Raw genomic sequence first — 288,358 nt, 5'->3', positions numbered from 1 at the left:
CGTTTCTTCTATTTTCTCTAGTCTGTTTTCACGATTTTGGATCATCTTTACTATCATTACTCTGAATTCTTTTTCATGTAGACTATTTCCTCTTCATTTGTTTGGTCTTGTGGTTTTTTACCTTGCTCCTTCATCTGCTCTGTGTTTCTCTGTGTTCTCATTTTGCTTAACTTAGTGTGTTTGGGGTCTCCTTTTTGCAGCCTGCAGGTTCGTAATTCCCATTGTTTTTTGTGTCTGCCCCCGTGGCTAAGGTTGTGTGTTTCAGTGGGTTGTGTAGGCTTTCTGGTGGAGGGGACTATTTCCCGTGTTCCGGTGGATGAGGCTGGATCTTGTCTTGCTGGTGGGCAGGACCATGTCCGTTGGTGTGTTTTGGGGTGTCTGTGACCTTGTTATGATTTTAGACAGCCTCTCTGGTAATGGGTGGGGTTGTGTTCCTTTCTTGGTAGTTGCTTGGCATAGGGTGTCCAGCACTGTAGCTTGCTGGTCGTTAAGTGGAGCTGGCTCTTAGCGTTGAGATGGAGATCTCTGGGAGAGCTTTTGCCATTTTATATTATGTGGAGCTGGGAAGTCTCTGTTGGACCAATGTCCTGTACTCGGCCCTCCCACCTCATAAGCACAGGCCTGACACCCGACCGCAGCACCAAGAGTGTGTCAGCCACATGGCTCAGAAGAAAAGGAAGAAAGAAAGAAGGAAAGAAGGAAAAAACGGAAGGAAGGAAGGAAGAAAAGAAAGTTATTAAGTTAAAAAATTATTAAAAATAAAAAACATTAGAAAGTAATAAAAGAAAAAAGAAAGAAGAGAGCAACCAAACCAAAAAACAAATCCACCAATGATAACGAGTGCTAAAAACTATACTAAGAAAACAGACAGACATAACCATAGGACAAATGGTAAAAGCAAAGCTATGCAGACAAAATCACACAATGTCCCCTGCCTCAATTTTGGGATGATTCGTTGTCTATTCAGGTATTCCACAGATGCAGGGTACATCAAGTTGATTGTCTAGATTTAATCTGCTGTTCTTGAGGCTGCTGGGAGAGATTTCAAATCCTTTCTCTTCTTTGTTTGCACAGCTCCTGGGGTTCAGCTTTGGATCTGGCCCCGCCTCTGCATGTAGGTCGCCTGAGGGTGTCTCTTCCCACTCAGACAGGATGAGGTTAAAGTAGCAGCTGATTAGGGGGCTATGGCTCACTCAGGCTTGGGGCAGCGAGGGGTACGGAATGCGGGGTGTGCCTGCGGCGACAGAGGCCGGCATGATGTTGCACCAGCCTGAGGCGCGCCGTGCGTTCTCCCGGGGAATTTGTCCCTGTATCACGGGACCCTGGCAGTGGTGGGCCGCACAGGCTCCCGGGAGGGGAGGTGTGGATAGTGACCTGTGCTTGCACACAGGCTTCTTGGTGGCGGCAGCAGCAGCCGTAGCATTTCATGCCCGTCTCTGGGGTCCACACTGATAGCCGTGGCTCACGCCCATCTGTGGAGCTCGTTTAGGCAGTCCTCTGAATCCCCTCTCCTTGTGCACCCCTAAACAATGGTCTCTTGCCTCTTAGGCAGGTCCAGACTTTTTCCCGGACTCCCTCCCGGCTAGCTGTGGCGCACTAGCCCCCTTCAGGCTATGTTCATGCAGCCAACCCCTGTCCTCTCCTTGAGATCTGACCTCCAAAGCCAGAGCCTCAGCTTCCAGCCCCCACCCGCCCTGGCGGGTGAGCAGACAAGCCTCTTGGGCTGGTGAGTGCTGGTCGGCACCGATCCTCTGTGGGGGAACCTCTCCACTTTGCCCTCTGCACCCGTTGCCGCCCTCTCCTTCATGGCTCCAGAGCTTCCCCCATGCCACCTGCTATCTCTGCCAGTGAAGGGGCTTCCTAGTGGGCTTCCTAGTGTGTGGATACTTTTCCTCCTTCATGGCTCCCTCCCAGAAATGCAGGTCCCACACATATTCTTTTGTCTCTGTTTTTCCTTTTGCCCTACCCAGGTACGTGGGGAGTTTCTTGCCTTTTGAGAAGTCTGAGGTCTTCTGCCTGAGTTCAGTAGGTGTTCTGTAGGAGTTGTTCCATGTGTAGATGTATTTCTGGTGTATTTGTGGGGAGGAAGGTGATATCCAGGTCTTACTCCTCCGCCATCTTGAAGGTCTCTTAGTAATGTAAATTTAAAAACGGCTGAAGTATACAAGTAAGCTGTGCTAGATCTTTCATGGAAATGGGCAGTCAGGAGGCTATCGTTTATGAAGAATTTACAAAAATTTGAGGAAATTTTTTGAAGTGAAAAAAGCAAGATACAAAATCATATGAGCACAACTATATAAACCAATGAAGTAAACTAAAAATATGCATATTAAAAATCTTTAAGAGACTACATCGAAAAATGGTAATAATAGTTGTCTTAGGTACATTTTTCACTGTTTTGTTTTCCTCATTCGTTCATGTACCACTGTAGTTCGAGTATGTACGGAGCACAGTCCCAGGTTCTTAATAGACACTTCAGTCAGTATTTAAGTCAATGAACTTCTATAATAAGCATGAGTTACTTTTACTTTGAAAGAAATATGAATACAACCCACATCTAAGTTAAGGAGAGTGTGGGAAGTGTTCTAAAAAGGAACCTGGTTCTATTTTATGTGATCCTTTTCTGTTAATAACATCACTACTTGCCTAAGCTAGAAATTTCTGTTAACCTTGGACTCTGACCTATCAAATCCAACTGATCACCAAATCTTGGATATTTTTCTTCGAAATGACTCTTGATTTCATCTCTATCTGTTCTCATAGTCACTGCCTTAGTTTAGTCCTTTCCTGTGTCACTCAAGTATCCCAACAAGTCTCTTCACTTTTCTACTCCTCTCTGTTTTACTTTCCACACTGCTGCCAGAATTATCAGACATATAAATAATCAGCAGAATTTCGTATATGTGCTATAATAAATAAGTTTTATGGAAGTAAGCAGGGGAGAGATTGACACTGCCAAAATATCACCCTAAAATACAAAATTGATCTGCTTAAAGCGTAGTAATTCCTTGTGACCTACATTGCTGCTTTTTGAGCTTTAGGTGTATTAGAATCACCAGGGGGAACTTGTTAAAATATGAATTACCCAAAGCTTAGAAATTCTGATTAGGTGGAGCTCTGGGCCTGGGAACATGCATTTTAACAAGGATTTCTGCTCTCGAGCCTCCTGCATGTGATCCCAGGACAAGATTTTAAGGAACACTGACCTCAAAATAAAGTGCAGTCTCATTCATTTACTGTAATTCTCACAATTTGGCACCATCCCACTTTTCGTACACATTTTCTACACTGTCCCTCGTGAAAATCTTGCAATCTAGCCATTTTGAACTGCCTCAGAGTCACCTAGGCCTTTCTGGACTCCTGTGCTTGTTCTCATGCTGTTCCTCCTACTCAGAGCTCCTTTTGCTATGGTTCCTTCTACCCAATAACTTGTTGACCTGGCACACTCTCTTCAGCTTCTGTGTAAAGTATTCCTGGGCTCAACACTCCTAGGCAGAGTAGACCTCTCCCTCCTTTGTACTTCCATAGCCTCTACTCATTGCAACACACACATATTAAGTTATGCTTATTTATTTACATATCTGTCTTCTCAATAGACTATGAGCCTCTTGAGGTCAGAGATGTCATTTTATTTATTTATTTATTTATTTATTTATTGGCTGCATTGGGTCTTCATTGCTGCGCGTGGGCTTTCTCTAGTTGTGGCGAGCAGGGGCTACTCTTCATCGTGGTGCGCAGGCTTCTCATTGCAGTGGCTTTTCTTGCTGCGGAGCACGGGCTCTAGGCACGCAGGCTTCAGTAGTTGCGGTACGTGGGCTCAGTAGTTGTGGCGCACAGGCTCTAGGGCACATGGGCTTCAGTAGTTGTGGTGCGTGGGCTCAGTAGCTGTGGCTTGTGGGCTGTAGAGCTCAGGCTCAGTAGTTGTTGCACACGGGCTAAGTTGCTCCACAGCATGTGGGATCTTCCCGGACCAGGGATCGAACCCGTGTCCCGTGCATTGGCAGGTGGGTTCTTAACCACTGCGCCACCAGGGATGTCCCAAAGGGATGTCATTTTATTTATCTTGTATCTCTAGCATAAGCCTGGCACATATTTGCTTAATAAATGTTTGTCATGTGAATAACAGTCCAGTAAAGAAGGCAGGGGAGGAATGATTAGTCCCACTTTTCAGTGAGAAAAATGAGGTCTTAAAAAGTTAAATATTTGCTTCCAGTTACCCAGCTTGTTAGTACTATAGACTTGAGATTTGCCCCCAAGATATTTGGCTGCTTTTCTGGTTTTAGTATTTACAGGAAAGTTAGACAGACTGTCACTGTAAAATTACACACACACACACACACACACACACACACACACAACCTTTTAAGCATTTTTTCCTGCTTATGTATTAGTTGATCTTTTATCATGTTTGAGGGAGAAGGTGTTTTAATAAACTTTTTCATCATATGTCACAATTTATAAATAATATCTATTCCTCTAGGGCAAGAACTGATTACTGGATATTAAGCTATTGTCTCTCAGTGTTAACGTCCAATCTCCTATCCTCTGCTTTGTGATGCTTTGTATCCCTTTCAGAAACCATATTATAGTACCTAATGGGGTGTCCACAAATATTGTTTAATTAAATGAGCTGACATTTATGTAGTTAGCATTTTATTCTGCAGTAATTAAGACAAAAAACTATATAAATAAATACACACACACATATATAGTACATAGATAAGTATTCAAGTGGGTTTGCGTTGTATTTTTTAAAGTTCAATTTCCAAAGTTTAGTTGTGTTTAGCCTTGCTATAGATTTCAGTCTTGATGTGTTGATGGAAATCAACGACCAGCTGCAAAGTTCAGATCCAGTATGGCATAGAATACATCTAGCTATGGCTTAAACCAAATGTTAGCAATGAAATATTTAGTAGCAACTGTTCTTTTAAAAGAAACATTTTAGATAATTAGAGTCATCTTGTAATATCCTTACACCCAGCTGTCATCTTTTTACTTTTTCTGCCAATATTTCTGGAACTGAAATCAAGAAAATGGAAATTAGGGTACCACACTTTGAAATACACTAAACACTTGAAAAACAGTTATATCTTATAAAGATTTCCGAGTTCCTCAGTCAGTGTCTCAAAACATTTTATAGAAAGGAAGAATGTATAATAACCTCCAAAATTAAACTGAAATACAATACATAAGTAAATAATAGCATTTGAGAAATTGAAGAATTGCCTTTCTGAATAGTCACTGGACATGAAGATTACTAAAGTAAATTTGAGCATTTTAATTTCATTTAAAAAATTTCCTGCTACTGTTAATTTTGTTACCTGTTTGATCAGCATCTCACTATCCTTCCATTCTCTCTTTCTTTAGTTTTTGTCATTACTTTCTGCTTTTAATATACTCAAATGTCCATTTTCTATCACATCAACTTTTAATATTCCTGATATCCCAGCATTAGACAGTGGTATTAGTACCCTATTTTCCTTTTAAGTTTTGTCCCACTCTTCCACAGCACGTTATATATACAGTTACTTATATTGTCAAGTAATGATAACTTTTATATTCTATTCTATCAGTATGACCATACTTAAATCCTCTTCTGTTTTGACTATAGGAGGATTTTAATAGCTTATGCTAGTAGTATTTACATTAATATGATTATTTAAAAATGTTTCACTCCATGACCATGTAGAGTGCTAGGATTAGATTTCTTTATATGTTCAACATCATGAACCACACAGAGAATATTCTTAGCATTTAGATCACATGGTTACTCTTTTTATACACTCCACAAGTTGCTGAAAATTGTGCTGTTTTGCTTCGTATTTTGAGCATGATTTTATTATACATTTTTGTTGTTTTTTCCTCTGAAGTTTCAAATTGCCTGTCTTTTTTCCCTGTTGTGAAAATAAGCATGTACATTATTCAGCATGCCATTAATACTTCGTGACTCCTCAGTTCCTTTATTTGCTGCTTAGAAGCTGTTGTATTCTTTTTCCTGAATACTTTTTACTTTGGCCACACAGATTTCATTCTGGTTTGGGCTTATTACTTTCTATGATTGATGTAAAACTTTTCCTAGGATTGCTTTTTCTTATAATAAATAAGATTTATTTATTTATGTGATTTGGCCTCTGAGTCAGTTCTGCCATCTCTAGCGTATATCTTCCTCTTTCTTGACCTCCATTTTTGGTTGGCTTGAGTAGTAACTCACATGCCTTAGAATTGGTTCATGGGAGGTAAAACCCATGGAAATACTTTATATTTTCTTTACCTATGATAATTTGCTGGGTATAAAATTCCTGATCAAAACACTTTCTAACAGATTCTAATTACTGCCTAATTTTTCACTCCTATTGTTGTTGATGAGAAGAGTTGTCAGTCAGATAATCGTTCCTTTCCATATTACCTATTTTTCCCCCTCTGAAAGCCTTTAGGCCCTTATCTTTATCTTTTATTGTCTAGTATAGTTTTTTTTTTTACACCTATTCTGCTCAGTGGTCCCTTTTAATCTGAATATGTAAGTCTCTCCAGCCCAGAAATATTTTTCTTTTATTTCTTTAATTTCCTTTCTTCCATTTTTCTCTTATTCTAAAATAAGAAGTATTTGGTTATTGGACATCTCATGTCTTCCCCCTCCCCCTGCCCCTTGTTTTCAATGTATGTCTTTTCACTGTATGTTCTAGCAGTTTTTTTTAAATTTTGAAATTCCAGTGTTTTATCATTTAGTTTGCATTTTATTATGAATAAAGATGAGTAATTTTCATAAGTTTATTAACTATTTGTGTTTGTTTTTCTATGAACTCTCAGTTCATATCTTTTGTCCATTTTATATTGAATTGTTTTATTTATACAGTAGGGATTTCTCCCTTTGTCAGTTATATGAATAGCAGATAGTTTTTACTACTTTTTCTTTTGTCTTTGCCTCTGGTGTTTTTTTCCTACATACAGGAATTTTTGTTTCTTATATAGTTGCATTTATCAGTCTTTTCTTTTTATGGCATCTCTGTTTTACTGAGAAAAAACTTACACATATTAAAAACGATCATCTCATATTTTCTTGTACTTTTATGGTTTTATTTTTACATTATGTTTGTTATTCTAAGTAGAATTTATTTAATGTAAGTTGTAAATTGGGAACCCACTCTTACTTTTTTTCAAGTTTCCAGATACTTGTACCAAATTCTTTTCCCTATTAATTTGAAGTGACACCTTTATCGTATAATACATTCTTTGTCTATTTTAAAATTTTCTCTTGTTTTTTAATTTTATTTATTTTTGGCTGGGTTGGGTCTTCATTGCTGCACACGGCCTTTCTCTAGTTGTGGCAAGCAGGGGCTAATCTTTGTTGCGGTGCACAGGCTTCTCCTTACAGTGGTTTCTCTTGTTGCAGAGCATGGGCTCTAGGTATGCAGGCTTCAGTAGTTGTGGCATGCTGGCTCAGTAGATGTGGCACACAGGCTTAGTTGCTTCATGGCATGTGGGATCTTCCTGGACCAGGGATTGAACATGGGTCCCCTGCATTGGCAGGTGTATTCTTATCCAGTGCACCACCAGGGAAGTCCCTTCTGTTCTATTCTATTAATCTGACTCTTCATAAGCTGTATCTTACCATTTTAATTATTGTAGTTTTATTATATGTTTTAATGTATGGTAGGGCTAGACCCTTCTCTCCCCCTGATTTTTCCCATCCCCCAATTTTTCCTGGGTTTCCTGCTATTTTAATTTTTTTTTACACTATAGTCAGCATGATTAATTCTATACATATGAATCATATTGATACTTTATTGGTATCATGTTCAGTGTACAGATTATTTAAGTGACAATTGACATCTTTATGAATTTGAGTCTTCTTTACTAAGTATGTAGTATTTTTTTCCATTTCTTCAAGTCTTTTATGTTTCTCAGGAACATTTTAAAGTTTTCTTTATATATCTTAAAGTAAGGCAGTAAAAATTCAACTTTTTTTTTCCCTCCAAGTGGCTGGTCACTTCTACCAGGACCATTTATTAAGTAATTTATCCTAGTACCCTAATTAGAGATTCTGGGTTCTTTCCTATACAAAATTGCAGCAATGACTTGGGTTCATTTCTGAACTCAGTTCTGTTCCTTGGGTCTACATAGGCCCATACTATATATACTATTTTTGTTACTGAAGCTTTGATGTCTATTAAGGCTAGTCTCTTCTCATTATTCTTCTTTCAAATATTCAGTATATTAAAAGCTATTGTAAAATTTGTTAAAATGTTCTGGAGCCACACACACACAAAGAAAATTACAGACCATTCTCATTTCAAGTATTTACTCTAAATAAAGTATTAGCTAACAGATTCAAAGTTTGTTAAAACATACACATACATGTACACATGCACTCACACCCCACAATCAAATGGCATTTATTCTAGAAATACAGGCATCATTTTAATGTTAGGAAATCTGTAACACTTATAAACACACATATTCTTTCCTTTTCTCTCCCTCCCTCCCTCTCTTTCTCTCTCTCTCTCTCTCTGTCACACACACACACACACACACACACACACACTTTAGTAAAATAGTAATAGAAAGCTGTTCCTTGATGTATTAAATAATAGCTATCCCAAGCCAGAATCTTTGCTCAAGCTCAATAATGAAAGATTCACATTCCATTCATGTTATGAATAACATAAGGAACAATCAGCTATTTTCTCACCTTTTTTTGTGTTGGTGTACAATACTGGTACAGTTAAATGAGAGAAAGAAAACAAGTATAATGAAAGGAGAAAACAAATTATTTTTTGCAAATTTTACTTTCTGTCCTCACTGCCCACTCATATCCTGCTCCTCAAAGTGTAGCCAATGTTAATAACATGGTTAATTTTAGGGGGTGACCTGGGAGGGGATATAGAAATATATATTTATGTAAAATACTTTTTAATCCAGGTTTTTAGTTTTATTAGTATACAATTATAATCAACATTTTTTTTCAAATATCTCCTGAGTCTGTTGTTGTATTCCCCTCTTATTTATTTATTTATTTTTATTTATTTTATTTGTGGCTGTGTTGGGTCTTCATTGTTGCGTGCTGGCTTTCTCTAGTTGCAGTGAGTGAGGGCTACTCTTCATTGTGGTGTGTGGGCTTCTCATTGCAGTGGCTTCTCTTGTTGCAGAGCATGGGCTCTAGGTGCTCAGGCTTCAGTAGTTGTGGCTCGCAGGCTCTAGAGCACAGGCTCAGTAGTTGTGGCGCATGGACTTAGTTGCTCTGCGCATGTGGGATCTTCCTGGACCAGGGCTTGAACCCGTGTCCCCTACCTTGGCAGGCGGATTCTTAACCACTGCCCCACCAGGGAAGCCCTGTATTCCCCTTTTAAGTTTTTAATTTTCATCATCAAAATAAATGTATCTTCCAGTAATGACAGTGTGAAGAGATTGGGTGATTCCCCTTCATAGAAAATAAGTATAAGAATGCTGGAGTAACTGTATTAATATCAGCCAGTATATTTTAAAACAAAGAGTAATACTAGAGATAAATTATAAAATGAACACAGCAGCAAAATATGAAATTCTAAATATATGTGCACTTGACAACAGAGACACAAAATCCATGAAGTAAAAAACTGCCAGAATCAAAAATAGAAATAGGCAGTTAAACATTTAGAGTTGCAGGCTTCAGTGCTCTTCTCTCAACAATTGGTAGATTAAGTAGGCAGAAAAACAGGATATATAGAAGACTTGAATAAGGCAATCAACCAATTTTACCTAACTGACATCTACAGAATACCACAGCCAACAACACATTCAAAGTGCATTTGAAACATTCATCAGGATGAGCCATATAATGGCCTACAAACATAAAATTTGTTGGTAAATATGAAAGGATTGAAATTACAGTGTGTTGAAATTATGCAGTATGAATTAAATTAAAGGAATTAAACTAAAAGTCAATAAAGAAATAAGGAAAATTCCCAAATATGGGGAAATTGAATCATGTGTTTCTAAGTAAGCTATGGGTGAAAGAAGAATTCATAGAAGAAGTTAGAAAATATTTTTAACTGAATGAAGAAAATATTTTAAACTGAATGAAAATAAAAATACAGCATATCAAAATATTTGGTATGTAGCTAAAGCAGTGCTAAGAAATTAACTTATAGCTTTAAATGCTTATATACTAGAAAAGAAGAAAGGTGTAAAATCAGTTATCTAAGCTCTTGCCTTAAAAAGCTAGAAAAGAGGGCTTCCCTGGTGGCGCAGTAGTTGGGGGTCCACCTGCTGATGCGGGGGACACGGGTTTGTGCCCCGGTCCGGGAGGATCCTGCGTGCCGTGGAGCGGCTGCGCCCATGGGCCATGGCTGCTGGGCCTGTGCGTCTGGAGCCTGTTGCTCCGTGGCGGAAGGGGCCACAGCAGTGAGAGGCCCGAGTACGCCAAAAAAAAAAAAAAAAAGCTAGAAAAGAAATAGTAAGTTAAGCCCAAAGTAAATAGACGAAAGGAAATAATAAAGATCAGAGCAGAACTCAGGTAAGTGGAAAACAGAGAAAACCAATGAGATGAAAATCTCATTCTTAGAAAGTTCAGTATAATTGATAAACCTTTAACTAGAATAATTAATAAAAAAGATGTAAATTAACAATATTAGGAATAAAAGTTGTTATTACAGATACATAGATACTTAACAAGATAATAAAAGAATATTATGAACAACTTTACACCAACCAGTTTGACAACTTAGGTGAAATGGACAAATTCCCTGAAAAATATAAATGACCAAAAACTGACTCAAGAAGAAATAGAAAATTTAAATAGACCTATATAGAATAAGGAAATTCAGTTAGTAATTAAAACCTTCCAACAACAAAAAAATTCAGGCCAGTGGCGTAATTGGTAATTCTGTCAAACACTGAAGAAAGAAAAAATATAATTCCTCCCCAAATTTTCAGAAAATACAGGCGTAAGGAGAACATCACAACTCATTTTATGAGGCCAGTATTACCTGGATACCAAAGCCAAAGAAAGACATCACAAGAAAAGAAAACTAGCAGTGAATATTCCTCATGAACATAGACACAGAAATCCTTAACAAAATATTAGCATATTAAATCTAGCAATATATGAAAAGGATAATACATCATGGCCATGTGCGATTTATCCCAACAATGAAAGACTGGTTTAACTTCCAAAAATCAATTCAGTGTAATACATAATGCTAATAAGATAAAGCTGAAAAATTGTATGATCATCTCAGTGGATGCAGAAAAAGTATTTGATAAAATTCAACATAAACACATAATAAAGTCAGCAAACTGGGATGAAGGCAACTTTTTCAACTTGATAAAGAATATCTATGAAAACACAACTAAAATCATACCTCATGATGAATGATTTTGTTTTTCCAATTAAGATCAAGAACAAGACAAGGATGTTGCTCTCACCAGTTTTATTCAACATTATGCTAGAGGTCCTAGCTGATGCAATAAGAAAAAGAAACGAAAGGACAATACAGAATAGAAAGGAAGAAGTAAAACTGTTTTATTCACAGCTGGCACGTGTGTAGAAAGTTCTAAGGGATCTGCATTAAAAAAATTATAGAACTAATGCATCAATTTAGCAAGGCTGTAGGATACAAGATAATTAACAAGGATTAATTATATTCCTATATACTAGTAATGAACAATCCAAAAGTGAAATTAAAAAATAAAACCACATTAGCATTATGTAATTACTTAGAAATAAATTTAACAAGATATGCAAAGCCTGTGCACTACAAATTTTTGCTGACAGAAATTAAAGAAGATCTAAATTAATTGAGAGTTACATCATGTTCTTGAATTGGAAGACTGAATATTGTTAGGATGGAAGTTCTTATGAAATTGATCTATAGAGTCAATGCAGTTTGAATCAAAATCTTGTCAGTCTTTCATAGAAATTGAAAACTGGTTCCAAAATTTATATGGAAGTGCAAGGACATAAAGCAGCCAAAAAAAATTTTTTTTAAGTATGAAATCTGAGGACTTAACAGTACCTGACTTTTTGGACTTGCTGTAAAGCTACAGTAGTCAATATAGTACAGTATCGGCATAAGGATTGACATATAGATGGATGGGGAGAAAATGAGAGTCTAGAAATAGAACCATGCTTAATGTAGTTGATTTTTTACAAAGACACCAAGGTAATTCAAGGAGGAAGGAATAATCTTTTCAAAAAACGGTGCTAGGATGACTAGATATCCATATGGAGGAATTTTTTGAATTCTTAACACTATCTTCACACTAAACCCCAAAACTTATTTGAAATGAATCCTAGACCTAAACATAAATGATAAAAAAATAATCATGCTAAGCGAAAGAAGCTAGACACAAAAGATTCCATACTGTATGCTTCCATTTATATAAATCTCTAGAATAAGCAAAGCTATTGTGACAGAAGCCAGGTTAGTAGTTACCGAGGACCTGGGGTAGGAGTGGAGATGGACTGTAAAGTAAGAAAACTTTTCGTGATGAGTAATTGAAGTGTTTTTAACTTGATTGTGGTGGTAGTTTTCGCAACTGTGTACATTTGCCAAGACTCCTCGAATTGAATTTTAAGTTATACCTCAAATAAAGCTGAAATAAAAATAGTACAATCATGTATTTTTAAAATACTATGAAAAGTTAATAAAAACAGCAGTTTACTACCCCTCGTTTCTCCTGTCCTGTCCCCCTAACCTGTCTTGTCCCATGTCATTCTTCAGAAAAACCATTTTCAACTATTTTATCTACTTTTTCTATTTACCACCTTATAATAATGGGGTATGTATACTCCTGTCTCTTGGTCCACCAATGTTTAACATACATTGATTTCCTCTTATAACATGATTTTAACTCTCAATGCCTTCCTTCACCTTATCTTGTCATCCTGATGTATTTAACTATTACTGGTTAACCATACTTAGTGCTTTCATTATTATGACCATAAAAGTATTGTTCAACAGTGAAGCAAACAGCGCATATGGTTATGTCTTTTCTTGTACAACGTTTGTTGTTGTTGCTGTTTCAGTTAAATAATTACGTCAGTTTAAAATTTTGCTTAGTTAAGGTTGCATCTGAGTCTGTCTTCCCAGAGGCTTCAAACCATCTTTGTAATAATAACTTTCACCTGTAGGATAATTAGTTTGGTTATTTTCCTAAGATACCTTCCTAGAGCCTTCAATTTTTCTGATTTAATCTTCACTGCCCTCTAGGTCTGTTTCACAGCTGTTGTCTTATGACTTCTCTTTGCTCTTATCCTGAAAATTCCCTACCCCTGCTTCCTGTGTTGGAGGCTTGATTTCCCATGTCCCATACCTTCATGGTACCCTCTCATTTACAGGACCATACCCTCTAGTGGCTTCCTGAAAAGCGATAACTGAGAGGTAAATTGTTTGAGATTTTACATACCTGAATATGTCATAGTCTACTCCTGTAGTTATGTGGATACTTTTGGTGAGTGTAGAATTCTAGATTGAAAATCATTTTTACTCAGAATGTTTAAAGTATTGCTGCTGTAATATATTCTGGCTTCCCGTTTTGCTATTGCATGATCTAGTGCCATTCTGGCTCCTGATCTTTTATTTGGCTTGTGTGGGGGGTTGGGGGGGGTGGGTGTCTTTAGAAGTTATTATTATCTTCCCTTCAGGCCTGGTGTTCTGAAATTTTATGGCACTGTATCTTGGTGTGGGTCTCTTCCTTTATTGTGCTATGCACTCAGTAGGTCCTTGCTTTCTGCAGACTTACATCTCTCAGTTCTTGGACATTTTCTTGCCTTTCTTTTTTGATATTTTCTCTCTTCTGTTTTCATTGTTGTTTCTGGAATTCCTACAAGTCAGATATTAGACTTCCTGAATTGCTCTTTCTAGTTTTTTACCTTTCCCCCCATTACTCATCTCTTTCTTTTTATTCTGCCCTCTGGAAAATTGCCTTGACTTTAAACTTTTATTGAATTTTTTTTTCAGCTCTTATTCTCTGATTCTTTTTTTCTTACTGTTTCTTCTTCTGGTTAATGATGCAATATCTTATCTGAGAATATTTTAATTAGTGTCTTTGACATTTTCTTCTGTCCCATCATTCTCTTTGTTTCTCAGCACTCCTGTTTTGTTTTGGTCTCTGTCTTTAATATTGGAGGCTTCCTCAAAAGCATAAAGATCCTTGGCTGTCATTCATATTTAAAAAGTATTAAAAGCTGATAAAAAGCTCTGAGTTTGAGGGCAGAGCTCTTGTCTGTTAGTGGACTGTGCTGTAGGAAATCCTTAAATGTCATGATCTTACTCTATGTTAGTCAGTTTTGGCTTCTTTTCTGGAGAAAAATCTACCATCTCTTATGTGGGGCTACTTATATGTTCTAGAGATTTACTGAAGAAAGGGGCTTTGAATCTCATTAGACTTTCAAATAATCCTCTGGTTTTAGTCACAACTTTACCCTTAGCTATTTCTGTGTCTATTTAAGTCCAAAGACTTTGGGGTTTAGTTTTTTCAGAAACTATGCCTTCTGATTTCCGAAGGATTGGGAAGCCATTGACTACACTAAGAGGAGTTGGAGACCTGAAGTTCTAATAGTTCCAGGTATTTCCTTGTCCTGAACCTTTCTTTCTTTCTTTTTTTAATAGATCTTTATTGGAGTATAATTGCTTCACAGTACTGTGTTAGTTTCCATTGTACAACAAAGTGAATCAGCCATATTCATACATATATGCACATATCCCCTCCCTCTTGAGCCTCCCTCCCACCCTCCTTATCCCATCCTTCTAGGTCATCACAAAGCACCAAGCTGATCTCTCTGTGCTATGCTGCTGCTTCGCACTAGCTAACTGTTTTACATTCAGTAGTGTATATATGTCAATGCTACTCTCACTTCACTCCAGCTTCCCCCTCCCACCCCGTGTCCTCAAGTCCATTATCTATGTCTACGTCTTTATTCCTGCCCTGCCACTAGGTTCATCAGTACCTTTTTCTTTTTTTAATCCCATATATATGTGTTAGCGTACATTACTTGTTTTCCTCTTTCTGACTTACTTCACTCTGTGTGACAGTCTCTAGGTCCATCCACCTCACTACAAATAACTCAGTTTTGTTTCTTTTCATGGCTGAGTAATATTCCATTGTATATATGTGCCACATCTTCTTTATCCATTCCTCTGTCGATGGACACTTAGGTTGCTTCCATGTCCTGGCTATTGTAAATAGAGCTGCAGTGAACATTGTGGTACATGACTCCTTTTGAATTATGGTTTTCTCGGGATATATGCCCAGGAGTGGGATTGCTGGGTCGTATGGTAGTTCTGTTTTTAGTTTTTTAAGGAACCTCCACACTGTTCTCCTTAGTGGCTGTATCAACTTACATTCCCATCAGCAGTGCAAGAGGGTTCCCTTTTCCCCACATGCTTTCCAGCATTTATTGTTTGTAGATATTTTGATAATGGCCATTCTGACCAGTGTGAGGTGATAACTTATTGTAGTTTTGATTTGCAGTTCTCTAATAATTAGTGATGTTGAGCATCTTTTCATGTGCCTCTTGGCCATCTGTATGGCTTCCTCAGTGAAATGTCTATTTAGGTCTTCTGCCCATTTCTTAATTGAATTGTTTGTTTTTTTTATATTGAGCTCCATGAGCTGTTTGTATATTTTGGAGATTAATCCTTTGTCCATTGTTTCATTTGCAAATATTTTCTCCCATTCTGAGGGTTGTCTTTTCGTCTTGTTTATGGTTTCCTTTGCTGTGCCAAAGCTTTGAAGTTTAATTAGGTCCCATTTGTTTCTTTTTGTTTTATTTCCAGTACTCTAGGAGGTGGGTCAAAAAAGATCTTGCTGTGGTTTATGTCAAAGAGTGTTTTTCCTCTAAGAGTTTTACAGTATCTGGTCTTACATTTAGGTCTTTAATCCATTTTGAGTTTATTTTTGTGTATGGTGTTAGAGAGTCTTCTAATTTCATTCTTTTACATGTAGCTGTCCAGTTTTCCCAGCACGACTTATTGAAGAGGCTGTCTTTTCTCCATTGTATGTCCTTGCCTCTTTTGTCATAAATTACATCACCATATGTCTGTGGGTTTATCTCTGGGTTTTCTATCCTGTACCATTGATCTGTATTTCTGTTTTTGTGCCAGTACCATACTGTCTTGATTACTGTAGCTTTGTAGTATAGTTTGAAGTTGGGGAGCCTGATTCCTCCAGCTCTGTTTTTCTTTCTCAAGATTGCTTTGGCTATTCGGGGTCTTTTGTGTTTCCATATGAATTGTAAAATATTTTGTTCTAATTCTGTGAAGAATGTCATTGGTAGCTTGATAGGGATTGTACTGAATCTGTAGATTGCTTTGGGTAGTATAGTCATTTTCACAGTATTGATTCTTCCAATCCAGTAACATGGTATATTTCTCCACCTGTTTATATCATCTTTGCTTACTTTCATCAGTGTTTTATAGTTTTCTGAGTACAAGTCTTTCGCTTCCTTAGGTAGGTTTATTCCTAGTTATTTTATTCTTTTTTTTGTGATGGTAAATGGGATTGTTTCCTTAATTTCCATTTCTGATCTTTTGTTGTTAGTGTATAGGAACGCCAGAGATTCGTGGCATTAATTTTGAATCTTGCAACCTTACCAAATTCATTGATTAGGTCTAGTAGTTTTCTGGTGGCATCTTTAGGAATTTCTATGTATAGTATCATGTCATCTGCAAACAGGACAGTTTTACTTCTTCTTTTCCAATTTGTATTCCTTTTATTTATTTATTTTCTCTGATTGCCATGGCTAATACTTCCCAGAAATATGTTGAATAAGAGTGGCGAGAGTGGACATCCTTGTCTTGTTCCTGATTTTAGTGGAAATGCTTTCAGTTTTTCACCATTGAGTATGATGTTTGCTGTGGGTTTGTCATATATGGCCTTTATTATGTTGAGGTAGGTTCTCTCTATGCACAATTTCTGGAGAGTTTTTATCATAAATTGGTGTTGAATTTTGTCAAAAGCTTTTTCTGTGTCTATTGAGATAATCATATATGGTTTCTAGTCCTTAATTTGTTGGTGTGGTATATCACATTGATTTGCTTATCATGAAGAATCCTTGCACCCCTGGGAGAAATCCCACTTGATCATGCTATATGATCCTTTTAATATGCTGTTGGATTCTGTTTGCTAGTATTTTGTTTAGGAATTTTGCATCTATGTTCATCAGTGATATTGGTCTATAATTTTCTTTTTTGTGATATTTTTTTCTGGTTTTGGTATCAGGGTGATGCTGGTTCATAGAATGAATTTGGGAGTGTTCCTTCCTCTGCAATTTTTTGGAAGAGTTTGAGAAGGATGGGTGTTAGCTCTTCTCAGAATGGTTGGTAGAATTTGCCTGTGAAGCCATCTGGTCCTGGACTTCTGTTTGTTGGGAAGATTTTAAATTACAGTTTCAATTTCATTACTTGTGATAGGTCTGTTTATATTTTCTACTTCTTTCTGGTTCAGTCTGAAAATTGTAACTTTCCAAGATTTGTCCTTTTCTTTGTGGTTGTCCATTTTATTGGCATATAGTTGTTTGTGGTAGTTTCTTATAATCCTTTGTATTTCTGCAGTGTCAATTGTGATTCCTCCTTTTTTATTTCTAATTTTATTGATTTGCGTCCTCTCCCTTTTTTTCTTGATGAGTCTGGATAAGGGTTTACCAGTTTTGTTTATCTTCTCAAAAAACCAGCTTTTAGTTTTATTGACCTTTGCTATTGTTTCTTCATTACTATTGCATTTATTTCTGCTCTGATCTTTATGATATTTTTCCTTCTACTGACTTTGGGTTTTCTTCTTCTTTCTCTAGTTGCTTTAGGTGTAGGGTTAGATTGTTTATTTGAGGTTTTTCTTGTTTCTTGAGGTGAGATTGATTGCTGTAAACTTCCCTCTTAGAACTGCTTTTGCTGCATCACATATGTTTTGGGTCGTTGTGTTTTCATTGTCATTTTTTTCTATGTATTTTTTAATTTCTTTGATTTCTTCAGTGATCTCTTGATTATTTAGTAGCACACTGTTTAGCCTCCATGTATTTGTGTTTTTTACAGGTTTTTTTCCTGTAATTGATTTCCAGTCTCATAACGTTGTGGTCAGAAAAGATGCTTGATACAATTCCAATTTTCTTAAATTTTCCAAGGCTTGATTTGTGACCCAACATGTGATCTATCCTGGAGAATGTGCCGTGTGCACTTGAGAAGAAAGTGTATCCTGCCACTTTCAGGTGGAATGTTCTATAAATATCAATTAAATCTATCTGGTCTATTGTGTCATTTAAAGCTTGTGTTTCCTTATTTATTTTCTGTTTGGATGATCTGTCCATTGGTGTAAGTGGGGTGTTAAAGTCCCCTACTATGATTGTGTTACTGTCGATCTCCCCTTTCATGTTTGTTAGCATTTGCCTTATGTATTGAGGTGCTCCTATGTTGGGTGCATAAACATTTGTAATTGTTATATCTTCTTCTTGTATTGATGCCTTGATCATTATGTAGTGTCCTTCCTTATCTTTTGTAACAATCTTTATTTGAAAGTCTATTTTATCTGATATGACTATTGCTACTCTAGCTCTCTTTTGATTTCCATTTGCATGGAATATCTTTTTCCATCCCTTCATTTCAGTCTGTATGTGTCCCTGGGTCTAAAATGGGTCTCTTGTAGACAGCATATGTATGGGTCTTGTTTTTGTATCCATTCCCACAGTCTGTGTCTTTTGGTTGTGGCATTTAATCCATTTACATTCAAAGTTATTATCGACATGTATGTTCCTATTACCATTTTCTTAATTGTTTTTGTGGGTCTTTTTCTTCTCTTGTGTTTCTCACCTAGAGAAGTTTCTGTAGCATTTGTTGTAAAGCTGATTTGGTGGTGCTGAATTCTCTTCACTTTTGTTTGTCTGAAAAGCTTTTGATTTCTCCTTCGAATCTGAATGAGCTCCTTGCTAGGTAGAGTAATCTTGGTTGTAGGTTTTTCTCTTTCATCACTTTAAGTATATCCTGCCACTCCCTTCTGGCCTGCAGAGTTTCTGCTGAAAAATCAGTTGATAACCTTATGGGGATTCCTTTGTATGTTATTTTTTGCTTTTCCCTTGCTGCTTTTAATATTTTTTCTTGGAATTTAATTTTTGTTAGTTTGGTTAATATGTGTTTTTGTGTGTTTCTCCTAGGGTTTATCCTGTATGGGACTCTCTATGCTTCCTGGACTTGGATGACTCTTTTCCTTTCCTGTGTTAGAAAAGTTTTCCACTGTAATCTCTTCACATATTTTCTCAGACCCCTTCTTTTTCTCTTCTGCTTCCGGGACCCCTATAATTCGAATGTTGGTGCGTTTAGTGTTGTCCCATAGGTCTCTGAGATTGTCTTCAATTCTTTTCATTCTTTTTTCTTTATTCTGCTCTTTTACAGTTATTTCCACCATTTTGTCTTCCAGCTCACTTATTCGTTCTTCTGCCTCATTAATTATGTTACTGATTCCTTCTAGTGTAGTTTTCATTTCAGTTATTGTACTGTTCATCTCTGTCTCTTTGTTCTTTAGTTCTTCTAGATCTTTGTTAAACATTTTTTGTTTTTTCTCAATCCGTGCCTCCATTCTATTTCCGAGATTTTGGATCATCTTTACTCTCATTACTCTGAATTCTTTTTCAGGTAGATTGCCTATTTCTTCTTCATTTATTTGGTCTTGTAGGTTTTTACCCTGCTCCTTCATCTGTGACATATTTTTTTGCCATCTCATTTTTTTTTTTCCCTTTTTTTAACGAGTGCGATTGTGTTCCGGTCTTACTGGTTGTTTGGCCTGAGGCTTCCAACACTGCAGTGTGTAGGCTGTTGGGTAGAGCTGGGTCTTGGTACTGAGATGAGGACCTCCGGGAGACCTCACTCCAATGGCTATTCCCTGGGGTCTGAGGTTCTCTGTTAGTCCAGAGATTCAGACTCAGAGCTCCCACTGCAGGAGCTTCGGCCTGACCACTGGCTTGTGAACCAAAATCCCACAAGCTGCGTGGGGTGGTTTGCTTGAGGGTTCTTCCTATCTCCTCGGGCGTCGGGGTCCCCCACCAGCATCCAGCAGGTGCCCTAGTTGTCAGGAGATGTGAGCTCTGCGTCTTTCCACACTGCCATCTTGACTCCTCCCCTCCCTGGTCCTGAACCTTTCTGAGGTTCTGTGAGAATTGGCTTGCTTATTATCTATAGACAGTTAAATTTAATATTCCTTACTTGACTTACCATTTTTTATTCCCCTGTCTGAGCTATTTGTAAATTACAAAAAAAAAAAAAAAAATTAGCCCTTTGTCATATATGTCGCAAATATATCTTCCCAGTTTGCCAATGGTCTTACAATTTGGTTTATGGTACTTTTGCCAAAAAATCTTTGACTTTTTAGTCATATTTCTCTATCTTTTTCTGTATGACTTTTCAGTATTGTAGCATTAATATATAAATAAACCATAGTTTTCCTTTATATGAACAATAACCAATTATATAATGGAAAAGAAGAACCCATTCACAAAATTAACAAAAAGATCACTTATCTGCAAACAGTTATCTGTTATCTGTAACAGTTACCTGTTAATAAGCCGTAACAGAACTTACATAAAGAAATCTTTTAAAATTCTACTGAGAAGGCAAAAATTTCTTGGACAGGATACAAAAAGCACTAATCATAAAAGAAAATTAGATAAATAGGACTATCAAAGTTAACATTTTTTGCTCATCAAAAGACAACAGGAGGATGAGTAGACATGCCACAGAATTGAAAAAAATATTCTTAGTACTTACAAGTGACAAAAAAACTTATTTCCAGAATATATAAAGAACCTGAAATCAACATTTAAAAAAATCAACTACATGGGGCCTCCCTGGTGGCACAGTGGTTGAGAGTCCACCTGCCGATGCAGGGGACACAGGTTCGTGCCCGGTCTGGGAAGATCCCACATGCCGCGGAGCGGCTAGGCCCGTGAGCCATGGCCACTGAGCCTATGCGTCCAGAGCCTGTGCTCCGCAACAGGAGAGGCCACAACAGTGAGAGGCCCGCATACCGCAAAAAAAAAAAAAAAAAAATCAACTACTAAATAAAAATGGGTAAAAGACACAAATAGACATTTCACAGAAGATATACAAATGGCTAACAACACATGAAAAGATTTTCAACATCATTAGTCATTAGTAAATGCAAATTAAAACAATAGTGTTTTAATTTGTAGAGCTATCACTACCTACCCAGTAGAATAGCTAAAATTAAAAACTGATACCACTAAATAGTTATGAGGATGTGGGGCAGCTGGAACTCTCTTTTATTGCTGGTGGGAATACAAAATGATCAACCACTTTGGAGAACTGGTAGACAGTTTCTTATAAAGTTAAACATAACATTTACCTTATGTGTCAGGAGTTTACTAAAACCAGGTTTGATGGTTTGCTAGGAGGACTCACAGGACTCAGCATGTAGTCATACTCATTGCTGTGATTTATTACAGCAAAGGATACAAAGCTCAATCAGCAAACGGAAAAGGTTCGTTGGGAGAAACCCAGGGGAGACCAGGTGCAAGCTTCCAAGGGTCCTCTCCCAGTATAGTCACGCAAGGTACATTTAATTTCCCCAGCAAGGAGTTGTGACAACATGTGAAATGTAGCCAATCAGGAAAGCTTGTTAGAGATTCAGTGCTGCACAAGTATAGCTTTAGAGGCTGATCCCTCTGCCCAGCACATACCCAAATTTCAGAAGGAAAGCAGGCATTAGACGTAAACCATATTGTTTCCAATGAACAGTTCAGGTACAGTGAGCCACTCTTATCAGTTAGGGGGTGGAAATCCTCCCAGTATCCAACATCCAAATTCCCAGACACTAACCAAGGGCTAACTTTGCGAGCAGAACTTTTTAAGGATAAGCAGTCAGTCTATACTCTGTAGAACCCAGCATTTCACTCCTAAGTATTCACCAAGAGAAATAAAAGTATATGTCCACTAAAATAAAAACTGATGTAAGAACGTCCATAGCCAAAACTGGGAATAGCTCCAACAACTGGAGAATAGATAAACAAGTTGTAGTATATTTTGGAATGCTACTTGGTGATTTAAAGGAACTGATTAGTGATACATTAACAACATGGATAAATCTCAAAAATAATGAAGGAAAAGAAGCCAAATACAAAAGAGTATATACTGTGTGATTTGATTTACATGAAGTCAAGAACCAGAAATACTAATCTATAATTACAGAAATCAAAATGTGATTGGGGCATAGAGAGAAGTTAACTGGAAAAGAGCATGAGGGGACATTCTGGGGTAATAGAAATGTTCTGTATCTTGTGTGGTGGTTACACAGGTGTAAAAAGCTATTAAAAATCATCAAACAACATTTACGATATAAGCAGTTCATCCTATGTTAATTATAATTCAATTTAAAAATAACTACTGAGGAACATTGAAAAATAGATGTGGAAATACATACTTGAATAGGAAGATTATTTTGTAAACATGTCAGTTCTATCTCAGCATAAATCAGGTGTTCTTAATCAAAATATGACCAGGTTTTGCTTTGAGCTGTTTTTGAACTTAACAGAATGATTTTAAAGTTCATCTGGAATTGAAAGTCAAGTTTAATGAGACTGTGAGGGACTAGAGGGAAGGCATTTGGGTTGAATTTAAAGAATGATTGAAATGGCAATGAATAGGAATGGAGATTGAAGAAAGATCATGGACCCTATTTACAAATGCAAAGAAGACTGAAGAGAAAAGATTGATCCAATAGGATTAGAGTTTGGAGTGTGGGTCAGGAGGGGGAGAGTAAAGGCAGACCATTGTTGTAATGGTTCATGAGGCTTTGAGTTTGAGCTATGTTTTGTAGATACTAGAGATTCATCATATTATTTTAATTGAGTAATGGTATAATTAGATGTGTGTTTTAGGTAGCCACTTCTAGTGACACTGTGGATAATGAATTGGGAAGGGGAAAAATTAAATAGTGTATGTTTTCAGGGCTTTTTGCCTTAGTTTATACTGCCCACTTAACCTGCTGTGCCCTCTGTACCTGTCAGAAATCCTTTTCATTTCATCTTATAGAAAGCAATTGCTTAATGAATGCTCGTTGAATTATAAACAAGTCATTGTTCCATGTGAGAACTCTTTAAGGCCTAATAGTGATAGAGAAGATGGCCAAAAAAAAAAAAGATGAATTTGAGGGCAGTTCAGTGGATGGAAGTGACGTCATGCAAGAGGAGTTGAGAATTCCAAAGGTTCTAACCTTGGAGATTGAGAGAGTGGTGATGTCATGAAAAATCCCCACATTTGAGTAATAAGCAGAGTAAGAGGTACCAACAAAAGAAACAATTAAAGGAGTCCAGAAAAATACCACAGAAAGATTATTTTGACTTTTTATTGAGGAAACTTTGGGGAAAAACTTTAAATCATTTATAATATTAATAGTTCCTTACCTTTGTAATTTAAATTTTTTAATTTTGAAGGTATTTTAACATGAGATATAACATATGAACCTGAGAACTTTTTGACATTTACCATTGTAGAAATATCCACTTTTAGAATGTTCTCTATGTATGCTGTATTGTAGTGACTTTGTAATAGATGCTCAAATAGCGAGAGAAAAGTAGAGAATGTGTGAGTGAACACGTGTGTATGTGTCTGTATTTTGTCCTGGGAAAATGACATCCTGACAGGACAGAAGAACAAAAGAACAGTATTGAAAATAGCTAGAGTAAAGGTTGTTTTTCTGTCACCACACAGCAGATATGGAGAGTAGTAAAAGCAGACAGATGGACAGCTGTGCTAGTTTTGGAGTGTTCTAATAGAGAAAAGAAACATTCTGTTCCTTTTATTCAGAAAATGAATTTCTAGGCTAAATTACTAGTTTCAGTAATAAGTTTCATATTCTGACCAAAGAAACATTTTTTTTTACCCTGGGGATAATGACTCATGCTCTTCTCAGAGTTTTGCTTTTGTGGAAACTAAAGTGCAGTCATAAATACAGCACTGTTATTTGGATCTTAGTGTTAATGATATTATTGTGAGTAGACTAGTGATGAGTAAGAACACTAGTATTGTAAGGCCACTTGTAACAAAGGAACCAAGCACAGGCTTTAATTAGCTGATTCCTAGAGATGTAAAAGTCGATTAAAGATAAAAACTAATAAGCTAGTTATCATGATTTTGTTGATTATGCTATAAAAATAGAACATACTTTTATCTTTTTAAAAAAAAAAACTTCATTGTTTTAAAGACTTTGTGACAGAAGGTAAATTTCTGACTTCCAGTAGTGACAGTGGAGATACTTTATTTTCTTCTGTGCATTCTTTTCTTATATCACTGAAAATTGGTATGAGAGTATCAAATTATAATCATATAGACCATAAAGCAACTATCAAATAATAGAGATTATTAGTATTGACTAGATAAGTTAAAAGTTTATGTTCCAGTTTTAGTTTAACCTTAATCTTGCAATTTAAGAAATAGAGGTTTAAACGTGCTCTTTATGTGCCGTAATAAAAGCTCTCATGCTGAATTTTCACCACATCAGGATTCTCCAATGTGTCCATTCCTGTAATAACCATTATTGAGCACATACACAAAAGTCTCTGTTAATGTCCCCCACAGTGTCTCTCTTCAACCTAGGAACTGTCCCGTATCTCTTCACTTTAATCTTTGCAATCATTCTCTTTCTTGAGATACTACTCCCTAGTGAAGGTTTAGAATTTTAGCTCTTTAAGTTCCGTTTTTCAAACTGTCTTATGGCTCCCTCTGTGCATTTATTTTAATTTCAGCAAAATTAACTAATGAATCATAATGTGTGAAGCAGCTGTTGGGATAATAATTTAATGACTTACATTCAGTAACCAGTTTTAAAGTTTTTGTCAGTTGATACATATTAAAGAAGCACTTTAACTTATTGAATTATAAGGTAATTTATTGTTTAACTTTATGCCTTAGGTGATCAACTGATGACATATTAAGCAGCAGTGGATAAAATGGAAATATTCTACTTACTGATCACTTATTTTGCTGTTTATACACAGTTACACCCATTTCAGTTTGTCATTCTCATTGCTCTCATGTTAAGGTATAGTAACCATGATTTCCCAGATACTTGGTACATTGTACTATATCAAGTATACATGAATAGTAAGTGTTTGAAAAGGCAAAGTGCAACCCATCTACTAATATTTCTCTTCCATCATTAAATGGATTCTAAAGTATCTTACCCATATTGTGTTGGCTAAAAAATTGAGTTTTTAAAAAAATATCTATGCTTACATGACTATACATTGTTGTTGTTATCGTTCGTAGGACTGCTTCTCTTCACATCTTGACTAGGTGATGTTTGTCCTGCGGTTAAGCTACCCTCTCTCTGATTGCGCTTCTGGGAGATCTGCATTCCTTTGCTTGCCAGACAGCTATCCTGTATTACTACAAATTTTGCTTTAGTGAAGTAGCCCTTTTTACCAGATATCAAATACTGAAGTATGATAAATCACTATTAAATTTGGTCAATAATTGCTTGCAGGGGAGTTTTTCACTATTACTAGTATAATACTAAAGTATTCTGTTATTGCCAGAAAATGGAGCAGATGGCAAGGAGTTACATCAGAATATAATATTACTGTTTGGTCTTTATCATTGAAAAAGCAAAATTTTAAAATCAAGTTTCTACTGTATTTCATGTCTTTCATCCGGTGTTGTAGCATCCCTCTTGAACTGCATTGTTACCTGTAGATAGACTTGGGTGGCGCTCATTGAACAAATAATACAATATCTTACATTTATTAGAGTATAGTTTGAAGAAAATGGAATATATTTTCAAGTAGCTCTCTATAGGTTTATTTGATTAAGTTCAGTAAAACTAGGAACTGCTTGTTTTGGCCAATAAATTTGGCATGTGAAATAAGCAGATTAAAAATAGACATTATATGATCATCTTAAGTGAAATTTAATGAAGTAAAATGTGAGTGCCCTATGCATTCTATGCTTTGTATCTATTCGTAGAATGCCAGTAATATATCAATAGATATGACATAAAAGAAAGAATACTTGAAGAGATTACTATAATGGCCTCTAAGAAAGGTAACCAGTTCAAGGAAAAGTGTGAGATTGTGATATTGGGACTAAAGGTTAATAGCAAGGGCAGATAAATAACTAGACAAAAATGTCAGGGACCTATGTATTGATATGATAACCAAGGTTATGCAGTACATCTTCGGCCAGATTTCCCCAGCCTAATCTAAATTAAAAACTAAAATATATTTTCATGACACTGTATTATACTGATGCTTAATTTTGTAATACAGCCACTGGGGACTATGCCTTAGGATGAATGAAGCTAAAGGTAAGGCCCTTCTAGTATTTTTAGTAAAAGTTCATTGGATAGTACCTGTTTCCACAGAAAATATACTAAAATTAGAATGACAGCAGAAGACTAGCATGGTCCCTGTGTAAGGCTGATACACACATTCAAGAAGTACTCCATATTTTTAAGTTAATGTTTTTATTTGACTCACCAGCAGGCTGTTTTCCTGCCATAAAGGAAATTGGTGGAGTCCAGTTGTACTTTCTTCTTAGCCTGTGAGTATTCCCAGAATCACCACCATGATCATTGCAGCACATTCCAGACCTTGTCATTCAATTTTGAAAATATTGTCCTTGCAGCAGCCAGTTACAGCAATGATATATAAATATATGCTTTGTTCATTATTTGTGTGTGGTAGTATGTAATAATAGTTACAGACACCATAGCTTAAGTTTAATAACACTGCATAAAACTCAGGAAGTAGAGAAATCCATTGGAAACTGTAGACCATAATGAAGCTTTATGATTGGCCCCTCATTCTCTCTCCTAGATAAGTTTGGCCTTGTGACAGATAGTACAATCTATAAAATTTGGAATGTTAAGTTGGTAAAAAATGAAAATAATACTACCAAAGTAAAGAGACTTTCTATGAAATATATCTGGATGCAATTAGGTGAATATATTATGTCTGCTAGTACCCCTAGTCAGAGTTGCTAGCTCCAACTTTATTGGATCAAACTAGAGTGAAAATTTACTGTTTTGGTATTTAGGGTGTTTTTTTCCTTTCTCTATGGATACTAACTACTTGTTCTGTACAAGGAGGATAGAGCAACTCATTTTACTGAGAAATCTGTAGCTGACACAAGTTTCACTTTGTTTATAATGATAGCTTAAGACTTGTTATGCAGGACTCATCTTTTCATCATTGTCAGGAAAGACCATAAGGTTAATCAGTGGGGTGCAGACAAGTTTCAATACATCTAGACACTAGAGAGGTACCACCAGAAGTACTAGTAATTGACTAGAAGTCCCAATAGTGACCAAATTATGTCTTCATCCTCTGACATAAGGAAATAAGGTAGCTGTTCATTCTTGATAAAGAGAAGAAAAGACAAAGAACAGTGTGAAGCAAATGTTCCAAAAGTTCATCTGCCCTCACCCATAGTAGCAGGAGAACTTGAAAGATGACTGTTGAGATATTCAAAGCCATGGAAAGGCTTATGAGGGCATTATGCTAAACCAGAAAGAAACAAAAATAAAAGAGGAAAAGCCATTTGTAAACTTCAGGAAGAGAAGTTCTCATTCCTGATGACTTACGGAAACATCTTGCCTTCAGCTTATTACAGGTCTTTAAAAGAATCAAGTCAAGTGAGCTAGAAGACACATTGCTAGTGTTACCTTTTTCTAGATGTTTTAATTTAATTAAGATGTTTACTGAAGATATTCTTAAACTCTTTAATGAATTTATCTAGATGGGCCCTGGATGATGTACTCTTTTGTCTCTTCAAAGGAGTACATCCAAGTCCCGGATAGGTGTTAGCTTCATTAGCGTAAAAAAGAGTGAAGTTATGTTTTGTGAAGCCCCAGACTTTTGAAAGAAAAAGAGGGAGAATTAATTTTGATACTGACTTTAAGTTGGAAAGTAGATCCCTTTTATACTTTTTTAAATGAACCCATCAATCAAGAAAGGAACAGTGTGTAGTTAGCATCATCTATATAACTCCAAGTAATAAATAGTAATAAATAGACTTTCTTTCTGAAATATATGGGACATGAGTCTCATTTGTAAAGGGGAATTAGAAAGGACTGTGAGGCCTATTTTTTGGTTATCATCAGTAATAAGTTTGGTTATAAACTTTGACTTCTAAGAGATTAAGATTTCAGGACCTTTTCTCTTCATCTTCCATGGGAGCTAAAATTTTTGCTTAGCAGGAAATTGGAATAACATTTCAAGAACTGCTCCATATTTTGCATTTCTTTGTAGTAGGCCATGCTTCCTTACTGGGCTGTTCTCTTCATTGATCTCACATTGGTTAAATTTTCATGGAGGCAATCAGGTGCATAATTAGGCTTCTGTTTTCACTGTTGTGTTGAAGTATACTCTTGACTCTTAAATGTAAATACAGCTGCTAAACGTAAATATAGAGTTGTTTCTCTCTGTATATAAAAGATACTACTTTGTAACCATTTTTCAAGGAAAGTATCTTTTTTCTCATTAAAAAATTACCCTTTACATTATACCAAATTTCCTTTAAGTATCGCTTCTGTGAACTAAATAGTATCTTACTAAATGTACATGAGCTATGTTGTTGGTTTTTAGCCCCAAAAGATCATCGAACATCACTGCTTATTTCCAGTCAATCCAGATATGATTAAAAGGCATTTATTTTAACATGAAGAGAAAGTCGGTAGTATGGTCTATTTCATTCCCCTTTACTTCTTGCTTTCCCTCACTGGTCATTATTTTTTTTCAGTCCAAAGAGCCAAAATTACTTGTTACCATGACTTTGAATTTTTATTTCTATTATTCATTGCAATTTTCCTCCTTTTTCTTTAAATGAGAAAAACCAGTAGAATCTCATGTGTAAACTTAAAGAAGTAGATTTTACAAATTATGTATAGCATAATTCTAAAATAAGAATTTTTGTGTTTCCAGCTGCTTTTGTCTTGTGTCTCTTTTGTTTTATCATTATTGAAATATGTTAGATGACCATTTGATGCTTATGCTCTGCTGAAAATGTACGGACTGAGTTAAACAGGCCTCATCCTTTAGGAATTTCATGTTTCAGTAAGAATACAGAGACAAATACAAAGATGGGGACAGAGACATCTGTACAGATATCAAATATATCAATAAAATATTCATCAAAAAATTTTTTTAAATCATTAAAAAAAATATCTTTCATCTCCTTACAATAGGCCTGAAACAATAAAGTTGTGTCCCTTTCTGGACACATGGATCTAGATAGCATTGATCCAGTAGATAAGAGAGAGGGAACTTTTATTGAATTTTTATGCTCCAAGCACTATACTAAGGATTTTTTTACATGTATTATCTCATTTAATTCTTATAACATCACTATGAGGTAGTAACTTTTTTTTTCACTTTGTGCAAATAAAGAAACTGACTGAAATTTCCTCTCCTGGGGAAGTCTTAATAATTGCAGAGTTCTTCATAGGGTCAGCAGAGCTGAGGGTGATGGAGCGAGCAGTTATCTGAACCAAACCAAAACCCTCAGGTTAGACCATTTCTGCTCTGCCATTAAAATAAGACTGTTTTCATATATGCTACTAAATACTGAATAATACCATAATTGAAAAAACGTAGAGGTTTCTAAAACGTTTTCAGGTTCCTTGGTTATTCATTTGTTACAGGTGTTAAGATGTTAAAGCTTAAGTCACCTGGTTAGAGTCTCTTTATGGAATGGTTAGCTTTGTTCGTTTCTTTGGGCAGAAGGAGGCACCCTTAACCGTGTCCACCTGTGTTACCAATGCTTGCTATTAGTCACAAGGTGGCCTGATTAATAAAGAGGAATCAAAGAATTGGAATTTACTACTCTTTTCTACAAATAGAAAAACAAGGCAAACTATTAATGTATTTTTTATTTGAAGTATTATTCATTAAGTGAATGGGAATTCTAGAGTTACCTGATTTACAGTTTACTTCTGACTGCCTGCTGCCTGTTTTACATGAAGCTGTGATAATCTGTCTTGACTCCCTCACAAAGATGAGAAAAATATTTTCTGGAAAACTATGTCAGTGTGGAATCATTTGTCCTATTAAATTGTGTGCTACTATGAAATATCTCTTATTGTGTTTTCCACATTGTTAACCATATTTACTTCATAATCCTGTCCTTCCAATTTTCACCTCTATTAATATTTAGGCCCCTTTGAGCTTAAATTTTAAGAACTTTTAATTTATCCTATCACACAGTAAAATTTGAATTTTTATAAGCTCAAATTGGGGAAATTAGTGACTATATTTTGAGATTTGGTATGTTTTCTTTATGTATCTATATAAAATATGAAAATTAAAATTATAACTTAATCTAAGATCAAATATTTATTAATCTGTATTTCACCTTATTAATGACTTATGTTTGTTTACCACATTTTTTTTAGTTAAGCGTTTTTTTATTAATTTATTTACTTGGCTGCAGCGGGTCTTAGTTGCGGCACGTGGGCTCTTCGTTGCGGCGCTCAGGCTTCTCTTCTAGTTGTGGCGCGCAGGCTCTAGAGTGCACGGGCTCAGTAGTTGCAGCACGGGCTCAGTAGTTGCAGCACGGACTTAGTTGCCCCGTGGCATGTGAGATCTTAGTTCCCCGACCAGGGATTGAACCCGTGTCCCCTGCATTGGAAGGTGGATTCTTAACTGTTGGACCACTAAGGAAGTCCCTGTTTACCACATTTGATTCTGCTACACATTTGTTCACATTTATTGATAATCAAAAATCTGTCAGTAGAGAGACTTCCCTGGTGGTGCAGTGGTTAAGAATCTACCTGCCAATGCAGGGGACACGGGTTTGAGCCCTGGTCCGGGAAGATCCCACATGCCGCGGATCAGCTAAGCCCGTGTGCCACAACTACTGAGTCTGAACTCTAAAGCCCGCGAGCCACAACTGCTGAGCCCTCGTGCCACAACTACTGAGCCCAAGAGCCACAATTACTGAGGCTGCGTCCCACAAGTACTGAAGCCCGCATGCCTAAAGCCCATGCTCTGCAACAAGAGAAGCCACCGCAATGAGAAGCCCATGCACCGCAACAAAGAGTACCCCCGCTCTCTGCAACTAGAGAAAGCCCGCGTGCAGCAACGAAAACCCAATGCAGCCAAAAATAAATAAATTTATTTTTTTAAAAAACCCATCAGTATAAACATTGCTGACCTAGACCTTAATTGTCATTATTTTAAAAATCCATTAGCAAGACCCTTCCTAAGCCCATCTATGGACCTCATGTTAGGGAACGCTTATGTTATATAATGCATTAATTAAATCTCTGAAATGTATTTTCATAACACCTTTTTTATAGCACTACAAATTTAATGGTGAAAATGAATTGCATCACCTTCTAAAGGAATTTAAATTTTCTATATCCTGGTCATGAGAACTTGATTTTCCAACCCGAAGTTGTTAAGGTCTGTCTGAATCACTAAAAGAATGAGTTAGTTTTCTCATGATCTGCTTGTAAAGGTTAGTGAAGGACAGCACTTTGAAAGAAATGGATAATACGCATCCTTCCAGAGCTCCTGTATATTACAGCTGTCTGTTTGGACTCACTCCAACAACAGCTCAGTGACTCTTAGAGGAAGAGAATTTTAGAGGCCCTAACGGGGGCTCAGAATAATTGTACTGAAAGACACTTGCTTCCCATGCATAACCACTGCAGTGAAATTTGTTTAAAATGGTTTCTTATCCCTTAAATCCAATTGATCTCTCAGTGCTTTTGATTTTCCTTTACAAGGTATCTTCGTCTATCTCTTTTCTTGCTTGTTACTGTTGCTACCACTCTTTTGTTCAGGGCCTTGTTACATTTTCCCTGGGATAATTTCAACATATTAGTTTTCCTACTTACTCATTTATGCTGTAGGATTATAGTGACCCAAATAAAGACCCTATCCTGGAGAAGTTCACAGTCTATCAGGAAGTCAAACATGGATGTAGATAATATAATAATAATGTATTAAGGTACAGCTATAGAAATACATAAGAGGCTGGGTAACATTAAGAAAGGAAGTAATTAACTCTGGAAATAAATATTAAAGAGATTAATCAAACCATGGAATTACTGAGATTTAAATCATGTTATTTCGGTAGTAAGTGTAGAGGCAAGTTTTTGTTCTCTTGTTCTAAATAAACTAAATGTTCATTTGTAATTTTTTAAAAAAACAGAAAAGTTTATTTTCTAGTTAATGAGCAAATAGATGCAGCTGAGATGCAACAGTGGCAACTGAGTTAGCCACAAAACTACTTTAATGTTTTCCTGTTGACCTATCTGAGAATGAGGGTAGAAAATATCTTGTCAACATATGTCTAAATAGATACACATTTGTAAATGTGTCAGTGAAATCAGATAACATTTGCTAAATGTATCAGTTAAATAAAAAAATGGTGTTTGTAAAACCTTTGGTCATTCAACATTTATGCAGCTTCTATATTTTGGGACATATATATCTAGAAAATACAAGGTGCTTATTTTAGCAAATTGTGGCTGTTTGGGGTGATTAAGCTGCAATCGAGTCCGTATAGATATCCCCTAAATTTGCAAGTGTACACTTAAAAATAGCTTTCTTATTTTTAATGACTTTCTATTGCAGATGTAATATTGATATTTTAGAAACAAATAACTGTTTTAAACATAATATACTTCTGAAATTAAAATCTGAATTAAAAATATATAAGATATGCTTTATGTATATTTTAAAGTAATCAAGTTAGAAAAGGTCTCTGCTGTCTTAGCCAGTGTTTATAGAGACTCATAATCCACAGTCAACTAATAGTTTTCTGTACTCTGCCTTGGTGATATTGACTCTAGAGTATTGTACTAGATTTTGGTTGCTGCATTTTGAGATGAATATTATTAGCAAAAGAACACATCCAGTGATAGCAAAGAAGATGACAACAAACTGTCTCACCTGAATTATGGTTAAAGGAATTGGGATTAAAAGACCTAGGGAAAATTCTAATCTCTGTCAATATGTGAAGAGATAGAGAAGGCAGAACTGTTGGAATAAAGAAGTTTAGGAATAACAACCTTTAGGAATAACTTTAGAAGTGCTTCACAAAAACTTCTACATCAGTTAGTGAGCTCCTAACACTGAAAATATTTAAGTGACTTATGAGATACTTTAGCATTTCAAGATTTTAACTTCACTGGCTTAAAATTAATGTCTTTGTTTTTGTTTTCAAAGTACTTAGATTGAAAGTATAGGGTTGTGGTTGTAAAGATAGGGTTGGGATGACTTATTAGCCATCGTGCATTTAGAAAATTCTCCAGTTGCTATCAAGTAATTCTGATACCTTTTCAGAGGTAGCAAACTTTTTCTGTAAAAAGCCAGATAGTAAATATTTTAGGTTTTGCAGGCCACATGGTCTCTGTAGCACCTGCTCAACTCTACTGTTGTAGTGCAAAAGCATCGTTGACAATACGTAAACACGGTTTATTCGCTGTGTTCCAATTAAACTTTATTTACAAAAGCAGGTGGTGAGTTGGATTTGGCCTGTGGGCCATAGTTTGACAACCCTTGCCTTAAATGATGAAATCTGGAAATAACATTTTAATATAAATGGAGAAAGGCTTTCAATTTAGGAGTTAAAAACAAATTGTCAAAATGTCATTGTCTTTTTGGGCTGAAAGTGCACACTAAGTGTTCAAAATACTGAATTGCCCATTGAAGTAAGAAGCCTAAAAGTCAAGTGACAGTGGAGAGTCTGACTATTTTGTACTGTTCATTTCTGCTGCATATTTTGTCCTTAAAGGTGTGTTTACTCCTGCTGAGCAATATCATCCATCCCGCATGGACTGCTAATGCAGACAGACCCAACCCCTACCAAGACATAAATGCAGGTTCAGGCCTTCTAAGAACAAAAAAGACTTTCAGTGCCTCCTGCCCAAGCACAGTAATTTTTAACAGTAATTTTAATACCAGAACAAGGAAGTAAACAGAAGTCCCTGATCAGCAAGTTATCTGTTACATGTTTTGTTCTAACCTCATAAAGCAGAGGTTCTCATATCATCATTTGGTCTGTTGGCCTTTAGCTAATAGACTGTTAGAAAACGATGGTCAAATGTGGATGCTGAGTAGAAATGAATAACAGAAGAACAGGAGGCTACTCTCATAAGGCAGTCTGGCCACAGCTGAGAAGTGACCATTGACTGCTAGAAAACCAGGGGATGAGAGCGTTTTTAAATCAGTCTCCACCCTGGGGTCATTGGTTTTAGAGTCAGAAATACCCTCAGACTCCTCAGTAATACTGAAAAGCTTTGCTATCTTGTATTTTCGTATAGCACAGTAGTTCATTTTATAATGAGGACTGTAATTCATCAAGAAAAGGGTAAGTTGTGAAATATATTTATACATACTCTTTTAGGAAGACAGAACTGCCCCAGTTGAAATAACTCATTATTAGATATATTTAAAAATTAGGATAGGGCTTCCCTGGTGGCGCAGTGGTTGAGAATCTGCCTGCCAATGCAGGGGACACGGGTTCGAGCCCTGGTCTGGGAGGATCCCACGTGCCGCGGAGCAACTAGGCCCGTGAGCCACACGGGCCACAACTGCTAAGCCTGCGCGTCTGGAGCTTGTGCTCCGCAACAAGAGAGGCCGCGACAGTGAGAGGCCTGCGCACCGCGATGAAGGGTGGCCGCAACTACAGAAAGTCCACGCACAGAAACGAAGACCCAACACAGCCAAAAATAAATAAATAAATAAATAAAATAAAATAAATTAGGATAAGCAAAACCAATTTATTTCCTAACAGTTCTGAATAATTGTGATTTGTCAGTATGTGACTGTTTAGTCCTGGCATTCTGAACTCCAAAGCCCAATAGAGTAGTTCCTTGACTCTTAAAGTGTTTTCTTTTTAGCAAATACATTTTTGTCACCTCAGACCTCCAAATTGCATAGATTCATATTTTAAATATTAATCTTAGAGTGATTTATCCCCCTCTACTGCTTTTCAAATAAGTTTTTCTTTGTAAATAGGTTATGCCCATAAGTTTGGATAATTCCACCTTCTTTATCAACATTTAATTTTTTCTGTAGTGTAAAGGCCATTTATTTAAAACATTACATACTCTGATTTCTTAACTTAAGGGATTTTCCTCCAAATTTGGGAAATTGAGAAAATTAAGTTTTTACACCTTGGTTTAATGTTTATTTGGTTATATCCTATATTTAAAAACAATTTTTTTAAGAAATCTGAATTTAAAAATCATGAAAAAAATGTCATGTCATTCTTGTGTTCAAAATACTTCAGAGACTCCGTTTTACTTAGAGTGTACTATATAAAATTCAAACTCCTTAAAATGGAGTCTGCTCACCTTTCTGGCCCCTGCCTACCTCTCACCCCTCCTTCTTTATCACATATCCTACCTATTCTCATGCACTTCATACTCAAGTAATAAAAACAGCTTGTATTGCTGGTAAAAGGTGCATTCTTTCATGGTCTGTGACTTTGCACACATACTCTTGTGGCAATCTAAAACACCCTCCTCGTCTAGCTCTCCCATGTCCAAGCCACCTCTTCTCTGCAAAATCCCTACTAATCTGTAATACTCAGACTTTACCTCTGTGATGCCTTCCCTAGCCTCCTCAGGCAGTTGGAGATTTCCTGTGACTTTTCCAAAGTTCATATTCTGTCTTATAACAATTTTCCATTGTTAAAGTTGTTCCTGTGTCTTGTCTTTCCCCAGTAAACTAAACAACCAAAGAGAAAGCATCTATTTACCATTGTTTTCATACTATTTAACCTAGAACCTGGCACAAGCAAGTATTTCTCCAAAAAGGAGGATTCCTCACACCTAAGCCATAAATAGCTGTACCAATTAAATGGGGATACTAGGGGTTTGGGGAACTAGAAGCAGCTGCAAAAGTACCAGCATCTGAGCCACATTCTAAACTCATCTGTGAGCCTTGCAATACCAGTGCTACCTTCAAGTTTCAGCACTTGACACTGGTGCTGCTTTATGAAGCTGAAGCTCCTTATTTACTTGCTTCCCTCTGTAAAAGAACCCAAGCCCCTTTTTCCCATCCCTAACTGATGCTAGTCCTGAATAATTCATAATAGCTTGAAAAGATAATATGGGTATACTTAACAGGTTTATTAATAATATTTAACATTTTTGAGTGCTTACAGTGTGCCAGTCTCTTTGCTTACATGTTTTTCATATATTACCTCATCTAATACCACAGTCTGATGAAGTATATGCCATTATCCCAACATAACAAATTGGGGCAGTGGGCGGCAGGGGTGGGGAGTGATATAAGGTGCCGTGAGATGAATTAAACTGCTCAAGGCCATACAACTATTAACTAAGGCAGACAGAATGTGAATCCAGTGTAACTTCAGAGCCCATTCTCTTATTTACCACCAGTGAATATTCCTGCCATAACTGAAGCCCAAATAGCAGCATGGTTATAATGTACACTTTGAAATCATCTAGACCTGGATTCAAAATCCGTATCTAACATTTACTGGTGGCGAATAACTTTACTTCTCTGACCTTCGGTTTTCTCGTATGTAAAATGGTTATTACCTACACCAAAAGGGTTATTGCCTGCATAAGTGCAAGATGCATACTAAATACTAAGTGTTAGCTCCATTTGCCTCTTCTACACTTCTGTTCTTGTGAGCTCTGAGGTAATGGTTTGAACAGAATAAGGCCTGGCAGAAGAAGACAAATAAAGTTAGCTTCCTCTCTCTTCTGTATAGTACTACCAGAGTGTCGACCAGTGCCTGCCTTCCAGGATCGCCAAGTGTTTTATAGCTGTGATTGCATTTATTCTCTTAATGAGAAGGGCATGTCTTGAGTATTTACTAGTTGTTAATTGCCCATAAATATACTATAGTAGAATAAGGATTAGAATCAGTGATCTCCTGTTGTACTAGACTTCTCTTTTGCTAATTCTTAGGAAACATATGGGACTCTGGGGGTTGTTATTTATTATATATAAAATAGTTGCCCGCATGATTCCGTAACATAGATCAGTTAGTGCCATTCAACAAAGAAAACTATAAACACAGCTGCTGTTTTAGTGTGGTTTGTGGTTTGGTTTTGTTTTTGTTTGAACTTTTTTGTGCAGGCAGATCATCATTTAAAAGTAGTCATTTGGCATTTTCCCTTGCATTCTTCAAATTTTTTTGTATGTTTTTAAAAAGCTTAGCTTAAGTCAGTTTATAATTATGCACTCAGATTGATCCATCTGGTCTTTTTGCTAGCCAATGAATTTTCTTTTAAAAGTATAGAAAATAGGATAATTATATTTTAAATCCTATAACTTCAGTGAGTCCCTTTTATAAATTTGAAGAAAATATTTTCAGGTATTAAAAAATAATTTTTTATTCCTTATTGTCTTTCAATTGATTTCTGTATTTCCAGAGGTAGGGAGAGGGCTTGAAATTTCTCCTATTTCCACTCCTCACCTCCTTCATATGTTATAACTCTGAAGCATACCATAAACACTTGTTTGCAACTGAGAATGGGTACAGCAGAAATGTCTGATCAAAATAGGTTCTATTGTTCTCTCTAGGTTGCACTGGCTGTGAGGAGAAAGATGGATTGTAGGGGGCAAATGTAGATGTAGTAAGACCATTTAGGCCTTTGCAGTGGTCCAGACAAGAAATAGTAGTGGCCCGACCCAAGGTACTAAGAGATTCAGGATATAGAATTAACAGAATTGGTTGATGGATTAGCTGTTGGCGAACATGACATAAAGGAGTCAGAGATAGGTTTCTGGATTAGATATATCGTGCTCCTCACCTCTTTCTCACTGTGTTTGTTCAGCTCTAGCTTATCCCTAAAGAATTTAGTTTATATGTTACCTCCTATGGAAAACTTTCCCACTCCAACTTCCATTAAGTTAGGTGACCACTCTGTGTGCTTTTATAGCACCTGGCACTTCATGAGAACATTTTTTTTCTGTTTTGTACCTGTGAATTTATTACCCCACACCCATATACACATAACCTTCACACTCTTGATTTTGTCTTGTGAGGGCAAGGGCCATGCCTGTATTACTTATCATCATATTCCCAGCACCTAACATGGTCCTGGGGACAACATCAATACATTTTTGGTGAATAAACAAAGTGTCATTTATAGCTATTGTCTACAGTGCCTGATAGAGTAATTGAATACGTAAGTTATCTGGGCTCTTTTTTGATTCATTCCTCTTGCTTAACTTTTATTTCTTCTTTATTTTCTTGATATCTCACACCTTATTTTTTCTTATATCTTTACAGTTTAGCTTACTGAATAAAAGAAAATATAAACAGCAAGAAATAAAATTTTGTTTTGTGGGTTTTGACAGTATCTTCCAAAGGAACCCCTAAGGTTGTTGACATCTAAAATAAATGAGGGCTTCAGATTGTAATAATACTTAATATTTTTCCAAATAATATAAGTGCTTAACACAGTTTGTTGGAACGTTAATACTGACAAAAAGAGTCATTGGATATGTAGATCAGTTCATTTCAATCAGAAGTATTAGGACTGGGTTATTTGATAAAAGGGATGGATCATTGCAAATTCATCATCATATCTCAAGGAAAATGCATTGATGACACTTTACATTATAGTGAATATATAACTAAATTATACTTAAAAGCTTATTATACTTAAGCTTTATACTTAAGTAAATTTAATTATACTTAAAATACTTAGGGCTTCCCTGGTGGCGCAGTGGTTGGGAGTCCACCTGCCGATGCAGGGGACACCAGTTCGTGCCCCGGTCCGGGAGGATCCCACATGCCGCAGAGCGGCTGGGCCCGTGAGCCATAGCCACTGAACCTGCGCGTCCAGAACCTGTGCTCTGCAACGGGAGAGGGCACAACAGTGAGAGGGCCGCGTACCGAAAAAAACCAAAACAAAACAAAAAACTTAGATATGGTCTAAGATATCACTTAGACAATAATCAATACAAAAAAGGAAATTACAATGATTTTTCTTTCTTTTCTTAAGAAAGAAAAAAAGACTAAGCTATGTAAATTCTAGTTACCACAGGGTGGAAGTAGGGGTGTAAAAGCAAAAGGATTTGACTTCTCTAGCCTTTACTTTACTCATCTGTAAAATAAAAACAATGCACCCATGATCTAAAAGAGCCTTTCCAGCCCAAATTCTGTTGCTCCATAAAATAGAAAAGAATGATATATTACGGGAATTTTGGTTTCAGTTGCAACTTACTATTTATTCTCTCCATAGCCCCAGCTCTGTCTTGTTAAGAACTGACTTTAAAAGTCCATTCAAATAAAACTTTTTTTATTGAATGAATTTATTAAATACAAGTGATTTTTTTTCTAATTTCTGCTTTGGAATCAGTTCTTCTAGCCTAATTAGGAGCAACAATCTAAGATGAATTGTAATTACTTACCCTAATCATTTCAAACTACAGAAAATGAATTTTTGCATTTAGTAATACCATAAATGTATTCTTTGATGGTTGTTTCTCTTTTAATATATGTTTTCTTTCTTTGGTTTAGATTTCTGCTTTGGGACAGCCACGCATCTAATTCCTTAAAGTACTTTTATATGTAAAACTTGTAAAGGACCAGAACAATGCCTCCAAGACCATCATCAGGTGAACTGTGGGGCATCCACTTGATGCCCCCAAGAATCCTAGTAGAATGTTTACTACCAAATGGGATGATAGTGACTTTAGAATGCCTCCGTGAGGCTACATTAATAACTATAAAGCATGAACTATTTAAAGAAGCGAGAAAATACCCTCTCCATCAACTTCTTCAAGATGAATCTTCTTACATTTTCGTAAGTGTTACCCAAGAAGCAGAAAGGGAAGAATTTTTTGATGAAACAAGACGACTTTGTGACCTTCGGCTTTTTCAACCCTTTTTAAAAGTAATTGAACCAGTAGGCAACCGTGAAGAAAAGATCCTCAATCGAGAAATTGGTATGATAAAATTTTGAAATGGCCTTGTCATTCTATTCTAAATGCAAATAACTATGAAGCTTAACTATTTTCTCATTAGTAAAATATTTTGTCTGAACTGGTTAATTACCTTTGTAATCTTAAATAGATTTCAAAATAAAAATCATTACAAATCTAAAGTTTTTTTGACTGTTAGGCTGAGGAACTGTTTTTAACACCTTGGTATTATTCTGTAAAGTTTTCTTTAAGAAGTATCATTTGTAGGGATGATTTATATTTGTTATATCCCAGTTTTGTTTTGTCTTTTAAAAAATAATTGATATGAATAATGTTTGCTACCTTTGCTCCAAATTGCCGAACAGATCATATTTTATATATTAAAAGTATTTGCGATCTTGTCAATTCTTACTATATGTATTCATCAAAAATTTTATTAACAAAGAGAAACTTCTTTATTGTGATCTTCCATATCTACCAAGTTCCCTATTTACAATAAACATGGTCTTACTGTGTGTTTAACAGAATGTTATATTCTCTATATAATTTTTTTAAGGTTTTGCTATTGGCATGCCAGTGTGTGAATTCGATATGGTTAAAGATCCAGAAGTACAGGACTTCCGAAGAAATATTCTCAATGTTTGTAAAGAAGCTGTGGATCTTAGGGATCTCAATTCACCGCATAGTAGAGCAATGTATGTCTATCCTCCAAATGTAGAATCTTCACCAGAACTGCCAAAGCACATATATAATAAATTGGATAAAGGTAAGAAAATTGTAAATCTACCATAATTGGTCACTGTAGTGAAAACTTTTATCTGTGCGTATATCTTTGTACAGTCTTTTTTTTGGGGGGGCCCAGCCGCTCCGCGGCATGTGGGATCCTCCCGGACCAGGGCACGAACCCATGTCCCCTGCTTGGGCAGGCGGACTCTCAACCACTGCGCCACCAGGGAATCCCTGTAGTCTTTTTATCCTAGCTAGATGATAAGCTTCTTGAAGGCAGGGAATGCTTTACTGACAAGATATAGCTGAGTGCCAAGTACACAACTTTTTTTTTTTAAATCTTGAATTATTTTATTTGTGTGTGTCCTCATGAAATGTGTAATACTTTGTGTGATGTATTTTCTTTATAATTGAATTTATTTACTTATTTATTTTTTATTGGGGTATAGTTGTTTTACAATGTTGTGTTAGTTTGTGCTGTGGAGTTCCCTGTGCTATACAGCAGGTTCTTATTAGTTATCTATGTTATACATATTAGTGTATATATGTCAATCCCAATCTCCCAGTTCATCCCACCCTCATCCCCCACTTTCCCCCCTTGGCATCCATATATTTGTTCTCTACATCTGTGTCTCTATTTCTGCCTTGCAAACTCGTTCTTCGGTACCATTTTTCTAGATTCTGCATATATGCATTAATATACAATATTTGTTTTTCTCTTTCTGACTTACTTCACCCTGCATGACAGTCTCTAGGTCCATCCAGGTCTCTACAAATGACCCAATTTCATTCCTTTTTATGGCTGAGTAATATTCCATTGTATATATATACCACATCTTCTTTATCCATTTGTCTGTCGATGGACATTTAGGTTGCTTCCATGACCTGGTTATTGTAAATAGTGCTGCTATGAACATTGGGGCACGTGTGTCTTTTTGAATTATTGTTTTCTCTGGGTATATGCCCAGTAGTGGGGTTGCTGGGTTAGTTTTTTAAGGAACCTCCATACTGTTCTCCATAGTAGCTGTATCAACAGTGCAAGAGGATTCCCTTTTCTCCACACCCTCTCCAGCATTTATTGTTTGTTGATTTTCTGATGATGCCCATTCTAACCGGTGTGAGGTGATACCTCATTGTAGTTTTGATTTGCATTTCTCTAATAATTAGTGATGTTGAGCATCTTTTCATGTGCCTCTTGGCCATCTGTATGTCTTCTTTGGTAAAATGTCTATTTAGGTCTTACACCCATTTTTAGATTGGGTTGTTTGCTTTTTTGATATTGAGCTACATGAGCTGTTTGTATATTTTGGAGATTAATCCTTTGTCCGTTGATTCATTTGCAAATATTTTCTCCCATTCTGAGGGTTGTCTTTTTTTTCAGGTACACAACTTGTGTGCAGTAAGTAGTGATTGATTGAATGAATGTGTGCATATGGTGCTGATCCCTTGGTGAATTGTTTATCTCAGAATAAAACTGAAAGCAAAAAAAGCATTGAGTTTGAAATTCACTGTTACAGAATTATAGCTGATTATCTTTTTACAAATAAAAATAAGTATAAATAGAAATATTTTATGAAATTTTGGGGAAACGTCACACATTCTTACTATATGCAAAGAAAAAGTAAATTTCCTAATCTTAATGTTAGATGCAGTATTTAACTCTGATCATAGTGAGTGATAATATATAAGTCGACTTTTGACAATATATCAATTTCTAGAATTAAGTGTACATGAGAATATATAAACTAATTGTTTTAGAAATGAAAATATCATTGTTTCAGATAAATATTTGTATTTTTCAGAATAACAAAGTGAAGTTTTTAATTGAAAGTTATAGAATAGGTTAACTTAATACACTATTAAATATAATATTCTCTCAGTAGAATAAATTAAGACATCTTATTACTATTTTAGACATATTTTTCAAAGTAGTTTAATGCTTATATAACATAAGGTCTTCATTAAAAGTTCATTTCTGGGCTTCCTTGGTGGTGCAGTGGTTGAGAATCTGCCTGCCAATGCAGGGGACATGGGTTCAAGCCCTGGTCTGGGAAGATCCCACATGCTGCAGAGTGGCTGGGCCCACGTGCCACAACTGCTGAGCCTGCGCTCTGGAGCCCACAGGCCACAACTGCTGAGCCCCACGGGCTGCAAATGCTGAAGCCTGTGTGCCTGGAGTCTGTGCTCCATGAGAGGGGCCACTGCAGTGAGAGGCCCGCGCACCGCAACGAAGAGTGGCCCCCACTCGCCGCAACTAGAGAAAGCCTGCGCACAGAGCAAAGACCCAACGCAGCCAAAAATAAATAAAGAAAATAAAGAAATTTTTTAAAAATTCATTTCTACTTTAGCATACTTTTTAAAATGGAATGCTCTTTTTATTTTTCCCCACTATTTATGAAATATTTCCAACATATAGAAAGTTTGAAAGAATTTTACTCTGGATACCTACACCACTCTAACATAGTTTTAATCTTTTCATTTTCATTATTTTTTTTTTTGGTCCCCCAGCTTAAAGCTTAATTATTCTTCTTAAAAGGAAAAAAAATAGAAAATTTATTTTTTTCCCCTTCCTCCCCCATCTTTTCTCTCATTCTGATTCAGCATCTTTCTTTAAGTCTCCATGATTCTTTCCCACAGTTCCCAGAAACTCTTCCACTTAAGGTACTATTGAACCTTTGATGCCATCATGAGTCACTCTTCACAGGGGTTGTATCTGTGAAGTATGTCATGTAGTTTAGAATGGAAATTAGCTTGGTCTCAGGTAATTGAAACACACCGTAGTCACAGTTTTGTGTGCTTGCCTTAAAACATGAGGTTTGGGCATGGTTTGGCAGCCCTATCAGATATGAAGATTTGGTCGTTCTACCTGATATTTACCTGTATTTAATTAAGGTTGATTATAAGTCATTATGGTTAGTGCATACTTTTGGAAATTTGTCTCTTGAAAAATGAAATATATGTGGTGACTGCATCTAATATTATTTTCCTATTATAGGGCAAATAATAGTGGTGATTTGGGTAATAGTTTCTCCAAATAATGACAAGCAGAAGTATACTCTGAAAATCAACCATGACTGTGTGCCAGAACAAGTAATTGCTGAAGCAATCAGGAAGAAAACTCGAAGTATGTTGCTATCATCTGAACAACTAAAACTCTGTGTTTTAGAATATCAGGGCAAGTATATTTTAAAAGTGTGTGGATGTGACGAATACTTCCTAGAAAAATATCCTCTGAGTCAGTATAAGGTGAGTAACAAGTTTCAAAGATCTTACTTTTAAATTTAAAAGGTAATCACATTGGGAACTGGTATCTGTATTTAGGACATAGTTTTTGAAAATTAAAAACAAATTTTTTTTGGCTGTGCTGCACAGCTTACGGGATCTTAGTTCCCCCATCAGGGACTGAACCCGCACTCCAGCAGTGAAAGTGCCAAGTCCTAACCGCTGGACTGCCAGGGAATTCCCAAAATTAAATAATTAATATTAGTAAATAGATTAATAAGTTTATTTTTTACACCATATTTAATTTGAGAGACTGATGAATTTGAGATGACAGATGCTATTCTTTTAGATTTTATATAATTAATATTTGGGGACCTGACTACATATATGGGTAAGCTGATTAATGTTTTACAATTGTAACAATAGTTATATCATTATTCAGATACAAACATTTGATTTGGTGACTGTTTAATTGTGCCATGAGGTAAGATATAATAATGCTTCAGGTATTCTACATGCAAAAAATGCATCGTGTGCTTTTCTGGATAGGTCCAGTTCTATAGTGGAAATACTTTTATAGCCAATAGGAATTTTAAATAACATGGAACTTGCCCAAAAGGCTTTTCATGTGCCTTACTTTTTTTAAAAAGGGTTTGTTGTGTTCCTTTGAATAGGCAGTGTAAGCAATAAGGTAAATGTGTTCTTTGTCACAAAAAAAAAAGTTGGCAGTTATACTAATCCCCAAATATGGGGTATTTAATGATTTTTATCCCCGTTTCAAAAAATCCATGATCTATAGTTAATTAAGGTGTACTATAAATACTTCCCTACTCTCTATTTCTATTCATTAAATAAATACCTATAAGAAGCAACTGTATTTGTACCAAGCATATGTCAAGTGCTGATTTACAATACCAAGCAAGACATGGTTCTGGCTTTTAGGTTGCTTACAGTATAGTAGGGCTTATGGGTAAGAAAATAGGTTTTTGTAATATGTGTACAGTTGCTTGAAAATCTATCCTAACTACCATTTCAGAGTTCAAACCAATGCATTTTAATATTTTTTAAAACATATTCCATAATTTTATTAGTCTCCTCTCTTTGTGGCTTTTGGGTTTTTTCTGTTTTTTTTTTAACAAAACAAATATTTCTCAAGAAATGTTGGGACAGAAGAACAAGTGGGCAGCAGCTCTTGGATTTGACATCAGTATGACTTAATAGATTGAATGGCAGAGGCTTCCTAAATGATGTTGCTTTTCCTTTAACAAGCACCTGCCGTATGTTTTCAGTTGGCTAGAAAACATCTACCTCAGCTTTTAGTTCTTTTCTGTAATTCTAATATCTAGTGTTTTCATAATGAGTATCTTCTTATCCTTATTTTTAATTCCTTTTTTCTTTTCTTTCTTTTTCCTTCCAGTTAAAGGTAGAACTACAGTCTAAAAAGCTGACCTTTGTTTTTCTTTTCTTTTATACAATTTATATTCCAAGATGTGTTTGGTTTATCTGTGCTAAAACCTAACTCCCAAATGTTAGTTTTTTAAATGTTATAAATATAGCAACTGCTAAGAAATGTGTCTATAATGTTTGATTTTTTAATTACCTTTGCAGATTAGTATGTAAATTCTCATAGTACTCTTACATGTTGCCTTTAAAATGAAAAACCTTACAAGAAATGCCTTCTCTCCTCCCACCTTAATCTCTTACAGTATATAAGAAGCTGTATAATGCTTGGGAGGATGCCCAATTTGATGCTGATGGCTAAAGAAAGCCTCTACTCTCAACTGCCAATGGACTGTTTTACAATGCCATCTTATTCCAGACGCATCTCCACAGCTACACCATATATGAATGGAGAAACATCTACAAAATCCCTTTGGGTTATAAATAGTGCACTTAGAATAAAAATTCTTTGTGCAACCTATGTGAATGTAAATATTCGAGACATTGACAAGGTAAGGTCAAGTGTTGATGTTTATTATTGTATATAAATTATTTTATATAAATCTTTTTTATTGAAGTATATAATAATCTGTTGACCTGCAGTATGTTTTCAGCTGGCTACAAAACATCTACCTCAGCTTATAATCATTTTCTGTAATTCTAATATCCCTAATTCTAATAATTCTAATACCCATAATTCTAACCTCTTAAAACCAAACTTTTACAGAATTCATTTGGCAGGAGAACCTGACCTAACCTGAAGCAAGGTTTTTTACAGTCTTTATTTATCCCACTTAGTGTAAATATCCAAATGTTTTATTGCAGAAATATTAATTTCTTTACGGAGTGCTGCTTTAACTGCTAAGAGTACTAAGTAATATTTAGTATATGTACCAATTTATCTTTCTAAAATATGAAAAACTCTGAATTACATACCTGCCCTAAAGGGATTGTGGGCCTATCTTGATTTTTAATAGTGTAATGTCCGCCTGAAGGCAGCAGTACATTTTGGTGAAGAATCTGCATCAGTATTAATTTACTATACATGTGAAGAAAAAGAGAACAGAGAAGCTACATCTGAACAGAAACTTTAGTTGATTCTCTCATTCATATCAGTTACATTGTTTTGATAATGTTTAATATTGGTCTGGTCTAGTATGTATGTGTGCATGTGTATATATACATATATATATATATATGTATGTGTATACACATAACTTTTTATTTTCCTTAGATCTATGTTCGAACAGGTATCTACCATGGAGGAGAACCCTTATGTGATAATGTGAACACTCAAAGAGTACCTTGTTCCAATCCCAGGTAAGGAAGTATATATGAGTTTATATTTCCAAAAGTCATATTAGTGTTTAGCAGTATAATAAATAAAAGTAGTATAGTTTACATCATTAGTTTTATACAAGTCATATATAATTACCAGACATTTACATATAGAACATGAGGACATTCCGTCTAATGAGTATCAATCACAGGATCACTTTATTGATTCTCCCTAAAACGTTATCGGAAGGGTTTTTCTGATCCTCTCTTCTCATTGTGTCAAGGAGAGAACAGAATGTGGTTATAGTTTTGTGCTGATTATTCCTTACATTAGATCCATAAACCTAGCATTTTATTCCTTTTTTATCTCCATTTGCATTTCCATTAAGAAGTGAGACTTGGCAAACAACTTTAGAGCTGGACTACTCTGAGGCAGTTTTCTTTACAGTACTCCCAAGAATACATATTTATGACATTCAAATAAAGAATCTTGGGGAACAAACCAGTTTCTTAGTGGGAGGGGGTGTTATTGGGAACATTTTTAAATGATTGCTGCCTAGATAAAATGAAGAAATAGGTAGTATAATTCAACAGCTTGACATCCTGCCATTTCTTTGCTTCTCTGTATAGAATCATTTGGGGATAAAAGTTTATTCTTGAAATTAATAGTAATATTTTAAGAGAACTCAAATTGGAATTAAATGTTAAAGATGGATTTTTTAGACTAGCAATAGAGCTAACTAGTGGATCTTCCAGAAGTAAATTTCATAATCAATTCAGACTGAGTTCTAGGAGAGTCAAGAAAAAGTTATGGTGTTGTAATTAAATTGATAGAGGTGAGAGAGCCTACGTAAAGTTCAAAGAGATGGTAGCCTTCTCTACCAGGAGGAAGGGAAATAGTTCCCCGCCCTGCCTGAACCATCATAGGTCAGAAACTATCAATACATCATTCGGGTTAGAAGTTATGCTGTGGCAACAGACCACACCAGAATCTTCTGAATTTTTTGTTAGAACAACAAATGTTTATTTCCCACTCACACAGCATATCTGTCACAGGTTAGGTGGGTGGTTGTGCAAGGAGCAGAAAAACAATATTTGAGGAAATTATAGCCAAAATTTTCCAAATTTGGTGAAAACTATAAAACCAACAATCTAAGGAATTCAACAAGCCCCAAGCAAAGACCCCAAAATAATGTTGGATAGATTTATCCTAGTTCTTTCAAGTACCAAGAATAAACAGGCTTTAGAAAAATAAATGGTAAATTTATTTAATAATATAAGATTAAACTGCCAAAATTTTAATATCTTAAAATAGCTATTCATAAAGGACTTATATTTTATTGTCTTTCCTTTAAGAATATCTGTAAGGTAAAATCCCTGTGGTAGTAGTATAAAGATTTAAGTAAATTTTAAAACTTTTCTGCATTTACAGAAAAGATCAGAGGTAAAAGTGTATTAAGTTATTAGAAAGATAGAATCTTAAAAATTCTTACTGAGATTAAGTGATTGTTCTAAATCTGTTCTTTCTATATGCTAAATAAATTTCTTATAAATGTTACCAGTTATCTCCCAATGTCAAAATCAATTTGGAATATATATATAAAACCATTGCCAAAATAAAGAACTTAATTGGGTATGGGTGGGGTGTGTGTGTGAAAGGAACACGCTTTATTCGGTTAGCATAATACTGAACTACATTAATAAGACACAGTTCTCTTAGAAAGTGTGTAGAAAATTTCTCACTAATTATGAGCAATTCTAAAAATTTCAGAGTAGTACCAAGTACTAGGTACATTTGAGATACATCTTCTAATTTTTCTTGAATTACTGTGGACTTATCAAATCTCACAGTATTTCTTTTCCCTGCATTTGTTGTCTCCTTTCCCTTTCGATTTCCTTCTAGCTAAGTTCCCGCATTTTAAATGTCTTCTCTGTATAAAAGGACAATATATTTCTTTTTATCTTTGCCCACACTCAAGCAAAGATACTAGAATAAATAGAACTTATTTTACTGATGGCTTTATAACTTAGTCTGACTAATTAAAAGTAGAATTCTTATACTGTTTTGTTAATTAAGTCTTGTTTTATTTATACTCAGAAAACAGAACAGAATTATAAAGAAGCCATTTGAAAAGTTTTCCAAGTTAATATCTAGCACTTGAGCTTTTAACATGGACCAGTTGCTGTTCTAAGTGCTTTACTTATGTTATCTCATTTAATCTTCAAAACAACTCTCTGAGAGTAGGTACTATTATTAGTCCCATTTCACACATGAAAAAACAAACAAAGCGAGGGTTACACAAAGCGAGGGTTACACATATAGTAAAATAGTAGAAACAAGACTTTACTCCAGGTAGTCTGACTTCTGAGTCCAAGCTTTTAGCCATTACTATAATGATTTTAATTAAAAAAAAAAAACTACTACTTATTATACTTCGCTCTTTACCAGTATGTTTACCAAATATAGACATAATTTTGCATGTAACATCCAATAAATTGAAGGGAATTTATCATAAAAATTTGAATAATTTTTATCATCACTTGTTGTAGGAGCTTCTTATGCTTTCCTTATTATGAATGTCAAGTTTTATTACCTCTTGTGAAGTAGTTAGTTACTCTAAAATTTACATACTTTCTCCTTACGTATCCTTTATTTTATTTACATACTGACTTATTTAAATTAATGGGCTCTTCTGGATGAAACTACATCATATATAAAAGTAATTAAATATAATTTTAATCATAATAGGAAATCTAATTTTATCTTACTTAGTTTCCCTTTTCTCTTTGCCTCTTCTATAAGCTAATTTGTTTTTTATTTTTACTGAAATATAGCACAAATGCATAAATCATAATTGCACAGTTCAGTGAATTATCACAAGGTGATAATACCTATATAGCCACTGTGCTGGTCAAGAATTAGAACATTTACCAGCATTCCAAAAACCCCTCCTCACACTACTTCCCAATCCATTAATCTTCTCTCCTCCCCAAAGATAACTACTATCTTGATTTCTAACACTATTGGTTAGTTTTGGTTATTCCTGAATTTTATATAAATGGACTGAAGGAGTAGATATTCTTTTGTGTCTAGCTTCTTACACTCAATATTATGTTTGTAAGATTTCATCCATATTGTAAATAACTGGTGTTCATTTCTATTGATATATATTGTGCCATTATATGAATATACTACTATTTATTCTACTGTTGGTCATTTGAATTTTTTTGAAGTTTGGGGATACTGTAAATAATTCTATTAACATTCTGTGCAAAAATGCATACATTTCTGTGGTTTTATACCTAGAGGTGGAGCTGAGTCATGGTTCAGTTTTAATAGATTATGCTTTCCAAATTGGTTGTACAAATTACACCTCCCCTAGCATGTATGAGATTTCCTGTTACTGCACCTCCTTACCACCCCTTAGTATCATCAGTCTTTATAGTTTTAGCCATTCTTTTTTATAGTGATATCTTTTATTTTGCATTTTTTGAATGACATATTGACTTTCTTTTTTTTAAACATTTATTTATTTATTTATTTATTTTTGGCTGCGTCAGGTCTTAGTTGTAGCCCGCAGGCTTCTCTCTAGTTGTGTCGTGAGGGTTTTCTCTTCTCTAGTTGTGGCGCGCAGGCTCCAGGGCACGTGAGCTCAGTAGTTGTGGCCGCGGGCTTAGTTGCCCTGCGGCATGTGGGATCTTAGTTCCCTGACCAGGGTTCAAACCCACGTCCCCTGCATTGTAAGGCAGATTCTTTACCACTGGACCACCAGGGAAGTCCTGATATTGGCTACTTTTTCATGTGTATTAGCCATTTAAATATGACCTTGTGAAGTCTTTGTTCCAGTCAATCTCTGGCTTGGTTTTCATTTGATTTATCTTTTTCTTGATGATTTGTAGGAGTCATTTATATACTCTAGAAAAAGTCTTTTTTGGTAAATTATTTTTTTCTTAATTTTTCATAGGTGGAATGAATGGCTGAATTACGATATATACATTCCTGATCTTCCTCGTGCTGCTCGACTTTGCCTTTCTATTTGTTCTGTTAAAGGCCGAAAGGGTGCTAAAGAGGTAAAGTATTTCAAAAGGAACAATCATTCACCTCTAAAAACTCCTAATTATACTGCTGATTGAATTTTTTTCAAGAAATGGATATTATTTTTCTTTGTTTAAAAAATTAATAAGCATTTTAAAATAATATATTTATTTAAAGAAGAATAGCTTGATAGAGCTTCCAGAATTTATTTTATGATGAATATGTCCTGAGTTCATACTGATAAAATTTTTAAACTTGCAGAGTGACTACATACAAATATCTGTCTTGCTTGCTTTGGTTCATATTTCCTATTTATAATTAAAAAATACATGTAATTTCAAATGGGAAAAAGGAAAGAAACTATTTATACTTTGAAAAAATTAATGTGACTTGTTATAGATACCATGAAAAAGACAGTTGTTGGTTTCTCCTTTCTGGGAAAGAAGAGTATCAATATTTTGAAATGCGTTTTATAATTTAATCTACAGAGTAGTGAACATTTTTCTGTTTTGTTAAGGAACACTGTCCATTGGCCTGGGGAAATATAAACTTGTTTGATTACACAGATACTCTAGTATCTGGAAAAATGGCTTTGAATCTTTGGCCAGTACCTCATGGACTAGAAGATTTGCTGAACCCTATTGGTGTTACTGGATCAAATCCAAATAAAGTAAGCTTTTTATTATCATAAATAAGATTTTTTTTCTTTTTTGTGTGTGTGACAGTCAAGTATAATATGTATAATAACTTTTATTCCATCTCTTAGGAAACTCCATGTTTGGAGTTGGAGTTTGACTGGTTCAGCAGTGTGGTAAAGTTTCCAGATATGTCAGTGATTGAAGAGCATGCCAATTGGTCTGTGTCCCGAGAAGCAGGATTTAGTTATTCCCATGCAGGACTGGTAAGGCAAATCACTGAGTCTTCCTTAAGTATCAGTCATAATCAGTGCTTTTGGCTGCATACTGTTACTCTTTGTATAGAGAAGGTTTCATGTGTTTTAGTCACACTCGAATAGATACTTCAGGCTCTAGAACAGTATTGCAATAAAATAAAATTCTGTATGCTAATATTTTTACTGCAGCTCTGCCTTTTCTTAGTTTAGCCTGCCTCATTTGACAAATATTTATTGAATACTGACTATATGTATATATTTATTATACGATAGGTACCAGGTAATAAAGTTGTGACCTAAAGAGACCTCCACTGATTATACAGTCTAATGGTGAAAATAGGCCTGAAACTGGTAAACACAGAAATATAAGATCATAAATCATGGTGAGTGCCATGAAGGAAACAATAGTGTGTCAAGAATGACTAACATAGGGTTTTGGGGAGAAAGGCTAATGTATTTGGGGTTCAGGAAAGACCTCTCTGGGATAATAACCTTGAACTTGAAATCAAGGTATACGTATGTTGTTAGTTGAGCAAGGGAGCAGGGGAAATAGCATACCAGTATAGTCCAGACATGCTAGAAAAGAATATATATAAAATGGAGTTTAAATATTGATCTATTTGTCTGATCTTGGCTGTAACTTTTGAACCGCAGTATAACTGCGTTCAAAGATCATAAACTCTCCTTGGTGCTTTGTGTCCACCTAGAGGGCTGGGATAGGGAGGGTGGGAGGGAGGCACAAGAGGGAGGAGATATGGGGATATATGTTTATGTATAGCTGATTCACTTTGTTATACAGCAGAAACTAACACACCATTGTAAAGCAATGCTACTCCAATAAAGATGTTAAAAAAATAAATAAGATCATAAACTCTCCCTTATTTCTCAAGGGCAAAAGTGTCAGTACTGAGAGAAGAAGGTATTTTTGTTCTTTGCTGTCTCTTTCCCCAGTTTTCTAATTTATCACCATTTTCTTTGGCCTAATTAAAGGTTATAGATAGACCATTCAATGAATGTGGGTCCTGAGATAGGCCTACCCCCAGTAACAGTAATAGTAGCACCCTGGGGTAGCCTGGAATCCTATGCTTAGGAACTTTATTAGTTTAACTTTATTAGTTGTATTCTCAGTAAGGAGTTTACCAATCCCTTTTGTAAACAGAATAATAATAATAGTAATAATAATCTTCCTGCCTGTGTACTTTCAGAACTATGTAGAAGATATTTTGTTAAGTAGAAATTAATTTAAAATCATTACTGAATTCTGTCATTTACGGAAGGAACAATTAGCTTTTTTGAAGTTAAAAAGGGATTCTCTTTCAAAACCCTACTCTGTAAGTTTAATTCTTTGAATATACCTAACATTTATTAAGTGCTTACCATATACCAAACGCCATACCAATTACTTTTCACGTATTACCTCATTTAATCTTAAAAGCAGTCTCTATGAGGGTAGGTGCTATTATAATTCGTATTTTACCAGTAAGGAAAAGGCTTAAGGAGTTTAAATAAGTTATCCAGTGTCACTGTTTAATTAGTATTAAGTCTTTTACTCTTAACCATTCTAACTAGACAGGAATTCCTTACTTTTGAAATTGGGGGTAAAATACTGATGAGCATTTCCATAAAATGTCCATAACCCTATCCAATTTGTTATACCTTTAAACTAACTGAATTACAAGAGTCAAGTCACATACTTGGAAACTCATTTATTTCCTATTTTATTCATACATTCAGCCATTGAACTCAGTTTGCCATCAGGGCTTGTTGGAGCCAATTTTAGCTTTTGAGTTTCCTTTTTGAGCAGTTCTAACTCTGTAAGGATTGATACTTTATGACTTTTTCTTCCTTAGAAGAATTTTTTTTAATTTCAAAAAAAAAAGAAAAACTTTTTTTTTTAAATAACAGGTGTTGGTGAGGATGTGGAGAAATTGGAACCCTTATCCATTGTTTTTGTTTTTTTTAATTTTATTTATATTTAGGCTGCGTTGGGTCTTTGTTGTTGCGTGCTGGCTTTCTCTAGTTGTGGTGAGCGGGGGCTACTCTTCGTTGCAGTGCGTGGGCTTCTCATTGCAGTGGCTTCTCTTGTGGAGCACGGGCTCTAGGCATGTGGGTTTCAGTAGATGTGGTGTGCGGGCTCAGTAGTTGTGGCACACAGGCTTAGTTGCTCCACGGCATGTGGGATCTTCCCGGGCCAGGGCTCGAACCCGTGTCCCCTGCATTGGCAGGCAGATTCATAACCACTGCACCACCAGGGAAGTCCCTGTTTTTTTTTATAATAGAATAAAACTGACTCTATCTTTCAGTTACCTTTGAGTCTATTGAAAACTTTTATAACTCTTAGAAACAATAATAGGATCTTAGTTTTCCAATATCTTAAAACATTTTACTATTTCATCATTATTCATTAATTAATTCCAACTATGCTAAAAAAAAAGACTAAAATAATATAAAAATATAAAAGGATAAAATAGCCTAGAAGGATGATACAGTAGTGAGATAAATCATCACTAGTACATCATCCTTCAGTCTTCTCATTGCATAGCTCAGTGTTTTGCATCATCTTTCCAGATATATACCATCTTTGTAGTGTTTTGTTGCTGTTATTTTTTAGGCTTTAATTGAACACTGTTAATAATTCAGAATTTTTCCCTTTCCACTGATAATGCCAAAGAGAAGAAAATTGACAGAGGAAAATATTTCATAATTATTAGCAAATCAGAGTATGAATACAAAGAGACAGATAATAGCACTTTAAAGCAAAGTTTCTCAGCCTTGACATTGCTGACATTTGGGGCCAAAAACTCCTTTGTTGTAGGGGCTGTTGTGTGCATTACAGGATGTTTAGCAGCGTCCCTGGCCTCCACCCTCTAGATGCCAGCACCACCACCGCCACAAGCTGTGATGATCAAAAATGTGTCCAAACAGTATCAGAGGTTCCTCTTAGAAGGGACAGAATCACCCCAGTTGAGAACCACTATTCCAGGCTTGAATGATGATGTTAAAATTGATCATGTAAGTGAAATATCAGATGACAATATCCTAGATGAATTTTTCTCAAACTCAGGAAACGATGAGTGAACAGTATATCTCCAAGGACAAAAAATGACTAACATCAGTTAGTCATTCTGCAGGAATGACTTTATCACACAGTATTTCTTAACAAGAACCCAGCCCACACCTCATCTTTTTCAGTATTCTTTCCATCTTTTATGATGTTGTGCATCAGAATTTACTTAGTAAGTAGATAAATGCTGCAGGCAGCTATGTATAAAAATGACTGGAAGGAAAAAGGTGATGTAGAAATTTTTTAAATCCTTGGATTGATTATTCTGATATCTGTAAGTATAAAAAATAGAAATGTTTTGCAGTTATGAAGCAAAGAAGATGGTTGTCCTTTCTTCAATAAAATTATGAGTCATCAAAGTTTTCAAAAGTATTTTGACAATGCAAGTGTGAGAAGAAAAACCAGAAGTAATGATAAACTAGAACTTACTAGAAATGTATTTGAAATCTGGGATCAGTATTCACAAGATGGATATATTCAGGCTCACACATGACAGTTGATGAGCAAGTTTGTTGCATTCAACGTATGTTGCCCATTTTGGATTATAAATTTGGTTTTACTGTGTTTATATTCTTATTAAGATGTCTAATAAAATTGTTTTTCACCATCACTTTATTCTTCTTTAAATTATTTTGTATTAAAAATATAAACAAAAATCGGTAAGTAAAAGAACTAAGAGTCCATTGGAACCCAGATGATAAGTTCTAATGACTACTTTTTCTGATGAGTTGAGGGTTAAGTATTCTCTTACCTGGACTATTGCAGTAGCCTCCTAACTGGTCTCCTGCTTTCCCCAAAGCAACCAGAATAATATTTATAAAAGGTAAATCAAGTAATAGTATTCATCCTTTAAATAGCTTCGCTAAAAGTAAAATCCAGACCTTTTACCCTGACCTGCAAATTTTACATGCTCTGAACATGACCTCCTGTCACTCCTCTCCCTCATCTACTGGACTTCAGACGCCCTGGTCTTCTTCCTGTTCCTCCTTCACACCAAACTCATTCTTTCCTTGGGGCACTTTCACTGTTTCCTTCATCTGCAGTAGTCTTTCCCTGGTCTTAGTGTGGATGGTTCTTTCTTGTCATTTGGATCACAAATTAATACTACCTTCTCAAAGGCCATTCCTGAACACCCAGTCTAAAGTAGCCACTCAGTCCTTCTCTGTCACAGCACCCAGAGTATCTTATCTATATCTACTCCAGTATTTTTATTTGTTCATTTAATTTCCCACTGTAATAGAGGCTCTGTTAATACAGGGTGTTTTACTATTTTCTGAGCCCAACAGTAAGAACAGGACAAGGTACACAGTACATGTATTAATAAAGATTTGTTGAGTGAATATGTGCCAGTAATATTTCTTTATGCTGTTGGATAAATTAACAATATTTAAATGTATAAAAACCAAGTAGCATGGATGTCTGCTTTCATTTTTAGCCAATCGGAATATGTGTAACTCATCCTAAGGGGTGTGTGTTTTGCATGATACATTAATATGCATTCATAATTATTCACTATGCGGTTAATACATTTGTATTTAAAGGGAATAAATACATTACCTGGAATATTGGAATTACACCAAAAGTTATGGTATTTTCTTTTTCGTTTCCAAACATTCAATGTGCAGTGTTTTAATGTGGATGTTTTTTTTTCTCCTTTTTTCCCTTATTTTTACTTTTAAAATTAGAAAGCCTTGCAAGTGATTATAAGGATATTTTCAGGGAAGGATTATGAAAGAATTTATATTTTATTTTATTATTTTACTTTTTAATTTTCTCTCTTATTCCAGAAACATTAGCAGATTAGTTAATAGGATACTAGGAAGGGTCCTCATCAGGAAGAGAAGTAAATTGTTCACTACCACCCCCTAGTATCCAAATCTAGCCTTATCCCTGACTGATTTTGGCACTTAACTGTTCTTTGGTTGGTGGTAATGTTAACCAAGTAAATTATTGGATTTGTTCCACAAATAACTGTCTTAAGTTTGTTCTCCCCATCCCTGAAAATAAAGTCTTGCAATGAGAATAAACTGTTTTTTAACAGTTAATAAGCAATGTAAAGTTTATTGAAAATTAATTTTCTTTTTTTGCAGATCACTCATCAATCGAGGGGGGGTATGGCAAAGAAAATTATATGATATTACTTTATTTTACAGAGTAACAGACTAGCTAGAGACAATGAATTAAGAGAAAATGATAAAGAACAGCTCCGAGCAATTTGTACACGAGATCCTCTATCTGAAATCACTGAGCAAGAGAAAGATTTTCTGTGGAGCCACAGGTAAGTGCTAAGATAGAGAGTCTCTGTTCCTTCTATTTCAGAAGAAAGAACTGACTTTGGCTGATCTTGCCATGCTTCTGCCATTACCTATTAGAGTAAATAAAGCGTAATTTACATGATTTTTAATTACAAACATCACCCTTTTTTGAACTGTGGGTATCAATCAGTATTTCTAGAAAATCATGCTGCATTGGTAATAACCTTGCAGATTGAAGGCTTTTTTAAAATTCTGAATCCTTAACATGACATTTTTTAGGATTTGTTTTTTTGGTTTGTTTTCAAATAAAATTTAAGATCCAAAAAAAAAAAAAACAAAACCTTAGTTTTAGATCAATTTAGTTGTGATTTAATTGGTCTAGATATTTTCATTTTTAGGAGTTCCTTCCATTTTTCATTTTTTCTTACACTTCCGTAAAGTAATACTGTAATGCCTTATTTTCACTTCTGAAGAAATTATCCTGCAACTTGGTAAGTGTACCCTGGTTTATTTAAATAAGGCAGTTGCAGTGCATTCTGCAGAAAGTTCATTTAAATATAAATTTTTTCCAGTGACCACAGTAGAAGTGGTAACTCTTCTCATGGTTCATGCCGAATAAGTAGATGAATAATAGGAGCTATATAGTGTTATAACATAAATTCATAATTTTCCCTAAGTACCTGTCCTCCATTTGGGTTTTCCTTTAGTCTTCCATGCCATTATAACTATCTATGTACATATATGTGCAGCTATAGTGTTAAACACAGGTTTGTTTTGATTTTAAAGAAGGCTAGTAATGGTAAGAAGTTTTAAAAGTGTTTGGAACTTCTTAAAGATTGCATAGTCACAAATTTAGACATCTAGGCCTTTTGAATAATATGTAAGAATTTTTTTTGTTTTGTTTTGTCTTTTCCACACAGACACTATTGTGTAACTATCCCTGAAATTCTACCCAAATTGCTTCTGTCTGTTAAATGGAATTCTAGAGATGAAGTAGCTCAGGTAAATGCATGTTTGAGATTACTGAATAACTGTTGCACAAATTTGGTATGTCATTCAAATTGTTTTTTCTCAGAAAGTCTGCATAAGTATAAGAAATGAAATAGACTATGTTTTAAATTGATTAATAATGATAATACAGATGGTCCTCGACTTAGCATGGTTCACCTTAAGATATTATTACTTTACAATGGTGAGAAAGTGAGATGCATTCAGTAGAAACTATACTTCAAATTTCAAATTTTGATCTTTTCTCAGGCTAGCAATATGTGGTAAAATAGTCTCTCCTGATACTGGGCAGCAGTAGCAAGCCACAGCTCCCAGTCAGCCGGATGATCGTGAGGGTAAACAACCAGTATCCTTACAACTATTCTGTACCCATACAGCCATTCTCCTTTTCACTTTCAGTACAGTGTTCAACAAATTGCATGGGATATTCAACACTTTATTATAAAATAGGCTTTGTGTTAAATGATTTTGCCCAGCTGTGGGCTAAAGTAAGTGTTCTGAGCATGTTTAAAGTAGTCTAGGCTAAGCTATGATGTTCAGTAGATTATGTGTATTATGATCTATTATCTCACTCATACACAGATGTACTGCTTGGTAAAAGATTGGCCTCCAATCAAACCTGAACAGGCTATGGAGCTTCTGGACTGCAATTACCCAGATCCTATGGTTCGAGGTTTTGCTGTTCGATGCTTAGAAAAATATTTAACAGATGACAAACTTTCTCAGTACCTAATTCAGCTAGTACAGGTAAAATAGAAAAATAATGTTTTATTCTAAATCCATGCACCTTCCAACACCTACTGTATTAGCTGGGTTTATGCATTTTTAAAAGTCAGTTTTATTACCAGTAGTATCTATTTTCTTCCTAAAAAATTTTTCTTTAAATCCAACCATGCAGAAACTGACCTTGATTGATCTAGAGTTGTTTTTATTTTTGTTTGTTTGTTTTTAATCACATAGGTCCTAAAATATGAACAGTATTTGGATAACCTACTTGTGAGGTTTTTACTCAAAAAAGCATTGACTAATCAAAGGATTGGGCACTTTTTCTTTTGGCATTTAAAGTAAGTCAAATTATTTTCCCATTTAATTCTTTATATATATATTACTTGTATTCTCAGTTGATGTATAAATATGTATTACTTATATACTGTTGTTTTTGTTTGTCTAGAAGAGTTTTCCATACTGAAAGTATATTGTACCAGTGATGAACTTCCCTCAGCCTTTTCTCTTTAACATTAAGTAAGCAGTAAAATTAAAACTAAATTTTATACAAGAATGAGAGCTGAAATATTTTTAAAGATTTTGATTCTACTTTAAGCAAAGTAAAATTTGCTAGGTCCAGATTAATGTTGCAATTGATTTCACCATATGTGTGGATTAAGATATCCCCCCACCCCCAAAAAACCTTGCCTTGGAATTCAGAACAATAATGACAAAAATCCCAAGTTTCTTACTAGAAAATAAGCTAATTAAGAATAAAAAATATTTTGCAGAATATGCTATATCTAATACACAAAGTGAGAGGTCATAAACCATGCACTTTTTTATAAATTTAGAAACAAATTTGTAATTAACATTATTTTTTAAATTTTAAAATAAATTTAAAATGGAATCTAGAAACTAGGTTTAAAATAACTTAAATTCAGGGACTTCCCTGGTGGCACAGTGATTAAGAATCTGCCTGCCAATGCAGGGGACACCAGTTCGATCCCTGCTCCGGGAAGATCCCACATGCCATGCAGCAACTAAGCCCGTGTGCCACAACTATTGAGCCTGCGCTCTAGAGCCCGAGAGCCCTCGTGCCACAACTACTGAGCCCTCGTGCCACAACTACTGAACTCTCGTGCCACAACTACTGAAACCCATGCGTTTAGAGCCCGTGCTCTGCAACAAGAGAAGCCACCTCAACGAGAAGCATGCCTACTGCAATGAAGAGTAGCCCCCGCTCTCCACAACTAGAGAAAGCCTGTGCACAGCAACAAAGACCCAATGCAGCCAAAAATAAATAAATAAAATAAATTTAAGAATAACTTAAATTCAGACACAGTACAGAAAAGGGACATGTATGCAGAAGAGTCAAATAGTGTTCACTGAGCTCTTCACTCCCTCTGTATTCATTGTATTATTTTTGTGCCTAATTTCCTTTTTTCATGTTTATGTATTTTGTGCTAAGATTAGTAAATGAAAAGTAGTTGAAATAAACCTAAAATCTAGTTTTTTTTAAATTTATATTTCCAGGAACTACCTGAAACTCTTAATTGTTTTGCTTCTAAATGATAGGTTTTAAATGATTTAAAACCTATCATTCGTTAGTATGATTGTATTAGTTAGTATTAGTTACATGATTATAACATTTTTTGAATTTAGAAAATGGGTTTCTTAAAAAAGGTTATGTGTATACTCATTAAAATCAATCTCTCTCTCTCTCTCTCTCTCTCTCTCTCTCTCTCTCTCTCCCCCCCCCACCGCCCCACTGACCTTTTAGATCTGAGATGCACAATAAAACAGTTAGTCAGAGGTTTGGCCTGCTTTTGGAGTCCTATTGCCGTGCATGTGGGATGTATTTGAAGCACCTGAATAGGCAGGTTGAGGCTATGGAAAAGCTCATTAACTTAACTGACATTCTCAAACAAGAGAAGAAGGATGAAACACAAAAGGTATGTGACTCTTCAGTTTGTTTTTCAGACTCCTTCATTGCAGTGGGGCAGGGTTATTTGAGAGCCCAGTATATATGCAGATCATGGGCCTTAGAATTAGGCAGATTAAGATTTGGATCCAAGCAATGTAATGTTAGACACATTATTTAGTCCCTTGAGATTCATTTTCCTCATCTGTAAAATGGGAATAATACTTTCCTCATAGGGTTGATGTGAGAATTAAATCATACAACATATGCAAAGCACCTCTCATGGTCCCTAGAACATGGGAGGTGCCCAGTAAATGTTAGTTCCCTCCTCTTTCCCTTCATTTCTCTTTTATATAGCCCTAAGTCTTTTTTTTTTAATTTTTTTATTGAAGTATAGTTGATTTACAATATTGTGCTAATCTCTGCTGTATAGCAAAGTGACTCAGTTATATACATATATATATTCATTTTTTATATTCTTTTCCATTATGGTTTATCACAGGATATTGAATATAGTTCCCGTGCTATACATTAGGATCTTGTTGTTTAGCCCTAAGTCTTTTTTTTGGCTGTGTTGGGTCTTCGTTGCTGCGCACGGGCTTTCTCTAGTTGTGGCGAGCAGGGGCTACTCTTCGTTGTGGTGTGTGGGCTTCTCATTGCAGTGGCTTCTCTTGTTGCGGAGCATGGGCTCTAGGCACGCAGGCTCAGTAGTTGTGGCTCGCGAGCTCTAGAGTCCAGGCTCAGTAGTCGTGGCACATGGGCTTAGTTGCACCGCGGCATGTGGGATCTTTCTGGACCAGGGCTCGAACCTGTGACCCTTGCATTGGCAGGCAGATTCTTAACCACTGCGCTACCAGGGAAGTCCCAGCCCTAAGTCTTAAAAATGATTTTTCCTTACTCTGTGTCATTTCTTTTCTTTTAATAATGACGCTGAAAATGAGTGGGAAGAAATTAGTTTCTATATTTCTAAGTTTAAAATGGACTCTTAGTCACACAGTAAATATATCACACACTTGAGTCACCTGCAGTCTTGCTTAGTGTACCTGAGAAACATGAAATGTAAAGGTTTTCATGACCTTTTCCTACTCCTTATCCTTTATTCAGTCCAACACACCCTACAGTAAAAAGTGAGATCATTCCTCACCTCTAGTGAAATGAAAAAAGAAAATCCCAGTTTATTAGTGAGTCCCCAAAGGACAGGCAATGTAAATTAGTAGTACTGAATACAGTTTTTCAACATTTTCATTAATGTTGCTTGAAGAAAAAAACAACTTTAAAAGAAAGTTACTGTGTTAATCTAAATGTCATACAGTATGTGACTGAGTTGATTTTATTGAAATTGTGGTATGTAAGTTCAAATACAGGTTATTAGAAAATAATTGTATTGTTTCTGCTGCTGGAATTGTGAGCAAGAAGAAATTAGACTGCTTTGAAATAATAAAATTTATTATATTGTAACTAAGGTAAGAAAAAAGAAATTAGATATTAGTTAAATTTGTAAATATAAGCATTTCTTCTAAAGTGAAGTTTTCATATCACAGATTGGCTTAAAAAGTGGATTAAAAAAGTGATTAAAAAAGGATGTTTCTTTCCACTTATGTACTAGAACCTTGAGTATAGTATGAGACTTTTCCCAACAATTTCTTTTAGACTCACTAGACCTTTTTTATTGAACAGAGAATGTGGTGTTTTCTGAAAAGCTTAAAAGTAAGGTTATTAAGCTAATGTGATATCTCCACAGTTTTTCCTCTAGAACAAAGGTCAGCGAACTTTTTCTTAAAAAGCTAGATAGTAAATATTTTAGACTTGGTAGGCCATGCAGTTTGTTGTAACTACTCAGCTCTGCTATTCTAGTGTGAAAGCACCAGTATCTAAGTGAATGGGCATGACTATATTCCAAGGCAATTTGACTTACAAAAACTGGCAACTGACTTACAAGCCATAGTTGACCAAGCCCTGCTCTAGAGCCAGAACACTGCCTCTGTCAGCATGCAGAGCTTTTGTCACAGGAAGGTGCACAGTACTGTCACTCTCACCTCTCTGAGTTGTGCAGCTCTGTGTTATAGAAACCCTTCTAATTAGAATGCAGCCAATCCAGGATATGGATTCAAAGACTGCACAATAATGAGGTTCCAGTGTATAAAAGAGATTAGCAATTAGTTTTACCTTTATCAAATCAACTTCTAACCATGATTATGCTCATTTATCAGGTACAGATGAAATTTTTAGTTGAGCAAATGCGGCGACCAGATTTCATGGATGCTCTACAGGGCTTTCTGTCGCCTCTAAACCCTGCTCATCAGCTGGGAAATCTCAGGTAAGGTACTTTATTGCAAGTTTTATTGATACATTTAAACAAGTACTTTCTCTGGAGAAAGTCTTGAAAAAGTCAAAATGTCATTGTGTTCAATAATATATGCTTGTCTCTCCCCTTTTCCTACCCTGCAAAATAAGAGTAGTAAAATTTTCTTAAGCTCAGACCTGCATTTATTCAGAATGAGTTTTTACTACTTTAATAATAGAATTTAAAACTTTTTATGGCCAGAATTTCTGGTATCATTGGATAAGAAATGGAATGTAATATCTGTAAAACAAATGAGATGTCCCTATATTTGTGGAAAATTCACATTCCATTTATAAGAAATTTTTAAGCTTAATATGTATTTTTTCTTTATACTACCTCAGAAATTAATTCATAAATAAAACTGAGGAGAAAGTTTAAAATTGTTATAACACTTCAAAAAGCTGTATAGTATATATATTTTAAAATAAATTGAGGCTACAAAGAATAACAAAGCTAAGGTGCCTAGTAAATTTTTCAACTATTTTAAAGGCTTGAAGAGTGTCGAATTATGTCCTCTGCAAAAAGGCCACTGTGGTTGAATTGGGAGAACCCAGACATCATGTCAGAATTACTCTTTCAGAACAATGAGATCATCTTTAAAAATGGGGATGGTAAGGAAGAATATTAATGGACTTATGATGCATGAATTTAGTTATATTTTTATACACAGGATATTTATGAACCCTGAAGATTATTGAAAGCCATTTAAGGAATATGCATGTGGTAAAATATATAATATTAAGCAAATGTCTTAACCTTTAGAATATGTATTTATAATTATTGAAAAGGAAGGAAGTACTAGGTTTAGAATCAGAAGGCCTGAAAATCATTTTGTTCAGCTGTGTATCCATTCACTCCATAAATATTTGACATGCTAGGCCCTGAAGTTGTAAGGATACACAAAACAGAATCCCTGCCCTCTTATAGAGTTTACAGTCTAGCAGGGAAAAGAGACATTAAACAAATAACTACAAAAACAAAATTACAACCCTGGTACAAAGGAAAAGTGTAGTCTGCTAAGGAATCATAAAAGAAGGTCCTAATTTATTTGGAGAACAGGCTGTGGGGGAATACATTTTTATATACTAAACAAATGTATCATTGATGGGTTTTCATTAGGAAATGACCTTTCAGCACTGAATTCTGTTAATCCAAATATTTTAATATAAACATGTTCAAGTTTAAGGATTCAGAAAAATAAGTAATTTAAATATTTTAATTTTTTTGTGAAATACATGCCACGTTATCCTACATTGTTATACATATGTGTTTATGCAGATACTTTAGAAATGGGTTAAAGACTAAGATTATTGCTTCCTTACAGATTATTTTGAAGAGCAAACATAGTTCTGTATATTTTCTGTTTGAAAACATTGTGATGATGTGATACTCAAATTTGTGCTTGTGGCATTAAGTGTTGGTATACATATTCTTTGAATTTCAGATTTACGACAAGATATGCTAACACTTCAGATTATTCGCATTATGGAAAATATATGGCAAAATCAAGGTCTTGATCTTCGGTAGGTAACCAATAAGACAACATGTATGCTGAAAGTTATCCTGAAAAAGTAAACCATTAGTAAATTTTAATTGTAAAATATATTAATTATAAACAATATAGAGGCATATACCTATAAATAAATGTATGGAGTAATAATTAACACTAGTTGATTACACTGTGGTACTTTCTATTTGTACTCTTCTTCCTTGGCTTAGAATAGCTAATGAGATTCAGCTAGGTAAGAAGAGCTATCTCCAATAAGCTGATAAAGACTCTGCAACTGGTCACTAACAATCTTTCCTTGGTATCTGCAGGGGATTGGTTCCAGGACCCCCGCCAATGCCAGAGTCCATGGATGCTCAAGTCCCTTATATAAAATGGCATAGTATTTGCATATAAGCTGTGCACATCCTCCTGTATACTTTGTCATCTCTAGGTTACTTATAATGCCTAGTGCAATGTAAAGGCTATGTAAATAGTTGCCAGGGCACAGCAAATTCAAGTTTTTCTTTTTGGAACTTTCTGGATTTTTTTTCCCCAAATATTTTCCATCTGCAGTTGGTTGAATCCGAGTATCCAGAATCCTCAGTTATAGAGGGCCAACTGTATTTAGGAGCAGGACATAGACAAGAGACACAAAAGGCCCCATTTTTTATTCAGAAGTTAAAGAGTTTAAAAGAAGTTTTCTTTCATTATATAAGTTTTCTAATTCTAAAACTTTATAAATTCTCTAATCTTGAGTCAGTTTTTCAGCAAAATTTATGAAAGCAACTAATCTTAAAGTTTTTGCCATTTTGTTGGTTTCTGCCCAACCTTCCCAGTTATCAGCATCATCTCCAAGTTTTCTATCCTGCCACATCTTCTCCTAGTCATTTTTGTGTCTAATATTTTATCCTTCTTTTACTTGTCCCTTTGCAAATTCAGGCAAAGTCCACCCTCTTCAAAAGTACTTTTGTCTGTAACTCTGGTAATTACAGTATTTAATTGTAAATTAGTAGCTATGCAAAAAAGCATCTAAAGTTAAATGAGCTAGATCGTTGGAAGGTAAGTTGTATCTTTGGAAAGTTGTTATGTTTTTTAACTTAAGTAAATTTAAATTAAAAATTTTATAAAGTTTAATATCTTTAATAATAAGCTTATAGGACTATGTAACGCTTTAAACTATGAGCATGTTCAACAGTAATAAAATTAAGAGAAAATGCTCAGGAGTACCACCTTAAGAAATTCCTTTATTTACCAGAGCAGATAGAAGAAAAGATTCCACAAGGAAAATGGTCAAAAGGGTAGGAAGACCAGAGTAAGTGATTCACAGAACCCAGAAAAGGGGAGAGATTCACAAACAGTTTACAGTATCAGGTGCTTCAGGAGTTATAAGAACTATGAAAAAGGCCTTGGATTTGATGATTCATGATTAGCTTTAAGAAGAGTTGAGTCAGTAGAGTGATAGAAATTAAGCTACAAGGAATTAAGTGAGAAAATAAAAATAAGTTTAGACTGTTACTCTTTTAGGAATTTAGGAAGTAAAGGAAAGGTGGAAAGAATGGACAGTAGCATATGAGAACAGGAGAGCAAGAAAAACCATACTTCAGTACTTATGTGCCAATGGGCATATTAGGTGCTTTTTTTTTCATTGTCTCTTTAAATCCTCACATCTCTACCCTTGACTACATGTCCTTTTTAATATTACATGTGATGAATGGGAAATACCCATAAAGCACTTCGACTGCACACCAAAGTATGGTTGTATCAAGGAAAAATCATTGGTGGGTTATTTGAGTTGTGGGCTAAACTAACTGCTTTTATCATGGAACATCATTTTTACTTAAAGAATAACTAACAGACAAGCTATGATTATTCAGACATGGATATTTGGTAAACATTTTCTTGAAAATGAACAATATGAGACTCTTCAGGGAGAACAGCTGACAGTATTTGTTGTCAAAAATCAAATTTAAGCTTTCAAGTAAAAATTAGAATTTTGAAAACCTTGTATCTACTGCTATGAGCTTCCCCCAAATTAAAGACTTTTCTGATGAGATCAGTGATAATGTTAACAATTGTGATTTTTTTTAGTTGGTATAATGAAAAGGAGATCAACATTTGGAAGATCTCCATAACTCAGTGAACTAATATCTTCCAAATGACCAATATAGGATATTATAAAGTCATATATGGGTAGAAATTCCATTCAGAGGCAAGATAAACAAATGGGTCTTCATGTAACAGAGCATGAAAAGTTTACTGTTATGGTTTCACATTCCACATTGCAACTTAAGAAACTATCTCTTGTCAAGTTTTGGAACAGTAGGAAAGAAAAATATGTACAATTATCTGAAAAAGGCTATTACTCCCTTTTCCAAATACATATCTGTGCGAGGCCAGATTTTCTTCATATGCTTTGGTCAAAACATTGCATTAGATTGGATACAAAAGCATTCATGAGAAGCCAGCTGCATACTATTAAGCCAGACATTAAAGAAATTTGAAAAAATGGGAAACAGTGTCACTCTTCTAAGTTTTTTTTTGTTTGTTTTTAGGGTTTTTGTTTTGTAAAAGATAGTATTTTTATGTAAATGAGTATAAATATTACTTTAAATGAATTAATGAATACTTTAATTTTAAAATTTTCTCCATTTTAATGTCTAATGTCAATAGATATAACCCACATAAATAAAAGCTCTTTGGTATCCTTGATAATTTTTAAGAGTTTAAAGGAGTCCTGAAACCAAAAACTTGAGAACTGCTACCCTAAGGTATTGTTTAGATGTCAGTTAAACATCTTTAAATTCACCCATTATTTTTAAAGTCATAAATGTTTATAAACTTTGAATAGCCACAATAATTTTCTTCATGCTTTTCTCATACACAATTAAATGCTTTCACAGTTGGAGGTTATAATAAATGATGGCAGATAATTTGATTTTTCTAGGAATATTTGTCATGTTGTAATAAAAGAAAAGTAAAACTAGGTTAAAGGAGTAAAGGTCATGCATGAAAAATTTGCAAATAGAATATTCCTGTATTAGCCTTGCTATTTTAGGGAGCGCCCTTCGAGTTGCTACATGGAATGATGCTCGATTCATGAATCTCCTAATAAAACCAATTAGATCTTCACATTAAAAAAAAGATAAAATACTTGCTGTTTTAAAATCCCATCATTTAACTGCAGTCTTGTTCCTTTTTCAGAATGTTACCTTATGGTTGTCTGTCCATTGGTGACTGTGTGGGACTTATTGAGGTGGTGAGAAATTCTCACACTATTATGCAAATTCAGTGTAAAGGAGGCCTGAAAGGTGCCCTGCAGTTCAACAGCCACACACTACATCAGTGGCTCAAAGACAAGAACAAGGGAGAAATGTGAGTTTATTATTCTTTTCTTTCTATGCTAGTAGAAGTTTGTATCTGATAGACAAGATTTTTAATGGTTGTGTATATTTCTTTGAGTTAGACCAGAAAAGAAAAAAAAAAACTGTATTTACATTGGAAAAAGATATGTTCAACCTTTGAAACATTTGAGATTATTGAGTTTAAATGATCAGAATTGCTTATAATTTGGTGAAATCCTGTACATTCACCTTAAGAATCTAAAATGTGTTTTTCTTAATGCTTATTCTTTTTTTAAAAGTTAAGGTTAAATTAATTAAAATTAAAAATTTTACTCCTAATTCATTGTTAAAATGATTAGAAAAAATTTATTTTAATGACATAAGTATTTTTTCACTATAATAAGAATTATGCTTTGGTCAGAGAATATCTAGAAATTTTCTTAGAAACCTTTGAACACTTGAGAATCCCAGAGTTCCTCAGATCTTCAAACATAATTACTTCCTCCCCCTAATGTCAGCGATTGTTTTCATTGTTTTAATACAGACTTTACTAAAAGACTTTGACCATCTTTTCCCAGTTTGGACTGGATCATTCTGTATTTCCATACTAACTCAAAGGTGTTTATTTCTTCTTTGTAGATATGATGCAGCCATCGATCTATTTACACGTTCATGTGCTGGATATTGTGTTGCTACCTTCATTTTGGGAATTGGAGATCGTCACAATAGTAACATCATGGTTAAAGATGATGGACAAGTAATAGCTTCCTCTTTTAAATGTGTCAACATTCTTTTTTTTAATATTTTTTTACTTATTTATTTGGCTGCACTGGGTCTTAGTTGTGGCATGCTGGATCTTCGTTGCAGCATGTGGGATCTTTTAGTTGCAGCATGCAGGATCTTCAGTTGCGGCATGTGGGATCCTTTAGTTGTGGCATGCAGGATCTTTAGTTGCAGCATGAGGGATCTTTTAGTTGTGGCATGTGGGATCTAGTTCCTTGACCAGGGATCGAACCCGAGTCCCCTGCATTAGGAGCACAGAGTCTTAGCCACTGGACCACCAGGGAAGTCCCTCGACATTCTTAAATTTACTAATTCAGGACATTGTATTTCTGCATTTGTCAAACTATAACATAATTTCTTATTTTTGAAAGCTGTTTCATATAGATTTTGGACACTTTTTGGATCACAAGAAGAAAAAATTTGGTTATAAACGAGAGCGTGTGCCATTTGTTTTGACACAAGATTTCTTAATAGTGATTAGTAAAGGAGCCCAAGAATGCACAAAGACAAGAGAATTTGAGAGGTAAGTTCAAGACATCAAAAGCACAAAATAAAGAATTCTTGCTGCTCTACCAAAACAATCGATATTTTTCAAGCAATTTAAAAATAAATGTTTTATTAACATTGTAGCATAAACTGGATATTTTAATGTGTTTATTTTTATTTATTTATTGTGTAATGCTGTGAAGGAAATGGAAAGAAAAACCAGTTTAATTTATTGAGTTAGTTAAGGCCTAAAAAGAAAGTGATCCTTAAACTTCATAGTACATTAAAAGTTTTTGTTCACTGCCGTTTAAAAATTGGATTCCACTTTCTCTTTATTAACAAATCATCTGTAGTGCTTCAAACAACACTTTTTAGTCATACAATCTGAGGAATTCAGTCAACCATCAATACCATGTTTATTCATAATTTGTCTTAACCACCATATGGGGTATCATTAGTCTATCTTAAACCTTAAAGTACTTTTAAAAACCTTTTATAAAATTCTCTTTTATCTATAACTCAGTCCTGGCCCTAACCTAATCCCTAGAGGCTTTAGTATGGACCAGTTCATACATTTAATAAATCCTTATTAAATTGCTAATGTGCCAGGCATTCTTTTAGGGGCTGATGATAGAGCAGTAAACAAAGTGCTTATGGACTCACAGAGTTCACATTCTGGTGTCAGGTAAAGGGAATAGAAAGTGTTGGTAAGAGGAGTAGGGAGAATGCTGTATTTTATAGTTTTGTCCAAGAAGGCCTCTCTAACTTTGTGACATTTGAGCAGAGACCCGAAGGTATTAACACGTTTTACTCCATACTAACCAAACTGTTCTTATTACTTGTAGGTTTCAGGAGATGTGTTACAAGGCTTATCTAGCTATTCGGCAGCATGCCAATCTCTTCATAAATCTTTTCTCAATGATGCTTGGCTCTGGAATGCCAGAACTACAGTCTTTTGATGATATTGCATACATTCGAAAGACCCTAGCTTTAGATAAAACTGAGCAGGAGGCTTTGGAATATTTCATGAAACAAATGAATGATGCACATCATGGTGGCTGGACAACAAAAATGGATTGGATCTTCCACACAATTAAGCAGCATGCTTTGAACTGAAATGATTAAGAAACTGAAAGCTCAGTATCTGGATTCTATACTGCACTGTTAATAACTGTCAACAGGCAAAGACTGATTGCATAGGAATTGCACAATCCATGAACAGCATTAGAATTTACAACAGGAACAGAAATAAAATACTATATAATTTAAATAATGTAAACGCAAACAGGGTTCGATAGCACTAAAATAGTTCATTTCAAAATTAAGCTTTAGAATAATGCGCAATTTCATGTTATGCCTTAAGTCCAAAAAAGGTAAACTTTAAAGATTGTTTGTATCTTTTTTTAAAAAACAAAACAAAACAAAAAAAAACCCAAAATATATAGAAATGATGGAGAAGGAAAAAGAATGATGTTCTTTTTTTGTCGTGCAAATGTTTTATGTTTTGAAATGTGGACACAACAAAATCTATTATTGCATTAGGTCCAAGTAAACTGGAGTTTGATGTTAAATTACACTAAGATTGGAAAATAATGAAAATTTTTATTTTTCCATTGCTGTTCAATTTATAGTTTGAAGTGGGTTTTTGACTCCTTGTTTGATGAAGAAAAATGCTTGGGGTGTAAGGGACTCTTGAGATTTCATCAGAGACTTTTCCTTTTTAATAAATCAAACCTTTTGATGATTTGGGGTCTTATCTGCAAAGTTTGGGAAGCAGTCACAAATGAGACCTGTTATAAGGTGGTGTTTTGGGGTTTTTTTTCTGGACAGTATTTACAAGAATCTGATTCTTATTTCCCAGGGAAATTCTGGGCTCCCACAAAGTAAATAATCATCATAGAGAAAGAACGAGCAGGAATAATTCTTGCTCCAGAACTGTACAGTATTCACCTTAGATTTTTTTTCTCCTTTTGCAATGAATTGAATACATTTTTCATGCATGTTTTCCAGAAAATAGAAGTGAGTATTAATGTTATTAAAAAGATTATTTTTTTTATTAAAGGCTATTTATATTATAGAAACTATCATTAATATATATTCTTTATTTACATGATCTGTCCCATAGTCATGCATTGTTTTGCACCCCAAATTTTTTATTGTTTGTAGCAGCATGGTCAGCTTTTCTCTTGATCTGTGGGTGAGGCTCAGGCACTATCCCATTTATACCAATGACTAGTGTATAACTACTTAAGGAAAACAGATGAAAGTTCCTCCTCTTTCCTTTTATTTTCTTCTGTTTTCACTTGAATCCCCCATCTTCCATCCTCTTTTATAGTTGAGAATGCCTCAACCATATGAAATTAGTTACCAAAATTAACACAATTTAGACTATCTTCCTGATTGCTTAACCCCTCTACCAAGGTATGTTCATGAATAATACTTTATAATAGGGGGAATAGAAACCATGAACTTTTTACCTTTTTAGCCTATTTATTCAGTATCTCCATAATAAAATTAGGGCCTTAAACCATTTTAAGATCATGTCCCATTTCCGAGTTGTCAGGGCTCACTCTCCAACTTTATTAAATTGCATTTGAGCACAGGATACATTCTTAAACATTTTGAAAAACATTAACCCAAGATGTAGGGGCTAAGGCTAGTTATCACTCTACAATCTGATATTTTACTCAGTATTTCAAATGAATGATTAATGCCCTAGGACATAGCTTTAGCAAATGTCCAGGTGCCACACCAGAAAAAGTGCAATAATTTACTGACAGTTTTCTAGACTAGGCATATTATTGGAGTACAACTTTATGAAGACTGCACATTTTATACAGCATCACTTAAAAAATATTCATTTATGAAATCAGTTACCTATAGTAGAAGTCTTGAATAGTGAACGGGACTCTAATACAAATAATATTTGACTATTTTAGAACCCTTAAAGGGCATAATTACTGGAGATTTAGGTACCTCACTAAAGCATGTACATAATATTGCCAGCAAGAAAAATAAATTTGGGAACTTATTTAGGGAACTTACTTCCCTAAACTGTCTTAGAATAGTTAAGAAGAATTTAAACTTTGTTTTAAGCAGGAAACCAGATAGATTCTTTTGCAGATATAGATTTCATAACATTAAAATTTCATGATTAACAATTAGTGTCTTTTAGATTTATTCAGTTAATACATACTAACATCCCAGTATTTTCTATATCAGGGATTAATTACAGGAAAACTCAGTGAAATGGTACAGATCTGAAGCTTTGATGGTGGAAACTGAAGTTTTTAACAGAGAACTGTGTTTTACTGAGTGCCAAAAAAGCTTTGAGCTTCCTTGCACAAAGTTTATACAATTTTTGCATTTTTCACATCAGTCCAGATAGTTCCCCTTCCCCTAGGACCTCTCCACCATTAAAACACAAGCCACATAACTTTTATCATTTACGTTTATTTTTAAGTTATTACAACGAAATTAATTCCGTTTGAAGAAATGTAGACAAATTCTATAAAGAATATACATTAAATGAACTAGCTAAATGCAAAGTACATTTCAAACAAATCCAAGCAGAGTTTATGTAAACAACCTTAAAAATAAGGGAAAAGGGATAGGTAGTACTCAGAAGGCAAGGAACCAGAAATTGAATTAAATGCTACATGGGGTGACTAGGATATGTTTCAAGTCAGTGATAATATAGCTACTTCCAGGTACTTGAGTATCAGAGATCAATTCCAGTTGGTCAGTTTCTATGGCTGACCATCCTTGTCATTGAATGTGGTATAACTGAGCATTGGCTCAACAATTTCATTTGGTCACTTAAGCAATATTTCCTTCAATGACTATTTTGGAGAAAAGAAGAAAATCAGGTTTAAAGAAAATAAAACTAATTTAAAGACATTCTAGCAAGAAATAACTATTTGAAAATCATGCTTTAACTTTTTATCATTTTCAGCTATATAAAATCATTTATTTTGAAGATTTTTAGAATGCTGTTAATTTAAAATCTGTTACTCATGTTGTGGAATTTGGTTTTTTAAAAAGATGTTTCTCATTGGGTTTTTTAAAGAAGAGTGGAATTTGGTCACTATTTTACGATAGAACCTAAGCTTTTTGTGGTTCTTAGTGTCCTCTGTAAAACTTAGTGTCAAAGTAATCAACTTTGAGGTTTTTCCCTTCCAATCTGCTTTATATTACAAGCCCTTTAGGAAATGGGAACCTGGTGAATATACAATGAATTGTAAAATATTTTAATGTGTAACTTTTTCAACTGTGAAACTATGACTATTGGTTTTTTGAAGAAAACAGCTGCTGATAAAGTATATTGTGTAAAGTGTAGTTCTTATTAATCAGGAAAATAATCAATTACTTGATTAGAATGTATATACCCTCTTGGATTTTATTTTAAATGGATTGGTGATTTTCAAATAGGTAAAACACAGTCCATCTGTATTTTTTTTCCATCAAAAATCTAGTGATTTGGCATTTATTAAAAAAATTATGAGCAGCCTATTTTAAAGGCACCATGGAAATTTCACAGTACATAAACTTGGGTTTCTTAATGATTTGTAAATCCATTTAATTCATATCATGACCAGTAGCTCATGCTTGCCAACTTTTGAAGAAATTTAATTTCCAGCATTATTTTAAAATCAGCAAGTTAACTTTTTCTGAATGTTGTAAGTTCCTTTTGTTTCTATATCTGCACAAACTGCAGACCTGGGCTGGACCCACACATTCAAAATCCACCTTAAAAGTTGATTTTGATGTCCAAGACATCACTAAAATACTTCAGTTTAAAGACCATATGTGGTGTTATGGATTGTGGTGCTTCTACCATTTAAAAACAACTTTCATACTTCAGATGTTTTTGAGAAGAGGGGAATGTGGAGGGAGGAGTTGCTTGAATGAATTACATCCTTCATATCCATCCTGCTCAGATTGGGCACTAAGAGATGGCTGCAAGTTGTGAGAGTATATTGTGCGTACCATGAGGGAATTAACTCTTCATCAAGGATGGGATTGTGAAGGCTGAACTATATGATTTAGCACTGATAGAATCCTCAGACAATATCAATAATTCTTGCTGACAGAGAATAATACAGCTGGGCTGTTTTTTAAAATATAAAGACAAACCATTTTTATTTTTTAATTATTACATTAAAAATTGTAAATGTATCTTATGTGCCATGGCCTGGGAAGCCTTTTTTCTTTTCTCTTCAAAGTTATTTTCACTTTCTGAAAAGAATATAGTGTTTAGCTCAAGATAACTCTGGTCCTGATAAAATTGGATGGGTAACTCTACCTCAGAAGGTTAATAAGGAAAAAAAATAGATGAGTCAATAATTCAGTACTTCCGGCTCTGATACGACAGAGATTTGCAGGGCACTGTATTTTAGATTTATAAAGTCAGAGTTGGCATGCCTTGTTTTTAATGGCATTGGAGACATTAAGAAAAAATTTGTGTTAAAATTTAATCTTTGCTCCAACCATTAGGAAAAGGCAGTAGTGCCAGGAGGTTCATGGTACTGGCTTCTTGAATTCGGCATTTGAAATTAGTTTTGTTTTCTTTATTATTAGTGAAATAATTGGTGTGTGTGTATTTGCAGACATTTCTATTTGTATACGCAGTGCTTGCTAGCCCTAGTCAAGAGGCATCCTTTATAAAAGGTGTAAACATCAAGGTTCTAAAATTCAGAAGAGTTTAAAATTGATTAGGAGTTTCCCAAGTTGGGATGTTAGTTTTTAAACAAGCTTATTTCCTTCAAGTACTCCACTTGAGTAAGGTTTTGCACTTTTTATCAATGCAGCGCCATTCCTTTTGCTTGGTTTTAGATATGTTCATATTTCAGCCATGCTAGTTAGCATAAAGTGATAGTTAAGAGCCATAAGAAAATCTTACGACTTAATTTTTACACAACTACACTTAAGAGTTTTAGCAGGGAAGAAAAAAGTAAAATCAGTCCACTGTACATATTAGTGTAGTTTGGTAGCTGATTTTCACTACCAACAGTAGACTCCAGTCCTCATGTTGGTAAGTATGGGGAGGGTAATGCATTTTGTAAGCATTAAATTAAGTTTATGAATCTATCTAAAACATTATTTAATCTCTCACTACAATAATTTTGTGGTTATGCTAAGAGCCATGTATACTTTTAGGTGATTCTTTCTTTTGTCAATCCTTCTAGGATAGCAAGGAGGCAGAAAACCTTCACTGTTTTATTATTTTCTCAGAATATCTTTAATAAGACTAAACTCCTTAATTCTAGTATAAATTTCCAAATGTGGTCACTATCCACTGATTTCATAAGAAAAATCCTCTTATCAGATTTATGTTCCTAAGAGTACTGGACAGCTTGGCCTTCATCTGATTTGTAGAAATGTTTTTGGCTATGGAACCAAAGTTTCTAATGCAGTTAATGGTTTCAATGTGACTCAGTCCTCAGACTTTATTGGATTGAATAAAATCTAAAGGAATGTATGCTTTTAGAACGTAACATCTTGGGAATGTGGCACTACCAAAATTAGAGTACTGATACATCAACTGTTGACGTTGGAAGCTTCAAAAAGGAGTTCCCATCACCCTCTTTAGCCCGATTTATTGTAGCAAATCTATTTCACTATATTTTGTCATTCAATGAGTTGGAGTCCTGTGGTATACTGCATTAGTTAGGAGGAAAATGTTTTTAAATGTTCTTTTAATGATGGCCCAAAAAGTATTCGACACAGCAAGTGCATGTGTTATTGTACTGAGAATATAGAATAATACAGTGTCACTAAATTTAAGACCTCTCCCCAGTCTTGCTGTTCCTGGCAAGAAGTTTGGCCTGTGACTGCACTTACTGTTTATGCTCATCAGAAACTGTCAATGTCTGCTTTACTTTAACTTTGCAGTCTGTAACGTCACGCTGTTTATTAAAAAAAAAATATTACTTTGACTTGTGTCCAAACAATCCTTAGTGTACTATATGTTAAACAAAAAACTGTGATAATTATATTTTGCCATTTCTTTTCAATACTTAACAGCACACCAGTGTTGCTAATAATCAAAATTTAGCTGAATTTGAGTTCTTGTCAATAATGACTAAGTATAGTTGACTAAAAACCTGAAACTATTATGCCTTAAAAGCCAGTTTTTCTGTCCCAGTAAAGTGAGGAATATTAGAGAAATACCTGTTTAAATATTAACTTCCTTTAAGCATGAAGAATTATGTGCTTGTATTTTAAGCAGAAATATATGTGTACACATACATGTATGAATGTGTTTGTATGTGTGGACAGACTTTTCCCAAGTCAGTTGATGACTAGAACCTAAAAGTGAAGTTCAGCTAGAAGCAAACTGGTTTTGCATTCAGCTATCATAAACCTTGCAAAAGGTAAGTCTGGGCTTTTCTTGGACCAGTAATTCACATGGGCATTGATATTTAGTACTTCTAAGCAATTCACAGCAAATAATTGCTAAAATTTTGTTTATTTTCCAAATGGTTAGAGTGACTTTGAGTTAACATTGTTGTAAACTGACTTTGTTCTTCAAGCATAATGTCTCTCTTTCCTGAGATGGACCAAGTAGCCACTAAATAAATGGAAAATTATAGTATTTGAAACACTTTAGGTTTCACACTTTCATGCACTTCAGGTTTCAGACTGTTTTGAATTTGTTAGAAGAAAAATCCAAAGAACTGCATATTGTTAGATGGGTGTCAAACTTACTAAGAAATGGAATAGATATGTGCCCTTAATTTAAGAAATCTAGAGAATCTCAATTTGCAGAATGATTTAAAGTGTGTATGCATACATATATTTTATTATGGGGAAGTCTTTGGCATACAAAATAATTTATTACAACCTTTTAAACATCATGTTCCGGACCTTAAATGCATATGATATTTAGCCAAGAGAAGGTGGGGAGGAATCCTTTCCTGCAGCTCCCTACCCCAGCCCCTATACCCAGCTGTCCAACAAAAGGTACCAAGACCGCTTGAATTTATTTTTAATAAGAACTGTGTATACTTAAGGTTTACAATATGATGATTTGATATACATAGTGAAATGATTGCTACAGTCAAGCCAATTAACGTATCATCTCCTCACATAGTTACCTTTTGTGTGTGTGCGTGATGAGAGCACCTAAACTCTATTCTCTTAGCAAATTTCCAGTATTCAATACAGTATTATTAACTACAGTCATCATGCTGTACATTAGATCTCGAGATTTATTCATCTTATAACAAAGTTTGTACCCTTTAACCAACATCTCCCCAATTTCCCCCACCTCCCCGCCCCTGGTAACCAGCATTCTGCTCTCTGCTTTCTATGTATTTGACTTTTTTAGATTCTACATATAAGTGAAATGCAGTTTTTTCTTTTCTGTGTCTGAATTATTTTACTTAGCACAATGCCCTCCAGGTTCATCCATGTTGTTGCAAATGGCAGGATCTCCTTTCTTTTAAGGCTGAAAAATATTCCATTGCATGTATTTATACACGCACACACACACACACACACACATATATATATATACACACATATATACATATATATATATATATATATATATATCACAATTTATTCATCTGTTGATGGACACTTAGGTTGTTTCCATATCTTGGCTCTTGTGAATAGAGCTGCAGTGAACATGGGAATGCAGATATTTCTTGGAGATCCTGATTTCATTTCCTTTGGGTATATACCCAGAAGAGGGATAAGGCTGACTGAAAACTGAAGCTTAGCAAAAGTTTTGTTATCTACTAACAAACATTTTTGAGCACCTCTGCTACGTACCAGAAACTAAGCTAGGTGTTTTACATCTCTTCCTTGTTTCTTCCCTAAAAATAACCTCATGAAAGAAGAGATCATCCCCATTTTATAGATAAGAGTGGCTCAAACAGTTCAGCTGAATTGCCCAAGGATACATATCTGAAAAGTTGTAATTATGGCCTACAAATTCAAAAAAATTGTACTCAGATACATGTTCTCGCCATTATTCCACACTAGAAAGAGGAGAAAACACCAAAATTGTTCACTGCTAGTGAAGTCAATAGTGCTCTGTTATTCATTTTATTTAATAATGTGTGACTTGCACTTATTTGCTAAAAAGAATTAAATTGGCTTAGAGTCAAAGTTTCTGTTTTGATTATATCTACGTATAAAAGTTGTTTCAAAAGTCATTCTTTCTATTGTCCATGATGTACAATATTTTTAGTAAAATTGTAAAGATACTTTGAGGAACACTGGTTTCAAAACGAACTCTGTTTTCAACTCATATTCACCTTAACCTGGAAAGCACTTGTTCGGAGAGTCTTGTGACAGTATTTAATAACCATGGTTGATTCATTAATTAAAGTACGGACAATTGTTGACTATCCATGTGGGACTTTTCTATGATGCGGATTACCTGAGATGAATGTTAAATTCCATCCAGTACAGCTTCTCCCTACTTCATAGCACATTTCTAGCTATCTCTCACTCCCTCCAGAATGTACACAAAGAACAAAATGCACTTATGGAAAGCATAATTAGAAAAACTTGTCGCTCAAAGAAAAATCACATGGTACACGGCAAGGTTAAGTACAAATACGGCTAAGCTTAGTGAACTTCCTAGGCAGCGGCTTTCCTCCTTTCTCATAGATGGTGAGGTACAACAGTAGGTCCACATTTTCTGAAATTATCAGATTATTATCTTCTATAGTGAATGAACTGCTCTTCACTAAGACTTGAGAAATGTTTTAATGTGAACTATGTTGCATAGAACTAGACTGGCTGTTCAGTGCTCAATAGCTTAGAAACCCTCCTCATTTATTTCCACAATGACAAGTTCTAGCTAGAGCTGATATTAGATGAAGCACAATGACTGTGAGCTCATTTTGCCCTGTGGAAACAAAAAATGCTTCCCGGCTGATGTGGAGAGATTTGGAGTAAAAAAAGATGGTGAATTTATATGTATTTATAGAATAAATAAATACCTAATGAGATTTTTCTTTCCCACATGAAATGTCATACCTTGCTTCTACGCGGTTAGTTTGCAAGCAGGCATAATTAGGTCCTCAAGTGCAGAAATTGCAGGTATCTGAAGGCCCGGACTTTGGCCACCATCTTAAGATTTCTCTGCTCCTTCCTTTGCTCCTCCCAACACTCCACAGTTTGAATTGATGCTGTGCCATGTAAGGAACTTTGCACTTACCTCGTCTCGGAGTGCAGTGCTATATTTTTCACGTAAGAGGGACAGGTATTGTGTTAATCTCACCATGCCAACTATCAGGGCGCCATCTGTCAGTCATGAAGGCCAAAATAAACGGTGGAAGATAACCATTTGGTCATATTTTTTATGAGAATGACGTCTTCGGATCGGCTGTCTGGAGTGTGGAAGCATGAAAAGGGGGTCCCATTTTGTGATCAAAGAATTCCTTTATGTTCAGAGCACTGTCGAGCAAATCATTTCTATCCCAGTAGCACTTAGGTGTATAGAAGCACTAGGAATATGGAGGAGGAAGAAAGGTGAGGGCACTGTCTCTGAAAACAAGCACTTAAACAAAAGCTTTAATTCTGAAATCGCTTCAGACTGAAGCTATGAGGAGTTTTAATCTCAGAAGGTGATGAAACCTATTACATAGCTCATGGGGAAGGGTTGCCAGGAGGGCAAATATTGAAATGGCCATTTCTGAGCGCTAAACAGGATGTGGGAATAAAGACATTGAGGTTTATCACCATATCCACCAAGCACTTACGACACTGTGCCAAGGGCCCACAAAACTGTTTGAGACCTTAAAGATTACTGCATCCAAAATAGAAAACCAAACTCATCAGATTGAAATTAGTGCTTAAGTAAACACAACAAAGTGTAAAATGTCAACTAATCTAATACAGCTCAACTTTTATAGTTATGTGAAAATGTTCCCTTTAAATCATATGAACCTGTTCAGTATCCTTTAAAGGATATTCTTTAAATTTCTTTGATAAGAAAAATTACTTGTTTGATTTAAGGTGGACTGTAAGTACATTTTAACGTTTTCGATATGATGGGAAATGGGACCTCTAAAAATAAGACTGCCAAAAATAAGAATGATGAATAATTTTGTTCATTGACCCAGTCTTTAAATTCTAGACACCAATATGACCTCTCTTTTCTATATACCCCATTTTTCCTCCAAGAATGCTTTTAGCTTCATTTATCCTGATTGGGTCATTGTCACAATGTTCACTGGAAGAAAACAGATTTATCTAGAGTTGGCTACTGCACCTTGCTAGGGACAGTCTGCCATGGAAAAGTTGCTGTAATTAGAACTGTTTCATTACATGAACTTTACACTACCTTGGAATTTATCTGGACAGCCTCTTCATTATAATGTAGGAGCACTTTCTGACCTGAATGGGTGAGCTTCACAAACACCTGCAGACACGGGTACTTGCCCTGACATCGGCAGTCCACACCACAGGTGAAAGTCCATCCAGTCGTCCAAGATGTGCGTGTGGATGATAGTGCAGTTAGATTCTTCTCTCTTGAGTGCTTCAATTTGGAAAAAAATAAATGATTTTCACCCCTAGAAAATTTAGTCCTATATTTCTAATGTGGTAACCCGAGGCGTCTATTTCAAAGCAATGTAGGATGATTACAGAAGGCATCTAACGATTTGGGAGCATGGAGAAGCTTGCAATGGGACAAACAGCAGCAAAGTGCCAAGTTCCATCTCAATTATGACCCTCCTTGCATATTTCTCACTATAGATCAATGGTTTTCAAACTTCAGAATCACCTGAGTGGGTTTCTTAGAATGAAGAATTTGTTAAAACATGGGTTCTATGACTTCACTCCCAGGATTCGGGTTCAGTTGACCCAAGTTGAGGCCCATGAATCTGTATATTTAATAGTATTTAAGTTGCAGGTACTTGGAGAACCACACCTTGTGCAATATGATCCCAAATACCGTAACCACAAAGATTCACACTCAGAAATCTTATCTCTCCTGCCTCATCATCTCAAGATGCACCCACTGGCTTGTCCTGGTGAAAATGTGCCTTTGGAAGAAGTCCAACCACAGGGCTCTTAGACAACATAGCCTCCGAAAGTTGTGGTAACAAGGTACAATTCCACTCTACTTCCAAAGAGGCAAATGCAAATCATATGAGGAATCTCTCATTAGAAAACTTGCCATGTTTTTACTATTAGTAATTTCCTTAAGGTCAAGAACTATATCCTATTCGTCTTTATGTTCCTCAAAGCATAAAGCACAATGCCTCTCACACAGTAGAAGCTCAATACGTGTCGTACTGAATTAAATTTTACTTGGAAAACATTCCTTGAGAATTTACACATGCACTGCATATACAGAATGTCACAGGTGCAATGAGACGGGGCAGACAAAATTCCTGCCCATGAAGACTTTGCGGTGGTGTTGAAGAGAAAGGACACTTGTGTATAAAATAATTAGAGAACAGGTCCAAGATAAAGTAAACGAGAGTGAGAGGAAAGGCTCCGATTGAATGCACAGGTCCACCTCCTCATGTATCCTCACACTCACATCTAGGTGAGTCTTTGTGTTTATTTCCCCGTGCCTTAAACACAAGAAGTTAGATTAGCAAATTCTAAAGCCAGAATGTTTGAAAAGCATTGTTTAGCTAGGTTCAGACTGCACTCTCATTAAGATCTTGGACTGTATGTAATCATTTTTCTTTATTAACATAACAAACTGAGACACACTGCATTTTAATATGATCTCAAGGCCCAGGGCATAAAAAAAAATCACTAGATATGGCCTTAGAGGAATAAAATACTGGGCAAGTGAAAATGCAAAAATGGAAAATAAGGTTCCTTCACAGGTTTAGCACTGGCCTGATTTTCACAAAATTAATTTCTCGACTTATTTAGACCAGGCATCTTAAAGTATTTAGAGTTGTCTGCCTTTCTGTGTTAGAACTTAAAACTCTCTAAATCCTAACCAAGTACCAAACAGAGTTTGATTTGAACCTTCCTTGAAGATTTCAGGAAGCTCCAATATAGAGAGTGGGATATTCTTTCCTATGTACAAGGGCCAGACCAGAGGCTTTCAGGTAGAACCAGGAATGTATTTAAGGCTGAAACATTCAGCATGTTCTTTCAATAGTATTGTGTGTCTATTTGTCTACAAATAGACAAATTCCATCGTTTGATTGAGAAATGAGGGTATAAGGGAGTGGGGATAGGTATGAGCTACCCAAGCCTCTCAACTGTTATGAAGCAAAACCTGCATCTTTTATGAAGCAAAACTATTCTCTGGTGGCACAAGATCACAAGGCAAGAGAGATGAGAACTCACCACTCTTAAACATTCCCTTAATTACTTCCAGCAAACTATTTCCAGAAATGCTTAGAAAAGTAAGTTTTAAATATGAGTAACAGTTTGGTACTAGCTTACAGAAGGTAACTTCAAACCATCTCCCAAATATATCACATTTAAAAAAAATAATCTGACCTGCACACACATGCACACACTCACACATTTATTGAACTTATGTAGATGTATGTAATGCAGATATAGATACATAGATGGAAAATGGAGTAACAGGAAAAGGAAGGTAGAAAGCTAGAATGAAGGCAAGAGTAAGGTACAAAAATGTAGCCTCCAGACCATAAGATCCCCTATAGTTATAAAAGCTGGGCCACAAATTTGGCTCTGAGCTTCCTAGCAGCCAAAGCAATGAAGGAAACACAACCAGATAAAAGATTCCTGGTGTCCACTGAATAAAAGCAAACTGGTTGATCAGAAGCAGAACAGATTCTCCTGCTGCTAATATCAGAGAGACAATTCCCCTGGAATCCTTCCAATGGTAGCACTGTGTGCTATAGTGGAGGATAACCTCCATATTATTGCCCTAACAATGGTAACTCAGGAATGGTGGGAGATGAATCTGATATCAGAATAACAAAAGCAGGCCATACAGTTCCTTTCCTATGACCTTTTTCTTCACTGAACTCCTAGGCCTCCCTCTTCCCCTACCCCCTGGGCCTTCTGTTGCTCTTCGGCTAGCCAAAGGGGAGGTATACCTTGCTTACCCCTTACTCAGTGCCACCCTCCTCCAAAGTACCCCATGTTGTGTGAGCCTGTCTCCAAAATTAAACAGCTCCTCTACAACCCTAATCAACACTCCCATCCTCCTCACTGCAGCAAACTTCAGTTAAGTATCAGGAGGCAAAGAGTCTTATATCAGAATGAATAGGCAGATTATTTACTGGCTATATGACCTTGGGTATTCTACTTGGCCTTTCTGAGCCTCAGCTTTCTCATTCATAAAATGAAAGTTAAGTAATAAAATAATACTTCCATCATGGACTTGCTATAGGTTTAAATAGGATAAAATATAATATATATTTGACATATATATTTAATAAATGGTAACTTATTACATGTATTTACTAAGGAAACTACTTAAAAGGAAGAAAACTAATATTTATTGAGCAACTACTATGTGCCAGGTAGCTATTAGCAAACTCAAAAATCTCAGACTCAAAAAACTTTTGTTATGCTCATGCAAAAGCTCATGCTCATCCCCTTCCCTGGGATATCTACATGTTAAAGAAAGACTTTACTACCTACAGAAATATCTAATATGTGGACCATTGTTGAAAGAATTTTGAGATTGGAGGAGGGGAGTGGCAAAGGAGTATCTTCCACTTTCTTACCACCTCTTCCTCCACACCCAGTTGCCTCCCAGCACTGAGAGAGGAACAGGGATTCTGGAGAAACCAAAGCCAGCCTCCCCTCCCCTCCTCTACCACTGTGCTTGCACCTGATTTGAACTGGAAATTCTAGGTCTCCTCTCTCTGTTTCTTACCTGAGCATGAAGGGCTTTAGGATGGTTATTCCAAGCAAGAAGAACATTAGGACAGAGAAGCCTATCATTGCAAACCCTAGCAGCATGGCTCAGTCCTCTGCAGCACTGGATGGCAGCTTCCTGTGCACATCTGGCGGTTCTCCGTCATTGTAGTCTATGTTTCTCTTCCTCCCCAAGGTAGAAAAGGCTGTCCTTTGTGGGAAGAGGGAAGGAGATATTTCAGTAAGCTCATAAAGAACTGGGAACAGTGGTGATTATTCTGTGGAATATAGAAATATTGAATCACTATGTTGTACACCTGGAACTAGCATAGTGTTGTAGGTCAATTATACTTCAATTTTAAAAATTAAATAAACTATTTGTTTTTAAAAGCCTAAGTTTAAATTCTAACATTTCTAGAAGAAAACATAAACCAAATCCTTTATGATCTTGGTGTAGGCAAATATTTCTTAGATACAACACACAAGCACAATCTGAAAGAAAACAAACTGGTAAATCGGACTTCATCAAAATTTTAAATTTCTGCTCTTCAAAAGACACTGTTAAAAGAATGAAAATCAAGCCCAGACTGGAAGAAAATACTGGGAAATCATTTATCTGATAAAGGACTTGAATCCAGAACACATAAAGAACTCTCAAACTCAGTAATGCCACACAATCCAGTTAACGATTTCAACAGCCACTTCAAAGAAGTCATATAAAGAGCAAATGAGCACATAAAAAGATGCTCATTAGTAACTTGTACATTAAAACCACACAGAGATACCACCTCACCCCCACTAGAATGGGTTTAACCAAAAAGACAGACAATACCAAGTGTTAGAGATGATGTGAAGGAACTGGAACTCTCCTACACTACTGATGGGCATATAAAACAGTATAACCACCTTGGAAAACAGTTGGTATTTCCTAAAAAAGTTAAACATATATGGGACCATATGACCCAGGTGTTCCATTCCTACGTATTTATTTACCAAGCAAAATGAAAGCATATGATCATACAAAGACTTGTACACCGACGTTCATGGCACCCCATTTGTAAGGAGCCCAAAACTGAAAACAACCCAAATTTTTATCAACAAGTATAAACTCTTACATTCACACAGTGGAATAACACTCAGCAAGAGAACTGATAAACACAGTACTCATGATGAACCTCAAAATAATTATGCTGAGTGAGAAAAGCCAAACAAAAGAGGCCACGCTGTATTATTCCATTCCTACAAAATTCTAGAAACTGCAAACTTATCTTTAGTGACAGAAAGCAGATTAGCGGTTACCTGGGGGTTGGAGGAAGATGCAAAAGGACACAAGGAAACTTTCATGGTAGTAGGTGATGGATATGTTTTTTATCTTGATTGTGTGATGGTTTCACTGGTATACACATGTCAAAGCTTACCAAATGGCACACTTTAAATATGTGCCATTTGTCATATTTCAGTCATAAAGTGTTTTTTGACAAATGTTAAAAAAAAAAAAGTGGGAACATTTACCAACCCATGGGGGATGGAGGGATTATACCATTTGCCACCCACCTGAGGGTTGTAAGCAGGCTTGATGCAACACAATGAGATCTTATATTCAGAGCATGGTTAAAAGTCCATCTAAACAAGCTAAAATGATGTGTTATAAATTTTTTTTTTCATGTAACAAAACTAAGGAATGTTGCCTGTGTTAAGTCTTTAGAGATCTGTTTAATCAATGACTAGGAAAGAATTACCTATAAGTAGCTTTCATTCATTTTATGTAAATAGTGTTATAAACTTACTTATCTTCCAGGGAAATTGCATATTTCCCCTGAAAATGTTTTTTACATTCTTTTATGAATTCCATATGGAAAGAATGACTCCGCAAGCTCACATTTGGAATTAATAGCATCCTGAAGTAGGATCTGACTTGTTCTTTCATATCCAGCTGTTGAGAAGGCAGCACATCCACCACATGGCTTTCTGGCCCAGGGCGCAGTCCGTTCAGAACAGTGAGGGCCTCGCTGCAGGCGTCTCCCTCGCCCACCTCTCCTCTGTCCTCATACAGCTCCACACAAGTGGCCCTACGCCTCTTCTCTCCCTCTCTCTGTTCTGCTCTAGCAAAGGAGGTGATAAATTCTTTCACGAGGGGGCATCCAGGGATCAAAGTCCAAAACAAAGGTTGCCAACTGGTGACTCATGGACAGTATCCAGCCCACAGATGTGTTCTGTTTGGCCTTTTCTGTGTGTGTGGTTTGTTTTTTTTTTAATGTGGGATTCGTCGCTAACACTTTAAAAATCATGAAATTTCTCACAAAGATGCTGATTTCTACTTTTTTTTAATAAATTTATTTATTTATTTTTGGCTGCATTTGGTCTTCATTGCTGCATGCAGTCTAGTTGCGGCGAGCGGGGGCTACTGTTCGTTGCGGTGAGCAGGCTTCTCATTGCAGTGGCTTCTCTTGATGCAGAGCACGGGCTCTAAGCGCGCGGGCTCAGTAGTTGTGGCTCACAGGCTCTAGAGCACAGGCTCCGTAGTTGTGGCACACGGGCTTAGTTGCTCTGCAGCATGTGGGATCTTCCCGGACCAGGGCTTGAACCCGTGTCCCCTGCATTGGCAGGTGGATTCTTAACCACTGCGCCACCAGGGAAGCCCTGATTTCTACTTTTGAACAAACATCACAAGGTCCACATTCCTGCCTATGAACAAGCTGGCCAAGTCGAGTAGAGGCTGCCCCTGTGGACAGGGGTGTCTTCTCCAATCTGCAACAGTCCCACAACTTCCTGTGGTCACTGTCACTGATTTGCTATTCCCTGTTCAGCAGGCATTTGTGTCCTGGAGGTACTTCTATTTTAAGAAGCTTAACGAAATCTTAAGCCAAACAAATGCAGGGTAAAAATTCAGGGTCCATCAAGCTGTGTAAAAAGCTTACCAAATTCTGAAGGTGAGCAAAAACCCTGTCAAGGGAATCGTTTTCCTCCAAAAGCATATTTTATAGTTTATCTTCCATCCTTCCCCCTTTCTCTCCCTAATTCCCTTTCTCCCTAGCAGTATCTTCGAGTCCAAAGAGACCGAAGGGAATGTTGGGCGATCCAGGGTATTCCAGGAGGCTGGTCTGGGAAGCACTGCTCTCAGGAGATGGTAACAGTGTCGTTATACTACTCTGGGAATCAAGGACCTGGTTTGGGGATTTTTAGTCTCCTTTGATATTTTACCTTCTATCATCCCACCCTCAGAGAATGGGAAGGCAAAAAAAAAAATGTAACGAAAGTTAAGCCAGTATATTTTATAGTTTCTCAACAAATATGATAGCTTGATTAAGAGTTTTAGCCCTAAAGGAAGGTTTGGATATTTTGTAGGTTCCCAATACCCAACACCCAGCATTTCCCTCGTGTTCTGAAACTGGGCTTTTAGTTGCTTTGCACTGTAAAGTATCCGGAGGTTTATCATCAGATATCCATCAAATCCATGCACAAAGAGGGTTATTATGAGGTCTCTTTGCCATTTCTGACATATTGATTTAACATACCCAGTTATAACTGTATGATTTAACATACCCAGTTATAACTGACATAACTTAATTCTGATCTCATGTAGGAATAAGACAGACCTGGTAGTATAATAGACTATGTTTTATCTTTCTAATATTTCTGTCCACTTTGTTTCAAGGCTTCATGAAAAGTTGACAACCTCAGAGACCTCTTGTGAAGAAGTTATTTCATGTTTGGAGGGAAAGATAATACAAAATAATTGCTAAAAATGAATACACAGCTATATAGTTTTAAAATTTATTTTTATTTTATTTTTGGCTGTGTTGGGTCTTCGTTGCTGCGTGTGGGCTTTCTCTAATTGCGGGGGGGGGGCTACTCTTCATTGCGGTGTGCAGGCTTCTCATTGCTGCAGAGCACAGGCTCTAGGCGCACAGACTTCAGTAGTTGTAGTGCGCAGGCTCAGTAGTTGTGGCTGGCGGGCTCTAGAGCGCAGGCTCAGTAGTTGTGGCGCACGGGCTTAGCTGCTCCGCAGCATGTGGGATCTTCCCAGACCAGGGATCGAACGCATGTCCCCTGCATTGGCAGGCGGATTCTTAACCACTGCACCACCAGGGAAGCCCACACAGCTATATTTTTATTATTGTAATAATAATAGTCTTCTATTTCTCCAGCAAAATGGACTAGATACCCACTTTAACTGTAAACATAAAAATTCTGGTCAAAACTTAAAAAAAGAGTTTGAAATACTCAAAGGACAAAAACTATGTGAAAGTAGGAACCCAGAAGGGAAAGTAGACTGGAGTAAATTTTAACCTTGAGGACATTTGCAGAACTTGGTGACCTTGAGCTTCAGTCTCACAGTTTGGGGATGGGGAGAGACACAGGGACAGGAGACAATGCCCAGGGCCTATCCAAGGTGTGGGAGGTAATGCTCTCCACGAGAGCTGGGACCCATAAGACCTTGTACTCAGTGTAAGGCTGAATTGGAAGTAGCCACCTCCCACACACAACTCCCTAGGAGACTGCAAGGAAAATACCTTACTCTAACCTGACACTGAGTACAGGAGGAAAACTATAATCTCCCCTGAGATTTCATAACCTTAAGGTGATACTTGAGAGTTTATAGCCAGAATTCACACTACCTGGGAAATCTAAAACCCTCAAGCTAAGAATTTCACTTAATCTTATCTCAAGTAGTTAGTGCCTTCTGGCAGCTGGCAGAAGCAAAGAGATAAATTCTCTGGAGGAGATCACCTTCAACCTAGGTCTCGAAGGAATCCTATAAAGTTTCAAGGAGTATGTACTCTCATTCTAAAGTCATAAAGCACACAATAAGGACCCTGGAGTGAGAAAAAGCAACAGAATCAGATCCAAAAAAATACTTCAGATATTGGACAACATATAAAAATATATCTACAATATGCTTGAAGAAATAAAGGAGGGATTGGATATCAGAAAGAGCAAAAGACTCTAAAACATGACCAAGCCAATATTAAAAAGAACCAAATAGAATTTCTAGATATGAAAAATGAAATAATTGACATAAAAAGCTCAATGGATGACAAGGACCTACTGTAGAGCACAGGGAACTATATTCAATATCTTGTAATAACTTATAATGGAAAAGAATTTGAAAAAGAATATATACATATAATATATATTATATATATATGTGAATCACTTTGCTGTACACCTAAAACATTGTAAATCAATTATACTTCAATAAAAAAGTCAGTGGATGGATTTAATAGTTGGATTGGATACATCTGAAAAGATAATTAGTAAATAGATGGACCTGCAAAATAAATAAAGTATATTGCTAAATATACTTTAGCTAAAGTATAATACAGAGATTTCTTTAATGGAAAATATTGAAGAAAGGTTAAGAAGCGTGGAAGATAGATAGAAAGGTTCTAACATAAAGTCTGTTCAGAATTCCAGAAAAAGAAGAGAAGAAAGCCAAGCAATATTTTTAAAAAAACAATAAAAGTACAGAATTGCTGAAGACCCAGTCCACAGATTCCAGAAGCCAAGTGGGATAAAATAAAATGAAACCCACACCTATATACATCACAGAGATATTGCACAGACACCAAGACAAGAGAAATTCTTAAAAGCAGCCAGAGAAAAAGACAGATTAACTTCAAAGGAATGACAATTAGGCTGAAACCTTACTTCTCTGTAACAAGAAAAGAAGCCAGAAGACAGGAATATTGTCAATATGCTGAGAGAAAACAGAACTCTATACTCAGCAACAGTCTCTCAAGAATAAGTATGAAATAAAGGCATTTCAGACACACAAAAGGCTGAGTTTGCCATCAACAGACCTTCACTAAAGAAAAAGGTCAAATATTTACTGCAGGCAGAGGGAGAGCAATCCAGGTAGAAGAGCTGAGATTTAGTCAAAAATGAGGAGCAATTACAGGAGTAAATAGGTAAGTAAAGATACAAACCTTACAAAATAACAATAATAATAAAACTTCAATAGTTAAATATTTAAATTTTTTAATTAAAATGGTGATGGTGATGATGTCATCTTGTGGGGTTAAAAGAAAAGACAAATACATTATAAGAGCACGTACCTTATAGGAGGTGACAGTGTTACTGTGTTCTAAATTGCTAATATTTTTTGAGGAGATGATAAAGATATTGATTTCACTTTGATAAGTTCAAGTCTGCATGCTAAAATTGTTGGAGTATCCACTAAAAGAGTACAAATAGGTGATATAACTTCCAAACCAGTAGAGAGAGAAAGAATGAAAGGGGGAAAAAATCAATCCAAAAGAAAGCAAGGGAGAAGGGGAAAAAGAAAAACTCATGGAAAAGACAGGACAGATAGAAAGCACAAAAACATGATAAAATAAATCTAAGTACACCTGTAATTACAATAAATCTAAATGGATCAAATGATCCAGTTAAAAGATAAAGACTGTCCGACTGGATTTAAATATATGTTTTACATCTAAAACACACAGATAGGGAGGATCTTCAAGATGGTGGAGGAGTAAGACATGGAGATCACCTTTCTCTCCATAAATACATCAAAAATACATCTACATGTGGAACAGCGCCTACAGAACACCTACTGAATGCTGGCAGAAGACTTCAGACTTCCCAAAAGGCAAGAAACTCCCCACGTACCTGGACGTGTGGCTGACAGGGTTTTGGTGCTCTTGCCAGGTGTCAGGCCTGAGCCCCTGAGGTGCGAGAGCCGAGTTCAGGATACTGGACCACCAGAGACCTCCTGGACCCACGTAATATCAAACAGTGACAGCTCTCCCAGAGATCTCTGTCTCAATGCTAAGACCCAGCTCCACTCAATGACCAGCAAGCTCCAGTGCTGGACACCGCATGCCAAACAACTAGCAAGACAGGAACACAACTCCACCCATTAGCAGAGAGCCTGCCTAAAATCATAATAAACACACCACCAGACACGGTCCTGCCCACCAGAAAGACAATATCCAGCCTTATCCACCAGAACACATGCACCAGTCCCCTCCACCAGAAAGCCTACACAACCCTCTAAACCAACCGTAGCCACTGCGGGCAGACACCAAAAACAAAGGGAAACTACTAACCTGCAGCCTGCGAAAAGGAGACCCCAAACACAGTAAGTTAAAAAAAATGAGAAGACAGAAAAATATAGCAGATGAAGGAGCAAGGTAAAAACCCACCAGACCAAACAAATGAAGAGGAAATAGGCAGAAGAATTCAGAGTAATGATAGTAAAGATGATCCAAAAACTTGGAAATCCAATGGAGAAAATACAAGAAATGTTTAACAAGGGCCTAGAAGAACTAAAGAGCAAACAAACAATGATGAACAACACAATAAATGACATTAAAAATTCTCTAGAAGGAATCAATAGCAGAATAACTGACGCAGAAGAACGGAGAAGTGACCTGGAGAATAAAATAGTGGAAATAACTACTGCAGAAGAACAAAAAAAAAACCCAAAGTTAGCAGAAGGAAAGAAATCATAAAGATCAGATCAGAAATAAATGAAAAAGAAATAAAGGAAACAATAGCAAAGATCAATAAAACTAAAAGCTGGGTCTTTGAGAAGATAAACAAAATTGATAAACCATTAGCCAGACTCATTAAGAAAAAAGGGGGGAAGAATCAAATCAACAGAATTAGAAATGAAAAAGGAGAAGTAACAACTGACACTGCAGAAATACAAAGAATCATAAGAGATTACTACAAGCAATTATATAATAATAAAATGGACAACTTGGAAGAAATGGACAGATTCTTAGAAAAGCACAATCTTCTGAGACTGAACCAGGAAGAAATAGAAAATAAAAACAGACCAATCACAAGCACTGAAATTGAAACTGTGATTAAAAATCTTCCAACAAACAAAAGCCCAGGACCAGATGGCTTCACAGGCGAATACTATCAATCATTTAGAGAAGAGCTAACACCTATCCTTCTCAAACTCTTCCAAAATATAGCAGAGGGAGGAACACTCCCAAACTCATTCTACGAGGCCACCAACACCCTGATGCCAAAACCAGACAAAGATGTCACAAAGAAAGAAAACTACAGGCCCATATCACTGATGAACACAGATGCAAAAATCCTCAACAAATCACTAGCAAACAGAATCCAACAACACATTAAAAGGATCATACACCATGATCAAGTGGGGTTTATCCCAGGAATGCAAGGATTCTTCAATATATGGAAATCAATTAATGTGATAAACCATATGAACAATCTGAAGGAGAAAAGCCATATGATCATCTCAATAGATGCAGAAAAAGCTTCCAATAAAATTTAACAACGATTTGTGATAAAAACCCTCCAGAAAGTAGGCATAGAGGGAACTTACCTCAACATAATAAAGGCCGTATATAACAAACCCACAGCCGACATCGTTCTCAATGGTGAAAAACTGAAACCATTTCTACTAAGATCAGGAACAAGACAAGGTTGCTCACTCTCACCACTCTTATTCAACACAGTTTTGGAAGTTCTAGCCACAGCAATCAGAGAAGAAAAAGAAATAAAAGGAATCCAAATTGGAAAAGAAGTAAAACTGTCACTGTTTGCAGATGACATGATACTATACATAGAGAATCCTAAAGATGCCACCAGAAAACTACTAGGACTAATCAATGATTTTAGTAAAGTAGCAAGATACAAAATTAATGCACAGAAATCTCTTGCATTCCTATACACTAACGATGAAAAATCTGAAAGAGAAATTAAGGAAACACTCTCATTTACCACTGCAACAAAAAGAATAAAATACCTAGGAATAAACCTACCTAAGGAGACAAAAGATCTATATGCAGAAAATTGTAAGACACTGTTGAAAGAAATGAAAGATGACACATACAGATGAAGAGATATACCATACTCTTGGATTGGAAGAATCAACTTTGTGATAATGACTATACTACCCAAAGCAATCTACAGATTCAATGCAATCCCTATCAACTACCAACGGCATTTTTCAGAGAACTAGAACAGAAAATTTCACAATTTGTATGTGAAACACAAAAGACCCCCAAATAGCCAAAGAAATCTTGAGAAAGGGAAACGGAGCTGGAAGAATCAGACTCCCGGACTTCAGACTATAATACAAAGCTACAGTAATCAAGACAGTATGGTACTGGCATAGAAACAGAAATATAGATCAATGGAACAGGATAGAAAGCCCAGAGATAAACCCACGCACATATGGTCACCTTATCTTTGATAAAGGAGGCAAAAATATACAATGGAGAAAAGACAGCCTCTTCAATAAGTGGTTCTGGGAAAACTGGACAGCCACATTAAAAGAATGAAATCAGAAAACTCCTTAACACCATACACAAAACTAAACTCAAAATGGATTAAAGACCTAAATGTAAGGCCAGACAGTATCAAACTCTTAGTGGAAAACATAGGCAGAACACTCTATGACATAAATCACAACAAGATCCTTTTTGACCCACCTCCTAGAGAAAGGGAAATAAAAACAAAAATAAACAAATGGGACCTAGTGAAACTTAAAAGCTTTTGCACAGCTAAGGAAATCATACACAAGACGAAAAAACAACCCTCAGAATGGGAGAAAATATCTGCAAATGAAGCAACTGACAAAGGATTGATCTCCAAAATATACAAGCAGCTCATGCAGCTCAATATCAAAAAAAAACAACAACCCAATCCAAAAATGGGCAGAATACCTAAACAGACATTTCTCCAAAGAAGATATACAGATTGCCCACAAACACATGAAAGGTTGCTCAACATCACTAATTATTAGAGAAATGCAAATCAAAACTACAGTGAGGTATCACCTCACACTGGTCAGAATGGCCATCATCAAAAAGTCTACAAAAAATAAATGCTGGAGAGGGTGTGGAGAAAAGGGAAGCCTCCTACACTGTTGGTGGGAATGTGAATTGGTGCAGCCACTATGGAGAACAGTATGGAGGTTCCTTAAAAAACTAAGAATAGAACTACCATATGACCCAGCAATCCCACTACTGGGCATATACCCTGAGAAAACCATAATTCAAAAAGAGTCATGTACCACAATGTTCATTGCAGCACTATGTCCAATAGCCAAGACAGGGAAGCAACCTAAGTGTCCATCGACAGATGAATGGATAAAGAAGATGTGGCACATATATACAGTGGAATATTACTCAGCCATAAAAAGAAGCAAAACTGAGTTATTTATAGTGAGGTGGATGGACCTAGAGTTTGTCATACAGAGTGAAGTCAGAAAGAGAAAAACAAATACCATATGCTAACATATATATATATGGAATCTGGAAAAAAAAATGGTTCTGAAGAACTTAAGGGCAGGACAGGAATACAGACGCAGACATAGAGAATGGACTTGACGACACGGGGAGGGGGAAGGGTAAGCTGAGATGAAGTGAGAGAGTAGCACTGACATATATACACTACCAAATGTAAAATAGATAGCTAGTGGGAAGCAGCCGCATAGCACAGGGAGATCAGCTCAGTGCTTTGTGACCACCTAGAGGGGTGGGATACGGAGGGTGAGAGGGAGGTTCAAGAGGGAGGAGATATGGGGATATATGTATATGTATAGCTGATTCTGTTTGTTATATAGCAACAACACAACAATGTAAAGCAATTATACTCCAATAAAGATGTTAAAAAAATAAATAAAACACACAGATATACAGAAAGGTTGAAATTTGTTAGGCAAAGTCTATGAAAAGGTGATATGAACGTTAAGGTTAGAAAGCATTATTAGAAGTAAAGAAGGTAATGACATTGATTTAAGGTTCAATTCACCTGGAAGATATAATGATACTAATTTATATGTACCTGATAGCATTGCCTCACTGACAGAATGATAGGAAGAAATAGACAAAATCCACTATCAGACTGACATATTTTTACATACTCCCCCAGTAATTGATAGCTCAACCAGACAAATCAGTAAGGAAATAGAATTGAGCAAAGCAATTAACAAGGTTTTTCTAAATGATAAAGGTAGAATATTGTCCCCTATAGAATATATATTCTTCTCAAACATACATGAAATATTTGAGACCTAATCACAAACTAAGCCATAAAGAAAGCATCAATAAATGTCAAAGGATTTGTAACAGTAATGAACTTATTTTGTATGCTCATTTTATGAAACTTTGAAAATATAGGTAAGTCTAGAGAAGAGAATAAAAATCACCTACAGTTCTACCTCTCAGAGAGAATTATTATTCACTCACTGGGTTATTCCCCTCGTCTATATTGTTTTAAATAGAATGAGATCACACTGGATATATATATATATTTTTTTTTAAGCTTGTATTTTTCAGTTAACATAATAACCACTTTCCCATGTTGGTAGCAATTCTTTGTAACCCTTCTGTTGGCTACATAATATTCTATGAATTGGATATACCATAATTTCCTTAACCATTTCCTTACAGTTGAATATTAGGTTGTTTCCAGTTTTCTGAGTTCATAAACAGTCCTGTAATTAAGTTTGTGGTATTTACAAGCACCTTTCATCAAAGGACCTGAAAGTGCTTAAGAGTGATCTAATTTTATTCTCCAGCCAGTGAGATGAGTGAATAGCATTTTCATTCCTCTTTGCCAGCAATAATCTTCACTTCTAACCAATGTGTTACCTGGAGGCATTTTATTATAGTCAAGGCATTACCCACCCCTTCCTGTTGCTCCCCTGCAGACAGAACTGACTTTCCCACCAGCCCTGACTACCGCAGTTGCTACAGGTGCCTTCTGGCTTAGCGTGAGGCAAACTCAATTTCAAAGAGCTTGAACATGTTCATCTGTGATCCCTGTGGAAGCCCGCAGCCTCTTCCTCCAACACTGTAACTTGGGCAGTGTTCCTTAGAAGGATGATGCGGTTGATGAAAGCTTGATAATTCAGCTGACATTCATTTCACATGTGTATGTAATTTCTAAGCGCTGGGTATGTTAAATAAATATTTCCCTGTAATTTGTTTGTGTTGCAGAGATTTGGGTAATTATTTTTACCCTTCTATTTTTTAATTACAAAATTATTTAACAAATTCTTTTGAAACAGCAAAGGAGGTTGAGAAAAGTCAACATGGTTCATGTAGTTCAGCAAGAGGCAAGATGGGTGATCCAACTGTGCATTTCAGAAGTGAAAATGGGATGCTGTATTGCTTTGGGGAGAACACAACTGCTCTGCTAGCTAGTTAATTATGTTATGAATGGGGCATTAAAAATTGTTCCCTTGCATGTTTGTCATTTCATCTTCTGCCATACAATGACTCACTTTGATTGTCTTCTCACAAAAGCATTAGTTCACTTGTAGGAGAGAAATGTTTTTGCCTCTATCTCTTTCTGCGGTTTGTTCCTTCCTCCTCCAGCCCCAACCTCCGTCCAAACCCCTACCTCTCACTCTCCTGCATTCTTTCTCCCCAATACATAAAGACTCATGAGTGTAAAGAACAATGGGAGTGGGCAATGTGATGACCATTATGATCTTTACTGTTTCCACTTTCTCAGCTCCCAGCTCCACTTGAGCCACTAACAAACCATCCAGGTTTCCAGATAGAGTGAACTTAGCTGTGAAATGTACCCTCCCAGGAGTAAGCTGGCAAGTTTTAATATCTCATTCCTCAAACACCCTCAGGTATTGCTCTTCTCTCCATGTTGGTGCCCACTTCTCAATGCCCCACTGCCCCACGCCTGGGGGCAGGCAGAAGTACAGCCCCTCTGCTTTGCATTCCCCTGCTCCTCAAGATAACCTGTCTCACTTCCCCCTTAAATAGTAGAGGCTGGTGGTTAATAACCACAGCTAAAATGTGAAATGGAATAGTATAGAAAGTAGTACATAGAGAGTATGCTAAGGCATGCAGAGACCATTACTATCTCCATCAGCAGACAAGAGGATGGGGCAGAGAGAGGCTAAGTGACTTGCCCACAGTCATACAGCTATTTAAGTGATGGAGCTGGATTTGAACCTAGGCTGTTACTCCAAGACCCAAGCAGATTTCACCAATGCGACAAATGCTGGCAGTAATTTCATTTAACCAACAGACATTTGTTGAGCACCAACTATGTGCTGGGCCATGTTCTACTGCTGGGGAGCCAGAGAGGAGTTTAAAAAGATCCCTAGCCTCCAAAAACTTGCATCCTAGATGAGGAAGCCAACAAGAAAGGATGCAACCCCTGGATAGCAGTGCTGCTGGGGAAGCCTCCAAGGTCCCCTGGGAGGCATGACAAGTGGACACCCTCAGAGGATGAAGACCAAACTCAACCTCCAAACTCCTTATGGCCGCTCTTCTTCTAGCCACTTGTTCAGCGAGATGCCCATGAAAGCTGAGAGATTGTGGTGGTGACTTACCTCCCCTGGCGTCTCCAGCCGCCCTGGAGTTTAATTTGCATGGGGATGCTGAACAGCTGCATGAGACCAGGGGGTTGGGCAAAATGGACTCCTTCCACCTGAGCCATAGCCTCTGAGGGCACCAGAAGGGTAAAGTTTAAACATCAACAGAAGTGGGGTCCCAGGGAGCCACCAGTCCCCAGCGCAGGCAGCCATCGGAAGCACCTGCGCCTCCAGAGCTGCCAGCTGGTGGTATGCGGTGCCCGTTCTCCTGGGGAGGTGGTGGGTTAGGGCTGGCCTGTCTGGGGCTTCCGCAGATTCCCGGCAAGGCAGGGCGGTCCGTCCAAAAGGCTCAAGGCCCTAAGTGGTTTTCTGCAGCCAGACCTTCTCCCCGTGGTCGCCCAATGCCTGCCGCTGCCTTATCACCTGGGTTCTGCTTCAGCAGCCGGTGCATCGCCATAGAGACCTAAACGCTTGTGGAAAGTTCTGAGGCCCAAGGGACCCTGTATAATTTGCGAAGGACATACGCAGTTCAAGGTTTATAAAAAGAGGAAATGTTTTGCCCTGGCCACGTTTCCTTTTTCATAAATTTTCTGTTAGAGTGCAAGCTCAGAGGATGGATTTTTTCTGGTTAATTGTATGTTCTGATTAACAGAATTCATTTCTATACCATATGTGATTTCCCAAATTTTCAAGACTCAAAGGGTCATAAAATAACTCACCATTAAAACTATAACAAAGTTTAAAAAAACTGTATCAAATGATATTTTCTTTCTTTGATAACTAAAAGACATTTGGGGGATCTTTCGATACCACGAAATCATGAACATAAATTACTATTATATTGTAGCTTACCGAAATGATGATAGAATGTTAGGTAGACTACTTTTGCTGCATGTTTTTTAGTAAAGGTAGTATTATCTTAACATTTTCCAAAACATTGGTGTTAGCAAGAAGGTAAGCATAATCTCATCTATAAACATCATATATATAGAGCCATATTTATTAACTGTTACTTGCAGCTGTATTAATATCACTTAATGAAAAAAACATATTTATATACTTATGATTTGTATTAATTTTCTATTAGAGTTATAGACTAGTTCCTTTGTAAATTATTTGTTTTTAATGAACTGATGCAATTTGGAATAAAAACTGATACCAACTAGAATTTTTTCCTTCTGCTTCCTACTTGAAACAGCCTTTAAATATATAATAAATCTTCTTTTTCAGATTTAGACGTGCTAATAAATTCCCCTGCAATTTGGTATGTAACTCTCTTTGAAGAAATGATTGGTTTTCTGCTATTTTTATGTATTTGATTCAACCTCAGAAATAGGATACTTTCTGAGCCCCTAAGACCCCCTACTTGAATTTGCACTCGCCTTTACTGGGACTTCCCATTTTATAGTTCTAGTTCCACCTAAGTGAAAATACACATGCAGAATCTTTAAAAATTCATTTTAAGAGGGTGTGAACAAAAAAAGTGCGTTATTTTAAATTACCTTTAGTCCCAATTCAAAAGTTCTGATAGATCCAGAGAGATTTATTTTGGGTCCTGGACAAGTCTGGGTCTGGTATGTCTTAGAAGTAGCTGGCATAGTTGGCCATCTGAGATTGACCTCAGACCCAGCCTATGCTTGGTTTTTTTCTTCCTTTTTACATAGGGTCATGATGGTAAATGGGAAGGAGTAACTTAACCTGTTACCCTTTGATTTTCTTCCCGGTGCCCCTTCACTTGGTAACTGACTGGCCTCTCTGTCCACCAATAGCAGGCCACACTCCCTTCTCACCCTTACGACAAGTGCCCGACACACACACACTCCACTCAAGGCTCACAGCCTACCTCTCAAGAAGAACCTAGAGTGATTGCTATGAATTGCAATCCCAATGCATCCATTCAAGAACACACAGGCTAAGCCAGAAGGAGTGCGGTGGTAAGAGACGCCAGGTGCACGGACCTTCACTGTACATCAGGATCTCTGATCCCCACCCTTGGTCCCTCAGACCATCCCTGAGTCCCCAGCTTACTCTTTCCTCTCAGAGTTGCTGGAGATCACTTCCTACTCCACAAAAGCCATGAGTCAACCATCAAGCCCACCATTTGGGCCCCCTCCCTCTCTGGGCCAGAGGATTTGGGCACTGCATTCAAATCCCAGTTTTGTAACTTCAGGTAACACATTATACATTCTCTGCCCTGGTTTTCCTTAGTAAAAAGAAAGTAAATAAAAATTCAGTGTGAGTTGTGTGAGTGTGATGTAACTTAATTAGTGCCCATAAACTGCTGTGAGATCTGAAGATGAAAGGGGATGTTACTGCCAAATGCTGGCGTCATGGATTCTTGGCTCCACATTTTCTTTTGCACTAAACAGGTGCTTTACTCAAGGGAAAAAAGAACCATCTCCCTTTCACCAGGCTAGAGAAACCACTTCCTCACTCATTTTCATATTCTCTCAATTACATACTACTTATTCTTTAGTAATATGAATTCTACGAATTCTTTGGTAGCTGAAATTCTCCATGTTCATGAGAACTGTATCTCTCTTCAAATATGGAGATGTACAAATCATATACAACAACCTAAAAAGTATACAACAGCTTATGTTCTTTGTCTGTCTCTGTTATTTGTAGGTGAATAAATAAACCTCTAACTGAACAATCATCCTGGTATGAATAGTTTTTGCTGGTGCAAGCAGCAATTTAAACTGTCAAAAGTAGAATAATATGTGATCTTACATTCTCTTTGCAGGAAAAACAAACAATAAGGAAGTATGATTTGTGCTACACATTTACAGAGCCTTAGATGGTATCTTCCTTTTCCTTTATCATAATGACTAACTCCAGACATCTATGCTAATCCAATGGCCACTGACCCCATATGACCTAGGCTCATGTCAGAAAAACCAGTGTCACCCCTCTGCAGATGGTCTCCCTGCTCTGATGAGTGATAATACTAATGACTAACGTTTACTGAGTACTTACTATGAGCCAGGCATGGTTCTAAGGCTTTACATGCATTAATTCACTTCTTGGGCATTTTTAAGAGCAGAGAGCTACACTGAGTTACAAAACCTCACAAGAGCCACAGAACTGGTCCAACCTGGCATAGAAAAAGCTCATTGGATAATTGAAGCAGAAACTAATAGAAACAATAGCTGAAATTGTTAGATAGTTCAAGAGCCCTTGATTTATGGTCCCGTTTGAAATCCACTGTGACCAAGTCTTCACCAGGTGGCACAGGGCACAGACATATTTTATAATAATGTAAGTCAAGGTAACTGATCACTGCTTGAATGGTACTTGATTCCAAGTGTGACCTAGTCAATACAGATTCCCAGGCCTCATCTTTGGAGATTCTGATCAAATAGTTGGGGTGTAGCATGCAGGAACATGCACTTTGAAAAGCTCCTCATGTGATCCTAATACAGGTGGTCCTACATTCATACATTGGAAAACCCTGGGTCACATTATGGGTTTAATAGGTCTTGGAGGCCGGGTCCTTGGGATCCTAAACACTGCTTCTAGTCCCAGATCACTAGACCTCTCTGGAACCCAGCTTATTCCTCTATGCAATGAGGGGATTGGAACAGATGTTTAATGTACTTTCCATCTTTAAGATCCAATAAAGTATATGAAACCATAAGTTAGTTTGCAAGGAAAAGTTCTCTCCTGGAGTGACAATAATGCAAGAACAGGCCACCTCAGCTGCTGAGTGACAGTGCTCACCTAGAAAAGAAGGAACCCAACCAACCGCCCTCAACCTACTTCTCCTAGAAAAGTAATAACAATTTAGGCACCCTGAGCAACGCTGCGCCGGGTGTCGTGCTCAGTGCCTTGGGAACGGTATTTCCCTTAGTCACATAACCCAAGGAGGTAAGTATTCACTCATTTTGCAGATGAGGACACAGAGACCCAAATCACAAAGCCACAGCAAGAAGGGGCAGGTCCAGGACTCCAGAAGAGATCAGATTCAAAGCCCAGCTTTTACTAACAGTCTGCCTTCTCACTCAGTGGCTTGGGACATGTGCCTTATTCTCAAGGTTTGCCCAGGAATGTTGGTGACCAGGTCTTCATAGAGACAGGATGTTCATAAGTTTTGATAGGTCCGCGTGTCTTAGTTACTTTTAGATAAATTCTTGTTTCTGATTTGACCAAGCCCTCATTTCTTGTCAAGTGATATGTGGTCATTAATTCTAATGCATCCTGTAAAATGATAGAATAACTCTGTTAACAAAAACTCAATCAGAATTCTCAATTAACTAAAAGTTGTTTGTTTTGTTTTGTTTCCTGTTTCTCTTTCCGAGGAGAAGACAACGAAGTATATGAAAATGAACTTATATGAGACACTTAATTTTTTTAAATTCCAGGAGAGTTCCTAGGTTTGTAGAGATACAGATCACTCTCCTTGTTCAGGTAATTTTTGGCTAGTGGACTTCTGATCCCACTGCAGATACCTTTAATGTCCATTCCCTGTGAGCTGAAAAATTTAGCTCCATGAGGGTCTGAGTCTGTCTGTTTTATTCATTACTGTACCACCAGCTCCTAGGACAGTGCCTAGCACAGATGCCAGAGAAATAGTTCCTGAATGACTGAACAAGCTGGACACTACCTCAGAAATTATTCTGTGGATGGCGTTAAAGGCAACCACTTCAAACCAGTTGGGATAGGCTTGCAAGATTGAAGCATTTGGCTATTCCTGTCTACATCTTCCATTTATATCTACAGCCTCTCCACGGTGTGACTTAAAGTTCAAAATGATGGTTGTGAGGATCTGCAAGATTCTTAGCCATTCTATCCAACAAGCATTTAGTGAGCTTCTCTTAGTGTAGAGTTCAATTACAGTCACATATTAAACAGCAGTGATTCTCAAAGGGGACGGAGCCACCCCGTGGTGGACATTTTGGAAATCTGTCGGGTGTTTCTTGGCTGTCACCATGATTGGAGTGGACAGCCAGATGTGGCAGATGTCCTGTAGTTTGCAGGCAAGTCCCACACAACAAACAACTGCCCTGAGTGCCATGGAACTTTCCACGTTCCCGCTGGACATTCATGTAGATGAAAAGTCTGTTAATAATGATCTGAGCTAAAATCAAACACTATTTTACACACGAACACAAAATATCTTGTGTTTGACTGGCTTTTGCATTTTTCAATATTTGTTGAATTTTCCAAAATACACCTACTGTGAAAATTGAGAGAAATGTGTATTTGCTTTGTTCAGAACTTTATCAAAAGTTCTTCACCATTTTGGAAACGTATATCACCATCAGCAAAGCTGCACGTGGTATCTGAGTTACCAATATAATAAAACCCAAATCAGCCTATGTTTTCAGCTGTCACATCCAATGTGACTATCCATATAAATGTCAGCATGTGTACTTCACTGTACAACTGATGTGGCCATGCCTAAGAATTCGCATGGAGAATTACATACTTAATGGGAATTTACTCAACTTTAATTTCTTCTACATAATACAGTTCGGGCATTATATTTTTTAAACATATGTAGGTAGGTTATATCATCTATAGATCTCATTTCAGAATAGTAAAGTATTGATATTTGCTATGAAGGGGACATTGGGTCTGAAAGGATTGAACACTACTGTCCTCCTTGTTAAGAAAGCGGAGGGACTTCTCTGGTGGCGCAGTGGTTAAGAATCCGCCTGCCAATGCAGGGGACACGGGTTCAAGCTCTGGTCCGGGAAGATCCCAGATACCATGGAGCAACTAAGCCTGTGCGCCACAACTACTGGGCCTGCACTCTAGAGCCCACGATCCACAACTACTGAGCCCACGCACCTAGAGCCCGTGCTCTGCAACAAGAAAAGCCACCGCGAGGAGAAGTCTGCGCACCACAATAAAGAGTAGCCCCCGCTCGATGCAACTGGAGAAAGCCTGTGCACAGCAACTAAGACCCAATGCAGCCGAAATATAAATAAATTAATTTTTTAAAAAAGCCCAATGTCTGGCTGATAGCATGGGCTAAAAGAATGTTAATTCTTGTTCTTATTAACCTCTTAGCTTATATCCTATAACACAAACTCCCTTCTGGGATGTTCCTACTTGTATAGACTTAAGAAATCATTTGTAGCCATTTGCTTAATTCCTGTCTTCCTCGTTGGCCTACAAGCCCCACGAGCAGGGGACCGTATGTATTGTTTCCCTCTGTCCCCCTCGCCTGTCACAGGATGGTGCACAGCACTCGAGAAAAACAGGAACCAACTGAACAGTATTAATACTGTCCTTTAAATCAGTGTTCCCCAAACTTGGTTAACCAGGAAACCCTTTTACCATGCAACAGCAATTATCATCACACAGAACAAGTATTCCTTCAAATATGTTTTGAAAAACACTGGTCTACAGGTTAAAATTCAAGTGCCTTATGGGGTCCAGACGGCTCTGGTTTGGTCTCATGCCACTGCCAGTCCATGCTTTTCTGTTTTTTGTTCTTGCTATTCCCTCCCTGCCATCTATCCTTTATCTGACCTGCTTGTATTCATCCCCCAAGACTTTGCCCTACCGTGGCCCTCACCAAATGAGACCGAAAGCATCTGCCCTCTTGTCTTGCATCGCCCTTCAGAATATCTGCTCCTCAAAGACAAGGACGCATCATACTCATCCTTGTCCGCAAACCCTAGCACAATGCCTGCGATACAATACACAACTTAAAAATGGTTGGTGAATAAACAACGAATTTTCTTTCACAATGAAAATTTCATCTCAGGGGTGACATTACATAAAATTACCAAATGAATTATGTCTTTAGGTCTTAAATCTGTGATAACACAGTGAGCCAAGTACAGAATAAGCCCATCAATGAATCAAAAGTGAAAAGAACGAGCCTGAGCTAACCCTCATGTTCTGCGTCATTAATCTACACGTGGGCAGGATGAGGTAGGTGCCTCCCCTGCACAGACGCTTTTATGATTAATGAGGCTGAGACTCTCAAGAGCTAGTGACTATAACTCAGGGTAGATGAAAATAGAGTTGTTCAAGAGCTGAGAATGTCACAACCATGACTCTGGAGTTACCTCCAGTGGGTCAGGACACAATTCTGAATTTCTATTCTAGGCTTATGAATAGGAGCATATGATTGGAGAATGGCTCAGATGGACTTAATTTGACACAATAATGATAATGATGACTTGAGCTCTTCTGCACACGACTGGCCAAAGTTTCAAAGGTTTCTCAGTGACATTGTTTTTGGATAAATGGCTGTTAATTACTTGATTTTATTATTGCATCACTAACCCTGACTTATCTCTTGAATATCAGATTCATACATCCAGTTTATTAACACACTCACCAACTTATATATTCCCACACAAATAACTGTGGAATTGAATTGTAACTCTATATGAGACACCAGGTCCAAAGACAAACCCCACAGAATTCCTGCTGGCAAAAAGGTCACAGTCTAACTGGGGAGGAATACAGGTAAGCAAACAAGTATACAATGCTGTGCGACAGGTGGATAATTAATGGTTGGAAAGAGGTGCTCCAGAGCAAGGAAGAAGAGGTGCCTTAGTACTGCTTTGGGAGTCCGGGCAAGGGAAGGTTTCTGAGAGGGCAATTCCAAGCTGAATCTAGGAGTCTGCCTGATAGACCAGGTGGACAGTTCCTGGCAGAGAGCGTTAGACAGCTCCAAGTGGACAGTCCTCCAATTCGGCCTACACAAAATCCATCACATCTTCTCCCACTGGTATAGACATGATATGAGCTCAGCAATCAAGAATCATTCAGTAACATTCCATAAGTAGTTCCTTGAGCACCTCCTGTATCACAGGGCCCGTTCCAGGTCTTCCAATATAACAGTGAGCATAAGAGGGGAGATTCCTGCCTTCCAGGAGCTTTGATTCTAATGAGGAAACAGATAAGAAGCAAAGACCCAAATAAAAGAATTCCAAATATATAGTGTGATGAGGAACAAGAAATGGGGTGAGGATCTAGAAAGAGATGGGAAGAGGACAGGCAACATTGAATAGGAACATGACGTTTAAGCTCAATCTGAATCGCAAGGAAAAGCCAACCAGGCTAGGGAGCAGAGCACTGCTGACTGTGGGGCAGCCAGGGCAAAAGTTCCAAGGTGGGAAGAGTCTGATCAGCAAAGGGAACAGGAATAGACTAATAACCTCTGGCAAGGACACCAACATGGGGAAGCAGCATCTAAGACTCTTGGAAGAGGTAAGCCCAGTGGCCCCCGGCCAGGTAGACAGTCCAGCAGAGCAATGCTCTGGGACATCCAGACTGTGGCCAATATTCAGGAGTCAGGATGATAGATCATTCCTGAGGGATGTTTGTCCATGTGAGGTATGGCCATAACCAACATGCCAGAAAATCAGACAGAAGGGGATTGCAAGAGTTGAGTAGGACACCGAGGCTCAGCCACTGGACAGGTCCTCAAGCAGCGCTGGAGTGCTAAGACTAAGGAGGGGAAACTGAGGTAGCGTATTGTGTGCTGAAACTCAGGCCACCCAATCACCAGGATTCACTCTCGGCGTCCCTTTGGCAGCAAAGGAGCCTGAGTCCTGCAGAACTCTGAGAGAAGACATACAGGCCAGACCACTAGACCACCGTAAAAGCCAAATCTAGCCAGACCACTGGATCCCAGGCCTAGAAGAAGGAGCCCCACAAGATAGGGGAGGGCACAGGGAAAAGGGAGGTGGTCATCTCTTGGGTGTCATCAGGAATGGCTCAAGAACTGAAGTGGGGAGGGGGGATGTACCTGAGAAGCTGGGAATCATCTCAGCCTGTGAGCTCTATCTAAATTAATGGCAGCAGCATCACCCCAGCCGTCACCCAAGCTGAAGGCTGAGTCACCTCCTCTCCTTCACCTACACCTCCGCCTCCACCTACCATCAGTGAGTCACCAGAGTCTACTGCTAACAGCTCCTCTGAACTGTCTGTTGAATCTGTGCCCTGCTCCTATTCACACTGGAACGGCTTTCTATGAGCCATCTTTCTCTCTCACAGGGCAGGGTGGAAAATGCAAGGGCTGTAGGGTCAGCCTGGGTTTGAGCACTGGCTCCTCTGGTTGCTAGTTGTGTAGTGTGGGGTTAGTTAACTTCTCTGTACCTTAGTTTCCTCACCTGTAGAATGGGAATAGTTACAAACTCCATGGGGTTGTTATTAGGGTTGGGGGAAGAACTCTGTAAAATCAAAAACACTCTCTAAATATAGGGATTTGTAACCAGGGTAAACTTATGTTTCCTTAGGTTTCAATATAGTGTCACAGAAACAACAAATCCAACATCCAAAGGTTTAGACAGTAAGTGCAAGCTGTTATTGAAGTAGTCTCTTCATAGTTTTTGTTTCAGCTAGCCAACTTCTGCTCTCCCTCTGCCAGTGCCCCAATTTCCTTGGGGCATCCCCACCCCTCTTCACTCTCAGTTCTTGTCCTATGTCTCTGTCTCCAGAGCTGACACAGGTGACTCAGGCCTGGCCAATCAGAGCACCACGTCCCTTTGGTCAGGTGTGTGATTCAGGGTTGGCCATGTAACTGAATTATAGCCAATTAGACATAAAGGAACTTTTTCTGGGGTTAGGACCTGCCATTTCCACCACAGGGATGAGCGCTTGGACAGGCTCTCCAGTTCACGTGTACCTACCCCCGGTCACAAGGACGAGTTCAAAGATGAACTCATGGCCCAAGCACAGCAAATGAGCACTTTCTCTGAGGGCAATGTCAGGACGATGGAAGAGAAACGTTCTATTTTCACTCAGGGTTGCTAAGCAGGAGAGTATGGGCCTAGGGCTACTGTCACCCATCTTGCCTACCACATGAAGCGAACCTGCCTATAGAACAGACAAGGACAGACAAAAAGGTAGAGAGAGGGAAATGGCCTGGATGATAATGTTTGAACCCCTAGATCTAGCTGTGCCTGAAGCTAATCCACTGCTGGCTGCATTTTCCTGTTATATGAGTCAATAAATTCACTTTTTTGCTCAAGGTAGATGGAGTTGAGTTTCTGTCATCCGTCTCTGAAAAAAAGAGTCAATTTCTAAGCCATTCAGTAAAAGGAAAAAGTTTCACCAGAATATTAAAGTAAGTATTCCTATTCTCTGCTCTCCTTGATAGAAAACCTGACCCAGTCACGTGGAAACGTGGAAAGATGATGAAGAGAACAGTACACATCAACTCACCCACTTTAAATGCCTAAGGATCTGTGAAGGAGCAAACTGGCTAGAAAATCAAATTTTCTCTTTGTACCAATTATTAGTCATAAATTAAAGCCAATAACTATCTACCAATATTGACAAAGTTAAATTACCAGACATCCGTCATTTTGGCAGCAAGGAAACCAGCCTCCCTTTTAAAAAGACGTGTTACACCATGATTATTTCCAGAGCACACAATTAGGTGCCTAGCTTTGCAGCCACATGGAGCAAAAATGATCAGCAACTCCATGGATCACCCCGTCTGCTTCATCCAAGCTGAAATATCTAGGCCACATTTCCCTGCCAAGTTAAAAAGAAAAAAGAAGAAAGCTGAAAAGGAAACCCCATGTCATTATCCCGGACTGGATCCTAAACACCAAATGCAAAGATTTGTTTCCCCTTTTCCAAATTGTGTTTTATAGCATGGCCTGTCAGTTCTTACAAACCCTTATATTAATTAGCTCGATTTATTTCCATTTGCTCCTCACAAAGAGAATTATAGAAGCTTGATTTCACAAACCTGGTATGTGCCCTGCTATGCTTCCACTGTCGGGGAAGTAAGTGAAATGGGTAGAGTGAGGGGTCACACGTAAGACAACAGCACAAACTGCCTGGTAATTTGAGAGAAAACCATATCCTCATGTCCTAACACTTGGTACTGGGTTTCTTTCCATTTTCCCCATGAAGTGTTTTCTGTCCTCTGGGAAGCAGAGGATTTGTGAAGCTTCTTTTCTCAACATGAATTCTGTTATCACAGGAAGCATTTTTAAAATATATTAATGGATTTTCCTGTTTTGCATCTCCAGTGTGTGATCTTCTCTCTACTCAGGCAGAGACATACAACTCTCTGGGGTACCTGGGCAGAGAGAAGGGCATAGGATTTTCCCAGCAGGAATGTCAAGAGAAGAAGACTCCATATTCAGTTCCTGACACCCAAATATGTGACTTTGGGGTGTGCAGCAGCACAACAGATTTTGAAAAGCAGGCTTGGTCAGGAAAAAAGGGTTTCCTACATGTCCTTATGTTCCTTTTTAACAATCAAGAAGCAGATCAGGGACTTCCCTGGTGGTGCAGTGGTTAAGAATCTGCCGGCCAATGCAGGGGACACGGGTTCGAGCCCTGGTCTGGGAAGATTCCACACGCCGCAGAGCAACTAAGCCCGTGTACCACAACTACTGAGCCTGTTCTCTAGAGCCCGTGAGCCACAACTACTGAACCCACATGCCACAACTACTGAAGCCCGTGTGCCTAGAGCCTGTGTTCTGCAACAAGAGAAGCCACCACAACGAGAAGCCTGTGCACTGCAACAAAGAGTAGCCCCTGCTCGCCACAACTAGAAAAAGCCCGTGGGCAGCAACAAAGACCCAATGCAGCCAAAAAGAAATAAAAAAATGTATTTAAAAAAAAAGAAGCAGCAAATCAGGTGAACTCAGGTCTGGGCAGCTCAGTTTCTTCAAAACCATAAAAAGGATATGTTTTCTTCTCCCCTAGGACATGAGGCTGGCAGTGCGCAATCAAAGGACCTGGGGGGAAGTAACTGTCCCGGCCACCCCAGGCCTGACACACAGTGAGTGCCCCGTGACTGTTTATCCACCTGAACTGGAGAGGCTTTTCCATCCTGGTACCATTAGCATTCTGGGCTAAATTTCTCCTCGCTGAAGTATGAATTCAAGCAATAAGAAGAATCCAAGACAGATAATCCACCCACAATCTCCCCCCAGCCAACCAGCTCCACATTCCAAATTAGGAAAATGGATCAAATTCATCCCCACTTTGTTTACATATTGTTTATCTGTTTCTGGTTGATTTTTGCTGCAGCTGTGTCCCAAACTCAATGCTATTATATGCTGAAAATATAAACTCAGTTTCTTTTCCAGAGTCATATCTATGACATTGAAAATGAGGCCAGAAGGTCACTGAGTTGTTTCTCAGCATTGAAAGTGGGTGGAGCATGGACCAAATGAGTCCTGCAGGCCCAGTCACCCCAGCAGTCAAGACCCCAGCGGCACCAAGCAGCCTGAACACACCCAGCTCCTCCACAGTGAGCTCACCTCTCTAGAAGTTCTGCTGGATGCACAAGAAACATCAATGACATCAATCCTTTAAAACTGAAGCACTTTCCTAGATGGAGGGGGCAGGAATCTCATAATAATAAGATAATTGTCTAGATGAAAAGCTCCACATATTAGGAAAATGGATCAAATCAACTTAAAATAAATTGTAAGACCAGTGTCATTCATTCAAAAAATATTTGTTGAGTACCTACCATGTACCAGATGCCAGGAAAAAATGTACAGGGCCAATTTGCTAACTACCCACTCCACCCCATCCCCAGGCAGAGCCCCTGCGCTACGGAGGGGCTGCTCAGGCTAGATGTGGCACACCTCTAGGCGGTGCCATTCATACCAGCTACTGTGTGAATGGGGTCCCTGGGAGTTTACCACTCTGCCAGAGGCATTCATATTCCAATCAGTGACAGAGCTATAAAGGAATAGCTACATGTGACAGGTGCAGGAATAAAGGTAGGGGCGAGGGGCCATGGGAACCTGGTCAAGTAATGAGGTGGCTCTATCCACCTAACTTTGGTAGGACTACATTTCACTTAAATGGTTGAAAATGTAGCATCTTTATTGAGATATGTTGCAAATGTAAACTATATCATATTTCAAAGACAATATGAAAAGAGTGTAAAATATCTCATGAATAGTTTTCTGAATTGGTTACATGCTGAAATGATAATATTTTTAATATATTAGGTTAAATAAAATACTTGCTTTAAAAATTTCACCTGTCTCTTTTTTACTTTTTATAATGTGACTACTAGAAAAATTTGAATTACATATAGAACTCACTTTTGGATAGTGCTTGGCTAGATGATCTCAATTACATCTTCTAACAATAAATCCTATTGTTCTAGGTAGCTATTGTGAAATTTCAGCTCTGAGGGGCTTTGAGCATGAATTTTAAAGTAGAGAGTGTGAATTATAAGGCCACTTGATAGCTGTGTGATTTTGGACAAGTTATTTAACCTCATTGGGCCTCAGTTTCCTCATCTGAGGAACAGAGATAAACACATCTACCTCACAGAGTTGATGAAAGGGTTAAATGAAATAGTCTGTGCAAGGTGCCAGGCACAGTGCCTGTGACCATGTTGAAATAAATTCTCTCTGATCTTCTTGTCTCTTTGATTGTAACTTTTAATACCCATGAGGACCAAAAGAGGAAACCGGGACATGAGAATTTTAGCACAAGCACCAGTCTTATTAAGAGCCAAAGTAAGCAGAGGTCTAGGCGGTCACGGGAAACATGTAGCTTTGTTACCATGAATCAGCCATGTCCAGGTCTGATCCTTGATGTGATCCACTGGCCCACTTTCTAGCCAGACATGCTCATGTCTCATTTTTCCCTTCCCCTTCTGTCCTCACAGTCTTTCTAATTCGTTATATTCCAGGCTTTTGAAGCTTCCTGCTCTCAGGAAGTAGATATGTTGGAAGACATAATTCAGACTGTTTGGGAAAGAAGACATGTCCCCCTCCCTTCCTGGCTATCGCTGTGGACCATGGACATTTCTAGGACGCAGGTGAGAAAAAACACTTTGTAGCAGGTGTCAATATTGTCTTACTTGGTATGGGCTCCTCATAGCCACCCCATCACCCTAACTCCCAAGAAAGGTCCCCAGACAGGATGATGAAACATAAAAAGGGCAAGGTCTATAGAAAACTTGCTTGAGGAAATGGGGCAATCCCAAGTGTCAAGGATAACAGATGTATGGCATACAATAGTTTTATTTGATCAATATTTATTCATCACAAGTTTTAGTTTGATTATTGATTATTCATACTGATGAGGAGAATAAGCTCTGGGGTCGGAAAAAACCTGGATTTGAATGTTAGTCCTGATACCATTGTGTATTACTGGAAATTTTTCTAACTTCTCTGAGTCAATTTCCTGGTTTCCTCTTTTGGTCCTCATGGGTATTAAAAATTACAATCAAAGAGACAAGAAGATCAGAGAGAATTTATTTCAACATGGTCACAGGCTCTTTGCCTGGCACCTTGCGTAGACTATTTAATGCTTTCATCAACTCTGTGAGGTAGATGTGTTTATCTCTGTTCCTCGGATGAGGAAACTGAGGCCCAATGAGGTTAAATAACTTACTCAAAATCACACAGCTATCAAGTGGCCTTATAATTCACACTCTCTACTTTAAAATTCATGCTCAAAGCCCCTCAGAGCTGAACTTTCACAATAGCTACCTAGAACAATAGGCTTTATTGTCAGAAGATGTAATTGAGATCATCTAGCCAAGCACTATCCAAAAGTGAGCTTTATATGTAATTCAAATTTTTCTAGTAGTCACATTATAAAAAGTAAAAAAGAGACAGGTGAAATTTTTAAAGTAAGATATTTTATTTAACCTAATATATTCAAAATGTTATCATTTCAGCATGTAACCAATACAGAAAACTATTCATGAGATATTTTACACTCTTTTTCATATTGCCTTTGATATATGGTGTAGTTTACACTTACAACATATCCCAATAAGGCTGCTACATTTTCAACCATTTAAGTGAAATGTAGTCCTACCAAAGTTATAACGTTGTGTTTAAGAGAAAAATATTTTACACTGCTCCCGTTTTTAAATTCAAATTCATTTAAATTAAATTAAAATGTCGGCTCTTCATCAATTGCATTAGCCACATTTCAAGTGCTCAATAGCCCCATGTGGCTGGCAGCTACTGTTTTTGGACAATATAGATCTAGCCCAATCCGCCTAGACTTACAGACAAAGAAACAAGCTCAGAAAGGGTAAGTGACTTGTTCAGGGTTATTGCCAGTTAGTAGTTGAGCCAGAATGAACCCAAGCTTCTCAACACTGACCTTTCTACCACACCAAGGTAGTGAGGCACTGTTGAACTGATGGGCTGCTGTAGTTGATTTGCTGGCATTTTGGGGGTCATCCCTCAAACTAACACATGTCCATCCCAGCTCTCTCCCTTCTTGGACAAGTTCACCATGGTGACTCCTGCTTCTTCATCATGATTCACTCTGTAAACATCAGCCACTGAGTGCCCCAAAGCCAGGTCCCACACAGCCCTATTTGTAAAGAAGGCTAGAAGTATGAATAAAGATTTAAAATAAAAACAAAAAATCAATATGACAGTGACTCAAAGTTAGTCATCTTTACACTATTTCTTTTCAGGGACAATTTAATATTTACATGCCAAGAATCTTTAAGCATACCTCATTCTTCAACAGGAAGAATATGGTAAATTTCCCTTGTTAACATTATTTTATGGGTAGAAAAATGAGATACTAAGAAGTTGGGCAATTTACCTAAGATTATATAAGGATTCTGAAGCAGACTTCAGGTTGGGACACTCTATTCCTGTTTTGGGTCTGTCTCTCTAAGTCATAACACTCCTCTTAAACTACCTGCATTTTCCAAACAAGGGATGAGGTCTGAATTTAAAAGAGAAAAGATTGATGTGTAATAGCCCAATAACTGAGATTTTATCATCCAAACAAAAATCGAGGTAAAACTAATATATTTAATCCAAGATACCATACATGTTAACAATAAGGTAATACACAAATAATACAAAGGGCAACAGACACAGCACTGTGTATAGAGACTAATTTTTCATGCTGATTTGTGAGGAGTCCTTAGCAATATGACACTCATCAGGAGCAATGCTGTGGAGGTTTAGGTAGGCCCAAAATTGATTTATGTTTTACCTCAGGTCTTATATCTCATTTTTATGGGCAAAGGTAGAACCATATATTGCTCTTAACTGACTGTAGCTATGGAATCCTAAGCCTTGAATTATGCATGTAATGGCCCAGAGAGAATCATCATTCCCCAGAAAGTAGATATGCTGATAGAAAGCTGGAGTTTTCTGATCCTGCTGAATCGGGGAACTCATACAGTGAACCTTGGAGAAAATAAGGGAATAAAAAATAGGGGGGAAGGAAGTATACCATAAAGATGCCCTGGAAAAAATTAAAACCAGAAAAGGAATGAAACTTTTTTCTCTTCCAGGTTTTGGTTTTAAGATGGTGTTGTTCCTCTGCTGACATGTGACAAATAAAAATCTGCCTATTGGAAGCACCCACATAGTGTATTCATTTGGCTCTCCTTCTGCTACAGGTTAGGCCTTCCAATATCCAAAGACAGCAATCTTGCCAGCTCCCCAAAGACTTCTCCTTCTCCAAGTTAGTCATCCTTAATGCCCTCAACTCTTCTTCACAGGATTTATTCATGCAACATGACCAAGTCCTATCCCAGGTGACATGCACTGAGAACACCAAGACAAATATGCTGCTGCCCAACCCACACACATCCTGATTCAGAGCTTATTTCCAACAAGCAAAAATGCTGCAAAGAATGTGTTGATTTGCAATGAATTAAATTCTAATTCCAGGGCTTCCCTGGTGGCGCAGTGGTTGAGAGTCCGCCTGCCGATGCAGGGGTCACGGGTTCGTGCCCCAGTCCAGGAAGATCGCACATGCCGCGGAGCGGCTGGGCCCGTGAGCCATGGCCGCTGAGCCTGCGCATCCGGAGCCTGCGCGTCCGGAGTCTGTGCTCCGCGACGGGAGAGGCCACAGCAGTGAGAGGCCCGCGTACCGCAAAAAAAAAAAAAAAAAAATTCTAATTCCAGGTAAACTGTGTTGAAACAACATTTACCCTTTGCATACTTATTTGAGAACCTTCTGTGTACAGAGCCTATATTAGGCATTTCTAAGTCAGAAGATCCTTAAGAAATAAAAGAGGAGAAAAACAGTTTTTGCCCTCAAAAACTAAGACCTTACCTTTAAGTTTATTGGTTGTGTTTTATGATTATTCTCATGCTCGTTAGTTATTTATATGCATTATTTCCTCAGGGCAGAAATTTTGCATCTTTTTCCCTGTAAACTCATAAATATAGTCAAACTAAAGTAGTGAGTGTGTATGCCTGCATGTGTTCACATAATAATAAGCATCATCTTTGTTTCCTTCTGTTACTAGGCTATCAGCTTTCAACATCCATCACCTATTCATCCATTTATTCAATGAATATTTGAGGGCCTGCCATGTAACAGGCACTGCTCTAGCCTCCAGAAAAAACAATGGTGAATACAAGAGACCCCAAACTCTGCCCCTGTAGAGCTTAGCAAAAGTTATAATTACATTTTTTATTTAAGAAATGATGCCTTGCAAAATTACAACCAGCTCAAGTATTATTTTTTAAAAATTCTCAATAAGTTAATCCTTTGGGTAGAAAAAATGTTCAAATGTAGAAACTATCAGTCATTATATTGCAGGGACAGTTCATCAGCTCTCTTAAAATTACGTTTAGAGGGCAGACAGCAGAAGCAAGAAAAACTACAATCCTGCAGCCTGTGGAACAAAAACCATATTCACAGATAGACAAGATGAAAAGGCAGAGGGCTATGTACCAGATGAAGGAACAAGATAAAACCCCAGAAAAACAACTAAATGAAGTGGAGATAGGAAACCTTCCAGAAAAAGAATTCAGAACAATGATAGTGAAGATGATCCAGGACCTCGGAAAAAGAATGGAGGCAAAGATTGAGAAGATGCAAGAAATGTCTAACAAGGATCTAGAAGAATTAAAGAACAAACAAACAGAGATGAACAACACAATAACTGAAATGAAAAATACACTAGAAGTAATCAATAGCAGAATAACTGAGGCAGAAGAACGCATAAGTGACCTGGAAGACAGAAAGGTGTAATTCACTGCTGTGGAACAGAATAAACAAAAAAAGAATGAAAAGAAAAGAGGACAGCCTAAGAAACCTCCGGGACAACATTAAACACAACAACATTCGCATTATAGGCGTCCCAGAAGGAGAAGAGAGGGAGAAAGAACCCGAGAAAATATTTGAAGAGATTATAGTCGAAAACTTCCCTAACATGGGAAAGGAAATAGTCACCCAAGTCCAGGAAGTGCAGAGAGTCCCATACAGGATAAACGCAGGGGAAACACGCTGAGACATATAGTAATCAAATTGGCAAAACTTAAAGACAAAGAAAAATTATTGAAAGGAGCAAGGGAAAAACGACAAATAACATTCAAGGGAACTCCCATAAGGTTAACAGCTGATTTCTCAGCAGAAACTCTACAAGCCAGAAGGGAGTGGCATGATATACTTAGTAATGAAAGGGAAGACTCTACAGCCAAGATTACTCTACCTGGGAAGGATCTCATTCAGATTCGATGGAGAAATCAAAAGCTTTACAGACAAGCAAAAGTTAAGAGAATTCAGCACCACCGAACTAGTTCTACAACAAATGCTAAAGGAACTTCTCTAAGTGGGAAACACAAGAGAAGAAAAGGACCTACAAAACAAACCCAAAACAATTAAGAAAATGGTAACAGGAACATACATATCGATAATTACCTTAAACATGAACGAATTAAATGCTCCAACCAAAAGACACAGGCTCACTGAATGGACACAAAAACAAGACACATATATATGCTGTCTACAAGAGACCCACTTCAGACCTAGGGACACATTCAGACTGAAAGTGAGGGGATGGAAAAACATATTCCATGCAAATGTAAATCTAAAGAAAGCTGGAGTAGCAATACCCATATCAGATAAAATAGACTTCAAAATAATGTTACAAGAGACAAGAGAGGACACTACATAATGATCAAGGAATCATTCCAAGAAGAAGATATAACAATTATAAATATATATGCACCCAACACAGGAGCACCTCAATACATAAGGCAACTGCTAACAGCTATAAAAGAGGAAACTGACAGTAACACAATAATAGTGGGGGACTTTAACACTTCACTTACACCAATGGACAGATCATCCAAACAGAAAATTAATACAGAAACACACGCTTTAAATGACACAATAGACCAGATAGATTTAATTGATATTTATAGGGCATTCCATCCCTAAACAGCAGATTACACTTTCTTCTCAAGTGCACATGGAACATTCTCCAGGACAGATCACATCTTAGGTCACAAATCAAGCTTCAGTAAATTTAAGAAAACTGAAATCATAACAAGCATCTTTTCGGGCCACAATGCTATAAGATTAGAAATCAATTACAGGGAAAAAAACATAAAATAACACAAACACATGGAGGCTAAACAAGACATTACTAAATAACCAAGAGATCACTGAAGAAATCAAAGAGGAAATCAAAAAATACCTAGAGACAAATGATAATGAAAACATGACGATCCAAACCTATGGGATGCAGCAAAAGCAGTTCTAAGAGGGAAGTTTACAGCTATACAAGCCTACCTCAAGAAACAAGAAAAATGTCAAATAAACAATCTAACCTTACACTTAAAGGAACTAGAGAAAGAAGAACAAACAAAACCCAAAGTTAGCAGAAGGAAAGAAATCATAAAGATCAGAGCAGAAATAAATAAAATAGAAACAAAGAAAACAATAACAAGATCAATAAAACTAAAAGCTGGTTCTTTGAGAAGATAAACAAAATTGATAAACCTTTAGCCAGACTCATCAAGAAAAAGAGAGAGAGGACTCAAATCAATAAAATTAGAAATGAAAGAGGAGAAGTTACAACAGACACCACAGAAATACAAAGCATCCTAAGAGACTACTACAAGCAACTCTATGCCAATAAAATTGACAACCTGGAAGAAATGGACAAATTCGTAGAAAGGTATAACCTTCCAAGACTGAACCAGGAAGAAATAGAAAATATGAACAGACGAATCACAAGTAATGATATTGAACCTGTGATTAAAACTCTTCCAACAAACAAAAGCCCAGGACCAGATGGCTTCACAGATGAATTCTATCAAACACTTAGAGAAGAACTAACACCCATCCTTCTCAAACTCTTCCAAAAAGTCACAGAGGAAGGAACACTCCCAAACTCATTCTATGAGGCCACCATCACCCTGATACCAAAACCAGACAAAGATACTAAAAAAAAAGAAAATTAAAGACCAATATCACTGATGAATACAGATGTAAAAATCCTCAACAAAACACTAGCAAACAGAATCCAACAAAATATTAAAAGGATCATACACCATGATCAAGTGGGATTTATTCCAGGGATGCAAGGATTCTTCAATATATGCAAATCAAACAATGTGATACACCATATTAACAAACTGAAGAATAAAAACCATATGATCATCTCAATAGATGCAGAAAAAGCTTTTGACACAACTGAACACCGATTTATGATAAAAACTCTCCAGAAAGTGAGCATAGAGGGAACCTACCTCAACCTAATAAAGGCCATATATGACAAACCCACAGCAAACATCATTCTCAATGGTGAAAAACTGAAAGCATTTCCTCTAAGATCAGGAACAAGACAAGCATGTCCACTCTCACCAGTATTACTCAACATAGTTTTGGAAGTCCTAGCCACGGCAATCAGAGAAGAAAAAGAAATAAAAGGAATACAAATTGGAAAAGAAGAAGTTAAAACTGTTTGCAGATGACATGATACTATAAACAGAGAATCCTAAAGATGCCACCAGAAAACTGCTAGAGCTAATCAATAAATTTGGTAAAGTAGCAGGATACAAAATTAATGCACAGAAATCTCTTGCATTCCTATACACTAATGATGAAAAATCTGAACGAGAAATTAAGGAAACACTCTCATTTACCATTGCAACAAAAAGAATGAAATACCTAGGAATAAACCTACCTAGGGAGACAAAAGACCTGTATGCAGAAAACTATAAGACACTGTTGAAAGAAATTAAAGATGATACCAACAGATGGAGAGATATACCATGATCTTGGATTGGAAGAATCAACACTGTGAAAATGACTCTACTACCCAAAGCAATCTACAGATTCAATGCAATCCCTATCAAATTACTAATGGCATTTTTTACAGAACTAGAACAAAATAATCTTAAAATTTGTGTGGAGACACAAAAGACCCCGAATAGCCAAAGCAGTCTTGAGGGAAAAAACGGAGCTGGAGGAATCAGACTCCCTGACTTCAGACTATACTACAAAGCTACAGTAATCAAAACAATATGGTACTGGCACAAAAACAGAAATACAGATCAATAAAACAGGATAGAAAGCCCGGAGATAAACCCACGCACCTATGGTCAACTAATCCGTGGCAAAGGAGGCAAGGATATACAATGGAGAAAAGACAGTCTCTTCAATAAGTGGTGCTGGGAAAACTGGACAGCTACATGTAAAAGAATGAAATTAGAACACTCCCTAACACCATACACAAAAACAAACTCAAAATGGATTAGAGACCTAAAGGTAAGACCAGACACCATAAAACTCTTAGAGGAAAACACAGGAAGAACACACTTTGACATAAATCACAGCAAGATCTTTTTTGATCCACCCCCTAAAGTAATGGAAATAAAAGCAAAAATAAACAAATGGGACCTAATGAAACTTAAAAGCTTTTGCAAAGCAAAGGAAACTACAAAGAAGACGAAAAGACAACCTTCAGAAAAAGCAAAGGAAACTACAAAGAAGACAAAAAGACAACCTTCAGAATGGGAAAAAATATTTGCAAATGAATCAATGGGCAAAGGATTAACCTCCAAAATATATAAACAGCTCATGCGGCTCAATATTAAAAAAACAAACAACCCAATCAAAAAATGGACAGAAGACCTAAACAGACATTTCTCCAAAGAGGACATACAGATGGCCAAGAAGCACATGAAAACCTGTTCAACATCACTAATTTTTAGAGAACTGCAAATCAAAACTACAATGAGGTATCACCTCACACCAGTTAGAATGGGCATCATCAGAAAATCTACAAACAACAAATGCTGGAGAGGGTGTGGAGAAAAGGGAATCCTCTTGCACTGTTGGTAGGAATGTAAATTGATACAGCCACTAAGGAGGAAAGTATGGAGGTTCCTTAAAAAACTAAAAATAGAATTACCATATGACCCAGCAATTCCACTACTGGGCATATACCCAGAGAAAACCATAATTCAAAAAGACACATGTACCCCAATGTTCATTGCAGCACTATTTTCAATAGCCAGGTCATGGAAGCAACCTAAATGCCCATCGACAGACGAATGGATAAAGAAGATGTGGTACATATATACAATGGAATATTACTCAGCCATAACAAGTAACGAAATTGGGTCATTTGTAGAGACGTGGATGAATCTAGAGACCGTCATACAGAGTGAAGTAAGTCAGAAAGAGAAAAACAAATATCGCATATTAACGCATATATGTGGAACCTAGAGAAATGGTACACATGAACCGGTTTGCAGGGCAGAATTAAGACACAGATGTAGAGAACAAATGTATGGACACCAAGGGGGGAAAGCAGCGGCAGGTGGTGGTGGTGGTGGTGTGATGAATTGGGAGATTGGGATTGACATGTATATACTGATGTGTATAAAATGTATGACTAATAAGAACCGGCTGTATAAAAAAATAAAATTTTAATGAAAAAAAATTATGTTTAAAGACATGCAGAAATGCTCCAGCAGCTTATTTATCAGAAGTTGCAAGTAACTTTCTCCTACTTTCTTCACTTTATCTTTATTTAAGGGTAGTGAAGACACATTCCTCTAGAGGATTGTTTCAGAGAATCCCCTTCTTATTTGTCTCATTTCCAAGTAAACATTAGTTTCCAGATGAACTAATGGGTCTAACAGGAATTTAAAGGTCTTCAAAGCACTGATTAAAGGGGACTGACCCGTTCAGGGGATTGACCAGACCATGTTCTGCTCTCCACTTCTAGGTAATGATTAACTGGAGACCTTCCCCAAGCAATGGACATCCTTTGATGTCCTCTATTAAGTGATCTCCTGATTGGGGTAGGGGGTAGGGCATATTCCTTTGCTTTCCCTTGATGGCGCTTACTCAAATCTTACCAAGCATCTCTTGCCCAGACTCCAGGGCAGAAAACTCACGAACTGCCTGGAGGTAACATCTGAAAAGAAGAACTGACTCAATAATCCTCCTGCGTATGCACGCACGCGTGCACACACACACACACACACTAACTTAAACTCCATTTGGCAGTTTTCTAAAAGGTGGGACATGACCACATAACTCCACTCTCTATCAGCCTCCACCTATATTACTCATGAAAGGAAAGACAAACCAAATCTATTGAGAAAAAGGCACACAATTCAATTAAAAAAGAAAAAAAGACTTAAGTAGCTGCTTCACAAAACAGGAAATCCTAATTGCCAATGAAAAAGTACTAAATCTCTTTAGTCATCATGAAAGTGCAAATATAACCACAAGGTTATATACTATACTGGTACTGAAACAGAAAGCAAAGAAGGAAAGGAGGGAGGGAGGAGGAAGGAAAGGAAAGGAAAGGAAAAGAAAAGAAAAAAAGGAGAAAGAAAATACCAAATGTTGATAGAGATGCAGAACAACTGGAATGCTCATACACTGTTTGTGAGGTTGTAAATCAGTATAACCACTTTGGAAAACAACTTGATAGTATGTAGTAAAGTTGAAGATATACATACCCAGTGATGTAGCAATTATATTCCTGGGCATATATCCTAGAGAAATGTGTATACATACAAACCGAATATGTATATGAAAATGTCCATAGGAAGCAATCTATTTTCAATAGAATGGATAAAAATATAGAGTATATTCATACAGGAATATCACTCAGCAACAAAATTAATGAATTTCAACTACATGCAATAATATGAGTGACTTACAACATAATGGTGAGTAAAAAAGAAAAAAGCAAGATACAAAAGAATATATACAGTCTGATTTATATAAAGTTCTAAAACAGGCAAACACAACATTGTTTAAAAATACTGCACACATATATGGTATAGCTATAACGAAAAGCAAGAAAACAAAAAGAAAAGTAAAAGAAAGGTAACAGTTACCTTTTGCGAGAGGAGAGAAGTTGGGATCAGAAATTGATACATGGATTGGGATGAAGTGCTCATGACATTTAATTTCTTAACCTTAGTACCAGTTACATGGGTGTTTGCTTTATAGTAAATATTTGTTAAACTGTGCCAATAAGTTGATGCATATTTCTGAAAAAATGTGCAATCTTTTACAATAATACTGTTTTAGGGACTTTCCTGGTGGTACAGTGGTTAAGAATCCACCTGCCAATGCAGGGGACACGGGTCCAAGCCCTGGTCCGGGAAGATCCCACATACTGTGGAGCAACTAAGTCCGTGTGCCACAACTACTGAGCCTGCGCTCTAGAGCCCGCAAGCCACAACTACTGAAGACTGTGCCCCTAGAGCCCATGCTCTGCAACAAGAGAAGCCACCGAAATGAGAAGCCTGCACACCTCAACGAAGGGTAACGCCTGCTCGCCGTAACTAGAGAAAGCCTGCGCACAGCGACGAAGACCCAATGGAGCCCAAAATAAATAAATTTATAAAAAACATAAAAATTTAAAAAATTGAAATTAAACTGTTTTAAAAGGTTGGGAGGAGTGGCAAGCTACATAACACCACTGATCGTCTCCCTCAACCTCCTACCCAGATTGTTTATTTATTTTGATGTTTATTACTTAGAATACCATTTCTTATCTGGGGAGTGCTGTCTTTGACAAGAAATAAGAACTTCAGAGGTTATTTTTATCTAATAGATTTCCTATACATTTAGAGGAAAGCAGAAAGAAAGACAGCTTAGCAGAATTAAAAAAAGAATTAATTCTATTATTGTGCAGCCTAAACAGTCTAATGCTCATTTCACTGCCAAGTCTACGACGTAATACATACCTATGTTCTCTGAGTCTCCATCACTGGCCGTAAGGGAAGATAAGTAACTGCCTTACCTCACCTAGGTGGGGAGTGAACACATGCAAGTAAGGCATCCAGAGCATGTACAGCTTCATTCAAATCTTGTCTGAAAATAAAATGACTTCACAAAAAAAGGAAACTATGTAGAAAAAAAAGACACAAAATGTCTTTGTCACTGTCAAAAAATGTATTACTCATTTATATCAGGGACTCAAATAAACCATCACTCATTCATTCATTTGTTCATTCATTTAATAACATTTATTGAGCCTCTGCTACTGTTAGGCATTGTGGGAACTGAGTTAGACAAGGTTTCTGTTCTGAAAGGGTTTATAATTGAGTACAGAGGAGAACATCTGCACACACTTCTCTACTTAGCTCTCAACTGTTGAAACTTAACCAAGTGCCAAACACTAAATGCCAAATCATTATTATCTCATTTAATCCTCATCAATCCTTTCATGAGTATTGCAGATGTGGAAACAGACACAGAGAAATTAATAAATTTACCCCAGGGAAAACACTCTGTAGGCTAGAATCTGGGCTTGTCTATCCGACCCCAAAGCTCATGCACTACACAGGGTATACTGCTTCTCCATACAGAACACAAGAGAGAAGAAGCTAAATGTTGTAACATACAAACCAGATATTGAAGGATATTTGCTTCCTCAGTGCTGAAATTTGTTACTACAGCATGTATTACTTAAGTAATTTTTAATGAAAAAAAATTGTAATGCTTTGGGACATTGGTCCAACTTCAGTTTTGATTACCTTAACATGAAACATAATTTTCCAAAATCTTAATTTAGGAACATTTAGAGTGGGGAGATAAATTCAACTAAAACAATTCTTGAATCATCAAGTTTTTGTAAAAGGTAAAATTTGGGATGCTACGATTGCACACTCTCACCAAGAGATTATCACACTAAGTGAAGTAAGTCAAACAAAGAAAGACTAATACCATATGATATCACTTATACATGGAATCTAGAAAAATGATACAAGTGAACTTATTTACAAAACAGAAACAGACTCACAGAGGTAAAAAACAAATAAATGGTTACCAAAGAGGCAAACAGGGGCAGAAAGGGGGATAAATGAGGAGTTTGGGATTAGCAGATACAAACTACTATATATAAATAGATAAACGACAAGATCCTACTGTATATAGCAAAGGGAACTATACTCGATATCTTGTAATAACCTACAATGAAAAAGAATATGAAAAAGAATGCATGTATATTTATGTATAACTGAATCACTTTGCTGTACACCAGAAACTAATACAACATTGTAAATTAACTATACTTCAATTTTTTAAAAATTGCACACTTGACATACTTCAAATTTTCTTTCTGATTCCTGAGTAGGGTTTTGTATTCCTGCTTCCCCTGTTGAAGTTCTAATTTTAAAACTAACACTTGTGATTAAGGACAAATAATTAGGTCCCTCTTTTGCTTTATTACCACCACCTGCAAAGTGCCCTTGAAGCCTGCGTGAAGGAAAAGGAGGAGATTCTAGGCCGCGCAATGCGAGGGGCAGTCCTACTGCTCCTCTCTCTGGTCCGGGAGGGACCGGCAGCCTCCTCCCACCAGGCGCAAGTGGCACAGCCTGAGGCTGGCAGCTGACAGTGTGGGAGGACTCACGGCCTAGGAACGGTCTCTGTGGGCCTGCTGTCCCACTCACTACAAAAACAGGGAGCTTGTACAGCTGACATCTAGAATCTTGTCCATTCACCCCCAGCTTTCTCTCGCCGTGTCTCATTGGTCCAGCCTGATGGTCAGATTCTAGAAGCACACTATCCAACATACGAACATTCCCACAAACAGCTTAAGCAAAACAAAAACCACAAGTGTTCATGGGGCTTCTCTGGTGGCGCAGTGGTTGAGAGTCCGCCTGCTGATGCAGGGGACGCGGGTTCGTGTCCCGGTCTGGGAAGATCCTACATGCCGCAGAGCAGCTGGCCCCGTGAGCCATGGCCGCTGAGCCTGCGCGTCCGGAGCCTGTACTCCGCAACGGGAGAGGCCACAACAGTGAGAGGCCCGCGTACCGCAAAAAAAAAACAAAATACAAGTGTTCTCTCAACTCTTTCCCCCACCATAAAAAAGTCATTTTGACTATATTTCTCACATATTTTTCAGTAATTCAGAAGAGAGGGTGAAAACAATTAAAAGGAGGCAACCTGAAAAATAAGAAGGTGGGGGGAGAGGCAAGGTTTTCCTCATATTCTATCATGATTGAGCACTTAGAAGATTGAGCAAAAATATTGCAGGAATTGAGGAGGTAGAGATAGAGGAAGAGGTGTTTCACTTGGACTTTTGAAGACTGGGCATGGCAGGCAGAAGGGGGCATGGGGGCATTACAACAAGAAAGGAAAGTACAAGGCCTGTTTGAGAAACCTTGAAAAGTCCAGTTTGACTGTGACCTAGTACAGGGGGGAGAATAAAAGGAAATAAAACTAAAGTCTGAACAGAGGAGGAGCCCTAATGGTAGATACTGAAAACCAGCCTAAGGCACTCAAAAGAACTCAGAAAGTCAGTTTTTAGAAGTGCACAATCTAGTGGCTTTTAGTACATTTACAAAGTTGGGCATCCATCACAACAATTAATTTTATAACATTTTCATTACCCTAAAAAGAAACCCACATCCCTAACCATTACCTCCTCAATACTCCTTCCCCCTCCAGCCTTAGATGACCACTAATCTACTGTCTGACTACAGATTTGCCTATTTTGAACATTTCATATAAATGGAATCATACAATATATGGTCATTTGGAACTGTCTTCTTTCACTTAGCACAATGTTTTCAAAGTTCATCCATGTTGTAGCATGTATCAGTACGTCATTTCTTTTTATTGATGAATAACACATCATTGTGTGCATATACCAAATTCTATTTATCCATTCATCAGTTGATGGACATTTGGATTGTTTCCACATTTTGGCTATTGTGAATAATGCTGCTCTGAACACTGGGATACCAATTTTTGTGTGGGTGCAGGTTTTCAATTCTCTTGGGTATGTATACCTAGGAGTAGAATTGCTAGGTCATATAGCTCCATGTTTCTTTTTGAGAAACTGCCGGAACATTTTCCAAAGCTATTTCACTATTTTACATTCCCACCAACAATGTATGAGGGTTCCAGTTTCTCCATATCCTCACCAACACTTATCTTTTTATTATTATTATAACCATCCTAGTAGGTATAAAGTGATATTTCACTGTGGTTTTGATTTGCATTTCCCTGACGACTAATGATGTTGAGCATCTTTTCATGTGCTTATTGAGTATGGTGTATCTCCTTTGGAGAAATGCCTCTTCTTTGCCTGTTTTAAACTGGGCTATTTGTCTTTTTATTATTACGTTGTAATAGCTCTTTTTATATTCTAGATACTAGTCTCTTATCAGTTGTATATTTGAAAAAGTTTTCTTCCAATCTGTGATAAATGGGATGTCTTCGAGGCACAAAAGTTTTTAACTTTAATGATGCCGAATTTATCTAGTTTTTCTTTTATTTCTTGTACTTTTATCTAAGAACCCATTGTCTAATCCAAAGTCACAAAGTTTACACCTATGTTTTCCTCTAAGAACTTTATAGTTTTAGCTCTTACATGTAAGCCTTTGATCTTTCTTTTTTTTTTTTTGGCTGTGCTGCACGACTTCCGGGATCTTAATTCCCCAACCAGGGATTGAACCCGCCCTCTCAGTAGTGAAAGCACAGAGTCCTAACCACTGGACCGCCAGGGAATTCCCATCTTTGATCCATTCTGAGTTAATTTTTGCTCATGGTATGAAGAGGCAGATCATTTTTTATCTTTAATCTTTTAAATTCATCAAGATGGGTTTTAGACAGAGTAACCTGTCAGGAGACTAAAGGTGGGGAGGCTACTGGAGAAATCCAAATACATGGTAATAAAAGCAGCATAAATTAAAGACCTGAAGTAGGGGCTTAAGCATCAATTTTTTTTTTAAAGCTCACAGATGATTCTAATGTGCAGTCAGCTCTTAAAGGAAGAGGTAAAAAATATATTGGAGAACAATGAATGATAGACAAATGCAAGAGGGTCCTTCTAAGTGGCTGTGTCTAAGCAAGGTTAGTCCTGGGGTCACTCTGGTCTGGACCGACTACACTCCTGGGAAAAGAAGAGGTGCAGCAGGACCTCTTAGAGAAGGGCTGGAAATGCCCATCAGTGAATGAGCATATGCTGCTGAAATTTTAGAAAAAGCACCTCAGAATTTAATAAGTTTGAGTCCCTGCTTTAAATTACCTATAAAGCACAATTTCCTCTTTTGTAATAGGTGAGAAGCGCTCATGCGTTAGACATCATCCTTATTTCATAAACAAGCAGCTGACTACCTCCACACATTCCCATCAGATGCATCTCTCACTACACTAAGTGGTTTTCAACTTGGAGGAACTAGTCATGGAAATTCACCTGATGAGATGATGAAGTTTGATTAGGAAGTTCAGTCACAAAGGAAAGAACTGTCTTTTGGGAAATGTTTTCTCCATTCAGAAACAGGAGACTAATTGTAAGAAAACACCTTAGCAAATTAAACTGAGGCATTAACATATTGGGTAAATTAGCATTTCCACCCTGAGGAAGCTCAAAGTAGTTTCGGCTGACCTTTACGAACTTGGTTAACCAACTCTGCATAGACTTTAATCCTACAAAGTCTAATTTAAAGGTTGCTTAGAATACATTGTAGACTGGTCTCTCATTTAGAACTATTTGTTGAGTTGTATGTATTTATTTTATTTTATTATTTTTAAAATTAATTTTATTGGAGTATAGTTGCTTTACAGTGTTGTGTTAGTTTCTGCTGTACAGCAAAGTGAATCAGTTATATGTATACATATATCCACTTTTTTTTTTTTTTTTTTTTTTTGCGGTACGCGGACCTCTCACTGTTGTGGCCTCTCCCGTTGCGGAGCACAGGCTCCGGATGTGCAGGCTCAGCGGCCATGGCTCACGGGCCTAGCCACTCTGCAGCATGTGGGATCTTCCCGGACGGGGGCACGAACCCGTGTCCCCTGCATCAGCAGGCGGACTCTCAACCACTGCGCCACCAGGGAAGCCCCTATCCACTCTTTTTTAAATTTCCTTCCCATTTAGGTCACCACAGATCACTGAGTAGGGCTCCCCGTGCTAAACAGTAAGTTCTCATTAGTTATCTGTTTTATACATAGTAGTGTACATATGTCAATCCCAATCTCCCAATTCGTCCCGCCCCCCTCCTTCCCCCCTTGGTAACCATAAGTTTGTCCTCTACATCTGTGTCTCTATTTCTGCTTTGCCATTAAGTTCATCTGTACCATTTTCCCAAATTCCACATATAAGCAATATTATATGATATTTGTTTTTCTCTTTCTGACTTACTTCGCTCTGTATGACAATCTCTAGGTCCACCCATGTGTCTGTAAATGGCACTATTTCGTTCCTTTCTATGGCTGAGTAATATTTCATTGCATATATGTATCACATCTTCTTTATCCATTCCATGTCAATGGTTTATTTTATTTTAAATGCTCATTCCCTAGCCCTTATCTGAGAGTTCTTTGATGAAATATATTTGAGGTGGGGCACATGTTTGTATTTTTAGAAAGCATGATAAGTGATTCTTATGCCAACTAGGATTTAGAATCAGAGACTTGAGTTGGAATGAAGAAATCTGCTTCTAACCAGGTCTGCCATAACTTGCTACTTTAATCTTGAGCAATTTCCTGAAATCTACCAGAGCCTCTGTTCCTCGGTACTTTCGGTGGATAGTAATGACCATAACTACCTCCCAATGTCTCATGTAGAGAAAAAAAACTGACATTCCAGATTTTATAAAAGTGCTCCAGGGACTTCCCTGGTGGTCCAGGAGCTAAGACTCTGAGCTCCCAACGCAGGCGGCCCAGGTTTGATCCCTGGTCAGGAACTAGGTCCCACGTGCCACAACTAAAAGTTCGCATGCTGCAACTAAAGATCCTGCATGCCACAACTAAAGGTCCCACACAATGCCAAGAAGATTCCACGTGCCACAACTAAGACCCAGCACAGCCAAATAAATACTTTTTTTAAAAAAGTGCTCCAAAACTGTGTCATATAAACAATGAGTTATTGTTATTATCAAATCCAATGGTCACCTTATTTTACTCAACAGTTTACCAGCGTTAGACTCATTTGGCCTCTCCCTTTTTGAAACACTGTCTTCTCATGGCTTCTCTGACATGACACTCCCCTGGTTCTCTCACCTCAGGGACTGCTCCTCTTCCATGTTGTTTTCTGGTTTCCGCCGCACTGTTGGGGCTTTAAACGTTGGACCATCCAGGGCTCGGTCAGGGTTCCCCTTGTTTTCTCTATATACACTCTCTCCCTTGGCAATCCCATCCAATTTCATGAGATCTATGATTTAATATAAGCATCTCTGTAGTCATGACTCCCAAAATTTACATCTCTAGCCCTTGTGTCTATTAGCTGTCTAAGTGCCTACTTGACCTCTCCATTTGGAGGTCTAAACTATCTCAAACTGAACACGTCCGAAAGAGAATTCCTGATTTCCCCTCCCCAAATTGTTGCTCCCTAATCCTCTCCATTTCAGTATGTACGTGTGTATGTGATTTATTACAAGGAATTAGCTTATTTGACTATGAAGGCTGTCTAAGCAAGTCCAAAATCCATGGGACAGGCAGTCAGGAAGGGAAGAACTGGCAGGCTCACACTTCGAACTTCATAGACACAAGTGAAGGCATTACGTTCTCTCTCTTTCTTTTTATTTTATTTTATTTTTTTTAACTTCTTGGCTGCACCATGTGGCATGCGGGATCTTATTTCCCTGACCAGGAATCGAACCTGCACCCCCTACAGTGGAAGCACAGAGTCTTAACGGCTGGACGGCCAAGGAAGTCCCCTCTCTCTTTCTCAAGCCATCTGACAATGGGCCAATAATCAAGTCAGTCCATGGACATTCCATGCTCCCTACCATCTGATATTGTCAAGCACAGGAACAACCTCCTCAGAAAATCTACTCAAAGATTTCTGAGTCTATCTCCCTCACTTTCTTCTGGGCCACAGACTTTAGTAAGGTAGCTTGGTCAGTGAATATGGCTGTCCCCAGACAGAGATTTTCTTTTTCACATATGATTTGAGTTGCATGGATAGAAAGGGCCACAATAGACCAAAAATTTTCCTGTTGCAGTTAATTTGCCTCTCTGAATTATTCACATGGTTCCCTTGGCTCCCAATTGCATAAGATACTGTTTTAAAGACAAAACTCTTTTTTCTTTACAATCCATGAGTTGTGGGATTTTTTCCCTGTAAGATTCTTATCCTAAAATGCTTTCTTGAGTTAAAAAAAAAAGAAAAACTTCAAATACAATTTCTCTCTTGAGACACAATTTAAGGTACGAAATGTTTAACAATATCTCTAAGGAAAAGATTTTTTACTGAGATAAAATTGACATATAATAATTCTATATTAGTTTCAGGTGTACACATAGTGATTCAAAATATGTAAATATTGCAAAGTGATTACCACAATAAGTCTAGTTAAAATCCATCACGGGACTTCCCTGGTGGTCCAGCAGTTAAGACTCTGTGCTTCCACTGCAGGGGGCACAGGTTTGATCCCTGGTCAGGGAACTAAGATCCCACATACTGCATGGTACACCAAAAAAAACAAAAAAATCCATCACAAGACATAGCGACAAATTTTTTCTTATGATAGAAACTTTTAAGATCTACCCTCTTCATGGGACTTCCCTGGCAGCTCAGTGGTTAAGAATCTGCCTGCCAATGCAGGGGACATGGGTTTGATTCCTGGTCCAGGAAGATCCCACATGCCGTGGAGCAACTAAGCCCGTGCGCCACAACTACTGAGCCTGCGCTCTAGAGCCCGCGAGCCACAACTACTGAGCTCACGTGCTGCAACTACTGAAGCCCAAGCACCTGGAGCCTGTGCTCCACAACAAGAGAAGCCACCACAATGAAAAGCCCGCACACCGCAATGAAGAGTAGCCCCTGCTCGCTGCAAGTAGAGAAAGCCCACACCCAGCAATGAACACCCAATGCAGCCAAAAAAAAAGATCTGCTCTCTTAGCAACTTTCAAATATACAGTACAGTATTATTAGCTATAGTCATTTAAGTCCCCAGGACTTATTTCTTTTATAACATGAAATTTATACCTTTTTACCACCTTTACTATTCCACCCACCCTTCAATCTTCTCATATGTAAAGAGAGAATAGTAATATATATCTCACAGGGTTATTAAGAGGCTTAGAAGAGTACAGTGTCTAGCATTTGGTAGGTGCATAATAATGATAACTGTTACTAATAAATGATTTTTGCAGAATTTGCAATTTTATTTTATTTATTTATTTTTAGGCTGCACCGTGCAGCATGTGGGATCTTAGTTCCCTGACCAGGGATTGAACCCATGCCCCCTGCATTGGGAGCATGGACTCTTAACCACTGGACCACCAGGGAAGTCCCAGAATTTGCAATTTTAGAAATCCTTGATGTACATGAGAATTATCTGGGAAACTTTTAAAAGTTGTTGATGCCTGGGCTTCACCCTGGAGATCGATTTACTTAGTCTGGAGCCTGGGCCTTTTTAAAAATTTTTATACAATTTATGCACATCATTATTTACAGTAGATTCCTTTCCGTTAGCCAAAACTGGAAAGAAGCAACTAGCAATGCATGAGTGGTTACACAAACAGTGGTATCTCCATAACACAGAATACCACTCAGCAATAAAAAGGAACAATGTACTGTTAACATGCAGCAACTTGAATGGACCTCAAGGGCATTATGCTGAGTGAAACAAAGCCAATCTCAAAAGGTTACTATACTACTCAAAATAACTATACAGTACTACCCAAGGTAATCTACAGATTTAGTGCAATCCATATCAAAATACCTATGGCATTTTTCAGAGAACTAGAATAAATAATCCTAAAATTTATATGGAACCACAAAAGACCCAGAACTGCAAAAGCAATCCTGAGAAAAAAGAACAAAGCTGGAGGTATAACCCTTCCAAACTTCAGACTATACTACAAAGTTACAGTAATCAAAACACTGTGGTATTGGCATACAGACATATAAATCAATGGAACAGAATAAAGAGTCCAAAAATAAACCCACACACCTACAGTCAATCTATGACAAAGGAGACAAGAATATACAATGGAGAAAAGACAATCTCTTCAACAAGTGGCATTGAGAAGCCTGGACAGCTAGCTACATGTAAAGGAATGAAAGTAGAACATCTTCTCACACCACATACAAAAATAAGCTCAGAATGGATTAAAGACCAAAGTGGAAGACATGACACCATAAAACTCCTAGAATAAAATACAGGCAAAACATTCTTTGACATAAATCTTAGCAATATCTTCTTAGATCAGTCTCCCAAGGCAAAAGAAGTAAAAATAAACAAATGAAACCTAATCAAACTTAAAAGCTTTCACACAGCAAAGGAAACCATCAACAAAACAAAAAACAACCTATGGAATGGGAGACAATATTTGCAAATGATGTGACTGACAAGGGGTTAATATCCAAAATATACAAAAAACTCATACAGCTCAGTAACAAAAAAACGACCACCAAATCCAAAAATGGGCAGAAGACCTAAATAGACATTTCTCCAAAGATGACACACAGATGACCAACAGGCACATGAAAAGATACTCAACATCACTAATTATTAGAGAAATGCAAATCAAAACCACAAGGAGGTATCACCTCACACCAGTCAGAACGGCTATCATCAAAAAGTTTACAAACAATATATGCTGGAGAAGGTGTGGAAAAAAGGGAACTCTTGTACACTGTTGGTGGGAATGTAAATTGGTGCAGTTACTGTGGAAAACAGTATGGAGGTTCCTCAAAAAACTAAAATAGAACTACCACATGATCCAGCAATTCTACTCCTGGGTATATATCTGAAGAAAACAAAACCACTAAATTGAAAAGATACACACACCCCAATGTCACAGCAGCATTGTTTACATTTGCCAAGATATGGACCTAAGTGTCTACCAACAGATGAATGGATAATGAAAATGTGATATATATACATATATATATATATGTATATAATGGAATATTACTCAGCCATAAAAAAGAATGAAATTTTGCCATTTGCAACAACATGGATGGACCTGGAGGGTATTATGCTTAATGAAATAAGTCAGACAGGGAAAGACAAATACTGTATGATATCACTTATATGTGGAATCTAAAAAAATAAAACGAATGAATATAACAAAACAAATAGACTCAAAACAAACTAGTGGTTATCAGTGGAAAGAGGGAAAGGGGAAGAGGCATTATTGGGGCAGGGGATTAAGAGATACAAACTATTATGTACAAGCTACAAGGATATATTGTACAGCATAGGGAATATAGCCAATAAATTCAAATGGAATATAACCTTAAAAAATAAAATAAAATTTCAAGAGGGAAAAATATTGCATACAACTACACACAGGCACAAGCATGCACAAAGGAGTGTAAATAAAACTGGTAAAATCTGAATAAGGTCTATGGATAGCACCTTTTGATATTATACTATAATTATCTAAGATGGTACCATGGGGAAAACAGGGTGAAAGGTACACAGGGTTTCTCTGTACTGCTTTTGCAATATCCTGTGAATTTATAATTATTTCAAAATAAGAAGTAAAAAAAAACAAAAACTCTTTCACACGCAACAACTTGCATAGATCTTAAGGGCATTATGCAGAATGAGGAAAACAATCTCAAAAAACCACATATTGTATGATTCCATGTATATAAAATTCTCAAGGGACTTCCGTAGTGGCACAGTGGTTAAGACTCTTTGCTCCCAGCATAGGGGGCCCACGTTCAATCCTTGGTCAGGGAACTAGATCACACATGCATGCTGCAACTAAGAGTTCACATGCCACAACTAAGGAGACTGCATGCCGCAACTAAGGAGCCCTAGAGCTGCAACTAAGACCCGGCACAACCAAATAAATAAATAAATAAAATTTTTAAAAATTCTCAAAATGATAAAAATATAGAGATGCAACACAGACTAGTGCTTTTCAGAGGCTAAATGTTAAGTGGGGGGGAAAGGGGTACATGTGATTTTAAGAAGGTAGCATATGGGGGATCTTTATGATTATGGAATAGTTCTGTATTTTGATTGCAGTTATGGTGGTAGGAATGTCCATAGGTGATAAAATGTCATAGGGCTATACAAACACATTGTATCAATTTCCTGATTTGGATATTGTACTAAATTTAACCAAAAATGTAACTGTTGGGAGAATCTAGGTAAAGGGTACACAGGACCTCTCTATACTATGTTTGCAACTTTCCTGTGAATCTGTATTTCAAAATAGTTTTAAAAGAATAAGACCTCCAGGTGATTTATATGCATACACATTTTTGGAAATACTAACCCTTTTTGCTAACTCAGAAATATTAAATGAAGGGGAATAGAATTATGATTTGCTCAAATTGTTAGTTAACAATCTAGTCACCTGGGGAGATAATTTTTTTTTTTTAAGCCCAGGCTCCAAACTAACTAAATTAGATTCTGACACAATGATTCTCAGATTCTGGGGCCTGAGATTCTGCATTTATAAAAAGATGTCAGTGAGTAGCAAAGAACAAGTACTGTCAAGAAGGGAGCACCACTACACTGAAATGATGTAGTACCACATAAGTAGATGCTTTTGTTAATATGTATAAGAAAACTCATAATTAATCTACTTGTTTTCTTTTATCTCCTCACCAAAGTAGTAATAGCAACTACCATTGGAAAGCATTATGAGGTTCCAAGTTGTTCTGAAAAATGAAATGCATTTGCAAATACAAGCAAATAAAATCTTTTACAAGTATTTCCATAATCACCAAGTACATCTGCACTGGGAGGAAGGGTCCTAAAGGCACTAAACTAGCCTTCAGAGACACAGAAGAGAGCCATGGAGAGAAATGTGTAAGTCATCCTTATGCTAACTGGAGGTGGGAGGAAGAATCCTTAGCTCTAAATCAGCCAAGCTATGAGAATAATGAGAACTGCTAGGAGCCGTCTCTAGCTAAAGTGTGTCTGCTAGTAGCCACACCCCTCCCTAATCGCTCCATTCCCCTGCCCCTCACTCCACACCCATAACTGATCCACAGTGAGGGAAACGAGTCAGGTGCACAGAGAGAAACAGGAGGGAGAGAAATTGAGCAATTGTTTAATTGTTCTAGTCATTTCCACCAATCCATCTTCCTTTCTCAGTTATCATGATTTTTAAAATAATGTTTTACTTAGATGAAAGTAATATATGTACTTTTTTTTAAGTTACATCATTTTATTAGGCTTCTAATACACAACAGCAGTTTTCTTGCTTTAGCCCTCCCCATACCCAGTTTCTGGCCCCCAAGGCAATCCAACTCTTTTGGTCCTGATGCTTTCATAGTTACTTTTTTATAGCTTCTTTTTTTTTTCTATGTATTTCTAAACAGCATGATTATAGGGAAACTTCATTTTTCAAATTCAGTTATCTTTTATTGGCATTCTACTCTTGATCAAAAGTGTTTAGATATCTTGTACCTCCATCTATTTCCAGGGAACAACTTCCCTCCACCACACACACACACACACACAAACACACACACACACTCCCTCCCTACACAGTTTTTGTTGTTTTGGGTTTTTTTGGTTAAACAAGTATTTAGTATTTATATAACAACTTTGTAAATAACTATTACTCTCACCTGAGCCATTTCGTTTCTCAATGCACTTTTAATTTTCCCTGGAGTTAATAAGTACTTTCTTTGGCTTAATTTTCTAATTCCTTTCAAGTTCTATACCGTAACTGCTTTAAAAAAAATAGCAGGTACTCTACTGGATTAACTATTTACTTACTTAATTTTTTAAATTAATTAATTTATTTATTTTAAATGGATTTTTGGCTGTGCTGGGTCTTCGTTGCTGCGCACAGGCTTTCTCTAGTTGCAGCGAGCGGGGGCTACTCTTCGTTGCGGTGCGTGGGCTTCTCATTGCGGTGGCTTCTCTTGTTGAGGAGCATGGGCTCTAGGCATGCAGGCTTCAGGAGTTGTGGCGCGTGGGCTCAGTAGTTGTGGCTTGCGGGCTTAGTTACTCCGTGGCATGTGGGATCTTCCCAGATCAGGGATTGAACACGTGTCCCCTGCATTGGCAGGCGGATGCTTAACCACTGAACCACCAGGGAAGTCCCTACTTACTTAATTTTTAAATGTAGACATGTCTGGGATCCTCCACTTTTCTCCTCTAATCTGGGTTATTTTTATTCTAGGCCTACTACAATACTGTGTTCTGGGAATTATTTTTCCCATCATCCTTGGAATTCACACTTTTCTCTTATGTTGTGTTCCCTATTTACTGAGGCCCCTAAATTCCTTCCTTGATTCACTCCCTTATTTTAATGGAGTACATTCTCCAGAGCTTTCTGAAGAAGAGCACATTGGCATAAGGATTCTGAAGTCTTTCTTGTCTTCTACGCTGACATTTGATTGGTAGTACAGTAGCTATAGAATTCTAGATTGGATTTCAGTTTTCCTTGGAATTCTGAAGGCGTTGCTTTCAAAATTTCCAGCTTTCCTCTCCTTTGAATGTGATCTGTTCCCCCTCCCCAACCCTAGAGTTTTAGAATCTTCTCTTTAACGATAATACTCTAAAACTTCACAATGCTTTTTGTTTGATCGTTTCATTCATTTCACTAGGCACTCAATGAACCCTTTCAATCTGGAGACTCATGAACTTCTCTTCTGAGAAATCTTTATTTTTTTTCCCTTGATTATTTCCTCTCTTTTCTGTTCTTTTTGGACCTCCTTTATTTGAATATGGACCAGCTCAAATGATTCTATGTTTTCTCTTCTTATTCAGTTCTTTTTTTCTACTTTGATGATGTCTTCAACTTTATCTCCCAAAGCTTCTATTAATTTATTTTTTTGTACAGCACAGGGAAATATAGTCATTATTTTATAATAACTTTAAATGGAGCATAATATATAAAAATATTGGGGACTTCCCTGGCAGTCCAGTGGTTAAGACTCCAATGCAGGGGGCACAGGTTCGATCCCTGGTTGGGGAACTAAGATCCTACATGCCGCACAGCGCAGCCAAAAAAAAAAACAAGTCTTATAAAAATATTGAATCACTATGTTGTATTCCTAAAAATAATATTGTAAATCAACTATACTTCAATAAAAAATTTAATTTTTAGTTTAACTAATACCTTTTTAATTTCTAAAAACTCTTCCTTGACTGAATATTTATTTTTAGAGCATTTTTTTCTCATTTCATAGATTCAATATCATCTTTTGCTCCTTGGATTATCTCTTTTCTTGTAAATTTTTTTAATGTTTGTTTTATTTTCTCTTTCATGTTAAATGCTTTTCCCAAATCTCTCATGGTCCTTGGGTACTGTCCATATTTAAGCATAAGGCATGAAAAAGATAGTTGGAAGCGAAGCGTGGGCTTGTGATTAGGCTGGGACACAGGTGTTTACCTGGGTGCCCACCTTCCCTACTGCCAATATCTGTAAGTTTTTTTCCTTGGATTAACTGGTTTCCCAAAAGAAGAACCATCCCATTTCTAAGCCTGAAAATCAGTCTTCTGACAGCTGTGTGAGAGGAAGAGGCTAGAGTCTAACCATTAACTCTGCAAACTTTCCCTCAGCTCCCACTCTCAGTTCAGTTGGACCTCCCTTCCCTTTGCTGTTTCTCATATTTCCAAATCCAGTCTCTGAGTCAACCTCTCTAAAGAGTAAACTTTCAATCCTAGAGGCTTGCCTTGTTCCACTCAGGCTGCTATAACAAAGATACCCTAAACTGAACTTTAAACAACAAACATTTATTTCTCACATTTCTTTTTTTTTTAATTAATTAATTTAATTATTTTTGGCTGCGTTGGGTCCTCGTTGACGCACACAGGCTTCTCTAGTTGTGGCGAGTAGGGGCTACTCCTTGTTGCAGTGCGCAGGCTTCTCATTGGAGTGGCTTGTCTTTGTTGAGGAGCACGGGCTCTAGGCATGTGGGCTTCAGTAGTTGTGGCAGGTGGGCTCAGTAGTTGTGGCTCGTGGGCTCTAGAGCTCAGGCTCAGTAGTTGTGGCGCATGGGCTTAGTTGCTCCACGGCATGTGGGATCTATCCCAGACCAGGGCTTGATCCCAAGTCCCTTGCATTGGCAGGAGTATTCTTAACCACTGCGCCACCAGGGAAGTCCCTATTTCTCATATTTCTGGAGGCTGGGAAGTCTAAGATCAAGATGCCAGCAGATCCTTGCAAGTACACACCTCAGGATGGAGGCACTATGGATCCACTGGCAAAGAAAATCTTTAAAGGAGGTTTAGCAGCTGAACTTGTGGACATTTTTGGAGCATATATTTTGTTTAAAAAGATAAACACAAGCCAAGATTTCAGGCAAACAATGAGGAAGAAATTCCCCTTCATCTTGGAAGTTTATTACAAATCCATCGAACACTCTGGAATGTACGGAATCAGAGAGCAAGATCAAGAAAAGTGGGTGAACAGCAAAAATTAGGAATTTGACCATGATCAAGGTTTGCCCTATTTCACAGTATCAGGCAAAATTAAAATACCAAAGTTGACATGTATGCATTTTAGAATATTTAAGGTTAAATGTAAATTCTAACTAAGTCAGAGGTTTTGTTCTTTGGACTAACTGTTAAAAAACTGATGGAAGGTTTGTTTATTATGTTATAAATGAAGTTTTGTTTACTACTCAAAATAAAGTGGTTCTCCTTAAAAAAAAAAAAAGATGCCAGCAGATTTGGTGTCTAGTGAGAGCCTACTTCCTGGTTCATAGATTATGTCTTCTCACACTGTGTCCTCACATGTTGGAAGAGACAAGGGAGCTCCCTTTGGGCACTAACCCCAAACATGAAGGCTCCACCCTCATGACCGAATCACTTCCCCAAGCCCCCACCTCCTCATAATATCATATTGGGGGTTTGGATTTTAACATATGAATTTTGGGGGGACACAAATGTTCAGTTCATAACAAGGCCTTAACTGCTTTCTTATGTAGACTTTCATGTTCATATAGACTTTCTCATATTTTCAGTCCCACTCATACCCATACCTGTTGTGTATATTTTGAGCCTTTCCAGCATACTGCTGTGAAAATTGGCTTGCTCCTTGGAATTACCTTGTTATAGGCAGTTAGATTTGAGAAAATGAAAAACAGCCCTGCTGGCAATCAGACAGTGATATTCCTCCAGAACATAAACTATGTTTCCAAGGGACATGAAGAAGGTCACATAAACAGCATTTCTATACAATGCGATACCACAGCTGCAAAAATGACTAACAATCTTTTCTTCTAAGTGATTGCTGCATTGTTACCAATGACATCCCTGGTCTGGCTTTTTTCTTTCAGTTTCCTGAAAAAAGATTTCTGAGATATCCAATTGCTGAAAGGCCCCCATTTCTCAACTATATCCAATCCAAAGATGGCACCTCTCTTCCCTAATCCCTCTTTAGAATCATGCAGCAAAAACCCTACCCTATAAGAATTCCTTCCCAATTCTCCCTTCCTGAGATGCCTCCAAGATTCCTCTGGGGTGTGTTCTCCCTTGCTGCAGAAAACTAAACAAACATAACTTTAACTCCAGGTGTGTTCCTGATGATCTCTGGTGGGTAAACATTGACAAAATTCAGCTTTCTGTGGTCTGCTAAATTAGTTAAGTCTTGTGTATCTAATTTCCAGGTTCTAAATATTGCTGAGCTCTCTCTCTGAGGCGGCCATAAGTTGGATCCCCCTTTTCCGCTAGCTGTGAGGCAACATTCTAGTGCCCAAAATTGTTTAAATTAGATTTCTATCAGTTACAGCAAGTTCCTGAGAGTGTTAACGGCAGAAAATCCTCAAACGAATAAATCTGAGATAGCATCTCCCACCCTACGCATATAAGCCATGACACTGAATCCTGAGCATATAAGTGTATCTCCAGACCAAGTCCTTCTACAAAGCATTAGATCTGCCTACCAAACTCCATCTGTATTGTCAAATTCAGCAATATCAAAACCTAATTCATCCTCCTTTGCCACCACACTTGCTCCCCCTCCTGCATTCCCTATGCCAGTTAATCTACCATTTAATCAGACACTAGAAATTCATTCTATATTATATTATAATATTTCCTCTTCTTCATCTCCAAACATCCTATTATCACCAGGTTTGACAAATTTACCTCCTGAATACTTCTTGAATTTGTCCAGTTCCTCTGTCCTTAACACTACTGTCCTGTTTCAAAGTCTTTATCATCTGCCACCTAGAATAATACAGCTTCTAACCCTTTTCTCTACCTCCTGGGAAGCAACCCTTATTCCATACTGTTGTTGCTAGAAGTCACCATTAAAATGCAAATCTGATGTTTATGCTACCACTTATCAATGGCTTCCTACTGGCTGCAGGATAAAGTCTAAGCTCCTTATCAAGACAAACAAAATCCTCCCAGATCTGGTCCCTGTCCATTTTTCTAGTCTAAAATCACATTCAACTTCAAATTTAACGCTTTATTAAAAATACCAAACGTGTTGTTTCTCATCTCCTTTGTACATGCATTCCCTCTGGCCAACAAACTTCTCCTTCTTTGTCACATGGCTGATTCCTACTTATCTTCCAAGAATGCCTGCCTACCCTGCACTCCCCAGCTTAGGTAACATTCGTTTAACCCAGAAGACTATCAGGTTCTCATGGGTAAGGGCTTTCTTTTATTCTACTTTGTATTTCCCAGTGAGTAGCATAAACACAGGCACATAATATGCATCCTATAGATAATTGTTATCATTTAAAATAGGATGTTATAACTACATGATATTTTATATAAGCCTCATGGTAACCAGAAAGGAAAAACCTGTAGTAGATACACAGAAGATTATGATAAAGGAGTCAAAGCATACTGCCATAAATATTTATCAAATCACAATGTAAGACAGCAAGAGAGGGCTCAAGGAACAAAGGATCTACAAAAGAGTTGGAAAACAATTAACAAAGTGGAAATAGTAAGTTCTTACCTATCAGTAATTACTTTCAACATAAGTGGATTAAATTCTCCAATCAAAAGACATGGAATGGGAGTTCCCTTGTGGCCTAGTGGTTAGGATTCCAGGCTTTCACTGCTGTGGCCCAGGTTCAATCCCTGGTAGGGGAACTGAGATCCCGTGAGCCACAAGAGTTTCACTTTAGCTTTAAGGACACACATAGGCTAAGAGTGAAGGGATAGAAAAAGATATTCTAAACAAATGGTAACCAAAATAAAGCAGGAACAGACTTTAGATAAAATAGGCTGTAAGCTAAAAATGGTCAAAAGAGACAAAGATGGTTATTATATAAAGATAAAAGGGTCAATTCATCAAGGAGATACAGTGATGTTAAATATTTATGCACCCAACATCAGAGCACCTAAATGTATAAAGTAAATACTAACTGAACTAAAATAGAAATAAACAGCAATACAGTAATAGTTGGGGACTTTAATACCTAACTCTCAGCAGTGGATAATCCTGACAGAGAATCAATAAAGAAACAGCAGGTTTGAACAACACTGTAGAGGAAATATATACTGATACAGAACTTTCCATACAACAGCAGAATACATTCTTCCCAAGCGCACATGGAACATTTTCTAGGATAAGATCATATTAACATAACATAAGCCACAAAACAAGTATCAACAAATTCAAGATAGAAATTATATCAAGTTTCTTTTCCAACCATAATGGTATGAAACTAGAAATCAATAACACAAGGAAATCTGAAAAATTCACAAATACATGGAAATTAAACAACACATTCCTGAACAACCAATGGATTAAAGAAGAAATCAAATGAGAAATTTAAAAAAATCATGAGACAAACAAAATAGAAACACAATGTATCAAAACTTATGGGATGCAACAAAAGCAGTTCTAAGAGGAATGTTTATAGCTATTAATGCCTACATTAAGAACAAAAGAAAGATCTCAAATGAACAACTGAACAGTACACCTCATGGAACTAGAAAAAGAAGAGAACAAACTAAGCCTAAATTTAGCAGAAGGAAATAATAAACATTAGAGCAGAAATAAATGAAATAGAGAATAGGAAAGCAATGGAAAAGATGAACAAAACTAACAGCTGATTCTTTGAAAAGATTAACAAAATGGACAAACCTTTTACTAGACTACATACTAACAATGAACTACCTGAAAAAAATAAAGAAAGAAAACAATCCCATTTACAATAGCATCAAAAATAATAAACTACTTAGGAATAAATTTAACCAATTTGAAAGATCTGTACACTGAAAACGCTAAGGCATTGATTAAAGGAATTGAAGAAGACACAAATAAATGGAAAGATACTCCATGTTCATGGATCAGAAGAATTAATACTGTTAAATGTCTATTCTGCCCAAAGCTATCTATAGATTCGATGCAATCCCTATCAAAATTCCAATGGCATTTTTTTTTACAGAATTAGAAAAAAAAATCCTAAAATTTGTATGGAACCACAAAAGAATAGCCAAAGCAATCTTCAGAGAGAAGAACAAAGCTGGAGGCATTACACTTCCTTATTTCAAAGTATATTACAAAGCTATAGAAATCAATACAGTATGGTACCAGCATAAAAACAGACACATAGTTTCCTAATCTGTAGTATGAGGAAAGCAAAATCACCTATGGACTTGCTCTGAATACTAAATAAATATTTTTTAGTACCTAGTATAAACAAACAAAAAACAGACACACAGACCAAGGGAACATAATTGAGAGCCCAGAAATAAACCAATGCATTTACAGCCAACCTATATTTGACCAGGTAGTGAAGAATACTCACTAGGGAAGAGATAGTCTCTTCATTAAATGGTGTTGGGAAAACTGGATATTTACATTCAAAAGGATGAAACTGGACCCCTATCTTACAACAGTTGGACAAACTACCTCAAAATGGATTGAAACTTAAATGTAAGGCCTGAAGTCATTAAACTCCTAGAAGAAAACAGGGAAAGCTCCTTGATATTGATCTTGGCAATGATTTTTTTAGCTCTGACACCAAAAGCACAATCAAGAAAAGCTTAAATAAACAAGTGGGACTACATCAAACTAAAACGCTTCTGTGCAGCAAAAGAAATGATCAACAAAGTGAAAAGACAATCTATGGAATAGGAGAAAATATGTGCAAACTATCTATCTAAAAAGGGGTTAATATCCAAAATATATAAGGAACTCCTACATCTCATGGCAAGAAACAAATAATCTAATTTTAAATGGGCAAAGGACCTGAATAGGTATTTTTCCAAATAAGATACACAGATGGCTAACAGGTACATGAAAACGTGCTCAACATCACTAGTCACTAGGGAAATGTAAATCAAAACTACAATGAGATATCACCTCATATCTGTTAGAATGGTTATTATCAAAAAGATAAGAGATAACAAGTGCTGGCCAGGATGTGGAGAAAAGTTGGCGGGAATGTAAACTGCTACAACCATTCTGGATAATAGTATGGAGGGTCCTCAAAAAAATTAAAAATAAAACTACCATATGATCCAGCAATTCCACTTCTAGGTATATATCCAAAAGAAGTAAAATCACTATCTTGAAGATATCTGCACCTCTATGTTTACTGCAGGATTATTTGCAATAGTCAAGACATGGAAACAACTTAAATGTCCATCCATGGATAAATGGATAAAGAAATTGTGATAAATATAAATATATATATATTTATATTTGTGATATATATATATGCATATATTTCAGTCATTAAAAAAGAAAGAAATCCTGCAATTTGCAATAACATGGATGAATTTTGAGTGTGTTATGCTAAATGAAATTAAGTCAGAGAAATACAAATACTGTATGATCTCACTTATACGTGGAATTTAAAAAAAAATGAACTCACAGAAACAGAGAATAGATTGATGGTTTCCAGGAGCCAGTGGGGAACTGGTAAGGGAAATGGGTGAAGGTGGTCAAAGGGTACAAACTACCATTTATAAGATGAATAAATCTGGGGATCTAATGTACAGCATGGTGACTATAGTTAACAATATGTGTTAACTAACCTTATTGTGGTAATCATTTTGTGATATATGTGTATGTCAAATCACCACATTGTACACCTTAAGCTTACACAATGTTATATGTCAATTATATCTCAATAAAGCTGAAATAAATAAATAAAAGCTTTTTAAAGTGGATCAAGAGCTTTGGCAGAAAATAAAAATAATTTTGAAATTACACTCTCCATAGAAATTTGGTAAGAAATTTTGCTCACTATAAAAAATGTTAGTAAAAGCTTACAAAGAAATCAAATAGATATCAATTTTGGCTATTTTACTTTTTCTTTCATTTTCAACCTACCTATGCCATTGAATTTGAAGTTTCTTGTAAGCAGCTATTATTGGGTCAAATATTTTTTAATCAACACTGCCAAACTCCATCTTTTAATGATGTATTTAGACCACTTACATTTAAAGTAAGTATTGATAAGTTAGGGCTTAAGTAGGTCATTTTGTTATTTGTTTTCTGTTTGTTTCCTCTGTTTATCATTCCTATGCTTCTCTTTTCTTACCTTCCTGTGGATTTTTGGACACTTAGGATTCCATTTTTATTTATTTGAAGTGTTTTTTAGTACATTGCATTGTATAGTTTCCCTAGTATTTGCTCTACTTATTAGAATACACATATGCAATTTACCATAGCCTACTGGTATGAATGTTTTACCACTTCAAGGGAAATGTAGAAGCCTAACTTTACTTAGGTCCCTTTACCCCCTCCACTTTTTAAGCACAATAATCTCATGCATTTCCTCTATATACAATAAGCACATTATATAATGTTATAATTTTTGCTTCAACAATCAAATATGATTTAAGAAACTCAGGAGGGCTTCCCTGGTGGCACAGTGGTTGGGAATCCACCTGCCAATGCAGGGGACACAGGTTCGAGCCCTGGTCTGGGAGGATCCCATATGCCATGCAGCAACTAAGCCCGTGTGCCACAACTACTAAAGCCTGCGCGCCTAGAGCCCGTGCTCTGCAACAAGGGAAGCCACCGCAATGAGAGACCCGCGCACCGCAACGAAGAGTAGCCCCCGCTGGCCACAACTACAGAAAACCCGTGTGCAGCAACGAAGACCCAAGGAAGCCAAAAATAAATTAAATAAAATAAATAAATTTACATAAAAAAAGAAGCTCAGGAAAAGGCTAAAACATACACACAAAGCTTGTGCATATGTGACTTCATATTTGCACTGGTGTATTTTAAGCATAAATTTCTAGAAGTGGGATTTATCAATTGAATGGTAAATTTACCTGTAATTTTGCTAATATTGTCAAAATCTTCCTCAGGGGTTATACCATTTTGCATTAATGAAATTGCTGGTTTCCCTGCAACTTCTCCAAGAGTTTGTTGCCAAATTTTGGGATTTACGCCAATCAGATAGTTAGAAATGACAGCTCAGGGCTGCGTGGCGTGTGGAAGCTTAGTTCCCTGACCAAAGATCGCATGCACCCCTTGCAGTGGAAGCGTGGAGTCTTAACCACTGGAGCGCCAGGGAAGTCCCAGGGTAGTTTTAATTTGTATTTATATTAATAAGAATTAATTTGAGTATTTTTTCATATGTTTAAGGGCCACTTCTATTTCTTTCTCTGTGAAGTGTTTTGTCTCCATTTTTAAAAAGAAGCTTTCCTCATATTCCCTCACAAATACCTCTGCCTACATCTCATTGGCTAGACCTGTGTCTCAATACCACCTCTATCTTCAAGGGAGGCTGGAAAACACAGTTTTTAAGTTGGACACATTTCAGTCTCAAGTAAGGATTTTGTTCATAAGGAAGAAGGTAAGATATATAGAGATAGAGAACTGGAAGTCTCAGTCTCAATGATTTTGATTTTAACCTTTAATTTTCAGAGGTCCTTGCAGAAATAAAAATGAAACAGCCAAAGAAGCAAGAAGTGTTATAAGCTTGGAAAATGTGACTGAATTATTTAGTTGTACTCAATAATGTTTTGTTTCTCCTCAGAAAATGAGACCTCTGAATCTGTTTAATATTAACAGAGCCAAATAACTTATCAAAAACAGAGTAATTTCTCTCCCCCACCCCAGAAGCCTGGCTATTTTGTTTTGTACTTCTGCCTTCTTTTTGTAAGCTAGCAAAGACTAAGAGAAGCAAAATTCCTTAAAGTGCAAATCTTTAGAGTTCTGTTTGTAATAAAATTTAAAACATTGAAAGTAAAAAAATGTAAACTCATCTTCCACAATCAATGACATAAAAAAAGTGGGAAGGGGGTTTTTCCAGCTTAATTGCAACTAAAGAAACATAACAAGTAGGTTTGACTATAGACCTTGCTTGGATCTTGTTTTTAAACAAACCAACTGAAAAAAGGACATGTGTAAGACAGAGAAATTTGTGTCTTTGATGATATTAAGGAATTAATGTTCTTTTTGTTAGGTGTGAAAATTATGTGTGTTTATGTAAGAAAATATCCATATTTTACAGAGAATTGTGTAAGAGTGAAATGACCTGGGATTTTCTCAAAATGCTTGAAAAAGAGAAAAAAGAAGAAAAGGAAGGAGGGAGGGAAGGCGGGTGAGCAAAAGGAAAAAAACAAAAGGCAAGTATGGTTTGGTAATTATTGAAAATGGGATGATGGGTATATGAGGGTACATTTATTATTCTCTCTATTCTTATATACATTTGGAAAGTTTTATAAAAGTCATGAAAATATCCAAAATGCACGCAGGTTAAAAATGAAAACAATAAATTTAGTGAGATTATTGTCCAAGTAAACTACCCTTTGAATATGCCGAACCTCATCATTTTCATGAGTAAATCAATGATACATAATCCATTTAAAAATTCTTAAAGGGATTTTACACCTGTGAAGGGCAATAAAATCATGACCTACATTCTTTTTGATGTTCCTCCTCAAATCTTTTTTCTTTTCTTAATGGCTTCAAAGTACCTGAAAATCTTGTAGCTTTTTAAGGGTAACTAAGCTAAGCTTGTTATTTTGTTGTTTTGTTTTGATATTTATTTATTTGGCTGCACTGGGCCTTCGTTGCAGCATGCGGGATCTTTGGTTGAAGCATGCGGGATCTTTTAGTTGCGGCATGTGGGATCTAGTTCCCTAACCACGGATCGAACCCATGCCCCCTGCACTGGGAGCTCAGAGTCTTAACCACCGGACAACCAGGGAAGTCCCAAGCTAAGCCTGTTCTGATGTTACCCTTCCCCTTAAGACTCCATATCAATTTTCCTATTTCAAAACAGATTTAATATTTCAAAACATATTTGGGGGGAAAACTGAATATGAGAGGAATGCCTACTAAGTAAATCTTTGCCATTAAACATACTTTGAACACACAAAACGGACTAAACGTTGTACAAATATTTACACTGTGGTAAGGATTTCATGCATCCTTTCATTTTGTGCTTCATTCATACAATAAATATTAGGTGGTCACTCTGTCAGCACTGTGCTAGGTAAGCTTTGGGGATTAGCAGTCAGCAAGACAGACTGATTTCTTACCTTCTCAAAGCAGACGGTCTACTTGGGAGACCCCAAGAGTTCCCATCCACTGCCTCCAGGAGGTGGTGTGTCACTGTGATTAGTGATCATCATAAATAATTATGTCTTTCCGGTTTTTGACTGCCAACAGGAAAAGCAATGCTACTCAGTTTAGACTAGTCAAAGTTCAGAACAGGTAAACTCTAGATTTTCCTGATCATCAAAAGCAGCTCCCATTGTTACCATTTACTACGGGGCACCAGTTGGTGTTAAGACATGAGAACTGCTACATGAAAATACTCCAAGAAAATTACAGTTCTAAGAGATTTACATAGATTTTCAGTGTGGCGTGATAAGACTGCTATACAAGTAACTAAAAACATATTTTTGTATTGTCCCCTCCATAGTGGCTACCACAGTTATCTTGCAACTAGTAAGCTTTAATAAATGCTCATTAAATGAATAAATAATTGAATTTAAAATCCAAAGACACACTAATGGAATATAGATTTTAATAGACTCTGTTCTTTAGCCTCACACCCTGGATGAAGGAATGTATAAATTTAGCCTTTGTCTCAGTCAGTGATGGAAAGTGATTTTTTTTAATCATAGTGGGTTTTTTTTTTAATGTTTCATTTATTTATTTATTTATTTATTTTGGCTGGGCCGAGTGGCACGTGAGATGGTTCCCCCAACCTGGTCCTCCGCAGGTGAAAGCACCGAATCCTAACCACTAGGTCACCAGGGAACTCCCAGAAAGTGATTCTTCGATAACAAACAATCCCCAAGGCTTATCAATTTAACACAACAAAAGTGTTTCTTGCTCATGTCATGTCTGCTTTGTGTCCTGATAGCTCTCCAGACAGTGGAAGGGAGGGCTAGAGAAGCAAGCACCGGAATGAATTGCCTCCACCTAAGAGTGACACATAGCACTTCTACTGACATTTCAATGACCAAAGCAAGTCATGTGGCTCTACCCAACTTTAAACAGGACAGGGAGTAAAATCACCTGTATGGCTGAGAGTAGAGAGCACCAGAAATTTGATACTGTTGAACAGTAGTAATGCCTACCACAGACCTAACCAGTTAATGAGTTTTCTTCCTAGGGATATCAAACATATGTATTTACTTCATAGGGATATCAAAGATATGTATTTACTTCCTAGGGATATCAAATATACCTATTTACTTCCTAGGGATATCAAATATACCTATTTACTTCGTAGGGGTATCAAATATACCTATTTACTTCCTAGGGATATCAAATATACCTATTTACTTCCTAGGGATATCAAATATACCTATTTACTTCCTAGGGATATCAAATATACCTATTTACTTCTTTTCATCATCTATTAACCTCAGTTTCCCTTGACATGGTTTAGCCTTCAGATCCTCATAGGTATGAGTGTCTGAGTTCAAATTTATCAAATGGATACAACACTTGACCTTCCTTCCCAGATGCTATAAATAAAGTCAATACTCTAGAAAATGAAAAGTACCACACAAACACTGTAGAAGGTATAATTAATATTCTAATAAAGAAGTCTAGTCTGATTTTATGTATCCATTCATTGATTCATTCAGTTTAAGAAACAATAAAGACTAATAGTAATTGAAAATTGAGCACTGAGTGAAAAATTTTTATAGCCGAGAACTTGACCTAGTACAGAGTCTAGGTAGACTCCCAGAGATGAGGTTCAGAGAAGAAGAAATGGAGTAATTCTTTTAAAGCCAAAAGACTATCTCTGTCCTATTTTAAGGAAGCAAAGTGAGTGGACTGACTGGCTGACTAGATCTGGGCTTGCTGGTTTTGAAAGCACTGGGCTGGCTGCTTGGAAGACCTCTGCCGTGTAGGTGGCTCAGAATTACGGAGTCCAGTTTTCTCTGTTGGGAATGTGAGGTCCCTGATGCAAGACTATGGCACGCCATTGCCTCATGAGTCAGGACTATGGTGCCCAGTTAGGTCTACACTAGTGTCATCAGGCTAGGTAACCTGGATAGAGTTTATCAATTCATTCAATAAGCTGAATCCCTAGACTCTTTACCTGCCCCATCCTCCTTAGACCAAGCTAGGCACCTGTCATTAGCTCCCATACACTCTTTACTTACCTTATATATGTTTAGTCATTACATTCCAATGCTCTTTCATTGCCTATCTTCTCTACTATTAGGACCAGCATGGCAAGGAACATGTCCATCTTGCTCATACTGTATCCCTAGTACCTAATACAGTGCTGGACATAAGATATGCAATGACTATTTTATTGAGGCTCTATGCCTGTGTTAAGCAGGGAGATGGAACAGACTGGAATATAATAAAACTAGAATTCAAAGTCTGTGGACAGACAATATGATAAACAGGGGTGGAGCCAAATGTTGTGAGAACAGAAGCTTATGCCAACTGAAGGCACCAATTTAAGAAAAATAACAAAATTATAAATGCAAAATTAAGTACCTCATCCTAGAAGATGTTCATGCACTTGCGGGGACTTGAAGCTTAAAGCTTCGTTATCTCCACAGTAAATGCATCTTTGATGATAAGTGGACTGAAGCACCAAATGCTATACAATCTCTGAAGAGTGATCAGAGATCTCTGCTAGGGAAAATCAAAGACTTCACAGAAGAGATAAACTGTGACCTTGATCTTACGGACAGAAGCAAAGGAAAGGAATTGCAAGTGGAAGAAACACACCAAAACACACAGATGAGAAAGAGCTGGAGCCTATCTGTGGAATAGTGAGAAGCACTGTAGTATTTACTCAATGTCAGGTTGGGTGGGGAAAGCCTTAGGCTAGTGGTTCTCAAAGTGTGATCCTGGGAGCAGCATCAGCATCACCTGATGCTTAACAAGCCAATAAAGAAATAACATACTCCAAACCAAAGATAGATTAATTACACTACCGTTCCAGGCTGACGGGAGGTGTGAGAAATAAAGCCCAAATTTAGTTGAGGTGTACCTTTTCTGTAAGTTGGTTCTCAGTAGAGTTGTCTTAGTCAACAGAGAGCTGATGTCCAGCTGCCAGCGCAAATCAAAAGTTCCTCGCTGCCAGGGCACAACGCTAGTGGAATGAAGGCGCCGGCGCTGGCGGGCAAAATGATCTCCTTCCCAGGACCGCTGCGTGGTTTCACCACTGCTGGCAAAGAGAAGCCTTCAAAATGGTTCCATAACACCCCCTAGTGGCTTCCACCGTATCAGATCAAGAAACAGCCCAACTACCCAAGCGGAGGGAACGAAACATACTGTCCTTTACAAATTCCACAAACCTGTGTCAATTCCCTATTCCGTGCCATAACTTACTATATTAGAATTAAAAGGTGCCTCTAAATCTCTTCATACTTTATTCAGGCCATGCCAGCATTCGTAAATATTCGTTTATTTGGGCTTAACACACACATAAAAGTTATGAAATCGTAAAAATCGAGACACACACTAGTGTCTCTTTCAAATATGACTTTTATCTCCTGGGAGATAGTTGAAGGGGTCAGAGTAAAGTCTATGATAACTATCTGGTGGTTGGTTGGTTAGTATGTGGTAAGCAAGAAAAGCACAGTAGATGTATGGATAAAAAGGCACAGATTGCAGTCCTGACTATTAGAGTGACCTTGGGCACATGACACCCCATATGGGCTTCATCATCCATTTAACAATTATTTGAACCGGGTGCTGAGGCTACAAATGAATAAAACCTAGTCTCTAGACCCTCACAAGCTCACTTTACTAGTTTGTAAATTGGGACTAACAACCTTAACTCTTTGTCAAAAAGATAAAACATGTGACCACACCCTGTTCACAAGTTTATTTACGCTTACTTAATTTAATCCTCTCTACCTCTGCTCCTAGAAACTCAAGGTCGGAAAAGGAGTTAAATCATCTAATCCAATCCGCTATAATTTCACACTCATTCCACCAAGATTTTTTGAGTCAGGGAATCCGGCTAAAGACTAACAATGATTCACGACCTTTTAAGAGCTTAACCCTCCTGCCCTGTGGACAGCTGCCCTTTTCGTCCCCAATAGGCTGCGGCCCCTCTTTGGGGTTTGAAACGCCACATGCCTTACCCACCCCGAGCAAGACCATTCTCACACATCCCAGGAGGAGCTTAGTGGGAAAAGGGCGCCTGGCGCGCGTCGCTTCTCCCACTTCTTCCGTGCGGGAGGGAGGGCCGGGGTCGGGCGGGGGAAAGTTCCTTCGGCAGCCTCGCCGGGAGCAATTCTAGAGGGTGGAATCGCCCGCTTGTTTCGGGAGGGGCGGTCCCCCGCCCGGAAGGGACCGCCGCGGCGCGGAGGTGCCTGCCAGGGGGCGGGCGGGCCGCCGGGCCACCCCCGGCACTCGAGGCCGGTGGTCCCGCCCAGGCCGGGTGTGCTGCGAGGCCAAGCCACCCGTTCCCCAGCCCCCACTCTCACCTAGTCACCTCCCCGCCCTCACAGCGGGCCCCTGAGGCGTGCGGCGCAGGCGCGGAGCGAGGCGGTGAGTGTGGCCGCCAAGCCTGGGTTGGGGGCCTGGCAGGCAGGGCACAGGGCGCGCGGGGAGGGAGTGGGGCTGGCCCGGCGGAGCGCACGGGAGCGTGAGGGCTAGAGCGGCGCCGCCCGCCGCCGTGCGCCTGAGGGCAGGGCTGCGCGGCTCTTCCGATCGTGCTCGGGCGCCTTGTCCGCCGCCTCGGAGCTGCGCCTGGGCTGGCCGGGCGGGGCCCGAGGACTGGTGAGTGTGAGGGCGGAGCGGGTCGGGCGCTGCACTGCTGCATGGGCCGCGGGCGTGCGGCCGCAGCTTCCTGCGGGAGAGGGCAGGGAAGCCCGGATGGCGTCTTTTAAACTGAAACCCTGCCTTCGTTTTCAGGCGGGATGGCGCTCCCCTCCCCCATCCCGAAGGCAGTTCCACCCCCTGTGGAGGATGACTCCACCCTGGCTCGCCTCGGCCCCCCGCTGTTTTTTCCCGAAAGGTGCCTCTGGAGTCGGGACTTGGGAGTTTCCCCTAGTCGTCGGGGCCGGTGCGTGGCGCTGGGGTGGAGACGGCTGGGTCTCGGTGGCTCCTGAGGGGCCCCTCCGGGCGTCTGGGCCCGAGACGCCCGTCGGTGCCACGCTGGCCCTCAGACCCTGCCGGGTGGCATCTTGACCCTCCGGCGGCGCGTCCCTTGACCACTCTTGTAGCCTCAATCTTCAGGCCTCGGTCCCGGCTATAAGTCTCCAGCCAGTATAGTGTAAGCTACTTGTTAGGGTGCTTTTAACTCCTTTTGGTCTTGTTTTTCAGTAGAACCAAGGGACACGAGTGATTTGAGGCAGTTTATCTCTTAGCAAAGAGATAAAGCAAAGACTGACACTAAATTGGACATACAGTGTCGGTTCTAGTTCAAGTTTTCCTGTGGCATTTTTGTGTTTCATTTCTTTTAAAATCTGGAAAATATATACTTGTTTCAAAATGAAGGTGAAAAAGAACGTGCTTTTAAAACTCTTTAGAAGAAAACTGTAGCTTTTTATTGTAAATGCTTGTCTTATGTTTATACCAATTAGAAAGAGAATATTTACATTGCATGAAAGGCCTTAGAAAGGTTGAACTCTTTGATGTAAGTGCTGACTGCCTATTATCTGTAGTATGTTTTGTACTTAGACATTTTTATTGTTGAAAAAAAATGACAGGTGGAAAGATGCTGATGAGTGTCTTGTAAGTTGCTTTTTAAAAAAAAATGTTTTGGATGGCATGATTTTCTTTCTGTAAACGTAAAATATTTGTGAATACCTTAGAATGAGAAAAATGTCTAGATGTGTATGCACCAAAATGTTAACATTGGTTTTTCTGGATGAATAGATTCTTAGTGATTCAATTCATTTTAATTTTTTTCTAATTTTACTGCAGTGACATATATTACATCTGTAGTTTGTTTTTAAGTGAGGAAGGGGAGTTGAGTTAAAAGGTGCATGTGCATGTTCAGAATCTTCCCAGTGAAAGGAGGACTAGTGAGCAAATGTGTATGTGACATACCTAAGTAAAAAAGCCAAACTTCTTCATCAGGGCAGTTATACATACAAAAGGCACTTAAAAACATTTGCTGAAATGAAGGATGGTTAGCATTTTTGGTCTTGAGTGGGCATTTTACCATCTTGGCTTAAAGGAGGTCTGGTGAGCATTTGGATATTGTTTAGCCCTAAGTAGGAGTCAAACAATTCCTGATCAAGGTGATCCTATTCCTTCCACCTGACATCTGAATCCAGGCCAGCTTAACATTAATTCTAATGCCGTGGTTGGTTTCCTTTTCTTGTTTTTTTGAAAGAATTTGAAGTGTTTAACATGCTCGGCTGACAGTTTTCAGTGTTCTATCTGATACTTGTAGAACATTTAGAACATGAAGTATAAAGGTTTTAGCTGTGTAAATTCTGGAAGTGTACAAAAGGCATTAGGAATAAGTCTTGAGATTTTATAGTTTATTACATAAATATGAAAACAGCTTTTCTTTTTTTTATTTTTTAATGCACTTGATGGGGGTGGGCTCAAGGAATGCTATTTGTGTTGTTAGGTGAGGCATTATATATATTGATACCATTTCTGTAAATCATGGTTGTCAATTTCTTTGGGTGATTCCCTTCCCCCTCCTCCCAATTGGTGGCTGAGTAAGAACTGGAAGCAAGACGTAACTTTCTCGTATCACTGATTAGAAATGAAGATTTACTCACACAGTTAGTTGCTCAAAACCCAGAAGTCAGAAGACATGCTTTTTCATCTCTGGTTCTGCTACTTTGTTGACTTGACTTACCCTGAGTTTGTTTCCTCATCAGTAATATTGGAGTGGATTTGATAGTAGCCCTTCTATGTACTTCACAGGATTGTTGTGAAGATCAAATAAAATAAGGAAAATTTGCAATAAACTCAGCAGCACTATAAGTGTAGTATAACAGCACATGTAGTGCTGATATACCCAGAACTTAGTGAAACAGCAAAAATAGTATGTTCACCTCAAGTTCCTTACCACTAGAAATGAGATGGTCTTAGTAATGATGCCAAGTTCTACCTGCTATATAGTATATCACCGTGGTGATAAGAAAAGCAGTTTATAAGCTGGTAGAGAAGACGTCACGATGCATTTTTTTCCCTGACATTCCTTACTTTCCCAATGCTACAGTGGAAAGAGCACTAATCTGAAATGGAGTAGGCAGTTCTGATTCTGACACTAATCTATTACTTGAATTGGGGTGATCACTTTGTCTCCCTATTTGTTTCCACAACTAAAATAAAGGGATTGAAAGCATGGTCTTCAAAATCAGTTAGATCTTTGTTCAAATCCCAGCCCTGTCACTTATTAAGTATTCCCCTGACTTAAATCTATGCCTCAGTTTCCTCATCAGTAACAAAGGGTAAAGAATAGCGATTTTGAGAGTGTTGTGGATTTTGCAAATTATAGGGTTAAATAAAATAATGTACACAACAGCATGGTACATAATTGGTGCTCAAATGATCATTATACTTTATTAAATAATCTATAAGGATTTAAACAGTTTAAAGTCTAATTTGGAGTTGGCTTGCATTATATTGGCTTTCACTGTGGCTAAATAAATTAATGAGATTTATATTCCTATTTTGGTGTTAAGATACAACTATAGCTTTAGAAGATAAATTCATTTCAACGAAACGTGACAGATTTACATATAGTCACATATTTATAGATTTATACAAGTTTTAGTACTTAATACAGTATGTTCAAAAGAATATTGTACTTGAGTTAATTCTGTATAGCTTTCTAGTTGACTAAGATCTGGTACCATTATATTCTTTTTTTAAAAAACTAATTTTATTTATTTATTTATTGGGGCTGCGTTTGGTCTTTGTTGTTGCACACAGGCTTTTTCTAGTTGCAATGAGTGGGGGCTACTCTTCGTTGCAGTGTGCAGGCTTCTCACTGCAGTGGCTTCTCGTTGCGGAGCATGGGCTCTAGGCGCACAGGCTTCAGTAGTTGTGGCACGCGGGCTCAGTAGTTATGGCTCGAGGGCTCAGCGCAGGCTCAGTAGTTGTGGCACATGGGCTTAGTCGCTCCACAGCATGTGGTATCTTCCCGGACCAGGGCTCAAACCCATGTCCCCTGCATTGGCAGGCAGAATCTTAACCACTGTGCCACGAGGGAAGCCCACCATTATATTCTTGTGTCTCAGAAATGAACTACATTTTTGCTCATAAGACTTTTGTCATGTTTTTTTCTACAGGCATTTTTTTTTTACCATCTGTGAAAACTTCCTGTAATTCATTTTTCCTCACTCCAGTATTAAGAATTATACCAAGTAAGTGGGATGTAGTAAAACTAATTAGTCAATTCTATAACAGTCTGTCGGAATTTAATCATTCAGTGGCTGCCATACTCTTTTGTTCTCGACGGAATGTTGAATGTGACCTCATAAGTCAGAAAAGGATTTTTTTCTTGAAAGTTATATTCTGAGCTTCTATACAATGAGTTTTGTTTTTTTTTGGGTTTTTGTTTTTTCTGAAGCCAGGGCATCAATACAGATTTGTGACAGTATTTTTTTGAGGGAATCTATCTACCTGTGGCTTCAAAACTGCATCAAAATATTCCCAACTCTAAGAAATGTACCTGTAAAACCCTTAATTTGGTGCCATATGCACAATTTGTCTTCTATAAAAAATTAAGCATAAGGCTTATGTTATTATCCAGTTTTCACGATTACATCCACATTTGAAAAGGAGTTCTCGATCTCAGTAAGAAAGAAAACAGAACTTGGTGTCCTGCCTTTAAACTTGATCAGAAAAATAAATCCAAAATGTAAGCAGAAGGATTGTTTAACATTTCTCTTATGAAGTGGATTTTCATGTGGCACACATACTTCCTATTGCCAATAAATTATTTGGTTAGAAGAAAATTTTATAACAGTATTAACAGTTGTGATATATTTGTTAAATTTTTCCATTTTTAGATTAAAAAGATATGAATGAATATCCAAAAAAAAGAAAAAGGAAGACTTTACACCCTTCTCGTTATTCAGGTCAGTGTGTGATTAAATTATTTAAAAGTTAGGCCATGTATTCTCATGCAGTTGTGTTTCCATCATTTTCTCATAAATGATCTATTTGATAAGAGTTAAATATCTGGGTCAACTTTTAGGTAAGAGTAAACTTTAAATAAATTCTCTGAATATATATTTCTCAATGTCTGCCATGTGCTAAGCACACATCAGAACTTTACAGACATTGTTTATTCCTCACAACTTCGTGGTTTATAGATATTTAAAATTAGGTATCCGAGGTTACATACTTGTACAGCATAATTGATATTTGCCTGTGTGATTCCCAAGCTTGTGCTTAAGGCACAGCAATAACCTTGGTGGAAGATATTTTGCATCATTGGGAAAATACTTTATCTTGTACATTATTTTCAGAAATATGAATTTCTTTTTGATTGTGTAATTTTAGATCCTTTCTTTGAGGTTGGCTCTGCTGTCTTGGCAAATAAGATGTCTTTGGCCGTCTGTAACAAATGCAACTCACATGCATATACTTGGGGCAGTCTCAGGTATACCTGTTAACCAACCCAACCTACACATTTTTCGTATCTGAGGAAATTAAGCCTGGTTTACTGCTTACTGGCACTTCCCAGGCAAGAGTTGAAATGACTGTATTCAGAGTCCTAACTGGTCCTCAGACTTTCCCCTATGTGTTATGCTTTTCCTACAGTACATGGCAGATCTTCTTGGTAGTTAATTCAATGTGTTTTTTTGGTTTGTTATTTTTGTTTTTTGCAATTAACATATATATTGCATATTTATATTTTGTGGGATTCTGACCAAGGCAATTGTATCTTTGTGTGCTTCAAAGTATTATATTTTAAATTGTATAATTTATGATTCTTTCAAAGCTCAAAGTCAGTGTCATATCTGAATTATAAAAGCCTTGAGAATTGAGGGAAATATACTTTATTACAAATACTATGAAATTTTATATATGTTGGATAAAGAGATTGCTGTCATTAAATGTATATATGTTCAGTATGCTTGAAATTTTTAAAATTTTGTTTTCAGATTCCTCTGGAATAAGCAGAATTGCAGATGGATTCAATGGCATTTTTTCTGATCATTGTTATAGTGTTTGTTCTATGAGACAACCAGACTTAAAATATTTTGACAACAAAGGTATATCTAAATTTTCCAAAATATTTTTCTTTAAGTTGCTTTTATAATTTTTCATTTCATTTTTGAAAATGTGGGTGAAAGTGATGATTTCAAAATGGGCAAGTGTTTAAACTTAAGAAAACAAAAGAGTTTTGTGTAAGAAAGTGAATTTTAATTTTTAACATTATTTCAGAGATATAAATCAAAAACAGATCCTCCTAAATCAATTTTAATCAGCTAGGAATCAGTGGCAAAGCAGGAATGACCCAGAGTTTGGACCATTTATGATGAAAGGTAAAGAATACTGTTACACACAGTTCTTCCACTCAGCTATACCTTTCAGTCTGGAGGGCTAATGGAAGGAAAGAACAGAGGGTGAAGGATTTGGTCATTTTCAATCTTGTATCTTCTATTGACTCCTCTTTTCTAGAGCATAAGATGAATAGTAACTTGCATTTGTTCTCTTCTTCCTCTGCAATAATCAAAACTCCCAGTTCCCGTGAGCTCCTATTATAGGCACAGATACATAAATTATTTAAAGAACATGCAGGGATTTCCCTGGTGCTTAGTGATTAAGACTCCGTGCTCCCAGTGCAGGAGGCCTGGGTTCAATCCCTGGTCAGGAAACTAGATCCCACACGCTGCAACTAAGAGACTGCATGCCGCAACTGAAAGATCCCACGTACTGCAACTAAGACCCAGTGCAGCCAAATAAATAAATATTTTTTAAAAATAATAAAAAATAAAAATAAATAAATTTTAAGAAAAGAACATGCAGAGTCAGAGACATCAGTATGAACTCATGTTTGGCTTAATATAGACACAAATGGTTACATACAGAAACATTTATGGGTATATCTATATATACGTGGTAGTGTACATGCACATATTATTTGCTGTGTTAGCTGAGGGGGCCTAAGCAGAAATGACAGCCCAGTAGCAATGAGCACATCTAGTATCCAGATCTTGGTTTCTAATACCATTTTCCAATAAAAGGAACAAGGGCTTCTTGGAGAAATGGCTGATTTAAGGGAAAGGAAACAAATCTGTACAGAAGAATTCCAAATGATTTATATAGATACTCCTCACTCAAGGAGGTGGAGCATAACTTTCCACTCCTAAAGTATGGACTGCACTTAGCGACTTAATTCCAAGCATAGAGTATGGAAAGTAAAAGAGTGACTTTACATTGAAGAAACCTGATAAATACCCCAGTTATCAAGTTCAACGTCAACAGTGATAAACCAAGTTAATAGTATGTACTCTTGATATGATACGATAAAAATTGACAGTTTGCCTCTGTGTTTCCCTCCCAATAATCCATAATCCCAGTCTAATCATGAAAAAAAACCAAAGTTCATTAGTGGGACATCCTGCAAAATACCTTACCAGTCTCCTCAAATTGTCATGGTCTTCGAAAACAAGGGAAGTCTGAGAAACTACCACAGTTAACAGTAGCCTAGAGACATGACAACTAAATGGTATGTATCCTGATTGGGATCCTGGAACAGAAAAAGGACATTATGTAAACACCAAGGATATCTGGATGAAGTATGGACTTCAGTTAATAACAACTTACCAGTATTGGTCATTAATTGTAACAAATATTAACGTAAGATGTTAAGAGTGGAGAAACTGAATAGAGGATATATGGGAATTCTCTGTACTGTCTTTCTTTTTTCTTTTTTTTTTCTGTAAATCTGAAACTTCTAAAACATAAAGACCTGACATTGACGTGCAGTTTTCTCTACTGGCTGGCATTTCAGCTTGTCCATGTTAACTTTAAAACACTGGGGCTTTAACAAATTGAAAGAGAAAAATTATATGATCATCTCAATAGGTGCAGAGAAAGCTTTTGACAAAATTCAACACCAATTTATGATAAAAACCCTCCAGAAAGTAGGCATAGAGGGAACTTACCTCAACATAATGAAGGCCATATATGACAAACCCACAGCCAACATCATCCTCAATGGTGAAAAACTGAACCCATTTCCACTAAGATCAGGAACAAGACAAGGTTGCGCACTCTCACCACTATTATTCAACGTAGTTTTGGAAGTTTTAGCCACAGCAATCAGAGAAGAAAAAGAAATAAAAGGAATCCAAATTGGAAAAGAAGAAGTAAAGATGTCACTGTTTGCAGATGACATACTATACATAGAGAATCCTAAAGACACTACCAGAAAACTACTAGAGCTAATCAATGAATTTGGTAAAGTAGCAGGTTACAAAATTAATGCACAGAAATCTCTGGCATTCCTATACACTAATGATGAAAAATCTGAAAGTGGAATTAAGAAAACACTCCCATTTACCATTGCAACAAATAGAATAAAATACCTAGGAATAAACCTAAGGAGACAAAAGACCTGTATGCAGAAAATTATAAGACACTGCTGAAAGAAATTAAAGATGATACAAATAGATGGAGAGATATACCATGTTCTTGGATTGGAAGAATCAACATTGTGAAAATGACTCTACTACCGAAAGCAATCTACAGATTCAATGCAATCGCTATCAAACTACCAATGGCATTTTTCACAGAAATAGAAGAAAAATATTCACAATTTGTATGGAAACACAAAAGACCCCGAATAGCCAAAGCAATCTTGAGAAAGAAAAACGGAGTTGGAGGAATCAGGCTCCTGGACTTCAGACTATACTACAAAGCTACAGTAATCAAGACAGTATGGTACTGGCACAAAAACAGAAATATAGATCAATGGAACAGGATAGAAAGCCCAGAGATAAACCCACGCACATATGGTCACCTTATCTTTGATAAAGGAGGCAAAAATATACAATGGAGAAAAGACAGCCTCTTCAATAAGTGGTTCTGGGAAAACTGGACAGCCACATTAAAAGAATGAAATTAGAACACTCCCTAACACCATACACAAAAATAAACTGAAAATGGATTAAAGACCTAAATGTAAGGCCAGGCACTATCAAACTCTTAGAGGAAAACATAGGTAGAACACTATGACATAAATCGCAGCAAGATCCTTTTTGACCCACCTCCTAGAGAAAGGGAAATAAAAACAAAAACGGGACCTAGTGAAACTTAAAAGCTTTTGCACAGCAAAGGAAACCATAAACAAGACGAAAAGACAACCCTCAGAATGGGAGAAAATATTTGCAAATGAAGCAACTGACAAAGGATTAATCTCCAAAATTTTAAAGCAGCTCATGCAGCTCAATATCAAAACAAACAACCCAATCCAAAAATGGGCAGAAGACCTAAATTAGACATTTCTCCAAAGAAGATATACAGATTGCCAATGAACACATGAAAGAATACTCAACATTATTAATCATTAGAGAAATTCAAATCAAAACTACAGTGAGATATCATCTCACACCAGTCAGAATGGCCATCATCAAAAAATGTACAAACAATAAATGCTGGAGAGGGTGTGGAGAAAAGGAAACCCTCTTGCACTGTTGGTGGGAATGTAAATTGATACAGCCACTGTGGAGAACAGTATGGAGGTTCCTTAAAAAACTGAAAATAGAACTACCATATGACCCAGCAATCCCACTACTGGGCATATACCCTGAGAAAACCATAATTCAAAAGGGCACATGGGCTTCCCTGGTGGTGCAGTGGTTAAGAATCCGCCTGCCAATTCAGGAGACATGGGTTCGAGCCCTGGTCCGGGAAGATCCCACATGCCGTGGAGCAACTAAGCCTGTGCGCCACGACTACTGAGCCTGTGCCCTAGAGCCTTCGAGCCACAGCTACTGTAGCCCACACACCTGAGCCCGTGCTCCGCAACAGAAGCCACCGCAATGCGAACCCGCGTACAGCAATGAAGACCCAACGCAGCCATAAATAAATAAATAAGGCATGTGTACCCCAATGTTCATTGCAGCGCTATTTACAGTAGCCAGGACATGGAAGCAACCTAAGTGTCCATCGACAGATGAATGGATAAAGAAGATGTGGCACATATATACAATGGAATATTACTCAGCCATAAAAAGAAACGAAATTGAGTTATTTGTAGTGAGGTGAATTGACCTAGAGTCTGTCATACAGAGTGAAGTAAGTCAGAATGAGAAAAACAAATACCGTATGCTAACACATATATATGGACTCTAAAAAGAAAAAAAAAATGGTATGAAGAACCTAGGGGAAGATGGGAGTAAAGACACAGACCTACTAGAGAATGGACTTGAGGATGTGAGGAGGGGAAAGGGTAAGCTGTGACAAAGTAAGAGAGTGGCATGGACATACATACACTACCAAACGTAAAATAGCTAGCGGGAAGCAGCCTCATAGCACAGGGAGATCAGCTCGGTGCTTTGTGACCACCTAGAGGGGTGGAATATGGAGGGTGGGAGGGAGGGTGATGCAAGAGGGAAGAGATATGGGAACATATGTATATGTATAGCTAATTCACTGTATACAGCAGAAACTAGCACACCATTGTAAAGCAATTATATTCCAATTAAAGTGTTAAAAAATAAACACACATTAGGGCTGAGCTGAGGGAATAAAGACTTACTCAGACTCAGTAATTTCAAGTTAAAATTCCTAAGTAACTTTAAAAAGTGTATTCTAGTCCAAATAGGGCATGGAAGCAAAAGTAGTTGCTTGTTTGGACAGATTTTCTGTGTATCTGTGGTACGCAGATAACAAAGCTTTTCATAGCTAAATTTAAGTCCTTAGTTCTGTTGGAATTCTAAATTATATTTAAAAACATTTGTGCTTTGTTTTATAATAATGTTTAATGCTTTTATATAAATAATAAATATTTTTCCAAATCCCTTTTCACAGATGATGATTCTGATACAGAGACATCAAATCACTTGCCAAAATTTACAGATGGAATCAAGGCCAGAAACAGAAATCAAAACTACCTGGTTCCCAGTCCTGTACTTAGAATTCTAGATCACACTGCCTTTTCTACAGGTAAGGGAAAGTAATTAATAGAATTTGCACATTTTGTATAGATCAGTGAAAAAATAATAAGTAAAATAAATTTCTTTTTGCCAGTGACTTATTTAGTAGATCTTATTTAATAATAATAATAATAGCCTTGTTTTATTTAGAAAAATCTGCTGATATTGAAATTTGTGATGAAGAGTGCGACTCCCCTGAATCAGTCAACCAGCAGACTCAAGAGGAGAGCCCTATAGAAGTTCACACTGCTGAAGATGTTCCAATTGCTGCGGAAGTGCATGCAATTTCTGAAGATTATGATATAGAGACAGAAAACAATTCCTCTGAGAGTCTTCAAGACCAAACTGATGAAGAGCCACCAGCTAAACTTTGCAAAATTCTTGACAAGAGCCAAGCTTTTAATGTGACTGCCCAGCAGAAATGGCCTTTACTGAGAGCTAATAGCAGTGGCCTCTATAAATGTGAACTTTGTGAGTTCAACAGCAAATATTTTTCTGATTTAAAGCAGCATATGATCTTGAAGCATAAGCGTACTGATTCAAATGTCTGTCGAGTATGCAAAGAAAGTTTCTCTACCAACATGCTCCTGATCGAACATGCCAAACTGCATGAAGAGGATCCCTACATTTGTAAATACTGTGATTATAAGACAGTAATTTTTGAGAACCTCAGCCAGCACATTGCAGATACCCATTTTAGTGATCACCTTTATTGGTGTGAGCAGTGTGATGTACAGTTCTCCTCAAGCAGTGAACTCTACCTACATTTCCAGGAGCACAGCTGTGATGAACAGTACTTGTGTCAGTTCTGTGAACATGAAACGAATGATCCAGAAGACTTGCATAGCCATGTGGTAAATGAGCATGCATGTAAATTAATAGAGTTAAGTGATAAGTATAACAATGGAGAACATGGACAGTACAGCCTCTTAAGCAAAATTACATTTGACAAATGTAAAAACTTCTTTGTATGTCAAGTATGTGGGTTTCGGAGTAGACTTCATACAAATGTTAACAGGCATGTTGCTATTGAACATACTAAAATTTTTCCTCATGTTTGTGATGACTGTGGGAAAGGCTTTTCAAGCATGCTAGAATATTGCAAACATTTAAATTCACATTTATCTGAAGGGATTTATTTATGTCAATATTGTGAATATTCAACAGGACAGATTGAAGATCTTAAAATTCATCTAGATTTCAAGCATTCGGCTGATTTACCTCATAAATGTAGTGACTGCTTAATGAGGTTTGGAAATGAAAGGGAATTAATAAGTCACCTTCCAGTCCATGAGACAACTTGATTGTTCTCTTTAACTTCCATAATGTTGATGTAAAATAATAAATTTGACTTTTTTGCAGATGTTAAAATGGATGATTTTAAACACAACTTATGAGAACTGTCTTTAACAAGATCTTCTTAAACTTTTTTTCTTGGCATTGCTACCTTTTTCAGTATATAATTGTATCCTAAATGTGGTATTTTCAATGTATTGTAGTTGGTAGTTTTAACCGCTTTTGGTGACTATCGTCGTCTGGCATGTTCTCTGATTTCATAAATCGATAAGAAACAGATGTACTGAAGAAGTTAGACTGTAGTTTTCCTTCCATAAACATAGGTGCTGTAAACTTTTTCTTCTTTAAACTCAAAACAAGATCAGTTTTTCATGTATAAAGTCGTTAAAGTACTGTACTACCAGAACTAAAGTGCAACATAATACGCACCTAAGTCCAGTGATACTCCCATTAATAAGATCCAGACCCTCCTTTTGCATTCCCCAACAATTATTATCCCCAAGGCAATCAGTGAACTCCCCATCTGTGTGATTCTTTCAGTGACACTAGGAGGCCAGCGTTATGGTAAGAAGGAGAGATCTGGTTTTCTTGGCAGTCTTTTTTTAATTCTCACTCTATTTTAACCCCATCTGTGTGCTAAATAATTTTAAATGGGGAGAAACTGGTAAGGGGTTCGACAATAAAGTAACATTTCATAACTCATTTATAAATGAATAAACAGGTTATTTATAATCTGTTCACATTTCATGTATAGTTATGCAACTGCGAAGTCATGCCCGAACTTCTGATACCAAATTATTTTCTGAGAAAACCCACTGAAGTATTAAAATAGAAATAGGAAGATGTGGGAGATAGGGGTTGCTGTATGAAAATGTATAGATTACTTTTGATAGTGGTAAATCAATCTTCTATATTAGTTTCCTGTGGCTACCATAACAAATTATCACAAACTGAGTGGCTTAAACATTAGAAATTTATTGCCTCACAGTTCTAGAGGCTAGAAATTCAAAATTGAAATATTAGCATAGTTGATTCCTTCTGAGAGCTGTGAGAGAAGGATCTGTTCCCCGCTGCTCTCCTTGGCTTGTACGTGGCTATCTTCATGTTCACATCATCTTCTCCCTGAGTGCAAGTCTGTTTCCAACTTTGCCCCTTTTACAAGGAACCAGCCAGTAATTGGATTAGGGCCCACCCTGATAACCTCATTTTAACTTGATAAAGACACTATACCCAAATAAGTTCATATTTTGATGTACTGGGGCCCAGGACTTCAACATATGAACTGAGGGGAGTGAGGGAGAGGCACAACTACAATTCAGTAACAGCTTTTTATAGTATCAAGGAGATAGCATTTTGTGCATCATTGACCTCAAATATAATAAACACTGTCACTAACTATATTGTCGTTCAGAAATATTGATGTAGTTGAAAAGACTGATTTATGACCCACAGTGGTTTTTTTACTTCAAGACCCATGGGAATTGAGTCTGTTTTGAGAATGGTGGCAGCAACAAGTTTTTCAAAACCAATCATTTTTATTTCCACCATTTTGTTATATATGCATACCTGTATTCCTAAAAACTACCATTCTATCTGATTATCACATTCCAGGTAGAGCTGTCTGATGTAAATGTTTCTTAGAAGATTTAAAATTATAATGAAATTGTAAGAAAACATTAGAAACCATCTGGTCTACACCCTCTAGGTTTCTAAGTTTCTTACAGAAACAGAAACTTAGGGTTATTATTAGGCCAGGGTCCCAAAACCAGTTATAGCAGACAGGAGTGGAATCCAAGTTATTTGGCTTCCAGTGTAGTTATGTTTCCATTACACCATGTTACATAAAAATCTAAGGTTTGTCCTTGGGATGTTTTTCATAACTACGTAACCTAGCCATTCAACTACCTTCTTGGTAATTCTGTCTATAATTTTTTAATATACATCCAGCTTCAGGAATTTGATTTTCAGGAAACAAACCTTAAATAAATAATGCCTGGGGTTTTTTTTTTAATTGTGTATTTTACAGCTTTACTTTTGATCAGGTGTTAGTAATCAAATTAGAGATTGTAATGCAACTACTCCAGAGGTATTAAATCCAAGTTTTAGAACCATATAATTTAGTGCTTTTTTGCTGAATCTGCAGCTTGAGGCCACATCTCACTGACAGTTTGTCCAATAAAACCTTTTTGCTTTGACTCAGCTTTCAAATAAGCCTATGACTGACCATAAATTGCTGAGGTAGCAAGTCTATATTTTTAGCTAAATGAACTTCTTTGGAAAAACAAACCTACTTAAAAAGAAAATTTTCTAATTGCTTCTAGATTTTTTCTGCACAAAGACAGACATTTCCACTGCACTCTTGTGACTCGAGAATACGTAACAGATGGTGATGTTTATTAGCACTACAATAGAATTCTTGGCAGTAGTGAACAGTAGTGATGGATCTTTTTTTTTCATCTTCACTTTGCAGTTCATGTTATTTGAAAATGATTGTGTGGTACTCAAAAGCTTGTAAATTTGTAAATTTCCTGCTTGTGAATTTGCCAGTTTTACCATTTTAAATCACCTTTCTCATTCCTCTGAGTTTGTATCATCACATATTAACCAGTTTCTGTTTCACAGGGTCTGTAGCCTGTTAGGTGATTGCTGAATTATTGGCAGGTGTAGCCAGTGGTGTTTTGTTTTTCCCCAATAAACTAACACTATTCCTAGTTTTTAAATCTGACTTTCAAAGCATTGAATTACTTAATTCCTGGCAATTTGCAGTTAATCTTACTCAGCTTGTTCTCCCAGTCTTACCTTTTACAAGCAGGTTAATATACTCCCCAAACTACTGTGATTAATTTTTGATGGAATTTTCATGACTTAAAAGCACTATAAGTGACATAAATTTGAAAAAGCTAATAAAAATCAAATAGCCATGGGAATTCCCTGCCAGTCCAGTGGTTAGGACTCCATGCGTCCACGGCAGGGGGCACGAGTGAGATCCCTGGTGGGGAACAAAGATGCCCCAAGACGTGCGGCACAGCCAAAAGAAAAAAATACGTATCAAATAGCCACAATCCTCTTGAGAAGCAGATTGGCTTAAAAGAATCAGTACTTTTTATTTAATTGAAAATAAATAGTTTAACTAACTGTAAATCCCAACAGAGAAGCAAATCTGGCTAGTCAGTTTCTCCCTATGATTAACAGTCTCATCCCTATAAATTAAAAATGAACTTTTGAGTATATATTCCTTTGTAACTCAAGTTCTGATGACTGAAGATAGAGTATCTACAAGAATTATTCATGGCATTGAGTTTATGGATTTACAAATATACCATATATTGGTTTAGCTTTCCATAAATTAATCTTTTAAGACAACAGTCAAATCTAAGAGAAAGAAATGTGTATGTACACTTATGGTGTAAAATGTAAATTCACAAAGCTAAAAGTCACATGTAATTTACATGTTTATTACATGAAGTTATATGCTCAATTTGTAAGTTTAAAAAACAAAATATTAATAGTCTGTTAGTTGCTTGGAGTCTACTTCATACTAGTGATTTGAAAAATAATTTTCTATATAAAGGTTTTTCCATATTAAAGCATCACCACAACTTCCTTGTTAAGTTCATTCTCCTTAGTAACCTTGGTATTAAACTGGTAACTACCTGAACCCAAAATAAATCACATTTATGAAAAGTAATTTCTTCACTGTAAAAAGAAACAATTTTCTCACATTGCTAAATAGGAACATTGTGTCATCTACTAGTCTTAATCCCATACTTTAAAAGGTATGACTATTTAGATACTTTTTTAGGGGGATTTTTGTTGTCACAACCTTTAAGTTTTTGTTTATTTTGAGTTTTAAATAGGCAAACAAATATGACCTGGATAATTTTTTTCTTGCTAAAAATATTGAGCTGAATGAATTACACATTGAAAAATTTAATGAAAAGTATGTTTTGAATAAAAAATGTTTTCTAGTTTTTAAATATCTTATCCAGATACTGTCCACTACTGAAAAACATTACAGTTGAAATCATTGATACTTTTGCCCTTATTCTCAGAATAAGCTGAGATTAGGAATTGGAATCATACTAAAATAACACAGAAATGTAATTTCTGGTGGGTAGTGTTTTTTGTTTTTTGTTTTTTGATCCTCTGCCTAAAGACCATTTACCATGATGTTTTAGATTTTAGTTGGCTGAAATCTGAGACTATTGAATTCTCTTTTCTTGCCTACCCTGCACGTTTTATTTAGGGTTACCACTTCTCTGCTATAGCATTATGTTTTTTTAAAAAACATATTGCTCAAACTATATTCTATGACTGATTACCCTCCTCTGTGCAACTCTTCCACACCTCGTTTGGATTTTCAGAAAGTCTCAAAAGATTAAAATTTTCCCAATTAGCCAGGTGAGAGTGGATTTTTTTTCTTGAATTCTTCCTTCTCTGTATTCTCCAAACTGTGTTTAAAATAACTTAATCCTTTCATACCGTATACCCACCACATCACTCGCTTCTATACCCTGTAAATATTTTATAAATTTCTGTCTAACAGCAGTGCTGAATTTAGAAAATTTTAAAGCATAATATCATGGCACTTTTTTTTGCGGGGGGGCGGGGCAGGGAGGAGGCTGTGCGGCTCTTGCCGAATCTTAGTTCCCCAACCGGGGATTGAGCACAGGCCACGGAGTAAAAGCACCAAGTCCTAACCACTGGACCGCCAGGAAATTCCCTCATGGCACTTCTTTCTTTATGGTTACAAGATTATGGTTAAGTGCCTTGTGGCACTGATCCAGTGTTCTTTAGTGAACAACTAAATTGCTGAAGTAGAGAAACTAACACAAAATGACAGTATGTTATTTTAGGAGGAACCTCAGAAATCAGGAGGAACCTCAGAAATCATCTAATCCAGACTCATAAAGCGCACAACATATAAAAATATATATAGTACATAGTTTTATTTTCATGGTTGTAAATTATATGTTGTAAAATGTAACATCAGATCTGATTCATGAATATTTTTACTTAAGACAGAACTTTTTTTTTTTAAAGCAAACAGTTAAGGAAAAAGCATGAAGTAAATAATGATACATGGACATGGAAAAAATTGAGCAGGTGAAACATGAATGACTGAAGTTTGAGAATACAAAATTCTGATGTAAATTTCTTGTTTATAGCTTAGAAAAATGCTTCTCTAACATCATTAGACAAATGCTTTTTAAGCTAGAATAAACAGGACTTTATAACTCTCTACCATTCTTCAAAGAATTTTCTATAGAAAAAGTGAAAATGTGCCCTATTTTTTCCATGGAATGTCATACCAGACAATTGAAGAGAGAAAATAATGTAATAGAGAGTACTGGACCATGGCATGTGACTTTGTTTTCTAGTCTCTGTTTGCTAACCATAAATTGTGTGACTAACCAAGGACAATAGATGTAATGTTACCAAATTTTTCTTGCAGCTCCTTAAAAACTTCTGTTTCACTACTAGTCAGTTTAACAAACAGCTATGGAATATCTCCTATCAAGCCATATGCACAGGGATACAAAGATAAACTATGGTTCTTGTCCTCAAAGAAATTTACCGTATAGGGCAGGAAACTCTCCTCTGTCACCTTTCGGAACTCGAATTCAGTTAAATACCAAGTTGAGTGCCTTCTGTGTTTCTAAATATTCACTTTGTAGATAATGCTACCATAAACATTCTTGTATGTGTTAAGGTGTTTGTGGTTTTTTTTCTCTTTTTCTGAGGGGGAGTGGGCTTTGTGTATATATTTTTTTGTATGCTTGTGATTAAATACCTCCAAAATATTATCCAGAATGGCTCAAGTTTACACACCCATCAGCTGATCATGTTTCCCTACATCCTTATCGAAAGTTTTATACAACTTTTTAATTTTGGTAAATCTGAGGGGCCTAAAGTAGTATGTTACTATTGTTTGAATTTGCATTATTTGATTACTAAAAAGATTGAAAATATCTTAATATGCTTATGAGACATTTCGGTTTCTCATTTTGTGAAGTGCCTCTCCATAGCTTGCAGGACCTTGGTTTGCAGAACAGGGATTGGACCGGGGCCACAGCAGTGAAAGTGCTGAGTCCTAACTGCTGGACCGCCAAGGAATTCCCCTTTGTTCACTTTTCTATTGGGTTTTCTGGTTAATATTCAGAAGTTCTTTAAAAGTTTTAAATATTGGTTCTTAGTTGATGATATACACAGCAAAAAATAGATTCCCAGATTGCCATCCATCTGTTACTTATGTCTTTTGTTGAACAGAAATCGTTACATTGGGACTTCTCTGGCAGTCCAATGGTTAAGACTCCACGCTTTCAATGCAGGGGGCACAGGTTCAATCCCTGGTCGGGGAACTAAGATCCCACATGCTGCACGGTGAGGAAGGAAGGAAGGAAAGAAAAAGAGAGAAAGAAAGAGAAGAGAGAGAGAGGCGGGAGGGAGGAAGGGAGGGAGGAAAGATCTAATGTAGATAGATCCATCACATTTTACCTCACAGGCTGTGCTTTCTACATCTTTTTTTTTTTTTTTTTCGGCACGTGGGCCTCTCACTGTTGTGGCCTCTCCCGTTGCGGAGCACAGGCTCCGGACGCGTAGGCTCAGTGGCCATGGCTCACGGGCCCAGCCGCTCTGCGGCATGTGGGATTTTCCCGGACCGGGGCAAGAACCCGTGTCCCCTGCATCGGCAGGCAGACTCTCAACCACTGCGCCACCAGGGAAGCCCTCTACATCTTGTTAACAAACTGTTTTCCTACATTTTCTCCTAGTAATGTTCTGGTTGTACCTTTTGTGTTTAGGTCTGAGTTTCTTTGTGTGTAAGGATGATTCAAGTTTTATTTTTGTTCATTCAAGCGAGCTGATTTTGTCAATACTATTTGTTAAATAATGCATCTTCCCCCAGTGATTCATGATACCAATTTGATCATATATCCACTCCCCATGGGCATAATTGGCATATGGATCTGTGGCTGTACTCATTATATTCCTGTTAGTTCCTGCAATAGTATCACATGTTTTAACAGTTGCTTTAAACATTATAGCTTTCCAGTATGTCTTAATATCAGGTAGTGTGAATTTATTCTCCCTGCTCTTCTTTTTTTTTTTTTTAATTTATTTATTTATTATTTATTTATTTTTGGCTGTGTTGGGTCTTTGTTGCTGTGCACGGGCTTTCTCTAGTTGCGGCGAGCAGGGACCACTCTTCATTGCGGTGCACGGGCTTCTCATTGTGGTAGCTTCTCTTGTTGCGGAGCAACGGCTCTAGGCGCATGAGCTTCAGTAGTTGTGGCATGCAGTCTCAGTAGTTGTGGCTCACAGTCTTAGTTGCTCCACGTCATGTGGGATCTTCCCGGACCAAGGCTCGAACCCGTGTCCCCTGCATTGGCAGGCGGATTCTTAATCACTGCGCCACCAGGCAAGTCCTCTGCTCTTCTTTTGAGAACTGTTTTAGTTATTGGTAGACTTTTTCTTCTTCCATGTAAATTTAGAATTAGTTCTAATTCCATTTAAGTCTTGTTGGAATTGCATTATAGTTATGATCATTTTTGAGGGAATCAACATCTTTACAATGTTAAATCTTTTCTTTTGTAAACATTGTATATTTCTCCAGTTACTTAGGTCTATTTTAATGTTCTTTTAAATTTTTTCCATAAAGGTTGTGTGCGGCTTTTGTTAAATCAATTCCTAGATTCTTTACAGTTTTGGTTGCATTGACATGCTATCTTATTTTCTAATTGGCTACTGCATGTATAGGAAAACGTCTGAGTTTTGAAACATGGATTTTTGTATACAGAAATAATGTTGTTTGGGTTTTAATCTTTTTAGTTCTAATAGCTGTCTTTGCTTAATTTTTAATGTAAATAACCATATAATCTGCCATAAATTATATATTTGTCTCTTTACTTCCAGTCTGCGAGTCCAAATGGCTCTTTTTTCTTATCATCGAATTTGTCAGCACTTCCACTGCTATTAGGTGTAGAAATAGCATTAGCAGGCATTTTTTTTAGATGTAAGACTCCTAAATTTTCCCCATTAAGTATATTTTCTGTAGGTTTTGATAAGTAGCCTTTAGCAGTTTTCTTATTTTTTTAAGACTTTTTATTTTAAGTAGGTATTAAACTTTAGCAATGACTTTTTCTATAGCTATTGAGATAAACAGGTGGGTTTTCTCCTTTAAGTCCGCGAATATGAATTCCATTGGTTGATTTTCTAATGTTGAATTATCTTTGTATTTTTAGGAAAACCCTACCTGTACAAAATTTTTTTTCTAATACAATGTTGGATTCAGTTAGGTAATATTTCACATAGGATGTTTGCCTTATTCATACGTGTGATTTTCTTTACTTACACCTCCTATGCAGTGTGGTATCAAGGTTATTCTAGTCTTATAAGTGAGTTGGAGTGTTTTTTCTCTTTTTCTATGCTCTGCAAAAACCTGTATGAGATAATATTAATCTTTTCTTTAAAGATTTGGTAAAATGTTACCTCTAAAATCATCTAGGCTCTCTTTTTTTGTATATATGGGAATTGCCATTTCAATTTTTTGAATGCTTATTAGCTTACTCAAGTTTTCTATTTTTTCTCAGGCTAATTTTGGTATTTGATGGTTTCCCAGAAATTTTACACTTCATCTGAGTTTTCAAGTTTATTGGCATTTATGATATTTTGTATCTAGAGTTATTTCTACCCTTTGGTTTGTGTCTTCCCTCACTTTTGACATTCTTAAACAGATTTGGTAGTGGTATGTCAAATTTATAAGTTTTTTAAATAATTAAATTTTACTTTTTGTTAATCTCTGTTTTAGCCCTTATATTTTAATTTTTTTTCTTCTTCTTTATGTTTACTCTCCTGGTTTTTGCCTATGAGTCTGTTCCATAAAAAGAAAAACAATGGATTAAATTACTTATTACTTATACAAAAACATTTATTATTTTTATAATTTATAACATGCAATGTCACTTTTACTTTGATATACAATAATTATATTAAAGATGTAATTATTTATAAAACTAATAAAGGGATACCATTATGATTTTTAAAATTCAAACAATATAAATAAAGCAAAAATTTCCTTTGAAATTCCCTATGCTAAAAACTAACTGAGTGGTTAAGAGTTTCACATAGCTATGAACTGGCATAGTCTAGATTTGAACTGAGGTCTTCAGATCAAGTTCCGTGCTTTTTCATTAAAAGATTTCTTCTTCAGTATATCTTTGTTTAATGAACAAATGAATGATCTCAAGTGTAGTAACTGCCTTCACCCTTCACATGCTGACTGATGCTTGAAATTCATCCTTAAAATTTCATTCCTTTTTGCTTAATGCCTTAACGTGATTGTAAATTATAGTGCTTATTGGTCAGGCACGTACAAAGGAAATCTTTTGATTTCAAAGTGTTTTGTGCTTTTTAATGCCTTATCTCTTCTCCCCACCCTCCCTCTCCACACCATAAACAAAAACACTTACAGAAACAGTATGCTAATTATTTCTGCTAGGAATCCTTAGAATTGTACTTCTATCAAAATGTGTTTTACAATGAAGATCTTTATTTATTTTAAAATGTCACATTATGATGCAAATGACCAAGCGTAGTCTCTTACTTTGCTGGCAGGAGGGTTACAGTGTGTGTCAGTTAGGGTTCAGAGGGTAAGAAATTTATTGCAAGGAATATTAAAAGGAACTGAGGGCTGGCTAGGCAAATCCAAAATATATAGGGATAAAGAAGATGTGATATATATATATACCACACACACACACACACACACACACACACACACACAGTGGAATATTACTCAGTCATAAAAAAGAGTGAAATACTGTAATGCCATTTGCAGCAACATAGGTGCGCCTAGAGATTATTATATTGAATACTAAGTGAAGTAAGTCAGAGAAGGACAAATATCATATGATATCACTTATATGTGGAATCTAAAAAATGATACAAATGAACTTATATACAAAACAGAAACAGACTCACAGACATAGAAAACAAGCTTATGATTATCAAAAGGGAAAGCGGGGGTGGGAGGAGGGAGGGATAAATTAGGAGTTTGGGTTTAGCAGATACAAACTACTGTATACAAAGTAGGTAAACAACAAGGTCCTAATGTATAGCCCAGGGAACTATATTCAATATCTTGTAATAAACTATAATGAAAAAGAATATGAAGAAGAATGTATGTATATTTATGTATAACTGAATCACTTTGCTGTACACCAGAAACTTAACAAAACATTGTAACTCAACTAAATTTCAATTTGTCTATGAAAAATCAAATACCAGTCAAGCTAAGAAGAAAGAAAAGAGAGAGAAAAAAAAAGAAAAGAGAATTTTATGTGAGCCAAACTGAGGATTATAACCCAGGAAACAGATTCTCAGAACCTCTGAGAACTGCTCCATTGATCAGGAATTAGAGATGCAGTTTTATAGATTTTTGAGAGAAAGAAATTATGTATCATATTGACAGATTAACATTGTATCTATAGTTCAATCAACAAAGGTTTTTTTTCCTTTTTTTTTCAATTGCGCATGTACAGACAAGCCTTTGGTCAATGTGACCCCTTTTATATTTGTATGAGATGAAAAATATATTAATAATAGAATTATAATGTTATAATGCTGGAGCCTGAAGAAAGGAGCGGACTTTTTCTCATAGGTTGATTTCATCCTCCTGCTTTGAGGAGGTCTGGTTCAAGTGCATAATGTAGATTGGCACTGCACATTGGGAAAGGCCTGCCACAAAGGGGGCATGTCATTTGTCTTTTTTTTTTCCTTTTTTCTATCTTAGATTGTCCTGCCACAGAATATTTACGATTCTCCTCATCAGATTAAAAAAAAAGTTTTTTTTAAAGGGTGAAAAGGCAAACCATGGACTAAAGAAAGTATTTATAATACATGTGTAATAGGTTGAATAGTATCTCCCAAAAATATGTCTCCACGTCCTAACTCTTGATACCTTGTGAATATGATCTTACTTGGAAATAGGGCCTTTGAAGATGTAATTAAGTTAAGGATTTTGAGATGAGATCATCCTGGATTTAGGATCCAGGATCCAAATCCCCATACTGGATCTAGTGACCGGTGTCCATATAAAAGGAAGAAGAGAGAGATTCGAGACAAAGAGACACAGGGGAGAAGGCCATGTGAAGATGCACGAGAAGATAGAGGCAGAGGTTGTTGCCATGTAGCCTCAAGCCAGGGAATGCCTCTAGCCACCGGAAACTGGAAGAGGCAAGGGAAGGAACCTCCCCCTAGAGACTCCAGAGAGAGCTCAGCCCTGCTGACACTTAGATTGTAGACCTCTGGCCTCTGTAACTGTGAGAGAATAAATTTTTTGTTGTTAAAAAACAAACAAACATTAGGGCAAGCCATCAGTAAGGGCAGAATGGAAATTCTTGGCCAGGAACTGACACTGCAGTCCACAGGCAGAATTCCTTTATTAGGAAAACCTCGGTTCTGCTCTTAAAGTCTTTTAACTGATTGGATCAAGCACACCCAGATTACCCAAACTAATCTCTTTTACATAGAGTCAACTGATTATAGATATTAATCACAAATACTTTCCCAGTAATACCTAGATTAGTATTTGGTTGAATAACTGGGTAGTAGAGCCTACCCACAAAGTAGGTATTATTAGTACTCTGATTTTGTAGATGAGGCTCAGAAAAATGAAGTGGCCTCACACACCGCTATACTCCAAGCTCAGGAAGTGAATCACACAAGAACAGAGGGTAGTGGAGAGGTCAAAAGGTTTTCCTTTATTGCTGCTGGCAGAGTAAGCAGGAATCCTTGTCTGACACCCTAACTCCACCTCATCTCACCCCTCCTCCTTTTAGCTCTCCCTCACTAAACGAGCTACTGACAGCTAGCTACGCCTAGGCTGGGCAGAGCTTTGGAAACTTTGAAGGGAGAGGGAGGCGATGCACAAGTTGGGGGTGAAAGGAAAAACATTCTTCTGGATGCATTGCCTGCTCACAACAATTCCTTGCCTTCTGCCCTTAAGAAAAATGGCGCTCGGAGTAGATCACTTCCGGTTACGGAGCCAAACCAAATCGGGAAGGGCAAGAGACCGGAAGTGACCGCCCTCTTGCTTCTCCTCCCACCGCCTGCCAGTCTCCCAGCCTCTCTTGGAAGAATGAGGCGGCCTGAGGGCTGTGTCAGAGGTGCGGTTGCTGGGTGACAAGTCGGAGCCGAGACGGGGTGAGTGCCCGCAGCCTCGGCCGCGGGCCGGTTCACTTTGCTCGGGTGACCTTCGTCCTGCCGGGGGCAGGGGGCGAGGAGTCGTGCGTGGGGCGCTCTGTGACGAGGCGCCGCCGCGGTCCTGCGGAAAAGGAGGGAGCTGCTGCCGTTGCGAGTAGGGCTGGCGACCGGGTTAGGCCCGCGGAGCCCGTGAGCCCGGAGCCCGGGATACCGTGAGCCGGGTCCGGCGCAAGCGGGCCAGGGGTGGGGTCTGGCCCCGAGCCCTGCGGGCGGGGCTCCTGCGCCTGGTGTGGAGGACTGGGAAGGCCTTTCTCCAAGGTCGGCGTTCACCACCAGCTGAACCGAGTTGTTACCCGCACCGTGCTTTCCCGCTTGTCCCCTTTGGTCAGTCATTTCCTGACGCTTTGGAAGGCTCAGCCTTCTTTATGGCTCCTTTGCTCCATTTGACACACATGCATACCAGGATTAGACTGGTGTGTGATCGTTTTTGTTTGGTGTCTTTTCAGGAGAAGCTGCCACCAAAACTTATTTTTCTTAACTTACACTCCTTGAAGTTCTTGGTACTTTGGCTGGAAACGTTAATACTCGCTTTAAGGCTTGCCTCCTTATTTGTTGTGATGAGAACTACTTCTTTCTAAACGTTAGTATTGCATTATGATCTTGGAATTTTATTTCCTCATTCTGCATATCCACCTCCACTCACCTAGAGGTCCAGGTTGAAAAACGTAATAACTTAGTTACTGTTCGTGAACTTGGCTTCATGTCACTCGCTGCCGTGTTCCCTGATGTAGTTAAGAGTCACATGCAATCAGAATTTGGCCAGTTTCATCATCAGCAAAGGGAACTAAAGTAGAAATTGCAATCAAGATTTTGGCCAATTGAATTCACTTACTTTAGTGGAGTATCACGCAAAAGTAGTCTTTAATTGTCTGACTAAAACACTTCTCCCCCAGGGACTTCCCTGGTGATCCAGTGGTTAGGAATCCGTCCTGCAATGCCGGGGGACGCAGGTTCAATCTATCCCTGGTTGGGGAACTAAGATCCCACATGCCACGGGGTAACGAAGCCCGCGCTCCACAACTAGAGAGCCTGCATGCCCCAACTACAGAGCCCACGCACTCTGGAACCCCCCGCGCCGCACCCGAGGCAGCCAAAAAGTGAATATATAAATAAAACACTTCTTCCCCCCAGAAATAAATCTAAAAGTTTGGAAGTTTGGAAGTTTGTTTCATTGGGGAGTTAATGTTGCTGGAAGTGTTGTTAACTCACATGTCTTTATCATCCAGTTTAATTTGTACTTTTCTAACTTTTTATTTTCAGCATAATGGCAGAAACTGCTTCTCCACTGAAGCACTTTGTGCTGGCTAAGAAGACAATTACAGCAATCTTTGACCAGTTACTGGAGTTTGTTACTGAAGGATCACATTTTGTTGAAGGTTAGCTCCTCTAAGTTTTTTAAATAATTACTTTTGAAAATATATAAAGGTGCTTTATTCTTTCAACCTTGGTTACTGAACACATACAGGGGATTGTGCTCTATGAGAGATACCATAACAAATAAAACCCACTTCTGCCCTCCAAAAGAGGAAGATTGAATTATATTAATAGCAACTAAGAACAAAGTGCATATGTGAGGTCCTATTCTAAGCACTTTATTTTATTAATAACTCATTTAATCCTCAAATCAACACTGAGGTAGATTTTAATCATACTCATTTTAAAAATGAAGGAGGGCTTCCCTGGTGGCGCAGTGGTTGAGAGTCTGCCTGCCAATGCAGGGGACACGGGTTCGTGCCCCGGTCCGGGAAGATCCCACATGCCGCGGAGCGGCTAGGCCCGTGAGCCATGGCTGCTGAGCCTGTGTGTCCGGAGCCTGTGGTCCGCAAAGGGAGAGGCCACAACAGTGAGAGGCCCGCATACCGCAAAAAAAAAAAAAAAAAAAAAAAATGAAGGAACTAAGGCACAGAAAAGGTAAGCAGCTTACCAAAGATCACGCAGCTAGTAAATGCCCAGACTGAAAGTCAGGCAGCCCACATTTAGCCATTATACTTATCACCCCCAACAACTCAGCAGTTAAACCAAGATCTGAGACCTTTCTTATCTTCTCAAATGAGGCTGGGATGCAGTGGGAAAAGGGCAAAAGGAGTTTTCTTAAACAGAGTGTAACTGTTCAAACAAAGGTGGTGAGAATGTCATACTGGGAAATACTACTTTAGAGATAATTGTTGACCTTCAAGCATACAGTGAAAAGGGAGGGATTCTGTAAACTCCTGTGACAGTGGGAAAACATTTGGTAGGTTGGTAGAATCAAACTTTTTTCCTTGTCCTTCCTAATTCTCTTTCACCAGATTTTGAGTTTCTTGAGAGTAGGGATCCTGCCTTATTATTTTGTCCGTATTACCAGATCTGACACAAGTTTTGCTGTTGAATGAGGAAAAAAATACTGGTTCAGAATCTTAGTTTTCAGTTTGGAAAGAATTTGAGCTGGCATGGTGACTTTTGAATAATATTTTATTCTACGAAAGTTGATGGGAAGTGAAAATGAAGTTAAATGTAACATCTTCTGTGTATTGAGCATGTAATAGATGCTAGGAGCTATTACTCTAGGAGCTAGTGAATCCAGCTTTAGAATCTGAATTCAATGTTACTGTTGTTGGTGGGTATCGAGCCAGTAGACACAACCAAACCACAGATCGGGAGAAGGAAGGTTTTATTACTTGCAGCAGGTAAGGAGAACACTGGGGATCTTTCCCAAAGCAGTGTGTCCTCAAACAGCAAAATTGGGGAACTTTTAAGCTAAGGGTACATGTGTATTTATGAAGGGGCTTGAGCAGAGGAGAATTCAGCATAGAATTGGAGCAAAGATCAACAGAGTCCAGGTCTTGGTTGACTGAAGTCAGGAGGATCAACATCATCATTCAGTTCTCCACCTGGGTGGGGACTTTAGTTCCTGCAGAACGCAAAGATAGATAGATAGATACACACACACACACACACACACACACACACACACATATACACACATGTATGTCTCTTGAGGAGGAACTAGGACTCTGCTTTATCACTCACTATTGTTTGACTGCCCTTTCTCTTTTGCTGCATTCCTTTGTTCCCTTAAGATCATCAATTACTGAGACCTGTTCAAGGACAAGCATTGTGGCCAGGCTTAGATCACAAAATGGCTTAGGCCAGAATGGATTCTCTTAAGTCAAGAAAGCCATTTCTGGTTCTCTTTCTCCAGAGACTCCCTAACCTATCTGCTTACATTACTGGTTCTAAAACCTCAGAAAAAATTGTTGCAAAAAAGAGGCAAAGCAAGTAAATCAGGAAGCACGTAGAAGAGCAAGAATGAAATGAAAAACAAAGATGAATGTAATGGTATTTAAGCCAGTCTTGCCTGTATTCACCAAATTGCACATATTTTATCAATGTACTTGAAAAGTATGGTGAGATGTGAAGCTTAAGTTTAATTAGATGGTCACTCAGTAAGTTGTGTCAGTATTTGTCTCTAATTAGGACCATTCAGATAGCCAAATGAATCTTCATGTTTTCACCTTCAAAATGAGGTGGAAAAATATGTAAAATGTATATTCCTGAAATATAAACAAAACTGAGATACTTTCCTACTTTTCAAATCGTTGCTTTCCCAGCTACCCCCATCTCTGGAGGAAGAGAGATTGGGGCTGGGGTAGGCAGTTACTCCCAAACCTGACAGGAGTGGGTTACAGTCTGCAATTCTCTTTTCACTCATGTTCAAGGGAGCTGTCTTGCTCCACCCCTGTGGGAAGCAGACAAGAAGTAGTAAGACAGCAAGGTCTTACCTAGCTTGAAGACCTCTTTGAACCATATCTTTATTTTGGGGAGACTGCCCATTCAAACCTCACCCTTAGCATGTGAATCCCTCTTCTCAGTTCAAGATTTGAAGCTCCTGTCAGGATGGAATAATAATAGATGGATATTAGGTTCTAGTTTCGCTGTTCAGAAATGCTTTTTTGTCTTAGGTGTGTATTTTGTATCTTTGAGACCTAGATGAATAATAAATACCCTTTTGACTGGACCCCTGTCATTTTTAATAATTTTGAAATTCTTTTGGGCAGTATTCTTATGACCCATTACAACAAGGCATTCACCTTTTACCGAATATTCAGATACCATGTTATTTTTATTTTCAAATATCATGTTAATATAGAACAAAACCCAAATATATGTATATCTTAAGTATTCTGTTTTATAATTAACTTAATATTCATCTATATTACTTTCTCTAATACTGTTTCAATTTTACAGCAACATACAAGAATCCAGAACTTGACCGAGTAGCTACTGAGGATGATCTGATAGAAATACAGAGGTATAAAAATAAGCTTTCCATCATTGGTGAGGTGCTGTCTCGGAGACATATGAAAGTGGCATTTTTTGGCAGGTAATCCTTTATTATTTCTTCTCAAGGGTAGTTTCCAGATATTAGCTTTTCTTGATCATATCCGCAGCTCTGTTTCTGATGTTGCAGCAAGTGATATTCTTCCCTCTTCTCTTCACAACAGTTTCTGCCTGTATTAAATGTTAAAGCTATTAGCATGTAAAAGAACTTGTTCATTTTAGCTCCTGGTATAAAATATAGCTTTATGAAGCTATATTTTTGCTTTTTAAGAATGCTTATCTCTAAGAATTGGCTTCTTAGCCAGCTGTAAGAATAGAAAAACAGATGAGTATAATTTGTGACTTACTCTTTTTAAGTTTCTATTGATTATCAGGTGTGCCTTCCAAAAGGATTTTCAGCTCCATGATTCCCAGAGGGAGAATAAGAAGTGCAATTCCTTAATGAAACTTCTGGAGTGGTAGAATGATTTCTGCCACAGCTCATACGTTAATTTAAGGACCATTTGTTAACTACCTATGTACCAATCACTCTGTTAGGTACTAGAGATGCAAAGAGAAATGACGAGGCCCCCACTTGGTTGTTCAGATATCATGTGCTGTTCACCAATAGAAGCATTTATTTACTCACTAACCTCATAGGCCTTCTAAGCTATTTCCCATCTTAGGGCTTTAGCACTTGCAATTTCCTATGCCTAGAATTCTCTTTGCCTTGTTGTATGTCTGACTCCTCACTCTTCAAATCTCATCCTAAATGTTACTACAGCAGAAACCTTTCCGGACCACTCTAAGGTATTCCTTCTCAGTTATTCTCTGCTAAAGCACCCTGTTTATGTCCTTGAAAACTTTTCTCAAAGCTCTGTTTTTGTTTGGTTTTTGTTTTATGTTGTTATCTGCTTCTTCCACTTGACCATATTCTCAGGGCCTTAAACAGAGTCTAGTATGAAGTAGGTCCATGAAAGAGGCCCTACCCCAGGTTAGGGTGGTATAGGAGTGGGAGGGAAGAGGCCTCCTGGAGAAGTGATGACTCAGTTGTCCTGCTTGAGAAGAAGAAATAGGAATGAGCTTTGCGTGTGAAAAAGGTCCAGCCCAGATTTAAGATGGGATGTTAGACCACATCTTGTGATGGGAAGAGTGGGCTGTGATTTCAGATTGTAATCTGATGAAATTTTTTTTACAAAATTTGCATTCTAAAAAAGTTGGCCTTTGACCCAGTGAAAGAACAAAGTTTTTACCATTATGTTTTGTCATGATTTTGTGTATTCATTCTTCAGGACAAGCAGTGGGAAGAGCTCTGTTATCAATGCCATGTTGTGGGATAAAGTCCTCCCTAGTGGAATTGGCCATACAACCAATTGCTTCCTGAGTGTTGAAGGAACGGATGGAGATAAAGCCTATCTCATGACAGAAGGGTCAGATGAAAAAAAGAATGTGAAGGTATACTGTTTGATCTTTAGCAACATAATGTACCTGACATAATGTCCTTAACTTGTTCTTTTAAAAAATTTTTTACAAGAAGATACTTGTAAAAATTTTTTACAAGAAATACTAATGGAAGAACCATTAGTATTTCTATTCATAGCTTTTAAAACCATCACTAATATTTTGAATTTTCTAAAATTCTTTTGCTTCAGAGCTAGGTTACTGGGAGAATAAAACCTGTCCTCAACTAAATGAAAGTAAATTAGAATTAAAAGTTTATAAAATTTTTTAAATAGTGTTCCTGGTGAAAAGAACATTATTGAAGTGTGTTGTTGCTGTTTAATCTCAAATCTTGTCTTTCTAAAGAAAACTTTGTTTAAAAAATTGAGCTCTGGAATCGTTTTTGACACATCTGTGCCTTTAGAAACTGTTTTTGCCTTTGGAATATTTGGTAAGCGTATTCATTAGTAAATGTTATAGCTTTATCAGATAAAGGCCAGTGGTAGTTCCCTACCTTTCATAAATTTCTTAAGGAATTCAGTGGCACTAGATTTTTTTTCAGCCAAACAAAAATAAAAAGCAATTAGGATGCAAGATATTTACTCCACAATGAAAGCAATTGGTAAAAGGCACTGCTTCTCACTATACTCACTTTCTCTTAAGTCGTAAGAGCTCTCCCACAAATGCAAAAGTTCAGTGTGTGAAGATCCATGCTATTTTAGTTTTGGCTAAACTGTAGGTGAATTCATAGGTCTAGTCCTCCTTCTGTGAGTTTGCTGTTTGATCAGAGAAAGTAACTCAATCTGTCTAATACCCTTCAGATTACTTACAAACAATAAATAAGATGATATTTATGAAAATATTTTTCAAGCTTTTAAGCCATACAAATGAAGGAATCGCTTATTTTGTAATCAAGATAAGTAGCAGACACTATTCTAAATACTTGTAATAACTCAAATCTCACTACAACTCTGTCAGATGGGTGTTTTTATTATTTTAATTTTACAGGTAAGGTATCAGGATTTCTTTTTTTAATTAAATTAATTTATTTTTGACTGCGCTGGGTCTTCGTTGCTACTCACCGGCTTCCTCTACTTGCGGCGAGTGGGGGTTACTCTTCGTTGCAGCGCGTTGGTTTCTCATTGCGGTAGCTTCTCGTTGTGGAGCACAGCCTCTAGGCACGCAGGCTTCAGTAGTTGTGGCTCGCGGGCTTCAGTAGTTGTGGCACGCAGACTCTAGAGCACAGGTTCAGTAGTTGTGGCACACAGGCCCAGCTGCTCCGTGGCATGTGGGATCCTCCCGGACCAGCGCTCGAACCTGCATCCCCTGCATTGGCAGGTGGATTCCTAACCACTGCGCCACCAGGGAAGCCCAGGTATCAGGATTTTAATACAAGTTTATAATTCTATCAAAAAGTTTATGAAAGCAAGCAGAAAAACCCCTACTTAACATTGTCACTGTGGAGATTTACTTCAAGCCTGATCAGGACTATTGTGCCCATTTGAAAATAGATGTTTCCCTTTAAAATTTCGTACAAATCACAAAAGAACCATCGAGGTATGTGTACTGATGCCCTTTCCTTGATTATTAATTTTGTCTTAAGCCCTTTGTACTTAATTGTATGTTTAACACATACAAGAAAGGTAATGAACTAATGTGTGTCAGAAGTCATCTTGAGAAATAGAAATATTTTAGGAAATTTAAATGGAAAGAGAAGGCATAGTCATTGATATAAAGCAGGCTTGTGTGAATAAATAACTGCCTAGTGACGTTCCTTTATTTTTCCCCCCTTATTACTAAGCAATAAACTCATTTTAGAAGAGTCAGAAAATACAATTAGGCAAAAAGAAAAGAAACTCCAAACTCTTAAACTTCTAAATTCAGTGGAAATTCTTTGCTATAGAGTTACATTGGTGTTTCTCTGTATTTTTAAAACAAAATGGTTTTATATCATATATGCTATTTTCTTTCTTTTTTTAAATAATTTTGTTTATTATTTATTTGGCTGCACTGGGTCTTCATTGCTACACGTGGCCTTTCTTTAGTTGCAATGAGCAGGGGCTACTCTTCGTTGCAGTGTGCGGGCTTCTTATTGCGATGGCTTCTCTTGTTGTGGAGCACGGGCTCTAGGCGCACAGGCGGGCCAATAGTTGTGGCATGCAGGCTCAGTAGTTGTGGCTCGTGGGCTCTAAAGCACAGACTTAGTAGTTGTGGTGCATGGGCTTAGTTGCTCCGCGGCATGTGGGATCTTCCCGGACCAGGGATCGAACCCATGTACCCTGCATTGGCAGGTGGATTCTTAACCACTGCACCACCAGGGAAGTCCCATATATGCTATTTTCTGATTTACTTTTTTTCTCTTAATATATTGTGAATTTCTTTTCATACATACAATATCAATTTCAGGGGTTGCATGGGATTCATTGCCAGAGTTCCATTTGTTGGACATTTAGAATGTTTCCAGCCCAGATTATCGTTGTTGAATGGTATGAGTAAACGGTTTCAAGGCCTTATTTTTTTTCCTACTTGGTAATTTTAAACCTCAGGTTTCTCAAGATTGCTCAGATGGTTTTACTTCAAAAGATTTAAAGTTCTGCTTTTTCTACATGTTTTGCAGAAATAAATGTACCAAATCATAATATTTTAAATTTTTATTGAATTTTGTTACAAGTAGAGTTTTATTTTTTCTTTCCTTCCCACTTTAGACAGTTAATCAGCTGGCCCATGCCCTTCATATGGACAAAGATTTGAAAGCTGGCTGTCTTGTACATGTGTTTTGGCCAAAGGCAAAATGTGCCCTCTTGAGAGATGACCTGGTTTTAGTGGATAGGTAAAATTACATATGAATTGTTTTATACGTATGTATTTGTATTTTTTTTTTTTTTAGAAATGCTGCTTGCTTCTAGCATGTAGTACGTAAAGTTTTTAAATGTTCAGTTGCTTAAAAAAAATGTTCAATTGCTGCTTTGTTCTCATTTGCTAGATTGTAATGGAATAGATAAGTTATTATTTTTTTGTTTTTTAATGGTTTCATAAAAGTGCCAATTTATCAGTTTAATTCTATTACAGGAAATTTCAAGAATTGTCACTTTTTCTCTAGACTGACTTTGTAGTTTGGATAATTGGTTGGGCCTTAGAGATTGTCTCATTCTAGATACCTAGATAGATAACTCTAAATAGGTATTATTTTTAATCAGTAATTATTCTTGAGACTTAGTTTCCCAAAATAACCGCTGGACAGTTCATACAGCTTTTCATTATTCAAGAATTAATCGCATGCTTTTGTAATTTATTCAGGCTCTTCTGATTAACCTGCATTTAATATGTTTTTTCAAAAATCATCCTACTACACTGGTGCTTAATAAAATGATAATGCATATCTCTTTAGCAGAGTCCTTAACCAAAAAAAGTAGTTAAATGATTTTTTTAAATTGTGGTGTGCTCTTTTGTTTTCTTCAGTTAAAATTTCAGTGTTCTATGGAAATCTTTATTTTTTTGGTTGAGGGTCTTCCCTTTTGATTGAAAGCGAGTTTCAAGTAATCAACAGAAATAGCTCAGATGAGAGAAGGTGCTTGGGAAATTAAAATATTTGGTTTAAATATAATATTAACTAATTAATTTTTCTTTATTTCATGGCCAAACTGTATCCATGACCCCAACCTGTTAACTTGCCAATTTGTCACAGGACATATCAAGTCAATGTATAGATAGTTGGACTATACTTTTTGTAGTATAGGTTGTATATTAGCCTAGGTTTTTTTTTTCCATTGCTTATTTTCAATCTTCCAAAGCATAAAGATTTAAAAGATTAAAATAGTGAACATGTTACTTGCTTTGTCAAAAATCACGAAGTTTTCTCTCTTCAGTAAATAAACTTTTTTAGCATTTGTTAAGTTGTTGATTGGACAGGCTCTGGGGGTTGTCAGCAGAATAGAAGTATATAAAGCACAGATTCTCAGCTTTCCACAACTGCTGTCTTATAGCTGAGAAAGTAATTTAAATCTCCTAGGCTTCAGACTGATAACTGGTAGAAATCCTCTCCTTTAGACTTCAACTAATTCTTAAAAGTTTAAAAAAATTATCTCTCTGTAATCTAAATTTTCTTTTTAAAGAATATATAACACAATTCTTATTTTATTCCCATTAGTCCAGGTACAGATGTCACTACAGAGCTGGATAGCTGGATTGATAAGTTTTGCTTAGATGCTGATGTCTTCGTTTTGGTTGCAAACTCTGAATCAACTCTAATGAATACGGTAGGGTCTAATCATTATTTTGTTTGAATGATAGGAAATGAAATGATGTCTGTTTTAATTCTGAAAAGTGAAGGAAATCCAAGTCATGGATTAGAAAGAAGCTTTAATATCAGAGGTGAACGAAGGGGTTTGTGTTTCTGTGGGATTGGAAGGGCTGATTCTGGTTTGATGGCTCTAGCTTCTAGTGAATATTTGAGATCACGGTGTGATACATGTGTGTTGTTGACATTCACTGTGGTTATTTACAAGTTTCTGAAGGAATAGGCATCAGAATTGTTAGGCTGTTGGCTTAAGTCTTTTGAATAAAGTATAACACTCCCACCTCACCTCCCTATCTGGCAGGCAAGGCTTTTCATACTTTGAGTTTTGTCAGCCTTTTCCAGCTTTATCTGTGTGCACTGTAGGTTTCAGCTTACCTGTGTACACTATAAGCTGCTGTCAAACATAGAAGATTATTTATCCAGAATGTCTAGAGCCAGACTTATTTCAAATAAACTTTCCAGAGTTTCAATATCTAATATCCAAAACTATTGTATAATCTTAAAAAAATGTTATTCATCAAAAGCATATAAATGGCCAAACACCATTAAAACCTAGGTGTTACCAGCAAGACCTGTTTTGTCACCGTGTTATTAGTGTTTATATGGCCCGATCTGTGTCACATAAACCGTGTTGCTGTGACAACACTGACAGTTGTTTACAACCTGATGGTATAAAAAATAGGGAAATGTTTAAAACCTGTTTTAGAGTAACTGCATTATTTAGGTGTTGGATAAACAAACTTTGATACACATCCTGACTTTGGTACCTTTGTTTATGTTATTCTTTGTGCACAGTTCTTCCCCCTCCCAATTTTTCATCCTTCAAAAAGCCCTGTTGTCAGTACTTTTCAAGCCCATCTTTATCACCACTTCCTTCTTTATGGAGCATTTCCTAATTTCAATTGGATATTTATACTATTTATGGCATGTACCTTTATTGTTTATTACGATGTGTTGTACATGTGTCTTACATTATTATTTACTTAGTCTAAATCTTCAAAAAGATGTGAGGTAGCTTTTTAAAAATATGGACTGTAATATCTAGCAGTATCTTTTATGTCATGCATATAGTAGAAACAGATAAATATTGGTTAAATTGAATTTCAAAAAAAGACTGACGGGAGGAGCAGGAAAATCTTAACTTTTGCTTTCTTATATCTTGGTTTTGTCATCTTTTTTTTTTTTTTTTTTTTTGTGGTACGCGGTCCTCTCACCGCTGCAGCCCCTCCCGTCATGGAGCACAGGCTCCGGACGCGCAGGCTCAGCGGCCATGGCTCACAGGGCCCAGCCGCTCCGCGGCGTGTGGGACCCTCCCGGAACGGGGCACGAACCCGCATCCCCTGCATCGGCAGGCGGACTTCCAACCACTGCACCACCAGGGAAGCCCAGTTTTGTCATCTTTAAAAGTTTAATGCTCAGAGTGCTTTGGGATCCTTTATCAGTGGGTGTTATCACTGTTGTTAAATGGTTCAAACTTTGAAATTCAAATAAAGTTTCAAGTATAAAGGTAAAAATAAAGTAGCTTTAAAAAGTAAACATACTGTTGGATATTTCATGTTTTTCAGGAAAAACAGTTTTTTCACAAGGTAAATGAGCGACTTTCCAAGCCTAATATTTTTATTCTGAATAATCGTTGGGATGCCTCTGCATCAGAGCCAGAATATATGGAAGATGTAAGTTATTTTTTTCTGTAAGTTTTGAAGTACAGTCATGTACATTGCTATCTGAAGAAACAATACATCTCATAGAATAGAACATGATAAGCAGCTATTCTCTTGAGAAGAATATAGTTACAGAAAACCTGAAGTGGATATGTGATAGAGACAGAGTATTAAGCTACTTTGAAGGAAAGTTATGTTATAAAAGTACTATCTAATCATTTTAGATCTTGAAATGTCCTTCTGTTTCTTTGTTGTTGTTGTTGTTTTAATATTTATTCATTTATTTGGTTGTGCTGGGTCTTAGTCGCAGGCAGGCAGGCTCCTTAGTTGCAGCTTGCCGATCTAGTTTCCTGACCAGGGATCGAACCCGGGCCCCCTGCATTGGGAGGGCGAAGTCTTAACCACTGCACCACCAGGGAAGTCCCCTGTTTTTTTAAATTCTCTATTTAAATATAACATGACAGAAAAGTGTACAAATCATAAGTGTCCAGCTCAGTGAATTTACAAATTTGACACCTGTGTAAGGATCCAGATCAAGAAGGATCCAGATCAAGAAGCAGAACATTCCAGCACCCCAGTATCCCCCGTTTCCAGCCTCTATCCTCCAACCCAAGAATAACCACTTACCATGTCTTCTGATACCCTAGATTAATTTTTCTGGTTGTTCAACTTTATGTAATGGAATCACATAGTATCTACTTCTATGTCAGGTTTTTTGCTCAACATTATATTTGTGGTATGTATGCATACTGTTGTGCATAGCTGAAGTGCATTGCTGTGTGGTATTTCATCCTATGAATAACAATTGATCTGTTCATTTTGATAGTTATGGGCATTTGGATAAATTTCCTGTTTTTAGCTATCATGAATAATGCTGCTGTGCATATTCTTTTTCTTTTATTTATTTTTTGCCTGTGTCGGGTCTTGTTGCGGTGCATGGGCTTCTCCTTAGTTGTGGCGTGTGAGGTCTGTAGTTGTGGCACGTGGGCTTAGTTGCCCTGTGGCATGTGGGATCCTAATTCCCCGACCAGGGATTGAACCAGCATCCCCTGTGTTGCAAGACGGATTCTTAACCACTGGGCCACCAGAGAGGTCCCTGTGCATATTGTTGTATATGTCTTTTTGGTGCACATTGGTGTATATTTCTGCTGAGTATATACCAGTGGTTCTCAGTGTAAGTGGCTGCGTGATTTTGTCCCCCAGGGAATATTTTGGTTGCCACAATTGAGGGTGTGTGCTACTGGCATCTAGTCGGTAGAGGCTAGTGATGCTGTTAAGCATCCTATAACACAGAACAGCTCCTGCCCCCAAACCAAAGATTTATCGGACTCAAAATGTCAATAACACAGGAATCAGTAATCCATGGGTACAATCTAGGAGTAGAATTGCTGGATTACAGATTAAGAATATGCTGGGGGTTTATTGTTTGTTTTTTGGCCTCACCACGTGGCTTACCAGGATCTTAGTTCCCTGACCAGGGATTGAACTCGCCCCCTTGGCAGTGAAAACAGAAGAGTCCTAACCACTGAACTACCAGGGAATTCCCAAGAATATGCTGTTAATAAATACAACCCAAGTGTTTTCTGAAGTGCTCATACCAGTTTATATTCCCACCACCAGATTGAGAGTTCCACATGATTTATATCCTTGCCAACACTTGGTATTTTTTGTTTTTGTTTTTTATTTTAGTCATGCTGGTGGTTTTAGAAACTTCATTTTAAAAAGAGTAGAGAATCTGGTATTTGGTCTACAGATAGTATTTAATTTGCTTGATACTACTTTTTCTGATTTTAATAGTAGTATGTGTTTATTATTAAAAAAAACTTAGAAAATGCATTAAAAAATGAAATTTACACTATCCCATCACTATTCACATGTTAGATTATTTGCTTTCATTCTTCCCCTCACCCCCCAAATTGAAATTTTGCTTAATATGATGATTTATATCCTGTTTTTATTAACTCTTGCTTTATAATCATACTCTTTCAAATTGGGGTCTCATTTAATCATCAGAGAATTAGGAAATATCACCCACAGATTGTTCTTCTCCATTCCTATTTAGCTTAATTTTATTAAGTCTTAACATGGAGATCTCTTATCATAATGCTAAAGGCTGGTACTAAACCCTAACTAACTTCCAATCCTTCTTCCTAATTTAGATACCCAAGTGCTATTGTTAAACCTAAAGTTAGAGCTCCAATCCCTAGCTAATGCATTCTCCCCAATTTTAATTCCAGGTAGTTTTTTTTTTTAATATTTATTTTAATTTATTTATTTAGGCTGCGCTGGGTCTTATTTGCAGCTTGTGGGATCTTCGTTCCAGCATGTGGGACCTTTTAGTTGCAGCATGCAGGCTTCTTAGTTGTGGCCTGCTAACTCTTAGTTGCAGCATGCGTGTGGGATCTAGTTACCCAATCAGGAATTGAACCTGAGCCCCGTGCATAGGGAGCGTGAAGTCTTACCCAGTGGACCACCAGGGAAGTCCCCCCAGTGTTTTTTAGAAGAAAAATATACCATCTATGTTCTGATTTCAAAATAAAAATAACTTCATTATAGCAAATTTATTGTAGCACTTAATTTCTGATTTTAAAGGTATTAATAGCTTCACTGTAGAAAATTTGGAAAATAAAAGCTTAAGGAAGAAATTAAAATGCCACCTAGTTTTGTGGGTATTGCCTGCATGCCACCTATTAATTTACATAAATATATGTACACATCATATACCCTTAATACAGAATTAGGAACCTTTCCCCATGCCATTAAACACTAATGTTTGTCTACAGTATGTTTCTTAATGGTTGTGTAGTATTTGATGGTCCATCAGAATTTTAAATTAAATGTTCAAGGAAGAATCATTAAGTTAGGAGGAAGATTTCCTGTCAGCAAGTATCAAACTTCATTTATTAGAATTTTTGGATTTGTTACATATAAGACAACTGTTACTGTATCATATAGTAACAATATCACTATAAGTGGAGTTTAGTATAGGCCAGTAACTGTTATATTTGTTTAATTATTAGAATTCTTTTAATACCCTGTTTTTCTCTAGGTACGCAGACAGCACATGGAAAGATGCCTACATTTCTTGGTGGAGGAGCTCAAAGTTGTGGATCCTTTAGAAGCACGGAATCGTATCTTTTTTGTTTCTGCAAAGGAAGTTCTTAGTGCTAGAAAGCACAAAGCCCAGGGGATGCCAGAAGGTGGTATGTATTCATTATTTCATCCTTTTGAAATACAAATAGATTATAAAAATAGCATGCTAGAAATCTTATCTTGCTATATACTAGGTTTTAAAATCGTCACCTAAATATTACAGGTGGGGCACTTGCAGAAGGATTTCAGGCGAGATTGCAGGAGTTTCAGAATTTTGAACAAATCTTTGAGGTAGGAATTTTGTGAATGTACTGACTAATGTAAAACCGTAGCATTGGTTGGGGAATGTTCATAATCTTCTGTTTTCACTACTTACCTTTGTCAATAACCTTTGGTGTTATTTAGTGTAGTTTCTGACACAGCAAGTAAAATGAGGAAAGTTGGAAGAAAGAGAGTCCCTGCAAAGTGGATGATCCATAAGAATGGAAAATTAAAGATTGTAATTTCTTCCTATTCTTTTTCTTTAATGTATTTGTATTTAAATGAGACACTAGTTTCTAATATTTTGTTGTTCATTGGGTAAAATATTCTATATTCAATAGTCAGGCACAAGATTAAAGAAATGTAATTGCTGTTGGAATGGATAATAGAGCAAAATGAAGATTTTCTTTTTTGATAGAACATATTTAATGTCATTGGACAAAAGTTAATTACATTTCTAAACTGTATTGTCACCTGTTAATTCTCCATGTTTTATGCCAAATGTCCTGAACAAACGAATACAAAAATAATTAAGATATAGGTCCTGTATTTTAGGAATCTAAACTGCTGAGGTGCATGAATAGATAATGTGTGTGCAGCACTGGGGAGGGAAGATACTCTTATGTTTTGGTGTAGGTGTTTTATTCAGAGACATTAAAACTTTCTACATTGACAGAAAAATTCTCTAGCTGTTAATCTTCTTGACTCTAATTTAGCTCTTAGTTGTGCTTATTAGATTGCATATCTCCTTCTCATCTGCAGATGAACACAAATACTTCAGAACTGAAAAAAAACTTCCATCAGTAATTATTCTTCCTTATGAGTAGTAACTGTCTTAATAGTAAGGACATAAATGTTGAATGTACTTGGCAGAATTTAAAATTAACCATTTGCTCACTATCCCCTATTTTTAATTTGGTGAGAGGGAGAAAGACCATTAGGTAGATAAAGACAAGGTGTTTAAGAAAACCCATTCTCTGCTATCTTGGTAAGATGTTTCTGATTGTTCAGAGGCCCCTAGGATATCAGTAGGTGTCTTGTCAAACTAAGCTATAGGATATATGATATCCCAGTTACTCAAAGACCATTGTTTATCTTCTTTCCCTTTTGCTTTCACAAGAGATTCAATGCTCTCCTCACTCTTACCAGTTATAGTCATTTCATCCATGGAGAAAATAATTGGGGAGCATATCATTGTTTCCCTTGTCTTTTCTTATTTATTGAGCTTTTCTTTCTTCCTGTGTGTTTGTGTGCATGTGTTTGTCATTGATTTCTCCTACCAAATCATATACTGTTCAGTTATACATTTATACCTCTTTCATATTGGTTCCTGGTACAGCATTTGATTTCCCAGAATATCTCCTTGAAGAGGTGGGAATGAGAAGAATAAAAGATGTGCTGTAGAGCACTGGTTTTCAAACCTGGCTGATGATGAGAAACACGTGAGGTACTTTAGAGAACTGCAGACTCCTGACTCATCTCAGAGACTAATCCAGTAGGGCTAGGATGGACCTAGGAATCTGTTATATATTTAAAGCTCCCTGAGTGATTGCAATAATCAGGCAGACTTAGGAACTATTCTTTTTAATGTTTTTAGAAGAAACTTGGCATTTCACTTTTTTATTGTAAAAGTTCATTTGAGCATCTAAAAACTATATATGGAAAAAACTGTTTATGAGCAAGAGCTTTTACATGAAGTTGTGGAGAATGTTAGGCTTTAGAGTTTGAAATTTTTGTTTAAAACTATGATATAAAATGAGAATCAGCTAGAAATTATTTGAATTTACCTAAAGGAATAATCAGGTGGCAAAAAATTTTGTCTGGATGGCCAGACCTTTTTTTGGTAACTGCACTGACAACTCTTTTCAACTTTTGTCAAAGCTGAAATTTGTTACTTTTAAAACTAATTTTGGTAATTTATGATTTCCTATAAATTGGTGCATTTCTGAGAATTTATGATTTAGTATAAAATTGTTTATTTAAAAAAAATTTGTATTCCTTTTCTATATCTATACTTATATGTATATATAGATAGATAAAGGATACAAGAAATATCTGTGTATTTTAAACCTTAATGGGATTTACCAATGATCTGATTGCTTTGCTTTTCCTCCAAAGACTTTGGTTAATTTATCAGTTGATACATAGTATTTTTTGGGTTTTATTCATTAAATTCTATGTTAATCTTTACACAAAGTTTCTTTCTGCTTTCATTATATAAGTGGGATTGTTTTTTGCTTTTTGGTCTTTAAGAAAGAATTTAGGGCCATGAATTTGTCTGTGAGTGTAGCTTTGGATGTATTCTATAGGTTTCAGTATCCAGTTTCATTGTTGATTAATTTTTAATGATAGCTTTTGGCATTTCCTATTCAATACAGGAGTTATTAAAATTCAGATGTTTTGATTATTATCTAACTTTCCTTGATTTTTTTTGCATTGTGATCACAGATGTGGCCTTTATACACATTTTCTCTCTTTTTAGAATTCAATATTGTGTGTGTAGTCTTATAAGATGATTTTTGTATAAAGAAAAACTGTACCAAGTTAGTCATTTTATCAAACAGTCTGATCTTTGCTATGGACCTCTTGAGATTCATTTGGTTTAAAAGAAGCTGAATAGTATGAACTTTCAGGGTACCAAGTTAAATAAGGCTTGGAAATTAAATAAAGTCAATCAAGAAAATCAATGTTAATTCTATGCATATGTTTTCTTGTTTTCAGCCTATATTTGGACAGGTGTATATTCTGAACACAGTTCAGAAATCTAAAATTTTTTTGCCCAAATATTTGGCCATTAACTATTCTTAATAGTTTTGTGTCAGTTAATTTGTTGTGAAGGACATTCCTGGGACAACTGGTGAAATTTGGAAATGGACTGTATGTTAGGTTAATAGTATTGTCCCGGTGATAAAAGTTCTGAATACAGTAATTGTTTTGTGGTTGTATAGGAAAATGCCCCCGTTCTTAGGAGACACATGTTAATATATTTAGTAGTAAGGCTGTGGTGGTTACAATGAACTGTCAAATTGTTCAGGAAGAAATATATACAGGTATGTATAAAGATGAATATCTATATAGACTTATCTATATAGATCTGCATGGAGAGAGAAGGAAAGGTAAACAAAGCTGAATGTTAACATTTGGTATATTTACTTGAAAGGTATATTGTATCTTGGTGTTCTTTCTTGCAATTTTCCTGTCAGTTTATTTCAAAATAATACGTTGGGAGTGGTAAATAGCATGTTATTGGGTATTCAGGGTCTTTTATCAAGGGGACTTGACAAGCTGGTTTATGTTTTTGTTTTTGTTCTTTGCGGTACGCGGGCCTCTCACTGTTGTGGCCTCTCCCGTTGCGGAGCACAGGCTCCGGACGCGCAGGCTCAGCGGCCATGGTGCACGGGCCCAGCCGCTCCACGGCATGTAGGATCCTCCCGGACCGGGGCACAAACCCGTGTCCCCTGCATCGGCAGGCGGACTCTCAACCACTGCGCCACCAGGGAAGCCCTGTATGTCTTAATTACACATAAATATTAATATTTACAAATTTGTAACTACATATGACTAAATCATCAGCTGTTTTCTGTAGATGTTATTAGAAAATCAGAAGATGATCATAATTGAGATGTGATTATTGTTTTGGTTCTAAATCTTTAATAAGTTTTAAAACAGCCTACAGGATACTCTGACAAGATGGAATTTAAATTGTCTGGTGTAGTATTTTAAATTTCTCCTTGGAAAATTAGAGTTCCTGATAAAATAAGTCTGGGAACTGCTGCATGCTATATATGTCTCCCATGGAGATTCATAAGTATATTAGTATATAAAGGGCTCTGAGGAATTGTTCAGTAAAGAAACTTTATTTAAATTAGCATTCCCTGGGACTTCCCCAGTGGTCCAGTGGCTAAGACTCAGTGCACCCAATGCAGGGGGCCCGGGGTCAGTCCCTGGTCAGGGAACTAGATCCCACATGCTGCAACTAAGACCTGGTGCAGCCAAATAAATAAATATTTAAAAAAATAAATTAGCATTCCCTATACTTAGTTTGGAATAGAGTATTCCTTTTGCAGTTGACTTCTGATATTTTTCTGATCAGCGGGAACGTCAGTGTGGGATACTTTTTAATTAGAAAAAGATTGCCTGTTTTTCTTCTTTATACTTATTCACCAATGTATATTTTTGAATCAAGGAATAACTTGTATATTGCCTAATAACTTTTGGAGGTCTTTTCTTTTTCTCTAGTCTAGCTCTAATACTGTGCTGTTATCTACAAATTTGGGGTCTTCATTGCTGATATCTAGATCTGCTTCATCGAGGAACAGAATTTCTTTTAACTTTTTTTTCTTTTAAAAATATTTTTATTCTTTTATTGTAGTTTTTGTGGTGGTTAATTTGTCAATTTATGAGATAGTTATTTAAAGTAAAATCATAACTTTGTTTTGGTCATTAAAAAATAAGCAGTTTGTAAAAAAATAAGCAGTTTGCACTTTAAATGTTTAATATTTTGTAGTTATTGGTGGCTTCTGCTTTGGCATATACAGAACAGGAATACTATAACTTCTTATTACTGATCTCTTCAGGATTAGTGATAAATTAGTATAAATGAGCTTGACAATGAACAAAAGTAAGACTATGCACTGAAAAAAAGTAATGGGCTCTGAGTTAAGACATAAACTGTTAACTAAATGAATTACCCTCATGTGCCCTATAGCTAAAGAAATGAATCTGCTTTGTTTTCTATACCTCAAAAAAATACCAAAGAGAGAATTTAAAAGTCTCTTCTGTCTTAGTGAAATAATCATTTTAGAGATGTGACGGCTCAGCATAGATTATAAATAGAACACTGAATGAATATATAATATACTAATGATTTCACTATAACAAATACAGTGCTAGAGTATTAAGTGACTACCTTTTAAAGCTTAAAAGCTATTTATTTTGATAAAGGATAGTAATTACTTTCAGAAGTAATTACCACAATTTGTACTGGTTTTATATTAAGTTCAAGAAGATGAATTCATGGAAGTATTGGAGAGTTGGGGAGTATATCCCTAATTTGATGTCGTGACCCAGATGAGTGTTCTTGGTTGTTCAAAGACCAGATAGTATTTCTCTACACTTGCAGTTGTTTTCAAATGTTATGTCAGTACAGAATTTGACTTTTCTATGTTGTAAAAGTGAAAGGCCAATTTTAATTTAATAATTTTGCTAGCACTTAAATGATGAATCACAGTAAATGTTTTAAATAACAAGTAATATGCACATATATTGAAACTGAAACAAAATTTCACAAAAGAAACATCCATCATCATATGTGGTGCATTCTGGTGTATTCTCTGTAAAAAACACGGGTCATGAAACACTAATTGATTTGTACAACTGTTAGTAAGTTGTGAGCTACAGTTAGCTTGAAAGTGAAACGAGATAAGGCATCATTCTGACCTATATGCACACACTATAGTCCAATGACAATAATGGGATTATCTTAGAAATAGTTTTAGATATTTTTCTATAAACAATTTAAAATATTAATTAGGTTGTTTGCTGTTAAATAGTATTTTTCAATTTGTTCAAGCTTTAATCTGTAGAAGTCCTTTTTACTAACTTTATGTGAATCGTATCGTTCATTTGTTTCAGTGCAGAATTCTATTTCATGGCTTAAGAACGTCATGAGGTTTTCATTGCAAATATGAGAAAAATCAAGATAGATGGACTAGAAGTAGATTAAAGGTGATCCAAATAAAATTAGTAATCCTAATAGGAAACCTTTTTTAACATTGAAAATAGCACCTTTTTTTATTTATTTAAAAAAATAATATAGTCAAAGAACCATTGCACATTACTGTGTAAAATTACACAAAGCTATGAACTTGCTGTTAAAGCCTTCTAACTTTTAAATTTTTGACATTTTTTTTTACCTTTATAATTTTAAGTTGTGTTTGTCATCCATTTATTTTCTATCCTTATGTCTGTTTTGGTTAAGATTACAAACAGCAAGTTTTTGTGTTTAAATTCCTGAAAATGTTGGGATGGAATTACAGTAATGTGTTATGGCTTGGGCCCCTCGCAGGAGTGTATCTCGCAGTCAGCAGTGAAAACAAAGTTTGAACAGCACACTATCAGAGCTAAACAGATACTAGAAACGGTGAAAAACATAATGGATTCAATAAACGTGGCAGCAGCAGAGAAAAGGTATGAATTCATTTTATTGCAAAATAAAAAATTATTTTTGTGTCAATATGAATTCTTTAGACTAAGGTTTAAAATTTTTATATTAAATACCTTTCGCACTAACATCAACCTTGTAGGTTTAGCTGATGCCTACTTGCATGTTTTTTAATGAATATTTGAAACTATAAATATTTTTTTTACAACCCTGAACAAATACATCATTTACATCCCCTGGATCTCAGTATTCTCGTGTGTGAGCTGTGATTTTGAAATGTTCAGTGGCTTTAAATGTCTTTAAAGCAGTGAAAGAACCATTTCTTCCAGCAGAATTTCTCGAAGTCCAAAACAGGTGACCCTCTTTTTACATTCAACCTATCACTCATCTTTCATGTATTCATACATCGAAACCTTGAAATCACTCCTTTATGCCAGTTGTGGTTTTATATCAGCTGGTAAACAAACAAGGTGATACTACCTGCCAGCCAGAAAGTGAATTTGGTAAGCATTACTCTATATGTCATACTATATTGCAGTATTTTATTCCATTTATTACCTTGTAATGATGAAAATGAATACACGAAAGTGCCAACACTAGTCGAAGAAAAGGGTAGTTCTCACAAACTTGGTATACTTGAAACAGAGATTAAGATGTTATTAGATGTTATAAGCATAATGATGTTAAGCCTCAGTTGGACCTTTAAGTGGGCTTAAGCCAATCAATGGGAAGATATAAAGAATCTAAGATTAAATTCAAGATATAAAATTGGGGATTTTAAATGTATTTGATCTTGCTGAGAACAAAACTCCACTCATATCTAGGTCTGTTGCCTAATTTTGACACTTTAGCAGGAATGCATTATGTACAACATTAGAGAATTTGCAGCATATAAAACTCAAGGATCAGAACCCAGATTCTGATCTCTGGCCCTATGCACACTGTTTCTGTATAGTGAGCTCAGTTGCTTTATTATGGTAGCCAAAGTAAGTATTCGTCCACTGGATTGACCTTAATTTTTATAAAAATATAGGACATTGAAATAAACGTAGCACAAAAAAGATGTGATTTGGGGGTGGTTTATGTATAATCATGCCTTGGGAACAGATGTCTTGGGAAAGATGATCTTAAAAGGATCTCAGGCTTTTATTTTCCTATATCATCCAGGGGTTGACAAATTTTAGCAGATAGTAAATATTCTAGGCTTCGTAGGCTATACTGTCTCTTTGGCAACTACTCAGTTCTGCGGTTTTAGAGCAAAAGCAGCCATATACACAATAGGTTCATGAATGCTTGTGGCTGTGTTCCAAGAAAACTTTAACAGAAACTAGTGGATGGCTGGATTGGGCTTGCAGAGTGCTGTTTACTGGCCCCTGTTTATTAAGTAGACTTAATATTGAGTTAGTTCTGTTTTGACTGTTCATATCTATGAAATGGGTGGAGATTTAGCGTCCTTATTAATCCTTTGTGGGATTCAGGTACCACGTGAGCAGAGAGACAGTTTATATCCAATCATCTGTAAAACATTTTATAAGTGAAATATTATTTGAATCCTTTTAGATGTTGAAATACAAGATTTTTTTCCTTCTATCATGCTAACAGATGGTTCAATATATAAGTGAGTGTTTGTACTTAATTTCTTTGGGACTTTAATATACCCTGAATATTAATTACTTTTCATACTATAATAGGGTTTATTCAATAGAAGAGAGGGAAGACCAAATTGATAGACTGGACTTTATCCGAAACCAGATGAACCTTTTAACACTGGATGTTAAGAAAAAAATCAGGGAGGTTACAGAGGAGGTTGCAAATAAGGTGGGTAACAGCTTTGTGATTATAATATCTGGGAATGGAAATACTTTTGATAATGCTAAAAATGGTATCTGTTACCTTAAAGGAATATTTAAGTTTTTTTCAATTTAATTTTTTTGAGTAGTTGGTAATCTTGTTTAAATATTTTAATTCTGATTTTTTAATATTTTTAGGTTTCATGTGCAATGACAGATGAAATTTGTCGACTCTCTGTTTTGGTTGATGAATTTTGTTCTGAGTTTCATCCTACTCCAAGTGTATTGAAAGTATATAAAAATGTAAGTTAAATTGTAGTTAAATGTTATTCAGATACAGTTTCCTTATGTTATTCTGACTCTTATTCCACTCTTTAGTGGTTTGGCCATTTTAGTGTCTTCATGGCAATCAGTACATGATTAAACTGTTACGTCTCCTGTGCACTCTTGTAATAAATCTAAACTATAAAGTACACAGAAGAATTATCATCTTAGAAAAGAATAAGATCATTTTAGTGTTTACTTCTTTTTTGACATTTTAATAAAATCTGCATATATTCTGGAGAAAAAATAACGTGGACATTTACCATTGTTAACAGGAGTTAAATAAGCACATAGAAGATGGAATGGGAAGAAATTTGGCTGATCGGTGCACCAATGAAGTCAATGCTTCAATGCTTCAATCCCAGCAAGAAATTATTGGTAATATTTATGTCTGCAAGTTCGTGTGTAGTTTTTTCTTTATGTCGTTGTTAAAAGATTTATTATAAAATCCTTTAGATATTTTATAAAATATTATATACTGTTGTTAACTAAAATATCATAATTCGGTTCTTTCTAGAAAATTTGAAGCCATTACTTCCAGCTGGTATACAGAATAAACTACATACACTGATTCCTTGCAAGAAATTTGATCTCAGCTATGACCTAAATTGCCACAAGTTATGTTCAGATTTTCAAGAGGATATTGTATTTCATTTTTCCTTGGGCTGGTCCTCCCTTGTCCATCGTTTCTTGGGTCCTACAAATGCTCAGCGGGTGCTTCTAGGATTATCAGAGCCTATCTTTCAGGTATATATATATCTATATATATATTTTTTTTGAGTAGGCTTTTTATTAGGTGGTTATTGCTGTACTATACAGGTATGTATCTGATTCTACCAGTTTAGAGTCTCTTTTTAAAAACTTTTTTGAATTTATCAATTCAATAATTTTTTAAATTAATTTTTTTTTTTTCTTTTTGGCTGCGTTGGGTCTTCATTGCTGCGCGCGGGCTTTCTCTAGTTGCAGCGAGCGGGGGCTACTCTTCGTTGCGGTGCTTGGGCTTCTCATTGTGGTGGCTTCTCTTGCTGCGGAGCACAGGCCCTAGGCACATGGGCTCAGTAGTTGTGGCTCATGGGCTCTAGGGCGCAGGCTCAGTAGTTGTGGCACATGCGCTTAGCTGCTCCGCGGCATGTGGGATCTTCCTGGACCAGGGCTCGAACCTGTGTACCCTGCATTGGCAGGCGGATTCTTAACCACTACACCACCGGGGAAGTCCCTCAATTCTCAATAAGTTTTCAGAAAACGTACAGAGTTGTAAAACCATCGCCACAATCCAGTTTTAGAACATGTCTGTCACCCCAAAGGCTACCCTTGTGCCCATTTGCAGTCAGTTGTCATTTCCACCTCCAGCCCTACTGCTAGTCAGGTTTCTCTAGCTATCATTTTTACCCTTCTGGACATTTCATATCAATGGAATCACACAAAATGTGGCCTTTTGTGACTGGCTACTTTCACTTAGCGTAATGTTCTCAAGGTTTGTCATCATGGTATATGAATGTTGTAGCATGTATCAATACTCCATTTCTTTTTTTGGATGAATAATATCCCATTATGGATATCACACATTTTATTTATCCATTCACCAATTGGTGGACATTTGAGTTGTTTGTACTTTTTGGCTATTATGAATAATGATGTTTTAAATACTCATAGACTGTTTTTATATGGACATCTGTTTTCATTCCTCTTGAGTATATATGTCTAGGAGTGAAATTGCTGGACCACATGGTAACTCCATGTTTAACTTTCTGAGGAACTGCTAAACTGTTTTCCAAAGCAGCTGCACCATTTTACATTCCCACCAGCAATGTATTAAGGTTCTCTTTCTCCACATGCTCATCAAGACTTGTTATCGTCTTTTTTATTATGGCAGATGTGAAGTTGTACCTCATTGTAGTTTTGATTTGTATTTCCTTAATGACTGATGATTTTGAACATCTTTTCATGTGCTTATTCGTGTATCTTATTTTGTAACATGTCTATTCAGATCATTTGTCCATTTTTAAATTAGGTTATTTGGCTTCTTATCGACTTGTGGGAGTTCTTTATATATATTCCAGATACATACAAGTCTTTATCAGATACATGATTTCCAAATACGTATGTTTTTCTAGTCTGTAGCTTGCCTTTTAATTTTCTTATGGTGTATTTTGAAGTGTAAAAGATTTTAACTTTGCTTTTATTTTTTTTTTAATTTTTATTTATTTTTTTTGGCCACGTAGCTTGTGGGATCTTAGTTCCCCAACCAGAGATTGAACCCAGGCCCTCGGCAGTGAAAGCATATAGTCCTAACCACTGGACCGCCAGGGAATTCCCAAGGTTTTAAATTTGAAGTCCAGTTTTTTTTTAAGGATTGTTTTTTTGGTGTAAAAACAATTTTTTTTATATACAGTTTTAATTTCACTTGAGAGTTGAAGGCTTGTTGTTTTAGGTAGACTCATTGTATGTTATGAAAATTCATTCTTCATGATATCATTGGTCCATGTCACAGGAGATAACTTTCAGACCATTTTTATTTTCTTCATATATTTATGGTAAACTCATTAATTGGAGTCATTCTTTTTGTAGATTTACTACTGTAATTTTAAAAGAGAATACAATCGAATTTTGTAAATGTAACTGTTCCATTTGTAGTGGTTTAATTGAATTAATCCTTTCCCCCCCCAACCTCATTAGCTTCCCAGATCTTTAGCTTCTACTCCCACTGCTCCTACCAATCCAGCAACACCAGATAATGCGTCACAGGAAGAACTCATGGTTACCTTAATAACAGCATTAGCCTCTCTTACGTCTAGAACTTCTATGGGCATCATTGTTGTTGGAGGAGTGGTAAGAAATAGTAACTTTTTTTTTGAAACAGTATTTTTTAGTGTAATTGAAATTGAAATTACTGCAAAGCTACCTGCTAGATCAGGAAAAGAAAGACATATTTACTTCAGTTTCCAGGATCTATAAGATGACATGAAAAGTTGTAAGTTAAAATTAGTGAATTGGGTTTCACAAGTCTAATCTTAAAAATAAATATTTTTAAAAAGTTTTAATTGAAATATAATTGACATATAAAATAGTATTAGTTTTAGGTGTATGACATGATTTAATATATGTATATATTGTGAAATGATTACCACAACATAAACAATATTTCCTACTTTTACATCACAGCACATGAAGAAACAATATTTGTGCATTGGAGTAACAGGAATGATCCAGGTCCCTTATCTAGCCTTCTCCAAATACCAAAGGGATCTGCCTTAAAGTATTAAATATTATTTTTTGTAGTAGTTCTTATATGCTAAAAGTTTTTTTCATATCATTAACAGCGTAGGTTTATTTTGGTTTTTTGTTTTGTTTTTATTGACGTATAGTTGATTTACAATGTTGTGTTTCAGGTGTACAGTGAATGATTTAGTTACACAAATACATATATCTCTATTCTTCTTCAGATTCTTTCCCCTTATAGTTATTACAAAATATTGAGTATAGTTTTCTGTGCTATACAGTAGGTCCTTGTTGGTTATCTTTTTTTTTCTTCTTTTTTCTCTTTTGGCCACACCACGTGGCATGTGGGATCTTAGTTCCCCAACCAGGGATCGAACCTGTGCCCCCTGCAGTGGAAGCATGCAGTCTTAACCACTGGACCGCCAGGGAACTCCCAGTTAACTATTTTATATACAGTTCATTTTGGTTTTTTAAACCTTTGACCTAAATTAACATCCCTTTTTGAGATACATTGTATCAACTTACCAAACGCCTGGCAGGTTATAAAAGTTCTTGCCTGGTATTTATGTGCTGCTCCTTTTTTCGGCTTGATTTCCGGTAATTTCATATTTTCTCATAGAGAAGGAATATACATTTTTAAAAAATGGATCTGACTCAAAGACCTGTAGGGAGCCAGTGAGTTTTCTAAAATGCCTTTTAGTACAATCTCCCTAGTGGTATTTTTCTTTCTCAAAGTAAGCTGTGAATTTATCTTACAGATTTGGAAAACTGTAGGCTGGAAACTCATATCTGTTTCATTAAGTATGTATGGAGCTTTGTATCTTTATGAAAGGCTGACTTGGACCACCCGTGCCAAGGAGAGAGCCTTTAAACAGCAATTTGTGAATTATGCAACTGAAAAACTGCAGCTGATTGTTAGCTTCACAAGCGCCAACTGCAGCCATCAAGTACAACAGTAAGTTGAAAGATTCATCTATTTTTGTTTTAAAGCTTTACTGAAGTAGGACATACATGCATAAATGCATAAATAAGAGTACAGCTCAAAGAATTATCACAACATGAACACATTTTATAATTGCCACCAAAGTGGAAGACATAGAATGATACCAAACAAGTGGGCTCAAAATGCATGGTGGTAAACGTAATTTATTTTTACTATTATAGCCCAGATTTGTAGGTTTAAAGGCATGATTTTTTAAAACTCAAGAGAATTTTATTATAATAATAAATACCTGCATCCACCGAGTTTATGTATCTTAAATATTTGTTTCATTGATTTAGTAAAAATATATAGAACTCCAGTCAAATCAATGCATAATATTCTGTATTAGAGTGCCCCTGAGAGCTGAATTGAAAGTTTTCTGAGCTAAAGATGATTGCAATTTAATAGAAGAAACAACATGTACATAATTATAATAAAAGGTGAAAAGTGAAAAGTAATGAGAGCTTCATAATGTGAGGCTCTAGAATCTTTTTTTCTTAATGGCATTGAGTATTTATGTATTTATTTATTTATTTATTGGCTGCATTGGGTCTTCGTTGCTGTGTGTGGGCTTTCTCTAGTTGTGGCAAGTGGGGGGCTACCCTTTGTTGCGGTGCGTGGGCTTCTCACTGTGGTGGCTTCTCTTAGGCGCGTGGGCTTCAGTAGCTATGGCTCGCAGGCTCTAGAGCGCAGGCTCAGTAGTTGCGACACGTGGGCTTAGTTGCTCCACGACATGTGGGATCTTCCTGAACCAGGGCTCGTACCCGTGTCCCCTGCATTGGCAGGCGGATTCTTACAACCACTCTGCTACCAGGGAAGTCCCTAGAATCTGAAATCATGAAGGATAGTGGATCAGCAAAGGTTTCCTAGACTAGGAGAGGTAGCCTGATGAGACTTGAACATCAGAATAGAAAGAGCAAGACAGAGAAAACAGCTCAAACCAAAGGCAAGAACGTTGGGGGAAAAGGAATGTGTTCAGAAACGTGAGATAATTTCAGTGTGGCAGATGTGTACATAAGAAGGGGTCCATTCAAGTATAAACCTAACACTAGGACTGAGGTTTGGATAATTAGGAACCCTGGGAGTGATATCATTAACATTTAGCTCTAGAACAGATAACTTTGCAGTGGTGTGGTGTGTAAAGTGGTTTAGAGTCAGGAGACAAGAATTGCAGGGAGATTAAACTGTTTCAGACACAAGATCAGAGCCTGTACTAACCTAGTTAAGTTAGAGCTATAGGGAATGGAAGCAATGAGGGCACAGAATTGAGACCACTGAATTAGTTCACTCATTTACCAAATATTTATTGAGCTCCTATTTTATATAACTGTAAATTTTGATTTATTTATATTAAGATCTTTTTCTTTAATGAGGATAACCTGGACCTCCAAACAAAATCAGCTGAGGCTCACATTCATAAAAACAGAATTAATGAAGCTTACTATTCATTTCATCATCAAACATTTATTAATTGCCTACCGTGTGACAATAAATACGCTAGAACTTATGGGAAATTAAAAGTTAAAGATAACTTGTATTCTTCCTTAGAGGACTTTACACTCTAATGGAGGCAACCTCAAATAATTACTCCAGTTAAAATAATACTAGCTAAAAATAATAATAATAATAGCTAAAAATAATAATAATAATACTAGCTAAATGTTAATGTAATAAAATATTAAAATAAAAAGATGCTTCATTTGTCTGATATTGGTATTTGGTCAGATAGGGAGAGAATGGAGGGGGAAAGGACCCTGGGAAAAATGAAGATGCGCAGGAGAATAGTTGCAGAGAAAAACAAGTCAGTTCATCAAATTCCAGCGGTACGCACCTACCAGGCATGCTCCAAGTTGCAAAAATATAAATATAATATTTTCCAAAGTTAACATATTAACTAGCACACAAATTAAATACAGCCCTTTTGTTCTAGAAATGTGGTTAAATGTTGCTATAAAGTATTTTTGACTGTCACAGAAGTTCATGAAATTTTCTTTCCTGTTCTCAGTAATTTATTTTTATAGGCAGGGGACAAGAGTAAGGCTTATTATGCTTCTGAAGAAATATACCCATCCTTCGCCTTTTTATAGCTTATTCATATTTACGGCAATATGGCAGAGTAATGTTATTACCCACTGAGCATTTGTCTTGAGGCCAGATGAAATTAAGCCCACGGTCATATTAAGCTTACAAGTGCCATACCCTCCCTCATACCATTCTTAGCCGTGTTCTTTGATACCTTATATTTTTGGGAATTTTTTAAACTTGTGATCTCTTTTTTTTATATAAGCTTTAAATGAAAGCTTATTCATTTTAAAAGACATTCATGACTGCTGATAAAATTATTTTTTATTTGAAGGGAAATGGCAACCACTTTTGCTCGCCTGTGCCAACAAGTTGATATTACACAAAGACACCTAGAAGAGGAAATTGCCAGATTATCCAAAGAGATAGATCAACTGGAGAAAATACAGAACAATTCAAAGCGCTTAAGGTATTTGAACCTTTTTTCCTTAATAATATGAACATTTATTGGTTTCATTACCAAAATATAATTATGTAAAATCACTAGCAAATTTATGTTAAAATTTTTTGCTTTCTGCATTGGCTTAATTGTAATTTTGCAATTTCAATGAAAGCTAATTTGAACAACAAAAAAACAAATCTGAATTTAAAGGAATTTTTTAGATCTAAGCTTATAGCTCTATGTTAAGCTATACTAGTCCTTTTTCAGAGCAGAAGTTTTGTAATTAAAAGTATGAATTTTCAGTCCTACATATCCAAGACCCATACCTTTTCTTCTCATTGGGGACTGTTAGGTATACTTAAATTTGAAGCAACAGAAGTAAACAAGATATCCTAATATAATGTGGAATTCTGGTTTAATATGATTTGCCATGGATTCTTTGGAGTCTAAATAAATTGTGCTTTGGGGGTCAAGACCAGAAGTGTCACCACGAGATCTATACTTCTTGGCAGTTCTTTCAGCTTTATTACCCATTAGCTGGCTCACCTACAAGTCTGGTAGAATCATTAAGCGTCATTTGCTTCCTGCTGCTACTTACCAGGGCACATGCTACATACAGTTGCCTATATAAAAACAGTTTGTAACGCCTGCAAGTTGGAGAGGCTGTCCTTATGACGTGGATTTTGGAACATTATACTTAAAACACCTGTGATAGTGTCCATCCCTGGTATCTTAATCTGAAAAGATTAAGATTTAGCAGTCACATTCTCATTGCATCTCCATTTCAGGGTCTCTGAAAAAGGTGACTGCCTATCACTTAAACCCCAGCATCACTTCTCACACACAAATACACCCAAGTGAATTTCACATATTCCATTGCTCCTATTTTAAGTTAGATCATCCCAAATACAGCTTTTCAAATTTGGTGAAACTATATCCAATAGAAATTTTTTTTTAACCTAGGTAGGTTTTTAAATATTTTTTCATCTTGCTATAGTAAAAAGCCATAACTGATAAAATAGATTATTGGTACTTAACGTAGCTTTCAGATTTTGGCAGGACTGACTTGAATAAGTATCAATATTTTTGATCTGCTAATTCTTCTAATAGGAAAGTTTAGAATAATATTAACATAGTAAGTTTAGAATATTATTAACATAATATTTGGAATCTCCCTTGTTACTAAATTAGGCTTTTAGCCATTCAGATATAATTTAACTTAACTAATGTTTCAGGAGCATTACTTGAAGAAATATACAGTGGCGTTCACATGAACATTTAACTTATGACCTTGACCATATGCACTCAGCAACAAACAAAACGGGACCAAGAAAAGAGAGAAACTCATTTAAGTATGTGTGTGTGCCCTGGCAGAGTATGAGAATGGGAGATACAAACCTGCATTCCCCTGTCAATTTACATTGTTTTCCCTCTTGTTATGGGCATTTGGCTGCATCAAGTACAATTTTAATATTAAAAAAAAATATTTTTGGTAACTATGGTCCTTTGACATCTACCAGCTACTTTGTGTATACATAAAACCACTTATTCTACGCTTTATTCTTAACGGGAATTCAAGAACAATTATGTCTTTATGTGACTTAGGATGTAACTCCCATGTAAGGTGATACGACTCCACTGTCTCTTAGGCTTTTCATTCTTATTAAAGATTTTACCTCAGTATACCTTTCTTCTGGCCATTGGATTCTGTGTTTATTGCAAAGTTACAGTAGCACATATAATAAATGCTTTAAAAAGAGTTGATGTGAGTTCAGACAAATGTAGCAACAGCTGGCTAGTGATTTTTTTTTAAGATTTGCATGGGATGCATTTTTTCTCATTGACCTTTATGATTAGATTGGTGTTTTATTCATTTTTTTAAATTAGAAATAAAGCTGTTCAACTTGAAAACGAGCTGGAGAATTTTACTAAGCAGTTTCTACATTCAAGCAATGAAGAAGAATCTTAACAATAGAGGTTGCTTTGGTGATCATGATAGAAGATGGAACTTGGAAGATGGGGACAGTTATTTTTATGAAGTGACTTTAAATATGAATTATACTAACTATACCTAAATAGCAAATCCTTGAGTAGATCCTGGTATTGAGCTATCTCAGGGTGTGTGCATTTCTGAAAAGTGTTGTGATGTCTCTTTAGTTTTAATTTTGGGTAAAGAAAAATCCTTTGATATGTGAAAATGATGAATTAGTTTAAAGAACCAACTCTCTGACCCCTGAGGGGTGGGGCCTTGCTCTTAATTAGGGCTCTCTTTGTTTTTGATTCTGAAAAACTCTGCTTCCTGGCATCCAGGAGTTAGAGAATGCTCCTTTCATCTTCTTTCTCAAAACGAATTTTTGATGCCTATTTCAATGGGAATAGTCACATTTTTGTTTTATAAACTGCATTGCTCTAACCACAAAGGAGTGTGGAATGTTCTTGAGTGTATTATTTATGCAGGTTACAATCACTTTTGCATCCTGGCAGGTATGTAAACCACTAATAATGCTGTTTTTACTCCCTCTTTTATTCCTATTAAAGTTGATGTAAAACAGTATATAGGTTTGTTATTATAGAGTCCTTATAAAGGTATTTGGGTCTAAATAGTTTTCTCATGTTTCTCAAGAAACACTTCCAGCCTCAACTCTGATTCCAGTAAGGAAAGCTTTCTATCTCAGTTTTAAGAGTCAAGTTTGAAGTGATAAAAATAGCCAGAGATACGGGAGATCTGAATTTTGGGTGGCTACAGTCATGTACAAATGCTGTTCTTTAGAAAGTATTTGCCAAGGATACTGCTGGGTTGTCCCCCGGGATGGCTTTTAAACATTGTATGAATTTGACAGGTCACGGTTAAAAATTATGTTTTTCACCTTAATGAAATGTTTATGAGTTCAAGTGTTGTTTGTTTCTATGTTAAAAACTAAGAGAAAAGTTATATGGAAACATTAAAAAACTGACATTCTAAGGCTTTGCTACACAAAACGTAGTTTTGAGGACCACCAAATCAGCATCACCTAGATGCTTGTTAGAAAGGCACAATCCCAGAAGACACAGCACATTTGGCCAGTATAGTTTATGCTGCTTTTCCATGGGAGGGATAACATTTCATGCTTTTTTCTTTTAATACTCAGTACTTCTTTTTCTGTGCCTTTAAGGCTCCTGGATGCTATTCAGTCTTTTCACAACAGGTGCAACACTGTTTTCCAGGATATTTTAAGGAGAAAATAACATTATTTAGGCCATAGAAGGCTTTCAAAAATATTTTTTATGCAAATCAGATATTAGAATGCAATATTCAAATCCAAATAAATATTCATTTATGGCTAATATTGTTGCTTTATAACCAAAAAATGATACAAGCCACCAAGAAGTGGGATTAGGTAACAATTTGCAACATGAAAAACATGTCAAAGACTGGGTACTGCTAATTAAGTTTACAATTTCAAGGCCTTAATCTTTTTTTTTGGGGGGGGGGTCTTAATCTTTATATGCAAGTACTTGAACTTTTGAAATAGCATAGTGGTTTGGTATCACCTCATTAGTCTAGTACAGTGGTTCTCACAGTTTAGTCCTTCAGTCAGCAGTAGCACTACACTAGGGAAGTTGTAAGAAATTACATTCTTGGGTCTCATCCTAGACCTACTGAATCAAATACTAGGTTTGGGGACCAGGAATCTCTGGTTTAACAAGCCCTCAAGGTGATCTGATGCATGCTGAAGTTTGGGAACTACAGAATAGTGGTTCTCGTATAGTAAGTTTATACTAAGTTTTTCATCACTAGTTTGAATCCAGTTCCGCCTGATCAAGCTTGAAAATATGAGTGTTGGAAATGGGACACTAAACCAATGAAGCCCAGCCTTTATGCTTAGGGATAATAAGTGCACCTATGACCAAGCCCATGAATTATAAAGAATTGTAGCTGTTGGCATTCAAAGGTATTGCACATTTACTTGACTGTCTACTATGTATGTTTGCAGGATTATTTATAAACTTTGTGTAACCTTCAACTTTTTACAAAACTAGATTTTTTTATAAGTATGCAAGGTGAAAATAAAATGTTTGCCTGATAGTTGATAAATGTAGCATTTATACTGGCATTTAGTGAGTTTTAATCTTTTAATGATTTTTATGGCTATCTTGGGGAGACCTGCTAATCTTTTTCCTAAGGGAGCTTTAAGGGGAAAAAATGACAATTTTGCTTTTTGATGAAAATCTGTGGCCTTTTAACAGTAGGCTAACATTCACAGTACTACAGAATAGGTCAGTGGCACTCCAGTCTCTTCCTTGCTTCCAGCAGCCCATTCATTTTTCATGAAGAAAATAATTACCAATGTTTAGATAAAGGAATTAGAACTGAACATGAACTATTGGGCTTGGAGTTTAGTTCTGGGACTTAAAAGTAATTCTACTAAAAATCAAAACATGCTACACGAAATCTGTTAAAAGCACTTTATTGATTACAGTATCAATTCACAGCAACATTATTTCACAGAGCTACTGTACAACTAAAGGAACAAATTACTGCAAGAAAGATTCAAGAATACTGTTAAATCATGATACAAGTCCATAGTTTGGTTTAAAGCTTTTTTCTAAGAGCTTTAATCTAATACATTCACCTTTCCCACAAACTACTGACATTCAGATTCAGTTGGCCACAGCTGTTGTAGAAACCATTCTAGGTGAAGAAAAACATTTTAATCAACTTAAAGAACCCACTTAGACATGAATGCCTTTGGATAAGAATATGCAAATGCAAGTGTTCAGATGCTTCTTTGAAAAGAGAAAACAATAGGATAGAGCACCATTGTGTAAGACACAGAAAAGGCTTGAAATATCTACCAAGTATATCACTGAAGTTCTTCTATTAATTAAAAAATACTGTATGATGTAAGATTTTGTCAGGCACATTTAACACCAGTTGAAACATATAACCAGCTTTTTCATATGCTGTATTAATCAACTATTTTGTAGGATCAATTGGATTTAAGAAAAAAGACTTAGGAAATTTTATCAACATGCAAACAAATTTGCTAAACACAAGGTGTACCATCATTCTGATTAATAAATTACTTTTTAAAACAATGCTAGCTTAGACATTCAACTACAGACCACTTTACTGAGTACCTATTATAACCAATACTTTTAAATATATCACTGAATTTAAGGCAACTTACAATGAACAATGGGAGAAAAACTAGTAAATATGAAGGGTACTTCACATTCTACTTAACCTAATTTAAAATACCAATTTTATTCACTGTGATACCATTTCTCACAAGATAGTCTGACTGGTGGGTGTTTTAAAAATTCTAACAGGAGGTAAGAAACACTTTAAAATTTTGCTTTCCACAGTGGCAAAAGGGAAATTAGAAACTGAACATAGTACTTAATTTAAAAATGTTTTTAAGTCTGACTCACACTGTGAAGATTTTAGAAAGAACATGTTTATTACTAAAATCATAGACCCATTTGGGAGATTGTTTAATCACTTTCCATTAACGTTTAAACACATCAACAAGTAAGCCACAAGTATTCCAACTGTTGTACTTTAAACTGAGACATTCACCAATGATCAAGCATAAATTTCCATAAATGTCTTCATTTTTAAAAGTCTTAATAATATTACTAAATCTAAGACATCAAAAGTGTTGGAGAAGGTTAGTTATATAATATTGGCACAGTATTTTTTTTTTTTAGCAACAATAAAAATTTCACTTTGTCACCTGGAGAAGCCAAGATCCATTTCTCTTCCAATACGTTAACTTTAAAATTACTTAACATATTCCAAAAGCAGCTACCTCCGTTATGTCTAGGAAACTAGTTTACTATCATCATGCAGTATTAATCAGTTCATCTGAGTCTAAATTAAGATAAGGAGATGGCTTACTAGGCTCTCTTGAAGAATTAAGTATCTCTTGATACTTAAGTATCTCATGAAATATTAAGCCTAAATCTTTGCCTCTCTGAAGATGGAATTCAATATGCTGTTGTAACCACAGACTCAACTATAAAAATCCGAGCTAGGGAGGGATCTTGGATATTTAGTCTAAATCTCTGATAGCATAGCTGCCAAAATTGAGGCCTGTCCATCAAAGTGGAGGTGATGTTCTTGCTGAGAGCACAAAGTGCTTTCTTGAGCAGGTTTATGGGATGATTTGCTGAAGCACATGGCAGTCACTCCACTTTGTTTTAGAAAAGAGTATGTGCCTTTAAAATATTCTTGCCACATCTTAAAAAAACCTGTTCTTTACGAAGTGATTAAAGACTCTACAAATAAACCTGAGGCGCATGACGTTTAAATGTTTCTTAGGTAAATAGAAAAAGATCAGGCACCAGAACTGCAATATTGATAAAATTCCTTAAAACTACTTTTGGCCATATTTTTTTTAAGTTTTGAAAAACTGAGATTCAAACTGTACTGTGCTTCTACAAATTATACTGAATTTAGGAAGTTCTTATGCACAAAAGAATTAGACGAGCAGATGAACTCAAACTGCAAGGAAACAAATATTTAGCAACTGGAACCCATATCACTAAACAAAGGTTTAAGTAGTAAGTTAACGTGGTAATGAGGTCACCATTCGGTCATATGTATAATACGGTCATAATAGCCGTAGTAGTGATTAATTTTCAGTTGCCTAATACATATTTAATTATGGGAATTGCTTTTTAACTATCTACAAAAACTTTAATAACATTAAATCACTTTTATTAACATTCTGAAGACCACAGACTTCTCATAGTCTGTGTGCCTCTGACTAAAGTATCTTGTTACTAGAACCACTTTCAAAGTAGAGGAGATACTCTCTTTTTATATATATAAGGCTATTTTGCACATGGTAGAAGTGCTTTCTTGAAGAGGATTTTGGAATAAATTGCTGAACTACATGGTAAACCCTCACCCCTCTCTATTTTTGGATATGAATATGTCCCTTTGAAGTATTCTTGCCTTATCTCAAAGAGCTGCTCTTTATGAAGTGATATAAATAGTCCACAAACATTAACAGCTAAAGCTCATAGAAATCTTGAATGTGTATATAAATATACATTCATGCCTGCCATCTACAAGTCTGGTTTTTTGGTCCTATAAATCTTCCTTTTCCCATTTTATTCTTTTTAGTATCTTAAAACAGTTACTGATTTCATTATGGTTGATGCACTTATTAGCACATCCACAATATAAAAATGAAAATTTACAAGTAAAATTTGGGAGTATTTAGGTTAGGGTTACAGGTGATCAAAAGTTAACAGACCTATCTCAACAGTTACTGACAGTTTACTGTTACAAAACACAATGCACTTCTACATCAGAAAAAAAACCCCACGACTTTACCATCAAAGAAGACTAACAATCTTCTACTGTCAATCATTTAGATTATTTTTAAGAGAGAAATCCAAGGGTCAAGGATCTCTGTTTAAGTTCAAGGGGGCCCGTTCTAGTAATACACACATTATTATATCACTGACAAGCAGAGGAATTGCTTAGTATTTTCCTCTGACCCCTTCAAGAACTGCTCTTAGAATCTTCTTTTGGCTTTAAAGTGGGGGTCACTTTGATCTTGGTATCCTTTGAAGCAAAACCACTTAGAAACCAATATTTTGTGCTAATGGGAGGAAATATTACAGAAGATCAAAAAGCTTGAATGTCTGCTTTTTTAAATTTTTGAAGGCACGGAGAGTTAACATCAATTCAGATTTTGTATTATGTGAACAAATTCATAAAGCAACTTTCTTAATGATTGTAACTAGTCAGACCTGGTGATTGGTTAGATTTTATACTTCTTTGAAAAACGTAATGCCATCACATTATTTTTCCCACCTAGATACACATTGATGGAGAACACTGGGAAAACTCTTTCAGATGCAAGGACAGTCCAAATGTTCATCAGTCTGCTGAAATGAGTGCACCTTACAAACTCAGTTCTAGAATATGAAATCAATAGGAAAGCCCAGCTATTTCGAATGCTACCTAAGTGTCATTTGATCAAAACCAGCTTTTTAAAATAACAAGAACCATTCTCATGTGATTACTGCTATCTACCAATTAATATGAGTTTCTTATGTATGTCTAAAATTTCAGAGTGAGATCTCTATTCCCTGGCCATCAGATTATGTCCCCTTCAAAAGACTAAACATGAGCACTAATTTAAATTGATAAGATGGCAGAGGATACTGCAGAAACTAATGATATTCACAAGGACTCCCCTCAGTGGTACCTAGGCCTGTCAGCATTCTTAAACAGTAAGCAACCAGGATCTCTTTTAGATCAAAATGGTCGGAATACAAGGAGACTTGCTTCAAATATCAGTACACACATCAATGGTATCACTTCCATCTATTACTGTGCCTGGTTCCTCCACTGTAAAACTCAAAACTATGACACTTTTTAAGGTATACAAGGTTAAAAATGTAGTTCTTAAAAAATGCAAACACATACTCTCAAACATGATAGGCTGCTATAATGTGTACATTCTGTTCTACACAAAGAAAAAGAACTAGACAGTACAAGCAAAAATTCATCAAGGTTAAATTAGCTCAACTCCTCAAATTAATACACTGGTCCTGATCTCAGCAAGCACCTTTACCTTGTTTTCACCTTTTTTTGTTTTGTAGTTTACTGAAAGCTTCTTTTTGTATATAATAATAGAAAAATCTTCACCTGCAAATATAAGGTAAATTCTTTTTCACAGCTATAGGCTGTAGTACTGATTTCTCCAGGTATCAGTGGAGAACAGAAAATTTGTGCTGTTAATTCCAGATTCTAAGAAAACTGTCCCAAGACCCTGTTGCCACAGCCATGCCATCATCAGTTACACCTAAACAGCTGACACGGTTGTCATGACCAGCAAGAACACCTGAAAAACAAAAGTTCAGTAAAAAGTTAGCAATGGGCAAGTTCTAGAATTAAGCAAGTGTATGCATAAAAGATCTGGGAGGGTACTTAAAAGCTAACAGGTTCCCCTGAGTTGAGAGACTGAGTGCCAGGGGTAAGCTGGGCATGTAGGTATAAAATAAAATTCTTTGTATTCCGTGAACTTCTGACATGTGCATCAAATTGTGTTTTTCATTTTTGAAAAATTATTTTATAATTATGCTTATGTTCAAAATCATCTGTTCAACATGTAGTCTTTTATTTTACATCTCTAATAAGTTCATGATACTTCTAAATTTTGCCAATAAGCTATGCTATTTTCAACAAAAACAAAATTTTAAATGAAGTTCAATGAACTTTTACCACCAGAACAACAAAAACATGAGAATGAAGCTGACTTATACTACCACTTCCAAAAATAACAACATAATTTATTTACTTTATTCTTTTAACCACCAAACCCTGGAATGTTTTGGTCATAACTTTCTGAAACCATCAAACTCATCTAGTCTTAGTTTTCTTTTGTATATTTAACCTATTTGATCTTCTGACCACTACACAGGATAAAATTAAATATTCCCAAACATTTGAGAGGAAAATGAGAAAAGTAAAGATTTAAAAGAAAAATTAGAATATATCAAATTCTCAAAAAGAATTTTTTCTTTAATATACTGTTGGAGTTTTCATTATCTCCATATGTAATTAAGCATATCATTTTCACCCAATCTTAGGAACAGAAGTTCATCTTGTCTAACAATATTTTGTGCAGTACCTTCAGTATGGCAATGTTTGGCAACAGGCAAATTTACCATTATGGGTTGAAATAACAAAAAATGACCATTGTGACTAAATACTCCAAGTCATATTGGAAAGAAGAATGAATTAGCAATTCATGAGTCACATTTCAATTTTAAGGTGAAAGTATCCAGTTGAGTCAACTTGAAACCAAACGGCTGTAAGCAAAGCAAAACTAAAACTCAAGCATATGTTTAAAAAAATACAGAAAATATGTTTTTATTTTGTTATGGATATTAATTCATTCGATCCAAGCAAAACACCTTAATACCTCAAAAAAATAATTGGCTTTGAACAACAGAGTATCTCCAAAAATTTACTTGCAAAATGCTAACCCGTGAACTTTTCTGCAGTCTCAAGAGAGGTTGTAGAAAATTATTCCTGGTAATGTTGACATTGCCTCCACTCCCTCAGAAACCTCAACAACTGTATAGGTGTTTAAAAGGGCAAGGACATACACCCACAAGGACAGCAAGGATGAGAGCAAGCAGTGGCAACAAAATTTTGTGAGCTGTATGGTTAAGTGTGTTAGTGGACCCCAAAATGCTAAGTTCAAAGCAAATGGTCTGATAAGCCAAGAAACAAAAGCAAACTGGAGAACCTCCAAAAGGGTCAGATACTAGTGGAACCAGGTATCTGTGGAACCAGACACGGGCAAAGATGGGGTAAACTGAGGCTACATTAGAAAGTGTCCAGGAATCAGTTATACTCCCCAGGTCTCTTCCTTCACTCTGCAGAGTCAGATGATTTATCATCCTGCACCAGAACATAAGACTAGAGACTTATTTGCTAGAGTAAAAGAGGGTCTCTTAACTAGAAGCAAATAGGCACAGTTGAGATTGGTGAAACTGCTGAAAATGGGGAATAAGTTTACTTGCTAATTGTCTTGCACCCCAGCTTCTTCCCGGAAATCAGCCCCCAAACTGTCAGTCAGCTTATATACTTCAGGTAGAAAAGTGGAACAATCCACCTCAGAGAAGACAGCTGGCCCAAGGGAAAAAAGGCCATAAGATATATCAGAGGTTCCCCAATCAAAGCCTGGCCAGATCACTGTTCAGTGAGGCCTACAGTCAGTACACCCCAACCATGTGAAGAGGGCTTTCAAACAGTTATAGTGCCTCACTCTTAAGGATAAATAAGAGGCTAAGAATCAGAGTTTTAAGGAAATATAATAGATAGGACACTGAAAAAATAAGAAGGGGGAAAAAAGGCAACTTGGAAAACAAAAGATTATGCTTTCAGAAGAAAACTTCAAAAAAGGCTTTCATTAATGACCCCAGAAAAACAAAAGACTTTTATTCATGAAAAAAAAGAATGGGGGCCCTAAAAAAAAAAAACTCTCAAAAAGATGGTAGCAAAAATAGAAAACCAAAGCTTAACAGAAGGTTCATGGAAAGAAAAGGCAAGAATTTCTCCCAGAACATGGAGCAAAAAAGACAGATGGAAAATATGAGAGAAACTAATAAGCAAGTCCAAGAAGTCCAACATCCGAATAATGGGAATTCTGGGCTTCCCTGGTGGTGCAGTGGTTAAGAATCCGCCTGCCAATGCAGGGGACAGAGGTTCAAGTCCTGGTCCAGGAAGATCCCACATGCCGCGGAGCAACTAAGCCCTTGCGCCACAACTACTGAGTCTGAACTCTAGAGCCCATGAGCCACAACTACTGAGCCTGCGTGCTGCAACTACTGAAGCCCGCATGCCTAGAGCCTGTGCTCCACAACAAGAGAAGACACCGCAATGAGAAGCCTGCGCACCGCAATGAAGAGTAGCCCCCGCTCACCACAACTAGAGAAAGCCTGTGCGCAGTAATAAAGACCCAGTGTAGCCAAAAAGAATGAATGAATGAATGAATGAATGAATGATGGGAGTTCTACGAACAGAATGATAATGGAGAAAAAAGTGCAACCAATTAAATAAGCCTCCTAAACTTCCCAGTACTCCAGGGTATACGTTTCCAGGTTGAAAAGGTCCACTGAATGCCCAGAATGAGGGATGAAAATGGATCTACTCCCAAACATATCAAAACTTGCAAAAAGTTTGAAGATGAATTAGTGAGAAGTACATCAAAACTAAGAATGTAAGCCAAAAAATTAATTTGACCCTAGAGAATATTCAAAAGCAGCACAGCAAAAGAAGTCACAGCATATACCTCGCTGCTTGGCAGTAAGTACTGTTTAAAAATTCATAATTGTGTAATAAACACTGACTGATGTTCTAAACCAAATTCACTACATGGGAAGATGGAAGCTGTGGTGGGAGGAGGGATGTTGAAACCAAACCCTCAACAGATAATGCCTAAAAGTAAAAAAAAAAAAAAAAAAAAAAAATCAATACAGGATGTTCTTTAAAGATATAAAAGTAAATACTTAAAAGTAGCTACCATTGGGAGCAGAGAACATGGGCTGGGGTCAGAGGACTGTTGTGTTTTGGTAACAAGCCATGTAGACCTATTTGATTCCTTGAGTATAATTTTGATTCTAAAAAAATTTTAAGTCACTCTGTGTAATTTGTTATTACACAGATGTAATTTGTACATCCCCAGTACAACTGGATGCTAATATTCTGGAAGCTGCAGGGGAGAACACAGAGTATGGGGTTAAGGGGAGACAGTGGTTCCATGTCCTGTCCCATACAAGATCTGAGCCAAAAAGAAGATCCATGTTTCCTGTCAGGTTATAAGAGAACTGTAATTTGGAAAAGACCATACTAAATTATATTCACTATTCATCTTTATGTCAAAACTTACCAAACAAGAAAATACAGAATCAGATATTACTCTTCAGAAAACAGAAACATAAATATGGTTTATGGACTGTAACTAAACTCAAAAGATCAACAATGACCATGAATGAGAACTGCCATGTTGCCATTCCCCAGGGTGTCCATGGGGGCCCCAGAAACAACAGATGGGGACCTTTTCACATTTCCTGACAAAATCAAAACCTAATGTGTACTTATTTACTAACCTGCACGATCTCCTTTTAGTGTGTCCCATACGTTACAATTGAAGTCATCATACCCAGCTAACAGGAGACGCCCACTTTTTGAGAAGGCTACCGAAGTGATCCCACAGATGATATTGTCATGAGAATACAATAATAACTCTTGGTCTGCACGAAGGTCAAAGAGCCGGCAAGTAGCATCATCAGAGCCAGTGGCAAAGGCATATCCATTTGGGAAAAACTAGAAAGAAAAGCAACAAACATTTATTCCATAGAAGTATACAAAAATTACGTGAGGCAGTGTAATAATAGACTCTGGGGTAAGACAGACCTAGATTCAAATTCCAACTTGGTTTCTTACCAGGTGAATGATGTTAGGCACTAAAGATTCTTAAACACTTGAGTCTTAGTTTCAGAATTTAGTGTGTTGGTTAGGGCTGAATGAAATAACACATGCACAGTACCCATAACCCACTGTTCAGCACAAAGCAAGTACTCAAAACATCCTGGCTCTGGACCTCCATATGTCTTACTAAAATGTTTAAATCAAATATTACTATTTATAGAATTTATATATGTATGTATACTCTTAAATGTTCCAATAATCTCATTATGAGAAATAAATAGGAAACATTTTATAAAAGAGAACAAAAATCATCCAGTTAGGCTAGGTTATAAAGTTAAGCTAGTAGTAAAGCAAACTATGCATTATTAGTTTGTGAATCCCCTTTCTCAGATACTGTGGCACTACTCAACACATTTTACAAAGAGGAAATCACTTCACGTATCTACTGGTCATCTGTATTACTCTGTTAGTACCTGCTGATGTGTAGGAATAAAATGAAGAATATAAATTTGTTTTCTTTGTGGCAAATATTTCATAGTTTGTCATTTACCTTCTAATATTTTTTACTTTTTTAAAAATATAAAGCAAATTTTTGGAGGTATCACTCTCCCTGATTTCAAACTACTACAAAGTTATAGTAATCAAAACAGTATGTTACTGACACTAAAGCAGACACATAGATCAATGGAACAGAATAGAAAGCCCAGAAATAAACCCATGCACACACAGTCAACAACAAAGGAGGCAAGAATATAAAATGAGGAAAAGACAGCCTCTTCAATAAATGGTGTCAGGAAAACTGGTCAGCTAGATGCAAAAGCATCAAACTGGATGACTTTCTCACACCATATATAAAAATAAACTCAAAATGGATTAAATACTTACAGGTAAGACCTGAAATCATAAAACTCCTAGAAGAAAACACAGGCAGTATGCTTTTTTCTTTTTTTTTTTGGCCACGTTGCACAGCTTGTGGGATCTTAGTTCCCTGACCAGGGATCAAACCCAGGTCCCCCATAGCAGTGAAAGTGCAAAGTCCTAACCACCGGACCACTGGGGAGCTCCCAGGCAGTATGCTCTTTGACCGTGGTCTTAGCAGTATTTTTTTTTTGGATGTCTCCTCAGGCAAGGAAAAGCAAAAATAAACAAATGGGACTACATCAAACTAGAAAAAGCTTTTGTACAGTGAAGAAAACTACTGACAAAAGGAAAAGGCAGCCTACTGAATGGGAGAAGATATTTGCAAACAATATATCCAAAACATACAAAGAATTCACAAAAGTCAGTATCAAAAAAACAAACAACCCAATTAAAATATGAGCAGAGGAACTGAATAGACGTTTTTCCAAAGAAGACATACAAATGGGAAATAGACACATGAAAAGATGCTCAACATCACTAATCATCAAGGAAATGCAAATAAAAACCACAATGAGACAGCACCTCACACCTGTCAAAATGGTTATTATCAAAAAGACAACAAATAACAAGTGTTGGCAAGGATGTGGAGAAAATATCCCTCATGTGTTGTTGGTGGGAATGTAAACTGGTGTAGCCACTATGGAAAACAGTATGTAGGTTCCTCAAAAAATTAAAAATAGAACTACCATATGATCCAGCAATTTCACTTCTGTGTGTTTACCTCAAGAAAACAAAAACACTCATTGGAGAAGATATACATGCACCCTGTTCAATGCAGCATTGTTTAGAATAGCCAAGATCTGGAAGCAACCTCAGTGTCCATCGATAGAAGAATGGATAAAGAAGATGTGAGATATACACGTACACACACACAGACACACACATATACATACACACAATGGAATATTACTCAGCCATAAAAAAAGGAAATCTTATACCATGTTCTTGAATTGGAAGAATCAATATTGTCAAAGTGAGTATACTACCCAAGGCAATCTACAGATTCAATGCAATCCCTATCAAACTACCAATGGCATTTTTTCACAGAACTAGAACAAAAAATTTTTTAATTTGTATGGAAACACAAAAGACCCTGAATAGCCAAAGCAATCTTGAGAAAGAAAAACAAAGCTGGAGGAATCAGGCTCCCTGACTTCAGAGTATACTACAAAGCTAGAGTAATCAAAACAGTATGTTACTGGCACAAAAACACACACACACTTGATTCCATTGATCCACAGATCAATGGAACAGGATAGAAAGCCCAGAAATAAACCCACACACTTATGGTCAATTAATCTACAACAAAGGAAGCAAGAATATACAATGGAGAAAAGACAGTCTCTTCAATAAGTGGTGCTGGGAAAACTGGACAGCTACATGGAAAAGAATGAAAGTAGAACATTCTCTAACACCACACACAAAAATAAACTCAAAATGGATTAAAGATCTAAACATAAGACTGGATACTGTAAAATTCTTAGAGGAAAACATAGGCAGAACACTCTTTGACATAAATTGCAGCAGTATCTTTTTGGATCCTTTCCTAGAGTAATGGAAATAAAAACAATAATAATAAAATTAGACGTAATCAAATTTAAAAGCTTTTGCACAGCAAAGGAAACCATAAACAAACCCAAAAGACAAGGACTTCCCTGGCGGTCCAGTGGTAAAGAATCCACCTTCCAATGCAGGGGACGTGGGTTCAATTCCTGGTCAGGGAAGTAAGATTCCACATGCCGCAGGGCAACTAAGCCCACGCACCACAACTACTGAGCTTGTGCACCTCGAAGAGAGAGCCCACGTACCACAACTACAGAGCCCATGTGCCCTGGAGCCCACATGCCACAACCAGAGAGAGAAAATCCACGTGCCACAACTAGAGAGAAGCCCATGCACCACAACAAAGAGCCTGCGCTGCAATGAAAGATCCTGCATGCCTCATCTAAGACCCAACGCAGCCAAAAAAATAAAGAAAATAAATTAAATAAATAAATATTAACAAAACAAAAAGACAACCTACAGAATGGCATAAAATATCTGCAAATGATGCGACTGACAAGGGATTAATCTCCAAAACACACAAACAGCTCATGCAGCTCAATATCAAAAAAAACAACCCAATCAAAAAATGGGCAGAAGATCTAAATAAACATCTCTCCAAAGAAGACATACAGATGGCTCAACATCACTGATTATCAGCATCACTAAAATCAAAACTACAATGAGGTATCATCTCACGCTGGTCAGAATGGCCATCATCAAAAAATCTACAAACAATAGATGCTGAAGAGGATGTGGAAAAAAGGGAACCCTTTCAAAATCTGAAAAAAACATTTCAAGAAATGAAAAATCATATAATAACTTATCAATATGGATGCAAATTTTAAAATTTTAACAAATCAAATCCACTAGTAACTAAAAAGGATTATGCATTATAACCAAGTGAGGTTTGTCCTGGAAATGTAGGGTTGGGTTAATATTTGAAAACTAATCCACGTAAATTCATCATTTACAGACTGAAAAAGAAAAACCACATGATCACCTCAATAGATGAAGAAAAGACATTTGATAAACTTCAACACTCATTCCTGATAAATCTGTAGCAAACTAGGAACAGAAGAGAAGCTCATCAACTTGATAAAGGTGGTGGGATGAGAGATGGAGAGGATTGCATTTGCCTATTCCAAAATTCTACTCTTCAAACCAGGTTGGCCTGATAGGGGGTGGGGGTAACAAAGCCTTTACTTTCTCTGATATTCTCTAAAGATTATATAAAATTGACTTTCAATATGCACATGATAAATAAAAACGAATTTTTCCCAAAAAATATCGTCTTGCAAAATTAGAGTGTATCTTATACCCATAAACACTTGCAATTACAGTGCTTTAGGAAATTCTAGTCATATCTATACATTTTGGCATCTGATCCGCATAGGACAACTTACCTAAGTCAAGCGGTATCCCACCTCCTCTTAATATCCCTCTCCTCAATTCTGACTGTTTGATAAATCATTTTGATTGTCATTCAAAATGCCATTTTAGTTTTAATTTATAAAGACGTATGACTAGTTCATTCTCATTTTTGGAGTTATTTATTTTCTTTCTTTTTCATTGATGTATAGTTGATGTACAATATTAAAAACAATACTTTTTTGAAATAAGAACTAAGTACTTATTGTCTGGCTTAATCTATTTGTGGATACCTGTTTGAGGGTTTTTTTTTTTTCAATATGAAGGAGATTATGAATAATTTATACCATTTATTGAGCATCCAGTCTATAGTTTCATTTAGTCTTCACATTATTCTTTAATGTAGGTAGCATTACTCCTACTGAGGAATGTGTAGCTCACAGAGGTTAAGTAGCCCACCTGATCTCACACAGCTGGTTCCCAGCAGAACTAAGATCCAGAGTTTGCTGACTTCAAAAGCTATACTCTCTATACTAAACAGCTGCCTCTGTCTTCCTGACTGTCTCTCTTTGGGTTGTTCCCTTGACCCCAGAGATATGGGACTTTGTTCTCCTCTGAACACACTGTTGATACTCATGATCTGCTTGTTTGCTCAAGATGATCTATCCCTCTAAATCTGGAAAAAAAACACAAAACTTATTCCTGTTTACCAGCAAATAAGGACCTAGGCCTATGGATTAAAACCTTTCCATTTTTAAAAATCAAACCCCTTGGGCTTCCCTGGTGGCGCAGTGATTGAGAGTCCGCCTGCTGATGCAGGGGACGCGGGTTCGTGCCCCGGTCCGGGAAGATCCCACATGCCGCGGAGCGGCTGGGCCCGTGAGCCATGGCCGCTGAGCCTGCGCTTCCGGAGCCTGCACTTCCGGAGCCTGTGCTCCGCAACGGGAGAGGCCACAACAGTGAGAGGCCCGCGTACCGCAAAAAAAAAAAAAAAAAAAAAATCAAACCCTTGTTATTTGGGGGTTAAATGTTATAAAAGCATACTATTTGTAAGAATCCTTGAAGGGAATCTGTTGTTAAAATCATACTATAGAGTTCAACAGTTTATATGCACAGTAAATTTTCCTTAGAAGTGCTCTTCACTTACACTGACAGCATTAATATCCGACACATGGCCAGTGAAAGACTGTCTACACATTCCATCTCGAATATCCCATAATTTTGAAGAGGCATCACAAGCACCAGAAACAAAAGTCCTCATGTCAGGACTCAAAGAAAGACTCATCACATCTCCAGAATGCCCAGTGAATGTAGTGGTCTGCTGGGCAGTTTCGATGTCCCATAAAGCACTATAATTAAAAATAGAAATAATTAATGACTGCTCTTTTCTTACATTAGTTCCTACTACCATCCTCAACCTCAAAATCAGTAATCTTCTGGAATAAACTTACCAAGTTGTATCTCCTGAACTTGTAACAATTTGGCTGTCATCTAAAAAACGACAGCAGGACAAGTAGCCTACAGCATAGAGAGTAACAAATGTTAGGTTATCACTGATTAATTCAATTACCGTATGAAATAGTAATATATATTTTTAAAAATATAATACCTGGGCAAGTGTTTGTTAGTATAATCTATAGTTCTACTTTTAATTACTTCCAACTCTATGCTGCCTGCAACTGAATTTTATCAACAAACTCTCTTAGGTATTTACTGTGTTGATGACTCAAAGTTACAAATGTGTAAAAGACACAGTCCTTTCCACCTACTACAATTACCTAAGAGAAAGCTACTCCTTAATACAAATATCTATTATAATCTATAGCAGACTTGGTTAAGTACCTTGGAGAAATATTTTAAAAACCTCAGGGAAGGAAAGGTGGCACTCAAATGCTCAGAATTCAGCTGTGCTTCAAAATATGGAAATTTCAGGAACAATACCATTATTGAGATTGTGTAAAAAGCACAGCCAAATAGTACTTCCAAGAATCCAGAGAGGCTGAAACCTGGTGAGTGGTGATAAATTCCTAATTAACACTGCTAACCAAATACTATATTATTGAACTATGGTGTGCACACTGAATGCACTATCACATAGTGAAAAATACTTCATAAATGTATCTTGATACACACTTTCAATTACATAATTAAGCACCAAAATCCCATAATTGCTATAGGTTTGCAGAGAATACAGAAAATTATATTTGTTTTCTTTTTGTATTTTTCATTATTGATTGAATTTTTCGCAATAAATTTTTACAAAAGCAATACTATTTTTTGGAGTTACTTATTTTCTTTTTTCATTGATGTATATAGTTGATGTACAATATTAAAAACAATACTTTTCTGAAAGAAAAACAGAAGTATGGTCATCATTTGTATAATTATAAAAAGTCAGTGTTTCCCAGATTCATGGTAATTTCTACTCTCACTTGATTAATATGCATCCTTTGGCCAGCTGATCTCACTTTGTCACTCCTTCTCCTTGATCAGCTCATTCTTCAGGAGGAAGCAGGTTTAGGAGAAAAGGACAATATGTAGTGATGCTCACCCGTGTGACCCGGTAACTCTCGGCTCACTCTCACATTTCCCTCTCTGGTTTTCAAGTTATATATAGAGCAGATGTTGTCCAGTCCTCCACAAGCAACATAATTACCAGAGGGAGCATAAGCACAGGTCATCACCCAGGAGGACCTCAAAGGAATAGCATGCATCTATAGGACAAATACAACACAAAAACTAAGTCAAGAGTACAAAAACAGTCATTAATTTTTCAAACCTATTTACAATGAAGCAAATATTACTGCAATTTAAATGTACTTAAAAAATAGGCCAAGTAAAATAAAAATGAAATGGTTTGAGAAAGTGAACAATAAAAAATAAAATACTAGGGCTTCCCTAGTGGCGCAGTGGTTGAGAGTCCGCCTGCCGATGCAGGGGACACGGGTTCGTGCCCCGGTCCGGGAAGATCCCACATGCTGCGGAGCGACTGGGCCCGTGAGCCATGGCCACTGAGCCTGCGCGTCTGGAGCCTGTGCTCCGCAGCAGGAGAGGCCACAACAGTGAGAGGCCCGCGTACCGCAAAAAAGAATAAATAAAAAAAATAAAATACTAATGCACACTGAAATGCCTATTATATTTTCTGTATTATTATCAAATCATTTGGATTTAAGTGCTCTTTTCAGAAAGTATTCTTTTAAGAAGAACAAGGATGTAGGACATTTCAACACTAACAGAGCCATTTGAAATATTAAGTGTAAATGTTACAGAACTTAACAAAATTTTTTGGTTTTGCATTAGTGCTCAAAAGATGAATCTCCTCTAACATAACACTGAATAATACAAGTACTGGAGTTGAACAGAGTGGTTCTTCCACAAAGAACTATGACCTTCTAATAACACATATTCTGGGCTCGAATTCAAACAATGGTAATAGTTTGCACTGATCTACTCATACCACTGTATGATGCCTTATTACCCAACACCAAGCATTTGCAGGTCAGGTAGCAAAGTTTAATGTGAATGGGAACATAAAGGCTAAGTGGCCCATACACAGAATCAACACATTGTGGGATTACTATGCTCTCACTTAATCTAAAAGAATATTTTTCTGTTTTAGGAAAATATAGTTGAAAGTCACACTCAATTCTGATTGATACAGAAAAACTATTATATTACAAATGTGTCTTAGCTAGCTTTAAATTCTCAACCAGGCTGAAGTTACTGTTTATTTCACAAAATAGTACTTCTAAATCTTTACTAGAAACAGTGGTATAAGTGCACACAGAATCTAGAAGTATTTGACTTGTGAGCATTTTCCTGGAGCTTCTTCATGACCACTCAACACCTCTATGTCAGGGGTCCTTCCAGTGGACATATTAAGAGGACCCACTGGCTTTTACCACCAAGGGATCTAAACAAGTTGTAATTTGCCTCCAATCTACTGTATCTTCTGAGCAGTCCAGAAACACAAATCAATGCCTAGTGTGGACCAAAGAAAACATTCTAGCTTATCCACAACTAAAAATAAAAATTGCAGGGTCGCTGTCACATTAGGAAATGGGACCTTTTAAAAAAAATCATTTATATGTAAAACTGATGCACACTGTCTTCTAATATTCAAGTATGAAATATGGGACTCAAATAAGACACACTGAACTATAGTCCTGCAGTTGTCCTTGGGAATAAAAAGAAAAGGTTAAATATTAAAAGCAAACACTAGGTCTAAAGAAAGGATCTGAGTGAAAATTAACGGAGTAAATTTATCCTGGAAAGAAATTAAAGTTTGAAGTAATAGAATAAAGGGAAGAATTGGTGGACATCAAACCAAATAAAAGGTTATGTAAGAGGATGATTAAGAAACTCTACCTTATTTGTTGTATAGCTATCCCAAATAATTAATTTTCCATCTTGGGAAGCACTGACTAGTAGCCTAGAGGAACAAACACAAAAATAACGTGACATTTAGAGGAAAAAAGTAGTTTAAATTAGTTATGCATTGCATTAATGTAGAACAGTTCAGAAAAGACAAAAATAATTTTTCGAATTAAAAACTTGATACCAGAAAATATTCTCACAAGTTAAAGAAAATCTATTCTGCATGCCAAAAAATTTCAACATTAAATATTTTTAGACATTTTACTAGAAATGTCTCTGGTTATAACAACTTTTTCATGGTAACAACATTCTAGTTCTTATTCAAGATTCTGGTAGCTATTAGCTGACTGGTTTAGTATGTACTGACTTAAATATAATGACAGTAGAGTACATATAAGCCTAAGAACCACATTTCATTCAATCTAAAAATATCAACTGAGAGCCTGTGAATGCAAGGCAGTGTTATGGGTACAAAACAGGCTATACCGCCTACCCTGGGGCCCTCCATCATCTGGTGGGGATAAGACATTTAATAAAATAAATTAGGTAAATGAAAATAGTCAGAGGAGTGGTATAAAATAAAGGCCATAGGAAAACAAATGAGGGACAAATAAGTGCTAACTGGGTTACTCAAGTAGTCTTGCAAAAGAAAACAAGTCTTGAAAAAATGGAATTTCAAAAGCTAAAGATAGAGAAGTCTGTGTTCTATGAGGAGGGTATGTTCCATGGCAAGAGATGGAAAAATACAACAGGTATTTCAGGAATCGTGAATTTCCCAGTTACACAGAGTTTGTAAGAAATGGGAATAACAGTTTAGAAAAGGGGACTGGGCTTAAACTACAGAAAGCTCTGTTTGCCAGGCTAAATATGAACTCTTGACTAAGTTACCTGCCATTGAATTTTTTGTTTTGTTTTGGAATTTTATTTTTCACTATGGTATAAAATTCAAAAACTACAAAAGGATAGATATACAGTGAAAAGAATCACCTTCCTGTCCCTATCACCCTTCACTGTAGGTAAATAACATCAGGTTCTTACGTAGCAATTACTGTAAGTTTTATGAAAGGGAAGATCTAACCACAGGGTATGGGATGGAACCTAAAGTTCTTCAAAAATCAGTTGGCATCATCAGCACTGAGTTGAGAAGGACATTAAGTTACAAGCTGATAATCAGAATGGGTAGAAAGACAATGTGAGATAGGTTCTGTTGACACTTTTGGTTCTCTATTAATAGTCTTGAGAAAACTATAAGAAAGTAAGAACCATTAACATTGTTTCAAGTGATTGTATTTCGAGTTACACATTTGCTATCTCAATGGGTAGATTACTTCTTAAACTTCTTTGAGAAAAAGAATAAAATATTTGGCCTAGCTTTATGTCAGTTGCCAGTTATATAATTTTATTTATTCCCTCCTAAGAGGCACAAGTTCTATATTACTGTATTCAAGTATCTTATTTACATCAAGATGTGCCAGGCATTAGCAACAGGTAGCAACATTTTTAGGTTCTCCTGGAAGAAAAGAAAAAATATGCAACTTCTATTAAAAAATAATTTTTTAGTTAAGACTTTTTCCCAATTAGATGAACCAAATCAAAGGAACAAGTCAACCACTATGGAAGCAGTGCCAGATACTCTGGAAAAAGCACAGGCCACACTGTGACCCTATGAACAAAGTAACTCATCAAGACCAACCATCCAACTGCACTCCAGATGGCGGCTGTGTGTGTGTGTGTGTGTTCAATACACACACACTTGTATGATGGGGTTAGGGAATAAAAGATGTATTCAACAAAAATGTCATTGTTTTATGTAATTCCATCCTTTGTGAATTTAGGTAATAAATAATTACGGCAAGATCTGGTAACTTGTACATAGCAATATTCAACAAATATTTCCTTATTAACTGAAATTTCAATGTTAATACACAATAAAACTGCCTTGGCATGTTAAAAAAAACACAAAGTATAATACCCCACTGCAAAGAAAAGAAATCCTAAACGCTTTGCCTAAATCATTTGATAAAGGATATTTCTGAGAGGTAAATCTGTTCTCCATATTAAAGGTTTCTAAACTTTTAAAGTATCAATGAATACTTTTATTAAAAGCAAAGCGTTCACATTAGATGCATTTTCTGCAAATACTTCATAGATATAGGTTGTTTCTAAAAAGAAAATGCAAATGATGCCTCAACAAAAATAATTCTGCACACAGTCTGAAAATGGCAGGTACAAACCTCGAATCATATCCCCAGTGCATAGCATAGATTTTAGCTAGGTGACCCCTCAGTGTACGTCTTGTTCGCATTTGTATTCGCCCCACGGAATCCATATTTGACGTGATCTATAGGAAGTGACGAGAATGTCATTCTTTACCTTAGACGTAGCTCAGAAAATAAAGTAGAAACAACTAATAGGCAAAAAAGCAGACATAAAACAAATTTATAGCTATTGAAGGTATTTTAATAATTCCTAGAGTCATTATAGGACTAATATGTTGTTCAAGAAAAAGTATGATTTATTTGCACACCTTCCAGTGAGAACATCTTCTGTAGACTATTAAGTAAAAAGAACAGACATACCTTCCAACCTTAGTAAAAAAACAGCCACAAATAAAAATCTAATAGCAGATGATCAAATAGTAAAACATTTCTAATTTTAACTGTCTAAAGAAAGCCAATTTTATATTTAAACAACACATAAAATATCTCCTTAATAAAAATGATCAATATTAATTAAACTAATGAAACCTTCCTAATACTTTATATAAGAAAAAAATATCTTAACCAGGGCATATCAAAAGAATCAGAAGCGGGCTTCCCTGGTGGCGCAGTGGTTGAGAGTCAGCCTGCCGGTGCAGGGGACGCGGGTTCGTGCCCCGGTCCGGGAGGGTCCCGCATGCCGCGGAGTGGCTGGGCCCGTGAGCCATGGCCGCTGAGCCTGCGCGTCCGGAGCTTGTGCTCCGCAACGGGAGAGGCCGCAGCGGTGAGAGGCCCGCGTACCGCAAAAAAAAAAAAACCAAAAAAACAAAAAAAACAAAAGAATCAGAAGCTACCTAAAAAGAAACATATACTATATGAACGTACATATTTTTATTGTATTTTTTCGGACTTCCATTTTAACAGGTATGCTTTAAAAAGCACTTCTACCAGCATCTGACAAATTACAACGTGTTTTTAAATAGAGATCTCATATTCCTTTCAATTAAACACTAATAAAGAGAATCTGAACATCATTTGCATCAGTATCAAGCAGTTTCATGTGAATTAATAAAATGAATTGAGGAAAAATAAAAATTTTACCTGAACAAGCGTGGCATCATTACATGCTTTTCTAGCATCCTGAAGTAAAGAAAGATAATTATACATTTAGATATGGAAATCCCTAGATATGATTTAAAATAATACTTTCATTGGAAATATAGATTTGAAATATACTTCTTACTGTACCACACAATCTTTATTTTTAAAAGGTTTAATGAGATAAAATTCATATAACATAAAATTAACCATTTTAATCATTTTAAGGTGTGTAGCTGGGTTGGTTAGCATATTTACAATGCTGTGCAACCATCACCATTACCTAATTCTAGAACATTTCCATCACTCCAAAAAAGAAACCCTATACCTTCCAATTCCCTCTTCCCCCATCCCCAGGTGATCACTAATTTACTTTCCAATGGATCGCTCATTCTGGACATTGCATACAAACGGAATCATACAATATATGACCTTTTTTGTGTCTGGCTTCTTTCACTTAGTGTAATGTTTTCAAGGTTCATTCAGTTGTAGCATGTGTCAGTATTTCATTTCTTTTTATGGCTGAGTAATATTCCACTGTATAAAAATATGACATTTGGTTTACCCATTAGTTAATATGATGGACATTTATGCTGTTTCTACTTTTTGGTTTTATGATTAATGATGCTTTGAACATACATTTTCAATTATCCTGGGTATATACCTAAAAGTGGAATTGGTGGGTGATATGGCAACTATGTTTAACATTTTAAGAAACTGTCAAATGGTTTTTCAGAGTAGCTGCTCCACTTTACATACCCACAAGGAATGTATGAGGGTTCCAATTTCTTCATGTCCTCACCAACACTGTTCTTGTCTTTTTCTTCTTCTTCTTCTTCTTTTTAAAAAAAATTATTACAGCCATCTTAGTGGATGTCAAGTGGCATCTTAGTGTGGTTTTGATTTGCATTTCCCTAATGATTAGTGATACTAAGCATCTTTTCATGTGGAGTGTCTTTACATGCGCTTATTAGCCATTTGTATATCTTCTTTGGAGAAATGTCTATCAACTTCTTTGCTCATTTTTAAATTGGGTTAAGTGTTTATCGTTGAGTTATAGGAGTTCTTTATATATTCTGGATACTAGACCCTTATCAGATTATGATTTGCAAATATTTTCTCCCATTCTGTAGGTTGAGTTCTCATTTTCTTGATAGTTTCCTCTGACACACAAGTTTTTATAGTTTTGATGAAGACCAATTTGTATATTTATCTATTTTTTTCTTTCTTGCTTGTGCTTTAGTGTCATATTAAACTGTTGCCTAATTCAAGGTCACAAAGATTAACAACTAGGTTTACTTCTAAAAATTCTACACTTTCAGCTGTTACATTTAGGTGCCATTTTGAGTTAATTTTTATATATGGTATGAGGTAGGAGTCCAAACTCATTCTTTTACATGTGGATATCTAGCTGTCCCAGCAATATTTGTTGAAAAGACTATTCTTCTTTCCCTATTGAATTGTCTTGTTACCCTTGCTAAAAAATCAATTGGCCATAGATATGTGGCTTTATATATAGACACACAATTCTATTCTATTGCACAAATATACTTTTGGTTTATGGTTAAAAGATTTTTAATTGCATCCCCCGAATAAACTGAACTAGACTGATTTAATAAGCCCATTGTATTCAGAGTTATATTTGTTAATAAGCATCACCAAAAAGCAAGAGTTCTGAGTTCCCTTCTATTTGTTCTGGCAACTAGAAATTGAGGTGATGGGAAGAATATTTACAGTATAACCCAAGTCATTTCAGAAATATTTTTTAAAATACATAGTACTTGAAAACTGGACAGTTACATGTAAAAGAATGAAATTAGAACATTCTCTAATACCATATACAAAAATAAACTCAAAATGGATTACAGACCTAAATGTAAGACCAGAAGCCATAAAACTCCTAGAAGAAAACTAGGCAGAACACCACCAAACCAGCTTTACAACAAATGTTAAAGGAACATCTCTAGACAGAAAAGAAAAGGCCACAACTAGAAACAAGAGAATTACAAAAAGTAATGCTCACCAGTAAACGCAAACATAGAGTAAAGGTAGAAAATCATCCCCAAACAAATATGATATCAAAACCAGCAATCATGAGGAGAATGCAAATGCAGGATATTTGAAATATATTTGAAATTAAAAGACCAGCAAGTCAAAACAATCTTGTATATATATAGACTGCTATATCAAAACCTCATGATAACCGCAAAGTGAAAATCTACAATAGATACACACACAAAAAAGAAAAAGCAATCCAAACACAAGACTAAAGATAGTCATCAAATCACAGGAGAACAAAAGGGGAAGAAAAAAGACCTACCAAAACAAATCCTAAACAACTAACAAAATGGCAATAAGAACAAAGATATCAATAATTACCTTAAATGTAAATGGATTAAATGCTCCAACCAAAAGACACAGACTGGCTGAATGGATGCAAAAACAAGACCTGTACATATGCTGTCTACAAGAGACCCACTTCAGATCTAGGGACACATACAGACTGAAAGTGAGGGGATGTAAAAAAGGTATTCCATGCAAATAGAAATCAAAAGAAAGCTGGAGTACCAATATTCATATCAAACAAAGTAGACTTTATTTTTTTTATTTTTTTAAATCAAAGTAGAGTTGATTTACAATGTTGTGCCAATCTCTGCTGTACAGCCAAGCTGACTCAGTTTTACACATATATACTTTTTTAAAAATATTCTTTTCCATTTATCCCAGGTTTATCCCAGGAGATTGGATATAGTTCCCTGTGCTATACAATAGGACCTTGCTGTTTAAACCATTCTAAATGTAATAGTTTGCACCTACCAACTCCAAATTCCCAGTCCATCCCTCTCCCTCCCCCCTCCCCCTTGGCAACCACAAGTCTGATCTCTGTGTCACAAGTCTGATCTCTATCTCTGCAAATCTGGTTCTGTTTCGCAGATAGGTTCATTTGTGCCATATTTTAGATTCCACATATATGTGATATCATATGGTATTTGTCTTTATCTTTCTGACTTACTTTGCCTGTGTGCCACAACTAGAGAGGCCACGCACTGCAACTACTGAGCCCATGCGCTCTGGAGCCTGTGCGCCACAACTAGAGAGAAGCCTGCACGCTGCAACGAAGAGCCTGTGGACCACAACAAAAGATCCCACATGCCGCAACTAAGACCCTGCAGTGGAAGGGCAGAGTCTTAACCACTGGACCACCAGGGAAGTCCTCTTTATATATTTTTTTCTTCTTTGACTGCCATGGCTAGGACTTCCAAAACCATGTTGAATAAAAGTGGTGAGAGTGGACATTCTTGTTCCCAATGTTAGAGGAAATGCTTTCAGCTTTTCACCATTAAGTATGATGTTTGCTGTGGGTTTGTCATATATGGTCTTTATTATGTTGGTAGGTTCCCTCTATGCCCACTTTCTGGAGAGTTTTTTTTTATCATAAATGGTGTTGAATTGTGTCAAAAGCTTTTTCTGCATCTACTGAGGTGATCATATGGTGTTTATTCTTCAATTTCTTAATGTGGTGCATCACACTGATTGATTTGCAGATATTGAAAAATTCTTGCATCCTTGGAATAAATCCCACTTGATCATGGTGTATGGTCCTTTTAATGTATATTGGATCTGGCTTGCTAGTATTTTGTTGAGGATTTTTGCATTTATGTTCATCAGTGATACTGGCCTGTAATTTTCTTTTTTGTGTGGTATCTTTGTCTGGTTTTGGTATCAGGGTGATGGTGGCCACATAGAATGAGATTGGGAGTATTCCTTCCTCTGAAATTTTTTGGAATAGTTTCAGAAGGATAAGTGTTAACTCTTCTCTAAATGTTTGATAGAATTCGCCTGTGAAGCCATCTGGTCCTGGACTTTTGTTTGTTGGAGGCTTTTTAATCACAGTTTCAATTTCAGTACTTATGATTCTGCTGTTCATATTTTCTATTTCTTCCTGGTTCAGTCTTGGAAGGTTGTACCTTTCTAAAAATTCATCCATTTCTTCTAAGTTGTCCAGCTTACTGTCATATAGTTGCTTGTAGTAGTGTCTTACGATCCTTTGTATTTCTGTGGTGTCCATTGTAACTTCTCCTTTTTCATTTCTAATTTTATTGATTTGAGCCCTCTCCCTTTTTTCTTGATGACTCTGGCTAAAGCTTTATCAATTTTGTTTATGTTTTCAAAGCAGCTTTTAGTTGAGACAAGTATTGTATGATATCACTTAGATGTGGAATCTAAAGAATAAAACAAACTAGTGAATACAACAAAAAAGAAAAAGACTTACAGATATAGAGAGCAAACTACTGGTTACCAGTGGGGAGAGGGAAGAGGGAGGGGCAAGATAGGCTTAGGAAATTAAGAGGTATAAACTACTATGTATAAAATAAATAAGCTACAAGGACATATTGCACAACACAGGGAATATAGCCAATATTTTATAATAACTATAAATGGAATATAACCTTTAAAAATTATGAATCACTATGTTGTACGTCTGAAACTTATATAATATTGTACAACTGTACCTCAACTAAAATTTTTTAATTAAAAAATAACACATCTTTAAAATACTTTGCAAGTATACTGTATACAGGTGTTAGTAGAAATACTTTTTTTTTTTTTTTTTTTGCGGTACACGAGACTCTCACTGTTGTGGCCTCTCCCATTGCGGAGCACAGGCTCCGGACGTGCAGGCCCAGCGGCCATGGCTCACAGGCCCAGCCACTCAGCGGCATGTGGGATCTTCCTGGACCGGGGCACGAACCCGTGTCCCCTGCATCGGCAGGCGGACTCTCAACCACTGCGCCACCAGGGAAGCCCAGAAATAAAATACTTTTGATCTAACATGATAAAAAGATATGGTATGTCAAGAAAATAATTTTTTATATAATGAGTTATATTTGTATATTAAAAGCAAATTCCCTACATGTAAGCAGGTGTTTTTGCCTAAGTATTATAGGGTAGCCTTTCAAAAAGACCTTAAATTTTTACACAAACTGAAGAGGATTATTAAACAGAAGATAGTGAAACAAAAATTAATGTAACAAAATAAGTAACGGCAAACAAAGAACATGTTTAATAAGCAACAAAATGTTTTAAATCAAGTTTATCAGTTAATAATAAATTTAGAGGATTCATATACATGGGAAGCACAATTAATTCTTCCTACTAGATTTGTTCCAATTTTTTCCCCCAAAGGTTAGGGTAGTGTTGTCTTCAACTTTGTTCTTCCCCAGTGTGCTGTGCACGCTTCTGTGCAGAGAGGCACACACGATTTGTTGAATTACTGTCCCCAAAGGACAACCTGTTCCATTCAGCCAGGGGATGCCTGCCACCGTCTGCAACAAAGACTGGATAAGTATGCAATCTTTTTGGCGGCCTTTTCAACCTATTTATAAGCACTTAGAATATTTCTATGTAAGGGTGTTCATAAGTAGTTACACAAACATATGATTTGATTCTCTCATTCTCAGACTGTGGGTTTAGAAACCTCATTTGGCAAGGAATAAGTTAGCCCACTTTCCTACAATGAAAAGAATTTCCAGAAACAACAGTGACAGCCTGAGCCATGTCCAAAAATGCTGGAGTAGAAGACAATTCTATAAAAAGAGCTCTCTGATTTTAAGCTTTATGAAAATGAACTATCACTGTTTAGATCATCTTTCTTAATTCAGTCATTCAATAAAAAAATCTGTTGCACACTGTGTCAGGTACTATGCTAGGCACCATGGATAGAGCAGTAGACAAACCAAAAATCCCTGCCCTGATAGAGCTTACCTTTATATTAACAACACAATTAAAATACTGCAAGTTAAAATTACTGAACGTACGAACACTTTTATCCATTATAAAACTGAATATAAGAGAATCATTCCCAATGAACAGCTGAATTCCTTATTGCCCATCTTAAAAAATAAAGCTCTGATATTAATATCTTTGTGCAAAATAAAAGTGGTGTTTCTCACTCCAAATCAAACAGGTAACAATTACAAAAGACAATCTACATTTTCTCTATTTCTGTTTTTTAACTTAAAATGAATTATAATCAATGCTACTCCAATATAAAATAAACTTTTTAAATGAATCACGTATTGCATCAAATAGCATACATTTCTATTATGTCATGTGTTTATACCACAGTTAAATATATAGTTAAAATATATTTCTGGAATTAAGGGGGAAAAAAAGGAAAGAAGGAAGAAATGGTCTTTAAATATAGCATGACATGATTAAACTGATAAGAAAAGTACATGGCATTTTACATACACATGGTTACTTGAAATCACGAAAGATAATTCAGTGAGCAACTATGCCCATGACATTCTGCTTGGATGCTGGTGAGATACAAAGATAATTAAAACACAGAATTTCCCAGCCAAGTACAGGTAGTAAAGATAAATGTGCACAAGGAACTATAATATCAGGTGGGCTGTAATCAGCCTTGTAACACAAATCCAAAGGGCTGTACAAGTAAGGAACTGCCACTTACTGGCATTGATCTAAATCCTTTACATGTCATTTTGTTTACTCCTCTCCGCAAACCTATATAGTGGGCAGAGACATTAAGCATCAAAAAAAGCTGTAAACATGTCCTGGCCACAAAATAATTAAAAGATGGAATCCATGTCCTTTCCACCAGGCAATGCTGCCTTCCAGCAAAAGAATAAGAAATCCAAGTGCAGGACTCTGGTGAGGTTTTTTAGAGGAAGACTAGGATTCAATGAATACAAGTCCCAGGAACAAAATTAGAGCAGAGGTAGTATAATTCCAGGCAAAGGAAACGATTTGATAAAAGGCAACAAAGTGGAAAAGAGCAATGCATGTTCAGGGAATGACAACCAGATTCATGTGGCTATAGCACAGGCTACAGAGCCAGATCTTAGCAGACATGATGGGGAGGCAGGGCCACAGGGGTACCTATGGCACGGGCTCTGGAACCAAAATACACCTGGCTTGAGTCCTGATCTACCACTTCATAGTTATGTTACCTTCGCCAGTTACTTAATCTCACTGAGGCTCAGTCTCCTCAGCTACGAAGTAACACCATCTACCTCATAGGGTTGCTACAAGCATTAAATGAGATCAGCACATGACCAAGTGATTGGTCAGTCACTCCAGACAAGAACACCACAAGAAATGAAAATTGCAGGCCAATATCCCTGACGAACATAGATTCAAAAATCCTCAAGGAAATATTAACAAACAGAATTCAACAACACATCAAAAGGATCATACACCATGATCAAGTGGGATTTATTCAAGGGATTCAAGTATGGTTCAACACCCACAAATCAATCAGTGTGATACACCACTTTAACAAAATGAAGGATAAATATCATAAAATCACCTCAACAGATGCATAAAAAGCTTTTGACAAAATTCAATATCCAATATCCATTTATGATAAAAACTCTCAACAAAGTGGATATAGAGGGAATGTACCTCAACATGATAAAGGCCATATATGACATATATAAGATACTCAAGGGTGAAAAGCTGAAAGCTTTCCCTCTAAGATCAGGAGCAGGGCAAGGATGCCCATGCTTGCCACTTGGATTCAGCATAGCATTGGAAGTCCTAGCCAGAGTGATTAGGCAAAGAGAAGAAATAAAATCAATAAAGGGCATCCAAATTTGAGAGGAAGAAGTAAAACTATTGCTACTTGCAGATGACATGATATTATATACAAAAAACACTAAAGACTCCATCAAAACTGAGAATAAATGAATTTGGTAAAGTTGCAGGATACAAAATAAATATATAGAAATCAACTGCATTTCTATACACTAATAAAGAACTATCACAAAGAGAAATTAAGAAAACAATCCCATTTACAATTGCATCAAAAAGGATAAATTACCTAGAAATAAATTTCACCAAGAAGGTGAAAGACCTGTACACTGAAAACTAAGACGCTGATGAAAGAAACTGAAGATGACACAAATAAATGAAAAGATATTCTGTGCTTACAGACTGGAAGAGTACTGTTAAAATGTCCCGACTACCCAAAACAATCTACAGGTTCGATGCAACCTCTATCAAAATCCCAATAACATTTTCCACAGAAATAGAACAAACAATCCTAAAATTTGTATAAAACCATAAAAGACCTCAAAGAGCCAAATCAAGCTTGAGAAAGAAGAACAAAGTTGGAGGCATCACATGCCCTGATTTCAAGCTATATTACAAAGCTATAGTAATTAAGACAGTATGATATTGGCACAAAAACAGATATATAGATCAAAGGAACAGAACAGACAGCAGAAAAATACATCCACACATATATGATCAATTAATTTACAACAAAGGAGCCAAGAATACAAAACGGGGAAAAGACAGTCTCTTCAATAAGTGGTGCTGGGAAAACTGGACAGCTACGTGCAAAAGAATGAAACTGGACCACTATCTTACATAATACACAAAAATTAACTCAAAATGGATCAAAGACATGAATGCAAGATCTGAAATCATAAAACTCCTGGAAGAAAACATATGCAGTAAGCTCCCTGACATCAGTCTTCATGATGATTTTTTGGATTTGACCACAAAAGCAAAGATAACAAAAGCAAAAATAAACAAGTGGGACTACATTAAACTAAAAAGCTCCTGACAGCAAAGAAAACCATCAATAAAATGAAAAGGCAACCTACTGAATGGGAGAAGTATTTGCAAATCGTATATCTGATAAGGGATTAATATCCACAACATATAAAGAACTCATAGAGCTCAACAGAAAAATAAAACAATCTGATTTTTAAAATGGGCAGAAGGGGACTTCCCTGGTGGCGCAGTGGTTAAGAATCCGCCTGCCAATGCAGGGGACATGGGTTTGAGCCCTGGTCCGGGAAGATTCTACATGCCATGGAGCAACTAAGCCCGTGTGCCACAACTACTGAGCCTGTGCTCTAGAGCCCATGAGCCACAACTACTGCAGCCCGCATGCCTAGAGCCTGTGCTCCGCAACAAAGAGAAGCCACTGCAGTGAGAGGCCCACACACCACAACAGAGCAGCCCCCACTTGCCACAACTAGAGAAAGCCTGCACACAGCAATGAAGACCCAACGTAGCCAAAAAATAAAATAATAAAAATAAATAAAATGGGCAGAGGGTCTGACTGGCATTTTTCCAAAGGAGACATACAGATGGTCAACAGGTACATGAAAATGTGTTCAACATCACTAATCATCAAGGAAATGCAAATAAAAACCACAATGAGATAGCAACTCACATCTGTCAGAATGGCCATCATCAAAACGAGAAGAAACAGCAAGTGTTGACGAGGGTGTGGAGAAAAGGGAACACTGAACACTGATGGTGGGACTGCAAATTGGTGCAGCCATTATGGAAAACAGTATGTAGGTTCCTCAAAAATTAAAAAAAGAACCACCATATGATCCAACAGTTCCACTTCTGGGTATTTATCTAAAGAAAACAAAAACCCTAACTCAAAAAGATATATGCACCCCCATGTTCACTGCAGCATTATTTACAATAATCAAGATATGGAAACAACCTCAGTATCTGTTGACAGATGAAAGGATAAGAAAATGTGAGATACACACACACACACACACACACACATACATACACACAATGGAATATTATTCAGCCATAAAAAAAGACTACCTTGCCATCTGTGGTGACAACATGGATGGACCTTGAGGGCATTACACTAAGAGAAATATGTCAGACAGAGAAAGACAAATACCACATAATCTCACTTATATGTGCAAGTTAAAAAAGACAAAAAACAAAAAACCAAGCTTACAGATACAGAGAAAAGATTTTAAAAAATGAGACGGCCATGTGACCAATGTGCTTGGCCAATCAGTCATTCCTGCTCAGCATCTGGAGCAAGTGACACAAAGTAGAGATGGTGGAGAATCCATTCTGGTGGTGGTAGCAACATCTTAACTCAGAGATTAGCCTATGAAGCCTTCTCTAATCATCCCAGAAAAAATAAATCCCTCCTTTGTTTTGACAGGTTTGTTCAGACACCTAAGGTATCCACTCAGAGTTCTCATTCACATCTAAATCATTAACTTCCTTGAATTCCTGGTGATCAGAATGATTATGATTTTAATCCACTCAGAACCAACATTTTTCTGCTGAGTGTTCTTCCCCCATCCCTTGTTTTTCCTGCTCCTTTCATCTCTTTCCTGTAATGTCTTTGCATAGATCCTATGATTATTCCTTTTTTCTTATTCTTCACTTTTAAATTAGATAAGTAATTCTGAAATCGCTATTGCCAAAGATTCATACTGGAGAGATCACAGCAGTGTTCCAAGTTACTAATAACTTGGATTCTCCATGCTTCGTTATGAAGTTTTTCATTTATATTTGTAAGTTGTTTAGCTCTTACTTTTTCCCTGTGAAAAGAAGTAGGCAGCAGCAGGCTACACACAATTCGGTCCCTCCTGTACCTTCTCACCAAGAGGCTTCCTAAAAGACAGCATGTCTATATCCTTTCATGTTTATCTCTGCCCTCCTTGATATTTCTCAGTCCAGGGAAGCATGTTTTCACTGTTCCAAAAGAAAGGAACGATGTTGTCCCTGAGGGAATATGAGATTTACAGCCGCAGAAACCCTCTCTCAGAGCCTTTCCACACCCTAACATTTGACAACTTTTCCCCACTCTATTAGGTTTTGAAGTTCTAAGTGTCTTTAATTTTGTTAAAGATGAAGCTTGTATTTGTTCGTTATGCTCTTTACTGTTTTGAGTTGATTTCCAAGAGTAAAGATGACAGACATCTTCATTATGCCATTTACCATTTTTAATGTTTTTCTGCAATCTAATGGTTTAGAGATTAACTTTCTAATAGATTACATTATGTGATATTATGATATTATGTAACGTTATGATATTACATTATACCTCAACATACCAAAAATCAAACTATGATTCCAGGTGTGTGAGTAGAAGAGAATTATCATGTCAGCAGAGATTACATGAACACTATTAACTTCTTAGGGACACAGGGGCCGTTGGGCCACATAGGTATTTGTTAGGAATGATTTTTGCAGAGTTCTTTAGAGGCATGATAAAAACAAATTGACCATTTCTCACCTTATAAATTATTTAATATATGTAGACTGATAAACTAATGCACAAATTTTGTTCATCGCTGGTATTACATAAAAATGTTAAAATTTCAAAATGAAAAAGTTTGCTCTTACCTGGATCTGATTCCGCAGCTGCTCGGCTTCCTGCCTCAACTGTTCCAGCTCACTCATCCTTGAATTTGTTTACCTCAGAAACTAACAAATGAAAGTCACTATTCAAAAAGAAAGAGAGACAGACTGACTCAGTTCTCCATTTGCATATTAATCTGCTTTTTAAATACTGACATGTAACTTCCTTTCGGTCCCTCTGAAACTCAAGTGAGATAATTATTACTGGTACTTAAAACTGCTCAGTAAATATAGATCTAGATTATTTACTAAAGGACTTTATGGAGGAATGGGATCAGAGGAAGGAAGAGACAGCTTGAGTTGTAGTATTCGACTTAATTATAGAGAATCAGTACTAGAATGGAGTCCAGGGAGAAATACTTTACAACAGTTTCAAGGGTACCAGTAGACATCCACACTTGGACGCCTAACAGACACCTCAACTTATTTCAAAATTGAACCCCACACCACCCTTAAGTCTTCCACATCTCTGTAAATGACAATTCCATCCTTCCAGTTGTTTAAGCCAAAAACCTGGGAGTCATCCTTAACGGCTCTGTTCTGTTTCTTTCATACCCTACATCTAATCCATCAGCAAATCATGTCAGGCATTCCTTCAAAAAATATCCAGGATTTGACCAACTCTGATTACCTCCACTTTGACTACCTTGGTCCAAGCCACCATCATCCACCTGGTCTCCTTTCTACTGCCCTTGCCCACTCTCCAGTCTATTCTAAATATAGTAACCAGAGATGCTTTGAAAACACAAGTCACTCTTCTGCTTTAAATCCGACAATGGCTTTTCACTCCACTCAGACCAAAATCTAACTCTTTATCTTGACCCACAGAGCCCCCTACACAGTCTCTTACACACACACCCTCTGACCTCGTATCTCTCCTCCCCCTACCCCTCTCTGCTCCAGCCACTCAAAAGCTTTCTTGATGTTCCTTGAACACGCTAAGCAGGCTCCAGCTTCAGTCTTTGCACTTGCTCTTACCTCTGCCCGGAACCCTCTTGCTTGCCCCTGATATCTTCACTGCTTCCACCCTTACCTCGGTTCAAATGTTACCTTCTCAGAGCAACCTTCACTGATAGCACGTATGTACCCAACTAGGCCCCTTACCCTGTCTTATTTTTCACTGTAATACTCAATGCCATCGAACATGTATTTGCTTATTTGTTGTCTGCTTCCTCCTAGTAGAGTGTAAGCTCCTTAAGGCAGGGACTTTGCTCACTTTACTCTTTGCTACATCTCTAGCACCTGAGACACTTCATGCTCCAGTAAATTAACCAACCTGAAAATAATCTAAGAACTAAAGGAAAATTCATTCTAAGGATTTAGCATGAATCCAGAAGTAAAAGGCAAGGGTGTTATGACCTCAGGAAGAAAACAGAGACTGGAAACTGGCAGTATTCTTTCTCTACCTGTCCTGCTTTTCTCTTCATACCTGCTTTGTTTTTCTCTTTCTACAGAATGACTTTCTGTAGGTATATCAAGGGGCTCAAAGAGGTCTCATATAACTTTTAAGGGCATTCAAAACCACCTCTTACCCAATTCTACTGCCTTTCTACCCCCCAAAGCCACACACACACAAGGGACCCTCTAAAGAGGAGCTATCTGCAGCTAACAAGAGTTATTCGGGAAAGACTATGAGTTGTTCCAAATGAATGAAATTTTCCAGCTTGGGTGCCGAAAGGATGGAGGTACTGCGAATAGAAATGACAAAGAGGAAGCAGTTCCCTCATCACCACCACTACCCTATGGAGGGGGAATACTAGGAGAGGCCATGGGGCCCTGAGCATCCCTGCACATTCTTACTGCATATGCCAAAATAACAAGGCCCTCGTCACTTTTACCTAAGCCATTTCTCAAGGCTGCATTTGCAGTGAGCAACCTTGAGGGATGAGACAACGTCTGCCCCAAGACAAAGAGAGAGCTTGCTGCTTCTTACTGTAAAAGTGGTAAATTCCCTAAGCTCAGTGTTTCTAGACTGCGATGCAAACCCAATGCATATGTAGCATCCATCTAGGCACACCTGGGTCACCTCCATGGGACTGAGGAGCATGGGGAACGGGCAAAAACCAACATCAGGCCATGCTACTTGGGGTGCTGCGAGTAATAAAGTCCTTGGTCTCTGACCCAAGAGTCTTATGTCTTCTGCCAGCATCCACAAAACACTAACAGGCTAATTTATTAGCTTATAAGTAGGTAAAAATCCCAGACCCTTTAGAGTCCATGACAGGGAGAAGGTTCATATGAAAGATGAGGGGTCCAATGTGAAATATAGTGAGTTTGTGGCAATTCCCCCTTTTTTAAAATTGAGGTATGTATAATTGGCATGTAATATTGTGTAAGTTTAAGACATACTTGTTGATTTGATATTTATATATCTATAGGATTACCACCAAAGCGTTAACTAACGCCTCTATCACATCACATAATTACAATTTCTTTTTTGTGGAGAGAACATTTAAGATCTAGTCTCTTAGCAGCTTTGAAGTACAAAACACAGCGTGGCTGACGACACTCACTATGCTGTGCATTAGATCTCCAGAACTTGTTCATCTTCTAGTTGCAAGCTGCACTCCCTTCTCATACAGGCTGAATTTCAGGTCCAGCACTTCATCAACAACTCTGCCAGTACCCTAGCTTCCCCTGCCCTTCTATTTGGTCACATTCAACTGACAAAAATCACAACTTCGATGAACCCAACTCCGTACTTTCTTTCAGCCAGCACTCAATCTATCAAACACTGATTGAAAAGTCAAACAGCGGGGCAAGTTAGTTCTACTACAAGTTCATATAAGCAATCTAGCTGGGCCCTCAAAACCACCTGGCTACCATATGCAGCTTTTTACCCATCACATCCACTCAATATCAACGATTTCAGCTCCTTTGCATCCTTCACCAGCTTCTGATCTTCTCACAACCCCTCTTGCAGCAAGTGAGCTTACCTTCTATATCACAGAGAAAAGAGAAGCCACCAGACATGAACTCTTTCAATTTCCCACTATTAGTTTTACAAAATGATACATAGAGGACTGACTCATCACATGCTCCTCCTTCCCTTCTGTTATAATAGAGAAGCTGACTTTTCTGTCATTTGGGTCAATTCCTCCTCCTGAGATTTAAATCCTATCTCTCCCTATCTTTTCAGTAATCTTACATTTCTGATTATCCCTTTTCACCTAGTACACTCAACCTCTCACTCTTTCTCGATTGTTTTAGTCTTTTTTTTTTGCGGTACGCGGGCCTCTCACTGTTGTGGCCTCTCCCGTTGCGGAGCGCAGGCTCAGCGGGCATGGCTCACGGGCCCAGCGGCATGTGGGATCTTCCCGGACCGGGGCACGAACCCGTGTCCCCTGCATCGGCAGGCGGACTCTCAACCACTGCGCCACCAGGGAAGCCCTGTTTTAGTCTTTTTATTAAGAAAAATTTCAAACAAAGAGAAAGGCAGAGAAATTAATATAACAGACATCCATAATGTCCACTGTGAAGGTTTACAAATTGTTAATACTGTTACTGTATTTGCTCCATCTTTTGTTTTTGCTGAAGTATTTTAAAGTCAATCACAGACATCAATGGATAAAGATACATACACACACACACACACACACACACACAATGGAATTATTTCTCAGCCATACAAAATAATTAAATAATGCCATCTGCAGCAACATGGATGGACCTAGAGGTTATCATACTAAGTGAAGTCAGACAGAGAAAGACCAATATTATATGATATTGCTTATATGTGGAATCTAAAATATGACACAAATGAACTTATCTACAGAACAGAAACAGAATTACAGACATAGAGAACAGACTTGTGGTTGCCAAGGAGAGAGGGGTGGAGTGGGATGTATTGGGAGTTTGGGATTAGCAGACGCAAACTATTATATACAGAATGGATAAACAACAAGGTCCTACTGTGTGGCATAGGAAACTATATTCAATATCCTGTGACAAACTATAATGGAAAAGAATATGAAAAACAATGTGTATATATATACGTGTATAACAATCATTGTGCTGTACAGCAGAAATTAACACGTTATAAATCAACTATATTTCAATAAAACAAATTTTTTAAAAATCACAGACATCAAGATACTTTACCCCTAGAGCTTCCCTGGTGGCACAGGGGTTAAGAATCCACCTGCCAATGCAGGGGACACGGGTTCGAGCCCTGGTCTGGGAAGATCCCACATGCCACGGAGCAACTACTGAGCCTGTGCTCTAGAGCCCGCAAGCCACAACTACTGAGCCCGTGCACCGCAACTACTGAAGCCCGCACGCCTAGAGCCTGTGCTCCACAACAAGAGAAGCCACCGCAATGAGAAGCCCACGCACTGCAATGAAGAGTAGCCCCCGCTCACCACAACTAGAGAAAGCCCGCAAGCAGCAACGAAGACCCCAACACACCCAATAAATGAATAAATTTATAAAAGAAAAAAGATACTTTACCCCTAAACACTTCAGGTACACATCTCCAAAAATATCAAGACATTTTCCTACTAAACCATAATACCATTAACAAACCTCCCAAATTAACACCAACTATTTAGTAGCGAATACCCAGTCCATTTTCAAATTTCCCCAATTATTCCACCAATGTCTTCTACATCAGATTTGTTCAACTTAGGATCCAATTAAAGGACTATATAATATATTTGGTTTTATCTCTAAATCTCTCCATCCAGAAGAATCCATCTCCTGCTTTCTTTTTTTCTCTATGCTAATTGACTTATTGGAGACAGCTGTCCTGTAGAATGTCCCACATTCTGTTTACTTCCCATGGTATTGTTTAACTTGTTTCTCTATACTCTATACTGCCTATGAACTGGAAGGAAGTTAGATCTACCGGCTACATGATATTCAATTTCAATGTATTTGGCAAGAATACTTCTAGGTGAGACTAGACTTCATATTACAATACATCAGAATGAACTTAATGTTTATGCCGCTATTAGCGAAGCTAAGATTGATCAGTGTATTCACGTCTACTGTAAAGTTATAATTCCTCATTTTCATTCAGCAAACAGCCTCTGGGGAGCATTTCACTTTCGACTGCATCCTTTCCATTAGGGGTTACACACTCAAGTCTCTCCCTTTAAGAAAAAAAAAAACTCCTTGATTCTATATTTCACCATCACTTACAGTCCTTTTTCTATGTTTAAGAACTTTCAAAGACAGTTGCCTTTACATGACCCTATTTCCTCATATGGAATTCTGAATTCTCAAGGCTCATGCCCAATGACTTCAGCTAAGTTTAAGCAGGCATAATGGAAAAGAAGGGAGTAATTATAAGGCAACGGATTGTCTGAGAAACGTTTCCAAGCAGCAAAATCAGAACCCTTGTGATGCTTGTGCCCAATGAAGGGTAGGAAAATATGCCTACCCAAAATATGCCTCTTAGGCAGGAGGATTATCTTGAGAAACAACAGACACAAGAGAAACTCTGAAAACAAGAGTAGAAATTACCCCTTTGCAATGGAGAGTGACATTTCCAAAGCAAATCTCCATTTGTAAGGGTGTCTCCCTCTGGGTACCAGAAGTGAGGGATGACTATAAATGACTAGAGTCTTGGGATTTAAATCTGCACATCAAACCCTACCCTTGCCTCCTCCCAAGCCTAGTCTCCACCCCTAACCTCCCAACCTTTCTTTTGTCTTTAGCTGAAGATGGTATTGGGTTGGCCAGAAAGTTCATTCGGACTTTTCCTTAAGCTGTTACAGGAAAACCTGAACAAAGTTATTGGCCAACCCAATATTTAAGCTGGTGGCTTGGGTTACCCTCAGGGAGTTACTCATTTTTCCCGGGGTATTTCACATGTATACTGGAGGTATACATATTAATAAACTTCTGTGTGTTTTTCTCTTGTTAATCTTTTATTACATGGGGTCTCACCCAAGAACTCAGAAGGGTAGAGTGAAAATTACTTTTCTTCCTCTACTGAATACCGCAAACTCTCTCCAGATGTCTGAAAAATGTCAAAGCAGCCTTCCCCGCCTATCATATCTGTTGCTAAAAACAGGAACTAACTTTTCACTCTTTATTTGAAAACTTATTAGTGTTACCCGAAAACTGGGTTCACCTCTTGGTGGGTGTCAAGCCAAAAAGCACAACCAAGCTACAGGTTGGGAGAAGGAAGGACTTATTACTTGCACCAAGTAAGGAGAACACTGGGGATCTTTCCCAAAGCAGTGTCTCCCAGCAGCAAAACTTAGGAATTTTTAAGCTAAAGATACATGCAGCCTCAAGAAGGGGCTTGGCCAGTCTACAGAGGCTAAACTGCAGTTGACTGAAGTCACCAGGGTCAGAAAAGGTCAACAAACATCATCATCCCTTAGGTTCCAGTTGATCTGGTGGTTGAGCCCTTCAGGCTAATGTTTTACCACAGAAATAAAACTGGGAGTCTTTATGACTGATATATTATCTTTGCTGTTGTTACTTCTCTTGCCTCTTGTTCTTTCATTCCCTTAAGATCATTCATTACTAAGACCCGCTCACGGGCAAGCGTTGCCGCCAGGTTTAGAGCACAAAATGGCGTAGGGCAAAACGGATTCTCTTCTGTCAAGAAAGCCATTCTTGATGCTCTTTCTTGGGGACCCGCTACCTGATCTGCTTACATTAGTCCTGTCACTATGGAGGAGGAACATTTTGATTGCACAGACTTTCTGTTGATGTCTTCTTCTCACCTGACAATTGTTGTATTCCCAAGAATACCAAAAAAAAAAAAAAAAAGGGCATCCAGCACAGGCCAGTAGATTATAAACTACTTCCAGACAAACCCAGAGGCTGATTAGGGTAAAGAGAAGCAACACGATACCCCCAGATGAAACCTAATATGATAAATCCTAATAAATTATGCTTTGAAGGGGAGGATTTAAAGAAGTAGCCAATCTGTGTGTTTGACATGGTCTGTGTGTATATATAAAACGGCTAGAAAAGTTTTGAATTCTTGAGAAAAATATTGTTGCATGAGGTATAGTTTATTAAAGTAGCTCCCTCAAACGATACACCTAAGAGCATGCTCCAAATCAGAGAAATGAAGTTTCTATGGGCATTTCTTTCGACTTGTAGAAAACAAAGTCATCTGACTACTTGCCCTCCTGCAGTTCCTTTGCATCCACAGTTAATAAAGGACAGAAATCAGGGAAGTGGCAAAATATTTTATAAAGCATTGTAAATTCTATGTGGGGAAAAGAAAAAGATGGAAAATAATGACAGGAGAAAACCAGTAAGACAGTCACCAACGAATGAAAAAATCCTCAGTGGGTGTAGCCAGGCAGACTAAGTGCAGTATAAATTCTTAGATAAGGAAGAGTCTTATCTAAATTTTAAAATAATCAAGATCCCAACCTAAGAAGGGAGTAAACCAAAAAACAGTCTCTGATCAGACTCTCCCTGAGTTATTGACCAAAAAAGGAAGTGATTATAGACAGAAATAAACGTATACCATGTACACTGGTTATATGCATAACAGAAAATTGAGTATAACTTCTCCTAAGGACTCAGACCTGGTAACTGGCCCAAAACTGAAAACAAAGAGGCATCAAACACACTACTTTTTTAAAAAGCTTCCAACATATGGGAGCAGAATCACTCTCCAGGCTTACTAAACAGCCCAATAGGCTGCTGCACACCACCACACACACACACACAGTTGATGATGATTTTCACAATTATCCCTATACACAAGAAGATGGAGGAGAGGAGGAAAGGTCAGCTGTAAGAGCTAGCATCTTCAGCTGTGGAAGTACAGTGTATGCATGATGAGAAGAGAGTTTCTCCTCTACCCCAAAGAGAAAGAAAGAAAAAACCAAAAAAACGAAGACACAGATCGGAAAAAGACAGCTGCAAGCTAAAATTCAAAGAAAGGATTAGCCTTATAAAAAATTGATAAACAGAAAATTAAATAGAGTTGGGAGGTCAGAAGAGGGAGCTCTCACACCCTGTGACATAACACAGCCCAAAAGAAAGACGCCTCTTCTTTCCTGGCAAGGACTCAACCAATGAAAAGCCATGGACTCTGCTTACTACAGCCCTCCCAACTTCATTTTCGTCTCTATAAAAGAGTTCTCATTCCCTTGCCCTGCGAGACTTGCAGCTGGTTTGCCATGGCTGCAGACCCTGAATTGCACTTCTCTGCAATAAACCCAAATAAACCCATCTTTGCTGGAGAAATATCTGGCAGTCTATCTGTTTTAGGTCTACAGAATCTAGAATTTAAAATTCCTACAAGCTAATAATAAAAAAGGCTGATGACCCAAAAGAATAATGTGCAAATTGTAGCACGAATAGCAGGTCACAGCAGGAAAACCAGTAGAGGCCAATACACAAATGCGAAGATACTCAAACTCAGTAATCGGGGAAATGCAAATAAACAGTTTCATACCTATCAGATTAACAGAATTTTTTTTCTCATCCAGGAGCTGGCAAAGCTGTGGGGAAATGGTAACATATTCTGGTAGGACAGCTCTTTGGGAAGCAATTTGGCAATATCTAACAAGGGTGATGATATGTGTATCTTCAATCTGACAATTTAATTCCACTTCTGGGTAGATGAGCCCTAAAAGAAACTTAAGTACCTGTGCTCAAGGGCTGGATTCATACAGCACCACCTGTAATAGCAATAAAATAACACCCGCCAATAGGAAAATGGATAATTACAGTGTTTTCACAGCAAATTATTACATCGCAGTGAAAATGAATGAGCTACAGATGTATACAACATAGATGAATCTGAAAAATACTGCTAAGAGGAAAAAGGCAAGTTCCAGAAGACACATACCAGCATAATACTCTTCAAAAAACTCAAAACCAACTAAAACTAAATAATATATTGTTTAGGAATGCATACATATGCAATAAGACTTTTTTGAAGCAAGAGAATGATAAAAGAGAAGGAAGGAACACACAAGGAGTTGCAAGTAATTGTTAATTTCCAAATTCCTGAGTTGGATATTTGCTTTACAGGTGTTTATACATTATCAATAAGCAAGCAAATATAAATATATAACGATGAGTCATACATGGATCCATGAATACTATATTTACAATTAATCCAACTCTTGCACATGTTCAGTTAAACAAGGAGGCCATTAGACTGAGGTGATTCTAATACCTTAGCAGCCTGTGTAAGCAAATCAAAACCTAAGCCTGTAAATGCCTCAAGGTTAAGAAATCAAAACCTAAGGACAACCAATGGGGACTTCCCTGGCGGTCCAGTGGTTATGACTCTGCACTTCCACTGCAGGGGGCTAGGGATGGGGGAACTAAGATCCCACACGCCTCAGAGCACGGCCAAAACAAAACAAACAAAACCAGTAAGGCAATCACATAAACTACAGCCAATCAAATAATTCCCTTGCTTCACTTCCTCCTCTTCTCTATGAAAGTCCTACCCCTACCTCCAGAGGTGGCTGGTGGAACACTCCTAACCACTCTGGTTTGGCAGTGCCCAATCCGAATCGATTTTTGCTCAGAAAACTTAAGCTTTTTAATATTGGGTTGGCCAAAAGGTTCATTCGTTTTTTTCCATAAGGTGGCTCTAGTAGAGCTTAGTTGTCTTTAACTTCATTCAAAACAATTTTGTTACACTGTGACAGCTGTCATATTAGCGTGCATTTAAAAAAAAAACTTATCAAAATTGGTGAATTTTTGTGTAGCCATTTAATACTGAGGATGGGAGAAAAAAGCAACATTTTCCGCATATTATGCTTTATTATTTCAAGAAAGGTAAAAACCAAGTGAAACGCAAAAAAAAGATTCGTGCAGTGTATGGAGAAGGTGCTGTGACTGACTGAACGTGAAAAGTGGTCTGTGAAGTTTCGTGCTGGAGATTTCTTGCTGGAAGTCGATGCTCCACGGTCGGGTAGACCAGTTGAAGTTGATAGCGATCAAATCGAGACACTAATTGAGAAAGATCAATGTTATACCACGTGGCAGATAGCTGACATACTCAACATATACAAATCAAGAGCTGAAAATCACTTGCACCAGCTTGGTTATGTTTATCACTTTGATGTTTAGGTTCCACATAAGTTAAGGGAAAAAAACCTTCTTGACCGTATTTCTGCGTGAGATTCTCTACTGAAATGTAACAAAATCGTTCTGTTTTTAAAACAAATTGTGACAGGTGATGAAAAGTGGATACTCTACAATAACAGGCAACAGAAGAGATTGTGGGGCAAGTGAAATGAACCACCAACAACCACACCAAAGGCCGGTCTTCATCCAAAGAAGGTGATGTTGTGTATATGGTGGGATTGGAAGGGAGTCCTCTATTATGAGTTCCTTCAGGAAAACCAAATGATTAATTCCAACAAGTTCTGCTCCCAATTAGACCAACTGAAAGCAGCACTCGACGAAAAGCATCCAGAATTAGTCAAAAGAAAACTCATACTCTTCCATCAGGATAACTCAAAACCACATGTTTCTTTGATGACCAGGCAAAAACTGTTACAGCTTGTCTGTGAAGTTCTGATTCATCCACCACATTACCAGACACTGAACCTTCAGATTTCCATTTATTTTGGTCTTTACAAAATTCTCTTAATGGAAAAAATTTCAATTCCCTGGAAGACTGTAAAAGGCACCTGGAACAGTTCTTTGCTCAAAAAGTTTTGGGAAGATGGAATTATGAAGTTGCCTGAAAAATGACAGAAGGTAGTGGAACAAAACTGTGAATACGTTGTTCAATGAAGTTCTTGGTGAAAATGAAAAATGTGTCTTTTATGTTTACTTTAAAACCGAAGGAACTTTTTGGCTAACCCAATACGTCTCAGTTTACCTTTGTTTTTATTTTATTTTTGGCTGCGTTGGGTCTTTGTTGCTGTGCACGGGCTCTCTCTAGTTGTGGCGAGCAGGGGCTACTCTTTGTTGTGGTGTGTGGGCTTCTCATTGCGGTGGCTTCTCTTGCTGTGGAGCACGGGCTCTAGGCACGTGGGCTTCAGTAGTTGCAGCACACGGGCTCAGTAGTTGCGACATGCAGGCCCTAGAGAGCACGGGCTTCAGTAGTTGTGGCACGTGGGCTTAGCAGTTGCAGCATGCGGGCTCTAGGGCATGCAGGCTTCAGTGGTTGTGGTGTGTGGGCTCAGTAGTTGTGGTTCACAGGCTCAGTAGTTGTGGTGCACGGGCTTAGTTGGTCCGTGGCATGTGAGATCGAACACTGGCAGGCAGATTCTCAACCACTGCGCCACCAGGGAAGTCCCTCAGCTTACCTTTTAACACACCTTAAGTCCACTGGGAACCATAAAATAAATGTAATGGAATGAAATTTAAAAATAAACTGAGGTTAGGTTAAACAACTTGCCTAAGATTAGAAGCAGAGTTGGGAATTGAAGCAAAGCATATATGACTCTGGAACCCAGTCTCTCAACCACTCCACTTCGCCTCCTTGGAAGGGCATTTCGTTAGATCTCTCCGCTGAATCTAATGATCCTCCCTCTTATTCAAGCTTTACTCCAATAGCTTTCCAGACCCCTTACTTCCTCCTTGTACTTCAGTGACTATTCCTTATCCGTACCATTGTGGGCTCCTCCCCCCGCCCCTTCCCACCCCCAATTCATTTCTTAAATATTTATGTTTTTCCAGATCTATCTTTGGTCAGCTAGTTAAGAAACTTCCCTCCTGGGAGGAAGGAAAGATACAGACGTGTATGAGATATGAGCCATCTCTACCTTCCTTTACAAAAAACACAAAAAAATCATCAGAAGGATACAGTCAAGGAATTTCACCAACAGTGATTTTTACTCAAGATCCAATTGGAGCTGTTTATCACAATCTCTGCAGTTGTACTGAAATTACTAACTAAGGCAATTTTAAACTAATAATTTAACAGAAATTAGTTTGGTATAAGAGTAGTGCTCTCTTAATTACTGTAACTTCTTTACTAGGTTCTTTCTCAACATGAATATTTGATTCATTTAACACATTTTAAATAACTTGATCATATAGTGAAAGCACTGTTAGTTGAGCAGAAGGCAACATATCAATTATCCTTTAAAAAGTTCAGCTGTACCAGTTACAAATATCAAAAAATATCAATGGGTCATTGTATCCAAGCCAACTTATTAAATAAAATGGAAAAAAAATACAATTGCATAATTCAAATAGACTTCTCTCTACACTTCTTAAAATGTCCACAAAATTTTTACTAAAACAAGGCATTATGTAGCCTGTACAATTATATTGCTGTGTTAATGAACAGTTATTTTAATCCATGTAAGACAAAGACAAATATTTCTTAACTATTAATAATTTTCATATGGATCATGAAAGCTCATGTAAGGCATGAAAAAATACTTTAAACTGTACTTTAAAAATTTAAATGTGAACTACTTTTACCTACTAGTAGTCTATCAGAAAAGTTTGCTATTATTATAATTAAATTCTCTAATGTTCTGCTTTCCTCTCTGCAATCCTGATTCATAATTCCTATACTTTATTTATAAAAAAAAACCCTAAACCCTTAATGAATTAGTTAAGGTATTTAAAGCTTTTATGATCATTCTCAGAAGAATGTAAAAACACACTTGCTTACCCACCCCAAGTAGTCTTCCAGTTACAGATGTTCCCATGTGGCTTTCTTTCTCAAGAAGTTGGCCAAAAATCTAAAGCTGTATGGAGTGAGTGGATAAGAGAGGAAAATAGAAGAGATGCTGACATTGTAGTACAGGCACTAAGTTTTGCTTTTTTATTTTGCTACCAAATTTCTCATTACACTGAACATTTTTAAGTGCCCCAAAACTAACATGATTCAGCCTCTTGTAAACTGAAGGCAGTCTGTTTTGTCTGTGTTCCAGGAAAAAATAAGGTGCTGCTCTCAAGTCTGTTTCCCTTCACCTAACTGGTTTGTTCTGGCACAGTTCATTCTCTCACCAAACATTTACCGAATGCCTATTATGTGCCAAGAACCGGGGCTACACATGAATTAGATACAGGCCCAGTTCTCCAGGAGTTTACAGTCTAAGAAGGAAAAGAGAGGTTTAAGGGCATATTCACAGAAGTCCATAATCCATTACCCTAAGCCCTAAGGGCCAAATGCTTTTCAGAATTTGGGAGTCTACAGATTTTAAAAAGAGTTTTTAAAAGCTTTTCAGATTTTTTTTTTTTTTTTTTGGTCGCACCGCGTGGTCTGTGGGCTCTTAGTTCCCCAACCAGGCATCAAACCCGCGCCCTTGGCAATGAAAGCATAGAGTCTTAACCACTGGACCACTGGGGAATTCCCAGGTTTTCAGATTTTAAAAGGTGTATTCATCACATATTTCATTCCACACCAACTGGACTCCTGGGCAGCATCCACATAATCCAGAAGGAGTATTTCTGCAGCAAAATGTAAGTGTCGTCACAATAGGTGGGGAAAAAGTAGACTAGCAACAGTTTCACGTTAGTTCAAGTTAGGTTGTGCCACCAAACGAGTTCAAATCACATAAGGTTTTGCCACTAAATGATATATGAAAAAAATTGCAGTTTCAAAGCATTCTGGATCTCCAAATTATGGATAAGAGATTCTTTTTCTTTTTTTTAAAGCAAATAACAGTTTATCTAAAAGATGTTTGAGGCATTCCCAAGAAATGAATACTTTTCCAGTAAACACAATCTATTACGTAGTGATTAATCACTGTCTCATTATACAGTTAAAGCAAATCTCGGTATAACAAATGATTTCCTACAAAATTGATGGCTACAAGAGATGTGGCTGGCAACACAAATCAACTTCTCAAGTATAAGCGGCTAATCCTGATTCTGAGCCTCCACCTTCTCATTGCAAAAGCCAAACAAACTTAGCTTGATCCGTGATTCTCAACCCTTGTGGCACACAGAACCACGTAAGCTGGTAAGAGATTCTTGACCTATAATATATAAGAGGAGGATTACCTGGATGACCCCTGATGTTAAAAGATACTTAGTATTTAGCCAATCAAGAGATGACATTTATTAAGCACTTACTATGTGTCATGCACTGTTCACAACTCTTCACAGTAACTCATTTAACGGCCTCAAATTAACCTCAAAAGGTAAGTACTAATATCATCCTCATTTTACAGATGAGGAAACTACATGTTTTGGAGGTTATGAACCTCACCCAAGTTCACACAACCTAATGAGAGTTGGAGTATGACTATACTTACTGTGTGATCCCAGAAACTGTTTAACTTCTGAGTCTCAATTCCCTCATCTGTACAGTGGAGACACTAATGTCTACACCCAAGTGATTGTTTTAGGGATTAAATAACACACATTAACAAAACGTCCTTGGAACTTTAAGTCTGAGCTAACTTGGCCTAACAAGGGAAATATATGAAGAGGGTATAATCATAAACATGACTCAGGCCAATATTCGTATCTGTTGATGGATCAATAGATATAACACAATAATACTTTAAACAAAAAAGGAAAATAGAATTATTACCAGAAAGAATTCTGTTCATGGCCTCAGCATCCCAATTCTCCTGCAGTGTAACCTCTTCTTTCTCTCCTCAGCTCCTTGAGAAGAAGCACTGAAGCTTCCTCCCTGACTCTAGAAGGTATAAGTTTGCTGGGAGAGGACCTAAACTACCTCTACCCCGTTTGCACCCTTACTTATAGACTAGGACCCTCTAACGAGCGTGGAGGAGGAAGATTCAGAGGGGGAGAGGATAGGAGAGAAAACATCCAATCATTTAAAGGGCTATCTCAGGGACTTCCCTGGTGGCTCAGTGGTTAAGAATCTGCCCACCAATGCAGGGGACATGGGTTTGAGCCCTGGTCCAGGAAGATCCCACATGCCATGGGGCAACTAAGCCCATGCACCACAACTACTGAGCCTGTGCTCTAGAGCCCACGAGCCACAACTACTGAGCCCGCACTCCACAACTCCTGAAGCCCATGTGCTCTAGGGCCCACGTGCCGCAACTACTGAAGCCCGTGCACCTAGAGCCCGTGCTCCGCGACAAGAGAAGCCACCGCAATGAGAAGCCCGCGCACTGCAACGAAGAGTAGCTCCTGCTCGCCGCAACTAGAGAAAGCCTGTGTGCAGCTATGAAGACCCAACGCGGCCAAAAATAAATTAATAAATTAATTTTTTAAAAAGGGGGCTATCTCAAACTACACCCACCTCCTGAAGATCTCAATACCTGACTCTCCAACAGCACCTTGCCCATCTCACTCCAATGCCGTGACTCTTGGATCGGGGCATTATTAATGTTGTATCAATCAGGTGTGTAAGGGAAGAAACATGGTTCATAACCACTAATTTAACCAAATAGCCTAATCATTAGTTCTCAGAGGGTGGGGACCAGTAGCATCAGCATCACTGAGGATCTTGCTGGAAATGCAAACTTTTAGGCCCTTTGCCAGGCCTAAACAACCAGAGACTCTGAGATGGAGCCCAGCAATCTGTGGTTAACAAGCACGCCAGGTTATTCTGATGCCTCCTGGAGTTTGAGAACCACAGGTCTAAACTCTTGTCTAAAACCACTGGACTGGAGGAAACCTCAAGGGTGTGTGTTCATTTATTAAGAAGTTCCTAAAAAACTAAATGGCATTTATATTATCTTCCTGGTCAAACACAACACCTAGATACTTAAAAAAAATAAAGATAATGGATGGAAAACATAATTACAGAAAGTAATCATTCCCATTCCAATTGGTTTTAAAATAGAGCAAACCTGGGACTTCCCTGGTGGCGCAGTGGTTAAGAATCCGCCTGCCAATGTAGGGGACATGGGTTGGAGCCTTGGTCCGGGAAGATCCCACATGCCGCGGAGCAACTAAGCCCGTGCACCACAGCTGCTGAGCCTGCGAGCCACGGCTGCTGAGCTCACGTGCTACAGCCGCTGAGCCTGTATGCCTAGAGCCCATGCTCCGCAACGGGAGAAGCCACCACAATGAGAAGCCCGCGCACTGCAACGAAGACCCAACACAGCCAAAAATAAATAAACAAATAAATAAATAATAGAGCAAAACTATTTCCCATATCTGAATTATGAAATTTTTTAGTTTTATTTTTCTGAAGGATAGCTTGGGAATGAGAAAAGAAGCAACAGGAAAAAAGAAGCTTCCATATACATTTCCTATTTCAACACTCACACCTTAACATATTTTTTACAAAGAAATCAATAACAATTCCTTGACGTATTTCAGGTGTTATCTTCCCTTTCCTCAAGGGAAACAATGCATCTGGTAAAATCTTTATTTTCTTTCTTTTTTTTTTTTGGCAGCCATTGCCTTCTTTAAAATAATCTACTTGTATTTGGTCTTGCTTTACTCTTTAAGAAATATAAGAATGAAATAAACACCAGGATTGAAAAGGACAACTTAAGAACCAAGCTATCTTCTATGTTGAAATACCCATGTCACCTGAAAAGACAGATACTTGAAAACAATGTTTTAAATTCAAGTCTTAAATGTATTAATCTTTGTTAAAGTAGCAAAGTACATGAGAAAATACCCCGAAGAAAACAGTGTTTCGTGTATCCTTGGAATTAACTAAAAAAGGAACTTGGATTATGAAATGCCAAAACTGACTTTTATATATTTTTCTTTAAAACAAAAAAACCCACTTGTGATTAAGTTTTCTTAACAAGGCACAACAGGATCAGTCTACACATAGGCATAAATCAATCAACAAGAAACCAAGTTCTTTATCTAAGTGTCATAAACAGATCCACTTAGGGTGGACACTTTGACTCCTTTTATTTTTTTTTTTTTTTCTGGTGGTACGTGGGCCTCTCACTGTTGTGGCCTCTCCCGTTGCGGAGCACAGGCTCCGGACGCGCAGGCTCAGCGGTCATGGCTCACGTGCCTAGCTGCTTCGTGGCATGTGGGATCTTCCCGGACTGGGGCGCGAACCCGTGTCCCCTGCATCGGCAGGCGGACTCTCAACCACTGCGCCACCAGGGAAGCCCGGGGTGAACACTTTGGATAATAATTTGAGGCTCTATCATTGAACAGGCTATGTCATCGTTGCAGAAATCTAAACTAAGATGGTAAATTCCATGACCCCAAAAAATATCATGCATAAAATGTTTTTTAAAGAATAGGGCTTCCCTGGTGGCACAGTGGTTGAGAGTCTGCCTGCCGATGCTGGGGACACGGGTTCGTGTCCCAGTCCGGGAGGATCCTACATGCCGCGGAGTGGCTGGGCCCATGGGCCATGGCCGCTGAGCCTGCACGTCCGGAGCCTGTGCTCCGCAACGGGAGAGGCCACAGCAGTGAGAGGCCCGCGTACCGCAAAAAAAAAAAAAAAAAGAATAGGAATTCATGAAATTAAAAGCAAATGGATTTTGTTGTTTCATTCCTACACATTTTTTACATTTGTGTTATAAATTAAATGTGAGACATCTGCAATGTCTTAAGACTATTTGCCATTTATAAAAGCTGTGTTTAACCCTAAGTTGAGTTTGATTTTTAAATTAAAATTAAATTAAATTTTTAATTAAAAAATTATCCTTAATCAAGGAAAGGGAAAAGAAGGGGAAGAAGTCTTGAGGCAAAGCTAACAAAAACTAAAACTACTGTAATATCAAGTACTACATGAAAACCTGATGCAGAGTACATGTTTTAAATATAAAGTGGATATGCTTCTGTTCTTTTTAGTGCATCCCTTTTAAATTCCCACATACATATATAGAGAGAGATACAATGGAAAATTTAAGTGATTAGGTTTAGCTTTTTTCCATTTAACATTCTGGGAAGGCTTTCAAAAAAAGAGTTTTCTTCCTGCATTTCCTATTATTTTTATCTCTAGTCCCAAGTACATAATAAATGAGCACTATTCCAACTGCTGTCAATTCATATCATCATGTGATTTATTCTTCCACTCAACAAACATGTATTTAACACCTACCCTGCACCAGGCACAAGAACTGACCCGTCCCAATCAGAAAAATTCATCTTCTCACAAGAAAGATAATAATTACATTAAGATGTAAGTGCCGCAATACTGAACATATTTAGAGTGTTATGTCACCAAAACCAAATGTTTCATGAGAATGTGACTGAACTCAACATACTAAGGATTTCCCTTAAACTAAATGCAATACATTCCAAAAACACTGTCTGTGAATCCACTGAAACCACTTTCAGTATGCTTGTATTTTTAGCTGTACAACCTCTTAAAGTGACCAGTTCTATAAATTCGCTGTCAGAGATGTAAAATAGGAGGGTATTTCCTTTTACTTAGTCCTCAAACTACTTTCTCTAAGTTGCAACGCCTCTAGTTTTAGTATTTCCAAGGCTTTGTGAACCAAACATTAGGAAAATGAATTACGATTATGTACATTACAGATCATAACCTTGTCAGCCCGTCTTTTCTCATATGACTTCACTCAAATATTATCACCTCTTGGATTTTTTTGATAGGACCGTGCATGGTTCATCTTTGTACCACTAAGTCACAAAGTCTTATACCCTTTAAAGTCACATAATTTGCTTTTGTTTTACCAGAAACAACACAAACTCACCAGACCTGATTACATATTACTCTTGGTTATATCTAAAAATTTTTTTAAATTAATCCCACCGCTAAAGGATGAAAATATGACAGCTGGATACATCAGAATTTCATCCAACAAATTTTTATGAGTGCCTAGCAGGCATCAATCATGATCTAACTCATTTGCTGAGTTGGCTCGATAGCACAAAATGTGACTTGTGTAATTAACATATTCATAGAACGGTAGCTGCAATTCCGTATGTTCAGTTTTAATAAAAGTAAAATATCTTAAAATTACCAATAATAAGTCGAAATAGAGTATAGCACTCAGTGCCTTTCTCCCAGGGCAGATTTCATTCTTTCTAACATAAAGCTATAATGCCTATGCACGAGGTAAAACTTTGGAAGTTTTACTAATTAAGAAGCAAGTGTACTTATATGATGTTGGTCTGAGATGAACAGATATCCACCAACACTACTTCAGTATCACACTTTCTTTACCAAAATGTCATCTGATTGCTCTCTTGGGTTTAGACTAACAGCTAATTAATAACCCACACTAGCTATTTGCAACTCCACTCCATCCCCAGCTCCCTACTCCTACAATTAATATCCTCAAAATCCATCAATCAACAGAGAGTTTATCTCCACCAGGTGGCTTGAACAGTGTATTCACTTTTAGTTACATTTACATTGTAGTCGCATACAGTTTTAGTCTACTGCTCAGACTGTCCTATTGATGTTTTCATCCTGCCACACTCACTATCACATACACCAATACTGCCCTTCAGCAGCCTTAAGGAAACACACATTGCTCCTGATGCTTCACAATCCCTTCATAACCTGTCTCTCTATCATCGCTAGAAACTATACACAGATGTTCCCTCATGGAAAGATTAGTTATAACCATGGGGGAAATTTACATACAAACATTTCTCTCCTTTTTTATATCTTAAGGCATGGAGGAGTCTTTGTGTGTGTTTTTAAATTCATTTTCCCCCAAAATCTTCCTTAGTGGCGCATTAATAATTAATAAACATAATAAAATTCCTTGTTGATAAAGTTTAATTCCCAAAAGTAAAGGTTAACATAACCATGAAAACTAGTATCTATTAAAACTTTTAAAATACCAACTGCTTTTGCTTTTTTACACCAAATGACAAGGAGACCACATTTTTCAAAAAGTTTATTCTCTCCCAACAACTTCCCTAGGGGCACATTTAGTAAGCAATGCACATAATGACATCCCTTGTTGACGAATTTCAATTTCCTTAAGTAATTAGCTGTCTACCATTTTTCCATTTAAATACATAATTTAATTTACAGAAGCCTAGAAAGTAAAATTGTTTCAAATTATTTCCTTATAAAACTAGTCATTATAAGCCTTGTTAATTATCCTAAATACCATGTACAACATGCCAGTTGTACAACAGAGCCTCATTCAGCTTAAGTTGCATTACTGGGGTTTTAATTTCACAAACCAAAGAGTTAACGTTCAATTTTTGTATTTTAAACAATTCCTGGGTAAAGGTGTTTAGGTGGGGAACTCATAAAAATTGAAGGGGAAAAAAACAGAGTCAAGCCATTGGTAAATGTCATCATAACAAAAATACCAAAACTTCCTATGTAAGAGCCCAGAGGTTACTAGCACTTTGAGCACAGGAGCCACTGTCCTCATCTTTGTCCCTACCAAAGTAATGTTCTCACTTTATGATACAGATTCTATCAATTTCTCTATAGCTAAAAATGTATTACAAATTACATGATGAAGAAAAAAAAGTAAGGCTTCTAAAAACATGGTAGGACTCCCCTGGTGACGCAGTGGTTAAGAATCCACCTGCCAATGCAGGGGACACGGGTTCGAGCCCTGGTCCGGGAAGATCTCACATGCCACGGAGCAACTAAGCCCATACGCCACAACTACTAAGCCTGAGCTCTAGAGCCCGCGAACCACAACTACTGAGCCCGCACTCCACAACTACTGAAGCCCGTGTGCCTAGAGCCTGTGCTCCACAACGAGAAGCCACCACAATGAGAAGCACGCACACCACAACGAAGAGTAGCCCCCGCTTGATGCAGCTAGAGAAAGCCCGCCTGCAGCAACGAAGACCCAACACAGCCAAAAATAAATTTTAAAATAAATAAATAAAAAATAAAACATGGTATTTTTGAAGAGGTAAGAATGAATGTTTAAAGACAGTCATTACCCAATTGTTTATATAACCAAAAATTATAAAAATAAATCAATTGGAGAGCTAAAGGCGAAACTGGGGAAAAAAATTTTAAGCTGTATATTGCCTTAAATGTTAAATATGGACATTAAGAGAAACTTTATATTATTTTAGCAAGTCAATAGTACACAAGTGTTGAAATCATTTAATGTGATTTCTACTTCAAAACAGATTAAATAAGATATAGTTCTCAAATTCTGTAAGAAAAAGCTCTCCATAATACATACTAGGGAAGTGGTATTGAGGAACACAGGCTGTAAACTTATCAAGCTTTTTTTTTTTTTGGCTGTGCTGCCCGACCAGGGATTGAACCTGTGCCCCTTGCAGTGGAAGCACAGGAGTCCTAACCACTGGACTGCCAGAGAATTCCCCTTATCAAGCATTTTTGTTGTTGTTATTCATAACTATTACACCAAAGGAAATTCTTTGGGGCCTGTACCATTCATAGGACATTAGTAGGAAGGCTGCAGTGAAGCACAGTAGTTAAGAGTGCTGCCTCTAGTACCCAACTGTTGGGGTTTGAATACTGGCTTTTCCCCTGGCATATGTTAACTGACAACTGGAAAAGTCAACAAAGGTTAGCTGACATTATTAGTACAGTTGAGAAAAAGATGTCTTTGCACTAAAGATGGAAAAATGTTAAAAATATTTTAAGAGAAGAATTGTATTTAAGCAGAAATTATTTTAAGTAATCAAAACATTTTGGAGCTAGTTTTATTTTTCATCCTAAGCCAGATAGTTCTTTAAATCTAACTACTGCCAGTTTTCTTTTCATTCTTTCCAACCTTATTATGGTTAATTTTGAGGCTTACCTAAAATTTAAATTTTCAAATCTTTGTAACTTAAAAGTTAATTATCCAGTTTGTGATCAAGACTCATCCACTTTTATTTCTTCCTACTGACCTGCTCTACTATCTCCTGCTTATTAGTACTCCCTCCACCAGAGGGCAGACAAAAGAAAGATGAAGTCGTGAAACACAAAGCTGATAACCTGTTAGCTTCCAGAAAACCTGGAGCAGTGTCACCAAAAAACAGCACCGATGTTATGGGATTCTCTGAGACAGTCTTCTCCAATTGCCATAGTGTTAAATAAAATACAGCCAGAAAGTTGGCAAATATTAATTCATGCATTTATTCGTTCATTCAACAAATATCTGAATTCCAACCACATGCCTGGCACATTCCAGGCTCCAGGGATTCAGCAGTAAACAAAAAGTTTCCCGTGGTCATGGAGCTTTATTCTATATTTGTCTAGGAGAAGATTACAAAGCTCGTGAATAAATAACAATTTCAAGTACAGAAAAGTACTACGCAGGGGGGAAAAAAACCTGCAAGAAGTTAGAGGGTGACCAGGAAGGCTATTTTTAAATAAATTAATCTAAGTAAAGACCTGAATGAAATGAGGAAATGAGCCATGCCTTAAATGGAGAAGAGCATTCCAGGTACAAGAAATAGTATTGATAAATGCAAAGGCCCTGAGGCAGAAACTAACCTGGCAAACTGAATCAACAGGAGAGAGTAGAGTAAGGCTGGAGGGGAGTAAGCAAAGCAGAAGATATAACAGAGGTGGGTAAGAGCCCAAACATGTGATCATGTAGGCCTCCTGACCATAATAAAAACTTCAGTTTTCATCTAACAGTAATGTGTTCTGATGACTGGGAGATATAATCTGATTTGATTGATACCTTTTAAAGTTCATGCTGGCTGCTAGGCAACACAGACACCGAAAGCTGAAAGACCAGTTAGGCACTATTACAGTAGTCTGGACCAGGAAAGATGGTGGTTTGACACAAGGGTAGTGGCAGTGGAGGTGATGAAAAACAGACAAATTTGGAATAATTCTTAAGTTAGAGGCCATAATACTTGCCAATGGAGGAACAGATATAGGATGAGTCAATCAGGATAACTCTTAGGAGTTTTAGACTGAACAACTGGGTGGATAGTGATACCATTTACTGAGTTGGAAAAGAATAAGAAGCCACAGCCAGTGAGGCAGGATGAAAATCAGAGTTAGTGTCCCATAAGTCAAGGGAAAAAATGCTTCAGTAAGGAAGGAGTTATCTATCACTTGTGTCAAACGTGGCTGAGAGATCTAACTTGGCAAGACTGACATCCCTGGTGACCTTGAATGGTTCTGTGGCATAGGAAGGATAAAGTCTCTGGAGTAGGTTCAGAAGAAGAGGGAGAGGAGGCGTTGAGAAGCAGATACAGCCTACATGGAATCTTTCCAAGATTTTTGGACACTAAGTAGCTTTATTACTTTTTGAAGTTTTAACTTTCCATGTTTTTGGAATTTCAAACTTAAAGTTCAAAATTTTAATATAGTGAATACTCTTATTCCCTTCACCTAGATTCACCGGTTGTTAACATTTGCCACATTTGCTTTATTGCTCTCTCTATATGTAATAATTATTATTGCTTATCCATTTGAGAGTAAATTGAAGATATTTTGACCCTTTACTCCTAAATAATTCACTGTGTATCTTCTAAGAACAAGGGCATTTTCCTACATAACTACAGTACAATTATCAAATTCAGGAAATTTAACATATGTTAAATTTGATACAATATTATTTAATATTCAGTACATATTCAAGTTTAATATTTAATATTCAGTACATATTCAAGTTTTGCCAACATCTCCATAATGTTCTTAGAGTAACTGGATTTCCCAAAACCCAAGATCCAATCCAGGATTATGCATTGCATTTAACTGACAGGTCTCCTGAACTTCCTTTAATCTGGAACAGTTCCTTTGCCTTTCTTTGTCTTTCATGACATTAACATGTTGGAAGAGTACAAGTCAGTTACTTGGTAGAACAATCCTCAGTTAAGGTCCCTCAACTGTTTCCTTGTGATTAGATTTTGGTTACACATTTCAGAAATACCACAGAAAAGTAATGACATCCCTATTTCAAGCATGTCAAAAGGAACATTTTTTTTCTAACATCTTTATTGGAGTATAATTGCTTTACAATGGTGTGTTAGTTTCTGCTTTATAACAGAGTGAATCAGCTATACATATACATATATCCTCATATCTCTTCCCTCTTGTGTCTCCCTCCCACCCTCCCTATCCCACCCCTCTAGGTGGTCATAAAGCACCGACTGATCTCCCTGTGCCATGCGACTGCTTCCCACCAGCTATCTATTTTACATTTGGTAGTGTATATATATCCATGCCACTTTCTCACTTCGTCCCAGCTCACCCTTCCCCCTCCCCGTGTCCTCAAGTCCATTCTCTACGTCTGAGTCTTTATTCCTGTCCTGCCCCTAGGTTCTTCAGAACCATTTTTTTTTCTTTTTTAGAATCCATATATATGTGTTAGCATATGGCATTTGTTTTTCTCTTTCTGACTTACTTCACTCTGTATGACAGACCCTAGGTCCACCTACCTCACTACAAATAACTCAGTTTTGTTCCTTTTTATGGCTGAGTAATATTCCATTGTATATATGTACCACATCTTCTTTATCCATTCATCTGTTGATGGACACTTAGGTTGCTTCCATGTCCTGGCTATTGTAAATAGAGCTGCAGTGAATATTGTGGTGCGTGACTCTTTTTGAATTATGGTTTTCTCAGGGTATATACCCAGGAGTGGAATTGCTGGGTCGTATGGTAGTTCTATTTTTAGTTTTTAAAGGAACCTCCATACTGTTCTCCATAGTAGCTGTATCAATGTACATTCCCACCAACAGGGCAAGAGGGTTAAAAGGAACATGTTTATCCCACTACTGGTGATGTTAATTTTGATCACTTGACTGAAGTGGTATCTGCCAGATTTCTCCACTGTGAAGTTACTGTCTTCCCCTTGGTTGTTAATCTCCAGAGAGATCACTGGAAACAGTAGTAATACCCTTTTCCTCATCAACCTTTCTCTATTAGTAACACTTGCCTGAATCAGTATTATCATGATGGTTGCAAACTAGTGACTTTTCTAACTCTATTGTTCCTTCTACAGTTTTTATTGGTGGTCTACCAGGAACAGTTTTTCCCTTTTTCTTATTTTATTTATTTATTATGGACTTGTGGATTCTGTTTTCATTCAACGGGTTACACTACTATTATTATTCATTTTGATGCTCAAATTTTCCCAGATTTGTCTGTTCAAGCTAGTTCCTACATCCCTTTGACATGCCCCCATTATTTTTTTGAACCCGTCCTTATTTTGTGTTCTAGTCTCATCTTATACTTTCCCTTCCCCAGCTCTCGAATCAGCTATTTAGGTCTGTGCACTGGTTGTGCTCACTGCTACTAGGGTGTCATTACTTCTAGCCCTTTCATCAGACAGAGCTAGGAATTATATGCATGTCTGTATGAATGTAGGTATATATATATTTTAATTATTATTATTTTTTTGCAGTACGCGGGCCTCTCACCGTTGTGGCCTCTCCCGCTGCGGAGCACAGGCTCCAGACACGCAGGCTCAGCGGCCATGGCTCACGGGCCCAGCCGCTCCGCGGCATGTGGGATCCTCCCGGACCGGGGCACGAACCCACGTCCCCTGCATCGGCAGGAGGACCCCCAACCACTGTGCCACCAGGGAAGCCCAATGTAGGTATATTTTAATCATGAGTTCATATGTATAACTCTAATTCCAATCCAACACTATAGAGGTCTTCATTGCCTTCTTCTGTTTCATATTTTTTATTTCCCTTCTCCCACAGTGAAAACCCTAGCTCTCAAAATAGCAATGAATTTACTCATTTGCTCAATCCTACAAAACACACAAAATAGTTTCAGAACTGCTATATCTCTACACTATAGATAACAGCCTACTACACATGGTTCAAGGTTTTTTGTTTTTGTTGTTGGCAGTCCTTTCACCTTTAGGTTAAAGGCATATAATCAAAGTCCTGTGTTAAAAACTTACTTGGATTCATTTTTTTGCTTCTGAGAGTTTACGTTATTCACTAAAATACAGTTAGTTCATCTGTTGCTGTTTGTATTCAATTTTGGAGGCTTTTTTCTCCCAACCCTGTTAATTTCATTCTTGAACATATAAAACATTACCAAGTTTCCAAAGCTCATAACTACACAAAAAGGTATAATCAGAGCAATGCCATTCCCTCCACCATCCCTTTTACTCAGTTCCTACCCACCCCCTACAGGTAGCTAGTTTCTGGTTACCTCTTCTCTATTTTTGTTCTATCAAAAGATTATGCTTTCTCAATGTGGAACAGAGAAATGGGACAGCATACTGGATCAAGAAAGAATTTTAAGATGGGAGACATAACAGAATGTTTGTATTATAATGTAAATGATTCCACAGAAACTGAAATTGAAGGTGGAGAAGGGATGGGATAACTGCATAAAGAAATATCTATCAAAATAACTTCTGGTTTAAATTTGAGGGATATCAAAAGGTTCCCATATTCCAAAATAGATGCCATCTTGTTTGTAACCTTCCAAATTAGTTATACCTATGGCTCTAGAGAACCCACATAAAATGGGGTTATTATTTTGGAAGGATAATTAAGCTATCACTACCTATTAATGTCAGTAGGAGAAATTCTGCCCTGGCAAGAGGGAGGTTTTGAACTTTGAGCTAGACATTTAAGCAGGAATAGAGAGGTGAGAAGAGAATGGGTGACATGAGGATCTGTGTAGTAACACAGATGGATAGTAACGATCGTGCTAGAAAATCAAACCCACATCTCTGGCACGTCTTGGAAAATTTACAAATATGCTATTGAGTAACTGAGGGTTATTCCTCATGTCCTGGCACTAAGTCAGTGTGGCACAGAGGGAAGAACATGAACTTTAGAGACAGAGCGGTCTGGCCTTAAATCCCAACTGAGTTACCTAACAGCTACATAACCACTGGCAAGTTACTTAACATCTCAGAGTCACAATTTTCTTACCTGTAGAACTGGATAATATCTCTTTTGCCAAGTTAACGTAGAATATAAACAGAATAATGTATAGAATTGCCCCTGGCCCAGAACATATGCTTAATAAGTAGTTCCTATAATAAATGCAGATTAACAAGGTAAAGAAATTACACAGTGTGTTTCAATAACATGCTTAAAAGAAATCAGTGAAATCACACCATCTCAGGCAGTATTTGGTAAGGGCAAAAAAAATGTCCAACACGTAGTTCCAATTCTCAATTTTCAAAATGTCCCAGAGTCTATTTTTAAAGTGTAAAAATATGTGCTGACATACTAAAGTGCCAATGATTTAAAAGAAACAATTCTGAGGAGATGTTGATCAAATGTTAAAAACTTCCAGTTAGGGACTTCCCTGGTGGTGCAGTGGTTAAGAATCCTCCTGCCAATGCAGGGGACACGGTTCGAGCCCTGGTCTGGGAAGATTCCACATGCTGCAGAGCAACTAAGCCTGTGCGTCACAACTACTGAGCCCGCGTGCTACAACTACTGAAGCCCGCACGCCTAGAGCCCATGCTCTGAAACAAGAGAAGCCACCACAACGAAGACCCAAAGCAGCCAAAAATTAATTAATTAATTAATTTTAAAAAACCAACTTCCAGTTATAAGATGAATAAGTTCTGGGGGCTTAATGTACAACATGGTGACTACAGTTAACAATACTGTATTGCATACTTGAAAGTTGCTAAAAGAATAATCTTAAATGTCACACACACACAAAGGTGATGGATGTATTAACTAACTTTAACTGTGGTAATCATTTTGTAATTTATATATCTATCAAATCATCACGTTGTACACCTTAAACTTACACAATGTTATGTGCCAATTATATCTCAATAAAACTGGAGAAAATAATAAAAGAAGCAATACCAACGACTCTGAATAATCTCCTAAGTAATGCCTATGGCTCACAAAGAGATGAACATAAATGTATCAAAAGGCATATTAACCTATTTTATAATTTTATAAATGTGTATACACAAGAGAATTAAGGACGTTCAATAAAGCAATGTTTTAAAAGTTTCTATTTCACTTTCAAATTGATCTACAAACCAAAATGCAACATGGAAAGTCTTAAAGTGATCTTTAACTAAATACTGAAATATACAATAAACTTTCAGAGCCTAGAATCAGTAATAACCCCAAAGCCCCACACTGAAGAGCCTTAAAATGCGCAATGGCAATAAGACACAAAGCATACAATTTTACCCGTCGTTTTCCTCGCCGACTAGAAATGACTTCTCTTTCATCTTAAATAAGCAGTGTGTGCTCTACCTCTGTTCTAGAAGACGCACTTAGAGGTCACAATCTCAGTATGCAATACCAAAACGATTAGAATTCATCAACAATTCAATGCCGAACGTCTTAAGAAAACTTTCCAGTAGGGTGCTAATCCACAGACCGAGCTATTTTGCTTGTGGAAGGAGAAAGATGCATCCACACCCTTTACTAAAAGAGAAAAGGAAGGAGTGGGAGAAAAGGAAAGAGAGAGAGAGATGCAAAATAACAAGACACTGCTTCTATAACCAAATGAAAGTCTGTTTTGAAACTTTGGGAAATTCTTCCTCTGCCGAAGAGCAATAAATATCAAAGTACAATACAAGGTAATCATTTGTGTTTTGAAAGCAGAAAAGAATGCGGAGAGAAAAGGAAAACATTTTATCATGTACTGAACTTACAAGTATTCAAAATCCTTAATTCCTTCCCCCCGCCAAATATTGGGCATCATCATACCCTTTACAAAATAAATTTAACACGAAACCACTGGACTCATTTTTAGCACTCGGTGGAGAACTTTTATCTCTCCCAGCGCTCACCACCCAATAACCCTTCTGGGGAGCCCTGAATAACCGCTATTCTCGGAACAAACGCACGCTCGCGTTCCAGTGCCCCGGAGGCGCCTCGGGGCGCGGAGAGAAACCTGGGGGTCTGGAGGCCAAGGACCATAGACCGCCCCTTCGCTGCCCAGAAAGTGCCCGAAGCGGCGGCCGAGCGGCTGGTCCCCGCACCGGAGCGGAGCGCCACCGAGGCGCGCCCGCCCCGTCCCTCCCGGGCAGGGTCCGCCTCCTGGAGTCCCCCGTCCCCGAGTCAGGAGGACCCCGCCGGCCGCGCCTCACGCCCCCTGAGGGAAGCCCGGGATGCCCCCGCGGGGCGCACCGAGAAGCCGCAGCTAGCGCGGCCGCCGCCTACCTGAAGGGAGCTTGGGCCCGTGTGGACTGGACGTGCGGAGGTCAGCTGGGCGCTCAGCAGCCCCCGGCGCGCGGAGCCGGCTTGCAGAGCGCAGAGTACCGCCGAGACCAGCACCGCCGAGATCCGCCGACCACACCCAGGCCCGCGCCTCCCAGCAGCCAACTCCGCTGCGCGCGGGGCCGGGGCGGGGACGTGGCTCGAGGCGCGAGGCGCGAGGCACGAGGCACGAGGCGCGCGAGCCCGCGGGGACGCGCCGTGGACGCGCGCAGACCCTGGAGCGTGCGCGGCCCGGGCGGGGGGCGAAAGCAGCTGGCGCGCAGCGGAGCGTCTGCTTCCTATTTTGTCTCTCGTTTCCTGCTAGAAGAAGAAAAACATTTATTCCCGGGCAGTTTCGTTTTCTTGGTTCGGCGCCTGGACGCTGGAGCACACTTCTGAGTAGCGCCCAAGTGGTGTGGCCGGTTTCCTTCCTGCCACCGCACAGGCCTCAGCTTGCTCGTGGGCAGGATAGAGGGGCTGATTTAGAAGACCTCAAAGTCCCGTTTAGGTTTAACATTCTGGAATTCTAAATGTAAGAGAGTAAACTGAAGCCCAGAGTCTTACAAAATTGCATTGCAATCCCAGCTCTACCGTCCCTAGTTGTATGACCGTGTACCATCTCAGGGCCTCAGTTTCATCATGGGCAAAATAGGGATACTGTACGTGCCTCAAAAAGGTGCGAAAATTTTAACTGCGTTAACAGTTGCACAGAACCTGCCTCTAAATAAATGATCAGTGCTTGGAAGTTATCGTTACTGTTGTCACTGATGAAACCGGGCCTTCCAGATAACCCTGTCAAGTTGCTCATCTCTGCATGAGTTAAACATCACACGCAACCGACTTTTTCTAGATTTCTAGGGGTGTTTCATGTTTAAAATGTCATAAAATGAATGCATCTACCCAATTTGCTTCCTCTGAAGTCAGTACCGCCCGGGAGCAATTTTCCTCTCCCCACCCCCATCTTTCTTCTGAGTTAATTCCAGTTTGACAGACTGTTGCTATAGCATTCCTGCTCTGACGTCAAACAATTTAAAGAAACAGCCCTGGGTAACGACAACTGCAGAGGAGTTCTTTGTGGAGTTTTTGTGCTGGAGAAACGTTTGAACAATATCTTAAGAGAACTTTAACACCTCCGCAGCCCTTCCATTTCTTCTTCAGCAGCGTCCCACCATCACCTGGAATAAATCTTTTAGTACCTTCATGATGAGCACACCCTGACTGCAGCTGTGGAGAAAATGTGACCGTTTTGTTTAAAAGCCAGACCATGACAAAAATGGAAACAGCTGTGGTGCTAGGGTGATGAAATTATAGGTGGTTTTTTCCCCAAAATTTTCATTTTCCTTAATGTGGGGTGCTTGTTTCCATTAAGAAGAAAGAGGAGAAATGCCAAATCTTCTACATATCAGTGTCTGAAAAGTTGATTGGGACCTGAATAGTTTACAGCTGTAACTATTTATGTTTTAATGATTAAATCCTGAGCTTTATCATTGTCATTTTTAGGAGGAAGCAAAGGGGAATTATTATTTAAGGAACTCCTATTACATACCAGGCTCCCTGCTTTCTTATATTGTACTTAACTCTCATACTAACTTTACAGTGTGCATTCTATCTCCATTTTACAGATAAAGAAACTGAGGCTCAGTGAGATTAAGTAATTTACATAGAATACACAGTGAGTGTCACAGCCTTACATGGAATCTAGATTGGACTGACTCCAAAGCCCACTTTCTTTTAGATTCTTTTTTGTCTTGTTCTTGTGTACTGGCACTTGTACAGGTCTTTGAGAGGTGGTTGGGTTAAGATTATTAGCTGAAAAACAAGTTGCTGGTATTTAGGAAAACCCAGTGGAAAGTACTGTGTTATTCTATTCCACAAAGGGTTAGGGGAAATATAAATCAACAGCTCCTAAACACAAAAACCTGAAACTAGTTTACAAGAATTTTACTGACCATTATTTGAAGACTTGAGAATAAATTACACAAAATGATCACTTCAACCTTCCTGAAAATTTGATGTGGACTAGAAGAATAAAGTCTAAGTACAAGAAAGGAAAGTTTATTATCCAAACTAGTTCACTTCCAAGAATATTATATTTCTGTTTTGCCACATCTGCTGCACATTTTTCTGGAAGGAACACTTACTTGTTAAAGGACAAGCCTGTGTTGTAAATCTGAAAGTAGAGCTGATGAAAAGAATTTCATTAGCAGGAATAATTTCCTAAAAGCACATTGATGTATCTAAGTGACCCAGCAATTAGTAATTTTTCAAATGATAGCATAATCCATGTAGAAAGAAAAAGAGAGAAGGAAAGAAAGAAAGAAAAAGAAAGAGAGGAAGGAAGAAAGGAGGGAGGGAAGGAAGAAAAAGAAAAGAAAGAGCAAGAAAGGAAGTGTTATTAATATTCTCGAAGCCCGTAGATTTGTGTAGACAATTGTAATGATGTATCCTGCCTGCTTCTAACGTTTAAATCCAGTGTTCATGTGTTTGGATGCCACTGGCTGATATTTAGATTTCTGACTCATTATGCCCATGTTGTCAAATCCTATTCTATTAAAAGAGGGTGGTGGGGCCTCTGCTAGAGAACCTTTGAAGACAAAATCCCTATCTGTTTCATCCTTGTGTTCTTTGTGGTGTTTAACAGAATACCTTGCACCTACTAATTACTCAGTGAGCAGATGAATGAATAAAGGTATCTGGCTACTTGTTTTACTCAAATAACCTTCATACCAACCACCCTCAGGCCCTACTCAGAATCATAGAAAGGAGAAGAGTGATCATTATTTTTCTGGGAGCTCAGTTGTAGTTGCTTCTGCAAGGTGTTTTGCTCTCTTATGACCAAGTTCAGAGAAGCTCTGCTCTCGGTCCTCTATTGGATAAATCTGAATCCTGTTCTCAGCAAGCTACCCTAAAATCCACAGTGCCATAGGTTCATAACCTCTGCTTTTAAATCATACCCCAGGGCTTCCCTGGTGGTGCAGTGATTAAGAACCGCCCGCCAATGCGGGGGACACAGGTTCGAGTCCTGGTCTGGGAAGATCCCACATGCCACGGAGCAACTAAGCCGGTGCACCACAACTACGGAGCCTGTGCTCTAGAGCCCGCAAGCCACAACTACTGAAGCCCGCGCGCCTGGAGCCCGTGCTCTGCAACAAGAGAAGCCACCGCAATGAGAAGCCCGCGCACCACAACGAAGAGAAGCCCCCACTCGCCACAACTAGAGAGAGCCCACGCGCAGCAACAAAGACCCAAAGCAGCCAAAAATAAATTAAAAAATAAAAAACTCATACCCTAGAAATAGTCTATTTTTTTTCTGAGCCTGCTTTGCTGTTAGACAACACCAAGTGCGTTATGAAGAACAGAACCGTCAAAGTGTACAGTATTCCAGTACTACCCTGTTGTATATGTTGTATACATTCCAATTCTATTGTATTCAGGATGAGACCAAATTACATACATGGAATATACTTTATAGAACTAAAGTAACAGGTTTTCTTCCAACTACAACAAAATAGTTCAAAAACATTAAACGGAAATTGTCTAATCGGATATGCAGCAGAGCTCCTCAAGGATGTGGGAAACAATTCCTTAGTAGACTCTAAGAAGTGAGTTTATGTGTTTCAGACATCCTTAATCCCAAGAAGTCATGTCCAAACACTTCCCTCTTGTTCATGCACATTGCATTTGATACAAGCTCTTTCTACAGCTTATATTTTGAGCCCGCCTTTGCTGTGTTCTTCTGACACTCCTAATACATATCAGTTATAGCTCTTGCACCTTTCTGCTCAGGTTCTCTAACGGCAATTTGGGTCTGTTGTCTACATGCACATCAGTGAGCTTAGGAGAGCACTGTGCTTGACTAATGATGTCTGTCTCAGGCATAGGAGGGGAATATATATTTGCTGCTCTAGGTCCTGTGGTTCATTTCTCTGGAATCTGTTATTGGGAAGGGACAGGCAAAGTGGAAAGAATACTAAACTGCACATCAGAAGACGTGATTTAGGGCTTTGGCTCTGGTACTAAATATCTGTGTGAGCAGATCACAACCTGCCTACATTCTGTCTTGTTCAATATATACAATTGGAGTGCTGGATCTTAACGGGATTGGCAAATAGCACTGATGCCATCCCTCGGTACTATGCCCAATGTATAACTTCACTAATCAGAAATGCACTCTTTCCCTCTAAGCCTCATTACCATCCCCCCAATTCTTCTGAATACAGGTATCCTACCCCCCACCCCGCGCTTCAGCAGTTCACTTTACACCACTTCACATTTATGAAGGACCTACATTAGAACCTGCTTTTACTAACTGAAAGAAATCTAAAGAGGATTTTGCTTTTATGGAAAAGCAAAAAGACCAAAAGCGAGAATAGCATTCAGCATTTGTTTTTTAACAGCCCTTATAGAGCCATCGCACACCCAGAGCAGCAAGGAGGGCAGCACTACCCAGCTCCTTCCCTGGGAAATGCACTCAGCATCTCAGCATCCAGCCGCCATATCTTTGAACTATGTCTGTGAGCATCTGGGCTTTATCTCGATATATTTTGTGCTTCCATTAGGAAGAGGGGTCCTAAGGTAATTACTTCTTCATGTTAGGCCATTTCAGCTTACAAATGGTTTCTTAGGAAGGTTCTACTTTTGGATAGCAGGGGAAACCTATACCACACACCAGGAAGGCATTCTGATCTATTGGTTTGATAAGTGAGTAAAAACATTGTTATTGGTTATCTATTGCTGTGTGCCAAGCCTCCCCCAAACTTAATGGATTAGCACAACAGCAATCGTTTATGTTGCTCACAATAACCTACTTAGGCAGGGCTTGGCTAACACACTCTGCTCTGCTCTGGGCCGTGTCAGCTAGCTTGATTCTACTTTTAAATGTCATATGGCTGGCAGGGTGGGGCTGGCTATTTGTTGGAAGACCAGCCAGGGCTGTGGACAGAGACCTCTGTTCCTCTTCACTTGACCTTTCCACGGGCTACTTGGAATTCCTCACACTACAGTGGCTGGGTTCTGAGAGCAAGTGTTTGAAGAGAACAGGGAGGAGGTGCATAGCATTTTCATCACTTAACTTGGGGAAGCACATACTATAGCTTCCAGCATCCTCTCTTGGTCTAGACAGTCAAAATTCAAGTCATAGGGACATAAACCTCTTGATGGAGGTGTAGCAAGGTTCTAGAAGAGCATGTAGGCTGACACCTATTTCTGCAGCCATTTTTGGAAATACGATCTGCCACAAGCATATTTGCTGACCCTGGGTTAATCTATGAGTCCGATGATCTAAGATTCTGTTTTTCCATTCCTTTTTCCCATTTAGCTTTGTTTTATTTATTTATGCTAATGTGCTCTAACAGATATTTCAAACAATGGAAAATATCTTGCTTTCCTTGCTAATTTGGTTTTTTTATTTTAATTTTTAAAATTATCATACTGTGAAATTGATCTTTTTCTTTTGGTGTATGGTTCTATGATTTTAAACACATGTACAGATTCATGTAACCATCACTACAATCAGGATACAGGACATTCCTATCATCCCCCCCAAATTTCTCATGCTATCTTATTATTATTATTATTATCTCACCTCCCTCCCTATGCCCTAGCAATCATTAATCTGTCCTCCATCCCTACAGCTTTGTCTTTTCGAGAATATTATACAAATGGAATCATACTATATGAAACGTTTTGAGACTGGCTTCTTTCACTCAACATAGTACCTTGTTCCTTCTTATCACTGAGTAGTATTCCATGTATGGAGGTACCACAATTTGTTTACCCATTCTCCCACTCAATGACATTTGGGATGTTTTCCAGTTTGGGGCAATTATGAACATAGTTTCTATAAACACTCATGTACAGGTTTTTATGTTAACGTATCTTTTCATTTTTCTAGGGCAGGTAACCGTGAGTGTTATATGGTTAGTGTATGTTTAACCTTATGAGAAACTGACAAATCATTTTCTGGAGTGGCTACTCCATTTTTCATTCTCACCAGCAATGTATGGGAGTTCCAGTTGCTCTGAGTCCTTGTCAGCACTTGATACTGTCAGTGTTTGTTAATTTTTGCCTTTCAAATAGATGTGTAGTGGTATCTCATAATGCTTTATTATTGTATCTTCTTCAGCATCACATATACATGTTATCTCCTGCCTTCCCCTACCCTGATCCAGTCTATGCATTTCTGTCAAATTAATTTTCCTAAAATACAATAGTGATTAGATTCACTTTTGGCTCAGAGAACCTGCAACAATTTCCAATTACTTGCTGAATTGAATATATCTGCCTTGCACTGGCTTTCAAGGCCTCACATAACCTGACTCCAACCTACATTTCCAGGTTCATCTTTTACTCCTTTATTTTTCTCTCCACTTAGCCTTTTTGCTCTTCTGAGAGTAGGTTCTTTGCCTTCTCATCTTTGTCAGTGTTGTTCCCCAAACTGTCTCCTCTGTCCTTCTCTCTGTATCTCTCAAGAACCAAGAACTTGAGGGGACTGTCCTTGCCCCTCTGTGCCTGGAATACCACCATGTAATACCATGCAGTCTAACCCAGACACTCTTCCCAGGCTCTTCGAGCACCCTCCTGGGCAGGTCAGAAAATCCAGGACTGGGCAGGTATCCAGCTGGGGAATGAGTCTCCTTTGCTCATACAGACCAACTACTTTGCAAGTGATTCTACTTGGAAATAATGATATTATCTCATGCCTATCTTACCAGTTCTCTGAGAGGTTTTTGAACCATTTTTGAGATCTGAGATTAATGATATGGTAATTTTTCAACTGACTTTGCCATAAAGCATGAAGAGCTCTGATAGCTGTCAACAATATATCACTTCCCTTCAGCAATGAAAGCTTAGAAAGAATAATTTAATAACATTAATTGTTTCCTGATAGAAACAGTTGCTTTGGTCTGATACCAAGCCACTCAGCCTGGACTTCAAACTCTACCTAGGAAGTTAAAAAAAAAAGGTGAAAAGATGATATACAAATAAACTATTACGCTAAACATTTTTATTTGAATGTTGAAGAGACACCATTCTCAGTAACAACAAATATTAATGAACCTGCTCTTTAGAACAAACCTCTAAGATTAAAAGAATGATTTTGAAAGCCTCTGCTTGCTCCAAGGATTATTTAAGAGAAAAAGAGTTATGTGTTGAGACTCCCTTAGCCATATTCTCTAAGTGGACCAGGATATCTAAATCATATTTTCAAAAGCCCATATAAATTCTAAGAAAGTTAAGTGAAATGACTAATGATAGCAAATTCAGTTCAGGTCAAGAGTATGATGTATTCAAGTTACATTCTACATAACTTCCCTCTTCTATAATTATGCCCATAATTATAGTGTCTAGAATATATTATTTTGCATGAGCTAGAGGTTTACAATTATATGACTATTCCATGCCACAATCTCACTCCTGGGACTCACATCTTATCACTGTATCCTTAGTCTTAGCACAGTACCTGCATATAGCAGGGATCTCTCATGTTTGTTCAATGAATGAAACAATACAGAGCTCTAAGGACAGGTTGCTGGGAGTTTCATTCATTCATTCATACATACATCCACTCATTTATTCATTCATTTGTGAGCATTTAATAAGTTCTCACACAAAAATGTATCTTCATAGCTATTTAAGAATGAATAGAATCAGACCAACAAAATGCTTGATTCAACATTAATGCTTCTAGGAGTGGAGTCTTCTCCTGGCAGATGGGTGGTCAAACTGAAGTGGAAGCAGAGCACAAGGTCTAAGGCTTGGGACAGTTTTACACTTTTCCTTCACTCAGCCCTCTTATTGTCATTTTAAGTTCTTAATGTGATGTGGGGAGGGGCGGGGGACTGCTCTCACACTTTTGTCATCCAAAGGACAGCAGCTAATAAGGGTTTCTGGAGCAATTCACTCTCCTCAGGGACCAAGGATGGGAGAAAACTACTGGGCAGAAGCCAGCTTCTGTTCTCATAGGGTGGGCTGAGTGCACTAATGGGTGTGATATCATCACCTGTTTTTAAGTGCTCTATGGGAAAGCCCAGCTCCTTTGCATTTGAGACAGACTATTAGTGGGGGTAATAATGGTTTACACAGGACTGCTTTTCTCTTCTTTAAAGTACCTTCGGAGGAAAAAAATCAACAAATAGGACTAAATATCTGAAAATAAATATTTAAAATGCTCTAGAAACACGGCAGAGTTAAGGTTTTTTCAAAACAGAAACAATTTTCTTTGGAACAGATACCCTAAGTTAGTATTTCCCCTTTGGTATATTTTAGGTTTATATACATTTATTGAATATTTAGGAATCAGCACTTCACATTATTTACCTCATTTACTATCTACAACAGACTTAAAAGGAGATATTATTATTCCTATTGTGCAAAGGAGGAGATTTAGGCTCAGAGAGAGTAAACTCTTGCTCAATGTCCTGAGGTAGTGCCAGGGGATGAGTATGAAGGGTTCAGGCTCCCATCCTTCTTATCTCTCTCTAACCGCCATCTCCAACAGCTCTCCTGGCTATCCCAATAACTATACTACCTAAGGAAAGGGTTATGCAAATTTTATGTAAATATAGCTTCAAAACCTGCCCCTCCCTCAGCAGTTTCCTACCCCTTGAGCCTCTCCTGTATCGAATCAAACACCTAATACATGATAGAGCTTTCAAATGGAGCCAGAACTTTCTGACCCGATGCTTGGGTGTGTTCACGTCCCTGCTCTTTGAAGCCAACTCGCCAGCAGTAACACAACTGCCCTCACTTAGGTTTCATTTTGGATATTGTATTTTCTTCTAAATAAATTAGGTCAAAACCTCTGGTTAATGAATGCCTCAGAAGTTTTTCTATCTCTTCAGTTGTATTACATAAATAAAAATCAGGCAGGTAGAGAATTTAACCACTACAGCCTCATCCAGTTTGACTTGCCCCAACACTTACCCAAATCCAAGAGACTTCACAAATTCTTTCAATCAGAGAACATCAACTTCTTTGCTCTTGTTTGCCCCCTACCCCTGCCCCTTTATCAGGATAGCTACTTACTGCTCTTCCAGTTTGCTTTAACTGAAATGAATTTGAGCTCTTATCCCTTCTGCTGTTTGGATTTCCTGCTTAAAAGCTCTGAATCAGAATGACATTAATCCTACTTTTCCTGCAATGTGGCATTATTGTTCATTACAGATACTTGTACTGCTCCTTCTTACTTTCTGAGAATTTCATGGACTTTCTCATTGGAAATGAGTCAGTGACTTGGAATTTGCATCTTCCCAAGTAACAAGTAGGCTGCCTCATTTTTTAAAGAAAATTCTAGTCCAATTTATCAATTTTTTTCAAAATCTGATTTAGTTACACCCAAACCCAGAATTTAATTAGTGTTCACATTAGCAATGTCCAAATTTAAGTATATTTTCTGTAGAGATCAACCCTAGGGGAGCTGCACAAGTCTCTGCAAGAAGGTTCCTCTTCTTTGGTGACAATGAGTCAGATTTGTATTAACTCAAAAATGAACTTAAGGAGAAAAAAAAAAGAAACTTTGTCATCTAATGAGTAACTGTTTCATCTTGGTTTAGTTGATAAAGCAGCAGCTCTAAAAATAAAACTTACTGTACATTTGTTCTTTTTTCTCTCTTTTAAAAACTAAACTCTTAACTTTGCCCTTTGTCATACCTAACGAATATATAATTTAACAAAATGACTCCAAGAATTAGTAGTTGGAAGGAATTTCTTGGTTTGGAGATGGTGTGCTAATTGTTTGGGTCCACATGTGAGCTGAAATACAAATTTCAAGAAAGTTTAAATGTTCCCAATTTAATTATTTTCCATGAAATCAGACCTAGTTTTTTTTTCCACATTGACAGTGATTGCCTAATAAGTCTAACCTAGGCCAACTAAAACATGACAACTTTCCAGATCTATTTCTTCCTCAATGTGAAATTTTACACATTTCAGTGACATTTATTAAAATCTGCCTTTTATTGAAGTTATTTGTATAACTGTGTAAAAAGTGATTGTGTAATAAGAGTCTTAGAGATATAAATCAAGCCTGAACCACCTTTGTATCCCTTATGGCACCAAACAGAGTTTTCTGACTTTCTGGGCCCCAATCCATCCAATATACCACTGTTAAATTCATTTTCCTGAAGTTGAGCTTTGCTTAAGTAACTTTTTGGATAAGAATCTACAACATTTTCGTGTTGTTTACGGAATTAAATTCCCCTGTCACATTTGTCACTCACAGCCTGCCATTACCTAGCCCTAACCTGTCCTTTCCAGCTTTTTCTCTATGGTATTTTCCATTGAAACTTGGCTCTTCCTACTTCTGAGAAGAGGTCCTGGGATTTCCCACATTTCTTGTGTTATTCTCACTAACTAGAGGGCTTCATATAGGAGCCTATCCACAAAGCCACATCCAATCCTCCCAACTGAACACATCTCTCCTTGTTTCTGATCTCAGCAGCACTTGGTTTATACTACTCTTGTGTACTTCTGTCACTTCTGCCCACTTTGACTTAAATTATAATCATCTGTGTGCTTGTTTTATCTCCCAGATTTGAGATTAGGCATGGCATGCTGCAGAGAACATGAGCTATGATGTTGGAAAAATCTAAATTCACATAGTGCCTCTATCACTTCTGAGCTTTTTTTTTTCACTTATAGAAAAGTCATTGATTCACTTGCCCTCTCATGCTCTGAGTTATCACAAAATTATTGTGAGTAAAAAGAAGATTCTTTCCACCTTACCCAACCCCATTTGTAAGTACCAAAAAAAAAAAAAGTGATAAAGATAAAAGGGAGTAAACAGGCTAATGAATAAAAAGAGACAGAAAGCTTGTACAGAAAGTCTAAGGAGGTTTGAAAAAAATAATTAAGGGCGTTTAGCTGAGAAAAGAAAGAACAGAAGGACAGATTGTATTTTTCAATTTCTTTAAGAAATTTTATTAGCGGTCTTTACGTTCACTGAGTCAGGGAGCAATACCTGCAGTCACTCAAAGCAAAGAAGCCCCTAAAAATCAAAAAGAAGTCAAACTCACTTCTCTCTGAATCTGTCATTCCTCTACTATGTCTTTCAGAAATAAGACATTGAAAAGAAACAGTGCCATCTGGCATATATTAGGAGATTAGATACTTTGTCTCACAAAACAGAAGAAATTTATCATATTATAAAGGACAATTTCCTGAAATAAATTTGCCATTGCTTCTGCAGGAGAGGAAAAGAATTAATGTACACATTAATAATAATAGTAAAAATAATAACCCTAAACGCTTGTCAGGTGTTTATTATAAGCCCGTTAAGTAATTGGTATCCAAAACTGTTGTCTTGCTTTATAGTCCAATAATTTTGCTACTCAAAGACTGGTCCATGGAGCTTGTAAAAAATGCAGAATTACAGGTCCTGCTCCTCATAGTCAACCTATAGAATAGAATCTACATTTTAAAAATATTCCCAGGAAATCATCAACAGAATAAAAAGACAACCTACTGAGTGGGAGAAAATATTTGCAAATCATATACTGATAAGGGGTTAATAACAAAAATACATAAAGAACTCATACAACTCAACAGCAAAAAAAAAAAATTGTGATTAAAAAATGGGCATTTTTCCAAAGAAGACATGCAGATGGCCAACAAGCACATAAAAAGATGCTAAACATCACGAATCACAGTGAGATATTACTTCACGCCTGTCAGAACGACTGTCATCAAAAAGACAAGAATTAACAAGTGTTGGCAAGGATGTGGAGAAAAGGAACACTTGTGCACTGTTACTGGGAATGTAAATTGGTATAGCCACTTTGGAACACAGTGTGGAGGTTCCTCAAAAAATTAAAAATAGAGCTACAATGTGATCCAACAAGTCCACTTCTGGATATTTATTCAAAGAAAATTAAAACACTAACTGGAAAAGATATATGCACCACCATGTTTATTGCAGCACTATCTACAATAGCCAAGATATGGAAACAACCTAAGAGTCCATTAGTGGATGAACAGATAAAGAAGTTGTGGTATATGTATACATATAGTTGTGGTATGTATATATAATAAAATATTATTCAGCCATAAAAAAGAATGAAATCTTGCTATTTACTACAACATAGATGGAACTCAAGGGCATTATGCTAAAGTGAAATAAGTCATACAGAGAAAGACAAATACTGTATGATCTCACTCATAGATGGAATCTTAAAAAACAAAACCCAGGGCTTCCCTGGTGGCGCAGTGGTTGAGAGTCCGCCTGCCGATGCAGGGGACACGGGTTCGTGCCCCGGTCCAGGAGGATCCCACATGCCGTGGAGCGGCTGGGCCCGTGAGCCATGGCCGCTGAGCCTGCGCATCCGGAGCCTGTGCTCTGCAACGGGAGAGGCCACAACAGTGAGAGGCCCGCGTACCGCCAAAAAAAACCCAACCTCATAGATACAGAGAACAGATTACCGGTTGCCAGAGGTGTGGTGGTGGTGGTGAAATGGGTAAAGGGAGTCAAAAGGAACAAGCTCCCAGTTCTAAGATGAATAAGTCATGGGGAGGTATGTACAGCATGACAACTATAGTTAATACTGTCTTGCATATTTGAAAGTTGCTAAGAGAGTAGATCTTAAAAGCTCTCATCACAAGAAAAAATTTCTCTAGCTACGTATGGTGATGGTCATTAACTAGACTTATTGTGGCGATCATTTTGTAATATATACAAATATTGAATCATTACATTGTACATCTGAAACTAATGTAATGTTGAATGTCAATTATACCTTAAAATATCCCCAGGTAACTCATAAGTACACTACAGTTTGTGAAGCACGGATAAAGTCCTTTCCATGAGGATTGTAAGATCCTTAACATTAAGAAATAGTTTTTTCCTCTCTCTTTCCACCTCAGTCTTGAGGTTCTTTAGTGTCCAATAATGATTTGGACTAATATGGGCTTGAAAAATGCAAAAACATACTAATGTTAATAATGTTAACTAATGTTAATATGGTTGCAAGAAGGTTCTGAAAGTGATGGCATCTTTTCCACCTTGACTATACTGAGGCCAGGGAAATGCAGTCAATAATCAGAAATTCTTTTCTAGTCATCTATGCCTGATCTTTTCGGGTGAGTTAGTATTAGTCTCACATAAAAGTGCTGTTGAACAGGTGAAAATAGACTTTGAGGAAATCAAATGGAGAGACCACTTGAAGCAGAATTTCAGATTCAGGTGGATAATTGTCAGTATACCCTTTCTGTAGGACAATTTGCCAATATGTATTAAGAAAACTAAATCTCTTTGACCCAGTGATACCACTTCTAAGAATTTAGCTAAAATACATAATCAAAGATGCACACAAAGATTAATGATTGAAAATTTTGTATGTGCCATTATTTATGTTAGTGAAAGTTATGTCACTTAGATATTCAACCCAATAATGGAATGATTAATTAGATGATGATGTAGCCACATGATGAATTAATATGCAGCTAATAAAATTTTATTTTTGATTTGGGAAAAGCTCACAATATTGTAAATGTAAAGGTAAGTTCACCAAATAAAAGTGGAGTATGATCCAAATTTTATACAAAGTACTTACACATAGAAAAGAAATATATCAAAATATCAACAGTAGTTATTGCTCAGTTATTTTAAATTGTGGGAATATTTTATTTATCTATTTATTATTTTTTAATATTTACCAAAGTTTTTACAGTGTGTTATTTCTATCATTAGGAAAAAAATTAAATAACAACAAAATGTATAATCGGCACTCCTTGATTACTGCTTCTGATTTCAAATCTTGAGTTGGAAAAGAAAGTGTATATTTGAAGGAATATTCTATCACTTTTTCTACTTACTGCCCCTATATTTGGAAAATGACCCTCCACGGAAAATAAATATACCCTTTGAAAATGACAAAGGTCTGACTACAGACATCCCTTCCTTTATTCTTCTACTGAATTCAAGAACATAGCAGTAATTTTATCCAAGGTTAAAAGTCCATTACCCATAGTGAAGGAACTTTAAAAAAAAAGTTTTACTTTGGAATAAATATAGATGCACAGGAAGTAGTAAATATAATACAGAGAGGTGTGTTGTGCCCTTCACCCAATTCCCTCTTGAAGCAACGTTTAAACATGAATTATTTGCTGGATTTCATTTCTTAATCCTTATAGCAGGAGACTAGTGCTGAGCAGCTGTGTCGTCAGTTCTAAAGGCAAGTCCAGTCCTTTCAGTTTCTCTATTTCGAAAACAGGGAAATAACTTTTTTCTTAACTTCCCACGGTGACTCTGAGTCATAGATGTTTACAAAGAAATCTCAGCCTGTTATATTGTATCATTTCTTCTGCCAAATCCATGTGTAAATGTAACCTCTTAGTTGCAGTTTCAGTTCAAGAGTGCATTTGCGCTGAGCTTCTCTCTTTATAGGGAATTACCAGGTACTGCTGGTATTCTGTTCAGCCAAGTTGATGTAATGGATGCAGAGAAAGAGAATGGAAAAAATAGTCTTGACTGATATAAACTTCTCTATTGTTTTTAATGTGCTGAGGCTTCAACACAACTGAAACTTAAAACAGTGAGGATTGGGCTTCCCTGGTGGTGCAGTGGTTAAGAATCTGCCTGCCAACACAGGGGACATTGGTTCGAGCCCTGGTCTGGTAAGATCCCACACGCCACAAAACAACTAAGCCCGTGCACCACAACTACTGAGCCTGCGCTCTAAAACCCGTGAGCCACAACTACTTAAGCCCGTGAGGCACAACTACTGAAGCCCGCATGCCACAACTACTGAAACCCGTGTGCCTAAAGCCCGTGCTCCACAAGAGAAGCCATCGCAATGAGAAGCCCTTGCACTGCAAAGAAGAGTAGCCCCTACTTGCTGCAACTAGAGAAAGCACGCGTGCAGCAACGAAGACCCAACGCAGCCAAAAAAGTTAATTAATTAAATAAATTTTTAGAAATTGAGGATTGAAAAAAATAGTACCCTATTAAAAGACATCTGCTTGATGATGAGATTAAAACCAAAGCAAACCAAACAAAGTGACAAAACCTGACTACTTTTCTTAACCATTGTTAATGATAAAATCACGGAGGCTCAGAAACGGCAGGAGTCAATGGTTAAGTGGGCACTCTGGAGTCACTTTGCCCAGATTTAAATTGTGGCTCTGCTGCTTATGAGCTGTGTGGCCCTGGGCAATTTCTTATTCCTCAATTTCTTTATCTTCCTGGCCCATAGTAGGCACTCAAGAAGTATTAGCTATCATTCCTGTTGTAGAAATTATAAATAGTGAATTCACATTCTTTGGGATTACCAACCCCACTTTACTCACATTAGTCAAGAAATCTTTCTTTTTTTTTTTTTTTAGTTTGAGTAGGATTGGTATTAATTCTTCTTTAAAAGTTTGATGAATTTCACCAGTGAAACCATCTGGTCCTGGACTTTTGTTTGTTTCTGATTACTGATTCAATCTCCTTACTAAGAATCAGTCTGTTCAGATATTCTATTTCTTCATGATTCAGTCTTAGTAGGTTGTATGTTTCTAGGAATCAAGAAATCTTTAAAACCAGTATAAAGTTGCATATGTACTGCAATAATGTTGATTTACAGGACACTAAGATACACTTCAATTTTAGCCTTTAACAAGTGGTTCTATATAATCTCACGTGTCTACTTGTTTTTAATTTAATTTAATTTTTAATTTTTTGGCAACATCATGTGGCATGTGGGATACTGGTTCCCCGACCAGGGATCGAACCTGCATCCCCCCTCATTGGAAACACAGAGTCTTAGCCACTGGACAGCCAGGGAAGTCCCCACTTGTTTTATCTATCTATTTATTTATTTATTTATTTATATTATTATTGTTATTTTGCCTGCATTGGGTCTTCCTTGCTGTGCGCGGGCTTTCTCTAGTTGCGGTGAGTGGGGGCTACTCTTTGTTGTGGTGCGTGGACTCCTCATTGCGGTGGCTTCCCTTGTTGCGCAGCACGGGCTCTAGAGCGCAGGCTCAGTAGTTGTGGAGTGCGGGCTCAGTAGTTGTGGCATGCAGGCCCTAGAGCACAGGCTCAGTAGCTGTGGCGCGTGGGCTTAGTTGCTCCGCGGCACGTGGGATCTTCCCGGACCAGGGCTCAAACCCGTGTCCCCTGCATTGGCAGGCGGATTCTTAACCACTGCGCCACCAGGGAAGCTCCCCACCCACTTGTTTTTAAATGGCTGGAATTCTTTTCTCTCAACACACATCTCCAGGTGCCCAGTTGAACAAATTTCCTGTCTACGCTTGTGTTTATGTCCCATAAACATTCAGGCATCCTAACATTTTTATGTTCCTTTTATGTAGAAATTGAAAAATTATTTGAGAGAAAGTCAAATGAGATTATTAACCAGAAAGCCACCACTTTTCAGGCCAAGAGACCAGGACAGGGATAATTTGGCTTTATCTATCCAGTGAAGGAGTACCAAAATTGAAAAACAAATAAAAAATCCCTGTCATTTTGCCAAGCTAATGGAGGAGTATTTCCCTAATCCACATAAAGGCATCCTATGAGCTAATTAATTAGTTCAATTAAAAGTAGAAGAAACATTGAAGTGCACAATGTATAAGAGCGCATGTTAGAAAAAATACTCAAATAGCTACAAACTCTTCTTAAGTAGCAAGTATCAGATTATTACAGTCTTCAAGTCTTCTTAAGTGCTCCAGCATCCCTTAGAAATATTGTTCTCAGGTCATAGAATAACAGAATTTTAGAAACATGAGAAATCTTAAGGATGGTGCAGCCCAACCCTTCATTTTACAAAGGATAACAAGTGCCCCAGTGGAATTGACTTGTTTAAGGGCACTGGATACAACTAGTAGCTGAACCCAAATATTCTGACCCCCTGTAATGACAGTAGTAACAATTTTCTGGTGCACAGCTCTGAATACCTTTCCTTATGCTATCTCTCTTCAACTCTCACTGTCTTTATTTTTCCTTCTCTCCATCATAAGCCAACCTGTCATTCCCAAGGTCCTGGTATCCTCTAGGAGAAGCCTGGGAAACAGCTTGTCTCCTTCACAGCCCTTTACTCATACCATGCACAATCCCACCCACTACTTGATACTGTCATTAAGTACAGAGGGGTTTGTGTTTATTACCCAAGTCCACACAGATAAGATATAGTGTAAAGAAGCAGAATTTACTATTACATGAAAATACTCACTAATGAAATCACTGATCAAATTCCAACATCTTTAACACTGGTCTTTTCTTGTCCATGGCATCTACAACTTGGTCAGTCATCTCTATCTGATTTTTAGATATGGTCAACATCTGCTTAAAGAATGGGAATACAGTGCAAACTGACTGAAAACTGAAGTTGTAAATCTTGTTAAAGTTGCCAGAATTCCATGAGGTCTGTAGCTGTAAAATCAGTCCTAAGAAACAGAGTTTCTTACTTCCCTCCTTCTAATTTTTCAAAGACAGCTAATGTCATTGATAATGATGATCTGACACAGTTTAAGAAGATTAAACTTGTTAATTAAACAAAAGAAGTAGACAAGAATCATACCACAATAGGCATTTTTTAAAAGAATGATTTAATTTAAAAATCAATGAACCGTCTTTTAAATTATGCTATAAGTATCAAATATATTTTGTTCAATCAATTGCTCCAAAACAAAGTTAAGACTTGATTCATTCTAAGACTTTGTGCATAGTCTCAACTCCAACCTAAATTTTGTTCAATATAAGATAAATTGAATTTATCTTCATAATTTGCTCCTTTTAAAGATCAAGTTTCAATCAAATATTTATTTATCATCTACTGTAAAAGTATGGTCCCCTTCTTTTTTTTTTTTCTTTTGCGGTACGCGGGCCTCTCACTGTTGTGGCCTCTCCCGTTGCGGGGCACAGGCTCAGGACACGCAGGCTCAGCGGCCATGGCTCACAGGCCCAACCGCGCTGCGGCATGTGGGATCTTCCCGGACCGGGGCACAAACCCGTGCCCCCTGCATCGGCAGGCGGACTCTCAACCACTGCGCCACCAGGGAAGCCCTGGCCCCCTTCTTTAAGTGATCTTTTTGTAACGCCATAGCTCCTCAGAGGGGGAATGTATGCATACATAAACAAAGATTAGAAGACTAGAAAGACAGAGTAAAATCTTAGTACAAAATAGGTCATCTCTGGGGCTTCCCTGGTGGCGCAGTGGTTGAGAGTCCGCCTGCCGAAGCAGGGGACACGGGTTTGTGCCCCGGTCCGGGAAGATCCCACATGCCACGGAGCCGCTGGGCCGGTGAGCCATGGCCGCTGAGCGTGCGCGTCCGCGTACCGCAAAAAAAAAGAAAAAAAAAAGGTCATCTCTGGAGTGGTAGTGTGGCAAGTGATTTTTGTGTTCTTCTGTGACTCTTTCTAAATTTTTCAAAATTTTCTAAAAAATGAATACATCTTGCTCTTGAAATATGAAAATACTTACTTTTAAAAAGACTGAATTCTCCTTCCACTCCATCTCCTCATAAGCCCCCACTCCCACCAAGAACCCGGAGCATTGAGGCTGCAGTTCCTCTTTCTACTAAGACACTAATTATTCCTGCTGATTTCAAGGGTAGAACCACTTCTACTGCCTGTCATCGATGCAGTTAATCTTCAATTTTGCAATTCAAAATTAAAATAATCTATATTTCTGAGTAAGTTTGCAATTATTCTAAAGCTTTTCATGACCCTCCTTTTTCAAGCAAGGGAGGTGGTGTAGGTAACATCTGACAGGTGGAAATCTCTCAATTTTTTGTCTGACTTTTCTGGCCTTGGGGTGTAAAGTTAGTCCCGAGAAATAAAGTATCTTATCTTCCTCCCCCTAAAAGATAGTGAGCCTTTTATGATTTTTACCCTTTATCATGTCAAGTGTAGGAAGTCCTTACCCTGAAGCCCTTCTTCTAGCAACAGTCAGCTAATGGGCCAGTGGTCTGTTAAGGCCAACCCTGGTTCATGATCATAAAACCATGATGCCCACATATATAAGAAGCCATAGACATAGTTCTGCCGGCTGGAAAACAAGGGCTCACCCTCTTTCTATCCCAAAGACAATTTAATGTTTTCTTTTATTTATTTATTTCCTTTAGTTGTCT

General features: G+C 37.2%; 5 protein-coding genes and 3 pseudogenes across 14 annotated transcripts in view; 5 read left to right on the top strand and 3 right to left on the bottom strand.

The window, feature by feature from the left end:
• Positions 1–74,020, top strand: part of PIK3CA (phosphatidylinositol-4,5-bisphosphate 3-kinase catalytic subunit alpha) — a 111,353-nt gene extending 37,333 nt beyond the window's left edge. Inside the window, exons 2-21 of the mRNA XM_022571747.3 lie at positions 39,441–39,868; positions 40,401–40,610; positions 43,566–43,816; positions 45,499–45,744; positions 46,467–46,552; positions 50,476–50,581; positions 51,064–51,216; positions 51,313–51,447; positions 56,656–56,780; positions 57,678–57,759; positions 58,348–58,512; positions 58,726–58,829; positions 60,254–60,425; positions 62,605–62,711; positions 63,228–63,349; positions 64,183–64,261; positions 67,429–67,599; positions 68,208–68,325; positions 68,723–68,874; positions 69,683–74,020. Of these exons, the coding sequence (XP_022427455.1) occupies positions 39,517–39,868; positions 40,401–40,610; positions 43,566–43,816; positions 45,499–45,744; positions 46,467–46,552; positions 50,476–50,581; positions 51,064–51,216; positions 51,313–51,447; positions 56,656–56,780; positions 57,678–57,759; positions 58,348–58,512; positions 58,726–58,829; positions 60,254–60,425; positions 62,605–62,711; positions 63,228–63,349; positions 64,183–64,261; positions 67,429–67,599; positions 68,208–68,325; positions 68,723–68,874; positions 69,683–69,953 (3,207 nt within the window). The 5' untranslated portion in view covers positions 39,441–39,516 and the 3' untranslated portion in view covers positions 69,954–74,020. The remainder of the gene's footprint in view (positions 1–39,440; positions 39,869–40,400; positions 40,611–43,565; positions 43,817–45,498; positions 45,745–46,466; positions 46,553–50,475; positions 50,582–51,063; positions 51,217–51,312; positions 51,448–56,655; positions 56,781–57,677; positions 57,760–58,347; positions 58,513–58,725; positions 58,830–60,253; positions 60,426–62,604; positions 62,712–63,227; positions 63,350–64,182; positions 64,262–67,428; positions 67,600–68,207; positions 68,326–68,722; positions 68,875–69,682) is intronic.
• On the top strand, positions 26,329–26,427 carry LOC115802424 (U6 spliceosomal RNA; annotated as a pseudogene).
• LOC149749391 (calcium-activated potassium channel subunit beta-3-like) lies at positions 60,243–97,357 on the bottom strand (annotated as a pseudogene). The gene is made up of 6 exons (XR_016392903.1): positions 97,288–97,357; positions 96,925–97,036; positions 85,537–85,723; positions 81,352–81,385; positions 80,146–80,340; positions 60,243–79,306 (listed from the first exon to the last, which is right to left on the bottom strand). The product of XR_016392903.1 is annotated as a calcium-activated potassium channel subunit beta-3-like (transcript).
• Positions 97,358–136,638: 39,281 nt separating this feature from the next.
• On the top strand, positions 136,639–137,542 carry LOC149749390 (protein CEBPZOS pseudogene; annotated as a pseudogene).
• Positions 136,769–151,551, bottom strand: LOC149749389 (uncharacterized). 2 transcript variants are annotated; one of them, XM_089910823.1, is made up of 3 exons: positions 150,744–151,551; positions 149,297–149,470; positions 136,769–146,477 (listed from the first exon to the last, which is right to left on the bottom strand). In XM_089910823.1, the coding sequence occupies exons 1-3, from the start codon at positions 151,079–151,081 to the stop codon at positions 146,447–146,449; spliced, it is 543 nt and encodes a 180-aa protein (XP_089766949.1). In that variant the 5' UTR covers positions 151,082–151,551; the 3' UTR covers positions 136,769–146,446. The 2 variants fall into 2 exon arrangements, with proteins under 2 accessions (XP_089766949.1, XP_089766948.1); XM_089910822.1 differs by having other exon boundaries at positions 136,769–149,470.
• On the top strand, positions 150,683–173,488 carry ZNF639 (zinc finger protein 639). Of its 5 annotated transcripts, XM_089910820.1 has the most exons (6): positions 151,069–151,276; positions 154,524–154,598; positions 155,247–155,315; positions 156,348–156,458; positions 161,227–161,361; positions 161,502–173,486. In XM_089910820.1, exons 3-6 carry the CDS (start codon positions 155,258–155,260, stop codon positions 162,653–162,655), a joined length of 1,458 nt encoding a protein of 485 aa, XP_089766946.1. In that variant the 5' UTR covers positions 151,069–151,276; positions 154,524–154,598; positions 155,247–155,257; the 3' UTR covers positions 162,656–173,486. The 5 variants fall into 5 exon arrangements, with proteins under 5 accessions (XP_022427497.1, XP_022427504.1, XP_089766946.1 ...); XM_022571789.3 differs by lacking the exons at positions 151,069–151,276; positions 154,524–154,598 and adding an exon at positions 150,683–150,807; XM_022571796.3 differs by lacking the exons at positions 151,069–151,276; positions 154,524–154,598 and adding an exon at positions 150,874–151,038.
• Positions 173,489–174,745: 1,257 nt separating this feature from the next.
• MFN1 (mitofusin 1) lies at positions 174,746–207,458 on the top strand. Of its 4 annotated transcripts, XM_089910817.1 has the most exons (19): positions 174,758–174,851; positions 175,358–175,491; positions 176,172–176,287; positions 179,139–179,274; positions 180,503–180,665; positions 183,356–183,480; positions 184,798–184,906; positions 186,513–186,620; positions 189,658–189,811; positions 189,925–189,992; positions 196,030–196,151; positions 197,817–197,943; positions 198,114–198,218; positions 198,515–198,617; positions 198,757–198,986; positions 200,916–201,068; positions 202,217–202,413; positions 204,797–204,931; positions 206,792–207,458. In XM_089910817.1, the coding sequence occupies exons 3-19, from the start codon at positions 176,176–176,178 to the stop codon at positions 206,871–206,873; spliced, it is 2,229 nt and encodes a 742-aa protein (XP_089766943.1). In that variant the 5' UTR covers positions 174,758–174,851; positions 175,358–175,491; positions 176,172–176,175; the 3' UTR covers positions 206,874–207,458. The 4 variants fall into 4 exon arrangements, with proteins under 4 accessions (XP_022427371.1, XP_022427397.1, XP_089766944.1 ...); XM_022571663.2 differs by lacking the exon at positions 175,358–175,491 and having other exon boundaries at positions 174,746–174,851; XM_022571689.3 differs by lacking the exons at positions 175,358–175,491; positions 206,792–207,458 and adding an exon at positions 206,140–206,767 and having other exon boundaries at positions 174,746–174,851.
• Positions 207,459–209,336: 1,878 nt separating this feature from the next.
• Positions 209,337–269,639, bottom strand: GNB4 (G protein subunit beta 4). The gene is made up of 10 exons (XM_022571703.2): positions 269,273–269,639; positions 240,530–240,627; positions 229,367–229,405; positions 228,302–228,408; positions 226,059–226,122; positions 224,242–224,404; positions 223,142–223,208; positions 222,838–223,039; positions 217,535–217,751; positions 209,337–213,756 (listed from the first exon to the last, which is right to left on the bottom strand). The coding sequence occupies exons 2-10, from the start codon at positions 240,584–240,586 to the stop codon at positions 213,650–213,652; spliced, it is 1,023 nt and encodes a 340-aa protein (XP_022427411.1). The 5' UTR covers positions 240,587–240,627; positions 269,273–269,639; the 3' UTR covers positions 209,337–213,649.
• Between the last annotated feature and the right edge of the window lie 18,719 nt (positions 269,640–288,358).

Source organism: Delphinapterus leucas, chromosome 4, assembly GCF_059928025.1.
Source record: "Delphinapterus leucas isolate spDelLeu-1000000601 "Yukka" chromosome 4, BTC_Dleu_Yukka2, whole genome shotgun sequence".
Taxonomy (NCBI): domain Eukaryota; kingdom Metazoa; phylum Chordata; class Mammalia; order Artiodactyla; family Monodontidae; genus Delphinapterus; species Delphinapterus leucas.
This window is presented reverse-complemented; position numbering and strand designations above follow the sequence as displayed.

Excerpts from the sequence above, each read along its gene's own strand:
- LOC149749389 (XM_089910822.1), bottom strand. The coding sequence starts at position 151,081 with ATGCAGCAGTGCAGCGCCCGACCCGCTCCGCCCTCACACTCACCAGTC. Across the intron at positions 149,471-150,743 it reads GAGGGCGGGGAGGTGACTAG|TGGTGAAACCACGCAGCGGT; the intron begins GTGAGAGTGGGG and ends CTTTGCCAGCAG.
- MFN1 (XM_022571663.2), top strand. The coding sequence starts at position 176,176 with ATGGCAGAAACTGCTTCTCCACTGAAGCACTTTGTGCTGGCTAAGAAG. Across the intron at positions 183,481-184,797 it reads GACCTGGTTTTAGTGGATAG|TCCAGGTACAGATGTCACTA; the intron begins GTAAAATTACAT and ends TATTCCCATTAG. Across the intron at positions 189,993-196,029 it reads ATTTTGAACAAATCTTTGAG|GAGTGTATCTCGCAGTCAGC; the intron begins GTAGGAATTTTG and ends GGCCCCTCGCAG.
- ZNF639 (XM_022571789.3), top strand. The coding sequence starts at position 155,258 with ATGAATGAATATCCAAAAAAAAGAAAAAGGAAGACTTTACACCCTTCT. Across the intron at positions 156,459-161,226 it reads AAAATATTTTGACAACAAAG|ATGATGATTCTGATACAGAG; the intron begins GTATATCTAAAT and ends CCCTTTTCACAG. Across the intron at positions 161,362-161,501 it reads TCACACTGCCTTTTCTACAG|AAAAATCTGCTGATATTGAA; the intron begins GTAAGGGAAAGT and ends TGTTTTATTTAG.
- GNB4 (XM_022571703.2), bottom strand. The coding sequence starts at position 240,586 with ATGAGTGAGCTGGAACAGTTGAGGCAGGAAGCCGAGCAGCTGCGGAAT. Across the intron at positions 229,406-240,529 it reads AGCTGCGGAATCAGATCCAG|GATGCTAGAAAAGCATGTAA; the intron begins GTAAGAGCAAAC and ends TCTTTACTTCAG. Across the intron at positions 228,409-229,366 it reads ATGATGCCACGCTTGTTCAG|ATCACGTCAAATATGGATTC; the intron begins GTAAAATTTTTA and ends CACTTCCTATAG.